We start from the raw sequence: 288,358 nt of genomic DNA, 5'->3' as shown, positions 1-288,358 counted from the left end.
GCTTGCCTCACTAAACTTCGATGAGGACAGTCCGCCACCGACTTGTAGACTGCTGGGCCAGGGAACACGAACACGACAACGGTCCGTCAGGCGGGCAAGCGGGATGTCAAGCTGAGGTCCACAGCCGAGAAGTAGGATAGCCATTGGAGTCAGGAGGAGGAAGTGGGCGTCTCCGGGACTGCAAGCGATACTAGTCCACCGCCACGCGTATCATCAAGTGTCCTGAGAGCCGCGTCCGGAAGGGCTCAGGTGACACGCCACTGCATTCGGGCAGCCAGCTGCGCCCCTCCGCAATGTGGTATGGGTATTGTAGTTCACAAGGAAGTGCCTTCGTTGCCCTAGGCAGTACTCCCACCGATACCCAGAGCCCTGGGTATGGGGGGTAAAAACATGAGCATTCCGTCAGACAGTCACAAAAGGAGTCTCAAACAATAAACTTGGATGAACAGAAACATGAAACTGTAGAAACGTATAAAGGAGTAGTCGGAGCTTGGTGCAGTTAATAATCCCTACGAGCTCTCCTAGACCCTGGAGATGCTGGGGGATCGCGGTCATTCCTAAGCACTTGTGAACCCGAATGGTGCCTGCATCCCGAGGGAGATCTCCTCCTACGGAATCTAGTGGCCTGGGTCTCCATCGGTTCCTCTTGGGGTTTGGGCCATCTACTCACAGATTGGCGGTAAGCAGCGTACCACTCTGGCACTGTGACCAGAGGAATCCCCAGCGTGTCACAGAAGCGAGGCAAGTCCTCAGGGACCCTCAGCATGGCGGTGCGGCCCTGGTGTGATGCCAAAAGGCAAAACGGAAACTTCCATTTGTACCTGATCTCTTTCGAACGGAGGGTGTCAAGTAAGGGCTTAAGGTCCCAGCGGTGCTTCAGTGTGATGCCCGAGAGGTCTTGAAAAATCTGAACTGGGCTTTCCTCATGAGTCAGTTGGCTGCCCCGTGCTTGCTTCAGTATGTCCCCCTTTAGTTTGAAATCCATCAGGCAGCAGACTATGTCCCTCGGGGGGTCTGTATCCCGGCCCCTGTGGCGCAAAGCTCGATGGATTCTATCCATACCAATGGCCGTCTGAGGGGGTCGATTTAGCACCGAATTAAAGACGCTGATCACAGCCTGAGGGACATGTTCCCCCTCAATGGATTCCGACAGGCCTCTATACCTCAGGTTATGGCGGCAGCCCCGGTTATCCAAGTCCTCCAAGTGGCGGTTCATGTCCCAAAGTTGAGGGGTATGGTCATCCACTTTCCTCGTGGATCGCTAGAGAATCAAGCCATGGTCCTTAACCACCCTTTCAGTGCAGGAGACCCGATCAGTCAGGGAGTGAATGTCCAGGCGGAGGTCCACAATGGCGGTCGACGGGGTGTCTTTGATGTCCGCTGCGATGGTCCTCAGGTCTCCGATGTTTAGCTGAGGTAGTGTTGGGGTGGGCAGACCTCCTTGTCCCCCCTCCGAAGTGTAGGTAGGCTCTGTTGTAGGTGCCGAGAGAATTATCTCTGGTTGCTCATGTGGTGGAGGCTGTGAGAGGCCTGCCTGAGATCTGTGGCAGGAAGGCATTCTATTGGAAAGGAACATCTCCGGTATGTTGTGGTTCATAGCACCGGTTTGTTCCCTCGGGGAGCGGGATCTGGACGCTGAAGACTGTCTAGAGGCTGTACCCATTCTCAACAGTGGAAGATAGGGTTGAAAATCTCTGTTTTAAGTCAGTTTTTGCTCTGAGGTGGCAGGAGCTCGAGGTTTAAGTGTCCATCTCCTAGCTCGGCCCAGCCACGCCCCCATCCTCCCCATGTTAAGGGCATGTGGCCTGGTACGGTTCAGGAGAGGGGGGGCCGCACTCTGTCCCCCCCTCTTTTCTGCGGCCGGCCAGGTTAACGTGCTCGGATAAGGGGTCTGGTGTAGATTTTTGGGGGAACTCCACGCCATTTAAAAAAAAAATTGGGGTGGAGTTCCCCTTAAAATCCACACCAGACCTGAAGAAAAACTTGTCTTATACTGGAGTATATACCGTATGTTGTTTTTTTGTTGTTGTTTTGGATAAAATAGGGTGCCTTTTCGTGGTGATGGTAATGTTTTTATATTTAATTATTATAACTTATGGGTAGAGCTTTTTATGGTTAATGTGGCCTGAATACCAAATTTTGAAAACAAGTAGGTGACCAAAACTAATAGGATTGAATGAAGGAGTTATTTTTTTGTTTCAAAAGATTTCTATTAAAATATTAAGGTACAAAAACCTGATGCAGATGAGGAGAAATGAAACAACAAGGTCATATGTCTCATAGGGTGAAATAATGTCTGTGGTTACAATGCCAAGCAATACCAAGATACAGTAGGACAGAACAATACAGCATTCATCGGTTATCTTTTTGGAAACATTGTGTCCATGGAAACCAAGCCTAGTCTTTAATGAGTAATTTCTTACAGCTATTTTTTTTTTAAAGGAGTGATGAAATTATACAGTTAGGAGGACATTCAATAGGTGCGATGCCATCTCTCTCTTCCAATGTCTTTTTATGACAAGTCTGGCAGCCGGTAAAATGCTAGATATTATTTTCCTGAAGTTAGGAAGGTAGTCTTCTATATCTATATTTAGTATAGCAAGTGCTGGTCTGGGATCAGTGAAGATTCCTGTGACATCAGAGAGGAGATTGAACACGCTCCTCCAGAAGCTTTTCAGGTTTTTACATGACCAAAATGTAATTAATTAATTGCCAGTTTGGCCACATCCACGCCAACAGAGAGGGGACCCTGCTGGAAAAAAATGAGCTATCCGTTAGGTTGTAAGGTATCTTCTAGTCACTATTTTTTTTTGTCAGCTCCCAGTGGTTTGCACAATGTGATATGTTGTAAGAATACTTGTGTGCTATGCCATTGGTTGGTTGTGAAAGTAGACTGGAGGTCCTTCTGCCATGCTAAGATAGGAGTCATTTTGGAGAAAAGCATTTTATTTCAAAATAGGTTGTAGAAAAACAATATACCCTTGGTTACACTGGACATACCCTGATAAAAGTCCCAGGCTTACGAGTGTATTAATATAGGGTGAAAGGGAGTAGAGGTTAGGTATTGGCGGATGCTAAATAGCTGGAAAGTTTTAATCTTAGGCAAATAAAATTTCTTGTCTAACTTGATGATGTCCTTGAGTTTACCTTTGTCGCAAAGGTCAGTAACCCAACAAAGGGTATGGCAGGACCAGTCTGGTTGTTTCAAGTGAGGTATAAGAAATTTTAATATGAAGATGGAGATTTTGACTGCAACATTATGTTTGGATTGTTGCAAGATGGTCTGGAGTGCTCTCCAAGCCACCATATAGGACTTAAAGGTAGGAAGCAAGGTTTCAATAGCAACGGGTACCCACTTATCTGCTAATAATAGTAGCTGCAGGTTTTTGTCGGGTGCTAGGGTGGACACTATGTCTACCCTTAAAATCGCCTCAAGGGATTGGAACCAGTGGTGCATTTGATCCAAGAGAGTCACATGGTAGTAGTCTTTAATATCTACCAAGCCTATCCCACCTGCTAGTTTGTTTAATTTGTTTAATCATCTGATCATATGTGCAGCAAGCTTGCTTATGGTTTCAAATATATCATCTAAGGAGTAACCACAGTGAATTTATAAGCATTTTAAAAGAAGCCAGCTTGCCCGACCAAGTGGGAGAGTTTTTTTTAGCTCTGCTTCAAGCTTAGTTATAAGGAGTTTGAAGTTAGTCTTTTATAGGGAGGAGATTGAAGGGGTCAGTTTTTGCCTAGATACAGGATACTAGACATTGTCCATGAGTATGGGAGTTCCTGCATTAACCACATTTGGGTTTTGGTGTTAATTGCCAGGTTGAGAATGGTCAGTTTAGAGAAAGTGACCTTGTAATACAATATGTTACTGAATTCCGAGGGGATTTTGTAGGCTTGTGGGAGGGACATGACAGGGTTGGTCACATCATCTGCAAATAGGTTTATATAATGTGGTCTAACCTGAAAAGTGAAGCCTGTGATCAAAGGGTGTGTACCTATTGATTCCACAAGGGACTCAATCATGAGATTAAATATTAAGACAGATAGAGGGCAACCTTGTCTTGTACCATTTATAGTAAAAAATGGTTTAGAATAAATATGACATAAAGACCTGGGCTGAAGGACATGAATATATAACAAGGGTATTGGTGAAAGAATGGGGCATTGAAAACCAAATTTCTTGAGGATTTTGTTTATGTACTCCCAATGAACCCTGTCAAATGCCTTCTCTGCATCTATAGATAACAGCAGAGAAGGTGTTTGAGATTGCTCCGCATAGTGAATAAGGTTTATTATGCATCTAGTGGTGCCTGGTGATTTTCTAACCTTAACAAGACCCATCTAAATACTGTAGGTTGTACTAAAGATGGAACAATGTGCAGTAGTCTTGTTGCTATTAATTTAGCCAAACCCATTTCATGTCAGAGTTTAACAATGAAATGGGTCTGAAATTTGCTGGAGTGGTTGGATTCTTTCCTGGTTTAGGAAATGTGAAAATGTGCAATAGAGAGTTGCATGTGTACATGGCCAGCTTAATCTTTTACAAGCGTTTTGAGCATCTAAGCTTAATATAAGGGCTGGGTGGTCAGTCCTACATAATACATCAATAAGATAAATAGTTAATCTATTATTGTCTCCTGCATGTATAGCATGGAGAAAGCCAATTTGATCATTGTTGATGAGTTTAGGGAGAAACTGGGTTAGTCTATTAGCCAAATCTTCATAAAAAAGATCCTTTATTCTGAGTTTAGTAAGGCAATGGGCCTGGAATTGTCAGGGACAGATGGATGTTTCCTAGGTTTTGGTATACCAGTGATAAAGAAATGGATAACGTGAGGGTGAGGAGCAGGTGGGATGTTTGCATGCTTCACAGTGCATTCTAAGCAATGATTGGCTGAAGCAATGCACCTGACCGCTGGTCAAGTGCAAGGCTTTGCCCAATTAGGACACTGTAAATAGCTGGTTAATGGGGGGCGGGAAGCCAGCCGCCGCATCCTTAACAACGCATGAGTCATCAGCTGTCAGAGGGCTTCACAGCGGACAGCTAAATGAACAAACAAAAAAAAAACATGCCAGCAATGCAAAAATGTGAATACAATGGTGTGGGGTTCCCCCATTTGTCTGGTATGGAGTTTACAGGGAACCCCATGTAATTTTTTTTTTTTAATGGCATGGGGTCCCCCCAAGACCCATACCAAACCCTTATCCAAGCATGCAGCCTGGCAGGGCAGGAATGGGAGGGACAAGAGAGTTCCACCACAGCCCATCTGTACCATGTAGTTAGCTGTGGTCAATAGCAAACACTGAATGAATGCATTTCATTCAGAAACAATTGTTGCTTATAACAGTGAATTTAACTGTTATAAGAAACCATGGTGTGTAAAAAAAATGAAATCATGATCACATCTACAGAGTTCTACAGTGTTGTAATGCAAAACTGTATTGCTCTGGTCACAGTATGTAAAATAAAATAAAATAAAAAAAATGTAATACAAAAAGAATATTCAGTTTTCTTTTTTTTTATTACTTTTTTTTTTTTAATGCTGTCACCATTCAGTGTCCTTGATCACTGCCATACTAGTTTAGGATGACGCACTTGTGGCAGTATGTAAAAACGTAAAAAAAGGAAGTTGTGAAAATCCAATTGTTTTTAAAATTACAACTTCAAAAAAACTCTCCATGCCTCTTACTAAATGCCTTGAATATAATTTTGGGGATATTTGTACTGTCCTGGCTTTTTAGGGCCTCAACAAATAATTGATTTTTATATATATATATATATATATATATATATATATATATATATATATATATATATATATATATATACACCTTAGTTTGTGGACTTTATAACTTTCCTATAGACTAAATAATATACACTGATTTGGGTTATTTTCACCACAGAAATTAACCCTAAATTTATGAAGAAAGATTATTTATTTGCAAAATATAATAACAGAAAAGAAGAACATTTTAATTATTTTCAGTTTTCAGTCTTTTTTCATTTATTTGATAAAAAAAAAAAATAGAAAACCTAGTGGTGATTAAATATAAAAAAAAGCTCTATCTGAAAAAAAATATATAAAAATTTCATATGGGTATAGTGTTGCATGACCGCACAATTGTCATTCAAATGTGACAGCGTTGAAAGCTAAAAATGGGCCTGGTCAGGAAGGGGGTGAAAGTACCCTGTATTGAAGTGGTTAGAGATCTTAGATGGACTCCTGCAGTGTATCTGCTTGAAGTGTATGAAACAGGAGCCTGGTTGTGGAAACCGATTTTCCATGAGCCAAAGTGGTATAGAGGTAGAGATGAACTTTGCATGCTTGGTGTACTGTGGAGACATCGATCCTTAAAGTTAACTACAGGGGCTCCAAAACCAAATCTCATCTCCACTTGCCTGCTCTAGTATCAGGGAACTGACAGTGTACCAGACTTCCAAAATAAATAAAAACTGAAACCTGACTTTAGAGGTCACTGGGGGCCTAATTTAAAATGTATTTACTGGCTGTTAATATGTACATACTATAATGTGCATAGACTGCCAAAAGTTGAACTTTTACTCTAACCCTAAACTAACCCCATAACATATTTATCTTATCAGGTGCTGGAAGCATGAGACCTGAAAGAACTGATCTTAAGGTTAGGTGCCTTCTTTTATTGGGAAGCATGTTGTCAAATTGTTGACAGAATGAGGTCAAGCAGGAATCCCATAAAGGTAATCTGTTTCTTCTACATTTCAAGTTGTTTTTAATAATAGTCTCAGTCTGACTATTTAGTGAAAAGTCTATAACTTTTAGTTTCTGTGCACTGATTCAGACAAATGCTTTGGCTTAAATTAAGTTCTATTAGTCTTATTTCTTTGACTGAGTTGATGTGATTTCCAACTGTGAGTTCTTACACAGAAAATTATATTGCCAGCAATTACAAGGCCCGAATTTTAATAAGTGCAGCAATCAAAGCTACAATTCATGAAATGTAATTAGAATATTCACTTTCCAGAGAAAATCTTTTGTTTTTATAAAATCATATTAACATGAATAATTTATTTGCTTTAATTGCAAGCTGGTTAATGGAATAAAGAACATATGAAAGAAAAATACTGTTACATGGTCCCAAAAAAACATCTCTAAACAGCTCATAATCTAGATGTTGTGTAGAAAGCATTTAGTGTTCCCAGGAGCAGTTTAGAAAGTACTGACAAGTGAACATTCAGTATTTGTAATGTATTCAGAACTGTCAGTTTCCACTAGCACATGTGTTGTCAGTAGGGATAAATGAAGCTCTTTGATGATACATGTCCATGCTATTACCAGCTTTCAATAAAGTGTGTCCAAAGGGAAAGCTTCAAATCCACATATAAACCATACCAAAACCTTTTGGGTAAATGTGTTAAAGTGTTTCTTACCCCAGCATTTCATATTCCTGATATGTGCCTGTTGTACCATGTACTTGTATAAAATAGTATCATATTCTCTTTGTATTGCTTCCTGTGTGTGAAATCCATGGTGTTTGTGCCAGTCCCACTGCTTTCCTACTAAAAATAACTGACCACACGAGGCATGAGAACACACCATGGTCAGTTCTCAAGCTATACTGGGAACTCATCTGACTCTCCTCCAATAATCAGACTTGTCCTTACATGTCTCAATTGCACAGCCTTTCACTGGGAAGAACAGTGTACTGTTGCTTCTCCTCCCCCCAGCACTTATGCAGCTGACAACAGAGAGAGCAGATTTTTATGATCACTTATAAAAAGAGGGGAAAAAAGGTATGTATATTGTTTGTTTTTTGTTTTTTAATCTATGCACAAATGTTTTGCCTTTTGCTTCAACTTTAAGGCTTAATTTCCATGGACGTTTTTACAGTCACTTTTCTGATGTTTTTGAGCTGTACAGTAGATGGCTGAGTCGTTTTTAAGCTGCAAAAAAAAACCAGGACCAGTGCATTCTGAAGCTCCAGAGTAGAGCTGTAAAAACGCCAGACATTAAAAAACGCTCAAAAACACGCAAAAACGCTCAAAAACACTACCGCTGCGTTTTTTTGCTCCAGCTCAAAAAAAAAAAAAAACGTCCATGGAAATGAAGGCTAAACCTGTGACGTTCCTGTATTGACTTGATTTAATTAATTAATTAATTAATTAATTAAATAATTGGATCACAGCTGCGGAGGTTTCTCAGGAGTTAACCACTTAGTCACTCTTTTGTAGGGTTAAAGAGTTAAGGGTTTATTTCATCACAACCTCAGCTGGAGTAACCAACATAACTAAAATGCATATAAATTCATAAGCGTGTATTCCTTAGAGTAAAGTGTCTGTCAAAATATATGCGCCAACTAGGTACTATAATATGACATAAAACAAAAAGTATATGAATATAGTCTCTGGAGAGAATCAAAAATAATGTTCCAATAGTAAGTACTTCAGTTTAAGGGCATGTAATTGCAACAAGTCTCATCTTATCTGAATAAGGGAAAACTAACAAGCAAAGTTCCATAGGAGTTCAATATAGTAAACCCTGATTACTGTTAAGTTCAGAAATTGATACTTGCGGTTCTGCTGAACTTCTGATGTAGGAACTGTAGGGTTGCTCCTGGAAAAGAGGACAAGGTGGTAGGAATCCTTTCCTGATGTCAGCTCACAGACTGGATGGAGATCCTTGGAGAGTTGGAGCCTGGAGGGAGGTGCAGCTCAGGGAGCTGGATGAGAGATCCCTGTAGGATTGGAGCCTGTAACAAGGTGCTGCTTAGGGAGCTGGATGAGGGATTTGTTCTCTGGACAGCTGGTTCAGAGAGTTGTTCAGCGGGTCCCAGGTGACGGCAGGGGTCCAACAAAATAGTGGAACACCCTGCCGTCATTGCTGTGGGTTTAAATAGCCCGCTGAGCGCGGGGATTGACAGCGCAGGCTGCGGCGCGCTTCCGCGTTCCAGCGTGGAACGCAAGCCGCGGCGCACCGGAAGTGACGCGGCGAATACAGGGAGACGAGCGCAGCTATAGGAATCAGGTAAGGCTGCGCTCGTTTCACACAGGATAACGCCAGTGGCGTTACATACTCCCCTCCTCAAGGGGGCACCACCAGTGTTGTTATTAGGAGATGGACGATTAGGATACCTATGGTGAAATTGCCTGATCAAGCGAGGAGCATGTAGATGCGAAGAGTTTTCCCAAGAGTCTTCAAGTTGGGTGTATCCTTTCCATCTTATTAAATATTGAATTATAGAGCCTCTTTTTCTAGAATTCAGAATTTTCCCAATTTCGTATTCAGTTTCGCCCATGACTTCAACCGGAGGAGGGGGAGGTGAAGTTCTGTTAGGGAATGGGTTAGGTATGAAGGGCTTGATAAGGGAAACATGGAATGAGGGATGAATTTTCCAATCAGGAGGTAGCTGTAGTTTTACTGCATTGGGATTGATCACATGAGAAATAGGATAAGGTCCTGTAAATTGTCGTCCAAGTTTTTTCGAGGGTATATTTAGGCGTAAATTTCTGGTGGAGAGCCAGACTAAGTCGCCCACCTTGTAGACAGGAGGTACCGATCTGTGGGTATCGTAGTTGCGTTTCTGTCGTAATTGGGCAGCTTCTAAATTTGAACGTAGAATAGGTAATGTTTGTTTCAAATTGGCTAGATAATGATCTACTGCGGGGACGTTGTTTGAGAGGTAGGAGGACGGTAAACTGTTTGGATGGAATCCGTAATTTGCGTAGAATGGTGAAAATTGAGATGAAGAGCTGGTAGAATTATTATACGCAAATTCAGCGTGGGGAAGTAGTTGAACCCAATCATCCTGAAGGTGAGTGCAATAGCAACGTAAGTACTGTTCCAAGATTTGATTTATGCGCTCCGTCTGTCCATTTGTCTGGGGATGGTAAGCAGTGGACATGCAGTGATCAATCTTTAAGGCATTACATAGCGCCTTCCAGAACTTGGAAGCAAATTGAGAACCTCGGTCTGAAATAATCTGAGAGGGTAACCCGTGAAGTTTAAGAACGTTATTAATGAAAGCTTTTGCTGTCTCAAGAGAGGTTGGTAGATTTTTTAAGGGAATGAAGTGTGCCATCTTTGTTAGTAGGTCCACTGTTACCATGATGGTATTTGCACCGTTTGATCTAGGAAGGTCGACTATAAAATCCATTGATACAACCTCCCATGGTCTGTTTGATATTGGGATGGAAGCTAGAAGACCAAAAGGAGGTTTTCTAGATAGTTTGTTACTGGCACAAATCTCGCAAGAATTGACATAATCATGGACCATTTTAGCTAAATGGGGCCACCAGTAATGTCTTTTAACGAGATGAATCGTTTTAGTGATTCCAGGATGGCCAGCTAATGGGGAATCATGAAGTTGTTTGAGTAATGACAACTGTAATTCTGGAGGAACGTACAATTTATTCTTGTAGGTGTATGAACCATTTGATTGTTTTATAATTCCTTTAGGTAGATGGCATATATCCTTGGATATAGTCTGAGAGAGCAATTGTCTGAAGGAAGTGGTTATTCCAATGAAACGGTTAGAAGGTATGATGGAATGTGGAGGAATTTCAGTAGATTGATCTTCAAACATGCGGGATAATGAGTCAGCCTTAATGTTTTGTGTACCTGGTCTATATGAAATGTAGAAATCAAATCTGTCAAAGAATAAACTCCACCTCACTTGGCGGGCAGAGAGAGTTTTACAGGCCTTCAAATGTTGTAGGTTACGGTGATCTGTGAGTATGGTGATAGGGTATGTAGACCCCTCTAGTAAGTGTCTCCAGTTGCCCAAGGCATCTTTGATTGCGAGGAGTTCTTTTTCCCCAATTGGGTAATTCTTTTCCGCGGATGTTAGAGTTCTGGAATAAAAGGCCACTGGGTGTAGGGGTTCAGACAAACTTGGTCTTTGGGAAAGTACAGCACCCAAAGCGAAATGTGACGCATCCACTTCTAAAGTGAAATGACATAGGGGATTTGGTAGTTGGAGGATCGGAGCAGTGGTATAAGAGAGCTTGAGTGAATCAAAAGATTTTTGTGCCTCAATTGACCAATTGAAAGGTGTGTTCCTGCTAGTTAAAGCATTCAGCGGTTTGACTATGTCCGAAAAGTTTTTGATAAACTTGCGATAATAATTTGAGAATCCAAGGAAGCGTTGTAAGGCCTTCCTTGAATGGGGAATTGGCCAAGAGAGGATACAATCAACTTTGGAATGATCCATCTGGATTCCTTCAGGAGTGATTTGATACCCGAGAAAGGAAATAGTTGTTTGACTGAAAACACATTTTTCAAGCTTGACATATAAACAATGTGTTCTGAGTCTACCCAAGACCCATCTTACATGTTTAGTGTGTTCTTCAAAAGTGTCAGAGAAAATCAAAATGTCGTCCAGGTAAATTACTACACAAATGTCTAACAAATCACGAAAAATGTCGTTGATGAATCGTTGGAAAGTTGCAGGTGCATTACATAAACCAAAAGGCATTACCAAATACTCAAAAAGTCCATATCGAGTCTTGAATGCGGTCTTCCACTCATCCCCTGGACGAATCCTGATTAAGTTGTATGCGCCTCTAAGATCTAATTTTGTGAAAATCTTGGAAGTCTGCAGACGTTCTATTAGTTCTGGAATAAGTGGCAGAGGATATCGATCTTTTACTGTGATGTTGTTCAGAGATCGATAATCGATTATAGGCCTAAGTGAACCATCTTTGTTTTTTACAAAAAACATGGCTGCACTTGTCGGGGAAGTGGAGGGTCTGATGAACCCTTTTCTTAGGTTATCATCGAGGTAGTCCTTAAGATGAACCAGTTCAGGCTGGGATAATGGATAAATTCTAGCGGTAGGAATAGGCCTATCTGGGATAAGATCAATTGGACAGTCATATATTCTATGAGGTGGAAGTATCTCTGCATTGGTTTTGCTGAAAACATCAGAAAAATCATGTAGATAAGTTGGAAAACCCTCACAGTTAACACTAGTTAGGAGTATGTTATAGATCGGGTAGCAAGTTTCTTTACAATATGTAGAGTCTAAAGTAAGTGAAGTATTGGACCATTGAAAAGTTGGTTGATGGAGGTGTAACCATGGTAAACCTAAAACTATTGGAAATAAAGGTGATGGAATGATATCAAATACAAGGGTCTCGGTATGGGCATTACCAGAAGTAACCAACAGGGGTGCAGTTTGAGATTGAACTGGGCCAGAAGAAGAAGTAGAACCGTCAATAAAAGTGACAGACAAAGGAGTTTGCTTTAACACATAAGGGATTTTATTTAAATTAACAAAACCTAAATCAATAAAGTTGCCACAGGCACCAGTGTCGACCATGGCATCAATGGTTGTCCTATCTTGATCCCACTGTAAGGTAAGGGTGAGAAAGATATAGTGATTAGTGGTAGAACCAGATGTAGTACTAGCTACATTGAATTTACCAACATTAAAGTTATTACCTTCAGACCTATTCTTTAGGATTGGGCAAGTAGACACCATGTGGTCAGGAGCGGAACAGTAAAGACAGAGATTATGGGCTCTTCTTCTCTGTTTCTCAGCTGGGGATAATGGGCCTTTGATTGTGCCAACTTCCATAGGTACATCCCTTGGAGGGGATCTGGATCTCCTAAAAGGTGTAGGTTGATAGGAATTGGCACGTTCAGCCTTTCTTTCTCTGAGACGCCGATCAATAGAGAGAGAGAGATGCATGAGATCCTCTAAAGATGCAGGAATTTCAACACGGGCAAGCTCATCCTTCATAGACTCAGATAGACCAAGACGAAATTGATTTCTGAGGGCAATATCAGTCCACAAGGTCTCACGGCACCAGCACTTGAATTCTGAGATGTAGTCTTCTACAGGTCTTTTCCCTTGTTTAAGGTTCCTGATGGTATTTTCTGCTGTTAGTTGTTTGTTAGGGTCCTCATATAGGTTAGACATTTCATCTATGAAGGTGTTAAAGGCACCTAAAAGGTCACCGTGTTCTTCTACATAGGCATCAGCCCATACTCTAGGTTCTCCTTTAAGATATGATATCAAGGTCAAAATTCTGACTCTGTCAGAGTAGTAAGTCCGGGGGCGTAACTCAAACATGAGACGGCATGAAGTAATAAATTGACGGAAATTTTTTCTGTCACCTGAAAAAATTTCCGGGGGGCAGACCTTAGGCTCAGGTCGCTCCCTAGGCTGAGCAAAATTTTGATTTCGGAGGACCTCATTTTCTAACCGGAGGTCATTCATATTAGTGGTGAGAGTGTCCACACGCTGTGATAAACCCACTAAATGATTTGCAAGCTCCGCTGGATCCATTTTTATAAGTGGTTCCACTATTATGTGACGTTCCTGTATTGACTTGATTTAATTAATTAATTAATTAATTAAATAATTGGATCACAGCTGCGGAGGTTTCTCAGGAGTTAACCACTTAGTCACTCTTTTGTAGGGTTAAAGAGTTAAGGGTTTATTTCATCACAACCTCAGCTGGAGTAACCAACATAACTAAAATGCATATAAATTCATAAGCGTGTATTCCTTAGAGTAAAGTGTCTGTCAAAATATATGCGCCAACTAGGTACTATAATATGACATAAAACAAAAAGTATATGAATATAGTCTCTGGAGAGAATCAAAAATAATGTTCCAATAGTAAGTACTTCAGTTTAAGGGCATGTAATTGCAACAAGTCTCATCTTATCTGAATAAGGGAAAACTAACAAGCAAAGTTCCATAGGAGTTCAATATAGTAAACCCTGATTACTGTTAAGTTCAGAAATTGATACTTGCGGTTCTGCTGAACTTCTGATGTAGGAACTGTAGGGTTGCTCCTGGAAAAGAGGACAAGGTGGTAGGAATCCTTTCCTGATGTCAGCTCACAGACTGGATGGAGATCCTTGGAGAGTTGGAGCCTGGAGGGAGGTGCAGCTCAGGGAGCTGGATGAGAGATCCCTGTAGGATTGGAGCCTGTAACGAGGTGCTGCTTAGGAAGCTGGATGAGGGATTTGTTCTCTGGACAGCTGGTTCAGAGAGTTGTTCAGCGGGTCCCAGGTGACGGCAGGGGTCCAACAAAATAGTGGAACACCCTGCCGTCATTGCTGTGGGTTTAAATAGCCCGCTGAGCGCGGGGATTGACAGCGCAGGCTGCGGCGCGCTTCCGCGTTCCAGCGTGGAACGCAAGCCGCGGCGCACCGGAAGTGACGCGGCGAATACAGGGAGACGAGCGCAGCTATAGGAATCAGGTAAGGCTGCGCTCGTTTCACACAGGATAACGCCAGTGGCGTTACAAAACCGAATGGGCTGTTTTACAAGGTTAATCATTCACAATCACTTTAAGGGCCAGTTTTACACCACATGCAGTCCAGTGTGGGGGTGTTTATGCATAGGAAATGCATGGAAAGTAGGTTATATGTTTTTTAATGGCATAGTTCACACCAATGTTCCAGTGTGTTCCGGTTCAAGAAAAAAAAGTAGAACATGTTGCATATTTCCTGACTGTACTGGAATGCTGTAAAATGCTTAACAAATGCACCGGAACACCCCTAAATGCACCAAAAATGCACTGAAAAACACATGTCTTTATTTAAGGTTAAGAAAAAAGAGGGGGGGTGCACTGGACTGCATCAAAAACTCATTTGAACGCATCAAAACACCTCAATAACATGCATGCAGAAAAGCATCTGGAACGTATCCGGACTGCCTTTCTATGGTGTGAACTGGCCATAAATGTCTCTTTTTGGACAGTTGTCTTTCATTCTCCTCAATTAAAGTTGAAGTCTATTCTGTCTATATTTTAACTTCCCTGGTCCCTCCATCACCTCCTAATCACATTTTTAAATAAAACCATTCTTTCTTTTTCCATTACATACTATGCTATTTTAAACCCACTGAATTCATCACTGGGTCTATTGTGCTTCCCTATGTAACGCAGGCAGTTTATTGCCAGAAGGATGCTGTAAATTGCTTCTTGAAAACATCACAGCACCCTTCCTCTGTACTTCCTAATACCCCCTGCCCTAATGCAAGGAATGAGGAGTTAGCCAACATATCAAAATAATTTGAAAGGTGGATATCAGTCTGAAGGAGAGGGCATTCCTAGTAGATTAAATTTGCATGCACACTGCATAAGAAAATGCCAACATAAAATCCTGAGCCCCCATGCCTAAAATAACTGAAATCTAATGAATGAAACGGACAGATGAGAGACAGTAAGGCCCTGTACACACGGTCTGTCCATCTGATGAGAACGGTCCGAAGGACCGTTCTCCTCGGTTAACCGATGAAGCTGACTGATGGTCTGATGTGCCTACACACCATCAGTTTAAAAACCTATCAAGTCCAACGCGGTGACGTAAAACAGGACATGCTGAGAAAAATGCAGTTCAATGCTTCCAAGCATGCGTCGACTTGATTCTGAGCATGCGCGGGTTTTAGACCGATGCTTTTGCCTACTAACTGTTGGTTTTGACCGATCGGTTAGGCGTCCATTGGTTCAATTTTAAAGCAAGTTCTAAATTTTTCGACCGAAGGATAACGGACCGATGGGGCCCACACACGGTCGGTTTGAACCAATGAAACTGAACTTCAGTCCGTTTTCATCGGTTTTGTCCGATCGTGTGTACAGGGCCTCACACTGGGGAGGAAAGGACTAGATGATGCTGAACATCATCCAACAGCTTCTAGGCTCAATGTATGCCATTTAAGCACAGGAGAGCAGCTTGCACAGTTTTGAAAGACTCAAGGTATAACCAGCATTCATATTTAATGGGAATAACATTTGCGTTCATAGGCCAATGATAAATATAAAATTGGGCCTCAGCTGAGGTAGAAAAGCAATAACATTCAGTGGGCCAGATGCCCTGCTTTTTTGGTGAGCAGGTTTATTAGCAATGTTATAAACTGACAAATTCGGACAAATTATAAAGCCTTAGAAACTGATATAAATTATGTTTCTAATTTAAAATACCTATGTTGCTAAAACAAGTATTTCTGTCTCTCTCTCCTTGACCACCTTCACTTTATTCACTTTACTCTACTTTATCCCTTCTGTTTACAGTTTAACTATTTTATATATATATTTGTTTTTTGTATGACTAGGTACTATAATATGACATAAAACAAAAAGTATATGAATATAGTCTCTGGAGAGAATCAAAAATAATGTTCCAATAGTAAGTACTTCAGTTTAAGGGCATGTAATTGCAACAAGTCTGTAAAATGTAAACAGATCTGTAAATTATAGTGCTAGTTCTTATTCTTTTTCAATACATAACCTCTCTAACTTTTGTGCATATACAACATATTATCTCACAGTTTTAGAAAATCATGTGAGATTCAAAACTGAGCATAAAATGAAAAACACAAATAAGCTAAGGTTACCTTCAATGAAAATCATTAGATATGGAGACAAAGGCAACTGCAAATCAATGTCCACACCTGTCAAATTAAAGGATGAACAGGGAGGCTCAAGGGTAGGGCTAAGCTTGACCTTTACAAGAAAAGTCAGGATTTACATGTAACTGCAGCTGCCTATATCTTTGGATTTAATGAGATTTTTTGATCATTTTAACCTCTGCTTAAGCAATGTTTCATTTTATACACACTTAAATAATTCCATAACTTTGGAACAAACTGCATTTAGAAACATGTTTAAATTGCTGTATATCTAAAGGCAAAACTTTTTTGTTTGTTTGTTTTGGATTAAGTAGGAATTGTTAGTGTGACAGAACCCACTGTCACTGTGTGTTTTGGAGGGGACTGTGGGCTGGCCTCCTACCCAAAGACATGGCCCAGAAGAGACTGAGAGACTTGGGGACAAGCTGGCATTGAGATCATGTAATGTAATGCTACATCCCTCCCCCCCTTGTTGCTGTGTTTAATTGTGTTGGGTCATGGCATGTAGACAAAAGTCTGGAGACATCTCTCAACAGGGGATGTGTAAGGAGGGGCTGCCTGCTTATCATAATTCCTTGGTGTGTTTCAATGTACAAGTGTTGCTTTCCCATTGGTTCTTCCTTGTCCCCTACCTCCTGTATGACAAGTCTAAGGGGAGTGTCCCTAACTGTGTGTAAAGGTGTATGTTTTGTATTTAATAAACAGTTTATGCTCTGCATGTTTAACCCTCAACACCTGTGTGGCTTGTCTCGTGATTGAGGGGTTAAGGGCTGGTTATGGCGAATCTGCAAGCTGCAGGTGCATTTGCAGGACAGGAGACACAGGTCTGGAGGAGATGCCCACCCGGGGGAAAACAAGATCGTCACAGTTAGATATCTCTATTACATTTTCTTTGCTGTTTTAGTCCTTTCTGGGGAGCTCTGTGTTAAATCTGAAAATAAGTTAGGACTGAACACTGAAGACCCGTACACAGGACACAACAAATGTCTGATGGGCGTGTTTTGTCGGATAATCCGACCGTCTGTATAATCCATCAGACAATTGTTGTCGGAATTTCTGACGACAAATGTTGGATGGTCATGCTCTCAAATGTCTGACAACAAATGTGTTCCGTCTGATCATCAGACAACAGCATAAGTTGCCCAAAGGGTGGCACTAAAGAGCTGAAAAATAACGTAGTTTTGTGTATGTTGGCTGAAAAATTTCTGCCATCTGTATGCAGAACAAGTTCACGGCAAACGCCCTTTGACAAAAATACACAGATTTGTCTGATGGAAGTCTGATCGTGTGTATGAGGCTTTACACATCTGAACACCAAACATATAGGGAATTCTGTGTGAATGAATTTTACAGCTTTGGGCTGTCAATGCTTGCTTTCATTGGCACATCCCTACCAACCACTGACATTACTTGGCTGGAAATACCTGGCCATCTAAACAAATGCGTGGAGATTGGAGGTGTGACAAAAGGTTATATCATTACCTAAATATAGCTACATGATCATTTTTCAGCAGTAGGTGGATTAAGGATTTTTTGGGGGTTATTTAATGTGCTGTCTAATAAAGAATCTGTCAAACATGCAGGTGTGTTTTCTTCCAATCTATGTCTTTTTTTGTGAATGAGTGGGGGTACAATGTACTCATTCACATAGCAGGGCACATGCCCCCCCCCTTTCTTGACCAGCCAGGCTGCATGCTCATGTTAAGGGTCTGATATTGATTTTTAGAAGGACAGTATGCTTTTTTTTGTATTGAGATTTCTCTTAAAATCTACACCAGACTCAAGGGGGAGTCTAGTTTGTTTTGCTCTATAATGACTTACAGATAATATGACATTTACAAAGAAATACAAACCCCCTTCAAAAGTCTCCTACAATACATAGCAGACCCTTGGAGAGGTCTATGTGCAGTTTAAAAACAAAAAAGCCAGCAATGAAATGTCTTTTGCCAATAATTTTAAGCTCTTTATTTTCCTTGGAACTGTCAGTGATGCTTCAGCATTTTCTTTACATTGCAAGGATGCACTAGTTCACAGTTAGACAAAAAAAAGTTGCGCTAATAAACGTGATACAGACTGCACTGAAGGCAGCACAACCAGTGCAGAAAGAAGAATGTGATAACAAACCAGTGATCTACACGTGATAAAAAAATAAGTGTCCAAGGCAATCATAAACTTGATCACACTCCAAAAAAAAAAGTCCCAATAGAGAAATTAATCAATTCCAATGATCTCCCAAGTGCTTATTGGTCCACATCCATATACCACCTGTCCAGGAACTGAGGGAGCTCTGAATGCAGACTACCATACACAACATGTCTCCAAACAAAAGTGAAGAGTGTCCAGTATCAGCTACTCGGCATTCTCCATAATGTTGGTATGTACAGTCAAGTATTTACTAGAAAGTGGGCTGCTTTCACCAGGTATAACATATGAGACAATATCGTACGGTCCCTTCCCTGAAGACACCTATAAAGACACCTTCTGTTATATGCCGTTTATGATCTTCTATAATTAAGAGATCACGGCCTTCCAGTAAGAGGCAGTGTGTGATTGTGGTGGAGGTCTCTATCGTCACCCCTTTTTGGATATGGTGGACCAATAAGCACTTGGGAGATCATTGGAATTGAATAATTTCTCTATTGGGACTTTTTTTTTGGAGTGTGATCAAATCTATGATTGGCTTGGACACTTATTTTTTTATCATGTGTAGATCACTGGTTTGTTATCACATTCTATTTTCTGCACTGGTTGTGCTGCCTTCAGTGCAGTTTGTATCACGTTTATTAGCGCAACTTTTTCTTTTTGTCTATTTGTTTAAAGTTGTATAACATTTTTTGTTGCTGCTTTGTTTATATACACATTTTTTTATTTTTATTTGCGCAGTAACCTTTTTCCACTAGTTCACAGTTTGTATTAAGGCACTTCAGGCACTTTATTAAAAGGAAATGGGCATTTTGAATGTTTCACTTTCTTTCAAAGAATTTTATTTTCAAAAGAGAAGAGAAAAAAAATAACAGGTACAGAGCAACCAGTTGTACATTCATATAAAAAAACAAAACAGGGGAATCGTGTACATAGGAATGAGCATAGGGTTTGCCACAACCGACAACCAAAATTAAACATTAAATAAGAACGACAGGGCTTCTTAAATATAAAGCAGTAAAATTGTGCTGAACCATAAAGAACCCTGAGGAATCAAAAAGGAAGCATACAACCCTCCTCAACTCCGACCCAAAACAACAGTGTCGGAGTCCCTACCCCATCCCTAAGAGGCCCAAACCCAAAACCGGGGGGCAGCCGCAGAACCCCCACCCACCAGCACCCCAAAAGGGAACTCACTGTGCAAATGGGTGGAGGCCCCCCAGCCCGCCCATCCCCAGGCAGGGGTCCCCCCAAAAAAACAGACCTTCCCCTGGACCGACGACCGGGGGAGAGGTAGCGGCAAAAAACAGTTGCTCAAAAAGAAAAAAGGGAAAGCAAAAAAAAAAGACAAGACAGTGAAGAGAGAGAAAAGGGGAGCAAGAAAAAAAGGGGGGGGGAAGAGGGGTAGGAAGGGAGGGATATTACCATCACATTTAGCTAGAGACAATCTGATAAAGATTAGCTTAAGTTCCAGGGATGAAAGAAATACCCATAAACTGAGCCCATGGACCCCAAACCAATTCAAAATTAGGCATTGAATCATTTAAAATAGCCGTCACCTTTTCCTGGGTCGTGATCCATGAGACCTTCCTGATCGCCACCTTACTAGAAACACTCGGGAGTTCCCAGGCTCTGGCCAAAGTAATTTTCGCACCAAGCAATATAAAGTGAATTAATCTACACGTCTGCTTGGAAATCCCAGGTAAATGAGCGTTCAGTAAGATGGATTCCGGAGGCTTCATAATCTCGTAACCAGTGACTTTCTTAATAAGCAAAAGAACCTTCCTCCAGAATGGCCTAATTCTGGGACATTCCCACCAAACATGAGCGAATGAGCCCAACAGTTGGCAACCCCTAAAGCATAGAGGATCAGCTGAGGGGAACATTTTTGCTAATCTAGTGGGTGTAAGGTACCATCTAGTTAAAACTTTCAAGCTGGCTTCCATGAGGGAGATATTGATGATACCTTTAAATGCAGACGTTACAGCCGACTGCCAGGTCTCCAGGCTCCACCTGAACTGGAAGTCCTCCTCCCATGCCAACATGAAGGAGGACTTATCAGACGGTAAGGAAAGTGACGCATAGATAACCGATATACCTCCCCTCCTCTTAATGGACTGACTACACCATAATTCATAGTTTCAAAGTCCTCCTAGTATCTTTACTGCTTTCCACACTTTAAGGGCCATCTTGACCGTTGGGATTCTATTAGAAAAGGAATTGGCCTCCAGTACCTCCACCGCTGTCTTATGGGGTGCCCCTAAAAACATCAATCCCAGATTTGTATCCCCTCCTGATTCAGTTCTCACCCCTATATGCTGCAGCTGCGCTGCCAAAAAGTAGCATTGTGGGTGGGGTACTGCCATTCCTCCCTCTCGTATAGGTAATTGCAGTGTTTGCAACTTGATTCTAGATTGACCCCCTTTCCAGATTAGTTCTCTGAACAATGTATCTATTTTCCTGAACCATTTCTTACCTATCCATATCGGTGAGTTATGCAATATGTACAATAATTGGGGCATCCACAACATTTTGATCAAATTGCATCTCCCTGCCACTGATAGGGGTAGATACCGCCATATTTGGATTTTCTTTTTGAATTTAGACAGAAGGGGTACTAAATTATACTTTATGTATTTATTGGGATCGCTTGTTATGAATATTCCTAAATATTTCATTATCTCAACTTTCTTCATCTGGGGGATTTCAACTGAGGTTTGACTCTCTATTGGAGCTATCGGCATTAATGCTGATTTCTCCCAGTTTATTACCAATCCTGATAGTTTCCCAAAATCTCTAAATATAGTCATTGCTTGTTTAATGGATTGATTCGTGTCCCTGAGGAAGAGGAGAACATCGTCCGCATAAAGTGCGATTCTCTCATCCCCTGTCGGCCTCACGAATCCCTCCATTTTTGTGTCTGCCCTTATTGCAATGGCCAATGGTTCCATTACCAGAGCAAATAATAGGGGTGACAACGGGCACCCCTGCCTCGTGCCCCTCTCTAACTGAATCTTACCTGAATAATCGTTATTGACCCTAATTCTCACACTGGGACCGTTATAGAGCGTTTTGATCCACCTAATAAACACTGGGCCGAACCCAAAAACTTCTAAAGCGTGCCACATATACTCCCATTCCACGCTATCAAAAGCTTTTGCTACATCTAAGGACATTACTGCTCTTGTACCTTTGTTCTCTGTTGGTGTTTGTATATTAAGAAATACCCTCCTGATGTTCATGCTAGTCGATCTTCCCGGTATAAACCCAGTTTGGTCTCGATGTATTAGTCTTGTAATGATTTTATTTAGCCTAGTCGCCATTATTTTAGCCAATATTGTGGCATCTGTGCATAAAAGGGAAATGGGTCTGTATGATGTGGTCTCTAGCGGGTCCTTCCCATCCTTATGCAGTACTATTATTGTTGCTTCGGTCATCGAGGTGGGCAGTTTCCCCTCCCTCAATGACCAATTCAACACTTTAAGGAGTTCTGGGAGCAGTGTTTTCCCATAGTATTTGTAGGTTTCCACAGGGAGCCCATCCGGTCCGGGTGATTTCTGGTTTGCCATTTCTGCCACTGCACTTTGTATCTCTTCAAGAGTTATTGGGGCCTCCATTTGCTTTTTTTCTATCTCGGTTAGAGTTGGTATCTCCAAGTTCTTAAAAAAGAGTTCCAACTCCTCCGCTCCCACAGCCCCCTGCGATTTATATAACTTGTCATAGTATTCTCTAAATATATCTGTTATTTCTGACACACGGGTAGATATTCCTCCGCTCAGTTTTTTAATGGCAGTTATTGTGGATGAGGAGGAGTTAGTTCTCACTACGTGAGCCAGCATTCTCCCAACATTTTCCCCTTCCCCAAATGCAACTTGCTTCTGGAATAATTTCTTATTCTCTGATTTTCTTATCATTACATTTTTATAATCTTGTTGCTTATGCAACCAAATTCTTTGCTTATCTAATGTTGGGTCTTCGATATATTCCCTTTCGGCATACACTAGTTCCTCTCTTATCCTTTTTTCCCAATCTCTTGATGTTTTTTTTGTTTTTGCCACTTGTTGAATGCATAAACCCCTGAGGAATGCTTTCAACGCATCTCATATCACGTCCGGTGTTGCAGTTCCTTCGTTAATCTCTATAAACTCTTTTAATTTATCTAGTATCTCCTCTGGTTTCCCTATCAATTCAAACCACAGTGGACTGATTTTCCATATCGTATTAGACCTCTTCGTCTCTAAACCCATAGTTATTGTTACCAAAGAGTGGTCTGATACCCCTCTAGGCTGGTATTCAATTCCTTTTATGACTTGAGATGCTTCTACATTACCTAATACTAGATCTATCCTTGAGAGTGTATTATAGGTGCTAGAGCAACAAGAGTATTGTAAAGCCTCTGGATTTCTCTCTCTCCAGACATAAAAACAGTCCTGCTTCCTGTAGAAACTGAGACAACCGACTCTCAGAAATATTTGATTTGTTTCCCCTTGGGAATCTATCCCTGTCTTTATTTATAACCTTGTTAAAATCTCCCACTACTATAACTGGGATACCCAACTTATCTATCATAAAACTCATTAATTTGTACATAATTTCCAACTTAAATGGCGGTGGGATATATATGTTTGCTAAGACATATTCCTTGATCTCAATTACACAATAAAGAAAAATGTACCGCCCCTCTTCATCAATACTGATCTGTCTACAGGTAAACAACACTCCTCTTTTAACCATAACAGACACTCCCCTTGAATAGGAGGTGTGTACTGAGTGGTATTGATATTGAAATTTCTTGCTCTGTTTCTTAATTTCTTTGGTATAGTGTGTCTCCTGCGGACAGATCAGTCCTACCTCATACACATCCAGCATATCAAATACAGCAGCTCTCTTAACTGGAGTGCCCAATCCACGGACATTCCAGGATCCAATTCTCAACTCTCTAGATTGCATAGAAACCATCCGTATAAAGAAGAAAATGAAAACAATAAAACGTGAAATCTATAAAGCCTAGGGCTTCCTAAAGAGACACCCGTCACTTCCACATCACATCTTATAGGAAAAAAAAAAAGGGAATTTCTATCTGTGCACGTGTGCTCCTAATTTGTTTCATCTTCAGAGGGTATAGCCCTATGACTTCCCCACTAGTGTTGCTCACGAATATTCGCATTGCGAATATTCGACTCGAATATAGCATATTCGAGAAATTGCGCTATATTTCGAATTTCACAGTGAATATTCGCAATTCCGAATATTCGATTTTTTACAATTTTTTTTTTAGAACAGATCACATCCTAGATATCTCCATCGACGTCTAAAAGCATTTCTGGTATGATTAGAGACCCTGGGCCGAGTAGCTGAAGCGTTCATTGAATTTTGCCGAAAAATCGCAATGCAATTATTCGGCAATCGCAATATCGCGCGATTATTTTCTTCGCCCCTATCTTCCGCATCAGAGCGATTTTTACAGTTTCATTTTTAAAACAGATCACATCCTAGTGATCTCCATAGACGTCTAAAAGCATTGCTGGTATGATTAGAGACCTTGGGCCGAGTAGCTGAAGCGATCATTTTATATTGCCGAATATTCGCAATGCGAATATTCGGCAATAGGAATATTGCGCGATTATTTTCTCCGCCCTTTCGCATCAGAGCCAATCAGAGTTCTCCTTCCACACTCGTCAGAGGTTAGCAACCAATAGGAACCTGCCTGCACAGACATTATATAAGGTCACTCCCAGCACCATTTCATTGCAGATTCAGAAGCTGGCTAGAGAGTGTGGAGGCTGTTTCTGTGTTCCTGTGTCTGTTCCTGATTGATTTATATCATCATCAGCATAGTGCTGCATTGCTATTTAGTGATTCCAGTGCATCTTTTCCAGTATATCAACTGCTTTTTTCAAAGCAATAGACCCAAGAGCTTTTTTCAAAGCTACGTTTTGTGCTGTTTTGTGCTGTTTTGTTCATCTTGTGTTACTGTTTGATCTTGCATCTTCGCTGTTCAGTGATATTTGCTAGTGATTTCAGTGCACATTTTGCTTAGTTTTTCCTAAAGAGCTTTTCTAAAAGCTAAGTTTTGTGTTGTTCAGTTTAGTTAAATTTTGTGTAGTAAGTGTACACACTGTTAGTGTACATTTATTTCATCTAGCTTAGCTTAGTGTGTGTTTAGTGTCTGTGTTTTGTGTTAAAAAAAAAAAAAAAAAAAAAAAAAAAGTTAGTTAGTGTTTGTTTAGTGCTTTTTTTTTTAAAAAAATGTTGTAGTCCTTGTCTTTGGTGTACTACTTTTCTTATAGTTTAGTAGCTGTCTGTGTACGTCTTTGTCTGCGTGCCTGTCTTGTAAAAAAAACACATAAAAACACATTTTCCTCACATTTTCCCCCCCCAATAAAGTTTACCCCCCCACACACATCAGCAATCATGAGCGGCATCCGTGGCCGTGGCAGCAGGGGTAGGGGAGTTACTCCCAGTGCTGGGTCGCTGCCAGCACGGGGTACCTCTCGTGCCCCTACTAGTGGTAGAGGATCGGGTGCAAGGGGAGTCCGCCTGATCTGGGAGTTCTTCCCATCGGGCAGCCGCCCGATATTGCCATCTCAGGCTGAAGTAGTGGTGGACTACATGGGGCACAGCAGTGCCACTGAGTCGTCGGTCCCGACTCACAGTAGTACCACCATTACACCGGTGCCTGTAGTACCCCCCCCCAGCCCCCAAGAATCCAGCATCTTACTGTTCGACAGCGACAGTGAGAGGGATCTCTTGGGGGAGGCCATGCATCAGGCAGACCTCCAGCTCTGTCCTGATGGTCAGGACCTTTTTGAAGGGATGGATGAGGAGGATGGGATACAAGCTGGCAGTATCCCAGAGACATCCCTTCAAACTGGTGCTGCTGTTTTGGTGCAGGAAACAGCAGCACCTAGTCAGACCCAGGCGTGGGTGAGGGGACAGCGGAGCCAGGCTAGAGGCTCCATGTCAGTTGGTTCCCTCAGACCAATACATCTCAGCCCTTGGTCTGACATCTCTGGGGGCGAAGAGGGTGACCCATCATGGTTGCCATCTGACGCGTCGGCTCACTGCGTCAGTGACGACGGGGAAGGTAGGCACCCTGGTGAAACGGTGCGCCAGGTCACCACCAGGGAGACCATCGTCAGGGTCTCCACTGGTGATGGTAGCAGGAGGTGTCAGGAGGAGCAGCAGCAGCAGCAGCAGCAGCAGGCAGCTCCACCTGTGCGCACCGAGTCCCAGCAGGTGCAAGTAAGCGTCACCCCATCTGACAGGAGGGCGGTGCTGAAGTCACCTGTCTGGAACTACTTTACCCTGGTGGCAGACAACCCTACCGTGGCCATCAAAAGTGAGGGTGAAGAGAGGGAAGTGTTTGGCTCGGGTGGGTACCACAGCCCTGAACCAGCACCTGAGGATAAACCACTGGGCGGTGTTTGACGAGATGAAGCGTGGTGGTGGTAGCAGCGCCACCACCACAAGTGAGCAGGGTACAGCAGCCCCTGCCACATCTTCATCTCTTTCCAGCAGGTCATGCCCCCCCGCTCCCTCTAGTAGAGGTACTGGTACCGGCAGCCAGACCTCTACTTCCACAGCACCCTCCGCGTCTGTGTCCCGCACTCCCGTCCGGCGCCAGGCGTCAATTTCAGACGCCTTTGACCGCACCACTCCCTTCCCCCCTGGAGACCGACGTGTGCGCTCCCTCAATGGGCTCCTGGCAAGGGTTATTGCCCAACATCTGCTGCCCTTCAACATAGTTGACAGCAACCCCTTCAGGCAGATGTTGGAGCAGGCCCAACCCCAATGGCGTGTCCCCAGCCGCCATTTCTTTGCCAGGACTGGTGTCCCTGCCCTACACCAGCACATTGTGCAGAATGTAACCCTGTCGCTGGATCACGCTGTCAGCGACAGGGTTCATCTGACAATGGATGGCTGGACCAGCAGGCATGGGCAGGGGCGCTACATCAGCTTCACGGCCCATTGGGTTTCCCTCCGAGGCGTCGGTGAGGGATCGGCGGCAACCGATCTTGTGGTGCCGCCCCGGGGTGTCCAGGGGAGAACTGCTGGTCTCCCTCAAGCCACTGTCTCCGCAGCTGCTGAGCCTCCCAGCAAGCGCCCCCGTAGCTACTCAAGTGTGGGGCACGTGCGCTGTCAGGCCGTGCTCCAGCTTGTTAGTTTAGGGGACCGGAGACACACTGGAGAAGAAGTGCTGAAAGCACTTCAGGCTCAGGTCCAGAAGTGGCTGACACCCCGAAGGCTCCAGGCAGGTATGGTTGTCTGCGATAACGGCAGCAACCTACTCGCCGCCCTCAGTGCTGGCAGTCTGACCCACGTGCCCTGTCTGGCACATGTCCTCAACCTGGTGGTGCAGAAGTTCCTGCGCACTTATCCCGGGTTGAGTGACATTGTGGCAAAGGCGCGTAGGATTGCCAGCCACTTCAGGCGCTCCCCAACCGCTACCGCGTCCCTGTCCGAGTTGCAGCGCAACTACAGTCTGCCCCTTCACAGGCTGAATGTGGACAGTGTGACGCGGTGGAACTCCACCCTCCACATGCTGAAGAGGTTGTGGGAGCAGCGAAGGGCGGTGAGGGAGTACCTGATGGACCTACGCACTGAGAGGGCTTCACCACAACTCCCTTTCATCGCCTGTGCGGAGTGGGGGCAGATACAGCAGGTCTGCCAAGTGTTGTCCTCCTTCGAGCAGGCGACCAAGATGGTCAGCAGTGAGCATGTCGGCCTCAATAACGTGCTGCCAATAGTGTTCATGCTGGAGAGGACACTAGATCGCCTGCTCGAAGCTGGGGAGAGTGCCTTGGTGGAGCAGGAGGAGTCAGCAATGCTCCACCGAGACCAGGGCCAGGACGAGGAGGAGGAGGAGGAGGATGATGATGATGAGGAGGAGGAGGTGGTTGCTGGTGTAATCCCGGAGTCAGGGCCTGGTCAGGAGGGAGAGCCGGTGTTGGGGGCACCGATAGTCCGGGGGTTGGGCATCTCTGAGCGTGACCAGCAGCGCCTCAGGGATGAAGAGTCGGACCTCATTGACCTGGGCAGCAGTGAGGAGTCACAGCGGGCTGTGCTCTTCCCCATGGCTGCCCACATGCTGAGATGCCTCAGGAGGGACCCCCGGGTTAAGAACATCAAGGCGAGGGATGATTTCTGGATGGCCACCCTTTTGGATCCCAGGTGCAAGGGGAAACTGGAGCAGTTCATCCCAGCCAGCCGGAGGCAGCACCGGATGGAGGAACTGCAGGCAGGCATTGTCAGCCGGTTGGAGCAGGCAACTCCCCGGCCTCCAGTTGTCCCCCCTCATCTCACCCAGCAGGTGGCTGCACCCAGCAGCAGCCGAGCAGGGGACCTAATGGATGAGATGAGGATGTTCTTCCAAACCGAGCGACCCAGTACCAGCACCAGCAGCAGCAGCAGTCACCACCAGCGGCTGGCCCACATGGTGGCAGACTACATGGCGTCCGTCGGTGCTTCTGACAGTATGAGCACCGACGACCCCATGGAGTACTGGGTTGCCAGATTGGACACCTGCCGCGAGCTCGCTCAGTATGCGCTGGAGTTATTGTCTTGCCCCCCCTCCAGCGTACTATCTGAGCGGACATTCAGCGCGGCAGGTGGGGTGGTCACAGACAAGAGGACCCGTCTGTCCACAGACTCCGTGGACAGACTCACATTCATAAAGATGAATGAGTCCTGGATCGGCGGTGACTTTCTGGCACCCGTCGTCGGTTCAGGGCGCTGAAGGGTCCCTTGTCATGCATTCCCTGATGGAGCCCCGGACCTGATGTATTTACAGTGCTGAATATAACTATTTTAACACCTGAGAAAATCAATGTTAATATTTGGTACAGTAGGCTTTCTTTGCAATTACAGCGGTCAAACCTTTCTTGTAGTTTTACACCAGCTTTGCACACACTGGAGGAGGGATTTTGGCCCACTCCTCCACACAGATCTTCTCTACATCAGTCAGGTTTCTGGGCTCTCGCTGAGAAACACGGAGTTTGAGCTCCCTCCAAAGATTTTCTATTGGGTTTAGGTCTGGAGACTGGCTAGGCCACGCCAGAACCTTGATATGCTCCTTACAGAGCCACCCCTTGGTTATCCTGGCTGTGTGCTTTGGGTCATTGTCATGTTGGAAGAACCAGCCTCGACCCATCTTCAAAGCTCTAACTCAGGGAAGGAGGTTGTTGCCCAAAATCTCACAATACATGGCCCCGGTCATCCTCTCCTTAATACAGTGCAGTCACCCTGTCCCATGTGCAGAAAAACACCCCCAAAGCATGATGCTACCACCCCCATGCTTCACAGTAGGGATGGCGTTCTTGGCATGATACTCATCATTATTCTTCCTCCGAACACGGTTAGTGAAATTATGACCAAAAAGTTATATTATGGTCTCATCTGACCACATGACTTTCTCCCATGACTCCTCTGGATCAGTCAAGACTACTATGTCAAAAGTAATTTCCCACTCTATATACTCCTATTACCACTGCTGTTCATCATGGCACCTCCTGCCCAAGTGATATGACTCTGTATCAACTACTACTGCTAATACTACTACTGCTGCTGCTGCTGCTGCTCAGTCAAGACACCTATGTCAGCAGTTATTTCCCACTCTATATACTCCTATTACCACTGCTGTTCATCATGGCACCTACTGCCCAAGTGATATGACTCTGTATCAACTACTACTGCTAATACTACTACTGCTGCTGCTCAGTCAAGACACCTATGTCAGCAGTTATTTCACACTCTATATACTCCTATTACCACTGCTGTTCATCATGGCACCTCCTGCCCAAGTGATATGACTCTGTATCAACTACTACTGCTAATACTACTACCGCTGCTGCTCAGTCAAGACAACTATGTCAAAAGTAATTTCCCACTCTATATACTCCTATTACCACTGCTGTTCATCATGGCACCTCCTGCCCAAGTGATATGACTCTGTATCAACTACTACTGCTAATACTACTACTGCTGCTGCTCAGTCAAGACACCTATGTCAGCAGTTATTTCACACTCTATATACTCCTATTACCACTGCTGTTCATCATGGCACCTACTGCCCAAGTGATATGACTCTGTATCAACTACTACTGCTAATACTACTACCACTGCTGCTCAGTCAAGACAACTATGTCAAAAGTAATTTCCCACTCTATATACTCCTATTACCACTGCTGTTCATCATGGCACCTCCTGCCCAAGTGATATGACTCTGTATCAACTACTACTGCTAATACTACTACTGCTGCTGCTGCTGCTGCTCAGTCAAGACACCTATGTCAGCAGTTATTTCCCACTCTATATACTCCTATTACCACTGCTGTTCATCATGGCACCTCCTGCCCAAGTGATATGACTCTGTATCAACTACTACTGCTAATACTACTACCGCTGCTGCTCAGTCAAGACACCTATGTCAGCAGTTATTTCCCACTCTATATACTCCTATTACCACTGCTGTTCATCATGGCACCTACTGCCCAAGTGATATGACTCTGTATCAACTACTACTGCTAATACTACTACTGCTGCTGCTCAGTCAAGACACCTATGTCAGCAGTTATTTCACACTCTATATACTCCTATTACCACTGCTGTTCATCATGGCACCTCCTGCCCAAGTGATATGACTCTGTATCAACTACTACTGCTAATACTACTACCGCTGCTGCTCAGTCAAGACAACTATGTCAAAAGTAATTTCCCACTCTATATACTCCTATTACCACTGCTGTTCATCATGGCACCTCCTGCCCAAGTGATATGACTCTGTATCAACTACTACTGCTAATACTACTACTGCTGCTGCTCAGTCAAGACACCTATGTCAGCAGATATTTCACACTCTATATACTCCTATTACCACTGCTGTTCATCATGGCACCTACTGCCCAAGTGATATGACTCTGTATCAACTACTACTGCTAATACTACTACCACTGCTGCTCAGTCAAGACAACTATGTCAAAAGTAATTTCCCACTCTATATACTCCTATTACCACTGCTGTTCATCATGGCACCTCCTGCCCAAGTGATATGACTCTGTATCAACTACTACTGCTAATACTACTACTGCTGCTGCTGCTGCTGCTCAGTCAAGACACCTATGTCAGCAGTTATTTCCCACTCTATATACTCCTATTACCACTGCTGTTCATCATGGCACCTCCTGCCCAAGTGATATGACTCTGTATCAACTACTACTGCTAATACTACTACCGCTGCTGCTCAGTCAAGACAACTATGTCAAAAGTAATTTCCCACTCTATATACTCCTATTACCACTGCTGTTCATCATGGCACCTCCTGCCCAAGTGATATGACTCTGTATCAACTACTACTGCTAATACTACTACTGCTGCTGCTGCTGCTGCTGCTCAGTCAAGACACCTATGTCAGCAGTTATTTCCCACTCTATATACTCCTATTACCACTGCTGTTCATCATGGCACCTCCTGCCCAAGTGATATGACTCTGTATCAACTACTACTGCTAATACTACTACCGCTGCTGCTCAGTCAAGCCAACTATGTCAAAAGTAATTTCCCACTCTATATACTCCTATTACCACTGCTGTTCATCATGGCACCTCCTGCCCAAGTGATATGACTCTGTATCAACTACTACTGCTAATACTACTACTGCTGCTGCTCAGTCAAGACACCTATGTCAGCAGATATTTCACACTCTATATACTCCTATTACCACTGCTGTTCATCATGGCACCTACTGCCCAAGTGATATGACTCTGTATCAACTACTACTGCTAATACTACTACTGCTGCTGCTCAGTCAAGACACCTATGTCAGCAGTTATTTCACACTCTATATACTCCTATTACCACTGCTGTTCATCATGGCACCTCCTGCCCAAGTGATATGACTCTGTATCAACTACTACTGCTAATAGTACTACTGCTGCTGCTCAGTCAAGACACCTATGTCAGCAGTTATTTCCCACTCTATATACTCCTATTACCACTGCTGTTCATCATGGCACCTCCTGCCCAAGTGATATGACTATGTATCTACTACTACTACTACTGCTGCTGCTGCTCAGTCAAGACACCTATGTAAAAAGTTAATTCCCACTCTATATACTCCTATTACCACTGCTGTTCACTGATACCACTGATAGTTAATTTATCCCTTAACTACCCCCATTTGTGAGGGTCAGGGTTTTTCTTTAAAGTCCCATGCAAATCAATGGGAAATGTATGTTCCCACATAACTTCTGTACGCTTAGAGATATTTCAATAATACCTGCTATACATATTACTTATATGCCAAATAAAAATATATAACAGTTAAATTAACCCTTACCAACACCCTTATATAAAAGATGGGTATATTTATATTACTATGATTTTCCTCCCCAAAAGGTTAAGATAGGAAGAACGGGCAACGCCGGATATTCAGCTAGTAATAGTATAAAATGTTTTCGGTTATTATTAAGCTAGATGTGTTGATGTTGATGTTGATGTTGATGTGTTAGATGTGAAGTTAGATGTGTTTAAAAAACTAACAATTTCAATAAGAAATTAAACCTTTGCAAAATATAACATTTTTTATTAAAAAAAAAAAAAAAATTAAGACATGAACTTCTGAAGCTCTGCCACCTCATCTATGGTTTTCGCCATTTGTTGCACCAGCTGCTGATTTTGGCGCTTCAAAAAAAGAATCTGCTGCTCATTTGCCAGTACTCTCTGCGTCATATTTTTCAGGGCAGCTTGTTTCCCCTTGAGCTTTTTTATAACTGTTAGGATATAAGAAAAAAACATTTGGATTTCAAAGACCGTTACGAAAGATTATTTTCAGCCCTAAAAATAATAAAGTCGGACTTAAGAGACTCTATGAAAGAGGATCTGGCAGAGGCAATTCTCTTCCTTAGAACTCTACATTGCATTTATTTGCATTTGCTAAGCCTAGAACTACATTTCAAGATTAATATAAACCATTTCTAGGTTTTTCTGATTTTTTTTTTGGTTCATTATAGATAAGCTTTGTTTTTGTTCTAAAACAGCCAAATAATGTGGTCTGTATTTTTGAACTGGTAAAGATCATGTTCCTGATGTTTAAGCCTGCTGCTACTATCCAGTCACTTGATTGTTTTCATTGTGTTTGTCTTTTGCTTAAACTGTGCAATACAGTAGACTGTTGGCTTCCCAGCCAGTAGTCCTGTGGTAGGTTGCGTTTCTTTCCCTCAAGGAATCTATAAAATACATTCGCATATTAATACAGAGGAGTCGGAGTCGGGGAGTCGGGGAGTCGGAGTCTGAAGTACATAAAACTGAGGAGTCTGAGTCGGAGTCGGAAAATTTATCTACCGACTCCACAGCCCTGCTTTAAATGCTGTCCATTTTTAGAGCTACATTTTATTGTTGAAATTTTATTAATCTCTGTGCACATATTTACCCTCCTGATTGATGGTAAAATTAACCGTCTCATCCTGCTCCTCTTCCTCGTCACCCACTACTCCACCAGAAGTTTCGGGGGGGGGGGTGCAGCTCCTCCTCTTGCTCCTCCACAGGAGCTGGGGGTGGTGATGTGGATGGCCCTGGCTGCTCCTCCTCATCCCTCTCCTCCTCTTCCACATCCTCCTCCTGCTCCTCCTCTGCGGCCTGTCGCCTTGTGCGCTTGGGGCGCACAGTTGGTAGCGGAGCTCCTATAATAACACAATGTTCATATATTATAAAAATGTTTTCTAATGACGTATGCAAATTCTGTGTACTCTGCTGTATGGTATATGAATGCAAATTAATTTATATAGACAGTTAACCAATGGGACAATGTTATATTAAAGGGTCTTGTGGGCACTACAGGGGACTGAGCGTGAGCTGGGCTGCCACCATGGTAAAATGAGCTGTTTTTGTCTCCTTTGTTTTGTTCAGACGATCTCATGTTAAAAAAAAGGCTTGATGGAGTACACGGGATTACTATAACAACCCCACGCCTAACACAGGAATTTAGCGGGAATCTATATATATATAAAACTCAACGTGTGTGTGCATGTATGTATGTATGTTCCACCATCACGTCCAAACGGCTAAAGATATTTACATGAAACTTGGCACACAGGTTACTTATATGTCAGCCACAAACATAGGATAGGTGGTTTAACCCTTACCCACCCCCATTTGCCTTGGTCAGGGTTTTTCTTTAAAGTCCCATTCAACTCTATGGGAAATACATGTTACTTCATAACAGCTGTAGATATTTCGATAACACTTGGTCACATGTTATCTATACGTCCACTTAAAGTATAGGATCGTTAATTTATCCCTTAACTACCCCCATTGGTGAGGGTCGGGCTTTTTGTTTAAAGTCCCATGCAAAGCAATGGGAAAAGTATGTTCCCACATAACTTCTGTGTTCCTGTCTGCTGTCCCATGTTTTTTTCCAACAGTACTATGAATACCTTGGCTGGTGGTGATATATGTTACAACAACATGGCGTCTTGGTTAACAACATCTGACCTTACATTAATTACATATGACCTTACATAACTGTCCCCAAGGGACCCGGGCTGGCTCAACGCGATTGCCACTGCGCTGACAAGCCATTCACCTCTGCAGCTAGGGGTTCGGATCCCGCTCTCGGCTACATGTGAATTGAGTTTGGTGGTCTCAGCCCGGCCCCCGGTGGGTGTGCTATGCGAGGTAAGCCTGCGCTTAGTACGCCCACCTCCCTCCCACAAAAACCACCACACTTACACACGCACTCGCAATTGGGTTAACATGCACGCACTCTGACCACGCGGTCTCTAAAAAGAGAGGCGAAGGACTAACGGGGCTGGTTGAGCGGGCAAATCCTCTCACTCCCTTATAGGGAGTCCCTCTGCCCCGTTGGGCTTCGAAGCGGAGCAGGTAGGACGGTCTGTGTGGGAGGACCCCCTCACACCCGCCATTGCCACCCGGGGCATGGAGAAAGGTGGCAGATTACCTCTGGGGGAGGCCTGCCTACTCCCAACTCCTGCAGTCCGGCTCCTCTCTCGAGTACACGCACAAAATACACTTTAGGAAAAAAAAAACATAACTGTGACCAATAACTTACCAGGATGATATTTATTCCGGAAACGCCTGACTCGGTTCATCTGGCGCCTCTTCAGGTCGGACCACTTTTTGAGGATCGTCATGCGACTGGGTGCTTCGCCGTTTTGGGCGCGTAGTTCCTCAATTAGGGAAAATCAGTATAAAACAAGGGGGGAACTAATGCGCAAACCAGCCTAACCCGGGAAAAAATATATATAATGGTACAAATAAATTAAAAGTTACAATCAAGCAGCAGCCACAACTAATAGTGCTCACGCACTGACAGCATATGATAGACAGGGGGATGTAGTGGCGCTTGCAAATACTAAAAACCGACAATAATTTAAAACAATAAAATATTCTAAACAATGATTCCTAAAGTATGAGAGTGAGTCCGTCCTCTACTGGGGTAAAAATGTGTAACACTCGAGGTCTATGCCCAAAGAATACCATCCAACATCAATAATTAGATGTGGAAGGAACTGCGAGTGAATAAATAATGAAATCCAATGGATAAAAGTGCCTGACTGGCCGCACAGTGTACATGGGATAATAATCCTTTTTTTAAAAAATATGTGTCATAAATCCTTAAAGTGCTTGATGAAAAACAAGTGCAAAGTGCTAATAATTAAAACAATAATAGCAGTGAATGAAAGCTCCAGCTCTCCTGGAAAGTGGTTAATTACTAATTAGCAAACACATGCAGGAAAAAGCAACAACTGAAAAGAAGTCCAAAAATGCAAGTGTCCTAAAAACCTAAACGGTTCAGTCATAAAACTGTTGTTTTTCTGTGCAATGAAAAGGATATAATAATATAATAATAAAATAAAAAATAAAATAAAAAAATAAAAAAATAAAAAAAATCATAAATAATAGTCCAAAAACAGATAGTACAATATCACTGCAGGATTAGTGATAGTGAATAAAACTATATCCAGTGCACAATCAAGTGATAATGAAAATATTAAAAATAAAGTCCAAAGTGCAAAGTGCATCTGTGCTCCATTCAACAATTCAGATGATCAGTGGTTAATTCAGTGAAGACTTGTTACATTGTGCTCATTCAATGAAGACTTGTTACATTGTGCTCATATGTCTGTGAATCAAACCAGCCCGATTTTCCTCAGTGTGGGGATTATTTTTACCAGCCTCTTACCTTCTTGAGGCTTTTACCAAGCCTGTAACAGGAGCTGCTCTGCAGTCACATAAATACAATCCAGGATCCAAAGACGGCTCACACTCCTCCCCATTCAGGCTCTCAAAAAGAAACACAGGAATGCCTCCATAGCATAAAACCACAGGATATCAGTTTAATAAAGAAAAACGAATACACTCACAAATATTGCTGTGTTAAACAGCGTGTGTACAATCGAGTGTCACCGCTCTGCGGCCGCAAAGCAGGTGACTTCACCAGCAAGCCCTCTGTGTCCTCCTCACGCGTATCGCGACAGCCCTACGTCGCTTAATCATAGGATAGAGGGCAGCTGGTGTGGACATGATTTTTATAGCGCCGGCATCACAAGTAAAGAGCTATGCAATTAGATAGCAATCATAAAATAAAAGTACATCTACATCATTGCGATCAATCTAGACATATAGTGTTTCTACAGTGATGTTAGATAAAATATGAATATATATAAAAAAACACATAATTCAGACACAGCGATCCTCTGAGTTAAGTGCTCCCTCTAGTGGTAGGAGGAAGGAATAGTATAAGTAAAATATAGGTGGACTGTTAAATGTCGCCACCTGCTGGAAATGTAAGGTGCATATTTCAAATGCCCAGCCATCCACCTCATTGTCGTGCTGAACATTTAGATTAATCCAATTATATTCAGGGAGACAGAACATAATAAGAAAAAAGGCAGTGCGGAACCCAGGTAGGCAATCTTCTACTAATTTATGAAATAATTCATAAGTGTAAAAACCCTGATCAAGGCTAAAATATATGTGGTGGGGAGATATAAAGCCACAATAAAATAAAATTAAAATGAATAATCCAATGTAAAAAACCCCTTATGTGGCAATATTAACCATAAAGTGACTCATATGAGTTATGCACCCTCACGCCACAGGGGCACAATGTCGAGTTTGATTTGAATTGTTTTATATCCAACTTTTAACTACCTATTTGCCTGATTCTTTTACTAGTGATTTTATAATTATTTTACCAATAATTTTAAATAGGTACTGCTGTGGTTTTAGGGTTACATCACCGTACTTATTTACTGGTCCTGGTTATTTGATTAGCGCAACCATGTATTGGTCTTACAGTATTGGATTTTCCTTTTTATTGCCATTTTATATTGACATTTTTAACATTTATTCATTATTATATTTCTTATTGTGGCTCTGGAATTTTTTACCATATATTTATTAGCCTTGGCCATTGTTTTATACATATTAGTCACTTTATGGTTAATATTGCCACATAAGGGGTTTTTTACATTGGATTATTCATTTTAATTTTATTTTATTGTGGCTTTATATCTCCCCACCACATATATTTTAGCCTTGATCAGGGTTTTTACACTTATGAATTATTTCATAAATTAGTAGAAGATTGCCTACCTGGGTTCCGCACTGCCTTTTTTCTTATTATGTTCTGTCTCCCTGAATATAATTGGATTAATCTAAATGTTCAGCACGACAATGAGGTGGATGGCTGGGCATTTGAAATATGCACCTTACATTTCCAGCAGGTGGCGACATTTAACAGTCCACCTATATTTTACTTATACTATTCCTTCCTCCTACCACTAGAGGGAGCACTTAACTCAGAGGATCGCTGTGTCTGAATTATGTGTTTTTTTATATATATTCATATTTTATCTAACATCACTGTAGAAACACTATATGTCTAGATTGATCGCAATGATGTAGATGTACTTTTATTTTATGATTGCTATCTAATTGCATAGCTCTTTACTTGTGATGCCGGCGCTATAAAAATCATGTCCACACCAGCTGCCCTCTATCCTATGATTAAGCGACGTAGGGCTGTCGCGATACGCGTGAGGAGGACACAGAGGGCTGTGTTTCTTTTTGAGAGCCTGAATGGGGAGGAGTGTGAGCCGTCTTTGGATCCTGGATTGTATTTATGTGACTGCAGAGCAGCTCCTGTTACAGGCTTGGTAAAAGCCTCAAGAAGGTAAGAGGCTGGTAAAAATAATCCCCACACTGAGGAAAATCGGGCTGGTTTGATTCACAGACATATGAGCACAATGTAACAAGTCTTCATTGAATGAGCACAATGTAACAAGTCTTCACTGAATTAACCACTGATCATCTGAATTGTTGAATGGAGCACAGATGCACTTTGCACTTTGGACTTTATTTTTAATATTTTCATTATCACTTGATTGTGCACTGGATATAGTTTTATTCACTATCACTAATCCTGCAGTGATATTGTACTATCTGTTTTTGGACTATTATTCATGATTTTTTTTATTTTTTTATTTTTTTATTTTATTTTTTATTTTATTATTATATTATTATATCCTTTTCATTGCACAGAAAAACAACAGTTTTATGACTGAACCGTTTAGGTTTTTAGGACACTTGCATTTTTGGACTTCTTTTCAGTTGTTGCTTTTTCCTGCATGTGTTTGCTAATTAGTAATTAACCACTTTCCAGGAGAGCTGGAGCTTTCATTCACTGCTATTATTGTTTTAATTATTAGCACTTTGCACTTGTTTTTCATCAAGCACTTTAAGGATTTATGACACATATTTTTAAAAAAAAGGATTATTATCCCATGTACACTGTGCGGCCAGTCAGGCACTTTTATCCATTGGATTTCATTATTTATTCACTCGCAGTTCCTACCACATCTAATTATTGATGTTGGATGGTATTCTTTGGGCATAGACCTCGAGTGTTACACATTTTTACCCCAGTAGAGGACGGACTCACTCTCATACTTTAGGAATCATTGTTTAGAATATTTTATTGTTTTAAATTATTGTCGGTTTTTAGTATTTGCAAGCGCCACTACATCCCCCTGTCTATCCTCAATTAGGGAGCTTACAACTGCCTGTTTTTCTTGCTGCCTCCGCAGCTCATCGTATCCTGTTTCCAGGAACTTCTGCAAGATGAAGAACAAAGTATATTGTAATACTTTTGTTGACAGCCTTATGGATATATGACGTAAATGTATGGTATTCAACAATTGGAAGCATTCTCGCCTTATTAATCAATGATAGGGGTAACATGACAGATTTTATATCCTGCCATTTCGGTCGCCACCTTTTTTGCATAAATATAGCAGCCATTATGATTTGCATAATTATGTATATATGATTAACAACACAGGATACACGTATAGGGGAGATATGCGTTGCTATTCATCTGACCGCTATAATTTTTTTGGGACACTGATAATGGGCCTGTAAAATAGATTATTTTTTTTCATCCCTATCTTTATATAGGAACAAGAATATGTTTGTTTCTTTTGACTTTTTGATTAATGTAGAATAAATAATGGAGTTGATGTTATTTAACAACTACAACTACCAGCATGCTCTGATACACCATGTAGCTCATCCGTCACCAGCTGTACAACAATTATACTTTAACTCCCAGCATGCCTGGACAGTTAATGGCTGTCCGGTAATAACGGGGAGGCATGGGGTTCACAGTAGTTTCCCGCTGAGGGTTTGAGCTGCAGCGCCGAATTTGCTTCAGCTAGAAGCACACTGTAAGCCACAGCCCATGTGAATGTACCCTGTAAATTCACATTGGGGGAGAGGGGGGGGTAATTGCAACCAGTTGCATGCAGGGAGTTGTAGTTTTGCAATAGCTGGAGGCAGAATTATTTCACATTGGTCACTTTCCTCACTCTCCCATCTTCCTTTTCCCCACTTTCTTTTATTATTTTTCCCCGTGTTCTGTTTTGTTTGTCACTCTTTTTGTTTTGGTGCTTGCACTTTATGTGTGGCGAGTAGGGTGCTGGTCCTCGGGCCGGTCTCTGAAAGTCTTGGGAGTTGGTAGACTCGGCCTTCTGGTTAGGTTCACCGGCTCTCATGGGGTCTCCCTTAGGGGGAGCCTCACCGAGGAGGGTTCTGTTTCGGCAGTCCCTCCGAGGATGTTGGGTCCTTGTGGCTTTGGCTGCTTGGACCGAGATGGGTCCATATGGCTTCGGCTGTATGGACCACAGTAACTCGTTTCCCTGTCAGGAGCCTAACGCCCCGGGGGGTCAGAGACGGGACCTTTTCGGAGGACCACTGACGTATGCACCCGTCGCAGTTTTTTGTGATGTCACTCTTTAGGTGTGTGCACATTTTTCCCTGCACCGGGTGGAGTTTTTGGGTTGTGTTTTGCACGCCACAGGCTTTTCAAAAAAAAAAACAGCTGGAGGCAGAATGGTTGCAAAACACTACGGGTTTGTTACCTAACTCAGGGTTTCAAGACCAGTCCACCTCCAGCTGTTGCAAAACTACTACTCCCATCAGCCACGGTCTGTCAGTGCATGCTAAGAATTTTACTTTTGCTGCATCTAGGGTGCCACAATTTAGAGACCCGTGCATAAAGGCCTGAAAAATGTGGGCCTGCAGAACTTACAATACTAGAAGTGCCAGCATTCCCAGGCATGCTGGAAGTTGTAGTTCTGCAACATCTAAAGGGCAATATGTATTCGAACGTCCTTGGGCCTTGAGGACCCTGAAGTCAGGACGTTCGCATACGTCCTATGTCCAAAAAAATTTTAAATTCATTATGCTAAATAACAAGGAAAAGTGCCTAAATACACATTTACCAACCAGGGTGTCTGCAGCTGTCCAGGCATGCTGGGACTTGTAGTTTTGTAAAAGCAGGAGACACATTGTTTGTGAAATACTAATATCTGATCATATATACTAACTTTTAAACTAGACTAAAATGCAGTTGAAGATAATGAAATAACAGTGGTCAAAATACTTACACAAATCATCATCTTTTCCTCAGAGAGTGTGAAATTACTTCCAACCATCTTGCTCTTCGATTTCGATGCGATCATAAAGTTGGAAACTGGCAAGGGTCCAGGAAATGGTCGCGTGTTGGGCGCGTGTTGTTCGCGCGATTGCGCATGCGCGATCGAAAAATCGCAATATTTTTTGGCTAACATATCACAAATTTTCTATTTCAGAGTGCTCCTACAGCAGTTTTCGAAATATCTGCAAACAATTTCGCATTCGCATTTAGTGAAATTGCGCTAAAATATCTCGAATATTCGATTTCAGAATGAGCCAATCAGAGCGCTCCTACAGCATTTGGGGAAATTCCGCAATAATCATCGCAATCGCAATATTGCGAAATTTCGATAAAATATAACGAATATTCTAAGCCAATCAGAGTGCTCCTACAGCATTTGTCGAAATTGCGCAATAAATATCGCATTCGCATTTTGCGAAATTTCGATAAAATATCATGAATATTCTGAGCCAATCAGAGCGCTCCTCCAGCATTTCTCGAAATTGCGCAATAAATATCGCATTCGCATTTTGCGAAATTTCGACAAAATATCACGAATATTCTGAGCCAATCAGAGCGCTCCTCCAGCATTTCTCGAAATTGCGCAATAAATATCGCATTCGCATTTTGCGAAATTTCTACAAAATATCAAGAATATTATGAGCCAATCAGAGTGCTCCTACCGCAGTTATTAAAAATTTGCAATTATTTTCGCATTCGCAATAGCGAAAAATCGCAATCATTTAATTTCGATAAAATATCACGAATATTCGAATTTAGCGAATATATCTCGAATATTCGAATATATATTCGAGATATATCGCGAAATCGAATATGGCATATTCTGCTCAACACTATTCCCCACTTTTAATTCTTATTTTAATCATACATTTTTTTATCGTGTTCTTGTGAGGCAACTGTGTAACTATCCTATCGTTTCTTAATTTACTTGTGTATTCTATCTTCAAGAAGGAAAACATTTTTTCTTTTTATAAATAAAAAAAGATAAAAAAGAAAAATATAAATAATAATAAAATAGAAGAAAAACGTGTTGAAGTTTTTTGGGGACCCCATCCATGTGCACTGTCTATCCGTATATATATATACACGTACACATACACACACATGCTTTACCCTTGCTGTATTTAAACCCCTTCTATATTTTCTAAGATAACCCCCAATAATACCTGTAGATACTTTACCCTCCCTGTGTTCAAATCCTTCTATATTTTCTGAGATAACCCTCAATAATACCTTACCCCCCCTCCCACCCACCCTCCGATTCTCCCTCCCTCCTCCCCCCTCCCTCCCCCACCTTCCTAGGTAGTCCCCCGGGGCTTTTTTTGTGATCGATCCATACATCCCCAATCCTTTCACTACCATGCTTTCCCCAGCCCCCCTCCCAGCTCCCCCCTCCCCCCATTCACCTCCTCCCTCCCCCCATTCGTTCCACATACCAAATACCTTTACATTACATTCCAAAACCATTCTCCTCCCTCATGTGGTGTATGTCCCCCACTACCCATCACCTCTATAACTTTATTTGTTTAAATTAACTTCCTCTCCTTCCCCCTTTAATCTTCCTATATCCCTTTCTCAAGTGTCCCTCCCTTTTGTTGAAAGCTGATCCTTTTTGTCCTCCAGCCATGCCGTTGCACTTTCTGGGGTATCAAAGAAAAAAGTCCTATCCAGTGCTGCTAGTCCCTGCATCTCTACTCTTTCTCAATAATGTTACTTTATCTTTGTAATTCAGGAATTTCATTAGCATTGACCGTGGGTGTCCGCCAGAAGGGGGAGGTTTAGCCGGGACTCTGTGTGCTCTTTCTATCGAAAACTGTTGTGTGAAGCACTCTCTCCCAAATAATTTTATGAACCAATTTTCCAGGAACTCTGTTGGGTTGGTCCCCTCACATTTTTCTGGTAGACCCACTAGACGCACATTGTCCCTGCGAAGCCTGTTTTCTATTTCATCCATCTTCTCATCAAATTTGCTCATTTGTTGTTTCATTATTTTGACCTCTTCTTTTACTGGGTATAACTCGTCCTCTATTTGGGATATCCTTCCCTCTGCCTCCGTTAACCTCTCATTTGTTCTTTGAAGTTCCTGTCGTACTGCAACCAGCTCTTCTTTGATACCCTTCATGTGCTCACATAGTTCCCCTAGTGTCTGTTTACAAGCATTAACCACAAGGAACACATCGCCTAGCGTAGGGGTACTTGTAATGGGAGGGGAATTTGATGCTGGATCTATCTTCACCTCTTTACTAGCTACGGCTGTGCTTTTACCACTTGTGTTTTTTGTTGTAGTAGTCGCTGTTTGTCCCTGGCTCTTCCTGTCTGTTGTTTTTACCGGGGCTGATGATCCTGTCTTAACAGGTGTATGATCTGCTGTATGAAAATATTTTTCCAGTTTAGCAGTTGCTGCAGTAGCTTGACTCCCCTTATCTTTATCCTTAGCTGACCGAAGAGCTTGTGGCCCTGACATCGTGACTTTTCAGGCTTTCGAGCTTGTCAACCCCCGAGCGAGCAAGAAATAGTCCAGGAGGGGGAGGAGGAGAAAAAAAAAAAAAGGGGGGCACTCTTGTTACTGCACTAGGCTTAGTTCTACTATGATGAGTACTCTGAATACTCCGAATATTGCATATGTTACAGTTGCTCAGCTTGACCACTTTATCTTCTACTGCCTGCACAAATGTGCACAGATGTCCAGATATCTTATGACCCTTTTGAATCTTCAGTGGTTCTCAGCTTCTTACTACCATGCCTAGTATATCAGTACAAAAAGTCACTGCATGCTATATAATGTATCCCCTTTACCGAGCCTGTGGTCTGCAGCAAAACTGACAATATACTGCGCTGTACTACGCATTTAGAGAAAAAAAAAAAAGTTTATATTCCTTGCACCTCCCTTAATACAGTCTCTTAACCAGAATAGTTAATCGCGACTGTCTTCCGACTTCCAGGCTTTTTTTTTTTTTTTTAGCTTTCAGCTTTAGCCGGGCAGCTTTTTCCCAGTCAGAGAAGAGGGCGGTTCTTTCCTTCCCACTGTCTTATGCAGGATGAAAAAAAGAAATAAGGTGCGGCGTTCAGGGTTGCAAGATTTTAACTTAATTAATTCATTCCATTTTTTTATACCCTTTTACTGAAGAGCACTATGTTGTAGCTCCCCTGTTACACACCATTATATTTTTTTGTATTTATCACAGTTCCACAATAAGCATATAATAAGCATATAAACAATAGAAAGTTTAAAGTGCAGCGTGCAAGGTTTTCTTTTAATAAATTCAGTCAATTCAATCTGTGTACAATCCGTGTACATCAGGTCACTTTGGCTGCTTTTATTACTTTCCTGAAGAAAAAAAAAAGGCTTAGAAGAACACTTAGCAGGAAGCTTAGTGGGCTTTGTAAACTTAGATTAATTTGAGTCCATAGCCCATTCATAAACAGAGGTTTATGCAATAATCATCTGTGCAGTCCTGCTAGAGGAGTAACTGATTGTATCCACTTTTCAACCTCCAAGTTTTAGCTTTTGTCACACACAAAAGTTTGCAACAGGCTAGATTTTAACTTGTCCCTTTAAAACGTCAGCTTTCCTTTTTATAGCCTTTTACCAGGAAAAAAAAAAAAGGAACAGCGTCCCTCTTAGCTGCTTTTAACTCCTGTACAGCTTCCAGCTAGTGTGAACTGCCTGTTGCACACAGTTTGCCTCTTGTATTCAGCACAGCACAATATCACAGTGTCATAGACTTCTAAGGAAGTGCTGATACACAGCACTAAGCCAGTGCATAGATATTACTCACTCCGTCCTTGCAGCTTATCTTTCCTTCTGCCGTTTAGCCTTTCCCACCTCTGTTTCACTCGGGGGGAGGAGGGGGGGCCTCAGGAGAACCTCCAGAGCCTCTACAGCTGGCAGATCTGTCCACAAGCTTGAGCACGTTGTTTTTCGCTGGGCCGGTCACATGGCCCCATCAGCTGACCACGGTCCACCAATCGTAGGCGTCGCTCCCAAAGAGCTCCAGGAAGCTGTCAGGTACCCGACAGAAAACAGGGGGGGCAGGGGGGGGGATCCGGCGGCGCCACCCGTCATCGGCACAGGAAGGTAAGAGGGAAGGGAGAGGGAGCCAAGTTATCCCAGGATCAAAGCTGCATAATCGGGTCGGATGCTGTGGGGGACACACCTCACAGCGTCTCACATGCTGTCCTCACACCACAGCTCTCCACACCACCACGCCACACCACATCCGGTCACGCCCCTCCGCGTCGCTCGTATCTAAGATATCCAAATATTTAATAGCAGAGTCACTCCATGCAAACTGGAAATTCTGTTTAAGCAGGGTAACCATCTCGGGATCAAGTGAGACATTGAGAGCTAAGGATTTAGAGAAATTGACTTGTAAACCCGAGACAGCCCCAAACGCAGCTAAAATCTTATTTAACCACTTAAGCCCCGGACTTTTAGGCAGCTAAATGCCCAGGCCAGGTTTTGGGATTCGGCACTGCGTCGCTTTAACAGACAATTGTGCAGTCGTGCGACGTGGCTCCCAAACAAAATTGATGTCCTTTTTTCCCCATAAATAGAGCTTTCTTTTGGTGGTATTTGATCACCTCTGTGGTTTTTATTTTTTGCGCTATAAACAAAAATAGAGCGACAATTTTTTAAAAAATTCAAAATTTTTTACTTTTTGCTATAATAAATATCCCCCAAAAACATATATATATATTTTTTCCTCAGTTTAGGCCGATATGTATTCTTCTACCTATTTTTGGTAAAAAAAATCGCAATAAGCGTTTATCGATTGGTTTGCGCAAAATTTATAGCGTTTACAAAATAGGGGATAGTTTTATTTTTTTATTTTTTTTACTACAGTAGGTGTTTGTGATATTGTGTTTTTAGCATGACAGCATCGCGCTGATTCTCGGCGACATGGTGCCGAGATCTCGCACTCACTGGAATAGTGACAGCACATTCCAACGTGCGCGTCATAGAAGCGACGGGAGATCCGACTTGGATTCCCGCCAATTCTACACGTGTGTGGCGTTTGTTATGAATCCTGAGGGGGAAGTCCCTGCCGGATTTTAAATAAAAATTCGGCATGGGTTCCCCCCTCAGGAGCATACCGGGCCCTTAGGTCTGTTATGGGTTGTAAGGAGAGCCCCCTACGCCGAAAAAAACGGCGTAGGGGGTCCCCCTACAATCCATACCAGACCCGTATCCAAAGCACGCTACCCGGCCGGTCAGGAAAGGAGTGGGGACGAGCGAGCGCCCCCCCCTCCTGAGCCGTACCAGGCTGCATGCCCTCAACATGGGGGGGTTGGGTGCTCTGGGGCAGGGGGGTGCACTGCGGCCCCCCCACCCCAGAGCACCCTGTCCCCATGTTGATGAGGACAGGGCCCCTTCCCGACAACCCTGGCCGTTGGTTGTCGGGGTATGTGGGCGGGAGGCTTATCGGAATCTGGGAGCCCCCTTTAATAAGGGGGCCCCCAGATACCGGCCCCCCACCCTAAGTGAATGTATATGGGGTACATCGTACCCCTACCCATTCACCTGGAGGAAAAGTGGTAAAAACACAAATAAAAAACACAGGGTATTAAAATATTTTATTAGTCTGCTCCGGAGGCTCCCCCTGTCTTCTTTAGCTCTTTTACCAGGGGGAGCTTCTTCTTCCGATTTCCGGGGTCTTCTCCTGCTCTCCGGGGTCTTCACCGCTCTTCTGTGACGTCTTCTCCGCTCCGGGGGGTCTTCTTCTATGTTCGCCGCTCTCCGCTCTTGACTCGGCGCACCCCGGTTCTTCCTCCCGCTGTCCGGTGCCTTCTCCTTCTTCCGCTGTTCTGTGACGTCTTCTCCTCTTCTTCCGCTGTTCTGTGACGACTTCTACTTCTCCCTTCAGGCCGCTGTGCTGTGACGTCTTCTCTTCTTCTCTTCTCCCGATGTTGACACGCCGGCTCTTCTCGCTGAAATGGCAGGTGCGCTGCTTTCATCGGACCTATATAGGCCTCACAGTCCCATCATGCTCTGTGCCTACCCATGTGATACCTACCCACATGGGTAGGTATCACATGGGTAGGTACAGAGCATGATGAAGGGGGCTCCCAGATTCCGATAAGCCTCCCGCCCGCATACCCCGACAACCAACGGCCAGGGTTGTCGGGAAGGAGCCCTGTCCTCATCAACATGGGGACAGGGTGCTCTGGGGTGGGGGGGGGCGCAGTGCGCCCCCCTGCCCCAGAGCACCCAACCCCCCCATGTTGAGGGCATGCAGCCTGGTACGGCTCAGGAGGGGGGGGCGCTCGCTCGTCCCCACTCCTTTCCTGGCCGGCCAGGTAGCGTGCTTTGGATACGGGTCTGGTATGGATTGTAGGGGGACCCCCTACGCCGTTTTTTCGGCGTAGGGGGGGCTCTCCTTACAACCCATAACAGACCTAAGGGCCCGGTATGCTCCTGAGGGGGAACCCATGCCGGATTTTTATTTAAAATCCGGCGGGGACTTCCCCCTCAGGATTCATAACAAACGCCGCACACGTGTAGAATTGGCGGGAATCCAAGTCGGATCTCCCGTCGCTTCTATGACGGCTTTGTCTCTATCGCGGCAAGCCAGCTAGGCGCTGGCTCCCGCGATGGGGCTCGTAGGTGCTCAATCTCGCCGAGAAAGAAAGCGAGATTGACACAATATCGCGTGCACCTACTGTACTAATGGCGGCGATCAGCGATTTTTTTCATGACTGCGAAATTATGGCGGACACTTCGGACAATTTTGACACATTTTTGGGACCATTGTCATTTTCACAGCAAAAAATGCGTTTCAATTGCATTGTAGATTGTGAAAATTACAGTTGCAGTTTGGGAGTTAACCACAGGGGGCGCTGAAGGAGTTAGGGTTCACCTAGTGTGTGTTTACAACTGTAGGGGGGTGTGGCTGTAGGTCTGACATCATCAATCGAGTCTCCCTATAAAAGGGATGACTCGATCGATGCAGCCGCCACAGTGAAGCACAGGGAAGCCGTGTTTACATACCCGTTCTTCAGCTCCGGGGAGCGATCGCGAGGGGGCGGATAGAAACGAATAGCCACGCCCTTGTCCCGGATTGCCCCCCGTGGGTTTCCGACCGCCACATGTACCGGGGGGGCCCCGATCGGACCCCCGACCACGGGAAAGGCAGGGATGTACATGTACGCCCATATGCCTGTACGTGCCATTCTGTGGACGTACATATACATGCGGCGGGCGTTAACCGGTTAAATTGGGGAGAGAGATTAGGGGGGACGTAATAAAGAGTATTAAATCGTCAGCAAAAAAGCCACACTTGTGCATCTTGGGGCCACCGGAAACCCCCTTAACGTCGGGATTCTCTCGAATCGCGATAGCAAGCGTTTCCATAGCCATTGCAAATATTATCGGGGACAGAGGGCACCCCTGCCCCGTACCTCTTGCTATTTGCACCGGGAAGGAGTAGTACCCCTGTAAGTGTATACGTGCCGTGGGAGAGGAGTACAGGGCTTTCAGCGTACCAATAAAACGACTACCATACCCCCATCACTCTAGAAGTGTGAAAATATAAGGCCAGGTAACAGTATCGAACGATTTTTGTATATCCAGGGAAAGAAGCATTCCCCGTTGCTTTGGGCCACCTGGCCAGTTAGATTGTAGGATCGACACAATATCGATGGCTCTCCTAGTCTGGTCAGGTCCCTGCCTCCCTGGGATAAAACCCACTTGATCTTTGTGGATGTAAAAGCTGATTAAGGAGTTTAATCTATTAGCTAAAATTTTGGTGAGGATTTTAACGTCCTTGTTAATCAACGAGATCGGCCTATAGTTCCCTACCTCTTCTGGGTTTTTATCAGGTTCAGGTATAACGGTAATGAATGCTGTGTTCAGGTCAGGAATAAGGGGCTTACCTGACATTTTTTCATTAAAAAATGTTGTCATAAAAGGGGCTAACAACTCAGAAAATGTTTTGTAATAAGGTACTGAAAGGCCGTCCGGACCAGGAGCCGAACCCCTTTTCAGACTTGTAATGACTTCCAGGGTTTCATCCACAGAAATTGGGTCTTCCATGATGGCTTTATGTTCTTCTGAGAGCTTAGGGATAGGGATGGCCTCAAGGAACTGTGAGATATCACTCACAGAAACCTGCTGTCCATCATTGTATAGTTTACCACAGAAGTCTCTGAAAGCTAAAAGGGGTCGGAAGTCGTGGTCTGGTGATGAGTCCTAATCCTAGGAAGAGTAGAAAGTTTCGTCCTAGGGGATAGTTTGTTGGCAAGCATTCCACCCAACTTATCCCTTTGGGAATAAAATTTAGCTCCACTCCATCTAATCAGTTTTTCAGCTCGAGTAGTAAGGGCAAGATTAAGTTCCAATCTAGTGGCATCTTTTTGGGATATATGGACACTGGAAGGATCTGCTTTATGTTGGGCTCTAAGGGAGATGTACAATTTTTCGAGTCTAGCAATGTCCGCCTTCCTTTCTTTTTTAAATCTAGAGGCCAATTGGATAAACTTTCCCCTGAGAGTAACTTTATGGGCCGCCCAGAGAACCTCAGCCGAAACACCCCCTATATTGTTTAAGGTGAAATATTCAGACAGAGCTGTATTAATTTCAGCCACATTAATAGAGTCAGACAAGATAGACTCATTGAGTCTCCACTGAAAGGGTTTGGGTTTGTGCGAGGGATTATAAAGAGTAGCTAGAACAACGGAATGATCTGAAAGAGAAGAGTCTAAAATTTTGGACCCAGTGACATTAGGCAGATGACACGTAGACATGAGTATGTGGTCAATCCTAGCATAGGATTGATGAGGGCAGGAAAAATGGGTAAAGTCCCTAGTCGTCGGGTTTTGTTCCCGCCAGACATCCGCTAATCCTTGCGCATGAAGAAGTCGAGCAAATTTTAAACTAGCTCTAGTGGGACGTGTTAAAGTCATTTTGGTCATGTTAGATTTATCCAACCCCTGATCAAGCGCTAGATTGGAGTCACCCCCAAAATGGGAGTCCCTTCAATCATTGCGGCCAAGGTGGAAAACATGGATCGAAAGAATTTCAGTTGGCCTTTATTCGGGGCATAATATGAAACAAAAGAAAACAAATGACCATCAATCAGCCTCTTAACTAAAAGAAACCTACCTTCCGGATCTCTATAGTCAGCCAACCAGGAGAAATTGGAAGATTTGGAAAACACTATCGCTACCCCTCTAGTCTTATCCTCTTCATTAGCTAGGTAAAACACTGGGAAATTATGGTGAATAAAGGTAGGGCTGTACCGCCTAGGGAGGTGAGTCTCCTGTAACAAAATCACATCATATTTATGTGATTTATAGCTGTCAAACAGCTTTCTTCGTTTGATAGGAGAGTTGAGGCCCTGGGTGATGTGGGATGCTACTTTGAGAACAGGTGTAGGTGTGCTAGCCATCGAGAGGAAGAGGAGAAGTGCTGTCAATCCCTGCGTCACTTACCTTAAAAAGGGCCTGACCCCCAGCAGACAAGCAAGCAGATCTTTCACACAAAGGCATAATTCGAATGAAACCCTCAAAATGAACCTGAAATGTGACAAAAAGTAAAACACATGATAAAAATCCCGAGATACAGAAGGGGAGGGGAGGGGAAAAGAAGGAAAGAAAGATAGGTAAGAGAGAAAAAAAGAAAAGAGAAACAGAAAGACCACAGACAGTCTCTCTCTGAAGGTGGCAGATCAGCACCCAGGGGGAACAGAAACCCCCTGGAATCAGATCCCTCAAAAAGTGTCTGCTCAAAAAACGTCAGACAACCCATCCCGCAGGATCCTAAGAGACCGAGGGATAGGTGGAGGCACATGCTGAGCACACAGCTCCCGGGCACTAAAAAAAAATATTTTCAAAAACAAGAACAAAAACACAGAAGGAACTAAAACCCCCACAATGAAGGGAATCATACCCCCCCCCCTAGGTAGACTATCACAAAAATGCCCCAAAACTTCCCCACTCTAAACATAGAGACAAGAACAAAAACAGGAGTCCAAGTCCTCAAAATCAAGGGAGGGGCTGAAGGGAAAAAAAACTAAAAAAAAAAAGACATTTTTGGCAATAGGGGCAAAAAAAATCTCCAAACGCAAATGATGAAGGGCCTAAGGAGAAACAACACTCTCCTTCCAGGAGTAGCAAAAATGAAGGGGAAGAGGCAAAGATCCTCAGGCATCTTTCAGGTCTGGAGAACATACTACAGGTCTGGAGAACATTCTTCGACCTCGGTTTGTTCCATAGCGGAGTTAGCGGGCTGTTCGGAGAAGGTCGCTTGGCCGGATTATACACTGGATTTGAAGTGTCCATATCAGCTTCCAGGGTAATTAGCTTCAGGGACAGAAGGGTTAGAAAAGGAGTAATATTTACCCTTAAGCAGAAATTTAACAGCGAATGGGAAAGTCCACCAGTACTTTATTTCCTTTTGGGACAGAACCGCCAGAAGGGGTTTTAGGGAGCGTCTCCTCTGAATTGTGGCTTGGGAGAGATCTGAACGGATTTGAATGGAGTGACCCTGACACATTATTTGTTTTGTCGCTCTAGATTCCTTCATTATCTCTTCTTTGACCAGGTAAAAATGAGGTTTCACGATGAAATCCCTGGGAGTGCCATCCTTTCTAGGGGGTCCCAGGGCTCTGTGAACCCTGCCAAGTTCTAGGCGATGTTGCGATATGTTCGGGATCAACGATAATAATTATCTCATGAGTAGCTTGCACTACATCCGTTATAGCTTCTGGAAGACCTCTGATCCTGAAGTTGTCTCTTCTGGATCTATTTTCAAGTTCATCAATTCTAAGGAGGGCGGATTTAAGCCTGTCCTGTAGCGTATGAATATGGCCAGAATTCTGGTTAGTGGTGGCGACTGTGAGGTCTAGTTTGTGTTCTATGGCTTCCATCCTAGATCCTGAGTTCTGGAAATCAGCTTTGATATCGGTAGTTATTTTAGCTGCTGTGGACGCAAGCCCTCTTTTCAGAAGAGCTGACAGTCTGAGGAACAGGTCATCAGAGTGAGATCCTGTCATAGGGATTGGTGTAGTAGGAAAGGGACTCTCCTGCTGTATAGCAAAGACTGACCAGCAGATGAAAATGCAGACTCCCCAAAGGTCCTGCTTAACAAAGATTCAGTGGAGGCTGGAGAGGGAGACACTTGTGGGAGCATCACGCTCTGGTGGGCTGGGGAGAATGTTAGGGTGCTCCGTGTGTCCCTCCACGTGTGCGGCGTGCTGCTGGGCCGCGGCGGCCATCTTGAAACACCCAGGCGGCTGAGCCCGATCAAACTGCGGCCCGAGGTCTCGACGGACCTGATTACAAGTCATACGGTCCCCTCTGTGAACTGCTGTCAGTGCCGCGGGATCTGTGTGCGACGGATCTCCGGCTCACACGGCCATCTTGGAATCCCTGCGCATGCGCCTGAATGTTTCACTTTAAGCATTTAACGTCTTTGAAGTTCACTGAAAAGCTCTTGTACCAAATACCAGGGCTGTTTGGCTCATCCCTACTTAATACCTCTAGCATTTTAAACAATAATTACATAAATCTGAATTTAAAGTGGACTTTTAATACCTCAATTGTTATGACAACAGTGTCAAGGATTGTGTGATTTTTTTTAAGAGTTAGATATGTTGTTAATTTTTTTTAAATAAAGGCGATAAGATGTTCCTTGACTTGCCCTCTTGTGTATTTTCTTCTTATTTGTTCAATTAGAATATGTATGTACCTCAAAGTTGTCAAAAAGTCCCTTTAAATAAAAATACCAAATAAATAAAGCTAGTGGTATTATTACCATTTTGACTGCAACATACTACCACTTCTGTGCCACTATGTCTATAACAACTAATTTAAAAAATGTTAGTTTTAGGTCTTTGCTCCTGTATTGCTCCATCAACAGGTTGAAAATAGTATTTGTAACTATTTACTACATTGTAATATGGGAAAGTATTAAACCACATCATCCCTGTTTATTAGCAGCAACTGTAGTAGGGAGGAGCTAACTGATACGTGGAAGGAACCTAAAACATATCAGAGAACCACCAAGCAACTAAGGGCCAGATTTCCAAAGAGTTACGCCGGCGTATCAGCAGATGCGCCGACGTAACTCCAAATCTAAGCCCGTCGTATGTCTAAATGTATTCTCAAACTGAGATACACTTAAACATGCCTAAGATACGACGGCCTGCGCCGTCGGATCTTAGGCTGCAATTCTAGGCCGGCTGCTAGGTGGCGCTTCCATTGCGGTCGGCGTAGAGTATGCAAATGAGTCGTTACGCCGATTCACGAATGTACGCTTGCCCGTCGCAGTAAATTTACGCCGTTTCCGTAAGAGATAGGCGGCGTAAAGATAAACATGCCCCCTAGGTGGCGTACTCAATGTTAAGTATGGCCGTCGTTCCTGCGTCGAAATTTGAAAATTTAACGTTGTTTGCGTAACTCATCCATGAATGGGGCTGGACGCCATTTACGTTCACGTCGAAACCAATGATGTCCTTGCGACGTCATTTAGCGCAATGCACGTCGGGAAAATTTAGGGACGGCGCATGCGCAGTACGTTCGGCGCGGGAACGCGCCTAATTTAATTTATGTTACGCCCCCTACCCGGATCATTTGAATTAGGCGGGCTTGCCCGGGGGGATTTACGCTACGCCGCCGCAACTTTACAGGCAAGTGCTTTGTGATTCAAGCACTTGCCCATAAAACTTGCGGCGGCGTAACATAAATGCGATACGTTACGCCGCCGCAGATCTACGGGAATCTGGCCCTAAATGTGCACATATGAAAGCCAAATGGGCCAAATAATTTTGACACAGATCAATTCACATATCTCTAATTGTAAATAATTGGAAATATTTTCTTATTTAGAACATAATTAATAATTATACAGTATATGTAGATTTCAAAAGTAATTATAGATCATATTTAATAAGAAACAAATATAAATGATGTACAAACATACTTTTTAAATGTAACCACTTCCCGACGGCTGTACGAATTTGTACGGCCGCAGGGTGGTTCTACTTCTCTGGGAGGCCGTCTTTATACGGCCTCCGCTCCTCCTGGCCACTGGGGGGCGCGCGAGCACCCTGGTGGCGCGCGCACGCGCCCGCCGCATCACTGGAATGCCGATGCGCGTGCCTGGCGGCCGCCTGGAATGCCGTTGCGCGTGCCTGGCGGCCGCGATGTCCGCCAGGCTCCCGCAATCGACGGTTACAGAGACAAGGACATGGATCTGTGTGTGTAAACACACAGATCCATGTCCTGTCAGGGAGAGAGGAGACCGATCTGTGTCTCTTGTACATAGGGACACAGATCGGTCACCTCCCCCAGTCACCCCCCTCCCCCCACAGTTAGTAACACTCACTAAGGTACACATTTAACCCCTCCCTCACCCCCTAGTGTTAACCCCTTCAATGCCAGTCACATTTATACAGTAATTAGTGCATATTTATAGCACTGATCGCAGTATAAATGTGAATGGTGCCAAAAATGTGTCAAAAGTGTCCGATGTGTCCGCCACAATGTCGCAGTACCGATAAAAATCGCAGATCGCCGCCATTACTAGTAAAAAAAATAATAATAATTCTGTCCCCTATTTTGTAGGCGCTATAACTTTTGTGCAAACCATTCGCTTATTGTGCCGAATCGCAAAAAGTCCTCTGGTCAGGAAGGGGTTTTAAGTGCCCAGTAAGAAAGTGGTTAAATTACGCTTTTATTTCTATTATTCTATTATTGATACTGTAATTCATACAGGTTATTATTACTATTTTGATAGATTTGTAGCTATAAAATAGTGAGAGCTCTTGATGGTTTCCATCATGAATAAACATATAATTTTGTTTAGCACAACCCAAGTATCACGAGCCAGTAATAAAGATTGTATTAATGTTGATAATTTAATCTTTAACATTGAACATTCTTTCTGATTAAGGCTGTAATTAAATTTTCCAAATAATTTTTGTTATTCGTGAAGTAGTATCAGATATAAAATTAAAAAAAATATTATTTATGGACACATTTTGAGCTGGTCATTATACTTTAGGAAGAAACATAAAATTCTTACACCACAAATGTTACAACAATATTAATGGAATTACTCTGTTTGATTTATTCAGGTTTTTTGTCCAAGGTTTGTAGGTAAACTGAAGGACTTTTCATAAACAAGAACACAGTCAACTAACATGTTTATATGCACAGAGGAATCAAGGTGAAATTACACTTATGCAATAGATCATGCCCTGTCGCTTTTACATGAAATTGTAAATAACAGATATTTATGTCTTGAATCACATAAAATAATAATGGTTCGGATTCCTTTGGCAATAGATTCAAAATTGGAACATCATGTTTTAATTTAAATAAGATTCTAAGCAAGAATAGAACATTTGAAATCAAAGAAATATATTAGAGTAACATTCAATGGTCGCTCCATATTTTAGCTGCATTTTCTATGTAGGTTGAGAGGAGCAGGTATTCTTTTGCACTTTTCATTTCATTTAATAAAGGTTTTCGTAAGTTACATAGTTTTGAAACACAGAAAGAAACCAATTTGCTGATGATAGACCTATCTGTATCCCAAAAATGATTAAACACACTTATGCCCCGTACACGCGATCAGAGTTTCCATCGGAGTAAACTCTGACAGGTTTTTCTGATGGAATTCCACTCATGATGTCTTGCATACACACGGTCACACAAATTACGACCGTAAAAAACACGGTGAGGTACAACATGTACGACGAGCCGAGAAAAATTAAGTTCAATGCTTCCAAGCATGCGTCGACTTGATGAAAAAATGTTGTCTGACTTTTTTCATCCGAAATTCCGATTGTGTGTTTGAGGCATTACTGTTGAAGCAACATATTACTTACTAGCATTGCTCTTGAACTTTTCTCCTGCTAGTTTAAGGTCATACACCATTTTTGTCATGAGTAACTTCTTGCACTTTCCTGAAAAAATATAGCAAATAAAAAAATTTAAATAAACAAAAATAAAATAAAATAAATAATATAGCAATACAATTGCTACACAAGCCATGATATAGTTTAATGTTATTAGAAGTTACCTTTTCTGTTTAATCTGCAGTGCTGTAATCTTCTGCCAAATTCACGGTAATATGGCAGCCTGGAGGCTTTCTGTACACCATCGGTGTGCATAATACCTCCAAAAATTTGATTTCCCGTTAATGTGATTATCTCGTTGATTTTCCAAGAAGTCTGATACAAGTCATATTTTTGCTGCCCCATGTAGTAGAAATTTAAAGCTGAATTCCAACTTTCTTTTATTAATTTTTTATTTTTATAATTGACAGTTTTTATTGGATGTCAACATACATCATACAATGGTTTAAAACATAAACAAAAGAACAAAACAATAAAGAAATAAAAGGGAATTAGTAGTCACCAGCAGCTCTGGAATGGGCACGGCGGTCACAAACCACAGACATGAATCAACAAGGAAAAGCACTGCGTATCAGACAGAGGTAGCGCTAAAGTAATTACAGCGCAGGCTTCTCTCACAAAACAGACCATCAATAGGGTCTGCGATTTACATTTGCATGTCCCGCTATTCCAAAAAAATAGAAAAAAAAGGAGAAGAGCAAAAGAGAAGTAATAATAATAAGAAGAAGAAAGAGAGGAAAGGAGGGGGAGGAGAGGATAAGAGCAAGGAAAGGGTATAAGAAAGTCCCAAACATAAGGGCGCGTCCCTCCTCGGCTCCAAGCGATCGTGTTGTACAGAACCGGGGGGGGGGGGTCTCGTGAGATCATGGGGATTCTATTTGTTGATGCCACGGTTCCCACGTTGCTGAATGTCGGTCCACCCGGTCCGCCAGCCTTGCTGTCATAGACACCATGACCTCCACATCCTTAATTCTGGAATAAAGATCAGATAGAGACAGAGGGTTTCGTTGCTTCCAGTAAAGGGCTACTAGACATCTGGCTGCTGTTAAAATTTGTGTGGCCAACTTTTTTTTTTTTTTTTTTTTTTAATTTCAATAGTTTTTTATTGAGATTTTCAGCTTAAACAAAGAAGATACACAGTACCAAAAAGGACCACAACAGGAATATGCATATTCATGGAATGCTTAGCAGTAATTTGAATTTGAATCAGTCATTAGATGCAGCTTCCATTAACTTTGTGACAACAGTTCAAAAATGTATAAACATCACATTAACAGAGGGTTTGAGCATATCTTTTCCTAGCAAAATGGCTGTAGCCAGCTATCCACGTTCTCTCTACATGGTCACGGCAGCCAGCATCAAAAATGCTCCAAGCAGTATGCTCCCTCTAGTTTCAATTATGTGTAGTATGGTACCTGAGGTACAGTGGTAGAGTGTGTAACAAGAAGTATTAGCAAAGGAAGTAAGAAGTAGGAGAGAAGAGAATGGGAAGAAATTAGAAAGGTCAGAATAGAGTTCAATGAAAGAAATCGGGTAAAGATTACCCTATGTGTGGCCAACTTTTTAGCTAGTGTGGAACGTTTAGGAGGGGGAGGCCCAGAAAAAAGAACTTAGGGGAGAGAGGGATATCTACCTCGAACAGCCGGTGAAGCAGTCCCTGGGCCGAATACCAATAGGGCTGGATGAATTGGCAGCTCCAGTAAACATGAAGTAGCGTGCCCCGGTCCTGGAGACATCTCCAGCAGCGATCCGAGGCCGATGGAAAAATAGCATGCAGGCGTGACGGAGTCAGGTACCAGTGGAAAAGTACCTTATATGTGTTCTCTTTGTAGAGAGTACACATAGAACCCTTGGCTGCCCAAGACCATATGGTGGCCCATTGTTCAAGGGTTAGCTCCTCTCCAATGTGTTCCTCCCATTTACACATATAGCTATGTTTCCCCCGGGCGACCATATAATAGAAATTTAAACGCTTATATATGTCCGAAGTAAGCCCTTTCTGTGTAGGTCCTGATAATACTAAGCGTTCAAATGGGCATGGCTTAGAGAATTGAAGGGTGGGGGTGATGGTAAGAGGGTAGTGTCTGATTTGGAGGTAACCAAAAAAGGCGCTGCAGGGAGTTCGTGTTTAGTCCTGAGTTCGTCGAAGGGCAACAAAGTCCTAGAAACTCCAACTTTCTTTTCACTAGAACTGGATGGTATGATCAATCCCAGCATAGATCATACCTCTATACCATGTTGCTCAGTTGTCTGCAGATCCCCTGATATCCTGTGTTTAGTTGTTGCTTTGTATCATGTGATACTCTTTATATCCTGCTGATAGACTTTGATATGTGAATGTCCTTCACAGCTCTGATGGTGGGTGGGATTGAATACATTCTATTTAGCATTTAAATGTGCCCAGTCACACACCTTCATACACAGCCTGTTCTAAAAGCTAGCTGTGTTGCTGCTGGGCAGGAATGAATAGATCACAAATAGAATTTAATCCTGCTAGTTAAAAATACCGACCAGTGTAAACAGGTCCTACCCTCAGACTGCCCTCCCAGAGCCCTGCTCTCTGTGAAGTCACCCATTTACATATGAAGGAAACACCTTTATAATAACCTACCATAGCCCTTCCTCTGTAGTCTTGCAGAAGGCCATTATTCTTTGGCACGATGCTTGACCAAAACGACACAGGAGGGGGTATGACACATTTATACCTTTCACCACTGGACTGACAAAGGAAGGAAACCGGATGTCAGAGATTTCTAAAATTCAGCCAGGAGGAGAAATGACATCATAGACTCAGAAGCCTGTTGTATACAGCTAAAGGAGGTAAGTTAAACACAACTGACAGTGGGGTTGTGATTCATTTACATGCACAATGCATCTGTTTGTTTTGGGGAGGGGAAGCTGGAGTTCTTCTTTACATTTTGGTGAGATAATCCCTAAGGGATAATTACTTCTGGAGAGATGCAGAAACTGCAATTTTCCTCATTAGGAAAGTGCACCAGCTGATTGTAATGCCTAGTCACTCACATTCAAAATCAGTCTGCAATCATTCTGGTGAAACTGCTATTTTATTTGCTGCAATGTTTGCTAAATCTCTGCATTGTTCATTGGAGTAGATTTTTTTTCCCAACGAAGTAGAGACAGTCTTTAACCACCTTAAAACCAAATGTTTTCACCCCCTTCCAGCTTAGGACATTTTTCAGGTTTCAGCTCTGTCACACTTTGAATGACAATTACTTATTGCAAAACTGTACCCAAATAGATTTTAGATTCTTTTTTTTTAGACAGGTAGAACTTGCTTTTGTTCCTGACATTTAATCACCTTTGTGTTTTGTTCTTTTTTTATATATATAAGGAAAACAATTTTTTCTTCGTTTTTGTTATAAAATGTTGCAAATAAATAATCTTTCTTCATACATTTAGGCAAAAATTTATTCTGCTACATTTTCTTGGTGAAAAACATAAACAAGTGTATATGTAATATAGTCTGTGTGAAAGTTAGGCCTTGTACACACGACCGAGGAACTCGACGGGCGAAACACATCGTTTTCCTCGTCGAGTTCTTGTTAGGCTTGTCGAGGAATTCGACAAGCCAATTTTCTCCATTCCCGTCAAGGAAAAAGTGAACATCTTTTTGGCTCGTCGAGTTCCTCGACAGTTTCCTCACTGGAAATTGTACACACGTCCGGTTTCCTCGGCAAAATTCTCCCACCAAGTTTCTTTAAGGATTCTGCCGAGGAAACCAGTCGTGTGTACGAGGCCTCAGAGAGTCTACAAATCATGGTATACTGTATATGTTTGAAAATTGGTCAATCCTGATGTTCTGACTGTCTATCCCATTTCGTGAGTCCCTAAAATGGCAGGACAGTACAAATATCCATATTTTTGGAAAGTAGGCAGTCCTTTTTGCCCCATGGTCTATTCCCGTGACTGTACTGTGCTGGAGCTTTCTTCTTTCTTGTACTGCTAAGCTGCCATGGCAAATGACATTGCACAAAGTGAGCTAATCTTCACTGTGGAGATGCATCCTGAGCTTTGAAAAATGTTGCACCCTCGACTTGTCTCGCAAGTGGAAGGATAATACTGTAGAGGTAAGTGCATGATTCACCTAGGTACTGTATTAATACTTTCCAGTATATTTGAAATACTGACCTTTCTTTTTCTTCTTTTTTCTTTCAGAGAAAGCACTCCAGACACACTATAAAACACATGTGATAGGAGCTCAGTTTGCAGGATAAAGCTGCTCACAGTGGAGCCCCATCAACACTTGGACCACATCCCTTTGATGTGGAGCTTGCTTTCCTAAGAAGGACAAAGGCGTATAAAGGAGAGTAAGTACAGTTATTTTTTTTTATTTTGATTTGGTAGAGGGGACCATAGGGAGTAATTAAAAACTTTAGTTCATTTTGTAGATTTTTAAAAAAATGTATTCAATCTGTTAAAAAAAGTGTAAATGTTAAAAAAATACATTTTTTTTAAGGTTTTAAAGGATACATTTACATTTTATAACATGGTGCATGTTATACCCATATTCAGGGTGAAATGTCTAAAATGTTACAGATGCAGCCTCTGTCATTCAGTAACTGCCTGCTCATATCGGAGGTATGGGGAGGTATGGGGAGACAGCTACACAGACAGGCTGAAGGAAATTGGCAATACACTCATGATCTGCTGATCATGGGTGCAGTGCTTTACAAGCAGGGGTCAAGTCCTGGGGAAAAATGTGTGGGAACTTCCACCCAAGATCCACTCCCCCACCAAAAAATAAATAAATGATACGCTCATGTGCATAATTACTAAACCGTATGTTTTTTTTTAGATCCACTGTACCTTAGTAATCCTTTATGTTACTGGGCGCTTCCTGTTTATGGATTCATCGGGTAGTGTGCGGGTATTCTTTCTAAATCCCGCCATAACTCACGGAAGACCTCCGCAATGTCTCCTGGAAACAATGACAAAAGCTCCCAGGAGACATTGCGGCATCGAGGAAGTGACGGAATACCCGCACACTACCCGATGAATCCATATACAGGATGCGGCCAGTAACATAAAGGATTACTAAGGTTCGCCTGCCCCTGACAGTGACTCGAGCTGGGCATCGCTGCTTAGTGAAGGATTGGCTCGGGCAGCTCGGCTGCTCTCGGCTGCTCTAGTCCTGCAAAGGGAACTGAGTTCCTGCTGTGAAAAAGTGCAGGAACTCTGTTCCCACGCGTTCCCGCAGGACTTGAGCCCTGTTTACAGCCTCCTAACAAAAAAAATGTAAAGTGTATATTTTTTTACCTGAAAAAATTGCATTTATTATTTTTTGTAAAGGTGAACTTATCCTTTAAATTATTTTAAACTTTATTTTTTATATTTTTTTATTTTTTAACCTTGTTTAAATTTTCTTTACCACTTCCTGCTCAGCCTATAACAAGATAATGGCTGGGATGACCTCTTGTTAATCCAGGTGAAAGTCAAATGATGTCCTCCTGGATCAGGCGAGACCTCTCATTGGTTGCATCCACCGGACACAGCCGATGCTGGTACCATGTGCCCACTGTGACCAATCACAGCAGGTCACATGACAGATGTAAACAATGGATAGCTTCCTTTCATGCCATCCATTGTGTACAATTGTTTTGCTAGCTGTGATTAGTAAGTGTTATCACATGGTACAAACAGGGTCAATCACAGCTCATCTGTACCATGTGATTAGCTCTGGCCAATTACAGCTAATCAAAATGAAACAAAGTTTCATCCAGTAAAATGCTTGCTCATAATGTACTGCTGTAAGCAATAATAATGTGTAAAAACTTGGCCAGAGTAGTAAAATGTTACTATTGGCCAGGAAAACAAGTACATTTGAAAAAAAAATATATTATTATTATTTTTGGTTTTTGTACTGTCACCAGTCAGTGTCCCTGATCACTGTCACACAAGTTATACAGTTGTGCTCATAAGTTTACATACAATGGCAGGATTTATGATTTCTTGGCCATTTTTCAGAGAATATGAATGATAACATAAAACTTCTCTTTCACTTGTGGTTAGTGTTTAGCTGAAGCCATTTATCAACGATCAACTGTGTTTACTCTTTTTAAATCATAATGGCAACAGAAACTATCCAAATGACCCTGATCAAAAGTTTACATACCCCAGTTCTTAATACAGTGTATTGCCCCCTTTAATGACATTAATGACAGCTTGAAGTGTTTTTCTTCTCAGATGGTAAAGCTGTCCATTTCTCTTGGCAAAAAAACTCCAGTTCCTGTAAATTCTTGGACTATCTTGCATGAACTGCACGTTTGAGATCTTCCCAGAGTGGCTCAATGATTTTGAGATCAGGAGACTGGGATGGCCACTCCAGAACCTTCCTTTTATTCTGCTGTAGCTAATGACAGGTTGACTTTCCTGACTGATGAATGCAAATGTTCCTCCAGTATTTTTTGATTACATATTGCAGTCAACTTGCCAACAATTTTGACCAAATTTCCTGTGCCTTTGTAGCTCACACATCCCCAAAACATCAGCGATCCCCCTCCGTACCTTTCATCATAGGCCTTGTTGACTCCAAATGTAGCGTTTATGGTTGTGGCCAAAAAGCTTAATTTTGGTCTTATCACTCCAAATGACTTTGTGCCAGAAGGTTTGAGGCTTGTCTTTGTGCTGTTTGGCGTATTATAAGCGGGATACTTTGTGGCATCATTTACATAGTAATGGATTTCTTCTGGCGACTCGACCATGCAGCCCATCTTTCTTCTTCATGTGCCTCCTTATTGTGCCTCTTGAAAAACCACATGTTTTCAGAGAGTCCTGTATTTCACCTGAAGTTATTTGTGGGGTTTTTTCTTTGCATCCGGAACAATTTTCCTGGCTAATGTGGCAGAAATATTAGTTGATCTACCTGATCGTGGTTTGGTTTCAAAAGAAACCCTCATTTTCCACTTCTTGATTAGAGTTTGAACACTGCTGGCATTCTCATTTCCTTGGATATCTTTTATATCCCTTTACTTTTTTCTACAGTTCAACTACATTTTCCCGCAGATCCTTTGACAATTATTTTGCTTTCCCCATGACTCAGAATAGAGAAACGTCAGTGCAGCACTGGATGCAGTCCTATGATCTTCATTGTTATTTTTATTAATTATTAGCGCCCCCTATCTTTTACCCATATCACTAGGAGCATTCACTCTTTGAGGGGAGCAGCTTATTTTATTTACTACTATATATTTATTCACTTGGCGCAGAGTTTTCACCCTTTATCACTGGATGAAAGATGCAAGGGTCTGTCAGGAGTCTAGAAACGCATTGACCTTGTATACACACACTAATTGCAAGCAAACAGATCACAGAATAGAATGGTTACCTTTAAGGCCTTGTACACACGACCGAAAATGTCCGCTGAAACTGGTCCGTCGGACCAGTTTCCGTGGACATGTCCGACCGTGTGTAGAGCTTACCGGACAGTTTTCCGGCCTAGCGGACAGGTTTCCAGCGGACAAAAGTTTCTTAGCATGCTAAGAAACTTGTCCGCTGGAAGCCTGTCCGTCGGACATGTCGGATGGTTAGTACGACTCATCGGACATGTCCGCTGGCCCGAAATCCCACGCATGCGTCAAATTGATTCGACGCATGCGTGGAAGCATTGAAGTCCCGTGTCAGAGAACGTCGGTGTCTTCTACGTCACCGTGTTCTCTGTCCGCAGGGATTTTGGTCTGATGGTGTGTACACACATCAGACCAAAAGATCCCAGCAGACAACTTCCGATGAAAACGGTCCGCGGACCGTTTTCATCGGACATGTCTGCTCGTGTGTACAAGGCCTAATACACAGTTGATTGATAATAAATGGCTTTCATGAGTGATATAATTTTTTTTTTTTGTGTTATCATTCATATTCTCTAAAAAACTGGCCAAAAAATCATTAATTCTGCTAGGGTATGTAAACTTGTGAGTACAACTGCATGAAAAAACTGACCATGCATCTTACTAAATACCTTGGACTGTTTATTTTCCCCCAAAAAAGGTCATTTGGGGGGTATTTGTACTGTTTTGACATTTTCGGGCCTCGAGAAATGAGATAGGCCATCAGTACATTTTCAGATACTGTATATATCATAGATTGTGGACTCTATAGCTCGCACGCATACTAAATATAGACTGATTTGGGTTATTTTCACCAAAGAAATGTAGCAGGATACACTTTACTTCATGAAGAGCAAATATTTATTTGCAAAATTTTATAACAGAAATTAAGAAAAAATCATTTTTTTCCCCAAATATTCAGTCTTTTTTCATTTATTTAGTAAATAACCCAATGTTGATTAGGTACCACCAAAAGAAAAGGATAGGGGGGAAAATGAGAGGCAGAGGTTCTGCACACTTACAAAGTAGTTTTTTTTATATGTTTTTACTGATTTCATACTATTGTATGTTATTTATTTTGAATTTAAAAGCAATTCTTGACCTTCCAGAGACAGCAATGGAACCTGGGCATTACCTATACAAAAGCAGAAATCTTATTCCACGTACACATGACCATTTTTCATGTCATGGAAATAAACATAGTTTTGATTCCTCTCAAAACTGCCTTGCATACACACGATCGTGATAAAAAATGCTAGAGCAAAGCGCGGTGATGCACAACGACACTATAAACAGGAAGTTCCATTCGAATGGCGCCACCCTTTGGGCTTGATTATGCAAATTTCCCTTCTCATAACTTGCTTGCACGTTTTTTTCTCCGTCGTTAAAGCCTACACATGACCATTTTTCCCAACGAGAAAATTATGACATGAAAAACGTAGAGAAAAAATAGAGCAGGTTCTAAATTTTTAATGCCCATTTTTCTAGTCAAGAAAAATACTCTGGAGCCTACAAATGATCATTTTTAATGACCAATTTTAAAAATGGCACTTTTCTTGTCATGAAAAACGGTCGTGTGTACGCAGCATTAGGCCTTAACACCAGCTCATCCTTAGGCCCCATACACACGAGAGGATTTATCCGCAGATACGGTCCAGCGGACCGTATCCGCGGATAAATCCTCTCGAGGATTTCAGAAGATTTCAATGCGATGGCGTGTACACACCATCGCATTGAAATCCGCGCTAAAATCCTCTGTCGATGACGTGTCGCGCCGTCGCCGCTATTATGACGCGGCGACGGGCGCGACGCTGTCATATAAGGAATTCCACGCATGCGTCAAATCATTACGACGCGTGCGGGGAATCCCTTTGGACGGATGGATCCGGTAAGTCTGTACAGACGAGCGGATCCATCCGTTGGAATGGATTCCAGCAGATGGATTTGTTGAGCATGTCAGCAAATATCCATCTGCTGGAAATCCATCCCAGGGGAGATTTATCCGCGGATAAATATCCGACGGAGTGTACACACCATAGATTCTATCCGCAGAAACCCATTTGATGGGATTTATCTGCGGATAGATTCTATGGTGTGTATGGGGCCTTAGACAAGACCTGCAAGATATGTCTGCCAACTCAGACACTTGTAAGGTTGTTGGTTCAACTAGACCCGGGCTTTAAGGACTATCTGGATGTATGGAACTCTCCAATGCATTGGCCAGTCAAAACATCCACACGGAAATAAGGTATGTCCAGCTTATCTAATGTTATTGTTCTATGCCCAGTACATAATAATATTGAGCCAAGGTTGTTTATTAGCTTTTGTGTAACTAATCCTAGAAGCTAAAGGATACATCTTCATATAAGCATTAATTACTATGGGGGAACTCTAGCAAGCCATATAATGCATTGATATTATGGAGGAACTCTAGCAAGCCTTATAATGCATTGATAGCCTTTCAACACTGAACTCACAGAAATTATGGCTGCAAGGAGTTATCTTGGCATTACCAGCATGCTTGTTTTATCATGCAAAACATCTTTCACATTTTCTGTTTCAATTCATTTTTTTAAGTTATTTTCATAAATAATACATACGTGAAATCAAGGTGCAAAGGCATTAGTGTCACACATAGTATGAGTGTACAGGTCTTCTAGCACAGCATAGATAGTAAATATAGTGAATAGGAGGTCCAATTCATACTGGGGGTCTGTCAACAGCTAACTTGTTGTTCCACTAAAGAAATGTTAAAGCTGCAATAGATGTATACCACGGAGAAAGAAAGAAAAAAAATAAGTATAACTAATTAAAAAGGATGTACAGGAAGAGTAACTACAACAAGGAAACCGGATATGAGGTAGGGAAGGTTTGGGACTGGGAAGGGAAGTTGGAGTCAGGCTGTTGCAGATATCTCCACGAGAGATGACACATAAACCCTTGGTTCCAGAGGGAATTAAATTGTCCATAGAAAGTCATATCTCCTAGTGCCTGTGTCACCAGAGCCAGTGAGGCCAGCAACAGTGCCTTGATGGCTATCCTCACCAGCTCCAGTGTTTCCAGACCACACCAGCGCCAGTCTCACCAGTGTTAGTCAGCAACAGCGTTCTGATCGCAGCACACCAGTAAAATGTCACCAGAGCAAATGTAAGCAAGCAACACTTTCTCAATCGCTATCCACACCAGTGCTAGTGTTGCCAGTGCTAGTGTAAGCCAACAACAACAAAACAGCCAATGTGAGCCAAAAACACTGTTCTGATTGCTAGCCATATCAATGTCAGTGTCACTAGAGCCAGTGAATCCAACAACATTCCCCTGGATCGCTAGCCACATAAGTGCAAAGTTCACCAGAGCCAGTGTAAGCCAGTAACAACATCCTGATCCCTGCCACACCAGTAAAGGGACACAAGTGCCATTTTAAGCCAGCACTAGTAACCTGATCTCAAGCCACACCAGTATAGTGTCATGTAGTACTATTGTTAGTTGGAATCAGTGTCCCAATCACCATCCAGTACCAGTACTAATGTCAGAGACCAGTACAGCCACTGCCAAAAATGCCCAGTAAGGAGGCCTTTCAAACTCTGAGTATGCAGTGAGGTGGAGATCTTACGTTTAGATTCAAAGTTCAGTTTAAAACCAAAAGCACTTCATTAATAGCCACCTTTGATTCAGAGAGTGAAGGAACCCCTGCTAAAAGTGTCAGGCATGTCATGTTAAAAAGCACTGAACATACTAGTGGATTGCAGCAGGCAAGCACCAGTAGTGTGGTACATCCTGAACTTTCAAATCCTTTGTGTCTACTCTCTACATCAACAGCACCATTTACAGCCTGACCAGGTATTAAGTTAAAAACAGAACATTTTATATTTATTCTTTTTTTTATCTGTGTTTCACTAAAGAATTATTCAATTGTGTAGCAATGTAACCATTTTGACCAACAGTTCAATTACCGTTTTTCTAATGCCTTTTATTGCAAACCATTTGAGTGAATGCTTATCACTGTTTATGAATTTAACATTTTTTTTACCATAAACATGGTAATCATAATAAAAATTAAAGTGCAGTCCTATTAGTCCACATACCCAATTCTCCATATGCCATTTTATTCTACAGGTATGTCCAGAACATGCTATAAAATAATAATAATGATAATAATTAGGGATGAGCTTTATGTTCAGGTCGAACATGAGTTTGACATTGGCTGTTGGCCTGTTCGCTTAATATCAAACAATTTGGGGTGTTTGCGGGAAATTTAGAAAGCCCACACATTTTTTTTTTTTTTTTGGTTCAGGGTTCTTTTGCCACTAAATCCACTAAGGACTGTGTGTATATAAAGCAGTCCAGGATCTTTTGTACAAAGGAAATAAGCTTTCCCCTGTTGTTGTTCTTTATTCAAGTTGGGCACCCCATGAATCCCTTTACCCATTCAAGTTGTTACCCCATATAAAACAAATCAGGGCCAAGAAATTTATGTAGAGGGAAATTTTCAAGAACTTCAGTTAGCTCTTCCATGAATGCAACCAGCTTAAGGGATTTCAAATCACCAGGAGTAAATTTGGGCAACCTAAGGAAGGAAGTAAACTTTTCAAAATTGGTTATTTGGAAAGGGGGACGCATATTCTCCAAATACATCAACTATGGATTGTGGGTCATACATTGATATCAGTTATTAACTGGTGTTTGTTATCAACCTCCTGACTGAGGAAGCTCTAGCTTGGGCCTCCCGTATATAGAAAAACACAGCGCCACTCTGAATAATTTTGAGACTTTTGTGACCGTGATAAACCAGGCTTTTAACTATCCCCACCGTTGGGCTACTGCTGAAAAAAAGTTGCATAATTTTTAGCAAAGTAGACACTCATAGCTGAATTCAGACATTGTATCGCAAATACCACCTGGAAACCAGCAGTGCAAAAAGGTCAGTTCCACCAAGGGCTCTCTGAACAGGTAAAAAATGAGGTCCCCAGAGTGTAAACTCCTAATGATCTCAAGGCTTTCATCCAATGATGTATCCAAATCGATCAGAGACTTTCGGAAAGGAGGAAGGAGAGACTGAGAATGTCTGCAAGAAATTGTGGCATGCGTTTCTCATGCATCTAGTCAGTTTGTTCAGGAGGTTCAGACTTCTGCTCAGAAAAGTGTTTCCAGAATCTCCAGAACCCATGCAGGTTGATGCTACTGGGAGATTCATTTCCACCCAGGAGAAAGAGAGAAGATGTTCTGAAAACTAGTGTCTATATTGTGGGGACTCTGGGTATTATGGAGATTATTTTCCCAACAAAGTAAAAGAACAATTGCTGCGACTGATGTTATAGTCCCTGAACAAATAAACTCCATTAACCAATCTCCCCATTAATTCAAGAGGAAAATAAAGTTCATTCTTTACTGTCTGATTTTGTCATTCCTATCAAACTTATCACTGAGGGCCATGAAATTTCTTGCTCTGCTAAGCTGGACTCTGGGGCTGGGGGAAACTGTATGGACAATAATAGTCAAACAAGAAATAAATCTGCCCCTATTGATATGGAGACTGTTGATGGCTCACCTTTATTGTCAGGACCTGTTACGCATGAAACAGTTCTTCTGGTACTCCAATTTGAGGCTGACAATTGTGAGACTATCAGCTTCCAGCTGATTACCTCACCCAAATGTCCTGTCATCCTGGACATTCCTTGAATTTCTATTCACAATCCCTCTATCAATTGGGGGGACGGACTATAAATTTTGCATCCGCCCATTACGAGGAACATTGTAGAGAACTTAAACAAGTTTTCCACTGATCAAGGAATCACAAGTTGATGTGGTAACTACCCAGTCATATGACAACTTGCCTCCACAATACCATGAGTTCCAGGATGTCTTTTCTAAGAAGAATGCTGTTCAATTACTGCCTCATCGCCCATAATGCCCTTCGGCAGCTTATTCAATCTATTCAATCTCTTGGAAACCTGAATAAAAGGTGCTCAGGGAGTGACTTGATAAGAATTTAGAGAAGGGCTTTATCAGACACTCAAGATCTCCTGCAGAAGCTGCCCTGTTCTTTGCTGAAAAGAAACACCACCTTGCATCCATGTATCGATTGCAAGGACTTGAATAAAATTGTTATTAAAAAACGTTATCCACTCCCCTTGATCTCTGAATAGTTGGCAAGACTCCTTTTCCACCAAATGATATTCAGGCAGCATTGATGTAAAGGCGATGCTTCCCTAAAAGATAAGTTCACCATTGGGAACATATTACATGTTCCACCCTAAAAGCAGATGGAACATGTAACCTGTTCCCAAAGATGAACTTATCCTTTAAGGATGCATCACCTTTACATCAAACTGGAGAAATGTGAGTTTGAACGAACACAGATGCAGTTTTTGGGGTGTATTTTTTCTCCAGAAGGAGTAAGCAATGATCAAGAGAAGATCAAAGCAGTAGTAGATTGGCCAGCCCATAAAAACGTTAAGGAAATTTAACGATTTGTTGTGTTTGCAAACTTCTACAGAAAATTCATAAGAAACTTCTCTAAGGTTATAGCACCAATTACATAGCTGAAAAAGAAAGGCGTGCTCTTTGGGTGGTCCCCTAAGGCACAGACTGCTTTTTGTAAGCTAAAGACTCTTTTCACTTCTGCACCAGTATTGTTACATCCTGATCCCAAACTACCTTTTAGTGTGGAAAAGAATGCTTCAGACTCTGCCGTGGGAGCTACAGTATCCTTTCACAGCGAAGTGGAGAAAAGCTGCAACATCATTCTTATGCTTACTTTACTCATTTAACTTCTGCAGCCAAAAGGAATTCTGACATTCGGAATAAAGAGTTCCTTGCAATCAAGTAAGCCTTTTCTGAATAGATGCATCTGTAACTGTAAACTAAATTTAGAATTCATCTGTTCTGCCAAGGGATTGTCTTCTAGCCAAGCACTTTGGTCTCTAATCTTCTCAAGGTGCAAATTTATAACCTTGTAATGACCTGGATCAAGGAATGGTAAGGTCAATGCCCGATCAAGGATGTTGTCTGAGCAAGCCTCTTAGTTAGTGATTCTGAATGTACGATCCTGCCTCAAAAGAACTTCCTAGGGGCCACAAGTTCCAAGACATGCTTGAGTCTTCTCAAAGAGGGGTATGAGAATGAACCACTCCTCAATCATCTTAGGGACATTAATCTTGAATGCAAGAATGTTTTTTCGATCCAAGTACATTGTTTCTCGGTGCCTGAATCGGCCCGAATTAAAACCCTCTTCTTAGTTCATGATTCTAAACTTGCAGGGGATTTTGGAATTTTTAAGACAGAATAACTTTTTTCCCATTCCTTTTGATGGCCTGGTTACAAGAAAGATGTCAAAAGCTATGTAGCCTTGTGCCTGATCTGTGCATGTAGCAAGACACCATAAGCTTCTCCTTCCCCCGCCCCAGCCATTCCCTGTCCCATTAAGACCATGGGGGGCATTTTCTATGGACTCTTTCTTAGTAGTCGTCGACCGTCTCACTAAGTTGGCTCATTTTATACCAGTTAAGGGAGTACCTTCTGCTGGACAAACTGTGGTGCTGATGGTTCGAAAAGTCTTTAACCGCTTGCCTATCAGCTGCCGCAGTTATACGGCTTAATATTACGTCTAGCAATTCAGCCAATAGGGGCGTGGGATCACCGCCGAGCACCTGCGATCGCTCGTTACAGAGCGAGGACCGGGAGCTGTGTGTGTAAACACACAGCTCCCGTTCCTGTCAGGGGGAGAAATGCCTGATCGTCTGTTCATACAATGTATGAACAGCGATCAGTCATTTCCCCAAGTCAGTCCCACCCCCCCTTCAGTTATAACACACCTAGGGAACATAATTAACCCCTTCCTCGCCCCCTAGTGTTAAACCCTTCCCTGCTAGTGGCATTTTTATAGTAATCAATGCATTTTTATAGCACTGATCGCTATAAAAATGCCAATGGTCCCAAAAATGTGTCAAAGTGGTCTGAAGTGTCCGCCATAAGGTCGCAGTTCCGATAAAAATCACTGTTTGTCGCCATTACTAGTAAAAAAAAAATATTAATAAAAATGCCATAAAACTATCCCCTATTTTGTAGACGCTATATATTTTGCGCAAACCAATCAATAAACGCTTATTGTGTTTTTTGGCCTGAACTGAGGACATTTTTTTTTTTATATATATATTTTTGGGGATATTTATTACAGCAAAAAGTAAAAAAGATTCATTTTTTTTTCAAAATTGTCGCTCTATTTTTGTTTATAGCATAAAAAAAAAACGCAGAGGTGATCAAGTACCACCAAAAAAATCTCTATTTGTGGGAAAAAAAGGACGCCAATTTTGTTTGGGAGCCACGTCGCAGGACCGTGCAATTGTCAGTTAAAGCGACGCAGTGCCGAATCGCAAAAAGTGGCCTGGTCATTGACCAGCAATATGGTCCGGGTTGAAGTGGTTAATAAATTACATGGTATTCCTGATGATGTGGTGTCTAACAGAGGATACCTCTCTGACTGATGAGAACTGGGAAAAAATCTTCACGTATGCTCATAAGGGGTCACTAAACGTAGCCACACAAGAATGCAGTTTTAAAATCATCACCAGATGGTACAGAACACCCTCTATTCTTCACAAATTCTCGCCAATACTCTCCGACCGATGTTGGAGGTGTAAACAAGAGGAAGGCTCGATGCTCCACATATGGTGGACCTGCCCATTGATACAAAACTTTTGGAAATCAGTCCACGAGACCATTTCCTTAGTCACATCGGAAAACTTTGACTTTACACCAGCACAATATCTCTTACACTTCAACTCCCTCCCAAAGAAACGTTATCTGAAATCGCTCCCAATGTTTATGATCAATGCTGCACGACAATGTATCCCCGCTCATTGGCGCACAAATATTACTCCTTCCAAAATAGAATGGTTCAGAAGAATAAACAACATAGAAAAAATAGAAGAACTCATAAGTATTTTTCAGGAGAGAATAACGAATTTCTCGACAACATGGTATAATTGGATGGTTTTCAAAGAGTCACAGACATATAAAACAATCATTCAGTAAAATTGAAAAGCACCCTCTGCAAGGCTATTAAACATCTTGATAAAGTGGATGGAATATACTGGTAAATTACCCTAAGTCAGACAACTCTCAACAAGCTCCGCCTCCCCATTTGTTTTCCCTTTTTCTCCTCCCCCTCCCCCCTCTCCCCAACCCCTTCTCTACTTATCTTGACCACGAAATAAATATATAACTGAATAACCTGTTTACCGGTCGAGATGGGTTCAACAAAAAAAAAAAAAAAATTCTCTTTGGTGAGTTTTTTTTTTTATGCTATTTAATGTTCTCTCATTTACGACTCTCTCTCCTCAATTATTTTGTCCGATTAATGACTATAATTTGGCATAAGAGTGTAATCTGCGACACCACGTTTTCGGATATTTATCACTATTGTTAACATATGCAGTTATATGATGTATCTATACGATGCTATGTTTGATTTCATATTCACCTAATAAAACTTTATGAAACAAAAAAAAAAGTTTGGAAACGCTTTTGTTCAGCTTTAGGTGTAACAATTAAATGGTCACTAAAATAATTTATTTTTTTAGCTAAATACCTTACTTTACCTTACTGCAGTACTGGTTTTATGTCCTCATTGCTCGTTTTTGCTTTGAAGTAGCTGTAATTCTGCTGTGATCTCCACACTTCCTGCTTGTCTGGCTCCTTATAACCACAGTACTGGGAGCTTTTCACGGTGGTCTAAGCTGTCATTACTGTGTGTCTAAAACTCCTCAGAACCAATCAGATTCATTTTAAAAACAAAACACTGCCCTGGATTTGTTTGTTTTTGTTCTGTGTCTCTCTCTACTTCACAGAAACATGAAACCAGTTTAAAACCGAAAGTGAAACTAGAGGCACATTATATGATTGATTTTTATCTATTTTTAATCATTTTTAAAAGGAATCAGTAAACTTTTATGTCTCTATACCCTGTAAACAGTCATTTCAGCAAAAAAAAAAATGTTTTCCTTTAGTGACCCTTTAATCTGTCGTCTTCATCCCCAGTCTAATGGTCAGACCAACAGGACCAATCAAACATTGGAGCAGTACCTTCAATGTTTTGTCAGTTATCTTCAAGATGACTGGGTGGACTATCTTCCTATGGCAGAATTTGCTTATAACACTTCTAATCATAACTTCACTTCTCAAAGTCCTTTTTACTTAAACATCAATTACCAATTGTGGTTATCAATAGACTAACTAAATTACAGGAGATTAAAAAAATTATTGATACTCTGAAGGAGGCTCAGGACTGTTACAAGGGGGCTGCTGACAGAGGTCACTTCTTACATTTTATGTGGGTGACAATATTTGGTTATCTACCAAGAATGGTAAGGCTCATGTTCCATCTGCTAAACTGGGTCAAAAGTTTGTAGAACCTTTACAAATTTCTGTTCAAAACAATCCAGTCCCTGTTAACTTAAAACTTCCAAAAAAGTATGAAGATGCACCTTGTTTTTCACATTTCACTATCAAAACTATTTAGTGAAAATCCTTTTTCACAAAGAATTCTTCCACCACCTCCACCTGTTGAGGTTCAGAGTAAAGAAGAATTTGTGATTCCGGGATCTTTAGAAACACATGAAATATCTGGTTAAATGGGAAGGATATGGGTCAGAAGAAAATTCTTGGGAGCCTGAGGAGAATGTTCATGCCCCTAGATTAACAAGAGATTTCCACCAGAGATTTCCTCACAAACTCAGCCCTAAAACATCCAGGGGAAATCCAGAACCTCTGCTGTGTCAGGCAATATCTCTTCTTGCCGAGCCACCTGGAATGCTGGACAGTTCTTTGGACAATTCCTTGAATGATCCTGCTTTGAACCTTGTTTGTCTTGAACCTTGAACTCTTTGCTCCTCCCATGAACTTCCTGTTCTAAAGCGGATTTCCACCCAAAAGTGGAACTTCCGCTTTAAGCACTCCTCACCCCCTTACATGCCACATTTGGCATGTCATTTTTTTTGGGGGGGGGTGGGGGCTTCGGTAGGAGTGGGACTTCTTGGCTTCCTCCTTCCACCCAGGGACTGCCTTGGCAACATCTCTTCTCGCCTTAGGCGGCCCCTCCCTTTAGACGATCTCCAGGGACACGTGACAGGTCCCAGGAGATCGCCTGTCCACTCATAGAGCGCAGTGCGTGCCCGGCCATGAAACCGAAAGCTGTCATGGCTGGGTGTCCACACTACGAATAGAGGTGCTGGCCGGAGAGGGGGGGGGAGCGGAGCTCCGGGCAGCCGAGTCGCTGGACCGTGGAGCAGGTACTGTAAGTGTCTGTTTATTAAATTTCAGCAGCTATACTTTTTGTAGCTACTGACTTTTAATAAACACTAAAAGGCTGGAACTCTGCTTTAAATCATGTCTCTGCACTTCCTGTTTGCCAGCTTATGGTGATGTTTTCAGTTTTTACCTGTCCTGCTGCCATCCATACCTTTTCTACCACTCGTTACTGACCTTTGGCTTGTTCCTCGACTATGCTCAGCTTGATCCTAACTTGAAACTACTTGTTATCGACCTTTATCTTGTTTACTGACTATGCTTGTGTTTGATCCTTGTCTGCTATAGCCGCTACTGGACCCTGGTTTGCTCACCTCTTAGTGAACGGCGACCTGGTACTAACACACAGCTAAACCCATCTCAACCTTTAGGAGCTCTGGCGAACACCAGTTAATACTTAGACTCCGCACCTCAGCTAAGCCTGCATTATTTGCCAGGGTGACCTGCTTGTATACCAATCATGGTAGTTGGTGGGAGTTCTCCTACTTCAATAGCTACTGGTCTTTGATCCTGACCCCAGACCGTGACAGTTAGTGTCCCAAGTGCAATATCTTTTAATATGTGGGGTTAAAAAAAACTGTTTACACTATGAATGGCTTCACTTTTTTCTTTTTCTGATCACCGTCACTGAGAATGGAATGATGGTCTGAGAGGACTTAAAGGCACAGTGGAGTATTTCCTACAGTTGATTGAAGGTCCAGTCCATGGTGTATACAGTGGATACTGAGAGCAGCAGGATCCAGTTTATGGAATATACAATTTTATGAGGCGCATTTTGACTTCATTGTAGTTTACAAAGATCAATAAGATCTGTTAAGTGCAGTGTCTGGTAAAGGTGTTACAATGTATTGTGATTTCTTCTGTGCATGTGTGATTATAAATTAGTGCACAAAGCATAAAATATGTGTGCACCCCTTACAAACCCAAGCACACAAAGCACTAAAAATATATTGACTCACTTTATTATGGTTTACTTGTTTTGTTTATTTTGTTTTTATGTAAGTTGCACTATAAGTTTTTAAAGGTGGTTTACGTTTTAAGCACTGTCTTGGCCTATATAAATGTGGTTTACGATTTTTATATTTTATAGCTAACACTGCTCCAGGTTGTACATTGTGCTATACATTCTGTACTACACACAACTCCACTGTGTGCACTTTGCTGTGCAATATATATTTCTTCCTATGTCTCTTATCCCTGTACACGTTGCCAAAGACTGCACTGTGTTCTACATTACAACCCCTAGCACAATTTTGCTAGTATTTATGAAGAGTAACATATGCCACTAATAAAAATAAACCCACACTTCAGAGAAATGAGAGAAAGAGAACACCCATGGTGTAACTACAGGGATTGTTAAGCATGCATCTGTCACTTAGCATTTGAGGTCAGAGGGCACAGGCATAACCGATTCACCTTTTTTACCAGCCGAGTGCTCACATTATATACTGTACAGAATATAAATATATTATTTTAATAAAACAAAGCAGTGCTTTTTTTCCCTTCAGATCCATGTTTCCTTTCTATTATTTGAAGATTGAATCTCTAAAAATCTTATGTTAAAAAAAGAACAGACTATACGCTATAATATAAAAATTAACACCCCAAAGATTCGATGAGTATTACTATAATTTAAGTTTAAAAAACTGCCTTTCTCATACCTTGCAAAATATGATTCTTGACAGTTTTATTTTAACTATTTGAGAACCTGCATCAACCAAAGTTTCACATAACCCTCGTCCCGCTACAATTCCCACACTTTCATCTCTCATTAAGGTGTTCTTTTGGCTATTTCCTTTTGGAACAAAAGGCAAATGTGGATGTACATATGGGTTTGCATCAACATTGCAGCACATCTGCATATCTTTTTTGTGGATCAAATTGTTTGGAATATATTTTCCTTTACCCAATTCAGTCATCTTTACTTAAAAGCCTTGAAACAGAATTAAAGTTACAATACAAAACCAGCTCCTTTTGCAATATTCACCTTTAATTCAAAGATTCCCCCTGCAGTACTTTTTTCCTGCCACCAGATGTTCATTGTCTGATGTTCACATCATTCAACCAACTTCCAGGCCTTTGAGTTTACAGTGATGTGCTCATCGCTCTCATTTCTCTGCCACTATGCTTTCTCCTCCTATCAACATTCTTCTTGTTGACAGACTGGTTGATGGGGAGATGGCCAGGGAAACCCTACAAAAAAAAAGCATGGGGTCCTCCCAAAATCTATTCTATACCTGTATTCAAGTATTCAGCATGCCTGGCCAGGATGGGGCAACCATGTGCACCCACCTGAACTATACCAGGCTACATCTCTTCAACATGATGAGGGTATTGGAAAAAAGGGGGGGTTAGAACTGCGCCATGGCACCCAGACTTCGTGTGTTATAAAGTCAATTTAGTAAGTATCAGGGTTTAAAAAGGAAGAAAGTCAATAATATTCTCCAGGGATTTCACGATACTGATGTATGGCGTAATGGATCCCACCCAGATGGTCCACAATAATCTATATGTAACTTGGTTGCCAGAGTCATGAGCTGCTTACCAGATCATAGACTTAAATCAGCGGTCGACTGTGACCCAGCCGCGGCCTTTGAGGAAAGCAGGGGGGGGGGGGAGCCCACTTCCTAGATGTATCAATCTCTCCCCTGAGATGCAGGATTATAAGCGACGGTCCACCGTGACACACAGCACACTAGGTGTAAAAACCCACCACCGATAATATAAGCAGCTTACCAGAACTTCAATCATAAACCACAGTCGGCTGTGACCCAGCCGCGGCCTTTGGGGAGGTCCCACTCCCTTGATGAAAGCACCGCTTGCACCCTCGGTATTATACAATGGTGTCACCGCACAAAAAAGAAAACGGCAAACATAGCATAACTCCGTGGGATAGGTTATTTATTAAAACCGTAGAACAATAAAAAGTTTACTCACATATGAAGATAAACACAAGGAGCATTCGAAATTGCCGGCCGGCATGTATCAAAGCAATGCCCGTATACCAAACGTAATGACGTCACCGCACGTCCTCCCAGACGCGTTTCGTCATTCGACGTTATCAATGGGATAGGGCGTTGCGGTGCGTCATCCTATTAATAGGCTCAGAACCCACCCTGAGGTGTGAGCGACTATGCAGCAGACGCCATCTTGGTTGTGGGCAAACACGCCCATACCTGACTAACATCTAACTGAACCACCTTAGATGAATGAACAAATCTATAAGCGGTGTTTTGCTTAATAAATGAAACATATTACATAATTGGGTGAGCAGTTGGTTGCGATCGGGCACTAACGCAGCAAACTGCTGAACAGCATCAAGACCTAAATTGCAAGCCCACGCTGTGCGCAGTGGCGATACCTATATGGCCTATAGGAGCACAGTGCCCTCTAATGGTGGCTTCACAAAGGTGCACCATAAATTCAAATAAAGAAAAAAAGGTGAAAAAGGGATTTGTTAAGGAAATCCTCATGTGCATAAATCTATATAGAAGCTCACAGGAGACTGATAGCTGCCAGTCTCCGGAGCAACCGTGAAAAATTGCTAGGAATGTACACATAAATATACTGTGTGTGTGCCTGTGAACAAATTACTAAAGTTAATAATAATAAGTGCCAAAAAATTTTAAAGTGAATATAAATTTTTTTAAAAAATTAGACTAAAGGACTAATGTAAACATTTATAGTCCTCCTAGTCCAATGGGTGACAGTGTAAAACTATACAGAATGGTGTATTATTAGTACGCCTATAGGTGTAAATACAAACAGCATATGGCCAAAAATGGACATATAAGAGAAAAATTATTTAAAGACAAAAATGAAAATAAATATAAATAAAAATAAAAATCAATGTAAATAAAATCTAAATATTAAAAGGGGGGGGGGAAGGGAATACTGGTTGATGAGGGGTGTAACACCACCACTCAAAAACAACTAAAAAAGGTGCAACCAGATCATTATGCCCTAATTAATAAAGAATATTATTATCCTATATTTAGACATAACGCTATACTGATCCCATGGAAATATAGACAGGCGTCTGCTGGGGGTCTCAAACACCCCACCGTGGGTTTAACAACTCAAACAGTGTGCATTCGGCTATATACAAGGATCAAGAAACAAACAGCGGAAAAACCTAAAAAGGAAATTCAAACTAGGCGTTGTTAATAAATGCGTTAACGTCTGTCTCTATGTTCAGACCGTAGGGGGCGTATGTTTTAAGCCGGTATATCCAGCTCATTTCCATCTTTGAGATGGACCTGACTAGATGGCTCCCCCTCCAATGGGGTTTGAATTTATCTATTCCTAGGAATAATGTATTCGCTGGGTTTTTGCCATGCTTGAGCAGGTAATGCTTCGAAACAGAATGGTTTCTAAATCCACTTAAAATGTTGGTTATGTGCTCGTTAAGCCGGATTTGGAGACTCCGCTTAGTACGGCCCACATATTGTAGGCCGCAAGGGCACTGCAATAGGTAGACGACCCCTGTGGAGGCACAAGTTATGCATGGTTTAATGGTGTGCTCCTGACCTGTAGCCGTAGATTTAAAGGTGGTAGTACGTCTCTGTGAGCAGGAATTGAGAGTACAAACTCTACATTTCCTGCATTTATAATAGCCCGTAAGCTGTTCAAAAAACCCCATACCTCCCGTGGGGGGATTAAGGACATTAGGAGCCAGTTGGGACCTTAAAGATTGGGCCCCTCTAAAAATAACTCTAGGTTTAGCTGGAAGAACCTCTTTTAGTACATTGTCATTGAGCGCCAAGTGCCAATGTTTGCCAATCAGTTGTTTAATGCTTTTATGTTGGACTGAAAAGTTTGTGATAAAAGGCACGTCCTTAGGAAAAGCGTCCTCTTGTACAGTGACCTTATCAGCCAAGAGGTTTGCTCTATTAGTATTCAAAACCCCTTCTCTGGCCTCCAATAATGAATCCAGGGGATAACCCTTCTCCAAGAATCTACTCGTCAGGACCTCAGCTTGATTTGTAAAATCGGCGATGTGACTACAATTTCGCCTAAGTCTGAGGTACTGACTCTTTGGTACTCCAGCTATCCAAGGTACATTGATGACATCCTCCTCCTATGGGCTGGTGAGCATGAGGATCTATTGTCCTTCATGGCCTCCCTTAACCAGAACGACAGGGGCATACTGCTCAAGTTCGAGGCTAGCCAGTCCGAAATACATTACCTTGACCTATCCATTAGAATAGAGGGTGATGCGTTTATAACATCTACCTATTTTAAAGAGACAGATAGGAATGCGTTTATACCCACCGACAGCTGCCATTATAAACCTTGGATAGCTGGAGTACCAAAGAGTCAGTACCTCAGACTTAGGCGAAATTGTAGTCACATCGCCGATTTTACAAATCAAGCTGAGGTCCTGACGAGTAGATTCTTGGAGAAGGGTTATCCCCTGGATTCATTATTGGAGGCCAGAGAAGGGGTTTTGAATACTAATAGAGCAAACCTCTTGGCTGATAAGGTCACTGTACAAGAGGACGCTTTTCCTAAGGACGTGCCTTTTATCACAAACTTTTCAGTCCAACATAAAAGCATTAAACAACTGATTGGCAAACATTGGCACTTGGCGCTCAATGACAATGTACTAAAAGAGGTTCTTCCAGCTAAACCTAGAGTTATTTTTAGAGGGGCCCAATCTTTAAGGTCCCAACTGGCTCCTAATGTCCTTAATCCCCCCACGGGAGGTATGGGGTTTTTTGAACAGCTTACGGGCTATTATAAATGCAGGAAATGTAGAGTTTGTACTCTCAATTCCTGCTCACAGAGACGTACTACCACCTTTAAATCTACGGCTACAGGTCAGGAGCACACCATTAAACCATGCATAACTTGTGCCTCCACAGGGGTCGTCTACCTATTGCAGTGCCCTTGCGGCCTACAATATGTGGGCCGTACTAAGCGGAGTCTCCAAATCCGGCTTAACGAGCACATAACCAACATTTTAAGTGGATTTGAAACCATTCTGTTTCGAAGCATTACCTGCTCAAGCATGGCAAAAACCCAGCGAATACATTATTCCTAGGAATAGATAAATTCAAACCCCATTGGAGGGGGAGCCATCTAGTCAGGTCCATCTCAAAGATGGAAATGAGCTGGATATACCGGCTTAAAACATACGCCCCCTACGGTCTGAACATAGAGACAGACGTTAACGCATTTATTAACAACGCCTAGTTTGAATTTCCTTTTTAGGTTTTTCCGCTGTTTGTTTCTTGATCCTTGTATATAGCCGAATGCACACTGTTTGAGTTGTTAAACCCACGGTGGGGTGTTTGAGACCCCCAGCAGACGCCTGTCTATATTTCCATGGGATCAGTATAGCGTTATGTCTAAATATAGGATAATAATATTCTTTATTAATTAGGGCATAATGATCTGGTTGCACCTTTTTTAGTTGTTTTTGAGTGGTGGTGTTACACCCCTCATCAACCAGTATTCCCTCCCCCCCCCCCTTTTAATATTTAGATTTTATTTACATTTATTTTTATTTTTATTTATATTTATTTTCATTTTTGTCTTTAAATAATTTTTCTCTTATATGTCCATTTTTGGCCATATGCTGTTTGTATTTACACCTATAGGCGTACTAATAATACACCATTCTGTATAGTTTTACACTGTCACCCATTGGACTAGGAGGACTATAAATGTTTACATTAGTCCTTTAGTCTAATTTTTTAAAAAAATGTATATTCACTTTAAACATTTTTGGCACTTATTATTATTAACTTTAGTAATTTGTTCACAGGCACACACACAGTATATTTATGTGTACATTCCTAGCAATTTTTCACGGTTGCTCCGGAGACTGGCAGCTATCAGTCTCCTGTGAGCTTCTATATAGATTTATGCACATGAGGATTTCCTTAACAAATCCCTTTTTCACCTTTTTTTCTTTATTTGAATTTATGGTGCACCTTTGTGAAGCCACCATTAGAGGGCACTGTGCTCCTATAGGCCATATAGGTATCGCCACTGCGCACAGCGTGGGCTTGCAATTTAGGTCTTGATGCTGTTCAGCAGTTTGCTGCGTTAGTGCCCGATCGCAACCAACTGCTCACCCAATTATGTAATATGTTTCATTTATTAAGCAAAACACCGCTTATAGATTTGTTCATTCATCTAAGGTGGTTCAGTTAGATGTTAGTCAGGTATGGGCGTGTTTGCCCACAACCAAGATGGCGTCTGCTGCATAGTCGCTCACACCTCAGGGTGGGTTCTGAGCCTATTAATAGGATGACGCACCGCAACGCCCTATCCCATTGATAACGTCGAATGACGAAACGCGTCTGGGAGGACGTGCGGTGACGTCATTACGTTTGGTATACGGGCATTGCTTTGATACATGCCGGCCGGCAATTTCGAATGCTCCTTGTGTTTATCTTCATATGTGAGTAAACTTTTTATTGTTCTACGGTTTTAATAAATAACCTATCCCACGGAGTTATGCTATGTTTGCCGTTTTCTTTTTTGTGCGGTGACACCATTGTATAATACCGAGGGTGCAAGCGGTGCTTTCATCAAGGGAGTGGGACCTCCCCAAAGGCCGCGGCTGGGTCACAGCCGACTGTGGTTTATGATTGAAGTTCTGGTAAGCTGCTTATATTATCGGTGGTGGGTTTTTACACCTAGTGTGCTGTGTGTCACGGTGGACCGTCGCTTATAATCCTGCATCTCAGGGGAGAGATTGATACATCTAGGAAGTGGGCTCCCCCCCCCCTGCTTTCCTCAAAGGCCGCGGCTGGGTCACAGTCGACCGCTGATTTAAGTCTATGATCTGGTAAGCAGCTCATGACTCTGGCAACCAAGTTACATATAGATTATTGTGGACCATCTGGGTGGGATCCATTACGCCATACATCAGTATCGTGAAATCCCTGGAGAATATTATTGACTTTCTTCCTTTTTAAACCCTGATACTTACTAAATTGACTTTATAACACACGAAGTCTGGGTGCCATGGCGCAGTTCTAACCCCCCCTTTTTTCCAGTTTATATATTTTGTGCTTTGGCACTAGAACTGCTGCCTTCCCTATTACATTTATATACATTCCTCTTGGTTTATATATTTTTTGTTCTGTAATATATTAATTTATGTGCATTTATTATTTTTCTGGATAAGCGCAATTTTTTTCATTGTAATGATGAGGGTATTGTGTCCTATTTGTCTTCTGTCATTTTTTACATTTTCACACTTTTTCTTTGTAAAATGGTAGGGGTACAATGTACCCCTTACCAATTCACATAGGGGGGGTAGGATCTGGGGGTCCCCTTTGTTAAAGGGGGCTTCCAGATTCCGATAAGTCCCCCACCCTCAGACCCCCACAACCACCGGCAAGGGTTGTGGGGATGAGGCCCAAGGGTTGTGGGGATGAGGCCCTTGTCCCCATCAACATGGGGACATCCTCCCCATGTTGAGGGCATGTGGCCTGGTACAGTTCAGGAGGGGGGGTGCTCTCTCGTCCCCCCTCTTTTTCTGCGGCCTGCCAGGTTTCTTGCTCAGATAAGGGTCTGGTATGGATTTTTGGGGGGAACCCCACACCATTTTTTTTATTTTGGCATGGGGTTCCCCTTAAAATCCATACCAGACCTGAATGAATGGCCTGATATGGAATTTGGGGGGACCCTGCGCTTTTTTTTTTTGGTTCAGGGTTCCCTTTAATATTCATTCCAGACTCAAAGGGCCTGGTAATAGACTAAGGCCCCTTTCACACTGGGTGGTTTGCAGGTGCTATTGCGCTAAAAATAGCGCCGGCAAACCAACCTAAAACAGCGGCTGCTGTTTCTACAGTGTGGCAGGACCACTCCAAAAGTTCTGCTAGCCGCATCTTTGAAGCGGTGAAGGAGCGGTGTGTTTACCGCTCCTCCACCGCTTCTTTGCATTGAAAGCAGTGGGAAACCGCGGCTATACCACCAGCAATGCGCCTCTGCAGAGACACATTGCCGGCAGTATTAACCCTTTTTCGGCCACTAGCTTGGGGTAAAACAGCACTGTTAGCGGCCGAATACTGCCGCAATTCTGACGGGAAAGCGCCGCTAAAAATAGAGCGCCACACCTCCTGCCCCAGTATGAAACGGGCCTAAGGGGGAACCCATGCTGTTTTTTTTCAATATATTTTATCTGTATTGCCGGGACCCGACAATTCATTATAGCCGCGCTTAGTTTTAAATGACTTTTTTCCATTAGAAATGTAATTTTGTGCATGGACTTTTCTAAGCACGGGAAACATGCGCTACTTTACAGGCATACTATAGACACCCTCAGGTACGAAATTGTAAAGAATATTTCACTTTTATTGTTTCACTTTAAGCATTATTAAAATCAGTGCTCCAAAAAAACGGCCATTTTTAAAACTTTTTTTGCATTGATACATGTCCAGTGGGGCAGGACCCAGGTCCCCAAACACTTTTTATAACAAAAACTTGCATATTAGCCTTTAAAATTAGCACTTTTGATTTCTTCCATAGACTTTTAAAGGTTGTTCCGCGGCTTTTCGAACTTGCCGCAAACACCACAAATTGTTTGCTGTTCTGCGAACGGGCGGACAGGCAATGTTTAAGTCAAACTCATGTTCGACTCGAACAGATAGCCCATCCCTAATTACTAACTTACTAACTGACATATTAGCATGGATGTTGCACCACTTCCTCAAACTCAATCTTTGTAAAACTGAGCTAATAGACCGGAGAAATCGGACTCCCTCGATAGTTGGATGGGGAGCTGGTTCTTCCCAGCGGGTGGGACGTACACTGAGGCCTAGGGTTGACAACATGCTTTAGGCCATAGACATGGTAGCACTATATGCAAACTATGATTCATATTGAGAAAGGAATGTGCACCACATTTCTTTGAGTAAAAATGTTTCGCCAATATTAGGAGGTGCAATGGCTTATGTATGCAAAAAGAGGATGATTCCTCAAGTAAATTGAAATGCTTATTTTATGACTCTCAAAATGTGTTGTACACTACTGCTTCATGTGAAGCCGAGATCTTTGTTTTGTATTCATTTTTTAATTACTTTTAGTACTGAAAAACTTTAATAAACACTATTGAAACATAAAACTGAGCTAATAATATTTCCTCCTGCTTGTGCCCTCGCCCCTAAATTCTCCATCAAGAGCAATAAAACAAACAGCAGTCCCGTACCTTATGCCAGGGTGCTAGGTGTAATTCTGGACTCTGACTTGTCCTTTCAGACCCAAATCTAATCACTGTCCAAATCTTGCAGACCTCTGTAATCTCCAAAATACACCCCTTTCTAACTGTTGAAAACACTAAGCAACTTATTCATTCTCTTGTTATCTCTCACCCTGACTATTGTAACGCCCTCCTCATTGGCTTACCTCTTCATAGGCTATCACCTCTTCAGTCTATCAAGAATGCTGCTGCCAGACATCCACCTTACCCACCATTTATTGTCCGACATCCCTCTCTGCCAATTCCTCCACTGGCTTCCCATTGCCCAACGAATAAAATTCAAAACACTAGCAATAACGCACAAAGCCATTAACAACTCTGCCCCAAGCTACATCACCAATCTTGTCTCCAAATATCACCCAAACCATCCTCTCTACTCCTCCCAAGACTTCCTGATTCCTAGCTCCCTTGTCTTCTCCTCGCATGCTCATCTCCAAGACTTCTCCAGAGCCTCTCCCTTCCTCTGGAACTTACTTCCCCAATCTGTCCGGCTATCTCCTACTCTATCTACTTTTAGGCATCCCTGAAAACAAAAATCTCTTCAGGGAAGCCTACCCTGCCTTCAGCTAATAACTGAATCTTTTTTTTTCGTCCATCAGTTCACCCCTTACAGGAATTACCTTTTGTCCACCTGCCCCTCCCTATTAGATTGTAAACTCGCAGAAGCAGGGCCCTCCTAACCCTTTAGTATTAAATTTGTATTGTCACTGTATTGTCTCCCTTTATATTGTAAAGTCATGCACAAGCTGTTAGCGCTAACTAAATCCTGTGTCATAATAATTATAATAATAATCATTACTGATTGGCTCCCTGTACTGCTTCTTCTCACACTCCAGACCTGCAGTACAGAGACTCTAGTAGGTAGATTCACATACATGGCCGCAACTTTAAGGCGGCGTAGCTTAAGGCATTTAAGCTACGCCACCGTAAGTTAGCGAGGCAAGTACATTCACAATGTACTTGCCTGCTAAGTTACGGCGGTGTAGCCTAAAGCGGGCAGGCGTAATGGCGCCTAATTCAAATTTAGCTGAGGGGGCGTGTTTTATGTTAATGGGGCTTGACCTGACATTTTTGACGTTTTTTTTTTAACTGCGCATGCGCCGTGCGCCTACATTTTCCAGTGTGCATTGCGGCTACGTCTGCCGCACGGGGCCTATTGATTTTGACGTGGACGTAAACGACGTATATCCCTATTCACGGACGACTTACGCAAACAACGTAAAATTTTCGAATTTCGACGCGGGAACGGTGACCATACTTAACATTACTATTCCATCTATTTGATGGAATAACTTTAGGCGGCCTATCTCTTACGTAAACAGCATAAATGTACTGCGGCGGCCGGGCGTACGTTCGTGAATAGGCGTATCTACTGATTTGCATATTCTTCGCCGACCGCAATGGAAGCACCACCTAGCGGCCAGCAGAAATATTGCAACCTAAGATAGGACGGCGCAAGCTGTCGTATCTTAGGCCTCGTACACACGACCGAACATGTCTGCTGAAACTGGTCCGCAGACCAGTTTCAGCAGACATGTTCGGTCGTGTGTACGGCCGACCGGACAGGTTTCCAGCGGACATTTGTCCAGCCGACCGTTTTGCAGCAGACAAATGTTTCTTAGCATGCTAAGAAACATGTCCGCTAGAAGTCTGTCCGTCGGACATGTTCGGTCGTCTGTACAGACTCACCGTACATGTCCGATCGGCCGCCATCCCTCGCATGCGTCGAAGTGATTCGACGCATGAGTGGAAGCTTTGAACTTCCATGGCCGTGCACGTCGCCGCGTCATCGTCGCGGCGACGGTGCGGCCACATCACCGCGGATTGTGTACGTGCGGATTTCTGTCTGATGGTGTGTACAACCATCAGACAGAAATCTCCGGCCGGACATGTCCGCTGAAAACGGTCCGGCGGACCGTTTTCAGCGGACTGTCCGGTCGTCTGTACGAGGCCTTAGATATGTTTAAGCGTATCTCTGTTTGAGAATACACTTAAACATAGGTCGGCCAGATTTTGAGTTAGGTCGGTGTATCTACAAGCCACGAAGCTTGTCAACACGCCGTGGCTGCAGCAACGGTGGAGGGCAGTGCACACACAGGTGTATTAAAGGTCGTCATGGAGGAGCCTGTGGACATCCAACAGGAGGACTTCCTGTACCTCGATGAGGAGACCCTCGGTGCCGGACCCTCCGAGATGGTGGAAGTCGCTGACCTCATAACACCATCGACGCCCAACAGGGGAACCCCCCCCCCAGGGCTACCCCGGCAAGAGGGACACCTTAAAGGGACACACCGGCCAGAGGGATGCAAACGACTGCAACTCCCAGGAAGGCCCTGAGCAAGAACAGGGCTGGAACCGGATCAGTCCAAGAAGGGCTCGAGAGGGAACAGGCCTGCCAGACACAGCACATGGCAGACATTGCCATCAACCTCCACTGTGTGGGTGACAGCATAGCCTCCTTCATCGGGTCCTTGGAGAAGGCACTGGTTGAGTACACACTGGCTGTGCAGGGCACCACAGCCACAATGCAGCATTGCCTTAAACAGCAGGCCGAACACACAAAGGCCCTCTGTGACTGCATGCAGGAGGTCAATGCTAACTGTGCAGCCATGGCCACATGCCTGTGTGACCAGTCACAGACCCTGGATGCCATGTATCAGCACATGGTAGCACGGGGTCCTGCAACTTTCGAGGACCATCAATCGGCCATGGACATGCAGGTGACCCAGTATCGCAACACCACGTCCATTGAGCAACTGCAAGCAACAGCAGCAAGGACCGTGACCGAGGTTAGGAGCCTGGATGGAATTGTGCAGGCCAACACTGCCGCAATCCAGTTTGAGGGACGCCAGAACAGGCGGAAACATATGGTGTGCTGACCCACATTGCCATTGCCTTGGAGGGGATGCAGGCAACATTTAGATCCATATCCAGGAGTGACAGCCCAGGGGATGAACCGCCACGGGATGCCCCACCCGAGTCATCGCCACGACACTTGCAGAGCAGATCCCTGGGCACAAGGCATGGACCGCAGGAGGGCAAGGGACTGTCCCGAGGACAATGGCACCACAAGTGCAGCTCAGGGTCTGAGCATGTTTTATTTTGGGTGACGTGCACAGAGGCATGTGCCGTGCACCTGCAAGGGCTTGCCATGGCGGACAATGGCATGGTCCAATATTTTTTTTCTTTTCACGGACCCAGACCATGGGACATGTATGTCACAGCAACATTGGACTGCACACGGTCAGGAGTGCAGAAATCTCAAAGGCAACTGGACACCGGTTTGCAGGGGCAGGGTTTGCCTGGTGATGCCAGTGCTACGGTGTGACTGGTGTGTGAGTGTGTGTATGTGGCCAATGTGTCCAGACAGACACAAGGCCATTTCTGCCAGCACTGCATGTCAACTGGCAGGGGTCACCTTGGTTCGTCGGGGAGAGGTTATCCCCACGACCATGTGGATGTGGTATGAATGTACAGCAACATTATTGGGGCCTTGGCATGGCATTTCTGCTCCCAAGTCCTGCGTGGTGGACTTGGGCTAAACCAATGTGAGGTGGATGTGGTGTGTGTATGAGCTAGGGACCACAGTGGTGTGCATGCGTGCATTGTCCGTGTGCCATGATGAACGTGTGTGTTGCTGCAATTCAACGTGCAAAGATGCGTTCCACGAGGCAACTGCTGACTGCTGTTCCTTCAGCAGACAGGGAAGCCTCAGGCAGGGGGGGACTGTGTGGTGCGGGGGCCCCCCTGGACTTATCCAGGCATCGGAAATCGGACTTCAGGATGCCAAATGTGCGCTCCACCACTGCACGGGTGCGTATGTGTGCAGCATTGTATCTTCTCTCGCCTCTGGTTTGGGGATTCCGGTATGGAGTCAGGAAATGGGGCCCAAGTGCATATGCTGAGTCACCTGGAAGGGTAAAGACAGAAGGATGTTAGCCGTGCATGTACCCCTCGTGATGTCTGCATCATGGGGGTGGACAGTCATGCCTCACCCCCATGTCGCTCACCAAGCAGCCAGATGTCCCTGTACACGTTCAATTCAAATTCTGTTGGGATGGTGCTTTGACGGTATATGTAGCTGTCGTGACTGGCCCATATGAGGCATTGGGCATTGGCTATCGCCTGTACGTTTATGGAATGCCACTGCTTAAAATTGCGGTATATGTGCTCTGTGGCACGGGGGGCCGTAGTGCCACATGTGTGCAATCAATGGCCCCGACGGTGTGTGGGAATCTGGCAATTCTGTAGAAATCCTGCATTGCCTTCTGCCGCAGATGCTCATGGGTGGGTTTGATGATGTGGTGGGGGGATTGTGGGGACAACCTGGTGCATACATCTGCTCATGGTGGATTGTGATATCCCAGACACGACTCCACTTGTACGTTGGAAAGATCCACTGGCGAGGAAATGGGGTGTTGCCAGTACCTTGACTAGTGGCTGCACTGCATGCGAGTTCTGTCTGGCTGGTGATTTTATCATGCAGGGCTGTGGCTAATTCCAGGATGGCATCAGGGCTGAATCTGAAGATGTGATACACCTCCGATTCCCCCATGCCAAAGACGTTCATGCGATTTCGGTATATCCTCTCCTGTGCCCTCCTCTGTGCCTGTGGATGCAGTAGTGCTATGACCATGGCTGCCCCTGGCATGTTGGCATACAGATGTGTTGTCCTGCAAGTGTGGTTGCTCAGCTCGTCCGTAACGGTGCTGCTGCAGCTGCTCTCCAGCTGACCTGTGCACGTCTGTTGCTGAGTTACACCTCCTTTATGGGGAATAATTTTACGCCGGACATACAACTTACACGCACCGCGCGTAGCCTGCGTCGGGCGCACGTACGTTCATGAATCTACGTATTTCCCTCATTTGCATGTTTGAATAGCTAATCAATGAGAGCGGCACTATGCGCCCAGCCTAAATGTGCGCCCACTCTGCGCCGGAGTAAGCCAGTTACGTCGGCAGAGTGAAGCCTATTTTTAGGCGCATTTCTGTTTGTGGGTCTTGCGCACAGATACGACAGCGCACATTTGCACTTACGTCGGCGTAACTTGATATACGTCGGCATAAGTGCTTTGTGAATCCGGGCCATAGTGTATATAAAAGTTCAGTGCTGAGAAATTTCACATCGAATATGAACTGACTCACAAAATCAAATATGGGTCAGTAGGATATCATAACAATATAAATGATATGTGCCAAAAAATACAAGCATGTAGGATTTTAAATCAATACAATGTAACACCATAACATAACATATTTCATTAAAAACATATGTATAGGAAAAAGTCCAAAACGTTCCATTGCATTAAAAATTGATTAGAGATGGCATTGGTGACAATCCATAACCACCCTTGTGTGAGAGTATCCACCACCAAAATCAAAAATTGCTCTTATCAGAGTGCTAGATCAGCAAAGCATGTATACTCCAAATATGTATGGAAGCAGTTCAGAAGATCCAGCATCAATAGGATTCTACACACGGTAGGTAGCTCCACACACATGGTAGATTAGTCTGTCGCCTCTGGCTCTCTTCTCATCTGAGGAAGAGAGCCAGAGACGGTGGAGTAACTTACTGGGGGAAGATTCAGAAAGAGATACGACGGTGTATCTCCTGATACGCCGTCGTATCTCTGAGTTCTGCCGGTCGTATCTATGCGACTGATTCAGAGAATCAGTTACGCATAGATATCCCTAAGATCCGCCAGGTGTAATTTTTTACCGCCGAGTTTTGAATTTTTCACGTCGTTTGCGTAAGTCGTTCGTGAATACGGATGGACGTAATTTACGTTCACGTCGAAACCAATGATGTTCTAGCGACGTCACTTAGAGCAATGCACGCTGGGAAATTTTACGGACATGGGTAGGTATCACATGGGTAGGTACAGAGCATGATGGGACTGTGAGGCCTATATAGGTCTGATGCAAGGCGCGCATCCGTCATTTCAGTGAGAAGAGCCGGCGTGTCAACATCTGGAGAAGTGAAGAAGATGACGTCACAGCCCGGAAGAAGAAGAATACTTCACAGCACGCAAGAAGAAGATAGACGTTCAGCGCTGAAGGAGAAGGCACCGGACAGCTGGAGGAAGAACCGGGGTGCGCCGAGTCAACAGCGGAGAGCGGCGAACATAGAAGGAGACCCCCGGAGAGTTGAGAAGACCCCCCGGATAGCGGAAAAGACCCGTCGGGATAGCGGAAGAAGAAGCCCCCCGCCGAAGACGCCGGAGGAAACCCGCTGGGGGTGGGGGCTTTTTTAAAAGCGACCCCCCCCCGGCGGTGGAAGAGAACCAGACGGCGGCCCCCACCCACCCGAAGACGTCAAAGAAGAAGCCCCCCCTGGTAAACAGAGCTAATAAAGAAGACAGGGGGGGCCTCCGGAGCTGAAAAATAAATTATTTTGAAAACCCTTGTGTGGTGTGTTTAATAACTTTGACATTTTTCCTCCAGGTGAATGGGTAGGGGTACGATGTACCCCATATCCATTCACTTAGGGTGGGGGGCCGGTATCTGGGGGCCCCCTTATTAAAGGGGGCTCGCAGATTCTGATAAGCCTCCCGCCCGCATACCCCGACAACCAACGGCCAGGGTTGTCGGGAAGGGGCCCTGTCCTCATCAACATGGGGACAGGGTGCTCTGAGGTGGGGGGGCCGCAGTGCGCCCCCCTGCCCCAGAGCACCCAACCCCCCCATGTTGAGGGCATGCAGCCTGGTACGGCTCAGGAGGGGGGGGGGGGCGCTCGCTCATCCCCACTCCCTTCCTGGCTGGCCGGGTAGCGTGCTTTGGATACGGGTCTGGTATGGATTGTAGGGGGACCCCCTACGCCGTTTTTTTCGGCGTAGGGGGGCTCTCCTTACAACCCATAACAGACCTAAGGGCCCGGTATGCTCCTGAGGGGGGAACCCATGCCGGATTTTTATTTAAAATCCGGCGGGGACTTCCCCCTCAGGATTCATAACAAACGCCGCACACGTGTAGAATTGGCGGGAATCCAAGTCGGATCTCCCATCGCTTCTATGACGGCTCTGTCTCCATCGCGGCAAGCCAGCTCGGCGCTGGCTCCCGCGATGGGGCTCGTAGGTGCTCAATCTCGCCGAGAAAGGGAGCGAGATTGACACAATATCGAGTTCACCTACTGTATAAGACCTTCCATCCATCCCTAAAAAAAAAACACAACAAAACAAAACAATAACAGGCCCAAAACATTAACTAACTGTCCAATAACAGTCCTCCAAACACAGGAGAATTACAGGACTTCAAGCTTCCGGGGACAGTTGCGGGGGTTAATATGTCATCGGATCACTTCCGTCGCCCCCGTCAAAAGTGTCGTAACCGCTTTTGCAACTGAAACCGGTCAGGAAGGCGACAGTGTCGTTGAGGCCAGGCATCCAGCAATTCGGGAACGGAGGAAACAGGTCTGGCCAGAATGGGTACCGGCGGGGCCAAGAAGGGATCCCCCAGCTCAGAGGATAAACAGACCTCCGGACCAGAGCTGGAGGGCTCTGTTGGAGCTGAGCTCAAAAGTTCAGAGTCCCCCCAATCATCAGTTTCCGTGCATCCTGATTCGCTGGGAGCAGATCCTTGAGACACTGGTGGTTCAGCCGTTATCAGGGATTTGGGCAGTTGAGAACGAGGACGCAGTTGGTCCACATGACATCTGCAAATGGAACCATCTTCCAGGCAGACCTTGTACATCTTGGGTCCCAAAGTCTCTGCAATGACAGCAGGAAGCCAACGGGTGTTGGAAGGCCCATAAGATCGGGCCCATACCTTTTGTTGGGCGTTGAATCGGGGGAGCTCATTATGTTTGACCATCTTGTCTTGGGACTGCAGTACATGTTCCTGGACTGTTTGAGAGTGGAGCATATCCAAAACAGTCCACGGCTGCCGACCCAGGAGTTCTGCTGGAGTTTTCCCAGTGGTTGCATGTGGTGTGTTTCTGTAAGCAGAAAGGAAGGAGTCCAGCTGCTGGGGTGAAAGGGACTGTTGTTTACTTGCAGCCATTGTAGCTTTGAAATAGCGTTTAAAAGTCTGCACAAACTGCTCTGCTTGACCATTTGTAGCCGGGTGGTAAGGTGCGGTCAACTTGTGCTTGATGTTGTGGGCAGTCAGGAAACGCTGACACTCCTGACTGGTGAATTGTGCACCGTTGTCTGTGACGATTTCTCTGTGGTATCCAAACATAGCAGCGAGATGTAACAGTATGGAAACTGTTGCCTTAGTCGTTGGCTGAGTAACAGGAATGACCTCAGGCCACTTTGAATGGGCGTCCACTATGATCAAGAAGGTGTGTCCTCTGATTGGGCTTGCAAAGTCCAAGTGTAGGCGAAACCAAGGAACTGTGGTCCAAGTCCAGGGCTGGACGCACCCTCGAGGAGGGTCTCTTGCCATTTGTGCACATCCAGCACAAGCATTCACATATGTTGTGATATCTGAGTCTAGGTTTGGCCACCACACATAGACTCTGGCCTTTTGTTTCATACGTGTGTCCCCCGGGATGACCAGTATGTAGCAAGACCAGAATGTGTCTCCGGAGGGTCTGTGGAATGATCACTCGGTCTCCCCATAAAGCACAGTTGCCAGCCACAGTTAATTCCATATGCCTACGGAAATAAGGTTCATACTCCTGTGTGACAGTTGCAGGCCAACCGGACCGTACCCAGGAGAGTATTGTTTTCAGAAAGGTATCCTTGGTTGTATGTGCTGCTATCTCCCCAGAAGACAAGAAGGACAGGCTGGTGTAACGACAACTCTTGACCAGTGGAGAAGAGTCCATGGACCTCCCTGTCAGTCGGGACATATCGTCTGCATTAGCATTGGCATCATGACCATGATACTTAATTTTGTAGCTGTATGCTAGTGGTTTATGGTCCGTCAGTATGGTGAATTTCCTACCATACAGGTAAAGATGAAACTTCTTAATTGCCCATATCAGCGCAAGAGCCTCTTTGTCAATGTGTGAGTAATTGCGTTCTGCTTTTGTCAAAGACCTGGAGGCAAATACCACTGGTTTTTCTGACCCATCTGGTAAGATGTGGGATAGTACCGCCCCCGACCATAGGGTGAGGCATCACAAGCCAAGGTGAGAGGCTTCTGGAGGTCATAGTGCATGAGCAAGCGTGATGCCAACAGCTTTCGCTTAGAAACTTCAAAAGCACGTTGGCATGCAGCCGACCAGTCCCATCTGGAGTTTTTCTCCAAAAGCTTGTTCAATGGAAACAAGGTGTGTGCAAGATCTGGCAGGAATTTGTGGTAATAGTTCAGCAAGCCAAGGTATGATCGCAGCTGCTGGACGTTAGTTGGGGCTGGAGCTTTGACTAAAGCATCAACCTTGGCTTCTGTGGTGTGTATACCCTCTGCATCCACAAGGTGGCCACAAAACTCCAATTTAGGCACCATGAATTGGCATTTTGCTAAGTTCACTTTCAGACCCTGTTCTTGGAGTCTCGCCAACACAAGCTCCACATTCTGCTTGTGTTCCTGGTCGGTCCGTCCCGTGATGAGCATGTCATCTAGCAGGCACTGCATGAAAGGAATGTCCGCCAAAATCTCGTCCATTTTTCGTTGCCAAATGGCTGGGGCAGAGGCTACCCCAAACACCATCTGATTATATTCATACAGTCCCTTGTGGGCGTTGATGGTCAGAAACTTGCGGGAAGAAGGATGGACCTCAAACTGTAAATATGCTTGTTTGAGATGAAGCTTGGTGAACTTTTGACCCCCTGCATAAGAGGCAAAAATGTCATCTACTCTGGGTAGGGGATACTGGTCTATTTCCAGTTGGGAATTCAGTGCCATGCGGAAATCGCCACAAATGCGCAAGTCTCCATTTGCTTTCTTTACCGGTACAACTGGCGATGCCCACTCGCTGTGCTCTACCTTTGAGATGACACCTTGTTCCTCCAGCTGACTTAGTTCTGCTTCCACACCTGCTCGGAGTGCGAAAGGTACTGTCCGAGCTTTGAAGAACTTAGGCTGAGCGTTGGGTTTCAGCTTGAGTCTCACACAGTCATGCTTTATTTTTCCCAACTGGTCATCAAAGATATTTGGGAACCGTTGCTTCAGGGACACCACCCATTCCTCATTATCTCCTAATGGAATTGTAACGGTGTTACAGGGACTTATGGCGATGTCTGGCATACCAAAGTGAGCAATCCAGTCTCTCCCAAAGAGAGGGGGTCCCCCATTTTCTAGGATATATAATGGCAGTCTCTTTGTCTGACCCTTGTACAATACCTGTACTTTTTCGTAACCCAGTGGGTGGAGTATCTGCTTTGAGTATGTCTGAAGTTTGATTGGTGTTGGGCGGACAGTTTTTTGGGTCTGAAGTTGTCTCCATTGTTTCTGGGTGATAACTGAAACTGCTGCTCCTGTGTCTACATCCATCTTGAGTTTCTTTCCCTCAACGGTTACATCTACAGTCATTACAGAGGGTGCTGAATGCATATGATGTATGTCTAATCTGTGGAGCACTTCCTCATCCTCTGACTCAGATAATGATGTATATCTTCCCACCATATATGTCTTTGTCTTGGGGTTCAGAGGTTGTTTATCTCGCACCTTCTTGCTACGGCAAAAATAGTTTCAGATGACCGGTCCTACCGCAATTATGACAGGTCTGATCCTTAAACCGGCAGACTTTGTGATCATGGTCTGTATTCCCACAACGGTAGCAAGCTGACTCCCGGCTTTGTGGGGGTCTTTATTTCCAGTTTGTGGCTGTTGGCTTGACTGCTGTTCTGTAAACTTCCTGCTTCACCTCTTCCCTTCTGCTCTGGGGGTTCAATTCATCTGTATCTTTCACAGCCATTTCCATCACTGAAGCTTTCTCAATTGTCTTTGTAAGGGTAAGGTCTTTCTCTGTTAACAGTCTCTTTTGGGTCGACTCACAATTCAGTCCCATAACAAACATATCTCTCAGTGCAGTAGGTAGGTATTCCCCAAATGAACAGGTAGAGGCTAGTCTGCGAAGGGCGAGCACATAAACTTTAATCTCTTCACCTGTCTGCTGCTACCTCTGATAGAAGCAAAATCTTTCTGCAATTTCTAGTGGTTTAGGATGGAAGTGACTCTCTAGCAGTGTCAGCAGCTTTGCCAATGTCTTAGTTGCTGGTTTTACAGGGGAAAGCAGATCCCTAAGAGTGTCATATGTCTTAGCACCAACCACTGTCAGAAATACTGCTACTTGCCTGTTGTCTGTGATGGCATTTGCACTGAAATACTGTTCCAGTCTATCAACCCAGGAACTACAGGATGTCTGTTCTCCATCAAACTCACTTAATGTCCCGATTAATGCAATTTTCCTGCTGGGATCTGTGATTGCTTGTATCCAGGTGACAATCCACAATGTCTTTGTCTCTCTCTCTCTCTCTCTCTCTCTCTCTCTCTCTCTCTCTCTCTCTCAGACTGAAAGACACTTTGTAAATCCTATTCTCGTTGCCACTGTTATATCCTCTGTGTTGTGAGACACAAGACTCTGGTCTGGAACAATGGATGTTTATTTCAGGTCATCTGTACACTGCAACATGCATCTCAGGACAGTACAGGTTATCTGCTTCCTACATGTGCTCTCTCTAAGATGGCTACTATGCCCCTTGACCCTTGTCATCACTGCTGGGTGGAGCCAGCCTTAAAGTGCCAGTACATGTGGAACCCTTCAGGTATAACAGGGCGGAAGTGCAGTAATGACACATCACTGAAGATGTGTCACGATTGCCATTGGCAGATACAAGAACACCTCCCCCCTCACCATAGATGGAGGGGAAGTGAGCCAATCCCCAATGGCTTGGGTGGCCGCATATTCCCCACACAGCCCACATACAACCTTCTATCAATTAAGTAGGATGTGGCACTGTAGTTATTAAGGGTGTGATTACCACCCAAGGGCATTGCAATCAACCATTTACTATTAATTTGTACAAAATCAGTAAAGCAAGATATACTTGTCGAGCTGTCTAGAACTGATTTTCTATTCTAGAGAATTAACAATAGAAGCCTCTTATCTTTTAAATAAAATACAATTTTAATTAATTAAATATTGGTGCACCTCTACATTCCCCATTCCCTGCAGGTATGCAGAGTCCCTTTTACAGTCTAATGGCCCATATGCCATTTAACATCAGGTGAGTGCTTCAGAGGAGGGGATGGGGGTGGGATGGAAAACACTCTTAGAACACAAGCTTTTTTTTATTTAAGTTTGCTTATGTTACCCTTATTTGTTGCATTAGAAATTGCTTGTTTTTACTAATTAGCCATAAAAGTAACTGTCGGGTCAGAAGAACAGGTTGAGATTTAACATACTGTTAACAAGACACACTGACTTTTCTGTGGTCACAAAATCACTGCTTTATGTTAGTTCTTAATGAAATCAGTTTATCTGTACTGTAAACTTTTATAGTTTTCAATAATTATGTGATAAAAGAGAACAGTGGGTGCACAGTTAAACTAGGCATTCAGATGTTTGCTGATATTATATCAGAAATCCTCCACATGTAAAATTATAACATAATTGAAATTGCATCACTTGTTCATAAAAATACAAGTTTTTTTTTTCTTTTATTGCAGTACAAAACTTTTGTAGGTTTGAAGAGGAACTTCAACAGAGTTCCAAAATAATAAAATGTTCAAGGTGAAAATGTAGCACCAAAAAACAATAAGTATTTATACAAATAAACAGTGTGTGAAAATTCACTTTCAAAATCAACTTCAGTGAATGTCCTTCTTCACCACAATACTGTATGTGCATCAAATGAAGATCTATAAAACTTCAAGCAGCCATCAAAGTGAAAACGCACCAGAATCAATGGCAGCCTAAACTACAGGCAGCAAAAACACATGTCTTTAATAAGTAGGGTTCCCTTTTAAATCCTCTTCAGCCTCTATCCGCCACAGGTGTATCAGATTGTTGTACAGACAAAGCTCTACTGTACCAGAGCAACAAAAGGGGACCATAGTGTATTATTTAAATCAATTGTGAATATACACTTTACACACACTGCACACCAATTATAAACATAGGTATGACCACAACAAACACAAATATCCATGAGATCTCCCACCGTGATCGAAAGATATCAAACCTGAAAATGCTTTCCACCTATCACCAGGTAGAATACAAACTCACTAAAGATATTGCTACTCAGTAAGACCCTCTTTACACTGAGGCAGTTTTCAGGCAAATTAGCGCTACAAATAGCACGTGTAATGCATCTAAAAGCTGCCTCTGAAACCACCCCAGTGTGAAAGCCTGAGTGCTTTTACACTGGGGCGGTGCACTTGCAGGAGGAGAAAAAAAAGTCCTGCAAGCAGCATCTTTGGGGTGGCGTGGGAATGTTGTATTTCCATGGGTTACATTTTAACCCCTTCTGAAAATATGTGATGTCCCCTTTAAAGCCTTGTACACACGATCAGTTCATCCGATGAGAACGGTCTGAAGGACCGTTGTCATAGGTTAACCGATGAAGCTGACTGATGGTCCGTCGCGCCCACACACCATGGGTTAAATAACCGATCGGATCAGAACGCGGTTACGTAAACCACGTACGACGGCACTATAAAGAGGAAGGTCATATCCAATGGTGCCACCCTTGGGGCTGCTCTTGCTGATTCTGTGTTAGCGCGTGTTAGTAAAAGTTTGGTTCGAGCCGATTCGCGCTTTTCAGTCTCTGTGCTTTGCAGATAGTTTTCTCGGGTTCTGTTTCTGCTTGTGGGTTCGTATCTGTTTTTTAGTGCTTGCAGTCAGGTCGTATATGTTTTGCAGAGCGTTCCTGTCTGCTCGATTCCTGTTATTCAGTGCGTTCTTTACAGGCCTTGCTGTACTTGGGTGCTTTCTGTTTTAGGTGTTCTGCCATCATACAAGTGATACAGAAGGTCTATATTAAGGTAGGTTGTCTCCTTTCACATCACAATCTATATATGTCTTTAATGTATGCTAATGTCTTGTATTTCTTGCATCATTACCTAATTACCATGATTGTAATATGCTTTGAATGTCCCCTTTGTCCCAATGCATGTTCTAAGCTTTCAATGTTCCTCTTTTGGCCTACATGCATATTTCCCTTTACTAACCTGTCCAGCATGCTATCCTAGGCCCAAACACACCTAGCCTAGTCTGTTTACATCTTTTTTTGTCTGCTCCATTGTAGTTCAAACACTCCCCCCTTAAAATGTTTAATGGCCCATTAGAGTGGTGCAAAGTCTGATAATTTGGCCTATTTCAGTTCTGGCATGTAATTAGAACTCCACTAATAAATGTTATACTGATGTTGGACAAGCATGTCTTTTGCTTTGTGATTGCAATGTTTATGTGCCAAAAGACTAATTTTTATTTTTGTAAAATAAATAGCATAGTGCCGCCACCCCATTCCTGGTCATGCAATTTCAACTACAAAGGTTTTCATAGTATTGTGTTGATGGTGTTGGCACAGTACGAGTTTTTGTATACGGACGTTGGAAAGAACGGCCGGATGTCCGATGGTGGAGTCTTTGCGCAGATGGAGTTTGCCCACCGTCTTCAGACTGGTGGCCTGGCCCTGCCACGGGATGAAGACAATGTGGAGGGACTCCCTTTTTTGTTATTTTTTGCGGACGAAGCTATCGGGCTTGGACCACACCTTATGAGGCTGTTTCCCCAGAGGACTCTCACCCCGGAGAGGAGGGTTTTGAATTACCGGCTGGCCAGAGCCCGCAGGGTTGTCAAGAATGCCTTCATAATGACCAGACGATTCCGCCTGTTCCAGACAGCCATCCACATGGCAGACTTTAAACGGAACACTGTCACTTTCCCTGCTGCATTTTTCCCAATTTTTTGCCCGTGATATATATGTTGAGTACTTCACTAGTAGGGGGGCCATTGCTATGCCAGACCATATTTCTTTTAGAACAAAAAACAAAAATGACAGGCGCATGTCCCAGCTGGAGGAAGAGTGTCTGCAGGACATTAGGGAGGCAGCTGAAATCATGAGGGCCCCCTTAACCTTGTGGAGGACTACAGCACCTACCTTGCTGACCAGCTGCAAAAAAAGGATGAGCGACAACGGGCCCTGGCAGAGGATTTGTTTGCCCGAGAATATAATGCGATTCATTGACAAATATTGCACTTTAAAACACCTGTGGGAAATCAAAAATACATCCTATTCTAACAAGAATGTTTGAAGGGCAACAATTGCCCACTTGGTCACTTATATGCAGACCTGGATACCAGAGCTAACTTCCACCATGATAAGTAATAAAATCAATAACATGAGGAATGCTTACAAGAAGCGTTTGATACAGGTCCGTGCTTCTTGGAGGTCAGGATCAGCAGCAGATGATGTACAGGAGCACAAGCTGTGTTACTATAAACACCTCAGTTTTCTGGACAATCAGATCAAGGCCAGAGAATCACTTTCCAGTCTTCCTTCCACCCTTCCCTCCACCGTTCCCTCCAGTGTCCCCCCCCCCCCACCCCTGCAGAGGGTACCAAGGAGCAGGCTAAGATTGAGGAGCCAGATCTGCACATCTACAGTCAGGTATAGTAGTTTTCAACAGATTTCTTGGCCTCAAAGAAATTTGGGTTGAACAAGATGTTTTTGGAACCAAAATGAGCTTAAAATCCCAAACGAAAGTAGTGGGCATAAAATATAGTGACAGGGATGCCAACTGCAGGGGTCAGAATGAGAGTCTGTTCAATTTACCAAAAATACAACCAAAAAAATGCAACAGTCATGAGCTTTAAAATGTGTGTGTTTGATGAAGCCAAAAAAAAAGCATGTCCCTTTTTTAGACACAGGAAGAGATCAGCCAAGAGGAGGAGGCTCAGGAATATGTCAGCCAGGAGGAGGAAGGGGTGAGTGGCAGCCAGCAGGTGCCCAGGCCCAGGGGCAGCACTGTGTCACAGGTGCCTCCCCTCCAGATGCGCCAAGCCAAAAAACAGAAACACATGACCCAGCTGGAGGAGGAGTCTCTGCGCATTATTAGGGAGGCAGCTGAAATCATGAGGGCTCCCTTAACCCTGTTGAGGGCTACAGCATTCATAAATTGCAAACAAGCTGCAAGAAATTGAGCAGCGACAAAGGGGCCTGGCCCAGGATCTGATAGCATCTGTGATACAGAGGGGAAGAAGGGGCCTGCTGACTGAGACCACACAATTCAGTGACCCGGCCCAGTCTCCTCCTCCTCCTGCTGCCACATTTCCACCACCTGCAAGGAGCCATGGAAGGAAGGCTGCAAGGAAGACCAGAAAGCTGATTTGCCATAAAAATTAGGTTGTTGAAGTACCACAGCTTGGGTCATGTATGACATCTGCTGCTGCTTCTGATATCTGGGATTTGGGAGCACATTGTGACCCAAATTGGAGGGTCTCCTGATGTTATTGATTTTGTTGTTTATCATGGTGGAATGTGCCTTTGGTGTCCAAAGTCTGCATATATTTGTCTATTGTTGCCCTTCATGTTGTTTTTTTTTTTTATCCAGAATAAATGGAGATTTAATTTTAGTTTAATACTTGTCTATTGTATTTTTCTGGTGAATAGCCATCAAACATTTCTGAAATACAATGTGTAATTAACAAAGGACACAACCTCCTTGAGGGGGGGGGTGGTGCTGTGATAACTTGAGTAAAAAATAAATAAAAATTAACCAAAAAAAGGTGGAGTACAACAAATTATTTTGGAGATCTTGTTTTCGAAAAAAAAAAAAAAACATGAGATCACAAGCAAAAAATAAAAGAAGTCAGTATGGGAGAACTCTGTCTAAATAGCATCAGCAAAACAACGTGTTTATTCTAGCAATAGAACAAGGAAAAAAATGCACTGCAATAAACGAGGCACTAATTTAAAAAAATTTGAATGTGCCATCTCCAAAACAAACGCGAGTTTTACAAAAACGAGTGCTCCCGTCCCCTAATTTAGTCTGAGCATGAGTGGATTTTTAACCGATGGTTGTGCGTACTAACGATCGGTTTTGACCTATCAGTTAGCAATCCATCGGTTAAAATTTAAAGCAAGTTGGCTTTTTTTAACCGATGGTTAAATAACCTATGGGGCCTACACACGATCGGTTTGGACCGATGAAAACGGTCCATCAGACCGTTGTCCTCTGGTTAACCGATCGTGTGTACGAGGCCTAAGGCAACTCTGGCTTCCTTATCTTTTCTGCCAGGGCCAAATGGTACAAACAGACAATTACCTGTCCAGCATGCAGTGTCATCCTCACCCGGGCTGGTTCTTTGCTGGTAAGATGGAAAAGCCTTATAAAATGTCAGTGCCCCAGGAAATGGCTCACTATTCTCGAATAGTTTAACCCCAAAGTTTGTGTTCCAGCACGAATCTCCCAGTATCCTGACTTTCAGTTTAGAAATCTCTCCAAAATTGAAAGGCTTCTGTGGGGGCGGCCAGCTGAGCCTCTGATGTGCTGAGAGCAGTTAGCTGACACTCTAACCATTCAGTGACTCCCATTCATAAAACTGGCTTGAAAAAGGAGTTGACTGAGAGCGTTAGCTGACTGCTTTCAGCTAATCAGAGGTGCCGCTGGGAGATCGTCGCTGGAACACAGACTTTAGGGTTGAAATGTTCAATAATGGTTTAATCCCATAAGGTAAGACAGCACTCAGGGACCTCCTGACACCATAAAAACGTCATATCAATGAAGTCATTACAGTGCCTAACTGTTCCTTTAACATTTGTACTCTTATAACAGTTAGCTATTAATATTTGATTATTATGTTCAAAAGGTATCCTACGTATTACCATGCAATCTTTTACTGTTTTGAATTGTTCATTTATATTTTAAAACACAATTTCTATCAGCGAAAATAATAATATCATTCATCAATAAATAGTGATATGTGTAGTGGATGATAAAACAAAATCCCACCAAGAAATAAAAAATAAATAAGTTGAAAGAATACCCTCCCACCTGGCTGCTGCACACACAGAAAATGCGTTCACTTCACATGTAGAATATACAAAACAAAACGGTGTTGCGCTTCGTAAATATAAAATAGCTCCCCAACAATCTTTAAATGAGAATAAGTGATTGACTTGCAATTTAACAAGATACTGAGTGCATAATCAGATTTTCGTGTTCCCTGACTCCAGGTTCTATGCAAAGCCAACTGCATAGAGCAGGTAAGTAAACAATTTTTTTTTTTTAACAAGCCTTTACAATCACTTTGAAGGCTTCCATCCCTGCAACAAATGTGTAATATGTACTGTCACAGAACAGAGACAATGTAAAGAATATCAATTTGCTTCAACTATCACTGACATAAACATACTCAATAGATATGTTAATTTCATGTGAATCATGCCACATGGTTTATTTCTTGGAGTACACCAGTCGTAAACAATTGTGGGCAGAACCACTAGGAGGCTAAGGCCTTGTACACACGATCAGTCCAAACTGATGAAAACGGACTGAAGTTCAGATTCATCAGTCCAAACATACCGTGTGTATGCCCCATCGGACTTTTGTCCTTCAGACCAAAGTTTTAGAACTTGCTTTAAATCGGACTGATGGACGCCTGACCGTCAGTCAAAACCGTTGGTTAGTACACAAAATGCATCGGTTCAAAACCCGCACATGCTCAGAATCAAGTCGACGCATGCTTGGAAGCATTGAACTTCGTTTTTTCAGCACGTCGTGTGTTTTACGCTACCGCGTTCTGACCCTGTTTTTGAACTGATGGTGTGTATGCACATCAGACCATCAGTCGGTAAACCAATGAAACTGAACTTCAGTCCGTTTTCATCAGTTTGGACTGATCGTGTGTACAGGGCCTAAGAGATCGATTGAGAGAACACGTATACAACATAAGAACAGGTTTTAGAAAACACAGCCTTCTCGGCCCATTTTAGATAGAGCCATGATAGAGATCCTAGTGGTCTTAGAATTGTGGCTATTGACAAATTAAAACCACACTGGAGAGGTTGTCACAGAATGAGAGAAATATCCAAAATAGAAATGAAATGGCTGTATGAAAGTCTTATACTCCCTTGGGGCAAAATGTAGATTGGGACCTAAATTGTTTTATTGATACTAGTTAATAGAGTTTATACAAATTTTAGAACCTTTTAATAATATAATAATATTTTTAACACTTTGAATATTTGCCCTTATTGGATTATTATTAATTACATTATCATTTTTTGTTTGATGACATATACCCAAGATTTTTTTTGTCTAGTGATGCATTATTATTATTATTATTATTATTATTATTATTATTATTATTATTATTATTTTATAACTGTTAAAGATTGTAATATGTGTTATAAAATTTAGCAAATTAGTAATTGTTCTTCATAAATTTTGGCCAAAATTTATACAGCTACATATCTTTGGTAAAAATAAGTACAGATTGGTGTATATTATTTGGTCTTTGTGAAAGTCCACAAGTTATGGTGCCAATATCTGAAAATTGATCACACCTGAAGTACTGACGGCCTATCTCAATTCTTAAGACCCTAACATGCCAGAAAAGTATAAATACCCCCCAAATGACCCATTTTTGGAAAGATGACATTCCAAGGTATTTAGAAAGAGGCATGATGAGTTTTTTTAAGTTGTAATTTTTTCCCACATTTCTTTGCAAATTCAAGATTTTCTTTTTCTTTATTTTTTCACAAAATTGTCATATTAGCAGGTTATTTCTCACACACAGCATATGCATCAGTGGCGGTGCATCCATAGAGGATCGCCCCCTCCCGATCCTGCACTGCCGCTGGATAGAATACATAGATTCATGCATTGCATGAATCTATGTATTGTCCCTGCCGCCCACTATTCAGATGGCCGGCCCCCTGGTGAGCGCCGGCCATCTCAATAACGGCAGCTGGTTGGCTTTCGAAGTTCCTATCAGAGCCAGCGGTAAGTGCTGGGCGGGTGGGGGGGCATTTTACAGGGCACAGTGGCAGCATTTTACAGGGCACAGTGGCAAAAATTGATGGGCACAGTGGTGACAATTGATGGGCATAGTGGCTACAATTGATGGGCACAGTGGTGAAAATTGATGGCACAGTGGTGACAATTGATGGGCACAGTGGTGACAATTGATGGGCACAGTGGTAAAAATTGATGGCACAGTGGCTGCATTTGATGGCATGGCACAGTGGCTGCGTTTTATGGCACAGTGGCTGCGTTTGTCATGGCACAGTGATGACAATTGATGGGCACAGTGGTAAAAATTGATAGCACAGTGGCTGCATTTGATGGCATGGCACAGTGGCTGCGTTTGATGGCACAGTGGCTGCGTTTGTCATGGCACAGTGATGACAATTGATGGGCACAGTGGTGACAATTGATGGGCACAGTGGCGATAAATGATGGCACAGTGGCTGCGTTTGATGGCATGGCACAGTGGCTGCATTTGATGGCATGGCACAGTGCTGACAATTGATGGCAAGGTGGCGACAATTGATGGCACAGTGGCGACAATTGATGGCATGGCACAGTGGTGACAATTGACCACAAATTACACCCCAAAACACATTCTGCTATTACTCTCGAGTATGACGATACCATATGTGTGGGACCTTTACACAGCGTGGCCACATACAGAGGCCCAACATGCAGGGAGCACCTTCAGGCGTTCTGGAGCACCCAGGCCAATTCTGACATTTCTCTCCTACATGTAAAATTCATAATTTATTTGCTAGAAAATTACAAAGAAACCCAAAACATTATATATATCACCCTTCAAAATTGCACACGCTCGTGGAATGGCGCCAAACATCACAACCTAAAAATCTCCCCATAGGTGACGCTTTAAATGTTTTTACTGATTACATGTTTTGAGTTACAGGTCTAGGGACAAAATTATTGTTCTTGCTCTAACGTTCACAGCGATACCTCACATGTGTGGTTTGAACACCATTTTCATATGTGGGAGGGACTTACGTATGGTTACAATCAGCCAATAACATTCATCATCATCATCATTATTATTTTTATTTTACTTCCCCCACCCAATTCCAGCAGCGATCTTTCCTCTCTATAATGTCGAATCTTTTCTCTCTATAATGTCAAATATTTTCTCTCTACAATGTCGAATCTTTTCTCTCTATGTAGAATAATCTTGGACTAATAGAGTTAAGGTTAGGTACATTCGACCCACAAAAATTAAAATAAAGCATTTACTTATGTCGTATCTTTTGATTTTCGTATTCTGTGCGTTTGTTTTCATTTGTTAAAACGATAATGAAAATACCTGAAATTCGGACGAAAATGTGTTCGGACGAAAAGTAATGCACATGTCTAATGGAGAGTGGGACGGGATTAGAGGACCTTAGGGACTGGAGAAAGTGTACTATTCGACGGTATATGAGAGGTCCCGCAGGGTTGACAAAATGTCCTAGCCTATATAGTCCCTTATCCAACCACCATTGAAAAGCTTTAATATCCATCCCAGGAGGAAATAGAGGGTTTCGGAAAATATGTGACAGCGGGTGCCAGTGTGAGATCAGTTGTGAATTTGTTTTGAGAGAATCCCATAATACAATGGAGTGGTATAGTGTGGGGACCATGATGGCAAGTCTAGATTTAGTTGAGGACCAAATAATGTAGTCTAGAGTGAATTGAGGGATAGCTTGTCGTTCCATGTGTACCCAATCAGGGTGTGCAATTTTAGAGTAGATAGTGGATAATTGGGAGAGTTGTGCTGCCTGAATTGACTTTGCCCAGCCAGGACAGCCCCAGTTTTTCCCAGCGGGACAGCCTCTTCCAGTTTACGATAGATTGGGGGATAATTAGCAGCATATAGTTTGTTTATTGAAGCCATGAGGTTAATCCCTAGATAGGGGATCATGGACTCACTCCAACTAAACCGAAAGTTGTCCTTAACCACTTAAGACCCGGACCATTATGCAGGTTAAGGACCTTACCCCTTTTTGCGATTCAGCACTGCGTCGCTTTAACTGACAATTGCGCAGTCGTGCGACGTGGCTCCCAAACAAAATTGGCGTCCTTTTTTTCCCACAAATAGAGCTTTCTTTTGGTGGTATTTTATCACCTCTGCGTTTTTATTTTTTGCGCTATGAAAAACAAAAATTGAGCTACAATTTTGAAAAAAATGCTGTATTTTTTACTTTTTGCTATAATAAATATCCCAAAAAAAGATATAAAAAACATTTTTTTTCCTCAGTTTAGGCCTATACATATTTGTCTACCTTTTTTTGGTAAAAAAAATTGCAATAAAGCGTTAATCGATTGGTTTGCGCAAAAATTATAGTGTTTACAAAATAGGGGATAGTTTTATGGCATTTTTATTAATAATTTCTTTTTTTACTACTAATGGCGGCAATAAGCGATTTTTTTCGTGACTGCGACATTATGGCGGACACATCGGACAATTTTGACAAATTTTTGGGACCATTGTCATTTTCACAGCGAAAAGTGCTATAAAAATACACTGATTACTGTGAAAATTACAATGCAGTAAATTAGTTAACCACTAGGGGGCGCTGTAGGGGTTAAGTGTGACCTCATATGTGTTTCTAACTGTAGGGGGCGGGGCTGGGCGTGTGACGTCAGTGATCATCTTTCCCTATATCAGGGAACAGACGATCACTGACATTGCCACAATGAAGAACGGGGAAGGTTTACACACACCTCTCCCCGTTCTTCAGCTCATGTGACCAATCGCAGGACACCCTGCTTTAGTGGTTCGGACTGGGTTGCGAGCGCCATCGGGGGCGCGCTCGCGACCCCACGGCAGGGCTCTTAAAGAGGACATACAGGTACGTGCTTGTGCCCAGCCGCGCCCTTCTGAAGGGGTCCTTAAGTGGTTAAGCTGTGCTACCAGGGTCGCTGATAAATTGATATTTAGTGCTAGAAATTTCGAGTAGTTAACCTGGAGGCTAGATACTTTGTCGAAGTCATCAAGAACCCTGCATAAATTTGGTAATGAGGTAAGTGGTCAGGTGATAAAAAGTAATACATCATCCGCAAAGAGTGCGCACTTGTGGGTTTGTGGGCCACAACGCACTCCATATATGTCAGGGTTATCCCGGATGGTGATAGCTAAGGTCTCAATGACCACGGCAAAGATAAATGGGGACAAGTGGCAGCCTTGTCTTGTACTCTTGAAGATAGGGAAAGGATGCAAGTAATATCCCTGCATTTTAATTTGTGCTTCCAGATTGGAGTAAAGTGCTCCTATTATGTTCATTAAGGAATGGCCAAAACCCCATTTTTGCACAATTGTGAATAAAAAAAGCCCAGGAGACGTAGTCAAACGCCTTCATGAGATCCAGTGAAAGCAAAAATCCCTTATGCGGGGGTCCATTGTTCCAGCCAGATCCCAGTAGAGAGACTACGTCAATTGCTTTTCTGATCTGATCGAGCCCCTGTCTTCCAGGTATAAAGCCTACCTGATCTTTGTGTATAAAGAGTCCAATAAAGTTGGATATTCTATTTGCTAGGACTTTTGTTAACATTTTTAGATCATCGTTTATCAATGATATGGGGTGGTAATTGGCAGTGCAACTAGTGTATTTGCCGGGTTTTGGTATTACCGTAATGAGAGCTCAATTTAATGCCTTATCGAGCTGTGTACCAGCTCAAAGATGGTTAAACAAATGGGCCACATAGGGGCACAGTAGCAGGGAAATTTTTTTTAAGGTTTCTAATGACCTGAGATACTTCCTCCGCTGATATGGGGATCTCTAAGCTGTCCCTATGGTGTTCTCGAAGCTTGGGGATCTTCAGTGAGCTGAGAAAGGAATAAATAAGGCTGGGTGAGGGTTCCTTCCCATTTTTACTGTACAAAAAATGTTAGAAGTCATGAAAAGCCTCCATGATTTTCTGGGGATTTTGTGTGAGGGATCCATTGCGTAAATTTTATCTTAGGGAAGGTGTGAGACCTTATTTTCGGGGACAGCCTATGTGCCAACATAACTCCCAACTTATCTTTTTGATGATAAAACCTCCCTCCATCCCATTTGTTCGGCTATAGCAGTGAGGGCCAAATTAAGTGCTGTGCGCACTGTTTCAAGCTTTGCTGCTGATATAGAGGTGGGTTGCGTTTATGTTGATTGCTTACATATAGGAATTCCTGCTCCAGCCTGTATATATCTAGTTTGTTGGCTCTGCGTATCCTAGAGGACATTTGGATCAGTTTACCCCGAATGGTGGTTTTATGTGCCACCCACAGAGTGGTAGGGGATATGTTATCTACATCATTGAGTAGAAAATATTCCTGAATTGCTTTTTCAATTTTACTGACGTGTGAGGGATTGCTGGGGATTGAGGCATTTAATCTCCAATTAAACCCTTGTTGTCTGGCCGTCGGTCTGTTCATTATCAGGAGAAGGATGGAGTGGTCTGACCAGCCAGAGTCTTTAATGATTGCTTTATGAACCAACAGGGTATGATTTTGCAGAATGAAACAATTATCTATTCTGGCAAAAGTATTATGGGGCTAGAGTAGTGTGTGTAATCCTGAGCCCCAGGATTCATTTCCCTCCAGGCATCGACTAAACCCTGGTGGTAAATCTGTCTGACTACATTAAGACTCTGTCTAGTGGGACGGACACCGTATCTACCTGGAGGATGGGATTTGTCCTTTCCTGTGTCTAATGCAATATTAGAGTCTCCGCTATAGAGGACTAGGCCCTCAAGCATAGGAGCTAGAGTGTGAAAGAGAGACTAAAATAATTTTGATTGGCCCTCATTAGGTGCATAGTATGAGATGAGAGAGTAAAGCTGATTATCAATGAGGCCTTTTACTAGTATTTACCTGCCATCAGGGTCCTTAAATTCTGAAACCAGTAAGAACTGGGTATTGCGGGGAAAAAAACGCCTACTCCTTTAGTCTTTTTATCTGAATTAGCAAGATAGAACATAGGATACTTGGCATGAATGAAGGACAGGGCATAAGATTTTGGGAAGTGCGTTTCTTGAAGAAATAAAATGTAAATTTTTTGGTCATGATAGTATTGGAAAATTTTACGGCACTTAATAGGGGAGTTAATCCCCTGCACATTGTGCGAGGCAAAGCGTAGGGCAGGTTTATGGGAGGTGGGATCACCCATGGAGCAGTTTAGGTGAGAACGCCAGTGACCCCCAGTCACCTAGATTCCATCTGAGGGGTGGTCTGTAGGAGATATCTGTCATCGAGTCCAGTATAATACATTCCCAGGTCCTGCAGACGAGCGAGACTTCACACATCACTGCAAAAAAAGGAGTATTAGTAAAGGGTGAAAGAGTAAGGCCTAGTACACACGAGAGGATTTATCCGCGGATAAATCCTCTCGAGGATTTCCACGGATTTGGATCCGATGGAGTGTACTCACCATCGGATCGAAATCCGCGCCGAAATCCCCTCGCGATGACGTGTCGCGCCGTCGCCGCGATGATGACGCGGCGACGTGCGCGATGCTGTCATAAAAGGAATTCCACGCATGCGTCGAATCATTACGACGCATGCGGGGGATCCCTTCAGACGGATTGATCCGGTGAGTCTGTACAGACCAGCGGATCAATCCGTTGGGATGGATTCCAGCGGATAGATTTTAAAGCATGTCTTCAAATTTTTATCCGCTGGAAATTCATCCCAGGGGATAAAAATCAGCGGAAACAGATCCGCTGGATTGTACACACCAGGGGATATATCTGCTGGAGCCGGTCCGCGGATCAATTCCAGCGGATGGATCCTCTTGTGTGTACGGGGCCTGATAAGAGAAAGAAGAATCCAGGCATATGGGGAGAATAAGTTCACCATATCCCAAAACACAAAAATGGTTCTCCGCCCAACCAGTGGGGGAGATCCCGACTAGGAGCAGAAAGAAAAAACTTTGGCTCGAGTACAGGAGGAGGAGCATAGGTGCCGCTGCATGTACAGCATCCCCCAAAACATAACTAACAGGTTTAATTAAACTAGGGTACATTCCCCACATCAATTATAACGTGTAAACTCTTGGGAGAGGAAAGGCACTGGCAGAGTCAAAAACCTGGGCTCACAAAGATAAAAAATTAAAAATGCCCCCTAAGTCAGTTGCTGAGCTCTCCCAAGAAGGAAAAGGGTGTCGAACAGTCTGTGAGGTGGATGAGGTGGTAACCCAAGGAACTCCAGGGTAATTTGCTTTTGCGAGTCCTCGACCAATGTATTGTTTAGTTACTGTAGGTGGTAGATAAGGTACAAGAATAAGAATGAGCTTCGTATTCGAGTCAAACTCATGTTCGCCTCGAACATCGTATGTTCGATTGTTCATCGAATTCCGAACGTTTTGGGCCGTTCGCACCAAATTCGAGTGGCGTTCACGGCCCACAATTCACTGCGGCATCGCAGTGCATTGCTGACTGATGATTGGCCAAGCATGCGCTATGACCCGCATGCTTGGCCAAGCACAGCTTGCAAAAAATGGAGAGCCATAATTGGCCAAAGCAAGGGTGGCTTTGGCCAATTATGGCTCAGGGGGTTTAGTACACGCCCCACACTATAAAAGGCCACATGCAGGCCGGCCTTGTGTAGTGTGTTGCGGTGGTTAAAAGAGAGAAGACAGAGAGAGAGAGAGAGAGAGAGTGTGACATTTTAGTAGGTAGATAGAGTAGGCAGGCAGGCTAGTCAGTTAAAGTTACAGTGTGTAGAGGATATATATGCATCCCGGGTGTTGTATATATATGTATATACTGTATAGTTTAGCTAGATCCGCACTTCCTAATTTACTGGCAGGCAGGTGATTGTGCTAGCTGCAGTATTCTCACATGGTGTACTGCCTGTGTCCTCTGCAGTGTGCACGTAAAGCTACATGGTGTGTGTACTGCCCGTGTCCTCTGCAGTGTGCACCTAAAGCTACGTGATGTAAACTGACTGTGTCCTCTGCAGTGTGCACCTAAAGTTACATGGTGTGTACTGCCTGTGTCTGTGCTATTTCTCTCAATGATTTTCATCCATATTGCAGGGACCAGACATTACATTAAATTACTTTTTTCTTATAGTAATCTAATTTTGTGCAGGGGCAGTTCTAAACACGTGCCACTTCACAGGCATACTATAGACACCCAGCAGGTACAATATTTTAAGGAATTGTTTTTTCTAACTTTAAGCATCATTAAAATCACTGCTCCAGAAAAAACTACCGTTTTTAAAACTTAACTTTTTTTCCATTGATACATGTTCCATGGCAAGACCCGGGTTCTCAAAGACGTTTTACGACAATAACTTGCTGAAGATAAACCAGCAAAGCATGGTTGCGAGCACTGGGTTTAAATAGGCAATACGTCACCGCGCTGTCGCCCCTGTGCGCCGACATGTCTTTGCCTGTGCTGGTTTGCCATCCCTGCACTATTGCTCACAGGGATGCGCCTATTTCCTTCACATAAATTGTGTAAGTGTCTTTTTTACGAGGGTTCGGTTTAGGAGTGGGAGGTCGTGTTATTAAGGGAGTAAGATGGCCACTGCACCAGTCACAAAGACTATAAATATGAAATATGTATATGCAATATTTCACATATTTTATTAAACACAATAGTCAATATATATATATACATATATATATACACACACAGTATGGGGTAGATCCACAAAGGAATTATGCCGGCGTATCTCTTGATACGCCGCGTAATTTCAAATTTTGCGCATCATATCTTTGTTTTGTATCCACAAAACATCATACGACGGTATCTCGGATGGATCCGACAGGCGTACGTCTTAGTACGCCGTCGGATCTAAGATGCAATTTTTCGGCAGCCGCTAGGTGGCGTTTCCGTCGAATTCCGCGGCGAGTATGCAAATTAGCTAGTTACGGCGATCCACGAACGTACGTCCGGCCGGCGCATTTTTTTACGTCGTTTGCGTTTGGCTTTTTCCGGCGTATAGTTAAAGCTACTGTTATGAGGCGTACTCAATGTTAAGTATGGCCGTCGTTCCCGCGTAGAAATTTGAAATTTTTACGTCGTTTGCGTAAGTCGTTCGCGAATAGGGATTTGCGTAGAATGACGTCACCGTCGGAAGCATTGGCTTGTTCCGGGTTAATTTCGAGCATGCGCACTGGGATACCCCCACGGACGACGCATGCGCAGTTAAAAAAAACGTTGTTTACGTCGGGTCACAACGTATTTACATAAAATACGCCCCCATCACAGAGATTTGAATGCCGCGCCATTACGCCGCCAAAGATACACTACGCGGATTCTTTGTGGATTTGAAAAAAAAAGTAAGTTACGGCGGTGTAGTGTATCTTAGATACACTATGCCCGGCGCATAAATGCGCCGCTGTACGTGGATCTACCCCTAAACATAAACAAATGTAAAAACTCACTATATATTTCCAGGGCCGCCATCAGGAATTATGGGGCCCCTTACACAGCTTCAGGCATGGGCCCCCTGGAGCAGAGAACCGGGGGGGGGGGGGTGCTGCCGCCATAAATTGAGAAGCGGGGGGCTGCCGCGGATTGAGAAGCGGGGGGGGCCTTTACACAAAAAACGAAGAAATAAAGAAAAAAATATAGCCATCCGGGGCCCTGGGGACCTCTGGGCCCTTTAATAAAAATAAAAAATATAGATATAAAAAAATATATATATTTTTTTTAAAAAAGGGGGTTGCCATCTGGGGCCCTGGGGACCTCTGGGCCCTTTAATAATAATATATATATATATATATATAAATGTATGTGTGTGTGTGTATATATATATATATATATATATATATATATATATATATATATATATATATATATATATATATATATATAAAGAAATTGCAAAAAAGGGGGGTTGCCATCCAGGACCTCTGGGCCCTTTAATAATAATAATAATAATAATATATATATATATATATATATATATATATATATATATATATATATATATATATATATATATATATATATATATATATATATATATATATATATATATATATATATATATATATATATATAAAATTAAAAATAAACATTTATGAAAAAAAAGGGGGGTTGCCATCCAGGGCCCTGGGGACCTCAGGGCCCTTTAATAATAATAAAAAAATATATATATATATATAAACAAAAATAAAAAAATAAACATTTATTAAAAAAAAGGGGGGGTTTGCCACACATGGGGCCCTGGGGACCTCTGAGCCCTTTAATAATATATATATATATATATATATATATATATATATATATATATATATATATATAAAAATATATATAAAGAAAAAAATATATATATAAAAAAATATATATTTTTTATAAAAAAAGGGGGGTTGCCATCCGGGGCCCTGGGGACCTATGGGCCCTTTAATAATAATAATAATAATAATAATAATAATAATAATATATATATATATATGGGGACCTCCGGATCTCTAAAAAAAAAATGGCTCTTTATTAAAAAATAAAATAAAAATATATATAAAATTTTTTTTTTTTTATAAAAAATAAATAAAAAAGGGGGGTTGCCATCCGGGGCCTCCGGGCCCCTGGGGACCTCCGGACCTCTAAAAAAAAAAAATTGCCCTAAAAAAAAAAAAAGAATTTTTTTTTTTTTTTTTTTTAAAGGGGGTTGCCATCCGGGCCCCTGGGGACCTCCGGGCCCCTTACAGGTGTAATGCCTGTACCCCCCTGATGGCGGCCCTGTATATTTCCTATAAGCATAATAAGCATGTAGGTATCTAAGAGCTACAGCAAGGCTCTTCCCCAGAGGTCAAATGACTTTAGTATAATATTACACATAACAAGTAGGTCAAGCTGAGTGAGTGATTGAGTTTTGTAAAAGATTGCCAAAGTTTGTTCATACAATATCTACCTTGCTTTGTAATCTAATTATCTGAAAGCTTTAAGCTTGCATCTGCCAAACGGTCTCACAGTTAGTAACAGACCAAAAATAAAGCACAGAACAAAGAACCTTAGGGATTCTGCTGGCCTCTTTAATGGCCAAGTTTGTTAACACAGTTCCCAAAAAGAATTAACAATATAACATTTGTACGTGAAACATTGAAAGAGGAGAAAAGTGTAACTTTCAAAAAATAGGTTATCCTTCATTAAAACAGAAAAAAAAAGCAGTTTATATGGTCTTATTTTTAAAAAGCTTGCAAAGGTCAAAACAGATTAATTCCAATTATGATCATACATAAAGATGAATAATACTGTTTTTTTATGTATTTCTATTTGGAATAAAGCTTCTTCCTACAATAATTAAATGCCACAGCTTTGTCTAGTGTTTTCTAGATTTGCTACAAATTACAGTTATAATATATATATATATATATATATATATATATATATATATACACATACACACGCATATATATATATAGCACCAGCCCCGAAGGAGCTGCTGAATATTTTCGGGTGGCATGTTACCTCTATTTTCTCGCTGTCCAGGGTACTAGATGAGAGCTGAAAAAGTTCAATGTCCACACTTTGCACTTCTTTTTCTAAGATTTATTTGCTGAACTTGGTAAAAAAATTAAATAAGTGAATGAAGAGGTGGAAGGATAACAGGTAGATAGGTTCAGGTGCATAGTTTCAATCCGGAAACACTCCTGCTTGTGGGATAGGTTTCTCTCACTAGCCTAGTAGCCGAATGACACATGGAAAATGGTACAGTCTCTGACTCTCTGCCACAGACCTTCCCACAGATGGACACACTTTTCGGTCCAGAATCCTCGCAGTACAGGATTCAGCACCCGGATCTCTCCAGAGTTACTTCTTGTAGAACTTGAAACTGACAGGCGATCACTATCAAGCCTTTCAGCAAACGGTGCATCCTTTAATGAAGTTCAAGGCCTCTCTTGAGACACCAGCCTTGTGCTCTGTCCTCTCCAAGATAGGTCCTTCATCAAGCGGCTTCCTCCCTCAGGACGGACAGCACAGGATCACCTTCCAAAGCGTAGACCAAATCTGCCTACTGGGCCTACTCAGAAGATCACAACCCCGGACCAACGTGGTCCTGGAGCCAGGATTACAGGAACAAGCACACCCGGCCAGGAGGGCAACACACGGGGGGTGGTGGGATGACAGACTCAGGATCGACAACTCCAGTCCAGTGACGTCTGTCCCTTAAGTACCCCTCCCCAGCATGCACAGCGGGACAATCAACCCCACTGATTGGCTGCCGAGGGAAAATACTCAAATCACCTTGACCTAGCTGCTGCCACCCTTGGCCTGGAGTATCAACTACACCCCAGGCAAACAATAGTGGTCACTCACAGCACAGCCATGGCTAGAACAGAAGCAAAATTTGCTCAAAATCACAAATGTCTAAGTAACCTAACTCTCAGACTTCCCTCTAAATTTACAGCAGCGCCGGCTCAAAAGGAACCATCTGATATATATATATATATATATATATATATATATATATATATATATATATATATATATATATTGTAACCTGGTGGACAGGTTGCAGGTACAAAAGCTCCCTGGGATGAGCAGGCACAGATACCAAGTCCATAGGATAATTAAAAAACAGTGCAGTGTTTATTGGTGCTGTATACAAAGTCTATTTACAGATGCTATACTGTGTGCAGAAAAAACAAACAGTACACATATAGTTAAACAAAACCCTAGCCATGTCTTGGCTCTAACTATACTTTATATACAGGCCCTCACTACCAGGCTGGACAAGCCTACTGCTTGTCAGCTTCTGCATAAATTGCTCCTTGCTCTCACAGACAAGCACTATCTGAGTTTCCCAGGCAGAGCAAAGGCTGTCTGCTCAGGTGCATTTAAATTGGCCTTGGGAAGGGGACCAAGACCTGAACTGGATCCTTGATCAGAGATCCCTGAATGCATATGAGAGATGAACCTGGGAGCCTGGGAGATGTATAAACCCCGAACAGGACTTTTCCAGGCTCTCTCTGAGATGCTCTACTACAATATATATATATATATATATATATATATATATATATATATATATATATATATATATATAGTGAAAATATAGGGAATTGTGACACAGGATTCGCTAGGGTATCTGGGCAGAGAAAGCAGTGTATTTGGCTTTCTCTTGATTCTACAGTTCTGAATCGGAACATTAATTCCTGTGTTTTCGTTTTGCTAGACACCTGCAATCTGGCTGAGCACACAGGTGTGCTGTGTCGTTATATACTCAGGTCGGAGGATAGCTCACCGCTCTCAGTTTGGAGATCACTCCCAGTGGGGGAGATGGTAAGTCTCATCGAGGGGTCAGAGGGCCCAGGCAGAAGCCAAGAGACAAATGGTCTCAATTGCAAGTGTTTTGTTTTTTTCCCGTTTGGAAAAAAGGCTTTACATAACAGCTAGTTTTCAGGAAAGTTTGGTCTTTTGAGGTACATTGAATAGTAATAGACTTACTGGCTGATGCTAATAAACAAAAACAGTCCAAAAAAAACACCACATCTAAGAAATGGTAAGCTGCAATTTAATATTTGTTGTTTTTAGGTTTATTACCACTTTAAATTATTTTATTCTCCAGCACCTATCTATAAAAAAATTGTGTTTTTTACTGATCAATGAAAAAGTGGTAAACAAACTTTAAAACAATTTATTTTGAAAAAAATGTGTTGTACTATTGTAAACCAAATAACATAATATACACATAATCATCAAACCATATTTTTAAATGAAAAGTGCTCAAATAATAAACCAAATTAGTTGGTTATGTGCAAAATGAAATAATGTGCAACAGGAACAGCTGAAAATAGATCCACAATCTTTTCAATTCAAAAGTGTTTTCATGGAGTACATGGTGATCTCACGCGTTGGACCTTTAAATTTTAAAAGATCCAAAACCAGCTTTCCCTTTGAGCTGGGAACAGCTTTCACCAATTAATAATCACCTTGGAAGCTTCCATTATTATTGCAATTTTCAATATGTAGAAAGAATATAAATCAACATAGTGTTCTCCATATAACAAATAACTTACTTAAAAACAAAAATAGAACACTCACATGTTTTAGTGTACCCAGATTGTACACAAGATTCTATAAGCAGACACTAGTATAAGTTAAAACAAAGCATTTCAGAGATACCACTGTTAATTATGGTGTCTCCTAGTCCAGCCCTATGCATTATTTCATAGGATGACTTCATCAGGGAAATGATGACATTATCCTATGATGTAACATGTAGAGCAGGGTTAAGAGACACACCCTTGGACACTTATTAAAAATATAACCTAACAACACACATATATAATTACAAGAAAGCCAAGTGAACATGATTAAGCTGGATACATTTGCCCCATGGGGACATAGACTGCAATCTGACAAGTTTTAATTGTGTGTACTAGTTTCAAAATTGAAAGAGTGTAGGATGCAGAGAAAGACACAGAGAAAGAAATTTCAATGAGACATTAATTATACATTATTATTTTTTTGTCTTTCCAGTTTCATCTTTGCAGATTTCTGTTATTTTGACCACTTTTTAAGAGAACATAGATGTTCATCACTAGAGATGTATAGAACGGTTCGCAGGCGAATATTTTGCGCCGATTTTCGCCGTCGCCGGCGAACATATGAGATTTTCGACCCGCCTCCTGTTAATTAACGTTGAGCAAACTTTGACCCTCTACCTCACAGTGAGCAGACACATTCCAGCCAATCAGCAGCATACCCTCCCTCCCTGACCCTCCCACCTCTAGGGCAGCATCCATTTTAGATTCATTCTGAACCTGCATTCTTAGTGAGAGGAGGGACAGTGTTTCTGCTGCAGATTTTATAGGGAAAGCGATAGCTTAGGCCAGTGTACTCCAGTCCTGAAAGACTCATCTGATCTCTGCTGTTAGAACAGCACCCCAAACAGCCCTTGTAAGGGCTAATCACTCAGTCTGTTTTTTTTCTCTGTAATCTGTGCTACATGGTTTACAGAGAGAGACAGAGAGAGAGAGAGAGTGTATGTTTTTGGAGTTAGGCAGGCTAGTCAGTTAATGTTACAGTGTGTAGAGGATATATATATACATCCCAGGAGTTGTACATATATTTATACACTGTATAGTTTAGTTAGATTAGAGGTGCAGGGTGCTGTGTAATATAAAGGGGTCCAGTGGTGCTGGCTGCTATGTAGAGGGGCCCAGAGCTGTGGGGTGCTGTGTAATGTAAGGGGCCCAGTGGTGCAAGCTGCTGTGCAATATAAAGGGGTCCAGTGGTGCTGGGTGCTATGCAGAGGGGCCCAGAGCTGTGGGGTGCTGTGTAATGTAAGGGGCCCAGTGGTGCAAGCTGCTTTGTAATATAAAGGGGACTAGTAGTGCAAGCTGCTGTGCAATATAAAGGGGTCCAGTGGTGCTGGGTGCTATGTAGAGGGGCCCAGAGCTGTGGGGTGCTGTGTAATGTAAGGGGCCCAGTGGTGCAAGCTGCTGTGCAATATAAAGGGGTCCAGTGGTGCTGGGTGCTATGTAGAGGGGCCCAGAGCTGTGGGGTGCTGTGTAATGTAAGGTGCCCAGGCTCACAGTGTAAACTGTGCCCACCTGCCAGTGCCACATCTCATCTATATTGTGTTGGCACAGTTGATAAGATATACAAACAAAATTCACTGCAATACATAATAGTAGTCATTTGTCTGCCAGGGAGTCTTTGCCTCACAGGGTAAACTGTGCCCACCTGCCAGTGCCACGTCTCATTTATATTTTGTTGGCACAGTTGATAAGATATAAAAACAAAATTCACTGCAATACTAAATTGTAGTCTTTTGTCTGCCAGGGTGTCTTTGCCTCACAGGGTAAACTGTGCCCACCTGTCAGTGCCACATCTCATCTATATTGTGTTGGCACAGTTGATAAGATATAAAAACAAAATTCACTGCAATACTAAATAGTAGTCTTTTGTCTGCCAGGGTGTCTTTGCCTCACAGGGTAAACTGTGCCCACCTGCCAGTGCCACATCGCATCTATATTGTGTTGGCACAGTTCATAAGATATAAAAACAAAATTCACTGCAATACTAAATAGTAGTATTTTGTCTGCCAGGGTGTCTTTGCCTCACAGGGAAAACTGTGCCCACCTGCCTGCCAGTGCCACATCTTATCTATATTGTGTTGGCACAGTTGATAAGATATAAAAACAAAATTCACTGCAATACTAAATAGTAGTCTTTTGTCTGCCAGGGTGTCTTTGCCTCACAGGGTAAATTGTGCCCACCTGCCTGCCAGTGCCACATCTCATCTATATTGTGTTGGCACAGTTGATAAGATATAAAAACAAAATTCACTGCAATACTAAATAGTAGTCTTTTGTCTGCCAGGGTGTCTTTGCCTGACAGGGTAAACTGTGCCCACCTGCCAGTGCCACATCTCATCTATATTGTGTTGGCACACCCCAGATGATACGGTCGTTGCTTCATTGTGAACAGACCAAAAGCGATCAGCTGGATAATTTTGCATAGAAAAAACATTAATTTTCTTTGTGATCATCTAAGGAGATCATTAAAGCCTACTAGGCCAACAATGGGCCCACACTGCAGAATCATTGTTTTCTGGGTCACTTAACTGTCACTGAACTACCTCAGCACGACCATAGGATTTGAAAAACCCCCATTGCCTGCAATCTCCCAAACGTGCGCACGAGCACAGTCATCACTACACCAATATTGACACATAGAGGAATAACATTTATGTCATGAGTATGTAAGTTACAGACAGGGTTAGGGTTACAGATAGGGTTAGGGTTACAGATAGGGTTAGGGTTAGGGTTACAGACAGGGTTAGGGTTACAGATAGGGTTAGGGTTACAGACTGTAACCCTAACCCTAACCCTATCTGTAACCCTAACCCTATCTGTAACCCTAACCCTAACCCTAACCCTTACACTACCTGATCGATACAACATCATACCTTATGTTTTAAAGCACGTTATTACAAACCATTTAGGAATGTTAGGTGATTTATGCCCTTTAAGGATTAAAAACGGACTCTGCGACAACTACGTAATTTTCCATGGGAGATTTGCCATGGATCCCCCTCCGGCATGCCTCAGTCCAGGTGTTAGTCCCCTTGAAACAACTTTTCAATCACTATTGTGGCCAGAAAGAGTCCCTGTGGCTTTTAAAATTCGCCTGCCCATTGAAGTCTATGGCGGTTCGCCGGGTTCGCCTGTTCGCAAACATTTGTGAAAGTTCGCCGTTCGCGAACGAAAATTTTTAGGTTTGCGACATCACTATTCATCACACCAAAATCTAATTTAGCCCTGGTTCAGACTGACTGCGGGAATGGAAAACGTGCAAGTTCGGCTGATCTCGCACAGTTTCATAACAGCATGTCAGTCCCGACTTTGGTGCTTATTTCAGAGACATCTGTGCGGGTTTCTGCACAGATGTCAATGTAAATCACACCCCCAAATCGCCAAAAGTAGTACAGAAATTACTTTTGGGATTCGGTGTGGCACCGCAAATGTGGTGTCACACCAATTAGGATGGTGCCATTGCCGTTAATTGCTGCCGATTTGGCAGGCCTCAATGTCAAAATATTTGATGAAAGCAGCCATTGCCAGTCCCTATGTTATATACAAGCAATGACCCATAAGTTCACATACTCACTACAAAGAATTGGCCCTGGAAAAATGTGGAATGGAAATATATTCTATATAGTTTTTTTAAAAGTTCTGTGCTCAATGGGCCAAATCCTCAAAAAACCTGCCTAACTTAACTTTCAGCAGTTAAGTTACACAGGCGTTAAATTTCTACCTAAGTGCCCGATCCACAAAGCACTTACCTAGAAATTACACGCCGTGTAACTTAAGTGCCTCCGTCGCAAGGCGGTCGTCTGATCGAGGGGGCGATTCCTATTTAAATGAGGCACGCTCCCGCGCCGGACGTTCGGTGCATGCGTGTGACGTAATTTTTCCCGACGTGCATAGTGCGAACGTACTTTGCGTCGTGCTTTGTGGATTGCGACGGGACAATAAAGTTGCGTCGGGTAAAAAAAAAGTTACGCGCCGGGAAAAAAAATTTGAAATAAAAAAAAAACGCGGCGATCGAAAAAAAGGTTTGTTTTTACAAGGTCTAAACAGTTTAGGCCTTGTAAAAGCATCCCTAATTTTACGCATGCAAAGCGTAACTTACGCAGAAAACACAAAGCTAAAAAGCTTTGTGGATCTGCCTAAGTACTGATTTGCATACGCAAAGTGGCATTTCGACTCGAAATGCTCCCATCGGCGGATGCGGTACTGCATCCTAAGATCCGACAGTGTAAGTCTATTACAGATGTCGGATCTTCTGCCTATCTTTGGAAAAATCCTTCTGAGGATCGTTTCCAAAGATAGGCACAGGGATACGCAGGCTGAACAGCAGTTCCGCCTGCGTATCTCCTTTGAAGATTTGGCCCAATGTTTTCTTCCTGACCAAATAAGTGATTTGTCAAAATAGCCTCTCAAAGAATCAAAAAAGTCTTTGTTCATCTCAAAAAGCACACCAGGTAACTTCATAATTAGTTTGAGAGTATACGGATGGTTGAGTAGGAAGAGTGTAAAACGTGTGCAACCTCACTTTCATGGATGGTAGACACTGTCTTGTAGCTTGTACCATTATCTTGGTAAAACAATCACATTTTGTAAACTTTACTCTGTGGTTATTAAAATTCTGTTGATGTTCTCTAAACAGCCCGAAATGAAAGTCATTGTTTCTGCCAGCTTACCACAGAGCTTGTCGAGGACTGGAAACATTTCGATCATTTTCAGTTTCTCGGATGTAAATGGCACAATTTTTAAATTTGTATCTAAGTATCTAATCACATCGATCTTGTTGTAATCAGATGCTTGTAAGGGTAGAGGAAACATCTGGGGCCTAATAAACCCCGGATCTCTCCATAAAGAGTATCTGTCACTGCCTACTGCTATCACAAGGGATGTTTACATTCCTTGTAAAAGCAATAGAAGTGTTTTAAAAATAAATAAATAAAGGCCTAGATTCACTTAGGGCGGCATTACGTTGTGCGGGCGTAGCATATCTTATTTACGCTACGCCGCCGCTACTTAGAGAAGCAAGTGCTGTATTCACAAAGCACTTGCGTCCTAAGTTACAGCGGCGTAGTGTAAATCGGCTGGCGTAAGCACGCGTAATTCAAATGTGGAAGAGGTGGGCGTGTTTTATGTAAATTAAGCATGACCCCACGTAAATGACGCTTTGAACGAACGGCACATGCCCCGTCCGTGGACGTATGCCAGTGCGCATGCGTCGGATAGAAAGCCTAAGATACGTCGAACACTGCCTACGACGTGAAAGTAACTTCCGCACAGCCCTATTCGCGTACGACTTACGTAAACGACGTAAAAAGATACACCTGTTCCGACGTCCATACCTTGCATGGGCTGCGCCACCTAGAGACCAGCTTTATCTTTACGCCGGCGTATGTCTTACGTAAACGGCGTAACTAATTGCGACGGGCGTACGTACGTTCGTGAATTGGCGTATCTTGCTCATTTACATATTCAACGCGGAAATCAATGGAAGCGCCACCTAGCGGCCAGCGTAAATATGCACCCCAAGATACAACGGCGTAGGAGACTTACGCCGCTCGTATCTTGGCCAAATCTATGCGTAACTGATTCTATGAATCAGGCACATAGATACCACGGCGGCCATTCGGACTTACGACGGCATATCAGGAGATACGCCATCGTAAGTCTTTGAGAATCTGGCCCAAAGAGTGTAAAAATAAAAAAAATAACAATTAAAAAAAGGGTAAACTGCTGTGCAAGTACTGTGTGACATAAAAAAATTGCAAAACCCACTATATTCGTTTTCTGGTGGTAAATGGCTCCCCTATTCCTGCACAGCTAGACAACACACATTCTTCACTTGCATCTGGACACAAGAAATAAGTCCCTGGGCTTGTTTTTGTTGTTTTTATTAGGGATAACAACTTGGGTGGGGTAGAGGGGTTATGAGATACCCAACTTGACTGAAACAACAGATAACTTACTATGAACAACTTCCTAGGGGCAAATTACTTCCTATGTACAGAGAAAAGACGGTTCTCCTTCCTAGACACAAGGGGCCAGATTCAGAAAAGAGATACGACAGCGTATCTCCTGATAAGCCGTTGTATCTCTGAGTTCGGGAGGTCGTATCTATGTGCCTGATTCAGAGAATCAGTTACGCATAGATATCCCTAAGATCCGACAGGTGTAAGTGTCTTACATCGTCGTATCTTAGGCTGCATTTTCAGGCTGGCCGCTAGGTGGCGCTTCCGTATGTTTACGCAAAGGAATATGCTAATTAGGTAGATACGGCGATTCAGAAACGTACTTTCGGCCGGCGGAATTTTTTACGCCGTTTACGTTAGGCTTTTTTTCGGCGTATAGTTACCCCTGCTATATGAGGCGTAGCTAATGTTAAGTATGGCCGTCGTTCCCGCGCCGAGTTTTGGAATTTTACGTCGTTTGCGTAAGTCGTTCTCCGAATAGGGCTGGACGTAATTTACGTTCACGTCGAAAGCAATGACGTTTTGCGGCGGATTTTAGAGCATGCGCACTGGGATTTTTTCACGAACAGAGCATCCGCCATTCAAAAAAACGTAAAATACGCGGGGTCAAAGCACATTTAAATAAATCACGCCCCCAACATCCCAATTTGAATTAGGCGGGCTTACGCCGGCCCACATACATTACGCCGCCGTAACTTAGGGTGCAAGTTCTTTCTGAATACGGAACTTGCACCCAAAGTTACAGCGGCGTAATGTATCTAAGATACGTTACGCCGGCCGGATAGATATGCTCAGGTATCTGAATCCGGCCCAATCAGTTTTTAAGGATCAGTGGCAAAAGTCCCTGTCGGGATTAGGAGCTCTTAGTCCCCTTTGAAAAATAGCACACACTGTTGCAAAACTGCATGCAGGAGTATCTCCTCTACTCTGTAAAACTGCACCCATCTCCACTGCTTGCAGGTACTACCAGCCCTCGCTGCTTGTCTACTATCCCACCTGGCTGCTCCGAAGATCTCCCAGGACAAGAGATAAAAGGGTTAAGCATAGCGCTGTCCTTTGGAAGCTTACTACATGGGGCAGTCTCTCCCTTCCTTGGGTGTGCTGATGTACTCACTCTGTCCTCCTTGCTCCCTCTTGCTCGTAGGCAAGATTCCTTCTCAAACCAAATACTGAAAGGAATCTTCCCAGTAAGCCTGAGCCCAGCCTGGAGGTAAAGAACCTCTTGGCCTCCACCCACTAACTTTCAGAAGCTTTTACAAGCTTATAGATCAAGGGGGAAGTACCAGAGACCTGCATCTGTATAGCCATCCAGCCTGACCTGCAGTAACCCGACCTTATTACAGACTCACATAACTTACCATGCGTCATAAGCTTACATTTAACTACAGTAGTGCTAGCAGCATGCTAGAGGGTGCTATATTTGTAAACAAAAAGGTATCAGAAAAAGGCTTGGGGCCAGATTCACATACCTTTGCGGCGGCGTAACGTATCGTCTTTACGTTACACAACGCCGCAAGTTTTCAGCGCAAGTGCCTGATTCACCAAGCACTTGCGTGTAAACTTACGGCGGTGTAACGTAAAGCCGTCCGGCGCAAGCCCGCCTAATTCAAATGGGGCGTGTACCATTTAAATTAGGCGCGTTCCCGCGCCGAACGTTCTGCGCATGCTCCGTTAGGAAATTTCCCGACGTGCTTTGCGCGAAATTACGGCGCCTCAACGTATTTTTTGAACGGTGACGTGCGTTACGTTGTTTCGTATTACCGGACGTCTTAAGCAAAAAAAAATTTTAATTTGACGCGGGAACGACGGCCATACTTTAACATGGCTGTTCTAAATGTAAGCCATGAAAAAACAGGCCTAAGTTTGCGACGGGAAAAACCGACTAGCGACGACGTAAGAGATTGCGACGAACGCGCGTATCTTCGTGGATCGCCGTAATCAGCTAATTTGCATACCCGACGCTGGAAAACGATGCAAACTCCACCCAGCGGCCACCGGAAAATTACACCTAGGATCCGAAGGCGTACAAAGCCGTACGCCTGTCGGATCTTAGCCAAAAGCCGTCGTATCTTTTTTGTGAATTACAAATAAAGATACGACGCGGCAAATTTGAAAATACGCCGGAGTATCAGTAGATACTCCGGCGTATTTCCTCTGTGAATCTGGCCCTTGGTCTTCAATTAATTAGAATGTCCAGCATCTTTCAAAATACTTAAAATAGAACTATAGGATAACTTTGTTTTCTTTTTTTTTTGCCATCTGATTAGGTAGATTTCTATTTACTTCCTGTCCGAAAACAGAAAGTGAGAGGAAATTACTTTCTTTTCACTTTTAATGATAATGGTAAACAGGATTAATTGAGAGCGTGAAGCTCCATTATGGGAAAACAGACAGCAATAAAAACCTGGTCATATGCACTACATTCTGTGTATATACAAAAGTAATTTCAAGCACTGGTATAAGTGTGCTACTTGCTCTGCAGTACATGATAGTGTGTAATACAATCATATACTTTTTGTCAGTGTAGGGAGAGGTTGGCATTTACAGCAGGGACAGAGTTTAGAGACACAAATCGCTACCTAACAGGTTCCACAAAAGTCTTTTCAAGCACTGGTATAGGTGTGCTACTTGCTCTGCAGTATATAGGTGTAATATACACTTATAATATACTTTCGAATATAGAAAGCATATTATAGTGGATTTGTATTGTGCAGCATTGTGACTGGCAGTGTATTTGGCTACTGCTGGATTTTTGCCTCTTTCGCTGTGTTACCTCTGCTACACACATTAACCACTTAAGGACCGCCTCCTGCACATATACGTTGGCAGAATGGCACGGCTGGGCACAAGCACATACCTGTACGTCCTCTTTAAGTGCCCAGCCGTGGGTCGAGGGCGCGCGCCGGCGGTGCCTGCCCACGACTAGGTCCAAAGCTCCGTGAACGCGGCCGCGGGACCCGCAGACCCGATCGCCGATGGAGCTGAAGAACAGGGAGAGCTGTGTGTAAACACAGCTTCGACGTTCTTCACTGTGGCGCTGTCATTGATCGTCTGTTCCCTGATATAGGGAAAGGCGATCAATGACTTCACACATCCAGCCCCGCCCCCTACAGTTAGAAATACATATCAGGTCACACTTAACCCCTTCAGCGCCCCCTTGTGGTTAACTCCCAAACTGTAATTGTCATTTTCACAGTAAACAATGCATTTTTATAGCATTTTTTGCTGTGAAAATGACAATGGTCCCAAAAATGTGTCAAAATTGTCCGATGTATCCGCCATAATGCTGCAGTCACGAAAAAAATCACTGATCGCCGCCATTAGTAGTAAAAAAAAATGATTAATAAAAATGCAATAAAACTATTCCCTATTTTGTAAACGCTATAAATTTTGCGCAAACCAATCGATAAACGATTTTTTTTTACCAAAAATATGTACAAGAATACATATCGGCCTAAACTGAGAAAAACATTTTTTTTATATCTTTTTGGGGGGTATTTATTATAACAAAAAGTAAAAATATAGATTTTTTTTCAAAATTGTCGCTCTATTTTTGTTTATAGCGCAAAAAATAAAAACCGCTGAGGTGATAAAATACCACCAAAAGAAAGCTCTATTTGTGGGAAGAAAGGACACTAATTTTTCTTGAGAGCCACATCGCACGACCGCGAAATTGTCCGTTAAAGCGACGCAGTGCCAAATCGCAAAAACTGACCCGGTCCTTCACCTGCGTAATGGTCCGGGTTTTAAGTGGTTAAAAAAAATTCCTGAAAAAAAGTTTCATAACTGGTGCGATAAACCAGTAGCCCCCCAAAACGTCAGATTAAAGCGGGGTGTTATCTAAAAATATACTTTAGTAATAGTGTATTTGGGTACTGCAGAATTTTTGTCGCTTTTGCTGTGTTACCTCTGCTACACACAGTGACAAAATTTCCTGAAAAAAAGTTTCATAACTGGCGCGAAACCAGCCACAGAATACAAAGTTGTTTGCTGTCCGGTGAACGCCTGTGGCCGTGGGCTAATTTTTGCGGCCTGTAATGGCCGACACTTACTTCTGTATCTGGTGAATAGCTTAATGTACCTCCAGCCACAGAATACAAAGTTGTTTGCTGTCAGGTGAACGCCTGTCGGCTAATTTTTGGGGCTTGTAATGGCCGTCACTTACTTATGTATCCGGTTTTTCACTTAATACTTCTGGTAGGTCAGTGTCCATGTTGTGGGACTATTTGTGCACAGCTAGTAAGTATTTTGTGGCTGCAAATATGACCTGAAGATTTTTAATATTCGCCTGCCATTAAAGTCAATGGGGCCCGCCACGAACTTGCGGTTCACGGACATTTGCGAAAGTTCGCGGTTAGCGTTCGCGAACCGTCCCGTCGGATGTTCGTCCATCACTATATATATATATATATATATATATATATATATATATATATTGGTTTTGCAATGGGCATATAGATTATTGTTGTATATATGGGCAGGCAGTGTACACATTTGTATCTGCTCCCGATGTTTTAGATGAGTTATAGTCAAAAGCTGAACCCATGCTATGTCAACAAGGATTGATAATAGCTTGACCTTTTTAAATATTTGAACCATAATATTTATGATACTACAATACCATATAGAGTATGAAGTTATAAAATGCTTCTCTCATAGAAAATTATATAGAAAGGAAAGAGTAGAAAGGTCTACATCCTTTCAGCAGGTGTGAAAAGGGCCAAGAACAAAGAAGGAGGAATGAGGCGAATCCTGCCAGAGGGGAATCCACAAGAACAAGGAAAACTCTGCCAGAAGGGATACCATTAGAAGCCACACTACAAGAGAAAAACAATACCAAGAACCCAGTTTTCTAAAATGATTTGAATGCTTGGAGTTCTGTTTGCTGCAGAAATCTCAGACCACCTAAACAGTAGCTAAGTGACCTTTTAGTGCAGTTTTTCTCAACCTTCTAGAGCTGTAACCCCTTTATAAAATTTTCCAAGTTGTGGGGACCCCTAACAGTAAAATTATTTTTGTAGCGTGGGTTGTCAGCACCCAAGGCAAGACAAGTAATTTGTGCCCCTAACCCCCTAACCCCCCCTAACATTTTGCCCTCCCTGAGTCCCTTCCACTCGTACAATATTAAAACCCCTTATGGTACATTTTAGGATGTACCACTCTTTCTCTTTGTTTCTATGTATTTTCCGCCGATGACATGGAGGGTCTTCTTGCGGCTGTTTACGCCTCTGAGCAGATCCAGCAACCAACAGAGCAGGTTTCAGCCCAAGATAGGATGTATTTAGGTTTAATAAAACCCCAGTCTAAGACTATTCCCGTCCATCAATCCCTCAAGGATATTATCCTGAAGGAGTGGGCTGAGCCAGAAAAGAGGCTTCCCAAGTTTAAAACCTGGAAGTGCCGCTGTCCCTTCAAGGACGCCATGGATAGGCGTGCTGATACCTCCCTCCGTAGATGTCACGGAACCATGAACCAGACGTACAACAAGAGATAAGTGAAAATAAGAAGGCTTTATTGAAAATCAAGCTGTAAAGCAAAAGTCCAAACGGATGGTTAAACAGAGTCTTGCGAAGCCAGAGGTCAGGAACCAGAAGGGTAGTCGGGCGAAGCCAGGATCAGGAACCAGCAGGGAAGTCAGACGAAGCCAGGATCAGGAACCAGCAGGGAAGTCAGACGAAGCCAGGATCGGAACCAGAAGCAGCAGCAGTCTTAGAAGCATGTGAACACAGGAGGACCAAGCAAGGAACTGAAGCCACAGAGCTCCTATATATGTGAGCCAGGCATCCAGCTCCTCCCAGTGGGAAGGAGGAGCCGCAGGGTGGGAGGCTACAAGAGTCCCAGAAACCAAGATGGCCGCCAGCACATGTCAAACGAAGGAGACAGGAGAGAGGTAAGACCATGACAGTACCTCCCCCTCAAGGGCCCCTCCTCCGCGGTGCAAAAAACGGTTTCTGAGGGAAACGTGCGTGGAAGGCTCGGAGCAAGGCAGGAGCATGGACATCTGCGGAGGGAACCCAGGAACGCTCCTCTGGACCGTAACCACGCCAGTGGACCAAAAACTGCACCCGACCGCGGACCAGGCGTGAGTCCAGGATATTGCTCACCTCATACTCCTCATGATTGCCCACTTGGACCGGACGAGGCCGAGGAACCGAGGAAGTGAAGCGATTGCACACCAGTGGCTTCAACAGGGAGACATGAAACACGTTGGAGATCCGCATGCCAGGAGGAAGCGCAAGGGCATAGGCTACCGGGTTTACCCTGCGAAGCACTCGGAAGGGACCAACAAAGCGAGGAGCCAGCTTGGGAGTGGGCACTCGAAGGTTGAGGTTGCGAGTGGACAACCATACACGGTCTCCGACCTGGTAGGAAGGAGCAGGCGCTCGTCTGCGATCAGCCTGGAGTTTCTGGCGCTGCGCAGAGACCTCAAGGGACTTCTGAATCTGTACCCAAGAGGCGCGTAGGACGGAAAGGTGATCCTCCACAGCCGGAATATCCTGGGGAGAGAATGCCTCCGGTAACACGGCAGGTTGGAACCCATAATTGGCCATGAAGGGAGACGTCCCAGAGGAAGAGTTCACCGCCGTGTTCCTGGCAAACTCAGCAGGAGGTCAACCCAATTGTCCTGGTGATCGGAGACATAGCAACGAAGGAATTGCTCCAAGGCCTGATTGGATCGCTCTGCGGCCCCATTGGACTGAGGGTGGTAGGCCGAGGAGAAGGAGAGATGAATCCCCAACTGGGAGCAAAAGGCGCGCCAGAACCTGGACACAAACTGACTCCCCCGATCCGACACTATCTCCTTGGGCAAACCGTGCAACCGGAAGACCTCCCAGGCAAAAATCGTGGCCAATTCTTGTGCAGAGGGTAACTTCTTGAGAGGAACACAGTGGCACATTTTGGAAAACCGATCCACAATCATGAGAATGACCGTATGGCCTCGGGATGCAGGGAGATCCACAATGAAATCCATCCCCAGGTGTGACCATGGGCGCTCCCCGGTGGCTATGGGTTGCAGCAGGCCCAACGGAAGGTGCCGAGGGGACTTACTCTGGGCACAAACGGAGCATGCCGCTACATATGCGGCGATGTCGGAACGTAGGGAAGGCCACCAGAACAGACGTGAAACAGCCCAGGACAGCTGATTCTTACCAGGATGCCCCGCGGTCTAGGAGTTATGGTAGGTTCGCAACAACCGAGTGCGCAACTCCTCAGGCACAAAACATCTGCCGTTGGGTCTCCCAGAGGGAGCACCAGATTGAGCCGCCAAAATCTGCTCACCAAGGGGAGAGGTCAGGCTGGTGCGAATGGCGGCCAGGATCTGATTCGGAGGTATGACCGAAGTCGGTATAGATTCCTCCCTGGACAGCTCGGAGTACTGCCGTGATAAGGCATCCGCCCTGATGTTCTTGGAACCGGGTAGGTAGGAGACCACGTAATTAAAACGTGACAAGAACAGAGCCCATCTGGCCTGACGTGGTGTCAATCTCTTGGCCTCAGAAAGGTAGGTCAGATTCTTGTGGTCCGTCAGGATGAGAACCGGAACCACGGAGCCCTTGAGCAAGTGCCTCCACTCTTTGAGAGCCGGCACTATGGCCAATAACTCCCTGTCACCAATCTGATAGTTGCACTCCGCGGGTGACAGTTTCCGGGAGTAAAACCCACAAGGAAGCAGCGGACCCTCTGGTGTTCTACGCTGAGACAGAAGGGCGCCTACTCCCGTCTCAGATGCGTCCACCTCGAGGACAAAGGGCAACCCAGGGTTGGGATGAGACAGAATCGGGGCCGACACAAAGGCGGATTTTAGGGCCTCAAAAGCCCGGATGGCCTCGAGCGGCCAGACCTGGGAATTACTGCCCTTCCTGGTCAGATCCGTGAGAGGCTTGGCCAGCATGGAGAAGTCCCTGATGAACTTCCGATAATAATTGGCGAAGCCCAAAAAGCGCTGCAAGGAACGAAGACCACCGGGCTGAGGCCACTGTAAGACAGCCGAAACCTTCTCAGGGTCCATGGAGAACCCCTCAGCGGAAATGATGTAACCTAAGAAGGTTACCTGGGATCGGTGAAATTCGCATTTCTCAAGCTTACCGAACAGCTTGTTCTCTCGTAACCGTTGCAACACTCGCTTGACATCCAGAATGTGGGCCTCCATGGATTCAGAGTATACCAAGATGTCATCCAAATAGACCACCACACACTGCTGCAACAGGTCACGGAAAACATCGTTGATGAATTCCTGAAAGACTGCGGGCGCATTGCACAACCCAAAGGGCATAACCAAGGATTCATAATGACCGGTCCTGGTGTTAAACGCGGTCTTCCACTCATCGCCCGCCTTGATCCTTACCAGGTTATATGCCGCCCTCAAGTCGAGTTTGGTAAAGACCGTGGCCCCCTTAAGGCGATCGAACAGCTCGGAAATCAAGGGTATCGGGTAAGCGTTCTTGATCGTGATGCGATTAAGGCCCCTGTAATCGATGCAAGGCCTCAACTCACCGCCCTTCTTTTTCACAAAGAAAAATCCAGCCCCTGCCGGGGACGAGGATTTGCGAATGTGACCACGGGACAGCGCCTCCATCACGTACTCCTCCATGGCCTCATTCTCCGCAACCGACAGTGGATAGACCCTGCCGCGAGGAGGAACGGCACCAGGTTGTAACTCTATGGCACAATCGTATGGGCGGTGCGGAGGTAGGGCAACTGCGCGCACCTTATCGAATACATCCCGGTACTCCTCGTATTCAGGAGGCAACAGAGAGTCCGAGGAAGTACACAGCAACTTGACAGGCCCATGGATGCAACTAGCCCCACACTGTGGTGACCATGAGAGGATCTCGGCCGATCTCCAGTGAAAAGTCGGATTATGCTTCTGGAGCCAGGGGTACCCCAAGACCACCGAGTAGTGTGGAGACGAAATAACCTGGAAGCAGACTGACTCTCTGTGAACGGCACCAATGGCTATCCCCACTGGAAGGGTCTCATGAGTCACGTGTGACGGCTGGAGGGGTCTGCCGTCTATCGCCTCTAGAGCCAGCGGGGAACCTCGAGCCTGCAGAGGAATGGAATTGGCGGCAGCGAACTCACTATCAATGAAAAAACCACCAGCACCAGAGTCCACCAACGCCTGGGTCGTCACCGAGCCCCCGACCCAGGAGAGGACAACAGTGATCAGTGGTTTATCAACACGGGAAACCGGGGACGAGGAGACTCCACCCAAGATCTGCCCCCGACAGGATCTCAGGTGCGAGCGTTTCCCGGACAGTTCGGACATGCCAACCGAAAATGCCCACCGAGACCACAGTACGTGCATCGGCCCTCGCGTCTCCGGAGTACCCTCTCCCCCTCGGACAGGCGAGCAAACCCCAGCTGCATGGGTTCACCCCCAGACAAGTCAACCCCAGGAGGCGTGGGAGGAGAGGGAGGCACGGGTGGGACAGCAAACGTAGGCGCCAAACTGTTAGGAGGCCTCCGCAGGCTCTCCTTAAAGGAAGGTCTCTCCCTGAGTCTGGTGTCAATCAAAATCAGGAAAGAAATAAGAGCCTCGAGCTCCACTGGTAGGTCCTTAGCTGCAACCTCATCCTTCAAGGCATCCGAGAGACCATGAGAGAAAGCAGCGACCAGAGCCTCATTATTCCAGCCCACCTCTGCTGCCAGGGTACGAAACTCAATGGCGTATTCGGCTACGGATCGTGAACCCTGTCTGACGGACATAAGGAGCTTCGCAGCAGAGGCGGCGCGAGCCGGCACATCGAATACCTTCCGAAGAGAAGCAACAAAACCGGAAAACTCGGCAACCACCGGATTGTTGTTCTCCCATAAAGGGCTGGCCCAGGCCAAGGCCTTGTCCGAGAGCAGCGAGATCAAGAAGCCCACCTTTGATCTCTCAGTGGGAAAGGCATGTGGCAGCAACTCGAAATAAATGCCCATTTGGTTAAGGAAACCTCGGCACTGAGTTGGCTCTCCCCCAAATCGCTGTGGAAGGGGGGCAGAACTGGTCATACCCCGAAACACCGCAGGCGCAACAACAGGTGTCGGGGTAGACTCTGGCGCAACAACCGGAGCGGCAGTAGGAGCGGGCCCAGGAGCGACAACCGACCCATCGGCAACAGGAGCGAAATGAGCCGTGCGTTCAAGCAGGGTTTGCACCGCCACGGCGAACTGACCCAACAGGTAATCCTGCTGATCAAGTCTGGCAACCAGCGTGGGTAGCGAGGATGGCCCTGTACCGTCAAAATTCATGGCTTGGTCCTAATGTCACGGAACCATGAACCAGACGTACAACAAGAGATAAGTGAAAATAAGAAGGCTTTATTGAAAATCAAGCTGTAAAGCAAAAGTCCAAACGGATGGTTAAACAGAGTCTTGCGAAGCCAGAGGTCAGGAACCAGAAGGGTAGTCGGGCGAAGCCAGGATCAGGAACCAGCAGGGAAGTCAGACGAAGCCAGGATCAGGAACCAGCAGGGAAGTCAGACGAAGCCAGGATCGGAACCAGAAGCAGCAGCAGTCTTAGAAGCATGTGAACACAGGAGGACCAAGCAAGGAACTGAAGCCACAGAGCTCCTATATATGTGAGCCAGGCATCCAGCTCCTCCCAGTGGGAAGGAGGAGCCGCAGGGTGGGAGGCTACAAGAGTCCCAGAAACCAAGATGGCCGCCAGCACATGTCAAACGAAGGAGACAGGAGAGAGGTAAGACCATGACAGTAGAGCCTGGGAAGCCAATGCAGCCGCCTTAGGTCCTGCGTTAGCATCAGTATGCATCGCAAGGAATGCTGCCGCTTGGACTTCTAGGCTGTTAGATCATCTCACCAGTTCCTCCAAGACTAGGGAAATTTGAGATTCCCTTCAGGTCATTGGCAGTGCAGTGGCCTATTTGGCAGATGCGGCTATCGAAACAGTTCGCGCTACAGCCAAGACCGGAGCACTTGTTAATGCCTCTAGGAGAGCTGTATGGTTAAAAACCTGGAGGGGCGATCTCGCTTCTAAAAACCGCTTGTGCGCCATTCCCTTTGAAGGTTCCCTCCTGTTTGGTACCGCGTTAGATCAGGCCCTGTCTAGATCCTCAGAGAAGGGGAATACATTTCCCTCCAGACCTAGGTCGAATAGGAGAAGGTTTTTTCGTCCCAACCAGAGAAAAAACCCTCCATTGGAGAATAAATCGGCTCCCAACAGGCGCTGGGGTTTTGGGAAGGATAAACCCAAAGGGGGGATCCTTTTTTCCAGCCCAAAACCCAGCGGAAAAGATCCCAAGTGACGAGAGGGTAGGGGGCAGGCTCTCCAGGTTCCTTTCCGTTTGGGAGGGCATAACCCATAGCCCCCATGTCCTCCAGATAATCAGGGAGGGCTACAGGTTAGAATTTCGCCAGTTTCCCCCCCGACCTTTCTCCTTACATACTTACCCAGGGATCCCCTCAAGGCCGCAGGCCTCTCTCAGAACGTTGCGAATCTGGTGCAACAGGGGGTCATAGTCCCGGTCCCGCCAGATCAAGAGGGTCAGGGAGTGTACTCCCACATTTTTGTAGTTCCCAAACCAGCCGGGAAGTTCAGGTTGATCATCAACCTAAGACCCCTGAATGTCCATCTTCTCTACAAAAAATTAGTATGGAAAATGTCTACAGTCTCAGGGGTCTCTTACTAGAGGGCATGTTCATGGTGACGATAGACCTAAGGGACGCCTACCTTCACGTCCCAATTTGTCCAGATCACCAGAGGTTCCTCAGATTCGCCCTCGCCTCCGCCCAGGGAATTCAGCACTGGCAGTTCTCGGCCCTTCCCTTCGGACTGGCCTTCAGTCCGAGGGTGTTTACGAAGGTCCTGGCCGAGGTGATGGCTTTTCTGCATTTAAAGGGGATCTCCCTTGTCCCTTATTTAGACGACCTGTTGCTCTTCAACCCGAGTCGGGATCAGCTCCTCGCTGACCTGGCCACTGTCATGACCACTCTGGAATCCCTTGGTTGGATAGTGAACAAAGAAAAGTCCTCCCTTCTTCCAGAACAAAGGAAGATGTACCTGGGGTTTCTCATAGACTCCCTAGAAAAGAAGCTTGTCTTATCCCAAGACAAGGTCCAGAGGCTTGTGGCAGCGGTCAGGTCCCTAGTGGGTGTGGTAAATTCCTCTTTCAGGGAGATTATGAGGTTGTTGGGTCGGATGACTTTGTGCATCCCGGCAGTCCCTTGGGCCCAACTTCATTCAAGACCCCTGCAGGTCTTACTTCTCTCCTCTTGGGATGGAAGGGAAGACTCTCTGGATACCCGGGTCAGCATCCCAGTTTCGGTAAAGGACACCTTAGATTGGTGGCTTTGCCCCCAGAACCTTCTAAAGGGCCGCCTGTGGAGTCAGACCAACCCGATCAAAGTCAACACAGACGCCAGCACCTGGGGGTGGAGAGCCCATACAGAGGAACTTCGAGCCCAGGGTTCTTGGAATCACCAGCAAAGTCAGGCTTCTTCCAACTACCGGGAGTTATTGGCGGTTGGGGAGGCTCTGGAAGCGTTCGAGGAGAGAATTCAGGGCCGAGAGGTCCTAGTTCTCTCCGACAATGCGACTACAGTCGCCTTTTTTAGGAGGCACCAGGTCTCACTCTCTCCTAGCCCTCTCCCTGAGGATCCTGGGTTGGGTAGAACAGAGGGTACCCTCTCTTCTGGCAGTCCATATAAGAGGGACCCTCAATCTGGAGGCCGACTTTCTGAGCCGCCATTCCATCCTTCAGGGGGAATGGGAATTGTGCCCAGAGACCTTCAGCTGGGTTTGCCATCAGTTCAGGCGTCCAGAAATAGACCTCTTTGCTTGCAAAGGGAACAAGAAGGTGAACAGGTTATTTTCCCTCACCCGGGAGCAGGGTTCACAGGGGGTGGACGCGTTGGCTCAGCCCTGGAGGTTCCGGTTGGCCTACGCCTTCCCTCCCTTGAATCTCATTCCAAGGGTCCTGCAAAAGTTAAACACCTCAGATACCAACCTGATTTTGATTGCACCCTGGTGGCCCAAGAGGACCTGGTTTCCCACCCTAAAGCACTGGTCTCTAGCTCCACCTCTTCCCCTCCCTCTCCGGGCGGGTCTTCTGCGGCAGGGGCCGGTCTCTCATCCAAATCCAGAGTTCTTCAGCCTGATGGCATGGCTCTTGAGAGGTGGAACCTGCAGCAGAGGGGCTGTTCTGAGAGAGTGATAGACACCTTGTTGGCTAGCCGCAAGAGGGTCACCAGACACATCTACGCGAGAATCTGGGGGGTCTTTTCGCGTTGGTGCTCCGCGAAACAGATCTCTTGCCCCCAGAACCTCCACCATCCTGGATTTCCTCCAACATGTGGGGGACCTAGGCTTAGCCACTAGGACCTTAAGGGTCCAAGTCGTGGCCTTGTCCTACTTTCTGGACAAGAGCCTTTCAGGGGACCCTCTTATCAAGAGGTTTCTAACAGCCAGGGACAGACTTTCCCCTATACAAATGTCCAGAGTTCCCCCCTGGGACCTCTCCCTATTCTTGGATCAGCTAACTAAGGCACCATTTGAACCTATAGATAGCATTCCAATTAAGTTACTTACATTTAAGTTTGCTTTTCTGTTGGCTATCACGTCTGCCAAAAGAATTGGAGACATACATGCATTTTCTATTAAGGAACCCTTTTTTCGAGTATTTGAAGACAGGGTGGTACTGAGTCAGGATCCTCTCTATCTCCCCAAAGTGGCAACTAAGTTCCACAGATCCCAGGAGGTAGTCCTCCCTTCCTTTTGCGCAAATCCCAAGAAGGAGAAGGAAGCCACTTTTCATTGCTTGGTTTTAAGACGCTGCCTTTTGATTTATTTAGAGAGGGTAAGTGAGTTTAGGAATTCCCCTCATCTTTTAGTTAATTTTTCAGGTCAGAAAAAGGGTCAGCAGACAACGAAAGCTTAAATATCCAGATGGATTAGACAGGCTATTTCTTTATCCTACACTCAAGCGGGTAGGTCAGTTCCTATTATCAAGGCCCATTCTACTCGATCACTGGCAGCCTCCTGGGCAGAGAGGGCAGGAGCTTCCATAGAACATATATGTAGAGCGGCGACCTGGTCAAGCCAGAATACGTTCCTCAGACATTACAGAGTCGAACTGCTGTCGCCGCAAGACTTGATGTTTGGTAGGAAGGTCCTACAGACGGTGGTCCCGCCCTAAGGTAGGCCTGAAATTACTTGCTTTTCTCTCAGCGTGCCATCCTGGAAGACGAGGGAGAAATTACCAGTTACACTTAGCGGTAGCTGGATTTCTACGAAGTCTTACTGGACGGCAGGCCTACTTCCCTCCCTTTTTACTGCTATCCAGATTTATTTTTTGGTCTCCTATGACCGTGTTCTAATAGCGGTTACTTATCTCAAACTGAGGCACACGGGAGGGGTGGGGCCTTTTAAACTCGTTTTTGATTGTGTTTCCTGTCAGGTGGACCAGTCTACTCTCAGCGTGCTGTCCTGTAAGACTTTGTAGAAATCCAGCTACCGGTAAGTGTAACTGGTAATTTAATTCAATTTTTTTTTTGTTCAGGATTAATATTGAAATATCTTATATTGTTTATTAATTAGTTAGTAAGCACCACCGCACCCCCTGTTTTACTATTGTTGATTAATATTTCTGTCCCCTTCTCCCACCCAGTCTGCAGGAGGGTCATCATATTCCCTCTGACCATTAACCTGTACAAAATTAATATCACACCTTTCCATCCACCCCAGAAAGGAAGCTTTATTGTCCTTATTGAGAGAATTAATCCAAGCCTCATTCTCAGTGTTCATCACGTGGTTGTTCATCATTAGAGTATTTCCTGCTTTCTCCATGGGCCATAATCAGTGGATATGAGGCAAGCCCTTAGTCCCCTCCAAAAGCCCCGGTCAGGCCTGTTTCAACATTCTTAAAGAAAATTGCTTGATTGAATATGTTTGGTAAGGCCCACCTAACAACTAACACATCTCTTTAAGCTATGGTCCTCCTGGCTTGAGGACTCCATAAGCACTCCAATAAATAAAGTGCTGATCCCTATCTCATACTTACTAGCCTGGTCTGGCTTTGCACTCAATAGCATCATGGGAGCTGTCTATATTTTTCCCAGTACTAGCTCTGGACAATCTATCCATCTACATTACTATGGTTTTGCACCTACTACTTACCATCCACACTCTGACCAGCTTGAATTGCATCATCCTGCTCGGAAATCTTTCCATCTTTCAAGGAAGGCTACGCTATGACTACCGCTTTTCTCATTATATCCCTGCTTTGTTACCATGCTTTAGTTGAAATACCTTCTTTCAGCAATTGCATATTTTACTGAATGTACAGCTAGTTGTTCCTTTTTTTTTTTTCCATTTGTCTCTGTTCTAATTATGGGAGTATGCAACTATATGCACTGTTATTGGAAAAAAGTTTTAAAAACGGTAGTTTTTTTCAGGACTCCTGAAAAAACGACAGTTTTTTAAAACTTTTTTTCCATTGATACATGTTCCCTCGGGCAAGACCTGGGTTCTCAAAGACGTTTTCACAGGCATACTATAGACACCCAGCAGGTACAATATTTAAAGGAATTTTTCATTTTTTTTATTTTTTTTTATTTAAGCATCATTAAAATCACTGGCCCAGATTCAAGAAGCACTTGCGCTCGCGCAACCATAGGTTACGCAGCGCAAGTGCTTACTTGCTCCGGTGTAACGAGTGCTCCTGATTCAGGAACCTTGTTACACCGACTGCAGGCTAAAAACTGCGCGGCATAAGGCTCTTATGCCTCGCAGATTTTAGGCTGCATTCTTGCGGGGGCCGCTAGGGGGCGCTCCCATTGTGTATCAGCGTGTAGTATGCAAATTGCATACTACCACTGATTCACAAGCTTGCGCGGGCCCCGCGCAAGCCAGGTACGGAGTTTCCGTACGGCTACTTTTAGCGCAAGGCTGCCCCTTCTAATAGTAGGGGCAGCCAATGCTAAAGTATAGCCGGCCTTCCCGCGCTGTGAAATTTGAATTTCATGGCGTTTACGTAAGTGAAACGTGAATGGCGCTGGACGCCATTCACGTTCACTTAGAAGCAAATGACGTCCTTGCGACGTCATTTGCCGCAATGCACGTCGGGAAAGTTTCCCGACGGAGCATGCGCTGTACGCTCGGCGCGGGAGCGCGCCTAATTTAAATGATTCCCGCCCCCGGCGGGATCATTTAACTTGCGCGCGCTTACGCCGGGCAAATTTGCCGGCGCGCCCTCGCAATTCACGGAGCTACTGCTCCGTGAATCGAGGGCAGCGCAAAATATTTGCGGGGGCGCAGGGCAAAATCGTTGCCCTGCTCCCCCGCAAATATCGCGCAATTCTACCTGAATCTGGGCCATTGCTCCTGAATCTTTAGGTGCAAACTACAGAGCACACGGCCAGTACACACCAAGAAGCTTTAGGTGCAAACTACAGAGGACACAGGCAATAAACCACGTAAGAATACTGCAGCTAGCACAATCACCTGCCTGCCAGTAAATTAGGAAGAACTGATCTAGCTAAACTATACAGTGTATAAATATATGTACAACACCTGGGATGTATATATCCTCTACACACTGTAACATTAACTGACTAGCCTGCCTGTCTGCCTGCCTGCTCTATCTACCTGCAAAAAATGAGACTTTCTCTGTCCTCTCTTAACCACCGCAACACACTACGCAAGGCTGACCTGCAGGCGGCCTTTTATAGTGTGGGGCGTGTACTAAACCCCCTGAGCCATAATTGGCCAAAGCCACCCTGGCTTTGGCCAATTATGGCTCTCCGTTTTTTGTGCGCTGTGATTGGCCAAGCATGCGGGTCATAGTGCATGCTTGGTCAATCATCAGCCAGCATTGCCGCAGTGAATTATGGTCTGTGAAACGTAAGTCGAATTTGGCGCGAACGACCCGTTTTGTTGGTTTTTCGACAAACGATCGAACATACGATGTTCGAGCCGAACATGAGTTCGATTTGAATATGAAGCTCATCCCTATTCATGATATGTGCCCGCTGTACCATGTATGAACAAGTATCCTGTTCTCTTTGTATTGCTTCCTTTGTGTGAATTCCCTGGTGTTCCTGTCAATCACTCTGCTTTCCTATTAAATACTGACCACACTATGGTCAGTTCTCTAGCTATTCTGGAAACTCAGCCTGCTCTCCTCCAATGATCCGACTTGCCCTAACACACCTCTCCATCACAGCCTTTCACTGGGAGGCTCAGTGGACTGTTGCTTCTCCTCCCCCTAGGTCTTATGCAGCTAAGAACAGAGGGAATGTGATCACTTATAATTTAAGTATTTATAATGTTTTTTATATCTATACACAAATGTCTTGTCTTTCATTTCTATTTTAATCTCAATGTGTTATTTTACAAGGTGATCGTTTACAATCACTTTAATCCAAGTTAGCCTTCTATTTCATTAGTTCAGATGTTAGTAACTAGCATGCAACAGCATTTGTTATCTGAAATTGTTAGGTTACGTCATATTTGAGATATATTTATATTGATATTTAGATCAAATGATTGATTTATTGATATGTTTTAAATAGTATGTTCAGCCAAAACTTTGTCACCATTGTAGTTTTGGATACAGTGGGTAAGGGTTTTAACCCCCATTGGGTTTTTAAAGCGGTAGTAAATGTTGAAGGGAAAATTAATCTCTTCCTGAAAAGTAAAGGCATAATGTGCTGGTATGCTTTGCATACAGCACATTATAAAAGACATACCTTTAAAAAACGCCCTCTAGCGGCACCTCTGCAGAGGCTTCAATCTTCACCCGGTCTTCCCTCCAGGATGAATGGCCGAACTGTGATGATAATGAGCGCATGAGCTATGGCAGCTGCACAGGGCTCTAAAGGAACAGTATGCCGTTGGCTGAGAGCGCTTGCGCTGGTGACGTCTTTGGCTGCTGTTCACTAAAATATCTCCCAAACAGTGCACGTTCAGAAAATATTAGTTTAACATACAGGTATGCTTTATTATAAGCTTACCTGTAGGTAAAAATAAAAAAAGAGAGTTTACTACCACCTTAATTGCTATTCAGAGAGCTCTGTGATTAGAGGAGTGTAAGTTTCCCCCCCACTTCCTTTCATGTGAAGCTGTTGTTACTGTGGCAGAAATTGGAGCACCAGATAGCAGTAATAGTCACTTTAGAACACAGAAAACAAATTCTCCTGCGCACGAGTGGATTATCCAACAATTAATGATCCTTGGAAGAAGTACCAACAACGGTAACACCGGCCTTGCTGCCCTTCATGGATGGGTAATGTCCTAGTGACAAACAAAAAGAAGAAAAGAAAAAGGCGCACAAGCCTAGTGTGTTACCGTTATACCAATTTAATAGAATAAAAATGTATAAAAAACCTACTCACAAAGAAAGAATCACAATAGGCTTATCGACAACCGCTGTAGTGGATAACCCTTGAACCACACTCCAAAGGGGGGGGGTGTCACTGCCGGCTGTAATAGTCAGCCTGGGGCTCCACGGCTCTGGCTCCCCTCTCTCAGGGAACACCCAACAACGGCTGCGAATATTGGAAGAGGAAGCCCATAGACTGCCATGACCCAGCCATTGGTGCTTCCTCTTCCCCCCTTGCAGTAGTTGCTTACTGACTGGGGAGCCAAAGCTGCAGATTCACATGACTTAACTGGACCAGATCAAAAACAGGAGGGTACATGGATCATTTTTATACAGGGTATGTAAAATAGGTAGGAGGCAGTGAAGGGGACTATTTTTTTTTTGGAGAGTCTTTGCGTGGACTCCTGTGTTCAAGGGCACGGTTGGTAGGGGCCGATCTGGGAGAAGGACTGAGCTGCGGGCCCGAGTGATGCAATCTCAGGAAGGCCTCTGCTTCAGATGTTTTGTGGAAAGAAAGTTGGTCACTTTAAGGGGGTGTAGCTGGGAATGCCAGGGTGAATTTGACTTGAAGTCGGTGAAGATCTGAGCAGATCTGTTGGAATGCTTTTCTTTTCTTGGATACTTCAATGGAGTAGTCCGCAAAAGTCAGGATCTTTATTGCGTCGATCTGTAGAGATCTGGACTGCCTCAATTTCTGTAGGATGAGAGCTTTGTCCGAGTAGTTGAGGTACTTGGCGATAATGGTGCGGGGTGATTTGTGATCGGAATTAAAGATCCCCATACGGTGGGCGCACTCGACTGTGTAGGGGCCTGGGAGGCCTAAAGCTTGAGGAATGCGGCTCGAGCATAAATCCGTGAGTGCCAACGGTTGTAGCGATTCTGGGATCCCCACGAAACGCAGGTTGCTCCTTCTGAACCTATTTTCCAAATCGTCCAGCTTCTCAAGAATGTACCTGTTCGTCTTGTCTTGGGCCTGCTCTGTGGACTGGGCCTGGTACAGTTCCTCCTCCACGTTAGCAATGCGATGTTTAGCCTCATTCAATCTGGAGGCGTGCTCCCCCATCTGGGCCTGGAACTTCTGCATGCTTGTGCTGATGGCCTTCTCCACAGAGGCCACAATCATTAGGGACAGGAGAGCTGCCACTGCCTGGGCGATGAGCTCTGTGTTGGGATCCCCTGTGTGTAAAGGAGCCATGACAGCCTGTGGGGAGGAGGGGGCCAAAGCGCCGCTTACCACCATTGCGGGAGCCTTTTCCACAGAGGGTTCCGTGAAGGCCTCGATTTGCGGCTGTCCCGTTCGCTCCGTAACAGCCACGTACGATCGCGGGCCGTTTTTTTCTACAAAGCGGTCCATCCTCTGCCCGGGGGTTGGATGGAGGTGCTGCCGGTGGTCAGTGGCTGGTATGCTGGCTTTATAAGCCGTTTTTTGAGTCTGGCTGCGGGAGCTGAGGTGAGGGGCAGCTACTCCATGCGGTGCCGGAACCGGAAGTTGAAGGGGACTATTTTAAGGATTAAAAGTTACTTTATGTATTGCTTTAAAAATAGATTTATTGATCTTTAGATAGAACTAGCATAATTATAGGGATCTAACTTGATATTGCTTACACAGCAGTGCTCAGGCTTGATGGGCAGGGGTAGTACGAACAGCCAGCCAGAATCTCCTGCATGCACAAGTGCTGGCAGGGAGTATAGTGTCATAAAACAAAGTAAGCAAAGGGAATTGTTGCTGTTGTATTACTGCCTATGAATCTGCTTGCCAGGTATACAGTCTCTGTTTGTCATGATCACAATTGCCACAGCTTTTCAGATCATTTGGAAGGTAAGACTCTCATATGTATTTCAATTGTTGTTGTTGTCCTATACTGTATTCAGTTTAAAGGATAATTCCACCATTCAGGAAAAATGATAAATGCTCATATTTCTGAAGAAAAATTTGCATTTATTATTTTTCCCTGCAGGATTCTGATAAGCATTTCACCCACAACCACTGTTTGAAAGCTGGAGGGAATGTGAATGGTCTAGGATCAGGCTGATCAGCACACTTGTAGTCCATTTAACTACAAGTCTAGTTGCCGTAGTGGGATTTGCAGTACATTTATTCACAGACCTATGGGAATGGCAGACTCAGAGCTGTGTGGGCAGAGCACCGGACAGCCACACCAAATCCTAAATGTGACAACGGTGCAGATGTTCTGTCACTGGGAAGAAGGGCAAGGGGAGTAAGGGGGTGCTGCTGGAACATGTTACATGTTATACCCTCAATATTGCAGAGTCATATAATATGATCCAAAAGTAAACTTAAGGGCCCAGATTCTCGTAGAATCGCGCAAAACTGTGCGGGCGTAACGTATCTCATTTACGGAATGCCGCCGCAAGTTTTACAGGCACTTTATTCACAAAGCACTTGCGTGTAAAGTTGCGGCGGCGTAGCGTAAATCACCCGGCGCAAGCCCACCTAATTCAAATTAGGCGGGTAGGGGGCGTGTAGTATTTAAGTTAAGCGCGTTCCCATGCTGAATGTACTGCGCATGCGCCGTCTGTAAAATATCCCAGGGTGCATTGCTCCAAATGACGTCGCAAGGGCGTCATTGGTTTCGACATGAACGTAAATGGCGTCCAGCCCCATTCAAGGACGACTTACGCAAACAACGTAAATTTTTAAATTTCGACGTGGGAACGACGGCCATACTTAACATTGGTTGCCCCTCATATAGCAGGGGCAACTTTACGCTGGGCAAACCTAACGTAAACGTCGTAACTTCACTGTGTCGACCGCGCGTACGTTCGGGAATTTGCGTATCTAGCTAATTTGCATACTCGACAGGGAATACGACGGAGGCGACACCTAGCGGACAAAAAAAAATTGCATTTAAGATCCGACGGCGTAAGAGCCTTACGCCTGTTGGATCTAATGGATATCTATGCGTAACTGATTCTAAGAATCAGTCGCATAGATACGGCCCAGATTAGGACTTACGACGGCGTACATGGCGTTGCGCCGTCGTAAGCCCTTTGAGAATCTGGGCCAAGGAGTTGTAAAGGTACATTTTTTTACCTAAATAGCTTCCTTTACCTTAGTGCAGTCCTCCTTCACTTACCTCATTCTTCCATTTTGCTTTTAAATGTCCTTATTTCTTCTAAAAAATCTTCACTTCCTGTTTTTCTGTCTGTAACTACACACAGTAATGCAAGGCTTTCTCCCTGGTATGGAGAAAGCCTCTTGAGGGGGAAGGGGCGAGCAGGAGTGTCAGGACGTCCACTAACACACAGCTCCTTTCTCTATCTGCAAAGTAGAGAGTGTCCTGACTTGCCTGCTCGCCCCCTCAAGAGGCTTTCTCCACACCAGGAAGAAAGCCTTGCATTACAGTGTGAGGATTTCTCAGAAGAAATAAGGACATTTAAAAGCAAAATTGAAGGATGAGGTAAGTGAAGGAGGACTGCACTAAGGTAAAGGAAGCTATTTTGGGGGGAAAAATACCTTTACAACCCCTTTAGCCTTTAAAAAAATATTTCCATGTTGGGTATTAGGGATACGCCGAACACCCCCGTGTTCGGTTCGCACCAGAACCTTTGAACGGACCTAACTTTTCGCGCGAGCGTATCGAACCCCATTGACGTCTATGGGACTCGAACGTTCGAATTCAAAAGTGCTCATTTTAAAGCCCAATATACAAGTTATTGTTGGAAAACGGGTTTGGGGACCCGGGTCTTGCCCCAGGGAACATGTATCAATGGAAAAAAAAGTTTTAAAAACCGTCGTTTTTTTCTGGAGCAGCGATTTTAATGATGCTTTAAGTGAAAAAAAAAATGAAAAATTCCTTTAAATATCGTACCTGCTGGGTGTCTATAGTAGTGGTACGTGTTTAGAACTATCCCTGCACAAAATAAGATTACTATAATAAAAAAGTCATTTAAGACTGCTTGCGGCTTTAATGTAATGTTTGGTCCCTGCAATATCGATGAATGAATGAATGAATGAAAAATTTATATAGCGCGGCACATGCGAACTGAATCGCCTCTGGGCGCTTGTTGTTTGTGTCTCATGCCTTTCAGAAAAGCAGGGTTTTGATCTGCCTTCTGAAAGACAGGTGGTTTTGCTCCAACCGAATGCTGGTTGGTAAAGCATTCCAAAGCCTGGGGCCCTGGAAAGCAAACCTTCTTTCTCCTTTGGACTTGTATTTGGTTTTAGGAACCTTGACCAGATTTTGGTCGGTGGATCGCAGAATGCGGTTGCAATTGTGCGGTTTGATCTTGTCGCATAGATATCTAGGAGCCTTCCCATGGATGCACTTATGTGTCAGGCAGAGTGCTTTGAATGCAATTCTGTCTTTCACTGGCAACCAGTGAAGGGATCTCAGTGAAGGTGAGATTGATTCCCAAGATTTTTTCCCAGTCACCAGTCTAGCGGCCGTATTCTGTACGACTTGAAGACGAGCGATTTGGTACTTGGGTAGCCCGAGGTAAAGGGCATTTGCATAGTCCAGTCTGGAATTCACGATAGTTCCCACCACGACTGCTACATCTTCTTTGGGGATAAATGGAATCAGTCTGCGTAGTAGGTGCATCAAATGGTGCGCCCCGCTGACTACTGACCCTATTTGTGCGTCCATTGTCATGAAGGTGTCAAACGTGACTCCCAGACTTTTGACTTTGGAGCTAGGGGAGATGATTTGTCCCAGGATGGGAGATGGTGTCCAGTTTGTTGTCGGTTGTTTCTTCCGACTGGCATCGAAGATAAAGAGTTCTGTTTTAGCACTATTGAGTTTGAGATAACTCTTAGTCTGAGATGATGATCCTTTTTATGGCAGATGCGAAAATACAACTGCGTGTCGTCTGCATAAGAGTGATAGAGTAGTTCTTGGCTACTGATAATATCAAAGAGAGGACGAAGATAGATATTAAACAGCACCGGTGATAGGGGGGATCCTTGGGGGACCCCACATGGCACCGTGCGTTTTTCTGACGTGAAGGATCCCAGTTTCACTGTTTGTGATCGGTTTCCGAGAAAAGAGGAGAACCATGGTAAGGCATCTTCTGAGACTCCGGCGACTTCTGTTAGTCGTCTCAGTAGCAATTTATGGTCTACTGTGTCAAAGGCTGCGCTTAGGTCCAGCAGAACCAGGAGACACGATTCTCCTTCGTCTGCGGCCTCGAGCGCATCGTCCCATATTTTCAGTAAGGCCGTTTCTGTCCCGTGTCCGGGACGGAACCCGGATTGAAATGGATCGAGTAGGTTGTGGGTGTCCAGATGCTGTTGCAGCTGATTTACCACCACTTTCTCCATTATCTTGGACAGAGCATTTAGACCTGTTATGGGACGGCGGTGAGTTGGGTCCATAGGATCCAAATTAGGTTTTTTCAAGATCGGCAGGATTGTGCCCTCTTTCAGCAGGGAAGGCACTATGCCTTCCTTAAATGACTGATTTATAAGCTGCGTGATCGGAGGCGCCAGGATGTCGGCACATTCCTTCAGTAGCTTGGTGGGAATGATGTCATTGGGTGCTGTGCTGTTGCGCAGCGCACCAATGAATTTTTTTGTGGTATCGATGGAGATGGGTTCCAAAGTGAACTTAGTTGATTGTAGAGGCGTTCCGTCGTTGTTTTGATTGAAGAAGGGGCTGAGTGGAGTATTGTTTTGCCGAATACTTACCCGAATTTTTTCAATTTTGTTGATGAAGAAATCCGATAGTTCATTGCAGAACTCTTGGGTGTCTGAAATGGGGACTTCTAGACATCCCGGATTCATGGTCTGGGTGACCATCCTGAAGAGTTCGCGTGGGCGATTCATTGCGCTGTTAATCACCATGGAGAAGTGAAGTTTTTTGGCTTTGAAAATTTCCTTGTGATATCGTGTTGTTACTGCTTTGTAGAAGTTGAGGCGGTCTTCTGAAGGACTTCTTTTCCAGGCGGCTTCCGCCCTTCTGCGCTCTTGCTTCAATAGCGACAGCTGGTTATTGAACCAGCTGGACTTTTTTGCCCGGCTGCGGAGTTTGCGCTTTGGTGCTGCTAAGTCGGCTGACTGTAGCAGAGCTGCATTTATGGCATCCAAAGTATCTGAGGCTGCTAGCTGAGGAGGAATCGCCCCAATTCGGTTTCCCAGGGTAGATCTGAAGAGTTCCGAGTGGAGCTTCTTCTGAGATCTAGCCCAGTGTATTGTCACCGGCTTGGGTACTTTCATGACTAGTGGAGTTCTGGGAATTATGAAGCTAATTGCATGGTGGTCTGTCCATGGCAAAGGTTCATTTCCCAAAATGTTTATTTTCAGATTTTGTCTGAAAATTAGGTCGAGTGTGTGACCTGAAGCATGCGTTGGTCCGCGTATAAGTTGCTGAAGTCCTAATCCTTCCAGGTGGTCGATGCAGGCCTCCGCGATGGGATCCTGTGAGGAGTTTGCCCACAGATTGAAATCCCCGAGCAGCAAAAGATGATTGCTGTTAAGGGAGTAAGTGGAAATGAACTCCGTTAATGCTGAAATCAACTGCGATTTGGGCCCAGGGGGCCTATAGCAGAGGAGAATGTGAACGGTCTCCTGAGAGTGAGATGAAAATCGATGAAAATCAATGAGAAAAAAAGCATGGGTTTCCCCGCCCCCCTCCCCCCAGGTCATTAAAAAGCCCCTTTGGCCCTATATACTTTGAACAGAAGTATACAGGTGGTGCAAACAAGACAGGGACTGTAGGTTTGTTGTTTAGTAGAATCTATATGTAATTTTTAACTGGTACTTCTTTAAAGTGTAGCTTCAACCATAAAATCTTTTTTTAAGCTTTTCTGAAAACATAGAGAAGGGTTATCATATCACCCCTGTAACATTGGTTTTGCTGTCTGTGTGCATCTGTTCAGAAGATTGCACCTCACTTTCTGTCCCAATGACAAATGATTTTTTGAAAAAAAAAATTGTGAAACAAGGATTGTGATAAAGCATCAGTGGACAGGAGACACCTCTTACAGAAGAGAATTTCCCTTCCTAGGGGTAGATTTCCTCTCACTTCCTGTTGTCTCCTTCCGTTTACAATTAGGAATCGTTTGTAATTGGGATGTTTGAAAGTAGGGGCCTGCCATATATACTCTGCAGAAATTTGGGACCTAGGTGTTGGTGTTGCCACAACACTGTAAGCCCTCACTGTTAGTCTTGGTGGGCGCTGGAACGCCCTGCTGTGAAATATTAAAACAAGAATTGTAATTACACGCCCCTATTGAACAGGGGCAGAAAAATTGGGCCTTAGGCACTGGTGGCGGTGCAAAAAACACTGCAACCCCTCACAGATACTGTAATTGGAGCGCAGCAAAGCACCTCATGCAAAGTATTGCATCAAAAATTGTTATTACACGCCCCTGTTAAACAGGGGCAGAAAAATTGGGCCTTAGGCACTGGTGGCAGTGCCACAACACTGCAACTCCTCACAGATAATGTAATTGGAGTGCAGCAAAGCACCTCATGCAAAGTATTGCATCCAAAATTGTTAATATACGCCCCTGTTAAACAGGGGCAGAAAAATTGGGCCTTAGGCACTGGTGGAGGTGCCCAGTACCAACAATGTTCTAACAAGCTATCAGCAAGATCATTGAGGAGGAAAAGGATATTCAGTCAGCAGCATAACAGGACAGTCACTCAGCATCAGCATAGGCAGTCTCGAAGGGATCTGACATTTCCAAAAAATTATTCAGTTACATCAGCATCAGGTGCTTGGTAGCTGGTGTTGATCGATTTTTATGAAGGTCAGTCGATCGACGGAGTCGGTGGAGAGGCGTACCCTGTGATTGGTCACAAAGCTTCCAGCACCACTGAATGTGCGTTCTGAAAGAACGCTGGATGCAGGACAAGCCAGTAGCTTAACTGCATACTGTGCAAGCTCTGGCCAGTGATCCACCCTCAAGACCCAGTAAGCCAGAGGATTTTCTTTGGGGAAGGTGTCCAAGTCTGATCTTGCCCCTAGGTACTCCCGCACCATGTAAACCAGACGCTGGCGATGGTTGCTGGAACCGGTCATACCTTGGGGCTGCGGACTAAAAAATTGTCTGAACGCATCGGTCAGACGGCCACCTTCTGCACCGCTCCTTCTTTGACTCACCGAAGCCTCAGCAACACGTTGTCCAGGACCAGGATTTGGTAATCCCCCAGGTTCTGGGAATGCGTTGCACAGACCTTTCTGCAAGGCCTCCCGAAGATGTTTCACCTTCTGCTCCCTCTGCGACAGCAAGATAAGCTCTGCAACCTTACTCTTGTAACGTGGATCAAGGAGAGTTGCCAGCCAGTAATGATCCCTCTCCTTGATACCACGAATACGAGGATCCTTTACGCAGGCTTTGCAGGATCAGGGAGGCTATGCAGTGTAGGTTTGCTGAGGCATTCGGGGCACAGTCCTCTGGGTCACTGAGGACGACAGGATCCGCAGCCACCTCATCCCAGCCACGTAAAAGTCCATGGGTTCCTTGGGACTGTAAATGATCCATTGAAGACTGCTGCTGCTGATGCTAAGTGATAGGCTCCACCTCCATGCTGATGATACAATCCTCCTACTCCTCCTCCTCCTCCTCGTCCCCTTCCTGTGTGCTAGGCGGGCAAGCAGGACCACTGTCTGGATAAAGGGGGCCTTGAGAGTTAAGGAAGTCCTCCTCTTCCTCCCTCTGTTCTGCCTCAAGGGCCCTGTTCATTATTCCACGTAGCGTGTGCTCCAACAGGTGAATAAGAGGGACAGTCTCACTGATGCATGCACTGTCACTGCTCACCATCCTTGTGGCCTCCTCAAATGGTGACATGACAGTGCATGCATCCCTGATCAAGGCCCACTGGCGTGGGGGAAAAAAACAAGCTCCCCTGACCCAGTTCTGCTGCCATATTGGCACAGGTACTCATTGATGGCCCTCTGCTGTGTGTGCAGCCGCTGCAGCATGGCCAATGTAGAGTTCCATCTGGTGGGCATGTCACAGATTAGGCGGTTCTTGGGCAGGTTGTATTCCCTTTGGAGGTCTGTCAGCCGAGCAGTGGCATTATATGACCTTCAGAAAAGCACACAAACTTTCCTGGCCTGCTTCAGGACATCCTGTAAGCCCGGGTACCTGCCCAAGAACCGCTGCACCACCAAATTCAGGACATGAGCAAAACAGGGTACATGGGTCGGTTTTCCCTGTCGCAGGGCAGAGAGGAGGTTGGTGCCATTGTCACGAACCACCATTCCTGGCTTAAGCTGGTGTGGTGTCAACCACCTCTGAGCCTGCCCCTGCAGAGCTGATGGAACCTCTGCCCCAGTGTGGATCCTGTCTCCCAAGCACACCAGCTCTAGCACCGCATGGCATCTCTTTGCCTGCATTCCTGCATAGCCCCTCGTACGCCTACGGAGCATGGCTGGTTCCGAGGACACATCAGCACAGGAAGAGGCCACAGAGGAAGAAGAGGAGGGGGTGGAGGAGAGAGGTGTGTCAAAACCGGTAGGAGTGTTTTGGAGGCGTAGTGGCGGAACAACCTCCAACACTACTGTACCTTGCCCTGCGTCCTTCCCAGCTGCCAGCAGAGTCACCCAATATGCCGTGAAAGAGAGGTAATGTCCCTGTCCATGCCTGCTGGACCATGAGTCAGCGGTGATATGCACCTTACCCCTGACCGCCCTGTGCAGCGAGGCATGGACATTGCCTTCCACATGGCGGTAGAGAGCCGGAATCGCCTTCTGTGAGAAAATGTGACGTTTTGGAAACTTGCCACTGAGGTACCGCACATTCCACAAACTCACGGAAGGGGGCAGAATCTACTAACTGAAAAGGCAGCAGTTGAAGTGCTAGCAATTTCGCTAAGCTAGCATTCAACAGCTGGGCATGTGGATGGCTGGGAGAGTACTTTCGGTGCTGCAGCAGCTGGGGCGGGGAAATTTGGCTGGTACAATCTGAACTTGGTGTACCGATAGTAGATTGCCCGCATGTACTACTAGGTTGTGACACACCTAATTCTATACCTTCAGTCCTATCAGTGCAGGCTTCAGAGAGGACTGAGGGTATAGTGGGGTTGGAGATCCCAGCTGATGAGGGGCAAGGGGAGGTCTGCTTTGTTCTTTGGTGTGGGTCTTTCAGGTATGCTTGCCAACGAACTGCATGGCAGGTCGACATATGTCTGGTCAAGCATGTGGTGCCCAATCGGGTGATGTTTTGGCCACGCGAGATACGCTTGAGACATATGTTGCAAATAGCAACGGTGCAATCTGATGCACATGTCTCAAAAAAGGCCCACACCAAAGAACTTTTGCAGTAACGTTGAGACACAGCAGCGCCCTGCACAAGTGTAGCTCTGCGATGTAATGCAGTTGGTGTGCTGCCCTTAAGCTTGCCCCTGAAGGGCATCCTGCCTCTTTGGAGATGTGCCTGTGCCTCTTCCTCCTCCTCCTCCTCTTCCTCTTCCTCTTCCTCTCTCCTATCAGGCACCCACGTAGAGTCAGTGACCTCATCATCCCCTCCCTCCTCATCACTGTCGAAAACCTGGCAGTATGCTGCAGCTGGGGGAACATGACTGCCAGATTGCTGTCCCTCTCGGGCACCACCTCTCTCTGGGCTCACATTACTGCCTTCCTCTATCTGTGTTCCATCTTTGGAGCCTTAAAAACGCTGCACATCTTCATGCAGCATGTACCCAACACTGTGTTGAAACAGTTCGGGGGACTCCTCAGGGGGACATGGTGGGACTAGGGAAGGAGTAAGTGATGCCATTGAGCAGAGGGAAGAGAACGCCTTGGCAGCTAATTTGCCAGACAAAGTACCCTGAGCCTGGGTGAGAGAGGATGAGGATGAGGGTGGCTTGGTCATCCACTGTACAAATTTGTCTGCATGTAAAGGCTCAACACGGCCAGTTCCCGAAAAGAAGGACGAGCGTGTGCAACGGTCACGTGCTGAAGAGGATGCACCATGTCCACCACCAGCACTGTTGCCTCTAGATGCAGAGCCTGCTTGCCCTCATGACTCTCTGCCTCTCTTTGTTGTGCTTCCAGACATTATAATGGCCTGAAGAGGACAAAAACAGTACACACACCTCGTAGCTTTAGGTGCAAACTGCAGAGGACACGTGCAGTACACACCAAGTAGCTTTATGTACAAACGCATGAGCACACTTGCAGTATACACTAAGTAGGTTTAAGTGCAAACTATACAGCACAAGTGCAGTAAACACCAAGTACGTTTAGGTGCAAACTATACAGCACAAGTGCAGCAAACTCCAAGTAGGTTTAAGTGCAAACTATACAGCACAAGTGCAGTAAACACCAAGTACGTTTAGGTGCAAACTATACAGCACACGTGCAGTAAACACCAATAGGTAGATTCAAAGAGATTGGACTAACTTTAGGGAGGCCTAGCCTAGCCTGTTTAGGCTACACCGCCGTAAATTAACTAGGCTAGTAGTGATTTTCAATCTACTTACCTGCTAATCTACGGCGGCGTAGCCTCAAACGAGCGGGCGTAAGGGCGCCTAATTCAAATGACTTGGAGGGGGGCGTGTATCATGGTAATGAGGCTTGTCCTCACGTTTTTTATTTTTTATTATTTTTTATTGTATTTTCAAAAGAAAACAAGAAGAAAGCGGTAGCAATACAATTTCTTAATCATACAGTATTATTACCAGTAAGCCTGGGTAGGCACCACATTTCCAATATACTAAACAGTAAGAAAAAACAAAGGACTTGCCCAAATGGACATTGGTCAACTGCTTGAACAAGTAACTACCAATCCCTGTTTACCCCATCGGGATCATACTGTAAATAAGGGATTATGATTCTAAGTAGTGTACTATAGAACCAAATTTAACATAAAGAGGTAGCAGAGGGAGGGAGGGAAAGGGAAGGTAAAAGTGAGATGGAAGTTATTTTTTTATGTCTGGTCACTTCTAAGAGCTTAATCGTTCGGGAAAATATTTAATAATTATCAGGATTCTTCAGAAAATTTGAGGCCCTAGGATGAGTGATCCATTCATTCCATTTTTTAGTACATTTAGTTATGGAACCTTTTTTGTGTGCTATCATCAGCTCATAGTGAGCTTGAGTGTTGAGTCTCTGTATAACATCAGATAAATTAGGTGATAGGGTAGATTTCCATAGTTTCGTTATGGTGAGTCTTGCTGTCGTGAGGAAGTTGGCGACTATAGTTCTAAACTGAGGGGGATAGACATCTAGTTTTAGGCCTAGTAAGGCCAATTCAGGTGTAAGTAATTTTAGATTACCAGTGAAAGTCGCGAGGAAGGAGGATACATTATTCCAGAAGCTAGATAAGGCTCTACAGTCCCAGAGCATGTGTAGTAAGTTGCCTGTGTGAGAATCACATCTCCAACATAAGGGGGAGGAGTTAGGGAATATTTTAGAGAGTCTGTAAGGGGTCAAATACCAGCGGTTTAGGATTTTCTGAGCATTTTCCCAGTGTTCTACACATGAAGAAGAGGAGCTATTAATATAAATTGGCTTTCTGCCATTCTTCCCACGTAAAGGTTAGGGATAAATCTTTTTCCCATTTAATCATATTCAAAGTTTTGGTTTGCAGTGGAAAAGACGAGAGGAGTTTATATATATGGGATATGCCTCTCCTTCCATTTGTATTATAGGAAGTGAAGAATTCCCATAGTGCTTCAGGGAGCTCGACATTTCTCTCAGGGTTGAAGTTTTTATTAAACGGTTTGGCTTTGAGTTTATTTATTATTTTACATTTGAGGTTAGATGGTAGGTGACTAAAGAAATTGAATCCTTGTTTGCTCCAAGGCGAGGTAGTAATTCGTACTTTACAGTAATCGAGTACTCCTATTGGTATTGGCATAAGAATTGGGGACCTCACGTTTTTGACGTTTTTTTTCACTGCGCATGTGCCGGCCGACTACATCTCCCAGTGCGCATTGCGGCTAAGTACGCCGTACGGGCCTATTGATTTCGACGTGGACGTAAACGACGTAAATCCCGATTCGCGGACGACTTACGCAAATGACGTAAAGATTTCGAATTTTGCAGCGGGAACGGCGGCCACACTTAACATTACCCGTCCACTAGAGCATAGCTCTAACTTTAGGCGGCCTATCTCTTGCGGAAACAACGTAATTCGACTGCGGCGGCCGCGCGTACGTTCGTGAATCGGCGTACAAGCTCATTTACAAAATCTACGCCGGCCGCAATGGAAGCGCCACCTAGCGGTCAGCCAAAACATTGCAATCTAAGATAGGACGGCGCAAGCCTTAAAAAAAAAAAACCTTTTAAAAAAAAAAAAAGATGCCAATCAGTGCCCACAAATGGGCACTGACTGGCAATATGGGTAGATCAGTGCTGCCCCACAATGTCCATCAGTGCCACCCCACAGTGCCCATCCATGCCCAGTGCCCACCTATCAGTGCCCATCTGTGTCACCCATAAGTATCCATCAGTGCCACCCATAAGTGCCACCCATGACCACCCATAAGTGCCGCCCATGAGTGCCCATCAGTGCCGCCCATGAGTGCCCATCAGTGCCGCCTATGTGTGCCCATCAGTGCCGTCTATGTGTGCCCATCAGTGCCGCCTATGTGTGCCCATCAGTGCCGCCTATGTGTGCCCATCAGTGCCGCATACCAGCGCCGCCAATCAATTCCACCTCATCTGTGCCAGTCAGTACTACCTCATCGATGTCCATCAGTGCCATCTCATCGGTGCCCATCAGTGCCACCATATCAGTGCCCGTAATTGAACGAGAAAACGTACTTATTTACAAAAAAATTAACTGAAAAAAATAATTTTTTTTTTTTCAAAATTTTCAGTCTTTTTTTAGTTGTTGCTCAAAAAAAAATCGCAGAGGTGATCAAATACCACCAAAAGAAAGCTCTATTTGTGGGGAAAAAAGGACGCCAATTTTGTTTGGGAGCCACATCGCAGGACCACGCAATTGTCATTCAAAGTGCGACAGTGCTGAAAGCTGAAAATTGGCTTGGGCGGGAAGGTGCGTAAGTGCCTGGTATGGAAGTGGTTAAAAATAGGTCGTGCAGATTCAGAGTTAGGTCGGCTTATCTGTAGATAAGCCGGCCTAACTCTTTCTGAATCTACCTACAAGTACGTTTACGTGCAAACTATACAGCACAAGTGCAGTAAACACCAAGTACGTTTAGGTGCAAACTATACAGCACAAGTGCAGTAAACACCAAGTACGTTTAGGTGCAACCTATACAGCACATGGGCAATACAACACGTTAGAAGACTGCAGCTAGCACAATCAACTGCCTGACAAATATGAATAGCTGATCTAGCTAAACTATACAGTGTATAAATATATGTACAACACCTGGGATGTATATATATCCTCTACACACTGTAAATTTAACTAAACTGACTAGCCTGCTTGCTCTATCTATCTATCAATCTAGTAAAAAAGACACTGTCGCTCTCTCTCTCTCTATAGGACTGATCTTCTCATTAACAACGCCGCAACACACTACACAAGGCCGCCTTGCAGGCTGCCTTTTATAGTGTGGGGCGTGTGCTAAAGCCCTGAGCCATAATTTGCCAAAGCCACCCTGGCTTTTTGCGCGCTGTGATTGGCCAAGCATGCGGGTCATAGTGCATGCTTGGCCAATCATCAGCGTGCAATGCCGCAGTGAATTATGGGCCATGACGCGCCACTCGAATTTGGCGCGAACGACCCGTTTTGTTAGAATTTCATCAAACAGGCAATGTTCGAGTCGAACATGGGTTCGAGTCGAACATGAAGCTCATCCCTATTGGGTATAAAAACATTTCTTGGTAAAAGATCAAACATTTTTGGTCCAAAACTAGTATTTTGAAATAAAAGGAGAATATCTATTTAAAGCAGCTCTTCAGATTATCATGGATCTATGTATTTTAGAAAGATTAGCCAGTTAATCAAAATATTGGAAGCCCTTGAATGAAAAGGGTTTTTATTGGATCATTATCTGGAAGCTATCTCAAACAATACCAAATGGAATTTGTGAATATTTATGGCTAATGAATGAATTAATGATGTCTAGGCTCTCAAGTTAACGAGGAATCAATGTACTTTCACAGTATTTTCTTTCCTATAAGAATTCTTTTTTAATAGGCTCCTGGAGTGCAGAGGTACTTTTCCATCATACGGACCTCTTAAAGATCAAAAGAGACTTTTCCTAACCATATTTAAAATATTACGAGCTGAAATTTATTATATGGCAATTCCTTTGTTTGAATTGTGAATACTAATTACATGAATGGTTTATAACTGTAAAAGGTGGAACATTATGACACATGTTGTTTTATACATGTATTTGTATGTTTTGAAATCAGCCCATTCTACGTTTCCAAGGCTAAATATCATCTTGAGAACAACTAGGTATAAAAGCACTGATTTTCTTTTTATTTCAAACCACATTTGTTTAAATGTACAGATTAAGAAGAAGAAGAAGGGAAAAAAAAGGCTATAATCTAGCATGCACTGTAAAGAGTATTCTTTTAAATATTTACAATTGAGTGTTTCTCACTTTAAGTAAATCATATAAATATAGAATTTCAGTAAACATACTGGCCCAGATTCAAGAAGCACTTGCGCGGGAGCAAGTGTGATTTGCGCCGCGCAAGTACTGATTTGCTCCCATGCAAATTTGCGGCTGATTCTGTAAACCAGTTAAGCCTGAAATGCGGCCATTTTCCCGCGCACGCAGCCTAGCTGCTCCTGCGCAATTTTCGCGCAATTTTGCGCGGGGTGTAAGTTGCGCCTTCATGGAATTCCCTCAGCGAATATGCAAATTAGGTACTGCCGATGATTCAGAAACATGCGCGTGTGATGCGCATCTTGCGCTTGAAGCGCGCAAGCTTTTTTCCCCGGGCAAACTTGCTCCTGCTAAAAGCAGGGGCAAGTTAGCAAAAGATGGCCAAATGTCATCTGAAGGAGCGCGCAACTTCAGCAGCACCTAGACAGACGAGCTGAACAAGCAGAGCACCCACATTTTAGGGACCTCACATCTGTGCACCAACATGCCAGGGGCAGCTATGGTTCTTGATATTATATTGACTGAGCCGACTCGTAGGAGGGCACGGGAGAGGATTTACAGAGGGCGCTACAACCTTTTTCAGATGAGTGATAATGAGGTGTATCGCATGTTTCGCTTTAGCCCTGAAGTCATCCTTGAGTTGGTAACAATCCTGCAGGATGACATCAGCAGCCCGACCCATCGGGGACAGGCATTGCAGCCACTGGTGAAGGTAGTGGCAACCCTTCATTTTTTGGCAAGTGGCTCATTGCAGCGCACAGGTGGAGTGGTGGCGGGGATGTCCCAATCCAGCATGAGCAGGTGTGTGCACCAAGTGATCCCTGCAATACTCAGACGCATGGGCACACAATTTATCAAACCAACCACGGCTGACCTGCGGCAGAAGGCAATCAATGATTTTTATTTATTAGCCAGATTTCCACGCACTGTGGGTGCAATAGATTGTACCCATGTGGCACTACGCCCCCCCCCCCCGGGCTCCTCGAGCATATCTACTGCAACAGGAAACATTGGCATTCGATAAATGTGCAGATGATTGTGGATGCACATGGCCTCATATGGCATGTCCGTGCCAAACACCCAGGGTCAAGCCATGACAGTTTTATTTACCGACACAGCCCCATCCCAACCGAGTTTGACCAGAACATGTATGGAGACAGCTGGCTGATTGGTGAGTGACATGGGTGTCAAGTATGACTGCCCCCCCCCCATGATGCACACATCACAAGGGGCACATGCACGACTAACATCCTCCTGTCTTTTCCCTTCCAGGTGACTCTGCATATGCCCTGGGACCTCACATGATGACCCCATTTCGTAACCCTCAAACACCAGGAGAGGAAAGATATAACGAAGTCCATGCACGTACCCGTGCGGTGGTGGAGCGCACATTTGGCATCCTTAAATCTCGATTCAGATGTCTGGATAAATCAGGGGGGACCCTATTGTATTCACCCAACTTTGTGTGCCAAATCGTCGGGGCATGTAGTATTCTCCACAATTTTGCTCAGAGAAGGGGCATGCACATTGAGCTACGCAATGACCTTACCCCCGAACCACACAACCCCCCCCCCCCAAGAAACACTACCGGATCTTCTGAGGGAAGAGCAATCCGGAATGGTCTTGTGGAACGTCTCTTTGCACATTAAACACACCCTGATCTTGTCACAAGTATAATGCATGTATGCACACCACTGTAGTCCCTAGCACACACCCGACACATGCACCCCAAATTGGATTAGACCCAACAATACCCCATGGTATTAGGGAGCAGCAACGCCGCGTCAAGGCTCCAATTATGTTGCTGTCCATTCATACACCTTTCACATGGCAGAGGCTGACACCCCTTTTCCAGCAGGAGTGCCACCCCCCCCCCCCATTCACACACCAGTCACACTGTAGTATACACTCCTCACCGTGTGTAGGGACTACAAATAAATATAAAAGCTCATATCCTGAGCATATAAAAAAAAAGAAACTCATATCCTGAGCATATTAAAAAAATAGAAACTCATATCCTGAGCATATAAAATAAAAAATACAAAATCATATTCTGTGCATAAACTAAATTTTTAAATTAGATTATTTTTTGGTTTTTTTCTTTGGGCCAAGGGTGCCCCGGCTCTGGCTCCTCAATCTCCGTGGTGCGGAGGAGGCATGGGGTGGGGATTGAGGGGGGGGAGGAGCATCAACCCCTACTTCCACACTCCTTGCAGGTGGTGGCTGCATGCCCTCCATGGCGTTGGCCAGGCGGGCGAGGATGGTGTTGGTCTGGGCCAACATCCTCATTTGGCGGGTGGTGGTATCCCGCTGATGCCGGCGGGTAACTCTCGCCTCCTCCCGCACTGCAGCGGTGTTGGCCTGCACAGCAGCGGTATTGGCCTCCACCGCAGCTGTCATCCTGCTTAATAAAGCTGGTGTGGTCTCCAGAGCCACCAAGCAGGTGACTATGGCCTTCGAGTTGCCACTAATTTCCCCCAGGCTCTGTGAGACATGTTTGTCCCGGTCCGCATGCAGGGTGAGGGCATGCTGCACAGAGGTGGAGGTGGATGCCATGCTGTCCGCCAGACGACGCACCTCTCCCACCATGTCCCCTATATGGCGGGTCTGCAGGGCCTGCTCCTCCAGCAGACCGTCACGGAGGCTGGAGGGTATATGCCTCGTTTTGGACAGAGCCTTCCTGGGAGGAGAGGCTCGGCCACGGACAGAGGGAGAAGGGGAGGGGTCCACAATGGAGGGGCTTGCCCTGGAGGGGCTTGCCCTGGAGGGGGATGACGTGCTGGGCGGGGGGGTGGTGGGTTGATCAGGGATGGTGGTATCCTCCTGGAGGGAGCCAGAGTCCTCCTGGATGAGGAAAAAGGAATCCTCCTCCAAAACCACTTCCTCCTCCATACTTGTCCCCGGTATGATCTCCTCCTGGACCAGCATAGACAGAATGTCCATGGGGCCTGACTGGACCCCTGGCTCTGGTATGGATGGGCTGGGTCGACCTGCAGCCGAAGACGGCCCAGCTTCATCTTCCTCATCACCACCTGTGGATGACACCAAAACGAAATATTTTGCTGGTGCAACACACTTCGCACATGTTCACTTGTACCCCCTCCCATGATGCACAGCAGATATGAAAGAAAAATAATAGTTCCATCTTCACTTCTACCCACAAATATGTTCACTTGTACCCCCTCCCATGATGCACAGCAGATATGAAAGAAAAATAATAGTTCCATCTTCACTTCTACCCACAAATATGTTCACTTGTACCCCCTCCCATGATGCACAGCAGATATGAAAGAAAAATAATAGTTCCATCTTCACTTCTACCCACAAATATGTTCACTTGTACCCCCTCCCATGATGCACAGCAGATATGAAAGAAAAATAATAATTCCATCTTCACTTCTACCCACAAATATGTTCACTTGTACCCCCTCCCATGATGCACAGCAGATATGAAAGAAAAATAACTTACCAATCCCCAAGTTCCCAACAGTGGAGTCGTACCCTTCAAGTCCCTCCACCTGCTCCTGCACGAACGTTTGGGCTATAAGCTACTCCTCCTGATTGAGCCGGATCATACATCGCGGCCCACCTCCCGTGCCACCGGTATGTTTCCTGATAAGAGCCAGCTTATCCCGGACCCTGCGCCTCATATCGTTTAGTTTCTTCTGGATGTCATCCCAGGTACGCTCTTCATTACCCAGGGCATTGATGTCCAGGGCAATGGCTTCATATATAGCCCTCCTTTGGGCAATGGTGGTGTTTGCCCGCTGGGCACCATATAGGACTTCTTTATGCTGCTGGAGTGCAGCAATTAGGATGTCCATCTCCGCAGCCACAAAGTTGGCCTTCCTTTTTTTGGTCCCTTTGGGAGGTGCCATGTCTTGAAAATGGGCTGAATTTCCTTGCTCAGGGGGGGTAGGAAAAAGCAGGATGAAATTCAGCAAAGAACCTGCGCAAGTCTGCTCCTATTTATTTGCTCAGTGCAAGCAGCTGAGCATGATTTGCCCTGAAAGTATGCTAGGCACAGTTTGACGCATGCGCAGACGGCAGCGCTCTAACTGCGCATGCGCGCGCCCGGCGCAAACCTCTGCTGAGCCGAAAAATGCTCATTTACATAGGGGCACACCCACTTTGACTTGCGCGGCCTTGCGCCCTCAGCTTTGCCTTAAACAGGAGCAAATTAAATGAACAAACGATTCCTGAATCAGGTGGCAATTTGGCAAAATTGCTCCAGCGCAGAGAAATTCAGCTGAGCAGCTCAGGTGTAAGTAATGGGCAAATCTACCTGAATCTGGGCCACTGTGTATATATATATATATATATATATATATATATATATATATATATATATAGGCCCAGATTCACAGAGTGTGGGCGCACATTACGCCGCCGTAGCGCAAACGCCATACGCCGCACCAACGTAACGCGGAGAGGCAAGCATTGCATTCAGCAAGCTATTGCTCCCAACACTGCGCCAGCGTGGCGTGGAATTCAAAGGCGTACACCGGCGTAGGTGGAAGTGGGCGAAACCCCATGCAAATGATGGGCCAAGCGCCAGAAAGATACAAACTGCGCATGCGCCGTGACATGGACGCATCCTCCTGCGCCTGCTCACAACCACGTCGGAACAACTGCCTAAACTACGCCGGATCACTGCGTACGGCGTGAACGTAACCTACATCCAGCCAGACACACGTCCAATGTAAAATACGCCGGCTTGTGTTCCCTGGTGCAGACCTTTGCATGTCTGCTGCTGGGTTGCACCTCCTTTATGGGGAATAACTTCACCCAGGACGTACAACTTGCGCACACCTCACGTAGCCTGCGTGAATCGCCGTATTTCCCTCATTTGCATGTTTGAATGGCTAATCAATGGGAGCGGCACCATGCACCCAGCCTAAATGTGCGCCCACCCTACACCGGCGTAACAAGCTACATCGGCGGGGTGTAGCCTGGTTTTAAGCGCATATCTGTTTGTGGGTCTGGCGCACAGATACGATGGCGCACATTTGCACTTATGTCGGCGTAACTTGTTATACGTCGGCGTAAGTGCTTCATGAATCTGGGCCATACTGTATATAAAAAAAACTTTACCTTTTTATTAAAATAAAAATATTCACCTAGGAAAAGTATAATCAGACAGATAATGATGAGGTGGACTTAAACAAACCAAAAGCCCTCCACTCTCTTAGGGCCAGATTCACCAAAGATATACGACGGCGTATCTCCTGATACGCTGTCGTATCTCTGTTTCTATCTATGCGACTGATTCATAGAATCAGTTACGCATAGATATCCATAAGATCCGACAGGTGTAATTGTTTTACACTGTCAGATCTTAGGATGCAGTACCGCGGCCGCCGCTGGGGGGAGTTTGCGTCGTAAACCAGCGTCGGGTATGCAAATTAGGAGTTACGGCGATTCCCAACGGATTTTCGCGTTCGCTACGTCGCTGCTAGTCTAGTTTCCCGTCGCAAAGTTAGTCGTCGTTTGACCTGCCCTAACTTTACTCAACAATCGTATTGCTGTTTAAAGTAAGGCCGTCGTTCCCGCGTCGAAATTTAAAATTTAACGTCGTTTGCGTAACACGTCCGGGAATACGGAAGTACGCTACACGTGTCGCCGTTCGAAAAAATGACGTCATGGGGCGCAAAGCACGACGGGAATTGCAAAACTGAGCATGCACAGTAGGTCCGGCGCGGGAGCGCGCCTAATTTAAATGGCACACGCCCATTTGAATTGGCCCGCTTTGCGCCGGAGGCTGCCAGCGTAGTTTTCATCGCAAGTGCTTTGTGAATCAGGCACTTGCGATGAAAACTTGCGGCGGTGTAACGTATCTACGATACGCAGTTCTATGTGAATCTGGCCCTTAGTTCTCTACCAACAATACTAAAAGGATGAAAAAATAATAAATATATATTTTTGGAAATTAAATGGAACTAGATACTAATTGAACAAGAACTAAGACATGAAAATACCTTCTGTTTTATGAAGACTCCACAGTGCTTGACACTGGTTTCGTAGAGGGCTTTTGGTTCCTTTACGCCCAATTTGCCCCAAACCCTCTGATTAAACTTTCTTGTCAATGCAATATAAGTCGTAAACTACATGCACTGCACCATTGATAGCTAATAAGCTTAAAAAAGCTGCTTACAGTTTGGAACATATTTTTTTTAAAATATTTGGATATGTCTTTGCTGTAAACTATCTACTATTGATGTACTGTTGGCCCATCTGCCAATAATAATAATTTTTATGGCTCTGTCTATCATTCCAAAATGGTGCTAAACCTTGTACAAAGAAGGTAAAAAAAGTAAGCTGTATGTCACACATCTGAGGTACCCACCCTCTTACAGCCTATATACCATGCAATATTGAGGGGTTTTGATCTCTATACCAGGCAAAATATACCACACAGTTTCATACTTGATAATAAACACAAAGCTACTCTAAATGTAGTTATTCTACTTTCCATGGTGAATATAACAGGCCAATTCCACCACTTGTACTCTCACTCCTTTTGGTCAGGGACTCATCATTTATATATGACCTATATTAATATATACAGGTGGTTCTCAGAAAATTAACATATTGTGATAAAGTTCATTATTTTCTGTAATGTACTGATAAACATTAGACTTTCATATATTTTAGATTCATTACACACAACTGAAGTAGTTCAAGCCTTTTTATTGTTTTAATATTGATGATTTTGGCATACAGCTCATGAAAACCCCAAATTCCTATCTAAAAAAATTTGCATATTTTATCCGACTAATAAAAGAAAAGTGTTTTTAATAAAAAAAAAAGTCAACCTTCAAATAATTATGTTCAGTTATGCACTCAATACTTGGTCGGGAATCCTTTTGCAGAAATTACTGCTTCAATGCGGCGTGGCATGGAGGCAATCAGCCTGTGGCACTGCTGAGGTGTTATGGAGGCCCAGGATGCTTCGGTAGCGGCCTTAAGCTCATCCAGAGTGTTGGGTCTTGCGTCTCTCAACTTTCTCTTCCCAATATCCCACAGATTCTCTATGGGGTTCAGGTCAGGAGAGTTGGCAGGCCAATTGAGCACAGTAATACCATGGTCAGTAAACCATTTACCAGTGGTTTTGGCACTGTGAGCAGGTGCCAGGTCGTGCTGAAAAATGAAATCTTCATCTCCATAAAGCTTTTCAGCAGATGGAAGCATGAAGTGCTCCAAAATCTCCTGATAGCTAGCTGCATTCACCCTGCCCTTGATAAAACACAGTGGACCAACACCAGCAGCTGACATGGCACCCCAGACCATCACTGACTGTGGGTACTTGACACTGGACTTCAGGCATTTTGGCATTTCCCTCTCCCCAGTCTTCCTCCAGACTCTGGCACCTTGATTACCAAATGACATGCAAAATTTGCTTTCATCCGAAAAAAGTACTTTGGACCACTGAGCAACAGTCCAGTGTTGCTTCTCTGTAGCCCAGGTCAGGCGCTTCTGCCGCTGTTTCTGGTTCAAAAGTGGCTTGACCTGGGGAATGCGGCACCTGTAGCCCATTTCCTGCACACGCCTGTACACGGTGGCTCTGGATGTTTCTACTCCAGACTCAGTCCACTGCTTCCGCAGGTCCCCCAAGGTCTGGAATCGGTCCTTCTCCACAATCTTCCTCAGGGTCCGGTCACCTCTTCTCGTTGTGCAGCGTTTTCTGCCACACTTTTTCCTTCCCACAGACTTCCCACTGAGGTGCCTTGATACAGCACTCTGGGAACAGCCTATTCGTTCAGAAATTTCTTTCTGTGTCTTACCCTCTTGCTTGAGGGTGTCAATGATGGCCTTCTGGACAGCAGTCAGGTTGGCAGTCTTACCCATGATTGCGGTTTGGAGTAATGAACCAGGCTGGGTGTTTTTAAAAGCCTCAGAAATCTTTTGCAGGTGTTTAGAGTTAATTAGTTGATTTAGATGATTAGGTTAAAAGCTTGTTTAGAGAACCTTTTCATGATATGCTAATTTTTTGAGATAGGAATTTGGGGTTTTCATGAGCTGTATGCCAAAATCATCCATATTAAAACAATAAAAAGGCTTGAACTACTTCAATTGTGTGTAATGAATCTAAAATATATGAAAGTCTAATGTTTATCAGTACATTACAGAAAATAATGAACTTTATCACAATATGCTAATTTTTTGAGAACCACCTGTATATTACATGGGTAATATGTTCCATTCACCTTTAAGAGAAATGCTTCTGTGAAGCCTCGTACACACGATCAGTCCATCCGATGAGAACAGTCTGATGGACCGTTGTCGTCGGTTAACCGATGAAGCTGACTGATGGTCCGTCGCGCCCACAAACCATCTGTTAAATAACCGATCATGTCAGAACGCGGTCACGTAAACCACGTACGACGGCACTATAAAGGTGAAGGTCATATCCAATGTCGCCACCCTTGGGGCTGCTCTTGCTGATTCCGTGTTACCGCGTGTTTGTAAAAGTTTGGTTCGAGCCGATTCGCGCTTTTCAGTCTCCATGCTTTGCAGATAATTTTCTCGGGTTCAGTCTTGTGCTTGTGGGTTTGTATCTGTTTTTCAGTGCTTGCCGTCAGGTCGTATCTGTTTTGCAGTGCGTTCCTGTCCGCTCGATTTCTGTTTTTCTGTTTGTTCTTTTCAGGCCTTGCTGTACTTGTTTGCTTTCTGCTTTAAGTGTTCTTTCATCATACAAATGATACAGAAGGTCTATATTAAGGTAAGGTGTCTCCTTTTACATCACAATCTATATATGTCTTAAATGTATGCTAATGTCTTGTATTTCTTGCATCATTTTCTAATTACCATGATTGTAATATGCTGTGAATGTCCCCTTTGTCCCCATGCATGTTATAAGATTTGAATGCTCCTTTTTTGGCCTACATGCATATTTCCATTCACTAACCTGTCCAGCATGCTATCCTAGGCCCAAACACACCTAACCTAGTCTGTTTCCTACTTTTTTTGTCTGTTCCATTGTAGTTCTGTCCCCCCCCCTTAAAATGTGTCCCAATGTTTTTTTTTCTCCTTCCATTTTGACAGAGTGCTAGAGGGTTTATTTTTCTGGGCCCAAACTCAGCTAGAAACACCCCAGCTTAAAATGTTTAATGGCCTATCAGAGGGGTGAGTCTGATAATTGGGCCTATTTTAGTTCTGGCATGAAATTAGCACTCCACTAAAAAATGTTATACTGATGTTGGACAAGGATGTCTTTTGTATTGTGATTGCATTGTTTTTGTGCCAAAGTAATCATTTTTATTTTTGTTTGACTCCACGCCACAGGAATGGCAGACTGTGGCTTCCCAATTGGCCCAGCGGTAGGACTTCTCTAACTGTGGAGAGGCAATAGATGGCAAACACGTCCGCATAGTGCCGCCACCCCGTTCGGGGTCATACTATTTCAACTACAAAGGTTTTAATAGTATTGTGTTGATGGTGTCAGCACAGTACTGAGTTTTTGTATGTGGACGTGGGGAAGAACAGCCGGATGTCCGACGGTGGAGACTTTGCGCAGATGGAGTTTGCCCACCGTCTCCAGACTGGTGGCCTGGCCCTGCCACGGGATGAAGACAATGTGGAGGCACTCCCTTTTGTGTTTTTTGTCGCGGATGTAGCTTTTGGGCTTGGACCACACCTCATGATGCCGTTTCCCTAAAGGACTCTCACTCCGGAGAGCAGGGTTTTGAATTACAGGCTGGCCAGAGCCCGGAGGGTTGTCGAGAATGCCTTCGGGATAATGGCCAGACTATTCCACCTGTCCCAGACAGTCATCCACATGGCGGACTATAAACTGAACACTGTAATTTTTACCTGCTGCATTTTTCATAATTTTTTGCGCAGGCATTCAGTGATCTACCTTTCAAACATTTGGCCCGAGGCCAGACAATCATCTGACTGGCCTGGACACTGGCCATACTGGATTGGCCCCCTGAACTGCTCGAGATGCCCGTGATCTATACGTGGAGTACTTCACTGGTAGAGGGGCCATTGCTATGCCTGACCATATTTCATTGTAAACAAACCCAAAAAAGACAGAGGTGCATTTCCCAGCTGGAGGAAGAGTCTCTGCAGGGAGGCAGCTTCCATCATGAGGGCCCCCTTAACCCTGTTGAGGGCTACAGCACCTACCTTGCTGACCAGCTGCAAAAAATGGATGAGCCCTGGCAGTGGATTTTTTACCCCGAGAATATGATGCGATTCATCAACAAATATTGAACTTTTAAAAACCAGTGGGAAATCAGAAATCCATCCTATTCTAACAAGAATGTTCGAAGGACAACAATTGACCAATTGGTCACTTATATGCAGACCTGGATACAAGAGCTAACTTCCACTATGATAAGCAATAAAATCAATAACATGAGGAATGCTTACAAGAACCGTGCGATACAGGTCCGTGCTTCTGGGAGGTCAGGAGCAGCAGCAGATGAAGTACAGAAGCCCAAGCTGTGGTTCTATAAACACCTCTATTTTCTGGACGAACAGATCGAGGACAGATAATCACCTTCCAGTCTTCCTTCCACCCTTCCCTCCACCCTTCCCTCCACCGCTCCCTCCAGCGTTCCTTCCACTGTTCCCCCACCCCTGCATAGGGTGTCGCGGAGCTGGCTGAGATTGAGTAGCCAGATCTGAACATCTTCAGTCAGGTATAGTGGTTTACAACATATTTCTTGGCCTCAATTTTTTTTTTCGGTTAACGAGATGTTTTTTGAACCAAAATGAAAGCTTGAAAACCCAAACAAAAGTCGTGGCCAGAAAATATAGTGACAGGGCTGCCAACTGCAGGGATCAGAATGAGAGTCTGTTCAATTTACCAAAAAAATAAACAAAAAAATGCAACAGTCATGAGCTATGAAATGTGTGTGCTTGATGAAGCCAAAAAAAAAAACATATCCCTTTTTTAGACACAGGAAGAGATCAGCCAAGAGGAGGAGGAAGGGATGAGTGGCAGCCAGGAGGAGGCTGGGCCGAGTGGCAGTCATCGGGTGCCCAGGCCCAGTGGCAGCACTGTATCACAGGTGCCCCCCCTCCAGATGCGCCCACCAAAAAAACCAAGGTGCATGACCCGGCTGGAGGAGGAGTCGCTGCGGGTCATAAAGGAGGCAGCAGAAATCATGAGGGCCCCCCTTAACCCTGTTGAGAGCTTTGGCTCATACATTTCACACAAACTGCAAGAAATGGAGCAGCAACAACGGGGCCCTGCCCAGTCTCCTCCTCCTGCTACCACATTTTCACCACCTGTAAGGGGCCGTGGAGGGAAGGCTGTAAGGAAGACCAGAAAGTGATTCCTTGGCTTCAAGCTCATTTGGCATAAAACTGAGGTTGTTGTAGCGGGCGTGGCTTGGCACGCGACAAGGATGGCAGCTTGTTGAGACGGCTCTCCGGCACACACGGCCCGCTAGCATCCTATACCCGACCACAGGCTCCCAGATGCCTGGCAAAAAGCTCCACTCTACGCCCTCATCCCGCTCGAAGCGGAATCCGGCACCTTCATCGGCCAAGAACATTGCAGAGCTTTTCAAGCCGAGAACAACAGGCCGCGGTACCGCCGACAGCTCCAAGATGGCGCCGACACGCCATGAAGAGGACTATAGCGACGACTCACAGTCTGATCCTGAGGGCTCCGTACACAGTAAGTCCTCCCCTGATCACCCACTGACCCTGGCAGACATGTCAGTGATTGCTGCTGACATTAAAGCCACATTCTCAGCGGCCCTTACCGATTTGAAAACGAGCATGATAGTGCTCAATGAGAAAATGGCGGCCACGGAATCGGCGGGGAAGCGCAGAGATAGAGTGATACACAAGATAGAAAGGGTCACTATGGTCCATGCCCAGCATCTGATAGACATGAACCGTCACATAGAAGATCTCGACAATAGAGGACGGAGGTGTAATGTGCGTGTAAGGGGCATTCCTGAATCAGTGGACCCGGACCAAATCGTTGTTACATTGAGAAGTGTTTTTAACAGTTTACTAGAGAGGCAAGAAGACACTGAGATAGGCTTTGTAAGGGCACACAGGGCGCTGCGGCCTAGAGGCCCTGATACAGCACCGCCGAGAGACATAATTTGTTGCCTGGAGAGCTATGCCCTCAAAGAGGACATCATGCGCAAGGCCAGAAGAAACGACAACATTGTCTTTAACGGCTCTACCATCATGTTATTCCAAGACCTCTCACAGATAACACTGCGCAACAGGAGAGCTCTACGCCCCCTGCTGGAGAAGCTACGGGAGAAGGAACTCAGATACACGTGGCGCTTCCCTTTTGCCTTGAACGTCTCCCATAATGGAAGACAGTACACACTACGCACTCCGGCTGAGCTCCCCGAGTTCTGCGAGGCCCCTTGACTTAGGTCAGACTGATCTGCCCGACTGGTACGCGGATTTCCTGTTACCGCCAGCAACACGCAGCCCACCGGACTCGCCGTTCTCCACTCCTGACAAGAGACCGATGAAGCAGTCCAAACAGGCTCGCAACGGAGGCCCGAGGAATGACACCCCAAATCGCTCCGCTGACGCACCCGGGAGACGAGCCGAGGACTGATCGTGAGTTTTGACTGTATATTCTTTACATCTTTATTTTGTTTTTATTTGCTTTTTGCCTCATTTGCCGGGAACATAACCCCCCAAGGGACTACTTCGCACAACTGATGTACCCCTGCGCCCCACCCCACTGCCCGCAGTCGATCACAGTGATCACTTTCAGCCATTGACTTCCTGTTGCTTGATCGAACACCCCCCTTGACTAAAGTCCTGTGTACCTGACCCTCTACAGCGGAATACGGGCTGACATACTGGATAATGAGAAAAGAGAAAATTACCCCTAGGGGCTTTGTGCTGCAGCAAGGAATAGAAACGTACCAACAAATATATAAAAGTATAAATTTATTTAAATATGTTGTACGGAAAAAGCCCCAAACAGTAGGGACTCAAGATATGAGCTTGGTAAAAAACATAAGTCATACATGGCAAATAAAAACACAAGGTAGAACAAGTACAGACATAGCATAACAGTACTGTAAGTATACAAATACTATGGGCGAAAAACACCCCTACGCGTTTCGACCTTTTATAAGTAGCGGTCTTCTTCAGGGAGTATTAGTTAGACGCTGCCATAGGTTCTGTAAGAAAGAAAATACATACAAAGAGAGATACATATAGATAAGTGGGACATAATAAACAGAAGAACACAAAGAGGGCCCGCCACCCTCCCCTTTTTCCCCCCCTCCTCTCCCCTTTTTCCACCCCTCTGGTACACCCCGGGGGAGTTTGATGGTGCGGCAGTGGTTCATCTGGTCCGGGTCTACGCCTTCCATTGGACGTCTTGGGTGAGTGGCAGTGGGATTTTTTACACTAGTCCACTTTTGTAGGAGGTTTACCCGCATCCTGCCATCTACCTATATGGCTGTGGGTGGCAGGCCCTCTTTGTGTTCTTCTGTTTATTATGTCCCACTTATCTATATGTATCTCTCTTTGTATGTATTTTCTTTCTTACAGAACCTATGGCAGCGTCTAACTAATACTCCCTGAAGAAGACCGCTACTTATAAAAGGTCGAAACGCGTAGGGGTGTTTTTCGCCCATAGTATTTGTATACTTACAGTACTGTTATGCTAGGTCTGTACTTGTTCTACCTTGTGTTTTTATTTGCCATGTATGACTTATGTTTTTTACCAAGCTCATATCTTGAGTCCCTACTGTTTGGGGCTTTTTCCGTACAACATATTTAAATAAATTTATACTTTTATATATTTTTTGGTACGTTTCTATTCCTTGCTGCAGCACAAAGCCCCTAGGGGTAATTTTCTCTTTTCTCAAGACATATCAGGGGTGTGCAGCACTCTCTATCCATGGGTTCCAATACCCTTTCCTCGCTAAGACATACTGGATAATAAGGAACTACCACGGTCACCATTGTAACTCGTGCTGGCTGTATGGTGAGGATTTTTCAACCCAATCTCGTACCCTGCCCTGGACGTGGCTCTCTTATGGGTACGAAAACACACCTACATGTCAAGATCTATATATCACCCGACCGCATGAGAGGGAGCTCGCACGTGCAATATGATGCTTTACATGCGACGATGAGGGGGCCAGTAATCCTGGATGTTCTTTGTTTTTTTTTCTGTTAGCTGGTCAATGAGACGGTCAAAACCGTTTAGTGCCTGAACTCATTCCATGTTTACTTATTGTTTCCCTTTAAATACAGGACAGGCTTTTGTTGATATGCTTGAGGGTGGGGGAGGGCCGTTCTAAAGTTCTACCGTTGATTGTGCTGAATGGGGGGTTGTGATACTGCTTTTCATAAGAACTCTACCCTACCGACCTGGCAGATCTGTTCACAATTTGGTTGGGTTTTTTTATTTAATAACCTGCATGTTTGATCATGTTGATCCTGTTCTATAGGGCTGTGTGTGCCGCCCGTGGCTTGGCAATGTCTGTCTGAAATTTTACACCTTTGGTTTGGTTTTTTCTCTTTTTCTTTTTAACTCCTGTATGTTCAGACAGTTACTTGCCTGAGGTACTGACATACCGCTGTCGCTGCCTCCCTAATACCCCACAAAGTGTCCTGATCTCCTTTTGGAGCCACGGGACACAACATTCACTGCAAACAGACTCTCCCTAGCGGAACCGATTTCGGATTTGTGGGGGAGAATCTCTGTCAGGTGATCTTCTTCTGACTTAATTGCTACTTCATTTCTTACTGATCTTCTCTCTTTTTTCTGCACTATTTCCTGTCCTCTCTCACACCCTCCCCTCCCATCCCACATCCCTAAAGTGTATTAGTTTACCTGCTGTACTGTGCTACTGATAGGCTTTAAGGTGTTTTTGCTGACTTGTCTTCTGCAGTTATATCCTACCAGGTTATCTTACCGACCGACCACACTACCTGAGAAGATTAACATGGCCTACTCCTCTCTAGGGAACAGTCCTCTGGTGATCTCGCACAATGTCAGGGGACTGAATGTACTGGAGCGTCGTTCAACCCTACTAAAAGAACTAAAAAAAGGTAGGCCACACTTTGTATTCCTCCAGGAGACCCATTTTAGAACCGACCAGGTCCCTAGACTTTCCAATGCTCACTTTCCAAGTGTATTCCACTCAACCAATAGTGAGTCAAAATCAAAAGGCGTGACAATACTGATTAGTAAAGATGCACCTTTTCAACTCACAGACCAACTGAGCGACCCAGGGGGTAGGTTCATTTTTGTTAGGGGCACATATGGAGGATCACCAATGACCCTTGCGAACGTATACTTCCCGAACAAGGCTCATGGAACCTTCTGCCGGAGAATTGTTGGGGAACTTGCTGGGTTTGCCAACGGATGTATTATCCTAGGGGGGGACTTTAATGTGCCCTTAAATCCCCTGGAAGACATCTCTAATGGGAGGTCGTGCATCACCTATCGACTCCTGAAACGACTCAAAGTGATGCTACAATCTCTCCACCTGATTGACACCTGGCGTTTCTCACATCCAGAAGGACGAGACTTTACCCATTTTTCAATCCCTCACGCGCGATACGCCAGACTGGATTATCTCTTCATCACACAACGTGATCTCACGAGACTGACGGGTGCACACATAGGCATACAGACATTTTCTGACCATGCCCCGGTGTCGCTCTCCCTAGATGCGATACACCCTTCTGGACGCTCACCCACATGGAGGCTCAACGCATCCCTACTGACCGACTCGACTACGCTCGCCTCACTGACCAAATCCTTGAAAGAATTTTTTATGCTTAATGCCATCCCGGGATCAGACCCGCTTGCAGTCTGGGAAGCGCACAAATGTACGGTTAGAGGAATCCTGATTAGTATCGGGTCAAAACGTAAAAGGGAAAGGGAGGCCTTACTGCATAAATTGTCCGCCCAAATTAACAAACTGGAGACTCTCCATAAACAGTCACTCTCCATTGATTCAGCCAAACAGCTGCTTGAATTGAGACGCGAACTCCAGCAGATTCTGGACTCTTCAGCCAGGCGTATGTTGTTCTTCAAAAAACGACTCTACTACGAAGCGGGTGACAAATCTGGTAGATTCTTGGCGAGAGCGCTTCGTGAATGCTCTTCCGCCAACAATAACGCTGCCATAAAACGAGATGACGGGGGATTAGACGTGACAACTGAAAAAATTGCAAATCACTTCCACAGTTTCTATACAAAACTCTATAACCTCCCACCTCAACATAGACAACCCCACATGACAGACGATAGACCTCAGCTCATAAGGGACTACCTGGTCAGGAGTGGCATTCCATCGCTCTCAGACCCTGATATTGCAAACCTAGAAAAACCAATCACAGTGGAAGAGATAGAAGTAGTGATAGGGCAGCTGAAAAACAATAAAAGTCCGGGACCGGACGGGTATTCAGCTATCTACTACAAGACTTTTACTGAAAGCCTTGCAAACCCCCTTAAAAACGCCTTGAACTCACTGTCTGTACCCAGAAAGGTGACCCCAGATTTTCTATCGGCCCACGTGGCGGTCATTCCAAAGCCCGATAAAGACCCAACGTCATGCTCAAGCTACCGTCCCATTTCGCTTCTCAATCTGGACGTGAAGCTATTCGCCAAAATACTTGCCACTAGACTCAGCCCAATGCTCCCCGGGTTGATTGGGCTTGAACAAGCAGGGTTTATGCCAAACCGGGAAGCTAAAGACAATGTTACTAAAGCCCTGCTGTTGATTCAGGCGGCGAGGGTGCGGAAGATCGAGGGCCTTCTCCTCTCTACAGATGCGGAGAAGGCCTTCGATCGGGTGGCGTGGGACTTCATGGCGGCAGTATGCAATAAAGTGGGATTCGGCCCCTGCATGATGGCGTGGGTGGCTGCGCTTTATCAACACCCGTCGGCTCGTCTAAAAATTAATGGTAGTCTCTCCGAAAAAGTGGAAATCGCAAATGGGACAAGGCAGGGATGCCCGTTGTCACCCCTGCTTTTCATCCTTACACTCGAACCTTTTGTCAGGCTAGTCAAGCTAAACCCGGCTGTGAATGGGTTTCGTGTGGGGGACAGTGAGTTCAAGGTCGCGGCTTATGCCGATGACCTCCTTTTTTTCTTATCTTGTCCCCACGTATCGCTCCCCAACTTAATGAAGGAATTCGCCCAATACGGCTACATGTCAAACTTAAAAATAAACTACACGAAATCGGAAGCACTTAACATCTCGCTGCCAGATAGGCTATTATCCCTGACCAAGGCAAACTCGCAGTTCCGCTTTTCCTGGTTCGGTCGCGCGCCATAGTTAAGATGGTCATATTGCCCAGATTCTTGTATCTGACACGCACACTCCCGATTGCGATCCCGCGTCGTTTTTTCACTTCTTTGAACTCAATGCTACTACGATTCCTCTGGAACGGGAAGAAACCCAGAATCAAGTTACTTAGTTTGACACAATCTAAAGATCAGGTAGGGATCGGCTTCCCTGATTTCAAACAGTACTACCAAGCATCCCACCTAGCAAGGATCATAGACTGGCACTGCCATGGCCACTCAAAAGATTGGATAGCGTTAGAGAATGAACTTAGCCCCGTGAACCTCCTGTACTCGCCGTGGATATCGTGGCCCAAATGTCTACCTTCCCTTCGTAAAAACCCATTTACGGGAACTACCTTGGGGATATTTCACTCACTCTCCAAGCTGGGAAAACTCTCCTCCTTTCCTAGCCCGCTCACCCCTTTGGCTGATAACCCTGAATTTACACCCGGTGTTGACACACCGACTTTTAAATCGCCTCACACCAATGGCCCTCTGTTGGCGGGGGATTGCTTTATGGGGAATACACTCAAAACCTGGCCCTCTCTCAAACTAGACAATGGTCTCCCTAACATGAAACAATGGGCATACTTCCAACTACGAAGCTACTTAAATGGGTTGGGGAGCTCGTCTAATCTGTCTAGACCACAGACGGTTCTGGAATTAACCTGTCATAAGCAGGAACCAGTGGCCAAGGCCACTTCAGTGGCCTATACATGGCTGAAATGCACAAATGAGGAAAGCCTAGACAAACAGAGGCAGGACTGGTCGGAGGATTTAAACTTAACCATTACAGACAATCAATGGCAAAAAGTATGCACATTGGCACATAAGTGCTCCATCAGCACAAAACTGCAGGAGACAAGTTACAAATTACTATCCAGATGGTATAACACACCAGAGAGGCTCCATAAGTGGGACCCCTCGAAACCAGACACATGTTGGAGATGTAAAGTTGCAGTGGGATCACTGCTCCACATTTGGTGGACCTGCCCCATGATCTCTACCTTTTGGCAGGAGGTCTGTGATACAATCAAACGGATCACTGAGACGTCCATGGAATTGTCGGCCGCGTGCTGCCTGCTACACCTGTCCTCCTTTTCGCTTCCTCGCTACAAGAATTCACTGACTAAACACCTGCTGAACGCAGCTAAATCTCTCATCCCCCTCTATTGGCTATCCACTAGAGTGCCTACGGCCAGAGAATGGCTTCGCAAAGTGGCGGAGGTCCGCGAGATGGAGGACACGTTGGCTCAAGACAGGGGGACGGCCGAGAAATTTCTTGACACCTGGCGGCCATGGTCAGCTTTTAGGTTTTCGCAGGATTATGAATCTATAATGAAATGAATCCACACTAGAGATTCTACCGAGCCCTGGTAGATCTGTGGTCTTACTGATGGTTCCCACACTGATAGCCGATTAGATGACACAATCACAGGTAGCACCACCACCACACCCCGCCTTCCCCCCCCCTCCCCCATCTCCCTTCCTCCCCCTTTTTCCTTCTCGCTCTTTTATACTCTTTTCTTTTCGCCTACGACATCCCCTTTGATATCTTCTATTGTTTGTGGCTCTTTGATTGAACTTCAGAGAAATTCCTATATACTGATACGTTTCTGACATGATTATGAATGCATAATACCTCTATTATATCATTTACTTTTGCAATGTCAATGACTCCTAGTATACACTTGCACTGTCTCCTGTCTCTCATTTTTTGTTCCAGACTATGGATTTGCTTATTGGTATATATTTCAGGCGTGATATACACACAGTTGCATCTGTGTTGAGCCTTCATTTGTAATTGTCATGTTCTTTTTTTATTGACTTCAATAAACAAACCCTTTGAATGAAAAAAAAACTGAGGTTGTTGTAGTACCACAGCTTGGGGTCATGTATGACATCTGCTGCTACTTCTGATTTCTGGGATTTGGGGAGCACATTGTGACCCAAATTAGAGGGACTTCTGATGTTATTGATTTTGTTGTTGATCCTGGTGGAATGTGCCTTTGGTCTCCAAAGTCTGCATATATTTGGCTGATTGTGCAATTGTTGCCCTTCATGTTGCTTTTTTTTTATCCAGAATAAATGGAGATTTAATTTAAGTTAAATACTTGTCTATTGTGTTTTTATGGTGAATAGCCATCAAACATTTCCGAAATACAATGTGTAATTAACAAAGGACACAATCTCCTTGAGGGGGGGGGGGGGGGGCTGAAAAAAAACATTGTTGTGATAACTTGAGAAAAAAAAACAAAAAAAAATTCTCCCAAAAGAAAAAGAAAAAATTGCTGTGATAACTTAAGAAAAAACAAAAAAAGAAAATTCTCAAAAAAAAAAGTACAAAAAAATATTTTGGAGATCTGGCTTTATAACCCCCCCCCCCAAAAAAAAATTAGATCACAAGCAAAAAATAAAAGAAGTCAGTATGGGAGAACTCTGTCTAAATAGTATCAGCAAAACAACATGTTTATTCTAGCAATAGAACAAAGAAAAAAAAATGCGCTGCAATAAACAAGGCACTCATTTTAAAAATGTAGAATGTGCCATCTCCAAAACGAGCAAACGAGCGCTCCCGTCCCCTAATTTAGTCTGAGCATGCATGGATTTTTAACCGATGGTTCGTGCCTACTAACGATCGGTTTTGACCTATTGGTTAAGAATCCATCGGTTAAAATTTAAAGCAAGTTGGCTTTTTTTTAACCGATGGTTAAAGAACCTATGGGGACCACACACGATCGGTTTTGACCGATTAAAATGGTCCATCAGACCGTTGTCCTCTGGTTAACCTATCGTGTGTACGAGGCCTGAGAGAAGCTTAGTTGGAACCACAAGGCCATTACATATACATGCTCATAAATCTGAGCAAATACTCAATACAGAGCAGGCATTGGTATGCACACACAAACATATTAGCGTGTGCACAAGATGGAATGTGCATATGAGTGATCATGGGCACACGTACACTCACTGGCACCAAACGACCTGTTTATTTTTACAAAATTCTCTTTTATTGGTTTTTGTTTCAACATCATTACATATTCCATCTTTCAAACATATACTATAAGCCTTCAAAAACATACATTACCCTACCCCATTTTAAAACGGTCTCAACGTGTTCTCTTTAACCAACCTAAAATTTGGCATGAAAGAGACACAGGGGTCTTGAACTCCTATTCTACTTTGCGGTATCTTCTTCCCACTCCCCTCTTATTTGGCGTCACCGTCGTGAGCATTGGCTTGTTCCGGGTTAATTTTAAGCATGCGCACTGGGATACCCCCACGGACGGCGCATGCGCAGTTAAAAAAAACGTTGTTTACGTCGGGTCACAACGTATTAACATAAAACACGCCCGGCGCAAAGGTACGTGGATCTGCCCCATTGCATATAAAAAATATGCAGACCCCCATATATGTGGACATGAACCTTAGTACATGCCTCTTATGTTCATATTGGAGTTCCCAGCTCTATAAAGTGCCCAGGTGCCTGTGCAATATATCAATTAAGTGTGAGAAAAAAAATGCCAAGTGAATAGATGGATGCTTAATCCCATCTGTGTACCCCCATACATTAGTTCATATATATGAGTGTTTAATTGTCTTGAAACAGAAATTCAACAATCCCAAAGTGTACAGTTTGTGCTTTAATGCCCAAAAAAAAAGGAGAGAGTCAGATTGGAGGGAATATGCCTATAAACCCCTGCACCCCCGTATATGTGGACATGTCCATTTTCCATGCCTCTTGAATTAAAAAAATCTAGATATTAAAGTGCCAAATCTACCAAATCTCTAAAGTGCTTGTGCATGAAATCTATATAAAAAAAAATAATAATTATGTTCTTATATTTAAGTGTTTGATTCCTTGATATTAATTAAGAAATCTCTAAAGTGCGTAAGCCGTGGTGTGTAAAATAAAGAAGAAGAAACAGAAAAGATGAAAAGGGTCTTGTTCCCCCCTGACCCCCACCCTCCTACTGACCCAATTAATAAAGGTTTCTGTTTTCCTGAACTCTCTCCAGATCTCTTCAAATCCTGGCCTGCATTCATTTTGGATTGACAATAATTCCTTCATATCTCCCATCTTACCAACTTCCCTGATCCATTCCCCCACCGTTGGAGCATTTTCTTTCTTCCAATTTGTTGGTATTACTGCCTTTGCTCCATTCAGTAGGTAAGGGATCAGGGACATTCTATATTTTTTCCTTGGAGTCATCATACTGTGGAACAGGCAGGCCCAAGGATCGCATTTCACCTCTGTCCCACTTATCTTTTTTATCAGACCTAAGACCTCTTTGAAAAATATCTGTATCAGTGGACACTGCCACCAGATGTGGGCATGAGTCCCCTCCATCCCACATCCTCGCCAACATAGGGGTGACGTTGGACCACTTCTTTCTTTCGCAAAACGACCTCCCGTCTCTGACTAGCGCGACTATAGAACCCATGGTTCTTTCGGACCACCATCCTGTTACAATGTCACTGACGCTGCCAGAGAGCAATACCAGGTTGCCTGTCTGGAGGTTGGACGATTCTCTTTTACTTGACCCAGTAAATGCACGTTCGATAGATGACAGTATCTCTCATTACTTCACAACCAACGACACTGAGGGGATGTCCCCTATCACCCTATGGGCTGCGCATAAATGCGTCCTCCTGGGTGAGTTCATGTCTTTGGCGGCCATGATGACGTAGGTGTAGGACTGCCTGCATTGCTGAACTCTCCAAACGCGTCCAAACCTTTGAAAATGTACACAAACGCACGCTAGCGACGCAAACTCACTCAGACTTGGTCAAGGCCAGGACAGACTTGCTAGAGGAACTCCAAATCATTGTAAAGCGTAATTTCGCTCTTACACATAAGCTCTTCTACGAGTTCGGGAATAAAGCCGGCAAACTGTTAGCGTCAGCCTTGCAAAAGAGGAAGTCCGCTCACACAATCCACACTATCAACTCCCCGTCGGGAACGCAGATCACTAAGTCTGATTGTATTGCGCGACAGTTCGTAGACTACTTTACAGGACTGTATAATCTGCCCAAGGCTCCCGGCGTCGGGTCCCCTCAGGACTGTCTGGCGCTCATTGATGCCTTCCTCACCAAATATGGCCGCTCTGACGTCCCCTCGGAAGATTTATCCCACCTGGGCTCGCCTCTCACTGTCGAGGAGGCCTTTACGGCCCTGAAGCAGTTGAAGGCGGGTAAAAGTCCGGGACCGGATGGTCTGAAGACCGGATATTACAGGGCATTTGCTCCCAAACTTCTACCGAAAATGGTGGGGGCCTTTAATGAGCTCCCAGACGCGCCCTCCCTCACTGCTGACATCTTAGAGGCCCATATTACCCTTCTTCCGAAAGCGGGTAAGGATGCCACGCTGGTCTCAAGCTATCGTCCCATATCACTCCTGAATGTGGACGTTAAGTTATATGCTAAGATCTTGGCAAATAGGTTGCTTCCATTCCTTCAAGGTATGGTGTCCACTGACCAGGTGGGTTTTGTCCCCGGTCGCGAAGCCAGGGACAACACCACCAAAGCCATCAATGTCCACCACTGGCTAAGGTCGACCAACACCGAAGGCTTCCTGTTGTCGTTAAACGCGGAGAAGGCGTTCGACAGGGTGGCGTGGGACTTCATGGCCGCAGCTCTGAGTAAGCTGGGACTTCGGAATCGCCTCATCCAATTGATTATGGCCCTGTACTCCACCCCCTCTGCGAGGATCAGAGTAAATGGACGGCTGTCGGACGTCTTCTCCGTGACTAATGGCACCCGCCAGGGATGCCCCCTATCTCCCTTACTGTTTGTCCTTACTTTAGAGCCCATGCTGCGTCGTTTGCGCGACAATCAGGATATATCGGGAGTCCCGGTTGGGCAAAAATGTTGCAAGTTGGCTGCCTATGCTGACGACGTACTACTGTTCTTGACAAACCCGATTACCACTATACCCAACCTCCTAAAAGACTTTGAGCTCTTTAACCAACTTTCGAACCTCCAAATAAACTTTGGCAAATCCACAACATTAAACGTTTCCCTTCCTAGATCGATGGTTTCCCTTTGTAAACAAAATGTTCCTTTCAGTTGGGAGGGTACGGCCATAACCTATCTGGGCATTAAGCCCAACGGATTTGAAAAGCTGTACTCTCTTAACTATTTGCCTGTCCTGCGGACCATGGGTGATGATCTCATCAAATGGGGGAGGGGCCATTTCTCGTGGTTCGGCAGGGCGGCAATTTTGAAGATGAACATACTTCCCAGGATCCTGTATGTCCTTCAGGCAGTCCCGATTGGTTTACCCCCTGCCTTTTTCGCGTCCTTCAAGAGAATTTGCAGGACCTTTTTATGGGCAGGTCACCCCCCCAGAATTGGTTGGGATAAACTTATTCTTCCAAAACTGAAGGGGGGCATAGGCCTGCCGGACTTGTCCCTGTACCACAGGGGGAGCCAATTGACGCGTATAGTGGATTGGCACACACACACCCTTCATAAAGATTGGATTAGGATTGAGAATACGTATCTCCCCTTCCCTATTTCCCACCTTCCCTGGATCAACCCGTCGGTGATCCCTAAAACGTGCAGGGATCACCCCCTGATTGGCCCCACCTTGGCTACTTTCAGGGTTGCTTGTCGGTTCTTGACGCTAGTTCCTTATCCAGGCCCAATGACACCTGTCACACAGAACCCGGACTTTCCCCCTGACGTAGGGCCGGCCCCGGGTTCGGCGGACCCCTATAGGCCTACGGTTAGGGCCGATGGATTTTTCAATGGCGGCGTTCTTCTCTCCCATCCTGAAATGGTTGAGAAATTTCCTGACATGCACCTCCCGTTTTTCAAATTTCTACAGATTCGACATTTCTTGCATAGCACACCGAATCCGGCACACTGGCATAGGGACCTTACCCCGTTTAAACTCATCTGCAGTGAGACGAGCCCCCAAAAGCACCTGGTCTCTGCACTATACGCCCTCCAGCTGGCTAAGGTTGCCCCAAACGTGGCCCTCTGCCGCAAGTGGAACACGGACCTGTCACTTGACTTATCTTCGGAGGACTGGGACCACATTTGGTAATATACTCACAAGGGGTCCATCAACGTCTCGGCTCAGGAGAATAGGTATAAACTTTGTTCGCAATGGTATCGCACGCCTGAAAGACTCCACAAGCTTTTCCCGGGGGTCCCTCCCACGTGTTGGAGATGCAACGCGGGGGTCGGCTCCTTCCTACACATTTGGTGGAGTTACCCGATTCTCCAACCGTTTTGGAGGCAGATTCACGACCTCATTACCCAGATCACCACCTTCTCCCCCGAGTTTACCCCTGCACAGTATCTCCTTAATTACACGTCCGACTCCAAGAGGGCATACAAGAAGTCCCTCATGCTACAGCTCATTAATGCGGCCACCCAATGCATCCCGTTGAGATGGAAATCCACTACCCCACCCTCGGTAGAGGATTGGCATTCACAGGTTGCAAAGATTGAAGAAATGGAAAGGATCATCCATCAGGCCAGAGACACACATGACAAATTTAGGTTTACCTGGGCCTGCTGGCTGCACTACAGGGAATCACGGAACCCCCAGGTTGCTGATGCTCACCGTCCGCCTGCTGTGTGAGTGGGTTTCTCAATTGCGACCTCCTTACCTGCTTGACTCCCCGCATAATAGGACGTTCTCGCCCCCCCCTTTTTTTTTCTCTCTCCCTTTCCATCTTCCCTGCTTGTGCGACTTCCCCTGTTGCATGGGAGACTCACGCTGTCAGGGCCTGTAATCTACACTGCACAAGGGATTGAAGGCTCGCTTGTTTGATGGAACTTAGAGTGCTCTGGGTTATAATAGCTACATGGGGTTCCCCTACCCGCTCACAGTGTGATCCCTTGAGGGGTGGGAGGGTGTGGGGGACGTGTCCTGAGTTCCCATAAAATACCTTAATGACAGGATCCCCAAAATAGTTCTCCATTGTTTCCAGCCCACCCTAGGATACCTCGGCTAGATCTGAGTACATTACTCTCAGTTTCCTGTCCGTTTCCTGCCAGTTGGGCCTTGCGGCCAATCGTTTACACCAGTTCAAGATGCATTTTGTTGTCTTATAAACCGTATGTACGCTTATTGTGAATGATACTGCTGTGACTGCATGTATTAACTGATTCATTCCTATATGATTCTACGTTATTTTCGATACTGTCTCATTTTGCATACTGTATCTGTTTTTCCTATTGTAATGAAAAATACTAATAAAATACTTTAAAAAAAACAAAAAAAAAAAACATAGGGGTGACGTCTCACTGTCTATTCTGTGAAGTCTCCGTGGGACAAAATACCATCTAGTCAAGAGCTTGTAGTTCATCTCTTTTATTTTAGTGTCTATAGAGGAGGAGTGAACATAGTCCAGGACCTGTCTCTTCTTGTCCTCTGGTAGGTTTTGTTTCAATTCTACTTCCCACGCCCTTACTGATCTCTGGATCTCCGATCCTCTCGACGGGGTCAGTATGCCATATATGTTAGATATCCCTTGTCTGCCCAAACCACTCCGGTCTATGAGCTTCTCCCATAGGTTCAGCTCATCCGATGCCCGTAGGGGCTTCGGTAGAGATTGAACAAAGTGCTGAACCTGTCTGTACCTCCAGTTGCCCCCTTCCGATATTCCAAATCTTTCTTGTAGGTCTAACAGAGGGCTCAGGGTGTCTCCTTTCATTATATCTTTTAGTTTCAGTGTGTCCGACGTTGCCCATCTCAGGAAACGGCCGCCTCCTTTCCCTGGCGGAAAGTAGTCCGTGCCCGTGAGGGCCAATTGAGGGCTATTATACGGCCATCTTTTAATTTTACATATTCTGTCCCATATTCTGAAGGTTTCTTTGGTTATTTATGGGGTGTTCTCAGAGAGACATCGGAATTGTTTGGAATCCATATTCTTGCTCCCAAATCTTTTCCACTTAAGTTCTCCTCTATACCAACCCATTTTTTCCTTTGTCCTTCCTCCTGGAACCAATCAGTTATCCTTTTTAATACCGCTGCTTCGTAGTATCTTTTAAAATCTGGAAGTTGTATTCCACCCTCCCTTCTGGGTCTAGTCAGGGTCTCCGCCGAAATGCGGGATTTCTTATTTTTCCATATGTATCCCCTTATTATTTTTCCTAGTATTTTAAAAATAAACTTCAGGGATTTTAATTGGGAGTACTTGGAATATGTACAAGACTTTGGGCATTATCATCATTTTAATAATGTTTATTCTCCCGAACCAGGATATAGTATCTATCCGATAACCTTTAAGTTCTCCTTTTATTTTATTTAATAAGGAGATATAGTTATCTACATATAGATTCCTTTCTGAATTTGACAGAAGTATCCCTAGGTACTTCATAGCCTTTCGTTTCAATGTAAATGGATAGAGGGCCCCAAGATCTCTGCGTTCTTTTGAACACATAGATATAATCAGAGTCTCAGTTTTCTCTCTATTAATTTTTAAATTTGAAATTTCTCCATATTTTCCATATTCCTCTATAATTTTTGGTAATGTCTGTCTTGGATTTGATACATAAAGCATCATGTCATCAACGAACGCAGAGATCTTGTGTTCCCTCCCATCCACCTCCACCCCCTTTATCTCCCCATTGGATCTAATTGTTGCCAGTAGAGGTTCCAATGAGAGGACAAATAGGAGGGGGGAGAGCCTACAGCCCTGGCGGGTCCCATTAAAAAGTGGGAACCTCTCCGACAGGGTACCGTTAACTCAGAGCTGTGCCAAAGGTTTAAAATATAGTGCTTCTATTAACCTAAGCATTCTAGGACCTAATCCTATATGTCTTAATGTTGCTGTCATAAATTTCCAATCGAGTCTATCGAACGCTTTTTCAGCGTCAAGAGACATAAACATTACCAGTGTTTTACTCTTCCTGGCTTTTTGTAACAGTAAGAGTCCTCTCAGCACGTTATTCCGTGTTTCCCTCCCCGGAACAAACCCAGCCTGATCTTTGTCTATCAGCCCCGCCATAAGCGGTCTTATTCTCTCTGCCAAAATCTTCGCGTATATCTTTATGTCGACATTGATCAAGGAGATAGGCCTATAACTAGTACAGATCGTAGGGTCTTTTCCCTCCTTACCTATGAGGGTTATATGAGCTCCCAGAGCTTCCTCACGAATTGCCAGGCCTCTACCAATGAAATTCATATAGTCCTAAAAGTACTGTAAGGTATGAGAGTTTCTCCATATCTTTTATAGTAAAGAGAGGTGTACCCGTCGGGGCCCGGACTCTTTTCCATTTTAATAATTTTGATGGTTTGGCTTATTTCTTCTCTAGATATATCTTTCTCTAAATTAATAGCGTCTTCTACTAACATTCGCAGAGTCTTAGACCCCTCTACGTGGTTGGATGTCAGGTGACACAATATTATCCCTGACTATACTCCATACCATTACTCTTTCTATTTAGTATATCATCTTTATTGAATACCATAGTGCTGATAAACTGATGACCAAATTCCCTAAGTCCGGACAGTGTCGTGAATTTATGTTGTCCATTGTATGTCCCGTATGTTATATATGTTCATGGTAGAATACCCATTTTTCGGTATCATTTTTATAATAGACTGTATTCTGTTCTTGTACCAATCCTTTTGATACCACATTTAAATAATCAACTTTTTTGATACTATAATAAACAAGCTTTGTATTCAAGGGTATTTAGATCATTACTGTGTGGCCAATAGTAACCCCATTTTTTCTTGAGCTCCCCTGAGGTCATTTTTCACTCTCCCAATCTTTCTTTCCCCTTTTTCCTATGTTTTTTTTTGACCCTCTAGGTATTGTCTCATTTTCTTTCCCTATTCTGCGTTTCTATTATATCTTGATCTTTGTTTACTTTATATAAATTTTGATAATACTCTTTAAGGGTTTCTGTTATATCTTTAGTCAAGTGCTTCATCTCTCCTTTCTTATCCTTAATTTTTAGGATATAATTTTGTGCGTTTTTAGGTTTGATTATCCTTGCTAGAAGCTTCCATTATTTATTTCCCAAGGCATAAAACCTCTTACTCGTATTATCAAATACCCACTTAGTTTCCTGTTCCAGTAATTCCCGTAGCGTTTCTCTCTTCCTAGTTAATAGGGTCAGGGTTTGCTCTTCCAGACTGTCTTTATGCTTCTGTTCTAAAGCTTGTATTTCTTCTAATAAGGTTCTTTTCTGAGCCTGCCTGAGTATATTTTGCTTAGCCTTTTCCGAGGTCAACTTCCCTCTCATATAAACTTTATGGGTTTCCCATAAAACTGATCTGTCCACATTATCCTTATAATTTTCTTTAAAAAATAGGCACATCTCCTTCTCCAGCCCATCAGCTATCTTAGTATCTCTCAAGAGATCCCCCCCATATCCAAGGACATCTCCACTGGAGTATGGTCCGAGAGTGTTATTGATTTTATTTCGATCTTTCTCAAGCCCTCCAACAGCTGATGGTCCAGAAGGATATGGTCTATTCTGGAATAAGACCCATGAGCGACCTGCCGAGCTGGCCCTCCCATGGAGTGCCCAGCATGTCCTCCCCTTCCCGAGACCATATTCCTCAATCTAGGAATGGTCTCGGGAGGACAGGCTGGTACCAAACTCCATATCGCCCCCCCCAGATGATCAATTCCATGTTATTCCATCTCCAAAAAAAAAGGGGGGGGAGGGGAGAAGAAGAGAACATTAAAACCGTCCTAAATGACATTTATAATTTGAGACTCTTCAGCTACGCTCTATTCCACTCCTGTTCATTCCATCTTTTCCATGCTGGCGGTCTTTTTTCCCAGTTTTCAACTTGAACCGTTTGTAAGTTCAGTCTATTACAGAACTCCCTTACATCTTCTGGAAATCGAACGTAGGTAGATATGCCCTGATGCTTTACTGATAGGCAGGCTGAGAAACCCCACCTATAGGGGATCTCCTTTGTTTGTAGAAGATTTGTCAGGGGTTTCAGAGCCCTTTTACGGGCCAGTGTCTCTGGAGACAAATCAGAGAAAATCAAGATTTTACTTCCCTTATATTCCATAGGGATGGAGTTTCTAGTACTTTGGGAAACTTGTTCCTTATGGCCATAGTCCTGGAATCTTACTACTATGTCCCTTGGAGCATCCCTATGAACATTGTAGGACCTCTGAATCCTATGTACTCTTTCAAACTGCATAGGCATAGTTAAGTCCCATTTTAGAGCAGAGTTAAATAGTTCCCGAAGTACATCTCCCAGTTATGCGTCTTTAATTTCCTTGGGGAGGCCTTTTATCCAGAGGTTCCTCCTCCTGCTAAGGTTTTCTTGGTCCTCGAGTTTATAGCGGGCGTTCCTTATCTCTATCCAGTCCATATCTGCTCTTTCTCTTAATTCTGATATAGCATTTTTATGTTCCTCTAATTGTTCTTCTATCCCTTCAACTCGTTGTAGGACACTATGTACATCTTTTCTGGTTGCTCCCATCTCACCTTTAATAGTACGCTCCAGATGGCAAATCATGTCAATCATATCTGCCATGTCTTGTTTAGTGAGGGGTAATTGTAGGTCTTCTTGGGGTGTTACCCTTTGTTGTTGTCTCTCGGGGGTGCTCAATGCTTTTTCTTTACTTTTTGCTTCTGGCATTTTGTCTTTAGGGGTTTTACTTTTATGTTTTCCATGAGTCAGTTTTCCAGGAGACAGTCCGGCTATCATTTCCCCCACCTTTTTACCCATGTCCATGGCCTTCTCTGGGGAAGGCTTCTCTTTTATTGGAGTCGTTGGGGCAGAAGTTAAACCTGTTATACTGGAGCTCCCCAATTGAGCCCCCCCTTCAGCAATAAGATAAGCTTTAATTGTTTTTTTACTTAGTACCTCCCCCTAGTTTACTTTAGGAACTTTCTTTACCATTTTCCCTGACTGTTGGAAAAAATATTTAAGACGGTCAGTGGCCTCTTAAAAAAATAAATAAAAAACAATGGCCTGTTTAAACTGGACTATGGCAAGAAGAGATTGTTGAGTGGTCTTAACTAGTTCCTGTTTAACCTACGCCTTGACCTGCTTGCTATATCTGCTGCCCATGCATGACAGACTTTCCCTTGACCAATCTCTGGATTCCTGCCTGCCTATTTTGACTTTGGCATGTACTTTGACCTTGCTCCTGTTTTGTGCTTCTGTGCCTTGCTGCCGACTGTGTACTGACCCCGGACTGCATCTTGAATCTGCCTCAGACCTTCACTTTCTGTCTCATAGCCAAACCAGAAAGTGAAATTAAAACCCTGCAAATTAATGGAATCACTTGGGGACCCCAGTCCTCCAGAACTAGTGTCCCCCTAGGAAGATTTCCCCTTTAATACTGTTCTAGGGAAAACCAACAATTTGGGATTTTCTTTTACTTTACCGTTCAATGCTACTGGTAAACAGGACAAATAGAGAGGATGAATCTCCATACTGGGGGGCAAGGACAGCAATACAAACATATACTTAATATAATATAATACAGTATATATAATATAATTAATTTATGTTAGTATTTATTTCAACTTGGGGTTTAGCTCTATCGGTTGGTTGAGCTAGGATATGGAGATTGTGCAATCTCAGCATACCAATAGGAGACAGATTACAGCAAATGGATAAAAGTAAAGCTACAGTCAGCTGAGGGGAGTGGCCAGTGATGGATGTGTCCTGCTGAAGCTCTGTCCTTCTCGGCTCTTAACGGCTCTCACAGACGCTCGAATGGCAGGGTAACTACAAAATAATATACACCATATCACTCCCTAGAGCCCAGGGATCAAAACAATATGTTTTTTGGAGTAACCCGTGGAAAAAACGCAGCTAAAACCCTCAAAGAAAAGCCACTCAAAGGGAATATGAAAATGGCACTGTCAAATTCTCCTCAGGCAGTCAAACCCTGCTCTGACAAGAAACAACAGCACTTATCACAGGATTCCTTTGATACTGATGATGAACACAGTGCCATAAGCCAGTCAAAACAAACTGATACATTACAACCCAAAATATTGAAACAAATAGAGAAAATGTTTCAAAAAGCTTTGAAAGTGTCCTCTGAACAAATTACTGAGACTCTGACTAAAGAAATCAGAGACATAGGTCAGCGCACTGCTGACCTTGAATACAGGATGGATGATATTGAAACAAGCATAGCAACCCATGACAATGAATTTGAAATGCTAAAAGAAGAAAATGCAGCAATGCAAGCCCGTTTGGAGGATTTTGAGAACCGAGCTCGCCGCTCAAATCTTCGTATAAGAGGTATACCGGAGTCAATCATTGACCTCCAATCATCTATGACAGCCCTCTTTCAAGAACTAACACCATCAATTCCTATAGAAAGATTGGAAATGGATAGAATCCACAGAGCTTTAGGGCCACGCAAAGCTGATGGCCCCCCTCGCGATATAATTGCTAAGTTCCACTTTTTCCGCACCAAAGATCAAATTATGGCTGCAGCTAGACTGAAAGAATCTCTTACTTTCCAAGGACATACTTACCAAATTTTTGCTGATTTATCTCCCATAACAGTAGCTAAACGTCGTGAGATGAAACCTTTGCTCCTAAATCTCCAACTCCACCACATCCCATATCAATGGGGGTTTCCATTTTCAATTAGGTTCACTTATCAAGGAGCCAAATACTCCAGCAAAACCACTACAGAACTAAAGAACACGCTGCAAAAACTTCAGCTTTATAATAAGTCATTTGCAAATACGCGACGCCGTGCCCTTTCTGACTCTCCTCCGCATTCATCAATCCCTGAACCTGATGGAAACAGACAGGCTACCCCAAAGAGAGGCCGTTTCAATCCTCCAGTTTCTGACCAGCAGGACACAATGGACTGACTTGACTGAGTAACTCACTTTGTGTCTCCTCCAAACTCCATGGTTAATTTAGCCATGCCTTAATTCATTCACATTTTTCGTACCCATAAGAAGATAAGTATCAGTACACTTAAAATCATTCTGCCAAATCGCCTTGTTATACCCTCATAAGTCTCTCTTCATTGTAACATCCTGTCTCTCCCCCTTCTCCTATAACTACCTCTACCCCCTCCCCCACCCCCTTCCTTCCCCCTTTCCTTTCCTCCCCTTCATACACTATGCAGAGACAGAAGTTGTATCTCCAAGGCTTTGTGTATTTATACTAATATTCTTGTTATTAACCCTATTTCTTTCCTACAGAGTGAATACTTAATTATTTTCCACACTTACAGCAGCCCTGAGGTGTATCAATCCTATGATCATAATAGAATTGAAATATGTCATTTCTAGTTTTAAAATGTATAAGGTTAATTGTTTATCTTATGTTCTTAATTGTGGAATAACTAGTCACTAGTTAAATACATGTTTGTAGCTGGTTACCTTGCCAAGTTTGGTTGTCTTAGTTTAATATGTTTTTTTTTCCTTATTCTTGAATAAATTTTAACCGTTGAGAAGCCGAGAAGAGGTCACTGCTCCTCTCATTTTTCTGTCCTAGGACTCTCCCTCACTGTAGTTACAGTGTAGGGGGCCTCCTCAGACAGACTTTGTGCCTCTGAGCTCCTGTCATTTTTGAGCTCAGAAAGCCTACTTTTTATTTCTTGCTATGGATTTCAACCATCTCAATCTAATTAGATTACTGTCTATCATCTCCTTTTTTTTTCTTCTATCCTATTTTTCTTATTCTTTCTCCATTTTCCTCCCTTACTCCGGGTTTTGTCTAATACCACAATTTACATTTGATATGTACTGTTATATTTTTCTAAAAACTCTTATATGGCTCCATTGAATGTACTTACCCTAAATACACAAGGTCTAAACATACCTCATAAACGTACTAAAGTTTTCAGGTCACTTTCAGCATCAAAAGCACACATAGTCTGCCTCCAGGAGACTCATTTCACTGAATCCTCCACTCCTAAATATTTTGGTGCAAGCTACCCCCAGGTTTATACAGCCTCAGCCAAGTCCAAACACAGAGGAGTGTTAATAGCATTTCACCGAACTACACCCTTTTCCCTAGAATCCGAAATCAAGGATCCAGAAGGTCGCTACCTCATACTTATAGGCAACCTATGCGATATCCCAATAACAGTAGTCTCATATTACGCACCCAACAAAAGACCAACATCATTTTTATCCCACCTTCTTCAAGTTATTGATACACATAAAGTAGGCACACTCCTGATTTGTGGAGATTCCAATCAAACAATTTATCCCTATTTAGATAAATCACCATTACCCCCTACATCTAATTCTCAATCTAGATCGTTTCAGAGACTCCTTCAACAACATTCATTAACAGATTCTTGGCGTGAAATTAACCCATCCAAACGTCAATACTCCTTCTATTCTCACCCTCACAAATCCTTTTCCCGTATTGATCACATTTTAATTTCTATTTGTATGTCCCCTGAATTGCTCACCTCATATATCAAACCCTATACATGGACCGATCATTGCGCTATAATTTCCACCTTTAACTCATTACTTCCAAAAGCACAAGACTCAACGTGGCAAATAAACAACTCTCTCTTATCACACCCTTCACTCTCTCAAGACCTAGAAAATGCCCTAAAAGAATACTTAAAAAATAATAAATCCTCAGATATATCCCCACTAACACTATGGGAAGCGCATAAGCCTGTCCTTAGAGGGTATTGCTTACGTCAAGCATCACATCAAAAGAAAGAAAAGAAAAAACTGCAACAAAAACTTGAAACTGAATTTAACAATTGTCATAATAAATTCCAATCTAGCCCTACACCGCAGAATAAAACACAACTCGAGAAAGCTAGCTTAAATCTAGACCTATTTTTATCCGAATCTGTAGATAAAACTCTTCGTAAATCCAAACAAAAATACTACTTCCAAGCCAATAAACCTGGCACTCTCCTTGCACGTGCACTTAAAAAACTAAACAACCCATCCAAACCAATCCGACTGAAAATCTCCCATGATAAATATACAAGTAATCCAGTCAATATCCTTTATACCTTCCACAAACATCTCACCTCCTTGTATAAAAAAGAAGGCTCTTTCAATCAATCCTCAGCAGAAACTTTTTTTTCTCAAATAAAACTCCCTACTCTATCCCAAAGTCATTATGAAAGCCTTGAAAGCCCCATCACTCCCATTGAAATTGAGCAAGCAATCAAATGCCTCAAACCTAATAAGCGTCCGGGACCAGATGGGTTTTCAGCCCTTTACTATAAAATTTTTTCACATATATTAACTCCCATGATGTTAGAAGCATTCAACTCCATCATTAATAACCAATCATTCAGATCTGAAACTCTAACAGCAATTATATCTATGATTCCTAAGCCACAATCTGATGACTCTTCCTGTGCTAATTTTAGACCTATATCGCTCTTAAATCTAGATATAAAATTATTAGCAAAAGTGATTGCAACCCGATTGAATAGCATAATAGGTACCTTAATAAGTAAAGACCAAGTTGGTTTTATCCCAATGCGCCAAGCAACTGATAATGTACGTAGGGCCTTGTTGCTGATCCAAGCAGCCAAAAAAAGAAGAATCCCTATGTGTCTACTGTCACTAGACATCAAAAAAGCCTTTGACACGGTAACGTGGCCCTACCTACATTTCACTTTACAAAGATGGGGCTTTGGCCCACATTTCCTTAGTTGGGTCACATCTTTATATAATAACCCAAAGGCATACATCAAGTATGCAGGGTATAAATCAGCTATGTTCAATATTAACAGAGGCACTCGCCAGGGGTGCCCCCTCTCCCCACTGTTATTTGCCTTACTCATTGAACCCCTAGCTCAAGCTATTAGAAAAAATCCATCAATTAAAGGTATAGAACTGGCTGGCCACCATCATAAACTCTGCTTATTTGCTGATGATATTTTAATTTTCATGTCCTCCCCCCATATTACAGCTCCCAACGTTATAAACAAACTTGACCATTTTGCCCATATATCTGGATTAAAAATAAACATGCAAAAATCTGTAGCTTTAAACGTTTCTTTGCCCCCAGATATACTTCAACAAGCGAAGATATCCCTCCCTTTTACATGGTCCGCGACACATCTCTCATATCTAGGTATTGTACTTACCCCTGATCTAAAAGATATTTTCTCCGCCAACTACCCCCCACTGTTACGGAAAATTTCAAATTATTTAAAGCAATGGTCCACTCTCCCCTTATCTTGGTTAGGTAAAATAAATGTTATAAAAATGACTATATTACCCAAAATTTTATATCTTTTTAGAGTTTTACCCATTCCTATTCCAGCCTACTTCCTCAGAAACCTACAACGAAAAACACAATCATTTATATGGAGCACTTTAAAATCTCGAATCTCTCCACACACCCTATACCTTCCTAAACTTAAAGGAGGTTTAGGTTTCCCAAACTTTGCCACTTATTTTCATGCTGCGCAAATAGCAAACATTCCCAAATACCATGTAAGCCACGAAATTCCACTATGGGTAGTAATTGAAACCATTGATAGCGACCCAATCTCTATACCAAATCTCATATGGTCCACCTCCTCTAACCACAAAATAATCGACAATAAGATTACAAAACATACAATCACTATTTGGGAAAGATTTAAAATGACCCAGGGTTTACAATCCCCACATGTACCCCTTATATCTTTTATGAGAAACTCAAAGTTTTACCCAGCCCTCACATTTCCTAGAACCTTCACAAGATGGATTTCAGCGGGTCTAACACAATGTTGTGACTTTTTAAAACCTGCCTCATTTAAAACATTTCCAGAAATACGTGAAAGTCATGAACTTCCGGCATCAGAAATTTTTCGCTATTTACAAATTAAAAATTTCTTTGCACCATATTTACAAGGTATAAATAAATTGAGTGACATGACGCAGTTTGAACGAATATGTAAACGAGATCCTCATTCAAGAGGACTCATTTCAATACTATATAGCCAACTAAGTACTAAGCTTACCGCAAAATTACCTTCATATGCTGAAAAATGGATGAACGACCTTGGTTTCAATATAGATATATCTACCTGGAATAAAGTATGGTCAAATACTAAAACGGCCTCCCAAAATATACTTGCTATGGAAACAAATTATAAAGTTCTCATGTACTGGTATTTGGTTCCTGTTAGAATAGCAAAATTTGCTCCCCATTATTCCCCGCTTTGTTTTCGCGGCTGTGGCGATCCGGGAACACATTTACATATTTTCTGGGAGTGCCCTGTTACAAAAAATTACTGGAAAGAAATATTCCTCATGATTTCAGCAGTTTTCAAGAAATCCATTACTCCTGATCCGACTACCGCACTCCTAAATTTAAAACCGGATTGTATTTCCTATGCTCAATTTAAACTGTTCCTACAAATCACCACAGCCGCAAAGCAAACCATCTCCAAAGCTTGGAAAACAGCTACGCTCCTAGTTTCTGAAACCAGAAATAGAGTACATCAAGCCATGCTCCACTCAAAATCAGAAGCCATAACCAATGATTCCATAGACATATATGAAACAATATGGAACCCATGGGTGACCTATACTATCTCATCTAACCCAGATGATTCTCTATTGAGACCTTGGTAGGATATTGTAAGCCAGTAACATTCTGGATACAGTCCCTCTATATTATTACTATCTCTACTATGTAACGATCCCGGAGCCTTTCCTCTATCCTGTACTGCCTTTCCTATCCTATTGTTTTCATCACTTTCCACTCTTTATACTCCACATTCTGTCCTTTTTCTTTCTTTTATCTCTCACTTCTTCAAATATATAGCTCAAGCTATCTAATTATATAAAATGGTAAATGTGAATATGTAAATACGATATCTAATTTTGCTCCTATTGTTTTAATATTTAACATGAATAAGATCCTTCTCCCCCCTATTTCGGCCAGTTTTTGAACCGATTCATTGCTAAAATTACAATTGCTCCATAGCTATAGTTCATATCAAAATTATATCCGGTTCCATTTATATCACAATATTCTATAATATTTTATATGAGTTCAATTGCAATAGACTAACATGATTGGTTTGACTATAACCTGCTTTAATAATTCCTTTAATATTCCTCATAGGATCTACAAATATTTATTGGATCTGTCTATGTTTCAAATACTCTCTTATTACATGATACCATTTTTATTTTTCTGTAATCTTTTATTGTCAATTGTATCTACTGTTTTCTCTTTACTTTAAACCCAATAAACTAATTTGACAAAAAAAAAAAAAAAAAAAAAAAAAAAAAAAAAGCTAACTACAACATACAGGTTTAATTTGATAGATGTTGTATGTGATAATGGCTCAAAAGAGCATATTATTGTTTTAATACAATGCCAAACTAAAGTTAAATGCCAGGAAGCAATTTTAATCATTATTTATTAAAAATAAAACTGCATTACAGATAAAATATATTAGAAACAATGGTTACTAAATATTACCAAAATAAATCTCTATTTTTCTCAAACAAACTATTTAAGTAAAACTTTTTGTTGCAGTGCTAAATGACAAAGTAATTGTCAGTTAAACTATTACAACACTGAAAACTGAAAAAGAAGGGGATGTAACATGCTAGTATTGAAGTGGTTAAGGATAATAAACAGTGTAAATGAACTGGACTAAATGAAAAAATACATACCATATGGTATTTGTGGATGGGAGAGAGAAGAATTAGTAAGTGTAAGATGGATGCATTAAAAATGTAAATGGGAGAAGAGAGGACTGTATTGACAGTGGGGGAACTGCTGTGACAAAAACATGATGTGCATAGTATCAGGCTGTGAGGAACAGTGAATATTGGTGCTGTAGCAGTGGTGTTGTCACAGCTATTGATTGTTGCAGTGTTACAGTGATATCAATGTTACGTTTTCCTTAAAAATATGAAATGTTTAAGTTAAATAATATGAAATATAAAAAAAATGGAAAAACTACAATGTGTGGACCATTTTTAAAAGAGAAATGTGTTAGAAATAATTATGATGGGGCAAGATCTAGGGGCCAAATTCTCAAAAAAGCTGCCTAACTTAACTTTCAGCAGTTAAGTTACACAGGCGTTAAATTTCTACCTAAGTGCCCGATCTTCAAAGCACTTACCTAGAAATTACACGCCGTGTAACTTAAGTGCCTCCGTCGCAAGGCGGTCCTCCTCTCCGGGGGGCGTTTACAATTTAAATGAGGCGCGCTCCCGCGCCGGCCATACTGCGCATGCGTGTGACGTAATTTTCCCGACGTTCAGCGCGCGAACGTAATTTACGCCGGGCTTTGTGGATTGCGACGGGACAATAAAGTTGCGACGGGTGAAAAAAAAACTACGCGCCGGGAAAAAAAATAAAAAAATGACAGCGTCGCTTGCCATGCATTCCTGAGAGGGAGAACTCCATGCCAATTTTCAAATAAAAAAACGGCATGGGTTCCCCCCCCAGGGGCATACCAGGCCCTTAGGTCTGGTATGGGTTGTAAGGAGACCCCCCCTATGCCGAAAATTCGACGTAGGGGGTCCCCCTACAATCCATACCAGACCCGTATCCAAAGCACGCTACCCGGCCGGCCAGGAATGGGAGTGGGGACGAGCGAGCGCCCCCCCCTCCTGAGCCGTGCCAGGCCGCATGCCCTCAACATGGGGGGGTTGGGTGCTCTGGGGCAGGGGGCGCACTGCGGGCCCCCCCACCCCAGAGCACCCTGTCCCCATGTTGATGAGGACAGGACCTCTTCCTGACAACCCTGGCCGTTGGTTGTCGGGGTCTGCGGGCGGGGGCTTATCGGAATCTGGGAGTCCCCTCAAATAAGGGGGCCCCCAGATACCGGCCCCCCACCCTAAGTGAATGGATATGGGGTACATCGTACCCCTACCCATTCACCTGGAGGCAAAGTGATAGTTATTAAACACACAACACAAGGGTTTTTAAAATCATTTATTAGTCTGCTCCGGAGGCCCCCCCTGTCTTCTTTAGCTCTAATACCAGGGGGGGCTTCTTCTTCCACTCTCCGGGGGGGCTTCTTCTTCCACTCTCCGGGGGGGGTCTTCTCCGCTCTCCGGGGGTCTTCTCCGGTCTCCGGGGGTCTTCTTATATCTTCGCCGCTCTCCGCTGTTGACTCGGCGCACCCCGGTTCTTCTCCAGCTGTCCGGTGCCTTCTCCTTCAGCGCTGGCTGCCTGCTATCTTCGTGTGTTAGCTCAATTACTAGCAGGCAGCCAGCGCGGTCTTCTGTGACGTCATGTTCTTCTCTTCTCTTCTCCCTTCTTCCGATGTTGACTCGACGCCTCTTCTCACTGCAATGATGGAAGCGCGCCTTGCATCCCATTTATATAGGCATCACCGTCCCATCATGCTCCGGTAGGTACCCACGTGGTGGGTGCACGTGGGTAGGCACCCACCACGTGGGTACCTACCGGAGCATGATGGGACGGTGATGCCTATATAAATGGGATGCAAGGCGCGCTTCCATCATTGCAGTGAGAAGAGGCGTTGAGTCAACATCGGAAGAAGGGAGAAGAGAAGAGAAGAACATGACGTCACAGAAGACCGCGCTGGCTGCCTGCTAGTAATTGAGCTAACACACGAAGATAGCAGGCAGCCAGCGCTGAAGGAGAAGGCACCGGACAGCTGGAGAAGAACCGGGGTGCGCCGAGTCAACAGCGGAGAGCGGCGAAGATAGAAGAAGACCCCCGGAGAGCGGAGAAGACCCCCGGAGAGCGGAGAAGACCCCCGGAGAGCGGAGAAGACCCCCCCCCGGAGAGTGGAAGAAGAAGCCCCCCCGGAGAGTGGAAGAAGAAGCCCCCCCTGGTATTAGAGCTAAAGAAGACAGGGGGGGCCTCCGGAGCAGACTAATAAATGATTTTAAAAACCCTTGTGTTGTGTGTTTAATAACTATCACTTTGCCTCCAGGTGAATGGGTAGGGGTACGATGTACCCCATATCCATTCACTTAGGGTGGGGGCCGGTATCTGGGGGCCCCCTTATTTGAGGGGACTCCCAGATTCCGATAAGCCCCCGCCCGCAGACCCCGACAACCAACGGCCAGGGTTGTCGGGAAGAGGTCCTGTCCTCATCAACATGGGGACAGGGTGCTCTGGGGTGGGGGGGCCCGCAGTGCGCCCCCCTGCCCCAGAGCACCCAACCCCCCCATGTTGAGGGCATGCGGCCTGGCACGGCTCAGGAGGGGGGGGGCGCTCGCTCGTCCCCACTCCCATTCCTGGCCGGCCGGGTAGCGTGCTTTGGATACGGGTCTGGTATGGATTGTAGGGGGACCCCCTACGTCGAATTTTCGGCGTAGGGGGGTCTCCTTACAACCCATACCAGACCTAAGGGCCTGGTATGCTCCTGGGGGGGAACCCATGCCGGTTTTGATTTTACAAATTGCCGTGGAGTTCTCCCTCAGGAATGTATACCAAATGCCGTCGCTTGAATGGGCTTTTACAAGGTGTTACTAACTTTCCACATTGTAAAACCAGCCCTAGTTTTGCGCAAGCAAATCGGAACTTACGCAGAAATCACAATGCTTAAAAGCGTTGTGGATCTGCTTAAGTCCTCATTTGCATACGCAAAGCTGCATTTTAATGAGAAATGCCCCCAGCGGCGGATGCGGTACTGCATCCTAAGATCTGACAGTGTAAGTGTCTTACACATGTCAGATCTTCTGCCTAACTTTGGAAAAAGCCTTTTGAGGATCGTTTCCAAAGTTAGGCACAGAGATAGGCAGGCTGAACAGCAGTTCCGCCTGCGTATCTCTTTTGAGAATTTGGCCCTATGTTCCTGGGTGTGACAGAAACTAACCCTTAGTGATGTAAGAGCTATGTTATGGGAGTGACAAGAAGGTAATATCATTGGGTGGCCAAAATTAATGATAAGTTCAGGGGGAGAGGAAAATAATAGTAAATAGGCTGAAACATAATAAACAATTAATAGATAATAGGAAAATGGGATGGATCAGACTGGGATTAAATAACACATTTTTAATAGGGCAGGAATATACATAATTTTGGTAGATGGACGGGATGAATAAATAAGTGGTTGAAGGAGAGTGAAGAAGCTGATAGAAACATGAAACAATGAATCGATGGCATGGAAGTGGGGGGGGGGGGGGATAGAGGATTGGGAAGTAATGAAGAGGGAAAGGATGAATTTTAAAGATTTGAAAGGACTGGGCAAAATGAACAGGATGTGTGGGTGGGGTAATTAGTGGAGGAGTCAACAATGGAGGGACAGAAGTGAAAAATTAGGAAAAAAATAAATAGATAAAGAAATATATATTTAAAAGGTGTTAAAAATTTTAATGCCCATTTCTTTTTTTCTTTTGCAATCATGTCTGATTTGGAAAATCATTTTTTTTCCAGTATAAAAATACATACACTACACCCATGATGTAGCACTTCAATACCAAATCCATTTAGTTGCATAACAAGGCAAGGAAACTGTGGAACTCCTTGTGTGTAGAGCTTGTCAGTAGAGTTGAGCGGACACCTGGATGTTCGGGTTCGGACCCGAACCCGGACTTTGAAAAAAAGTTTGGCTTCGGGACCGAACCCGGACTTTGACCCGAACCCGAACCCCATTGAAGTCAATGGGGACCCGGACTTTTGACTACAAAAATGTCTCTAAAAAACTAAGGGAAAGTGCTGGAGGGCTGCAAATGGCAGCAAAATGTCGGGAAGAGCATGGCAAGTACTCTGGAAATAAATGTGGATAGGGAAATAACTCAAAATAACCTAAAAAAAAATAAAAATAAAAATATAATGATTTTGACCTTGGAGGACGAGGTCCATACAGTTTTGTTCAAAATTATTCAACCCCCCAATGCTGTAAAGGGTTTTAGGGAATTTAGTGTACATTTGTAATTGTATTCAGAATGAAATCCTACAAGGACTTCATAAATAACCATATGCAACTAAAATGATATCAATTGGTTTTGTAATACAGTAGTAAATGCAAAATTCAAGGCAATGGGCACTGTTGAAACGCTACCTGGTCGTGGCAGAAAGAAGATGCTGACTTTGACTGCTGTGCGCTACCTGAAGCGTAGAGTGGAGAAAAGTCCCTGTGTGACTGCTGAGGAACTGAGAAAATATTTGTCAGATGTGGGTACTGAAGTTTCTGCTCAGACAATACGGCGCACACTGCGTAATGAAGGCCTCCATGCCAGAACTCCCAGGCGCACCCCCTTGCTGTCTCCAAAGAATAAGAAGAGTCGACTGCAGTATGCCGAAAGTCATGTGGGCAAACCACACACGTTTTGGGATTGTGTTGTGTGGACTTATGAATCAAAATTACAACTGTGTGGGCCCATGGATCAACGCTATGTTTGGAGGAGGAAGAACAAGGCCTATGATGAAAAGAACACCTTGCCTACTGTGAAGCATGGCTGGGGGTCAATCATGCTTTGGGGCTGTTTTGCTTCTGCAGGTACAGGGAAGCTTCAGCGTGTGCAAGGTACCATGAATTCTCTTCAGTACCAAGGAGATATTGGATGACAATGTGATGCAGTCCGACACAAACCTGAGGCTTGGGAGACGTTGGACCTTTCAACAGGACAATGATCCCAAGCATACCTCCAACTCCACTAGAGCATGGTTGCTGATTAAAGGCTGGAACATTTTGGAGTCGCCATCGCAGTCACCAGACTTAAATCCGATTGAGAACCTCTGGTGGGACTTAAAGAAAGCAGTTGCAGTGCGCAAGCCTAAGAATGTGACTGAAGGTGGAAGCGGCGGTGTAGGAGGAGGAGGAGGAGGAGGAGGAGGTAGCCAACACAGCAGGTTTTGGTTTTTAATTGATTTATTTTTTAAATTAGGGTAAACCCCAAAATAGTTAGACAGATCTAGGGTTGCTACCTCATCCCTTTAAACCTGAACACAGAGTTACTCAGGTTCTGGGGCTAATTTAATGTCGATAGACTCGATAAGGCACCAAGTGAGTTTCATTAACAGCACCTTAATCAGCCAGAGAACCTGTGTAATTAATATGTTTTTGCTTTGAAAGCGATGAAATGGCAACCCTAGAAAGCTCAGAAAAAAAAAATGGCTGGGTAAGGCCGGCCCGGTGTCTATTCTGCACAAGGTGCGGACAACTCCTCTGGGATCCATGCCTGGTTCATTTTAATGAACGTGAGCTTGTCCACGTTGGATCTGGATAGGCGGCTGCGCTTGTCTGTGATAACGCCCCCTGCCGTGCTAAATACACGTTCAGACAATACACTGGCCGCAGGGCAGGCCAGCACCTCCAAGGCGTAAAGGGCAAGCTCAGGCCATGTGCCCAATTTGGAGACCCAGAAGTTTAAGGGGGCACAGCCGTCATTCAGTACGTGTAGGAGTTTGCTCACATACTGCTCCACCATGTTGCTGAAATACTGCCTCCTGCTAAAACGTTCCATATCAGCTGGTGGTGCTTTTTGTTGTGGCGTGCTGACAAAGCTTTTCCACATTTCGGCCATGCTAACCCTGCCTTCTGAGGTGCTGGCGGTGCCCCTGCTGCGTTGGCGACCTCTTCCTCCTACTATTTTGCCTTCGCCTTCTGCTTCCACTGTGGCCCCGCTGCCAGTGAGGGGATTAAGGACGGTACATTGTCCTTGTAACGGGGATCCAGCAGCGTGGCCACCCAGTAATCAGCACCTGTCATAATGTGCGAAACACGCCGGTCGTTGCGGAGACACTGCAGCATGTAATTGCTCATGTGCGGCAGGCTGCCCAGAGGCAACGAAAAGCTGTCCTCTGTGGGAGGTGTATCATCTGTTTCCTCTGTATCCCCCCAGCCACGCACCAGTACTGGCCATGAGCTGGTCTGGATGCCATCCTGCTGTGAACATGGTTCCTCCTCCTCCTCCATGTCTTCCTCCTCCTCATCCTCCACCGCGTCATCCTCCAGAACTGTGCCCTTGCTAGACAATTGTCTACCTGGCCTTTGTTGGTGCACAAACCCACCCTCTGAGCCACTTGTGAATGACTGCCCTGAAAGCCTTTCAAATGATCCCGATTCCTCCTCCTCCTCCTCCTCCTCCTGTGCCACATCCTGTTCCATCATCGCCAGTAGGGTTTTTTCAAGGAGGCATAGAAGTGGGATAGTCACGCTGAGAGCGGCGTCATTGGCACTGGCCATGTTGGTGGAGTACTCAAAACAGCGCAGCAAGGCACACAGGTCTCGCATGGAGGCCCAGTTATTGGTGGTAAAGTGGTTCTGTTCCGCAGAGCGACTCACGCGCGCGTGCTGCAGCTGGAACTCCACTATCGCCTGCTGCTGCTCGCACAGTCTGGCCAGCATGTGCAAGGTGGAGTTCCACTTAGTGGGCACATCACATATGAGGCGGTGAGCGGGAAGGCCGAAGTTACGCTGCAGCGCTGCCAGGCGAGCAGCAGCAGGGTGAGAACGCCGAAAGTGCGCACAGACGGCCCGCACTTTCTGCAGCAGCTGTGGCATATCGGGGTAAGTTTTCAGGAAACTCTGCACCACCAAATTCAGCACATGCGCCAGGCAAGAATTGTGCGTCAAACCGGCTAGGCCCAGAGCTGCTACGAGATTTCGCCCGTTATCGCACACCACCAGGCCCGGCTTGAGGCTCAATGACGTCAACCACTCATCGGTCTGTTGTTCCATGTCCCTCCACAACTCCTGCGCGGTGTGTGGTTTTTCCCCCAAACAGGAAAGTTTTACCCATGACTGTGCTGAAGTTGGTGGTGAGTTTCTTAAGCTGACTGGATGAGGAGGCGGCAGAGGATGAGGAAGCGGAGTAGAAGGAGTTAGGAACAGGAGGCAAACTGAAGCGCCCTGCAATCCTCGGTGGTGGAAGGACATGCGCCAAACTGCTATCGGCCTCAGGCCCAGCCGCCACTGCATTTACCCAGTGCGCTGTTAGGGAGATATAACGTCACTGACCGTGCTTACTGGTCCACGTATCCGTAGTTAGGTGGACCTTAGCACAGATGGCGTTGCGCAGTGCACACCTGATTTTGTCCCCCACTTGGTTGTGCAGGTAAGGGATGGCTCGCCTGGAAAAGTAGTGGCGGCTGGGCACGACGTACTGTGGGACAGCCAATGCCATCAGGCTTTTAAAACTCTGCGTCTCCACCAGACGGAATGACAGCATTTCAAAGGCCAGTAATTTTGAAATGCTGGCATTCAGGGCCAGGGCTCGGGGGTGGGTAGAGGGGTACTTCCTCTTACGCTCCAGTGTTTGGGAGATGGAGAGCTGAATGCTTCCATGGGACATTGTGGAGATGTTTGGTGACCCAGGTGGTAGTGTTGCTTGCCGGTCCTCTAATTGAGGGGTGGCAGGTGGCACTGTCACTACGGAGGTGGATGAAGAGGCAGAGAGGCCCGAGACTGATGCAGAAGAGGAAGCAGGAAGAGCCAGAGACCTGTCTTGGTTTTTGCGGTGTCTACTCCACTGCAGCTCGTGCTTTGCACTTAGATGCCTGGTCATGCAGGTTGTGCTCAGGTTGAGAACGTTTATGCCTCGCTTCAGGCTCTGATTGCACAACGTGCAAACCACGCGTGTCTTGTCATCAGCACATTGTGTGAAGAACTGCCACGCTAGGGAACTCCTTGGACCTGGCTTTGGTGTGCTCGGACCCTTGCTGGGTTGGGCAGTAGCAGGCGTACTGTCTAGGGGACGGACGCTCTGCTTTGGCACCCTGCTCCATCTTCTGCTGTGCTGGTGGCTCTGTGCGACCACCGCCTCTTCCTCCGAACTACATGGGTCACCTGCACGAGGTTGATTACATGTCGGGTCGAGGACCTCATCGTCCTGCACATCATCTTCCACCCAGTCTTCACCACTGCCCTCCTTGTCGCTCTGCACAATTGCAAAAGCACCAGCAGTTGGCAACTGTGTTTCATCATCATCATCATGCAAGACGTGCTCTGATGGCCCCCCCATGAACTCATCCTGAAATAGAAGTGGTTGGGCATCAGTGCACTCAATCTCTTCCCCTTCTGGGCCTGGGCTAGTTGGATGGCCCTGGGAACACATGCTAACAGACTCATCAAAAAGAAGAAGAGACTGCTGCATACTTTGGGGCTCAGACTGCTTGGCTGATTTGCAAGGGGGTGAGATGAAAGACTGATGGTGGACATCGGCTGCAGGCGCCAACTCTGAACTTTCAGCACAAGACTGGTTGGAAAACAATGTGAAGGAACTGGAGGCACTGTCAGCAACCCAATCTACTACCGCCTGTTCTGCTACTGGCCTCAACATTCGTAGAGCTGGATTAGGCCTGACCAAATACCGCTGCAGGCTCTGTCGGCTACTCGCACCTGAGAAAGGTGTTTCACTTGTGCTTGTAGCTGGCACAGATCGACCACGTCCTCCCCCTCTAACAGGAGCTCCACCAGCAGCACCACGCCCGCGGCCACGTCCCTTATTTGACGGTTTCCTCATATTTCTCAAATTTAGGGTCTTGCCCTAATTTTGAGAAATTTTAAATACAAAAAAATTGTAAGCTGGTGAAATAGGCAGAGATTCACCTATATATATATCCACCTATAGCAAGAAGCAGGAAGCCAGCACTAAACAATGTACTGCACAGACAGTATATCACAGGGGACAGGTAGACTGTGCTGGTGAAATATACATTGTCACCTATAGAGTGCTGACTGCCCCTACATAAAATATATTTCAGGAAACTCTCCCTGACTATGGAACTTGACAGGAACACAGAATAGCACAGATGTGCACAGGTGGTGTGGCAGATGTACTGTTAATGAAATACTTGTCACCTCACCTATACAGTACTGACTGTGACTGGCACTACAAAACTAATATGTCAGCAAACAGTGCCTGATAAGGAACTTGACAGCAACACAGAATAGCACAGATGTGCACAGGTGGTGTGGCAGATGTACTGTTGATGACATACTTGTCACCTCACCTATACAGTACTGACTGTCACTGGCACTACAGAACTAATATGTCAGCAAACAGTGCCTGATAAGGAACTTGACAGCAACACAGAATAGCACAGATGTGCACAGGTGGTGTGGCAGATGTACTGTTGATGAAATACTTGTCACCTCACCTATACAGTACTGACTGTGACTGGCACTACAGAACTAATATGTCAGCAAACAGTGCCTGATAAGGAACTTGACAGCAACACAGAATAGCACAGATGTGCACAGGTGGTGTGGCAGATGTACTGTTGATGAAATACTTGTCACCTCACCTATACAGTACTGACTGTCACTGGCACTACAGAACTAATATGTCAGAAAACAGTGCCTGATAAGGAACTTGACAGCAACACAGAAAAGAACAGGTGCTGTGGCAGATGTACTGTTGTTGAAATACTCAGTCACCTTTAGTGCTGACTGCCCCTACAGAACAAATATTTCAGCAAACTGTGCCTGCCTGCTAAGGTACTTGACAGAAACACAGTATATCACAGGTGGGGTGGCAGGTGTACTGTTGTTGAAATACTCAGTCACCTTTTGTGCTGACTGCCCCTACAGAACAAATATTTCAGCAAACTGTGCCTGCCTGCTAAGGTACTTGACAGAAACACAGTATATCACAGGTGGGGTGGCAGGTGTACTGTTGTTGAAATACTCTGTCACCTTTTGTGCTGACTGCCCCTACAGAACAAATATTTCAGAAAAGTGTGCCTGCCTGCTAAGGTACTTGACATAAACACAGTATATGACAGGTGGGGTGGCAGGTGTACTGTTGTTGAAATACTCAGTCACCTTTAGTGCTGACTGCCCCTACAGAACAAATATTTCAGCAAACTGTGCCTGCCTGCTAAGGTACTTGACAGAAACACAGTATATCACAGGTGGGGTGGCAGGTGTACTGTTGTTGAAATACTCAGTCACCTTTAGTGCTGACTGCCCCTACAGAACAAATATTTCAGCAAACTGTGCCTGCCTGCTAAGGTACTTGACAGAAACACAGTATATCACAGGTGGGGTGGCAGGTGTTGAAATACTCAGTCACCTTTAGTGCTGACTGCCCCTACAGAACAAATATTTCAGCAAAGTGTGCCTGCCTGCTAAGGTACTTGACAGAAACACAGTATATCACAGGTGGGGTGGCAGGTGTACTGTTGTTGAAATACTCAGTCACCTTTAGTGCTGACTGCCCCTACAGAACAAATATTTCAGCAAACTGTGCCTGCCTGCTAAGGTACTTGACAGAAACACAGTATATCACAGGTGGGGTGGCAGGTGTACTGTTGTTGAAATACTCAGTCACCTTTTGTGCTGACTGCCCCTACAGAACAAATATTTCAGCAAACTGTGCCTGCCTGCTAAGGAACTTGACAGAAAAACAGTATATCACAGGTGCACAGGTGCTGTGGCAGGTGTACTGTTGTTGAAATATTCAGAAATAAGATGATGCAGATATCAAATTAATAAAGTGTGCCTCTTGATATTTCTGGATCAGTAGAACAGCATAGATCTAACACTTTCCCTCAGAACAATCAGGAACCTTCCCCTCACATAAGTGCAGCAGTGACAACGAGCCAGATACAATAAGATGATGCAGATATCAAATTAATAAAGTGTGCCTCTTGATATTTCTGGATCAGTAGAACAGCATAGACCTAACACTTTCCCTCAGAAGAACAATCAGGAACCTTTCCCTCACATAAGTGCAGCAGTGACAACGAGCCAGATACAATAAGATGATGCAGATATCAAATTAATAAAGTGTGCCTCTTGATATTTCTGGATCAGTAGAACAGCATAGACCTAACACTTTCCCTCAGAAGAACAATCAGGAACCTTTACCTCACATAAGTGAAATCCAGCCAGATACACCTAACTTTCCCTATGCAGCAGATTCCACCAGCCTTTCCCTATCTACAGTGAAGCAGAGTGACGATCTGTGCTGTGTGCCTCTATCTAATATAGAGGCACGTCACATGATGGGTCACATGCTGCACTGGCCAATCACAGCCATGCCATAAGTAGGCATGGCTGTGATCAGTTCCCAGTCACAGTTGTAACACGAATGGCGATTGGCTGCCGTGCAGCGCGCCGAAACATACCAGAACACCAAACCCAAACCCGGACTTTTTCCAACTATTCGGGTTCGGGCCCGGGTTCAGGAAAAACCCAAAGTCCGTACCGAACCCGAACTTTACAGTTCGGGTTCGCTCAACCCTACTTGTCAGTCTAAAACGCAGACACCCTGTCCAAAAACCACTACAGCGGGGCGCATGCGCGGCGCGACGCTGATGAGACGTGCTTAGTCTCAGCTCCGCAGCACCCGGTCTCCTAGAAGCCGTTTCCCCAGGGCTATTTCGCTCGTTCCTCCACCAAATACATCAGCACCCCTGCGGGAACACGGGGTGCATGCCTGGCACTAAGAAGAAGCCCAAACGAAGTCAGCAGCACACTTTGACCAACTTTCTCCTAGCCATGGAGCAGAGAACCGGGAAGACTTCACAAAATGGCGCTGGCGGCAGCAGCATGTGGGGAGAAGGTGAAATCATCTCACAGCCCTCTAAGGGCCCTGACAACCGTGAGTACAACTCCCCTCTCTCTAAAGCCGATCTAGATGAGAGTCTCTCACTGATTTTTGATAAATTAGTGGAAAAAATAGAGAAAGAGGTTCACAAATCCACTGCTGCTCTTTCCCATGAGATTGCCAGTATTGGAGGCCGCACAGACTTATTGGAGACTAAGCATGATGAATTGTCCCTGGCGCATAATGACTTGAGAAAAGATTATGAAAATCTGGCAGATAATTTTGCATTTATGCAGGCTCAGGTAGAGGACTTGGACAACAGAAATCGCCGCCAAAATATTAGAATACGCGGTATTCCAGAATCCATTACTGATTTATTGCCTGCAGTGTCAAAAATTTTCCATGATCTTGTTCCAGAGAAGCAAATGTCAGCTTTTACCTGTGATAGGATACACAGGGCTCTCCGTCCTAAACCCACACCAGAAAATCCTCCTAGGGATATCATCATGTGTATGAAGGATTTCCTGGTGAAAGAGGACATTATGCGGGCCTCTAGAAACACCCCCAACATCTCCTTTGAGGGCAAGAGGATTCAGATCTATCCAGACATCTCCCCTGCTACATTAGACAGAAGACGCAGGATGAAGGAAGTTACCTCGGTCCTGCAATCCGCCAGGATAAGATACCGCTGGGGATTCCCCTTTAAACTCACTATCCCCCATAATGGATCCACATATACAGTCTATAATGTGATCGAAGGGAAAGAGCTCCTGATAAAATTAGGTCTTTTGCCTAATGAACCACACCCCAGACTCCCTGCAACCCCAAGACCCTCGCCGATTTGGTCTACCCCTTCCAACAGACGCAGCCAGAGAGATCAGAGAAGATTGTTCAACCCCCTCCACAATTAGCCTACCTGAACTCTAAGGGATTACAACAAGTCATTACTACACTGTTTGCACTATGATGTCTAACATAGCTGATATCTCCCTCCTCAATTTGAATTCACACGGTTCTTTAACTTTCAGAGAGTTTTGAGGCAACCCTCCTGCCAAATAATCTGCAAGGGAATAAAAGACTGCCTGGACTTCCGCACATCAACCCCTTGTCACTATTGTGAACACTCACTTTATTGGTTTATTACTAATTTTTTATTTTTATTTTTTTATATTTTTCACTCCCCCATCGGAACTGCCCCCTCAACTCAGGAAGGTTTCTCCACTAGCCCTAAAGAAAGCATTCTATGAGTGCTCTTCTCCTGACTCAGTGCCTACATAGGCAATTTAGCATGCATCACTTGATACTACTTGGAAAAATGTGTGTTGCTGTACTTTAAAATTTAAAATTTCCATGCACTAATATGCTGATTACTATTTTCATGTTACAACCTGTTACTCATGACCGGGTGCGTCCGCCGTGTTGGATTGACCCCACTCCTGCCTCGGTTTTCGTTCGGATCACCACTCTATGATGGTCCGCCCGAACCTGAAGCAGGTACAGGACAACCTTTTTTTGTCCTTTAGTTTTTTTTTCTTATTTTTCTTCTATTTTTTGAAGAAGCTCTTACCCAAGATAGGCAGTTGTTCTCCTGCCTCAAGGTCCTTGGGTTTTTTCAGGATTGCAATGTTATGCTGTTCTCCATTTAAAAAAATTAGTATGTTATTTACATGCATAGAGTATAAGTATCTTCGTTATTTTTCATTATCAGTTGTACACAACCAGTATGATCTCCACCTATGTACCCTCGATAGACTATTCCATACTATGGAGGTTATATACCATGGTGATTATCGCGCATGGTCGTTACACTTTATGTTTAAGTACCTTTCTCTGTATTCAGATAATGTTCTCTTCTTGCAATTTTCTACACTCATCTCATATCAGATATCGGATCATGGTATTGTTCAGTTGATAGGCTGCTATAACTCTCATTATGGGTCTTAGGATTCTATCACACAATACTAATGGGTTTAACTCCCCCCATAAGCGCAAAAAGGCTTTCCAACAATATAAAAAACTGGGGGCAGATATTATCCTTCTTCAAGAGACCCACTTTGCAACCTCTAATCACCCTAAATATTTTCATAAACACTACAACCAAAATTATTTTACCACCTCTGCTAACAAAACCAAAGGTGTCGCTATCTTTATACGCAATTCTCTGATCTTTGACGTACAACATGTGTTTAGAGACCCTGAAAGTAGATACATCATCCTCAAGGGATGCATTAATAATAAAGAAATCACTATAGCATCTGTGTATGCCCCGAATGATACCCACACCTCTTTTTTTATTAAATTTTTCGAAACCCTTGATAAATATCACTCCCCTCATATGCTGATAGGCGGGGACTTTAATCTTGCCGCGCATCCAATCCTTGACAGAAGTATAGTTTCTCCACATACTAAATCATTCTCCAAGACTATCAACCGGTTAACTAACAAAATGCAACTAATTGACACCTGGAGAGCTCACAACTCAGGTATTAGGGCCTACACCTTTTACTCTCACCCACATGATTGTTATGCCAGACTTGACTATATCTTTTCTACCCCTATTCTCCTCGCCAACTCTTCTCAAGCCCAGATCCATCCATGCCCATGGTCAGATCATAACATTTGTACCTTCTCTACCACATACATTGGACTTGCTCCCTCCCAATACAACTGGCGTTTTAATGACTCCCTGCTATCTGACCCCATTATCAAGACTACCATTTCCTCACATATAGAAAACTATTTCTCTGACAACATAAACGGTGAAACCCCGCCCACCTCGATCTGGATTGCCCATAAGGCAGTCTTGAGGGGACATATTATCAGTATAGCGGCAGCCCGGAACAGGGAAAGACAGGCAGACATCAAGCGCCTTACCAACGAGCTTCACCATCTTTACATTAAATTACACCACTCAGTGGACCCTATTATTACCCAACAAATTCAAGACAAACGAAAATCCTTAGATCTACTCCTCTCCACCAAAGTTGAAAGGTCCCTCAGATTCTCCAAAGCCAAATATATGCTTCACTGTAACTCCCACTCTGCGATGTTCGCACGAAAACTCAAACAAGAATGTAACCCAACCCACTTATATAAACTTAGAGACAATAACGGTAATATAGTTTCCCACCCACAAAAGGTGATGGATATATTCACCTCTTTCTATCGAGACCTTATGTCTGATCCCAACACCCCCCCAGGTGCTGCTGCTAAGTCCTGGCTCGACAACATTCACCTCCCTTTTTTAAATCAAGACCACCTAGAATCCCTTAATGTCCCATGCACAATTGATGAAGTTACTCAAATTATCAAATCACTCAAATCCTCTACAGCACCCGGTCCAGACGGCTACACCTCCCTATATTATAAAAAATACGCCCCTACTCTCGCCCCCCACCTAAAGAACCTTTTCAACCACGTTTTGGAGGGCAATGATTTCCCAAGGGAAATGTTGCTGGCAAACCTGTCCCTTATTCCCAAACCCAATAAGGACCACTCACTCCCCCAAAATTTCCGCCCTATTTCGGTCTTAAACAACGATCTTAAGATCTTTGGCAGAATCTTAGCAGATAGACTTGCCAAAGTGATATCCCCTTTAGTACATATTGACCAATCAGGATTTATCCCCAACAGACAAATTACAGATAACATCAGACTTGTTACCAACATTGTTCAGGATGCGAATCTCCACTCAAACCAAGCCTGTCTGCTTAGCCTTGATATCCATAAGGCGTTCGACAGCGTAGGCTGGTCATATTTAAATTATTTATTACCCAGATATGGAATCTCTGGGGCATTTTTACAGGGGTTTAATGCGCTATATAACTCCCCACAAACTCGCATCCGGATACCTGGTATCAACTCTGACTTTTTCCCCCTGGGTAGGGGAACTAGGCAGGGTTGCCCCTTGTCCCCTCTTCTCTTCGCCCTTGCTATTGAACCCCTTGCACAGGCCATTAGAACCAACGCAGATATAAAGGGCTACACTAAAGACCACAAAGAATACAAAATCAGTTTATACGCTGATGATGCGCTGATATATCTTACAAACCCTCACACCTCCATTCCGGTTCTTCTCAAAGAATTAGATCTTTTTCATAAAATCTCTGGGCTTAAAATTAACCTAAACAAATGCTCCGCACTACCTATCAACATCCCCCCAATTGCCCTGAACCTTCTCCAGGCAAACTTCCCCTTCACATGGATGTCATCATCAATTAAATACCTAGGAATAAATGTCACCCCTTTACATAATAGTCTTTTCAAAGCCAACTACACCCCCCTATTTGCCCGCATTACCTCTCTATTGAACACTTGGTCCTCCTTTCATATTTCCTTCCTGGGCAGAGTCTGTGCGGTCAAGATGAGTATCCTCCCTAAATTACTGTACTACTTTCGCACGCTACCGATTAATATCCCCAAATCCAAACTGGAGGCCCTGCAGAGAATTATTAATAAATTTATATGGGCCGATAAAAGACCGAGGTATAGTTATGCTTTACAATTCAGAAATCAGTCCAAGGGTGGTTTGGGTCTACCCAATCTGTGGAAATATTTCCTGGCTGCCAGACTCTCCCAGATCTCTCAGTGGTTTTCCCCTGACAGGAATATCCCTTGGATTAACTTTGAGACTCTATCTATTCGCCCTCTACATCTACAGGGTATACTCTGGTCCAAATATGTCCTCTACCGCGACCTCATTAGACGCAACATCATAGTGGCTCATGCATACAAGCTATGGCAAAACAACAGAGACACTTTCTCACTGGCCTCAGATGTCTCCCCACTCACCTCCTTTTTGGGAGATTCCAGATTCCCCCTTGCATACAAGGACAACCAATCATTTTCCATGTGGGTTGAACAGGGACTCACTACTCTGGGTTCACTTCAATCCAGATGGAAATTTGTACCTTTCGTCTCCCTTCAGAGAGACTTTAATCTTCCTCCCACAGAATTGGAGAGATATCTACTGATCAAATCTTTTTTTCAAACACACTTTTCAATCTCCACAAACCCCACTATCACCATATTCGAGAGAATATGCAAATCACTTTCCAGAGACAGAGGGATGATCTCTAGAATTTACAACTACCTTAATGATTTCTCTACCCCGGAAAAAACACAACCCATGTTACACTGGGAATCTGACCTGAACATTGATCTCTCTCCTGATACCTGGCACACCATGACAGATAATCTTCGCAAAAGCAACAGAGCAGTATCCTTCAGAGAAACTCCAACCAAATTATTCACAAGATGGTATCTCACCCCGTCCAAAATCAATACATTTTACCCCTCAGTGTCTCCAGAATGCTTTAGGGGCTGCCAACTAGAAGGCACCTTACTACACATTTTTTGGAGCTGCCCACATCTCTCACAAGTCTGGAGGGAAGTTACTAAAAGAATTGAAGAATCCTCCAAACAAAAAATCTCCCTCACCCCCCAGATATGCCTTCTATATAGTGATGTCCCTGACATCCCACTCCCCTGCACCAGACTCCTTCACTCGCTTTGCAGCTCAGTGCAGTGGATGATAGCTCTAAATTGGAGATCTGGAGAAATTTTATGGTCACAGGTGCTAGACAGAATGGAACTTTTAAAACTATCAGAGAGAATATACCATACAATTAATGATAGCCTTCAAGTGTTTGAGACCAAATGGTCATACTGGTAGCAGTCTTATGGTCGCTCTATTCATTCATATAACTCTTAGACCTTTTTCGTTGTACTACCATCTTCCTTCTTTACTTTTGCCTTCATAGGTTCCAATAGATGTAAGACATTTCTTTTTTACCATGCACGATGCTTAACCACTGTATACCGCTGATAAGATTGTATACTCTTTGCAAATTATCTGTGTACCAATTCACGTACTTCAATAAAAACAATTGTAAACACAAAAACCACTACAGCATCAATGGGAATAAACTTTAATCGAGCAGTTCGATGCTTCTAGAACTACCTATTAAATCATTCAAGTATCAGTATAAACAAAGTCTAAACCTACTCCACAGAATCCCCCCAAAAATATAACATTTCTGGCCTGTCATATGCAATTATTATTGTGTAATTGACATTAACTACTTGCCGACCTGCCACCGTCATTTTACGGTGGCAGGTTGGCTCCCCTGCGCGAGAGCCCGTAGCTCTACATCGGCTCTCTCGCAGGCCACTAGCCCCCGACTCCCGTGCGTGTGCCCGGCGGGCACGATTGCCGCCGGGCACACGCGATCGCTCGTTACAGAGCAGGGACCGGGAGCTGTGTGTGTAAACACACAGCTCCCGGTCCTGTCAGGGAGGGAAATGCTGATCTTCTGTTCATGCAATGTATAATCAGAAGATTATAAAAAATTACGTCCTAGTGGCGTCATTTAGCGCAATGCACGGCGGGAAATTTCAGGACGACGCATGCGCAGTTCATTCGGCGCGGGGACGCGCTTCATTTAAATGAAACCCACCCCCAACCCACCCAATTTGAAATCCGTCGCCAGAAATACACTACGCCGCCATAACTTACGGTGCAAACTCGCTGAGGATTCGAATATTCGCCAGGTAAGGTACGGCGGCGTAGTGTATCTCTGATACGCTGCGCCGATCTAAATGTATGTGGATCTGGCCCTATAACTTTTGTGCAAACCAATCAATAAACGCGATTTTTTTTTACGAAAAATACGCATCGCCTAAACTGAGGAAAAAACATTTTTTTTATATATTTTTGGGGGATATTTATTATAGCAAAAAGTAGAAAATATAATTTTTTTTTCAAAATTCTCGCTCTATTTTTCTTTATAGCGCAAAAACTAAAAACCGCAGAAGTGATCAAATACCACCAAACGAAAGCTCTATTTGTGGGAAAAAAAGAACGCCAATTTTTTTTGGGAGCCACGTCGCACGACCGCGCAATTGTCAGTTAAAACGATGCAGTGCCGAATCGCAAAAAGTGCTCTGGTCTTTGGGCAGCAATATGGTCCGGGGGTTAAGTGGTTAAGAAGGATCTACAGCAAATGGTAAACATACAACGATTTTTAAAAGGATTTTCGTCATTGCATTTTTTTTATTTCTGTTTAAACCTTTTCAATGCTGTAAGAGATAAATATCAAAGCATTGTTGCTGTACAAGAAAATAATCCATATAATCAAAATATTACAAACCAGAAAAAGTTTTGCTTTTGATTTATAATATCAATTTACTATTACCATCAACAATATTGCATGCACCAGAAGCATTGTTTTTATTACAAAGAGAGAATTGCTTTGTTCAAATGTTGAGTTTTTATTAAAGCCAAGCTTGATCAAAATAAATTTACCTTACTAGATTGCAAGGATGTTACTCTGGGGCAAGAAAAAAGTTAAATCCTTTGGTTATTTCCTTTTTAATATAGACATGAGAACAAAAGTAAGTGTATAAGTAGACAGTTTTTTAAGAAGCTTCCTTAACCCACCTACGTTGGACTGCTTTTAGCTGTCTTTGCAAAGTATAGTGAAAGCATTTCAAGATCCAATAATTAGCCATTCACATTTGTACATTGAAAGGGCACTGTCTGATGTAGACCGAGCTTGGGTGGTCTGTACACCATCTACATTTACCATAAATGTCACAGAGTTATTGGATATCTTACTCTTTTAGCTCTGGTTCACACTATGCGGTGCGGGAACCGAGTGCAATTTTGAACAGGAACCGCACCTTATTCTTGTTCAAATCACATACGATTCTTCAGCAGTTTGATTTGAGGCATTATTTTTTATGGATTAAATTGCACTGAATCCACATCAAAACCCTACAGGATCCTTTTTTTGGCCGCACTAGAATCGGATTGCAGTGGTGTTCACAACCATGGATCCGATTCTACAAATTGCACTGCATTTTGCGAACCAACTCAGGGTGTCATTAACGTAGCCACCCTGGCGGTATGATTATGTCAGCTTTTTTTTGACTCAGAGCGGTACAATTGTTTTGCATAGAAATTTGGCTTTTTTAAATTGTAGGCCTGTAATTCTTATGCCGCGTACACACGGTCGTTTTTTGTGATGAAAAAAAAAACGTTGTTTTTTATCATGAAAAAAACGAAGTTTTTCAAACTTCATTTTAAAAAACGACGTTACCCACACACCATCGTTTTTTCAAAATGCTTTAGCAAAGCACAGTTAAGTACAGCACATACGACGGAACTATAAAGGGCCATTTCCATGCGGAAGACAGCCTCTCTTGCTGATATCGTGTTGCTGCGTGTTAGTAAAAGTTTGGTGAGAGACGATTCACGCTTTTCAGTCTTCGTGCTTTAAATTTTGTTTTCTGTTGTACAGTTTGTGCCTTTGGGTTCGTATCTGTCTTACAGTGCTTGTATTCAGGTCGTATTTGTTTTGGCAGTGCGTTCTTGTCTGCGCGTTCCCTTAAAAAGCAGTCAGAAAGACCCACCACAGCCACAGTACTGGCGCCGGCCCCTGATATCATTCTGCTGTGTCAGGCATACTATGCCTCACATGAGCTGGAACAAGTCGGCAAATAAGATGCTGCCAGCCTGTCTGGCTCGTAATGTACTCCAGCCGCATCAGGCATATAATACCGCTCATGCACCAGAATGAGCCAGCGAACAGAACTCCACTGGCCCGTCCCAGTCACGCGCACCATGCCATCCAGACCACGCCAACAAAGGTAACAACCAAACCAACCCCTGCTACTTTCAAATGGTTCCAAGAAGACCACACCTCCACCACCACAACTTGGGCAGTCAGAGAATGTAAGTAGACTCCCTGATGCCTAGTTTGAAATCCATGGCAACAGGCTGCCCAGGATGGAGGGAGTGGGGCCTGAAAGTGTCCTCCAGTGGCATGGAGCAACATTATGCTAGTGCCATCACATGGAATAAAACAACTCAATACAATCAGGCCCCATACACACGAGAGGATTTATCCGCAGATACGGTCCAGCGGACCGTATCCGCGGATAAATCCTCTCGAGGATTTCAGAGGATTTCTATGCGATAGCGATATCTAACAAGTACGTTGGTTATGAGAAAAGTTTATTCATATGGTACCAAATATATGGGTAGGATTTATTACAAAAATGGATTAAACATTAAAGTGAAGTTTCACCCAGAAATGGAACTTCCACTGATCCAGTTCCTCCCTGCCTCTGTGTCATATTTGGCACCTTTTAAGGGGGAGCAGACACCTGTCTAATCCAGGTATTTTCTACCACTTCTGGTGAAAGATCGCCACAGTATCCACCGCAAACTATGCCATGTCGGGCCCCTCCTTGAGACAAACCATTGAACGCTGACAGAGGTGCTTACAAGGGTCAGCTTTTATTCATTTATTTAAAAGCTCAAAAGGAATAGAAAAACTGTTGTAAGTTACAACAAAAGTTAAAAGTCTTAGGTAGAATGTGAATCTAGTACAGTTCAGCTCATTACTAGCGACAAACATTGGTGAATTGATATCAAATAATCTGCCAACATCTCACACACAAATGTTAGGTCAAAACAGTTGGATCTCCAAGGCTGTTGAGATAGTATATGCATATCCTCAATCGTATGTCTGTATGGTGCAGCCATATCTGAATTTCCCAAAGATACCATTGTGTGTGATATTTGTAATGTTGACTTTGACTCACTATGTCCCATTAGTTACAGCCTCCTATCCTGAAGATAATCTGGTATTGGAAGTGAACAAGCTACAATACAAATTATTCTATTAGTAAGTCAGCTCAGTGGGTTAGCACTCTGTAAAGTTAAACACAAACTAAATCGGAACAGAAAACGGCAAGAAGGCATAGAGTGGAAAGGAGAATAGTCAAAACGCACCTAGGGTTTTCAGTATGTTTTTAGCAAAGTAAAAATATATGCATTCCTTTTGTTGTCTACTGTCTGCCTAACAATCTAGCTTTTCAAAATGTGAAGCTTGCATACAACAGATCTGTCATACACTGCTGAACTATTCTACCTTAAATATTGATAGTATATGCTTTTGTACATTATAAATTGCAAATGTTCTTTATAAACAGACTCAAATATGTGGAAGAACAAATAGTTTTAGTCTAGTACAATGGAAATGTGAAAGCTGCTTTGTACAATTTTAAACCATTTCCCTAATGTGCAAAGTTGTATTGTGTTCTTTTCTTGGAAAAATTGTTCAATTTTAAATTTAGTTTTTTTATACTGAAGACTTTCCCTGGAAGTTTCACAATACACAGCTGAAATTAAATTTGTAAGTTAACAGAGTGTTGATCACGATGGAGGAACAAAACGAAAAATCCTCAAGCGCTCAACCATGGATCATAGCAAGAAAAATTATTTAAGTTGAGTAAAAAACAAGACTCAGTGCAGCTGGCAAAGGACATCTGGAAATGTAGCTTGTAAACCATTTTGAAGCAGGTTAATGAGGTAAAATTACTGTCAAAGGGGGGCTTAAAGATAATGAAAACTATTTTATTTGTTCAATGCTTGTTAAAACATTTGGTAAAGTACCAATAAAGAATAAAAGTTATACAAAGGCTACGATACTGCTGCAGGTCACCATTAAGCCAATGACATCCAAAGTGCCAGCAGTGGGGTACAGGGGGCACCAATCAGTGTGCTGCCCCAGATGGACTCCAAAGGGAAATGTATGGAAGACCCACTTGCTGGAGGTGTAAAACCGGATCGACACGGGGCTGCAGTTGCCGTGGGACGTGGAATATTGTGTGGCTGCTAACAGCCTGGATAAGCATGCAGCTGTAAGGCTCCAACACCGATCGTATGGTGGATGGATCAGCTGACCTGGGCAGCCTGAGCCCAGAGCCAGAAGCAGAGAGCCAAGCTGTAGATGGAAGGTGCTCATGTTGGAGATGGAAGGGGAAGAGACCAGGACCAGTGTGGAACGCAAGCTTGATGGTTGCAGTGACTATGCGTTTTGCGCACATGCGCGTCATCAAAGTCACAAGAAGCGGCGTACAAAGTACTTAAATACCCTATTGGGGGGCAGGGAAGGGGCAGGACAAAAAAACAGCAAATTAAGTGGGATTGTTAACTCTGTCCTGGTGGATTATACCTATTATGTAGCATATGTTGTAGGATATGATATCAAGATCTAATAATACAAATTGTATGAATGAAAAAAGAAAAATAAATATAAAAAGAAAAAAGCCATTGTAAAACTCCTATTAGAAATTCATAATAATTTATGAAATAACCACAAAAATGCATTGGAAAGTAAAAAAAGAAAAATAATAAACATACAAATAAAAATTTAAACATGAACATTAATTGAAATATAAATAAAGAAAATAAAGAAGAAATGTCAAAAATATAAATGGGTATACATTACAGTACATATGCATGAAAATTACATCTGAAACACTGAATATAATATGAAAATGAACACAAAATGAATATAACAATGTATATAGATGAAAGATAAAATAAAATGGAAATAATAATAAATTCTTAACCAGACGGGGGGGGGGGGGGAGAGACCAGTAGCAAAAGCCAAAATGTTGAGTCATTTGCACTCTCACACCCAATGGAAAAATATGAGACAAAAATTTCTATATAACTATATGTGTATCCAAACGATTAGTGTGAGAATAATATATACCTATGTAGGCCAAGGATCAAAAAGAGAGAGAACTGAAAAGGCAAATATGTTGGACCCTAAGGCCATGTACACACGATCGGTCCATCTGATGAACCTGACTTATGGTCCGTCGCGCCTACACACCATCGGTTAAAAAACAGACTGTGTCAGAACCCGGTGACGTAAAACACAACGACGTGCTGAAAAAATGAAGTTCAATGCTTCCAAGCATGCGTCGACTTGATTCTGAGCATGCGCGGGTTTTTAACCGATGCTTTTGCATACTAACAATCGGTTTTGACCTATCGGTTAGGCATCCATCGGTTCAATTTTAAAGCAAGTTCTCATTTTTTTGACCGAAGGTTAAAGAACCTATGGGGCCTACATACGACCGGTTTGGACTGATGAAAGCGGTCCTTCAGACCGTTCTCCTCTGGCAATCCTATCGTGTGTACGCGGCCTAATAGTGGGATCCGACTGGAACTAAATGAGGTTACATGTTTCCATCTCCTCATTCTTACCATTTGGTGTAAGGGATTCTAATATGTATATCCAGAAGGTTTCCCTCCTACAAAGGAGGGAAAATCTATCATTTTCCGTGAGGGTACCTTTGGGAATAGTTTTGATTGCCAGTACTTCAAGACACCTGATGTCATCATTGTGCATTTGATGAAAATGCTGTGGGACATTATGTTCTTTGTGTCCTTTTTTGATGACTCTGTGATGATCGCAAAAGCTTGCCTGCAGGTGGTGAATGGTGCGGCCCACATACAATTTGTTGCAAGGCCACAGCAGAACACAAATAACAAAATCGGTTGAACAAGTTATAAACGGTTTAATATGAGAAACCCTACCTTTATTGGTAGTAATATTTGTAGTGCCATGCGTGATAAACTGTAAATTCGTGAAGAAACTGTTCAAAAACTGACGATTACATCAGACAGGGGGCCACCATGAAAGTGACAGTAATTATCTTTATTAACTCATTGAGCACTGACTATCTTCAAAACAATCATGATGGAGGAGTTGAACCGTAGTGCTTCTTTGCTTTTCATACATAAAAATACTATACAACATGTTTATTTTAAATCAAAGGTTTACAACAAAATAGATGTAAGTGTTTCTTTTAGCAAAGATGTCTGTATCCCTAAACCAATTTATAACCCAACTCCATGCAAAACATTTGCCTATATATGAACCTATTTGGAAGATTGCACCTAACTTCCTGTTCCTGTGACAGGAGTACAAGAAGATGGGGGAGTGACCCTCACTGGGACAAGTAGACACAGACAGTGAAATCAAAACTGACAAAGATTCAAACTATTCCTCAATTTCCTGAAAATGTGTTGGTTGCAGCCTCTGTCCTTAGTGGAGAGATGTCCAATCAATTTCTGTCCCAACAAGAAGGGAAATCTCCAAATAGAGATACAGAATACAAAAAACCTGAAAGAGGTTTTATCCCACCCCTGCTCTGCTGAAAAAATATCTAGAGTTGGGCTTTAGAGAAAAGCACATCTCATACATGGGCAATATCAGATGGTACAATCAAACATCCTACAACCTTATGTAAGCATAAAAAAACTAAACACACAAATAAGGCAATATGTACATACTCAATTTAAAGCATATAGGAGTCTATTAGAAAAGCATCAGCAAGATCTATGCATTAATACATCATTACATTTTATTTTTAAATTCAAAACTTGCAAGTGCCTGAATCTGAATTGTTACCAGTTTTTCAGAGTGTCTCCTCATATAAAACCTCAAGCTGGGAGAGGGAGACTCGGAATAAAATCAATTGCTGTTGCTTAAAGTGGAACTACACTGCATTTGAGCACCACAAACCAAAAAAGCTATTTAATTCATTTTTATTATTCAAAATAAACTTCCCTATCCATCCATGGCTCCATGCTTTATTTTGCTGAGAACTATTAAATAACTTTGAAAAATACCCCATATCATTTCTGGCCATGGGCATATTAAGTAGTTAAGTCAAATTATTTCTTTAGCATTTACTTCCTTATATCCATCTATCCTTAGCTCAGGTATGCAGGCAGGAGGGTATACGCAGCAAAAAAAAAACACTTCCCTACCCAGCTATCGTAATATGACGGCTGCAGGTACCCTCTCTCCCTCCGGGCGGCCGTCATATGACGTCCTTGGCTTCATGGCCCTCTAGGGGGCGCATGCATGTGCCCGCCGCATCACTCTAGAGCCCTCGATGTCCGCCGGGCAACAGCAATTGCCTGATAGCAGAGCAGGACAGTGGATCTGTGTGTGTGTAAACACACAGATCCACGTCCTGTCAGATGAGAGGAGACCGATGGTGTGTTCCCAGTATAGAGGAACACTGATTGGTCTCCTCCCCTTGTGAGTCTCCTCCCCCTACAGTTAGAATCACTCCGTAGGTAACACATTTAACCCCTTGATCACCCCCTAGTGTTAACCACTTCCCTGCCAATGACATTTATATAGTAATTAATGCATTTTTATAGAACTGATCGCTGTATAAATGTGAATTGTCCCAACATAGTGTAAAAAGTGTCGGACATGACTGCTGCAATGTCATAGTCACGATAAAAATCACAGAATGCCGACATTACTAGTAAAAAAAATAAATAATAAAAATACCATAAATCTATCCCCTCTTTTGTAGACGCTATAACTTGCGCAAACCAATCAATATACCCTTATTGCAATTTTTTTACCAAAAATATGTAGAATAATACATATACACGGTCTAAACTGTGGACATTTTTAAATGGATATTTATTATAGCAAAAAGTAAAAAAAAAATATTTTTTTTTTTCAAACTTGTCACTCTTCTTTTGTTTATAGCGCAAGAAATAAAAAACACAGATGTGATCAAATACCATTAAAAGAAAGCTCTATTTGTGGGGAAAAAGCCTTATAAAAATGGGTACAGTGTTGCATGACCGCGCAATTGTCATTCAAAGTGTTACAGCGCTGAAAACTGAAAATTGGCCTGGGCAGGAAGGGGGTGAAAATGCCCTGTATTGAAGTGGTTAAAACATGTAAATATAATATACTTTACTATGAATTTACTAATGCTAGCAGCATAAATATTCAAAAAAGTCAATGTTGATTCAAAGAGTGAAGATCTACTTTAACAGTAGGGGCATATAATTTGGGTATACTTAGATTTGGGGTTTTTAATTAAGATATAAGGGTGCCAGTCTTTGCCTTATTGTATTACCCAGGTGTCAAAGATGAAAATCAAGGAACAAAATCAGGGCTATAAAGCTTGCAGGCTTTGCCACTTGTGGTATTTTAATTGCAATATTTGACAAATAACAGAGGTGTACTTTAATCAATATAGCAGATTTGTTAAACATTTGGTCTAGAGTTAATTATTTTATTTATAAAAAACACAATAATATGACAGAGAAAGAAAAATAAATAAACTTTTACAAATGGCAAATGTAAATGCCATATTTCTGCTACAGGAGGATATAATTTTATTTTTTTATTTTTTTATTATTATTACTATTTTCTGCTTCATTCTACATGCATCTGTAACAACAACTACCCTTTCTTATCCAGAATATAATGCACACGTGTCAGTGCTTGCTTGACAGTAATTAATCTTGCCAAAAGCTTCCAACACCTGTCGATGCTGGAGAAGGATTTGGATCTGTACCAAGAAATTTTGTTTATCTGTTATGTGACTATGGAGTAATATCAGCAAGTAAGAAGACCTAACTACATTATTAAAAACTAAGACCCCTTCACATCATTTCCTAACTTAATGGAAATACAGATAAATGTGTTAACAGCAATTTGCATATAACAATAATGCCAAGTCTGAAAAACTGCAATCTAATACTGGGGAAAATGGGCATTCGGTTCTTTATTAATAAATAAACATTTTAGCAAAAGTGTGCCTGTTCTAGAACAGGCAAAAATGGGGAAATGACAAAGAATGTTGAAAAAGTGCAAAGCTAAAAAGGCATCTCTTCAATGAAGTACTTAAGAGTGAAACACATTAGCAAGGGGCGGTCTCTAGCTGGGGAAGTACACCACGTACTGTGTGGCTGAACAACATATGATGCCAGTGACATCTTTGATGTGTGGAGTTTCCTTTTTGGCTTTTCATTTCCACAGGGCTTGAATGGGCTCCTTGGACCAGCATCTGGCACGTCTGCAATGAGAGGAATCCTTGGAGCTTGGAGCAGAAGGTTTTTTTTTCTGAGATCTAATGTTAAGTATTTTAATAGGAAGTATGTGTGGAAGAGGAGTATGGCATAATTCACAGTTGGCAGTATCACACCAGCTAGTATATGCAAGAGAGGGTTGAAGAGGGTATAATGCAGGAGAGGACTGGCAAAGGGTATGACAATGGGCAATATGTGTAAAAAAAGGAGTTCAGAGGGTATGGCAGAAGTGAAGTATAGAGGGTATATCAGCAGGAAGTATGTGTACAAGAGGATTGTGGAGGGTATGATGTGGCAGTATGTGCAGGAGAGCAGTGTGGAGAGTATAAGGCTGGACAGTATGCACAGGAGAGTAGTGTGGAGGGTATGACTGCAGGCATTATACATAATAGAAGAGTGAGGGGCTTATGATAGGGGAAAGCATGTTTGGACGGTAGGACTGTGGGAAGTATGTATAGGATATGAGTGTAGAGGATATGATGGTAGGTAGAATATGCAAAACAGGAGAGAAGATGCTGTGACAGTGGTTGCTATATAATGCATGTGTGCGGGGACCGCCCTATCTGCCGACAGCTGAGCGGGGATCCCCGCTGAGCCGACAGAGACACACGGAGCGGACCCGGAAACGGTCCGCTCCGTGTGAAAGAGCTCTAAAGGTCATGTCTCTGAGTGATCAGCTGCTGTAAGGAATTAGTTAATGAACTCACCTGTTGTCTGCTATGGGATGTATTGACACTCAGAATAATGTGTTATGGGGGCTCCTTATGTAACCATTGTGTGATGTTGTGGGTGGATCTGGGTCATTGTTCATGTGGTTACTGCAGTATTCGCAAGTGTATATAAAGAGCCTGTATTCCTTCCAATAAAGTTCATATTCCTGTTTGAACCTCAACACGGAGCCTCGTCTCGTATCTGGGGGAGAATTATTAGTATGGGGTCCTATTTGGCTGGTTAGAGTGTCTAGTAGCTGCCTTTGTGTCCGGGAATGGACACAAAACGACTTCAACCCCTTTCTTACACGGGGTGTCATTACGTTACAATGCATATCTAAATCAAAGATCTTTAATAGCTATGCTAATTCTAGTTTGAAAGATAAACTTCAAGATTTACCTTGGTGTTTCTTCCCAACTCAGCTGATGGTACAAGAAAGTGCACAGGGGGGTAGCTGATGCCCTTTTGGGGGAAAAGAAAAGAAGGCAATTAATTGCATACCTTAGATCATGGGTCTTCAAACTATGGCCCTCCAGTTGTTCAGGAACTACAATTCCCATCATGCCTAGTCATGTCTGTGAATGTCAGTGTGTTACAATGCCTCATGGGATGTGTAGTTCTGCAACAGCTGGAGGGCCATAGTTTGAGGATCCCTGCCTTAGATTGTAAGCTCCTTAAGGGCAGGGCTTGATTTGAATGCACAATATATATGTAAAGCACTATGTAAATTGATTGGGCCTGTAATTTACCTGTAATAAATAGAGTGTTTAGTGTGTTGGAAAATATCTGCCTGCATTGACAACAATTTCAGTGTTAGTTCTGCTCAGACACATTGGGGATTACTTACGAAAGGCAAAACCACTTTGCACTACAAGTGCACTGCAAGTGCACTACAAGTGCACTGCAAGTGCACTGAAAGTGCACTTGGGAGTGCAGTTGCTTTAAATTGGAGGGGTAGATCTGAAATGAGGGGAAGCTCTACTGATTTTATCATCCAATCATGTGCAAGCTAAAATGCTGCTTTTATTTATTTTTTCTTGATGGTCCCCCTCTGATCTACAGCAACTGTACTTCCAAGTGCACCTTCAAGTGCACTTGTAATGCAAAGTGGATTTGCCTTTAGTAAATAACCCCCGTTGCTGCTATTAATAATGAATACATGTGCTGGTTCAGTTTATCAAACCATGCATGCCCACCCACCAGCCTTTTTCTGCCCAATCTTTGTTATCAGTTCACACATTTCATACAATGCAAATATAAAGGCAATTTCATTAAAACTACATATTTGTTTTTTTCTTATGTAGTATCAGTCTACAGAGGTGAAAATAAATTACCAAAATAAAATAGTGTGGCTTGCAACATTTCATTATATATTGAAATTACCTTTACTTTGTCCTAGCTAGTGGAAAAGAAAACCTACCTTATCTAACGGACACAGGCACTTCAAATAAATGTTTTATATAACAGATACATCATTATACTGTATCTGTCCTAGAACAGAGTTGTTAAAAAGTACTAGCATAGAAATCTATTAGTTTAACATTGGCAAGAGTTTGGAACTGAAAGACTTTTATGTTAGTGCTAAAGATATTACAAAATATAAAACAGCAGCATTGATGTTGTTGAAATAAACAGTTTACAGTATGAAGGCATGTTTGCAACAAGCTCATTGTTTGTTTTCTTCAGTGGAGAGCCTCTTAATACCACTGCTTAACCATGGCGTGATTTGTGTGTGTAAATTATATATATATATATATATATATATATATATATATATATATATATATATACAGTATTTATTGGCATAAAACATGAACAGGCGTATAACACGCACCCTAATTTTAAGAGGGGAGTTTCAGGGACGCACATTACACAGACCAAAGCCCCCCAGCACATTACACAGACCAAAGCGCTCCATGCACATTGCACAGATCTCCCCACACATTACACAGACCCCCACACATTACGTAGCCCCCTATAGATTACACAGCCTCCTCCCCCTGCACAGTACACAGCTCCTTTACATTACACAGCCCCCTTGCACTCACAGGAGACCCCCCAGTTTCCTGGGACAGCACTGCCAGCATACTCTAAAGTGAAAAAAAAATCACTGCCAGTCCCTTCCCAGATTCTTCCTACACTGTTCACTGTCATTGTAAACCAAATCCTGCAAATACCTCATTAGCTGCATTATTTCCGGCTGGTCACATGATCGCTCTTCTCTGATGTTTCTTATGACCAATCTCCTCCTCCAATCTAAAGCTACACTCAGAGGAGGAGCAGGAAGAGAAGAGCCGGAAAGAACGGGTAAAATTAGATTATATTTGCGGTCTTTGGTTTACTATGACACTTATTTTGACACTTCAAAGGATCTATGTGGAGGGACTGGCAGTGATTTTTTTTATCTTTAGAGTATGCCAGCGGGCTGTCCCAGAGCTAGGAGAGGCAGGACGGCTGGCATGACACCCCCAATCCCCGCCCCCCATTGGTAAAAGAAAGAGATATTGGCATATAACGCAGGCACGGTTTGTCCTCTGTTTCCAGGGGGAAAAAGTGTGGCCATCAATATTTTACAGCACTGCCTTAACCCTCATGGGCATGAAGTTCACCAGAACTAAACAGGTTGCCACTGGAGTCCTCTTACACTCATCCATGACAAAATCACAGAGCTGGTGGATGTTAGAGACCTTGTGCTCCTCCTCCTTCCGTTTGAGATGCCCCACATATGTTCAATAGTGTTTAGGTCTGGAGATATGCTTCACCAGTCCATAACCTTCACCCTCAGCTTAGCAAAGCAGTCAGTGGTCATCTTGAAGGTGTGTTTGGGGTCGTTATCATGTTTGAAAATTGGCCTGCTGTCCAGTCTCCGAAGGGGATCATGCTCTGCTTCAGTATGTCACAGTACATGTTGCCATTCATGGTTCTCTCAATAAACTGTAGCTCCCCAGTGCCGGCAGCACTCATGCAGCCCCAGACCATGCCACTTCCACCACCATGCTTGACTGTAGGCAAGACACACTTGTCTTTGTACTCCTCACCTGGTTGCCGCCACAGACGCTTGACACTATCTGAAGTAAATACGTTTATCTTGGTCTCATTAGACCACAGGACATGGTTCCAGTAATCCGTGTCCTTAGTCTGCTTGTTTTCAGCAAACTGTTAGCGGGCTTTCTTGTGCATCTTATTTATTTCTGGGATGACAGCCATGCTGACCAATTTGATGCAGTGTGTGGCGTATGGTCTGAGTACTGAGTACTGACAGGCTGACCCCCCACTCCTTTAACCTCTGCAGCAATGCCTTTATTTCCCAAATACAACCTCTGGATATTATGCTGAGCATGTGCACTTAACTTCTTCATGGCAAGGCTGTTCTAAATGGAACCTGTCCTGTTAAACCACTGTATGGTCTTGGCTATCATGCTGCATCTCATTTTCAGGGTCTTGTCAATCTTCTCATAGCGTAGGCCATCTTTATGTAGAGCAACATTTTTTTTTTTAGATTCTCAGAGAGGATTACGAAAACACCAAATTTAACACACCTCCTTTCCATTCACATTTGAGACCTTGTAACACTAGGGAATCAGATTACACTGGGAGGGAAATGTCCAATTGTGCCCGATTTAGAAATTTTCACCCCTAGGTGTACTCACTTATGTTGCCAGTGGTTTAGACATTAATGGCTGTGTGTTGAGTTATTTTGAGGGGACAGCAAATGTACACTGTTTAACAAGTTGCACACTCACTGCTTTACATTGTAGCAACGTGTAATTTCTTCAGTATTGTCACATGAAAAGATATAATAAAATATTTACAAAAATGTGAGGGGTGTACTCACTTTTGTGAGATACTGTGTATACAGGCATACCCCACTTTTAAGTACACAATGGGGTTTATTTACTATTGCTGGAGAGTGGAAAATCAGGCTCACTTCTGCATAGAAACTAATGAGCTTCTAACCCTAGCTTGTTCAATTAAGCCTGGGAATAAAACCTTGAAGCTCATTGGTTTCTGTGCAGAAGTGAGCCTGATTTTGCACTCTCCAGCTATAGTTAATAAACCCCACTGTGTACTTAAAAGTGGATTTTGCACTCACAGGCACTCACAGGCCACTTTATTACAGTAGGTACTGTAACGATATCACGCACTGGACACACGAATAGCTGTAGCTAGTGGCAATGTTGTTTGAAACCGTACGGCAGCCATGACAGCTTAGCTAACAGTGTAAGTTTGCAGTACAAATAAACTCCCTCCCTCCTCCCTTATTCTCAGGAATTCATAGGCTTAATACTTCAAATGAGCTGTTATCTCAACAGAGAATGCGAGGCCTGAAAAAAACAAGGGGCCTATCGTAAAACTGTCACCACCTTTACTTTAGAGAACCAACAGGCCCCGGTTATAAATATCTTTAGTGCACATAAAGTCAAACCGTGGAATAAGTATGAAAGTTCAACATGTTTTATAACTTCCAAATAAATAATAGCACCGCGCCCCTGGCCCCCTTTATGTGTCCTAGTTAAACTAGAAATGTGAGACTTGTCATGTCTGGACTTTTCTTAAAGCAAATATCACTCTAAACAATAAAATGGATATTGTTAGTCTGTAAACATTAGAGCTGCAGAGATATGAATATGTAACCCAAAGTGTACCTGGAACATGGGCATGAATGTAGACCCCTCCCAGCAACCAACCCCTAAATAAGATGACCAGACGATTGGTCACTGGTCGCTGTCAACACCCCTTTGATCTGACAGAAAAGAGGAGATGCCAAGTCAATAGGCAGTTCTCCTTTTTACCATCCAAGCAGGAACATCTGCTAAGTTTGAGAACCGATTACCCAGCTCATCGATCGAACTCTGATCCCTTGGAAATAAATTGCAAGTATTCTTCTTCTCCAATTCTACCTTATTACTTTGTGGCTGTATATTGTCCTTATCTCTTTAAAAACATATTTTTCTGTAACATTTTAGTGCACCAACTTTGCCCTTTTCATAATAAACCCTTATGTTGAAAAGTGTTAGCCTTGTCTCTAAAACTCTTAACCCCCTGAGCGGTATTCCTGAGTCTGGCTCGGGGTGGAATTTCAGGACCAAAGCCAGACTCGGGATCGCTCGCAGTGTCCACAGCAAGTTACTTACCTTGTCCCTGGATCCTGCGATGCCTGCCCGCTTTTTGATCGAGCTGTATCCTCGCTCAATTCACACAGTGCCCATGGGCCGCCAAGCTCTGTTCCATGCTACGTTACGACGCACGGGGGCGGAGATCGCCACCAAATTTAAAAAAGTAAATAAACACAATACATACAGTATACTGTAATCTTATAGATTACAGTACTGTATGGAAAAAATACACAACCCCTTTGTCTCTAGTGGTCTGCTCAGTGTCCTACATACACTTTTATATAATAAAAAAACTGTTCTTTCTGCCTGGAAACTGGAGATTGTTCATAGCAACCAAAAAGTATCCCTTTATGTCAAAAGTGGTTTTAGACCAGCTAAAAAACAGCGATAATAAATTAGAATCACTTGCAGAATTGAGCGATAGTTATTTGTGGGGAAATTCGTCATCAAAAAATTAAAAGTAATGATTTTTATTATTATTATATTATTTGTTATAATTATTTATTTATTTATTCATTATAATTTATGATTTTGTATTTCAAATTTTATTATACCCGGGATGTCTACTAGACTCTTGTTTGGACAGATTTAAGTGAGTTATTCCTAAGAATTATAGGCCTACAATAAAAAACGCCAAATTTCCATGCAAAATAATGGTACCGCTTTCAGCACCTAAAATATGAAATAATCATACCGCCAGGGAGGTTAATGCAAGCTATAAACAAACCTCTGCCTCTTTAAGAGCGCTACTGTTGTAGAGTAAGGCCTCTGAGCAGACCTGTCTGTGGTGACAGTGTGTGTTGCAGACGCGTATTCCAAAATCATAATTGGTATTGCTAATTAATAGGAGTTCTGACACTTCCGTATAAACAAATGTCAGTGGTGGCAGTTAAAGGGTTAATTGCGTAATTAGCCCAGTGACAATCACTCTTAGGCTGCTGGCACTTAGATTGTGGTCCCGCAAGCTGGAAAATCTGTGTGCTGGGCGCAGTTGAGAGTGGCATTGTTACGTAAGTGACAGCGTGGTGTGAGGTTGGCCTGTCCTTCGTCGCAAGGCCATGCGGAAGGGCGGGTATCTGACACCCGCGTTCGTCACAGGTACACCTTGCTAGTATCAAGTTGAACCCCTTTTGCTTTCAGAACTGCCTTAATTTTTCATGGTATAGTTTCAACAAGGTTTTGGAAACATTCCTGAGAGATTTTGGTCCATATTGACATGATTGCATCACACAGTTACTGTAGCTTTATCAACTGCACATCAATGATGCAAATCTCACGTTCCACTACATTCCAAAAGTGCTCTATTGGATTGAGATCTGGCGACTGTGGAGGCCATTGGAGTACAGTGAACTAACTAATTTTCATGTTAAAGAAACCAGTTTAAGGTGATTTGAACTTTGTGGCATTATCCTGCTGGAAGTAGCCATCAGAAGATGGGTACACTGTAGTCATAAAGGGATGGACATAGTCAGCAACATAAGAAATGTTGAATTACCCCCTGAGTGGGACTTTAAATGGCAACAACACAAGAAAAAGAGTACATAAAATTGATATTTATTGAAAAAAAAGGGATAAAAAATCATTAATCATATATATGAATATTAGTAAAATACACAAAGACAGTTGACAAAAAAACATATTTTCTTGCTGTAGAATATTGTTACATATGTCTAGTAGTTACTCTCCAATGTCCAAGAAAACTTGTCGGTAGCCGACGTCTTTCAGGTTCAAAGCCCTTTCATCAGGGATATTTATATAGGAGAATCTGTATTCAGTATGGGGTGAATGACACAGCACCCAAGTACACAGATATTCAGGAAAGAATAGAGTTGTCACTGTCAGTAGATGGCGTGGTTGGAGGTCTGTTCTAGCCTGAGTTTCAACCTCTCAAACCCCATGGATAGTGCTGTATCACTCTCCTCCAAGATGAGAGCTGTTACACTAGTAACAAGAACTTAAAAGCTAAGACAAGGGGGTCTCTCAGTAAGGGCCGGGTCAGGCCTTTCCACAGTCCTTAATTTCAGATGGAAGATATATTGTTTAATGTCTCTTGCTTCCTGTTCTGTATGTGGGGGTCCGTAGAGCATGCCGTCTGCCCTCACAGTGTCAAACTGCAGATGTGGAGACAAGGCTAAGCGACTCAACTATGCACAAAAACATAGGAATTGGGTGCAGAAAAATGGCAGCAGGTGTTCTGGACCAATGAGTAAAAATTTGAAAGATTTGGCTGTATCAGGAGGCAGTTTGTTCACCAAGGGACTGATGAGCGGTACCATAATGAGTATGTACAGGCAACAGTGAAGCATGGTGGAGGTTCCTTGCAAGTTTTGGAATGCATTTCTGCAAATGGAGTTTGAGATTTGGTTAGGATCAATGGTGTCCTCAATGCTGAGAAATACAGGCAGATACGTATCCAACATGCCTTACCGTCAGAGAAGTCAATAGGAGCTAAATGGTAAAAAAAAGTAATGTAAATTTTCCAGGCAAATAGACAAGTAATTGTCAAACAATAGAAAGGGAGGAATAGGCACTGCCCTAGGGAACGTGTAACAAAACAAAAAAGTAAAAAAATAAATCAGTTTGGCAGGGATCATTATTTTAATAATATATAAAGGGCAACATTAAAAGAGCACAATTCATTTGCATACCATTATGGCACATCTGTATGGTGTACTGTATACAACCTACTGCAGCAAAACTGAAAAGAAAATCAAAGAAAGAATGCCTTTTAAATTGCAGATAAACAACATCTTGACCCACTGTGTGTAAACAAAGCTTCAGAGGATTCACTTCACCTATACAAGACCCTTTATCCTAGGGGACACAACAAAAAATGGTGTGGATTTCCCCCTAAAAATATAAAACAGAACCTTATCTTTGATAAGGGTCTGGTATAGATCTAAAAAAATTATGTTTAGTTCCCTCAATATTCAATATTTAAGAACTACTGATGATCTTACTTAGAAGGGTAACAAAAAATTATAATCCTTACACGCTTTGTGGTGTTACTTAAGAGTATGACTTTTACAGACAGCATCAGTGACACCATAAATAAGAGGGAGGAGATGATGGACAGCCGCACTCCAATAAAGTGTAAAAAATGGTACCTTTTATTCCAGTAAAACGAAAACTACAACAGCAAAAAAAAACTGCAAAGAATGGGGTAACAGAGCTGACGCATTTCACATCGATGACCGATGCTTACTCAGTGACACCATATTCTGTCAGGATGAGTGGCAATGCTGGGGAGAGTTCTGATCAGTCAAAAAGGCTGGGAGAGCGGTGTGGGCTTCAGGAACAGCCCAGGATGTGGGGACCCCTGGCAAATCATCATTTGACCCCCGGGGGGGTCCCGACCCCCAGGTTGAGAGCCACTGCTCTAGAAGGTACGTGGGCTTTACTAGCAGCAGTGTCTGATGGAGGTTTGGTCCTACTGATTTATTTTTAGCATTTCATTTATCATACATCTTGCTGCATCTGCTGTATCTCGCTGCTGCTACTGTATTAATGATAGATCTTTGTGGTTCACAAGCTTTTCTGATTGATAATTTATAGACTGAAACTGTTAGGACATGCAACACTTTTTCTCCTATAGATGTGGTGGTTAAGGCATGGCTCATAACTAGGGATGAGTCCTCTCCTCTGCTCCTGTTTGTCTCCAAGGACACCTCTGTGGCACAATAGTAATCTGCAAGAATTATATGGATACCTAGATTCAGAGTAGTGTTCAAGTCATGACATTATTCATCTTTCTAATACTTTTCTGCATGGACATTTTCTTTCCTTCGACCAGCTGAAACAAGGTATTGTACTTACCAATAAATACGTCTACCGCTATCTTTGCTTACATCATGCTATTCACTCTCAATTCAGGTTGCTTGATGCATCTTTAACAACCTCCACATTGGAAACCTTGCTTAATATGGATACTTTAACTAAGCCTACCTCTGGATATATATCCACCTTCTGGCTGCAGAGCCTTGTCCATAGCAAAACACAATGGCTAAGTGGCAACGCTGATAATCAATGGGGTGATATGGAGACATCTTGGTTTAAGGATATTACCAGCATGACTGATTAATGTATTCATTATCTCTGACCGGCTACAGAAAATGGGACTTCTTACCATGCCTGTGTGTCCGTGATGTAGTATATTCCCAGCAAATACTTTATATATGTTCTGGATGTTCTCCTCTTTGACTCTACTGTAGGATCATGTGTTTACTTTCTTGCAGGCAAACCTTATTTTTTCAGGACTAAGAAATCCACTGCTGGATTTGGTAGATAATTTTGACATAACGAACAATCAGAAAACCATAGTTTAATCCATTATATCCATTATATTTTATGCTAAGAAACTAAGGCCCAGATTCTCATAGATTGGCGTAACTTAGGGCGGGCGTAACGTATCTCATTTACGTTACGCCGCCGCAAGTTTTTCAGGCAAGTGCTTTATTCACAAAGAACTTGCCTGTAAAGTTGCGGCGGCGTAGCGCAAATCACCCGGCGCAAGCCCGCCTAATTCAAATTAGGCATGTAGGGGGCGTGTAGCATTTAAATTAAGCGCGTTTCCACGCCGAACGTACTACACATGCGCCGTCCGTAAAATATCCCAGGGTGCATTGCTCCAAATGACGTTGCAAGGACGTCATTGGTTTCGACGTGAACCTAAATGGCGTCCAGCCCCATTCACGGACGACTTACGCAAACAACGTAAATTTATAAATTTCGACGCGGGAACAACAGCCATACTTAACATTGATTGCGCCTCATATACCCAGGGGCAACTTTACGCCGGGACAAGCCTAACGTAAACGTCGTAACTTTACTGCGTCGGCCGCGCGTACGTTCGGGGAATCGCGTGACTAGCTAATTTGCATACTCGACGGGGAAAACGACGGAGGCGACACCTAGCGGACAAAAAAAATTGCATTTAGGATCCGGCGGCGTAAGAGCCTTACGCCTGTCGGATCGAATGGATATCTATGCGTAACTGATTCTAAGAATCAGTTGCATAGATACGACGGCCCAGGTTGGGACTTATGACAGCGTACATGGCGTTGCGCCGTCATAAGCCCTTTGAGAATCTGGGCCTAAATTTATTAAATTGAAAGTGTACTTCCCATTTGAGATCGGACACACGATCGGAAATCCCGATAAGAAAACCGTGTATTTTTTTCTGAAGGAATTTTGGCTCAAACTTGTGTTGCATACACACGGTCACACAAAATTTCGACCGTCAAGAACGCAGAGACGTACAACACTACAACGAGCTGTGAAAATGAAGTTCAATGATTCCGAGAATCAAATTGATTCCGAGCATGCATGCTTTTTTGCACGTCGGATTCCGAGCATGCATGCTTTTTTGCACGTCGGAATTGCATACAGACGATCGGAATTTCCGATAAGAACTTTTCCCGTTGGAAAATTTAAGAACCAGCTCTCAAATTTTTCATAGCGGAAATTCTGACATAAAAATTCCGATGGAGCCTACACATGGTCGGAATTTCCGACCAAAAGCTCACATCGGACTTTTCTTGTCGCAATTTCCGATCGTGTGTACGTGGCATAAGAATACTTGCTGCCTACATTTAAAATAGTGTATATTAGTAGGGCCTGTCCCAATCAATTCTTTAAAATTTTGTCAGCCCTTGATTGATGGATTAAGTAATGCAGTCTGACAGGCCGATAATGGGACTGACCTATGCCATATTGCAGGAATGAGATGCTCCTTTATTGGTATTAGTATGACCAGGGCTTTTTTTCAGGGGGAACTTGGGGGAACTCAGTTCCACCACCTCTGGCTCAGACCCTTTGGTGCCTGCTCACCACAATCACTTGTAAACACAGAAGTCTGGTTTCTGTGTTTACAAGTGACAGCTCTGCACTCTGTGTGTAACCCCCTGAACTCTGCACTCTGTATGTAATGCAATCCTGGTATTTAATGCCCCTTTAAGACCCTTTTACTGTTTGTGAAATCTGAACGGGTCGTATTTGAGTTCCTGCACCTATTTTCTGAGAAAAAAAGCTCTGAGTATGACAATGTACTATTCTTGCAATCTCTGATGATGCTGAATGAATTGTTTGCGCATTTTGTGTATGAGTAATGGATTGTCACTTTTTTTTTTTTGTGTATGAAGCACACCTACATGGTCAGGATCAAAACCAATATATATAGAAGGCAATGCTGTTCAGAAAAATGAAACATATAGCAAGCAAGTAAAAAGATGGAATCCAGAGGTTGCGATCTCCAGGAACTGTTTCAAAATGTCATGCTGTAAATGACCTCTACATAAGTAGATGCTGCAGGTATATTAGCAGGTATACCACTGAATCATGTAGTTCAAATACTGTGTAGCTCAATGTAGAGCAAGTATCAAAGAAGCAACATAAAAAGTCAATGCAATGTTTTTTTTTTATATTAATTTTATTCCAATGTTGCAACCCGCTTGATCCACAGACAGGCCTGGGGCATCAACAGTTGTAGCAGCAAAAGCTGAATAATGCATAGGTCAGCAAGAGAGCCACACGGCCAGTTGAAGTGTGCAGAGAGGCAAAATAGCAGTTTAGAAGCTGAGGCACAAGCTTGAAAGCATGACAGGCAGCCGCCCAGAAACACACTATTGCCGCTGTAGACGGTATGTCTCTTATCAATGTTACAGTCACTCATCTCTAGGTCCTACCGATCCTGTGTGTGCTCAGAGATAACCATAATAGAGGCACCATCCGTAGATAGCGCCCTGAATCAGAACACTGCTTAATGTGTTTCTAGGCAGCTGTCTGTAATGCTTTCCAGCTTGTTTGTCAGCTACTGGACTGCTATTTTGCCTGTCTGCACACTTCAACTGGACGAGCGGCTCTCTTGCTGACCAATGCAGTATTAAGCTTTTGCTGCTACAACTGTTGATGTCCCAAGCCTGTCTGTGAATCAAGCAGGTTGCAACATTGGAACAAAATTCATGAACCATCTATTGCATTGACTTTATATGTTGCTTCTTTGATACTTTGTTCTAATTTTTGCTCTACATTGAGCTGCACAGTATTTGGGTTAGCATATCTAATATACCTGCAGCATCTACATATGCAGAGGTCTTGCTCGGATGGAATTTATCTGTATGCATGTGGTGTGTGACAGATTAAGCATTCTCTATGACCCAGGATTAGATCCCTGTTGACTTTAGTATAGGCATGAGAGTGGTGTGGATGGGAATATCTGATACATGACAATGTTGTCATTGGCCATGTTAGTTTGGGGTTAAGCTGAGTTTGATATCTTTTGAAAACTTGAGCATATTTGTTGCAAACTTTTGATGATTTTTTTTTTCTAATAAAGTTTATATATTTTTTTTTATATTTTTTATTACTAGAGGGTGACTTGTGGCAGTCTTGTGGTATTGCAGTCATAGGATCACTCACCGCTATGAAGGGAGGCTTTACTGCGGTGGTCAGTGATGTGCTCGCCCCCTCCTGGGAACTACATCTGTGCAGCAGGATGCTCTCTACGTGTTAAAGACTTCAAGGAGGTGTGAATTACTGGGTGTGCCGCAATGCATACTGGGAAATGTAGTTCTTACATGAACGAGCGCCGCAAACCAGGAAGTGAATGAGAGAACAGAAACTAGAACGTCGGAGGTGATATAGATGAAGGAATTTAATAGGTATTTACTAGTTTTTTAACAGAATCATTACACTATTCTGTCTGTCTACCTTGCAGACATACATTTTAGGCAATTTTTTTTTTCTTTACAACTCCTTAAACCACTTCCTTACTGGGCACTTAAACCCCCTTCCTGCCCAGAGGACTTTTTGCGATTCGGCACTGCGTCGCTTTAACTGACAATTGCGCGGTCGTGCGACGTGGCTCCCAAACAAAATTGACGTCCTTTTTTTCCCACAAATAGAGCTTTCTTTTGGTGGTATTTGATCACCTCTGCGGTTTTTATTTTTTGCGCTATAAACAAAAATAGAGCAGTCTAGGCCAATACGTATTCTACATATTTTTAGTAAAAAAAATAAAAAAATCGCAATAAGCGACTCGTTTGCGCAAAAGTTATAGCGCCTACAAAACAAGGGACAGAATTATTATTTTTTATTATTTTTTTTTACTAGTAATGGCGGCGATCTGCAATTTTTATTGCGACTGCGACATTATGGCGGACACATCGGACACTTTTGACACATTTTTGGCACCATTCACATTTATACTGCAATCAGTGCTGTTAATATGCACTAATTACTGTATAAATGTGACTGGCAGGGAAGGGGTTAACACTAGGGGGTGAGGAAGGGGTTAAATGTATTCCCTATATAGTGTTCTTACTGTGGGGGAAGAGGGGTGACTGGGGGAGGTGACCGATCTGCGTCTCTATGTACAAGAGACACAGATCGGTCTCCTCTCTCCCTGACAGCACCGCTGTCTGTGAGAGCCGGCAATGAGAAATGATCTCATATGTAAACATATGAGATCATCTCTCATTGGCCGCACAGATCGCCTAGCAAACGGCCACTCCGATTGGCCGTTCACGGCGATCTGTGATTGGCTGTGTCCAAGGGACACGGCCAGCACAGAAGTTCCCCGCTGAGCGCTCGGGAGCGTGCGTGGGGAACGCGGAAAGGGGCGGACGTCAAATGACGGCGCCCCAGAGAAGTAGAACCACCCTGCGGCCGTATATAGTCGTACGGCCGTCGGGAAGTGGTTAAGGACAAAAAATACTCTTCCAATGGGGTTCCGCTAAACTGTTATAGTTAAATGTTCAGTAAGTCAATAAATGCTCTTGAGTGATGTGCTGACATCATTGCGTGTTCCAAGAAGTGTGTGACGCTTCTATGTTTTAGCCAGCCAGCTGCGTTTTACAATTGCAGGGTATGATCTTCTAATATGTAAGTGCAATTCTTTTTATATATTAAACAACCATTATGGTATTATACTATGTAGAGCTTCCTTGCCTATGTTGATTGTGGTCCCATTGGAGCATAATTGGAATAAGGATTACAGCCTATATCTTCAAGCCAGAGCAGTGGGAGAGTCCTGAGATTACCTTAGCCAGGGTATTTGGCCAAATACGCATCTAACCTCTCTTTAGTTAGAGGATCCACAGCTTTTGGTAAGCTTACATCCATATTAAGGTAGTGGTGTCACACTTTGGAGAACTATTGGGGATTAAATGTTCAAACGCCCCCATTTGAATACTCATAAAGATAAGTTATTTAAACTTATATGAACTTTATGAATTCATATCTGAGAACTGCATCACTATATCAGTGTATTAGTGTATCTGGCCTTGGGTTGGCACCTCAACTCATTTATATTTAAACCGTTGATGTTTTGGACAAATGCAACTTTATTTTTAAGTTCAATATGTCGTCACCGGGTGGTGACAACATAATTACCCCGTCCCCTTATGTCGTCACCACCCGGAGCATACTGGGACTGTGACGTCATAAGAGGCCTATATAAATTGTTGCGCACCGCACTCCCGGCATTTCAGCAGGAGAAGCGTCGAGTCAACATTGAAGAAGAGAAGAGGGAAGAAGGCGACGCAGAAGACCGGGCCCCCGCTGGTAAAAAAGTTGCAAGAAGACAGTGGAGGTGCCCGGCAGAAGGGAGAAAGAACCGGAGATCTGTAGAAGAGAGCGGAGAAGTCGGAAGACCCCTGAAGTCAGAAGAAGACCCCCCGAAGTCGGAAGAAGGGAGAAGACCGGGCCCCCGCTAGTAAAAGAGCTGGAAGAAGATAGGGGAGGTTCCTGGCAGAAGGGAGAAATAACCGGAGAGCGGAGAAGTCGGAAGACCCCCGAAGTCGGAAGAAGACCCCCGGGGCTGCCTAATAAATTGCTTTAAAAACCTGTCTAGTGTGTTTTTATTCTTGACACTTTTTCCCCCCAGGTAAACAAGTAGGGGTACGATGTACCCCATACTCATTCACATAGGGTGGGGGGCCGGGATCTTTGGGCCCCCTTATTAAAGGGGGCTCCCAGATTCCGATAAGCCCCCCGCCCGCAGCCCTGACAACCAAAGGCCATGGTTGTCGGGAAGAGGCCCTTGTCGCCATCAACAAGCCACAGGGCGCCCCCCTGCCCCAAAGCACCCACCCCCCATGTTGAGGGCATGCAGCCTGGTACGGCTCAGGAGGAGGGGGCTGCTCACTCGTCCCCACCCCCTTTCCTGACCGTCCGGGCTGCATGCTCGGATAAGTGTCTGGTATGGATTCTGGGGGGACCCCCACGCCGTTTTTTCAGCGTAGGGGGTTCCCCTTGAAATCCATACCAGACCTAAGGGTCTGGTATGCTCCTGGAGGAAAACCCATGCCGTTTTGTTATTTAAAATTTGGTGTGCAGTTCCCCTGTGGGAGGAAAGTGTTTGCCTTAGAACAGGTTCACACTGGGGCAACTTCCTGTAAAGTTGCCTCACTGTGAACGGGGATCCAACTTGGAGGCGACTTCCATTGAAATCGATGGGTACAAGTCACCTACAAGTCATATTAAAGTAGTACAGGAACCTTTTTTCAAGTCGGAGCAACTGCAGTAGTGTGCATTAAGACGGCTCCATTCACTTACATTGATTTCTTCATGCATCGCGACTTGAGGCGACCTGGGGCGGCCTGAAGTCAGATCCAAAATCGGATCTGTGTGAATGGGCTCTTAGAAGACTGTTGACAAAACATGTGATATCCAAAACAAATAAGGAACAAATGAGCATGTGTACTTCTTTGAAAGATACTTGTGGTTCAGCACATACTAAAACCTTTGTGAGTGAGTATAATTAGTATTATGTATTTTAATGCTCACAATAGTCCATTTGTAAAAACAATCAGTATAGTGACTTTCAGGTTTTAACGATGAGTTGGAGTGTCCTTAACCCCTTTGCGCCTAAGACCCCTTTCACACTGAAGCGTTTTTACAGTGTTTTAGCATTAAAAATAGCGCTATTAAAATGCTCATAAAATGCTCTCCATGCATCTAAATGGTCCCTTTCACACCGAGTCCTGCAAGCAGCATCTTTGGAGCAGCTTTTGGGCGCTGAAAAAAAACGTTTCAAAAATGCCCCTCTCCATTGAAATGAATTGAAAGCGCTGTAAAAATGCCTTGCCCTTTTCACACTGAGGCGTTGCACTGGTGGGGCAATGAGAAAAGTCCTGCAAGTAGCATCTTTGGAGCAGCCTTTGGGCGCTGAAAAAAACGCTCCAAAAATGCCCTTCTCCATTAAATTGAATTGAAAGCGCTGTAAAAACGCCTTGCCCTTTCACACTGAGGCACTGCAAAAACGCCTGGGATTGCAGATGAGGCTTCGCTCGAATAACGCTCGAAAAACGCCCCAGTGTGAAAGGGGCCTAAGGGTAAAATAAATCTTAATGCCTAAGCCCAATTTTGCCATGTGTTGATAAAACAATACATATAATCACAACTGCTTTGTGCATCCAGGTGGATTATACCTTGTTTTTTTTGTTTTTTTCAGGCCAAATTTGGCTTTTATTTGGTAGTAAATTGTAATAAATATCTCATGATTTTTTATTTTATTTTTTATTATCAAACGAAAACTGGGACCAAATAGTAAAAAAATAAAAATGTTTTTAGTTTAGCTATAATTTTCTAGCTACTACCATAATATATCACCATTGAACAACAAAAAAACGTGGTGATACCACATATGTGTATGTTAGTTGTTGTTTGTACCTGTAGTACAGCCAAGAAACAAAAGTGTGCATTTTGCTTTTGGTTCATCCTTCCTAAAACACACTGGCCCGGATTCTCGTACGAGTTACGCCAGCGTATCTCCAGATACGTCGTCGTAACTCTGAGTCCGAGCCGTCGTATCTATGCGCCTGATTCTTAGAATCAGTTACGCATAGATTTGTATTAGATCCGACCGGCGTAAGTCTCTTACGCCGTCGTATCTTAACTGCATATTTACGCTGGCCGCTAGGGACGTGTACGCTGATTTACGCCTAGAAATATGTAAATCAGCTAGATACGCCAATTCACAAACGTACGCCCGGCCGACGCAGTACAGATACGCCGTTTACGTTAGGCTTTTCCCGGCGTAAAGTTACCCCTGCTATATGAGGCGTACATGAGGCAAACCAATGTTAAGTATGGACGTCATTCCCGCGTCGAATTTTGAAATTTTACGTTGTTTGCGTAAGTCGTTCGCGAATAGGGCTGGGCATCATTTACGTTCACGTCGAAAGCATTGGCTTCTTGTGGGTTAATTTGGAGCATGCGCACTGGGATACTTTCACGGACGGCGCATGCGCCGTTCGTAAAAAGCGTAATTTACGTGGGGTCACATTAAATTTACATAACACACGCCCACATCTACCACATTTGAATTAGGCGGGCTTATGCCGGCCTATTTACGCTACACCGTCGCAACTTTGGTTTGAGAATACGGCACTTGCCTGTCAAAGTTGCAGGGCGTAACATAAATAGGATACGTTACGCCCGCACAAAGATACACGGTTCTACGTGAATCCGGGCCACTGACACTAACTGACACTGATACTAATTAACAAATATCTTCCTCAAAAATACTGACTTTGACTTTTAACCCTGACCTTGACCTTTGACCCTGACCTTGACCCAAACACTAACCCTGGTGCTGACCTAGATTAAAAAAAAAACTGGATCAAGGTTTTATTTTTTTTTCTACACAGTTTTTTCTCTGGAAGGTGGCGGGCTTCACAGTGACTGATCACTGTGATAGCCAATCGGAGGCTATAACAGTGACCAGGTGTCTGGTGTTCCGGGTCCTGATCATTAGAACCCGACCTGTGGGCTTTCAATGAGATCCCAGTCTCTGTGCTTACAAAGGGAGATAAGCAAATATTCGACCCCATGGGAAAAAAAAAACAGTACAATGGGGCCGCATATTTGTGTTACGTCAGCGCCAAGGTGTTAAGCATATTCCACTAATCTGGACTACCATGTCTAAAATGTGCTAAATAAAATGTTTAACAATCAAATCAAGCTTGAAATGGTGTGGGCCTTAATTACTGGTACCACACCCCATAATTACATCATTAGACCATGATGGAAAAAGAAGGAAAGGGAAAGGATTTTAGAGGTATCCAGGAATTACAAATGTGTTATATAAAAGCACAACGATTTTTGTTGTTCACAATTAAACAACATAATTATAAAGTCATAAAAGTTAATACAGCCATACAGAAAACTTTCCTCAGATGTACTGTATGTCCCAGTCCTATTCTCTAATTTTCTAAGATATAAATTGTTTACAACAAATGTTTTTTTTTTCTTTACATTAACAAATATTCCTGTTGATGTGCCAGACAATGGGATTCTAATTTCTCTACAAATTTTGTCAGAAATGTTCTGCTTTTTTATGAGAGTTTGAGAGGAAAGCTGAATAAAACACAAATATAATTACAAATCTTATCATGTTTCTATATACTGTACGTAGTTGACTTTACAGTACATTCTCTTTAGTATTATTATTTTCATTACATCCTGGTTGGCTTGGTCAGCCTAGAACTTTCATAATCGTCCCTTGAATTAAAAGTACAAGAGAGAGAGAGAGAGAGAGAGAGAGAGAGAGAGAGAGTACCCAAACAGGAACTCACCGTCCCTCCTCTACCAGACACTGTGTCAGTCAGACCAGTGGCATATTTAGAGGCTCTGAAATATAGATAGGACATATTTTTGTCCCTTACATGCAAGTATAAAAGTGTTTTATTCTAAAATTATTTTTACATTTGCCTTGATATTTCAGTTTTCCTCCTTAGGGTTTTTGTTCATACTTAAATGAAGCCACTTTACTCTACTGGTGTGTCAGTAAGCATTGGATCCAAATAGTTCTGTAGTACTGACGGTTACCATAATGGGAGAGGCAGTGCTTTTCCTCCCTTATGAAGAGCTGCCCCTTGTGATCTTATGACTGGTAGGGTATAATCAAGTAGCAACAGGGAAGAAAACACAAATTCACAAGATGGATGCAGGGAGATCCTTGCACTGCAGGTCCTCAGGCACAGCCTCCTCTTCAGAAAGAATAAACAGAAGTAGCAAAGTAGTGACATCAGCAAATCTCAGGAGACTAACAATGACAGGTTAAATTGTGTTAGAAGATCTCCCATTGCAGATATACAACTATGAGACTCATGTCATGTCACAAAAGTGATTAGGCACAAAAGATGCAGTGCTATTTTTCAGGAAGAATCCAAGGCAAAAAGTTGATTTTCAGGATAGGTTAGGCAGAGTTAACATTTCTGGATGTTCCCTATTAAAGCAAATCTTCCCTTTTTGAGTTTAGGTTTACCTTAATCTTTACAATATGTAACCATAGATCACATCTGAAAAAAAAAAAACATTTCAAATGTTCAAACCCTTAAAAAGTATACTGTATTTGTGCTGTCCCCTTTCTGTTTCCATTTTGGCTGTAGATTGTGACTTGTTACAGAAGCTAAACAGAACAAAAATAGAGGAAAGTTATGTATATTTGTAAGGTATTTACACATGACACATATTGAGTTATGTATGGACAAAACCATTAAAACAGCTAAATAATGCTACCATACACAAATATCAAATAAAGTCATAGCCAGTAATAAAATTCGAGAGCATCTGTCAAGGTTGCATTATTACCAGTAATAACTCAATGCCAGATGCCTTCACATATCTCTGTATATTTGCAAAGTGATAATCGGCATGACTCCAGAGAATGCCACAGCCTCAGGCATCAGAAGCAAATCCATGTTCCAGCACCCAGGGCTCATAGCAGATTCCTTTATTTCTCCTGAAGCCAGAGACTGAGAGGGGAGAAGACAGCAACAACTGCCACCAGCTGCAAGGGAAACAAGCATGGCTGCCGTGGTGCTGCACAGATAATTTCCCTGTTTCATGTAATGTCTTCACAAAAAGATCTTAATGTGACTTCTAAATCCTACAATTTGATAATAGCATTATTGCATTTTTAAGTTTTAGCAAATAAAATCTAACTTTTAACAGTCCTTATAAAGGAATATTGCCATATGATTCTTAAATAACATGTATAAAGACTGCTTCATTGGTGCTATTCAATCATACACTTGTAAGATTACTAGTATCATACGCTCTAAATAAACTTGTCACAACTCATTACATACAACACTGCTAGCATTAGTGTTTTCAATATATTTATATATTTTATTTTCAACAAACTAAATACTGTATTGTATATTCCAGGTGCATACATCAAAGGTGTGTAAAGTCTAGTTTTTTGTCTATCAAGCAACCGCACCTCATTGTTACTGGAAATAACATTTTTTAATGACATTGGCAATTTTCAAAAGAGTGTTTAAATGAGAAACAGAATAATCAGTTGAAATAAATCAGTTTTTTAAGCATTGGCAAAAAAAAATAAGTTAATAACTTTTTAAATTTCTCAGATTTATGAAATGTATTAAATACTTAAAATGATTTTTACATTTTTAGGTGGATTTTTAGGTACCCAAAATATTACCATTCAAAATAGTATTAAAATAGATAAAGGAAATCCTTTTATTGTAAACATTTTTGTAATGTTTGTGTAGAGTCTGACATACTCAAGCCAGCACAGTATAGCCAACTAACATTTTATTTCAAAAGACAACAGAAACTGTCTTAAATCAGTGTCACACCTATGGACTCTCAGGGGGGACACATCAGCAATATAAATTAATAGAGTCTAAAAAGGAACATAAGTCCATTAAGTAGGTGGATGGCGGCAGAGTAAAGACAGCTCTGCAAGGTAAACACAAAGTGGAAAAACAGGAAGTGCCACCTGAGTGTAGTATTAAAAAAAAAAACAAGATTTATTGCAAAGGTAAAATACACTCACAAGATAAAAGTGTAACACATGCCCATCATGTGTAGGGAAGCCGCTAGGATCCATCCCTTGGACACTGCATCTCACCAGGGAACCGTTGCAGACGGAGGAGTAGTGTGGAGCATCCTATGGCTACTAGGAAGTCTGGGTAACCAGTGTGCAAACAAAGCACAGTGGAAGTAAGGTGGGGAGCGGCTGAATGCAATCGGCTACATGCTCGAAGCTTTAGCTCTTTCTATTGGCCTGGGGTTGGGAAGTTGACTCAAGCTATTTATACTCAGGAGCAGGCCATGGGATGACTGGACCAGTCATCCCTTAGTAATCAGCAGAATATGGTGGAAAAACATTCCAAATGGGATACATATTACAATACAGTACAGAAGGGTGGGAGGGGGCTATGCCATATTATAATAAAGCTTATTATCAGCTTAATATCAGATGCAGTCAAAGAGCAAATATACACAGTGGTCAACCGTGGGCCTACAAGGGACATCACCCCTTAGCAATTAGCAGAATACTACAAAGAAACATTACAAATGGGGCAAATATTCCACTGGGCAGTACAAAAGAGGGGACTGTGTCATAAAAAAAGCTAAAACACCAGATGCAGTCAAAGAGAAAATATAAATGTCTAAAATCACATTACTCTTGGTGTTATTTCAGGAAATTAAAATAATAATAAATATGTTACAGGCTAAGATTCAAATATCATCCATATAGGTATATATAATAGTGGTCTGTGTTCAGTGATCATATGTATAAAAAAAAAAAAAAAATACATTTTGGTGCAGGGTTGCCCTTAAAACAGGTCTAGTATAAATTTTTGGGGGGAAACCCACGCAATTTTTTTTAATGGCGCAGAGTTCCCTTTAATATCTATACCATACCTGAAGGGCCTGATATGGAATTTGGGGGGGAACCCCACGCATTTATTTATTTTTTCATTTTGGTTCGGGGTTCCCCTTAATATTTTTTTTTTTACTCAATAGTTTTTTATTAAGAAGTGATAAGGCATACAGAGGTATTATCGCATGTACAGACCATAACAATTTTTTCCTATGCAAACATCACATATATATAATAAAGATCAGAGGTCAATAAGATATAACATGACATATGAAGGGCCTTAGCCTTGAGATTGGCAAATTGACAAGTATCATAGTAAAACATATTAACATGTTTTGAAACATATCTAAACAGACTAGTAGAGACGGATCGGAGGGTATTAGCCAATTACTGGTGTTTCTCAGGGTGTGGGAGAGGGCTCCCTCCCCCTGGGCACCCCTTGCGGGTACTGTGCTGTGCCCAGGTAGGGAACTCCATCCCCCCTCCCCTTGCCAACTCCGATCCCTAGTTAAGCCCCTATAGGGCGAGGGTATCACCTAGTGCTATTCCGTGATCCTCTAAAGGGAGTCAATCAAAGAGAAGAGGAGAGTGCGTCTGTCAAACCTGGTGAGTCTATCCATTCAGTCCATAGTTGCCATGTCCTGAGGAGTTGTGTCTTGTCGCTGTGGTGTAGCTTCAGGGTAGATTCATAGATAAAGTGGGTATGTGTGGTGTGTACTACGTCCCAGATAGTAGGAGGGTCAGGGTCCTTCCATTTCCTAGTGATACTAAGCCGTGCGGCTAGGAGCACGTGAACAATAATCGGTCTCGCAGGGTTAGGGAAACGGTCAATAGTGAGAGATAGTAGTGCCAAGGACGGTTGTTTGTCTATAGCCATCTTTGTGACGTCATGAAGGAGTTGGAACACTGAAGTCCAGTACTGAGTAAGTTTTGGGCATCCCCAGAGCGTATGGATCAGGTCCCCTCTCTGGCCACAGTTCCGCCAGCAGGTGTCGTTGAGTGAGGTGTCAAATTTGGAGATCCTATCGGGGGTTAGATACCAACGGTAAGTTATCTTAAATGCTAATTCCCACAGAGTGGAGCAGGAGGTAACCTTATATGTGGATTGGCCGGCCCTTTCCCATTGAGTCAGGGTGAATTCTTGCCCCAGATCTCTCTCCCAATTGGTTAATGCGGTGCAGCTAGTAAATGTGGTTTTGGAGCCAAGTAGGTTATAAAACGTTGTTATCCCTTTTCGGTGTGTTGTTGGGGACCTATAGTATATCCAGGCGGTTTGGGGTAGGGAGCATTCCCACGTTTTTAATGAGAGAAGGCAGTGTCTGGTGCGGAGGTGAAGGTATAAGTCAGAGTCTGGGATGTTGAATCGTTCCTGGAGGTCCTGGAAGGGTGTGATGGTGTTTCCTATTATTAGGTCGGATACGTGGGTCAGCCCTTTGGCTTTCCAACGGGAGAATGAAGTGGAAGCCATCAGTATTTGCAATGTCTCTAGTGGAACAGGTATTGTGGAGCGTATGTCAGGGGTCGCGGGCAGTCGCGCAAATCGGGTCCAGACCTTGAGGGTCGCGAGAATGGTCGGAGAAAGGTGGGGAGGTGTCTTTGCTCCCATTGTGGTAGCATACAACCAGGCTGGGAGGGTTTGATGTGGAACAGAGGATTGTTCTATTCTACCCCATAGTGTGGAGGGGGGGCCAGGGGAGAGCCATTCCTTAGCTTGTGTTAAAATTGAGGCCATGTAGTAGTCTCGGAAGTTGACATAGCCCATTCCCCCTGCTGAACGGTGTTTTGTCAGTCGAGTGTGTCCGCATCTGGCTTTTTTGCCTTTCCAGACGTATTTCGATAGCATTGCTTGTAGTGAGGAGAAATACTTGAGGGGGATAGGAATGGGGAGAGTTCGAAATAGATACAATATTTGGGGGAGATGGAGCATTTTAAACGCCGCTAAGCGGCCAGACCATGAGAACTCCAAGGATGCCAGCCTGGTGAGATCCGCCTGAAGTTTAGAGCGAATTGGTAGATAATTAGAGGCAAATAAAGCTTTCGTAGTAGAGGTGAGCTGGATCCCCAGATATGTAATGCTACTTTCCGCCCAGACATATGGGAAGTTGAGTGCAATCCGATTCTTGGTGGCCTCGTCTAAGCCTAGGTTAAGCATGTAAGATTTGGTCTCATTGCCTTTATACAAAGATATTTCGCTGAACCAGGCAAGCATCCTTTGGATCTCAGGCAGGGAGCGCTCAGGGTCAGTAACTACAAGGATCACATCGTCCGCAAATAGGCTTATCTTGTGTTCTGCTCTTGCTATATTCATACCCGAGATGTTTTTGTTGGTTCTTATAACTTCTGCTAGGGGCTCCATGGCTAGATTGAAGATTAGGGGTGATAGGGGGCAACCCTGCCTAGTACCGTTGGTGATTTGGAAGGGCGTGGATAGGGCACCCGCCGAGAGTACCCTGGCTGAGGGATTAGAGTATAAAGCCATGATGGCATCCTGGATGCCACCAACTAAGCCAAATTTGGTCAATACTGCTGAGACATATCCCCAGTGGACCCTATCAAACGCCTTCTCTGCATCTAGGGAGAGAAGCAGAGAAGGCGCTTTGGAAGCCTCGATCTGGTGAATGATGTTTATCATCCGTCGCGTGGCGTCTGAGGCCTGGCGTCCCTTGGTGAAACCTGATTGGTCTGGGGAAATTAGAGAGGGGAGAATGAGTTCCAGTCTGTTGGCTATGAGTTTGGCGTAAATTTTTAGGTCGACGTTCAGCAGGGAGATGGGGCGGAAATTTTTCGGGGAGATGGGGTCTTTGCCTGGTTTGGGTAAGGTCACTACCGTAGCCGCAAGCATTTCAGCTGGGAAGGATGCTGAACCAGCGGCTGAGTTGAAAGTGCGCTGCAAGGTGGGAGCTAGGAGGTGTTGGAATTTCCGGTAGTATTCCCCAGTGAAGCCATCTGGGCCTGGGGATTTAGAGGAGGGGAGGGCGTTTATTACTTTAAGGATTTCCTCAATCGTGAAGGGGTTATTTAACGTGGAGAGTTGTGTGGGGGTAACCGATGGAAGAGTAACACTATCCAGGAATGTTTGGATCGAGGTAGGAGATGGTTGGGTTGTGGAGGGGTCTTTTCTGAGATTGTAGAGGTCAGCATAGTACTCACTGAATGCATCTGCTATCAATTGAGGTTTAAGGAGCTTTTTTCCGGAATGGGGGTGGATCAGATATGGGATTTTCGTTTTGGTTCTGTAACCTTTGACTCTGAGGGACATTGCTTTCCCAGCTTTATTGCCCGTGGAGTAGCAAGTGGCTTTAAGAAGCTTATATGATTTTTCATGCTTTTCAAGAAGTAGTGCTCTGAGGTCCTGTCTTAAGGTAAAGATTTGTGACTGTAGGGACGGGGAGGGGTTGGTTTTGTTAAGGGCTTCCGCAGAGGTCAGGGTTTGTGTGAGTTCGTCCATCTTTCGAGTTCTATGTTGTTTAGCTCTAGCCCCCATTTGGAGGAAGACCCCCCGTATCACCGCCTTGTGGGCATTCCACACCACCAGCGGGTCAGACGTGGGAGTGTGATTGATTGAGAAGTATTCCTCAAGATTTTTTTTGATGGTGTCTGAGTAGTAGGGAGTAGTGAGGAGGTAGTTGTTGGCCCTCCAGATATAGGTGATGGGAAGGGAGGAATTGTCAGAGATGGTGAGACTGATGGGTGCATGATCTGACCAGGTGGTGGTGTGGATTTCAGAGCCCAGAACCCTTTGCAATAACCAGCCATCAGTTAAAAACAAGTCAATACGTGAGTAGGTGCTGTGACGGGGCGACAAGAACGTAAAGTCCCTCTCGCTCGCATGACAGCACCTCCACACGTCATACATGCCCTGAGAAGAAATGAATGAGTCCAAGGAAGAAGCACGCCGGGGAGGCCCGGCGGTAGAGTCCATGGTATTGTTGGGGACCTTATTGAAATCCCCACATATAAGTAGGTGTCCTGTTTGGAACTTGCGAATTGCTTTCATCATTTTCCTGAGGAATGTCATTTGGCCCTGATTTGGGACATAGAGGGATACCAGTGTGTACGGTACATTGTTGATGTCACAGTTGAGAAACACGTATCTGCCATCCTGGTCAGTGAGACTTTGGTGTAGTTGGAAGGTGACCGAGTCTCTGATGGCGATCATCACTCCGCGTTGTTTCTTGGAGAAATTGGCCTGAAAGATATGTGGGAACTGTTTGTGGGAGCACTTGGGAGCTGCTTGTAGCGCAAAGTGGGTCTCCTGGACGCACAGAACGTCACAATTGTGGGCAAGTGCTGAGGACCACAAAGATGTCCGCTTTGCGGGGTGGTTTAGGCCCTTGGCATTAAGGGAGAGTACTTTGAACCCCATGTTCTGGTGTGAGGTGGTGGTAAAAGAGCTTTAGAGTACTTACAGTTGTAGGTGAAAGCCGCTCAGGGCCCAGGTGGGTAGTTAGGGAAGACGATGTGGTGTGCTTTCCTGGCGTATCAAGAGGCAGGGCAGGATTGAGCCGCTAAGACGGAGGAGACAAAGGTAGAGGTGAGTACTCACAGTAGGATGTTGAGATGCGTTCGTGCCGTAGGTTTAGAGGAGAGGTTCACTTGGTACAGTGTATGTAACTGCAGCGCCGTTAGGTGATCCCTAGTGAGGGAGAAATAACCAAAACAGAAGAAATAAAACAAAAAGATGCAAATAAAAAAAAATGAACCGTAGGTAACAAGAGGTCAACAATTTCCCTGTACAGGGATTAACGTAAGAATCAGCAACAAACTGCTCTACTCGAGCGGCTGATTGAGTGCAGGGGAGAGTTTTGTGAGCAGGTGGTGGGTCGCATGACCAGACCGGACATATGCGGTGCTCAGCGTAGCGGTCTCGGGTTATTTATTTTGAACTTCCCCTTGTCAGCTCCAAAGGTGAATGGGTTAGGGGCTCCGTTGTGTTCAGGCTGGTTGTGGGGGGGATCCGGTAGGATTCCCCAGGAGTGTAGTAGCTTCATACCGCCTTCCAGGGTGGATATGGCATGTGGGATGCCATTGTGAGTGACCAAGATGGTCGCTGGGTGTCGCCATTTATAGATGATCTTATGATTGTGCAGGGCCTTCGTAATGGTTTTAAGCTGTCTCATCTGGAGTGTGTACTGAGAGAGATCGGCGTACAGCTGGATATCTGAGTATGGCGCCGGGAGCGGGGAAACTTCCCTTGCTTTCATTAATATTTGCTCTTTAGCTTGAAAAAAATGTATTCTTAATAGTACATCTCTAGGTATATCCGCTTCCAAATGGCGGGGCTTGGGGAGCCGGTGTATGCGGTCTATAGTGAGTTCAATGGGGGAGAGATCAGGCAGCATGCTGGAGAACATGGTGCTGGCATAGGCATGCAGCTCCTTTGGCTGGACGCTTTCAGGGACCCCACATATTTTAATGTTGTTGCGTCTGGAGCGGTCCTCAAGGTCCGCGAGCTTCGCCTTGATCCATAAATTGTCATCCCTTTGTTCAGCATAGCCATCTACTAGCTCGTTTACTGTGTCAGTGCAATCCACCATTTTGTTCTCTATAAACTGCATTCTATTGTCCATGTGCTTCATTTCCAATGAGAATGTGTTGATCAATGAGGATAGGTTAGTCATGAGTGAGGATTGTAATGTCATGAGCATGTCCTTCATTGTGGTGTCTAACACCGGCTGCCCTGTGGTGGGGAATTGGGCAATGGAGGACTGTAGGGAGGATATGGCAGAGTCATTGTGTAGGCCTGTACTCACTGCGCTTGAGGCCTGCGTGTGGGGGTCCATCCTCATCTTGGACTTGGCAGGGCTCTGCGTTCCCGGTGTGGCAGGTGAGTTGTCCGGAGGGTAGGAGAGCTGCTGCGGCAGCTTCAGGTCTCGTGGATGGGCTGTGGGGAGAGCCGTGTAGTCCAGCATCTGCCACGCCATCTTGGCTTTTTCGGCGGGGCTGGAAGGAGAAGGATTCTAGCCTTTTCGGGCCTCGTTCCTGTGCCCGTTTTCGGGTCATTGTGTCGGCGGGACCCGGGGGAGGCGGAGACGTGTCCGTGGTGACTGTGTAGAGTAGCGTGGATGCCCGTAAAGTCGCTCGTTGTCCGGTCCGGTCGGCGGAGCTCACAGCTCAAGCGTCCATTCGCGTGCACGCGCAAGCCACGCCCCCCGGGGTTCCCCTTAATATTCATAACATACCCAAAGGGGGGGGACCCATGCTGTTTTTTCCAATTACTTGTATCTGTATTGCCAGGACCTGACAGTTTATTATAGCCGCGAGTAGTTTTAAATAACGTTTTTTTTTCCTTTAGAAATTTTATTTTGTGCAGGGACTTTTCTAAGCATGGGAAACGTGTGTTACTTTACAGGCATACTATAGACACCCCCCAGATACAAAATTTCAAGGAAAATTTCACTTTTATTGTTTCACTTTAAGCATTAATAAAATCACTGCTCCCAAAAAACTGCATTAATACATGCCGTGTCCCTAAAAACTTTTTATGGCAATAACTTGAATATTAGCACTTTTGATTTTTCATGTCCGTGTCCCATAGACTTTAACGGTGTTCATGTGTTCGAATTTTTTTTTGCCTGTTCGCATGTTCTGCTGCAAACCGAACCGGGGGGTGGGGGGTGTTCGGCTCATCCCTATCATTTACCAACCATACAGCAAGTTGGCAGTACACAAGCCTAAAATAAGTATTGTAGCAAAGTGTCCCAGAGAGAGACACGAAAAGTCCTGTTCAGGGTTTATACATCTCCCAGGCTCCTCTCATATATGTTCAGGCATCTCTGATCCATGGTCCATTTCGGGCCTTGGTCCTCTCCCCAAGGCTAATTTAAACTCACCTGAGACAGACAACCAGTGCTCTTGGCCTGGAAACCCTTAGACAACTTCTGTCTAGGAGAGCAAAAGGTTGGTAAAAGCTATTAAGCTGTGTATGTGGAAGCTGACAAGCTGTTGGCTTGCTCAGCCTGGTAGTTAGGATCTGTAAATATTGTATAGTTAGTGCCAAGACACGGCTAGGTTTTTGTTTGGCTATTTTTGTTCCTGTTTGTTTTGGAACACTGTACAGCACCTGTATATAGACTTGTATATAAACTGCTTAAAGGAACACTTTTGAATCAGAACTTCTGGGATATTGATCTGGTCAGTTAAGTAGCAGAGGGAGAGAAGTGTATACAGTGGGGGTTGTTAATCAGTTTCAGCTGCTTTGCTGTTAATTGAAATTAACAACAGGTGCACTAGATGGGCAACAATGAGACGACCTCCAAAACAGGAATGTTTTTTCGGGTGGAGGTGTCTGGCCTTTTTTTTTCCCTACTCATCTTTTCTGACTGTTTTTCACTAGTTTCGCATTTGGCTAGGGTCAGTGTCACTACTGGTAGCACGAGGCGATACTTGGACCCTATAAAGGTTGCACAGGCAGTCCAACTATTCCAGGATGGCACATCAATATGTGTCATTGCCAGAAGGTTTGCCGTGTCTCCCAGCACAGTCTCAAGAGCATGGAGGAGATTCCTGGAGACAGGCAGTTACTCTAGGAGAGCTGGGCAGAGCCGTAGAAGGTCCTAAACCCATCAGCAGGGCTGGTATCTGCTCCTTTGTGCAAGGAGGAACAGGCTGAGCACTGCCAGAGCCCTGCAAAATGACCTCCAGCAGGCCACTGGTGTGAATGTCTCTCACCAAACAATCAGAAACAGACTTTATGGGGGTGGCCTGAAGGCCCAGCGTCCTCTTGTGTGCTCTAAGCTTACAGCTGGACACTGTAGAGCTCGATTGGCATTTTCCATTGAACACCAGAATTGGCAGGTCCGCCACTGGTGCCCCATGCTTTTCACAGATGAGAGCAGGTTCACCCTGAGCATATGTGACAAACATGAAAGGGTCTGCAAAAGCCGGAGAACTTTATGCTGCCTGTAACATCGTTCAGCATAACCGGCTTGGTGGTGGGTCAGTGATGGTCTGGGGAGGCATATCCATTGAGGGATGCACAGACCTCTACAGGCTACACAATGGCACCCTGACTGCCATTAGGTATCGGGATGAAATCCTTGGACCCATTGTCAGAACCTACGCTGGTGCAGTGGGTCCTGGGTTCCTCCTGGTGCACGACAATGCCCGGCCTCATGTGGCGAGAGCATGCAGCCAGTTCCTGGAGGATGAAGAAATTGATACCATTGAATGGCCCCCACGTTTACCTGACCTAAATCCAAAAGAACACCTCTGGGACATTATGTTTCGGTCCATCCGGTGCCGCCAGGTTGCACCTCAGTCTGTTCAGGAGCTCAGTAATGCTCTGGTCCAGATCTGGGAAGAAATACCAACCGTCATCTCATTAGGAGCATGCCCTTATGTTGTCAGGCATGCAAACAAGCACTTGGGGGCGATACAAACTACTAAGGGCCATTTTGAGCTGTTGCAATGAAATTTCAGCAAAATGGACTAGCTTGCTAGATAATTTTTTCACTTTGATTTTCGGGGTGTCTTTGAATTAAGCCCTCTGTAGGTGGATAATTTTAATTTCCGTCAAATGATGTGCCATACTTACATTCCTAACACATTACCCAGTCCATATCAGTATATATATCCAGCATGAGATCTTTGCCAGTTGAGATCTGATATGTTTTCAAAGTGTTCCTTTAATTTTTTTGAGCAGTGTATCACAAATAAACTGCACTGTTTGTCACTACTTAACTGGATTTGGTATCTGTGCCTGAAAGACTATGCATCCCAGGGAGCTTTGTACCTGCTACTTGTCCCCCAGGTATATATACAGTATCTCACAAAAGTGAGTACACCCTTCACCTTTTTGAAAATATTTTATTATATCTTTTCATGTGACAACTCTGAAGAAATTATACTTAGCTACAAAGTAAAGTACTGTAGTGAGTGTACAACTTGTACAACTTGTATAACAGTGTAGATTTGCGGTCCTCTCAAAACAATTCAACACACATTCAGCCATTAATGTCTAAACCGCTGAAAACAAAAGTGAGTACACCCCTAAGTGAAAATGTCCAAATTGGGCACAATTAGCCATTTTCCATCCCGGTGTCATGTGACTCGTTATTGTTACAAGGTCTCAGGTATGAATGGGGAGCAGGTGTGTTACATTTGGTGTTTTTACTCTCACTTTCTCATACTGGTCACTGGAATTTCAACATGGCACCTCATGGCAAAAAAAAACAAACAATTGTTGCTCTTCATAAAGATGGCCTAGGATATAATAATAAGATTGCCAAGACCCTGAAACTGAGCTGCAGCATTGTGGCCAAGACCATACAACAGTTTAACCGGACCGGTTCAACTCAGAACAGGCCTCACCATGGTCGACCAAAGAAGTTGAGTGCCCGTGTTCAGCGTCATATCCAGAAGTTATCTTTGGGAAATAGACGTATGAGTGCTTCCAGCATTGCTGCAGAGGTTGAAGAGGTGGGGGGTCAGCCTCTCAGTGCTCAGACTATACACCACACACTGCATCAAATTGGTCTGCAGGGCTGTCATCCCAGAAGGAAGCCTCTTCTAAAGATGATGCACAAGAAAGCCTGCAAACAGTTTTTTGAAGACAAACAGACTAAGGACATGGATTACTGGAACGATGTCCTGTGGTCTGATGAGACTGAGTTAAACTTCTTCGGTTCAAATCGTGTCAAGTTTGTGTGGCAGAAACCAGATGAGCAGTACAAAGACAAGTGTGTATTGAGTATGGTCAAGCATGGTGGTGGGAGTGTCATGGTCTGGGGCTGCATGAGTGCTGCTGGCACTGGGGAGCTGCAGTTCATTGAGGGAACCATGAGTGCCAACTATACTGTGACATACTGAAGCAGAGCATGATCACCTCCCTTCAGAGACTGGGCCGCAGGGCAGTATTCCAACATGATAATGACCCCAAACAAACCTCCAAGATGACCGCTGCCTTGCTAAAGAAGCTGAGGGTAAAGGTGATGGATAGGCCAAGCATGTCTCCAGACCTAAACCCTATTGAGCATCGTTAAACGGAAGGTGGAGGAGCGCAAGTTCTCTAACATCCACCAGCTCCATGATGTCGTCATGGAGGAGTGGAAGAGGACTCCAGTGGCAACCTGTGAATCTCTGGTGAACTCCATGCCCAAGAAGGTTAAGGCAGTGCTGGAAAATAATGGTGGCCACACAATATATTGACACTTTGGACCCAATTTGGATAATTTCACTTAGGGGTGTTCTCAGTTATGTTGCCAGTGATTTAGACATTAATGGCTGTGTGTTGAGTTATTTTGAGGGGACAGCAAATTTACACTGTTATTCAAGCTGTACACTCACTACTTTACATTGTAGCAATATGTCGTTGCAATATGCAATATGTCGCGACGTGGCCGCGACGATGACGCAGCAACGTGCGCGACCCTGGAAGGTCAATGTTTCCACGCATGCGTCGAATCACTTCGACGCATGCGAGGGATGGCGGCCGATCGTACGTGTCCGGTGAGTCTGTACAGACGACCGAACACGTGCGACGGACAGGCTTCCAGCAGACATGTTTCTTAGCATGCTAAGAAACATTTGTCCGCTGGAAAAAGTCCGCTCGGCCGGGAATCCGGTCCGGTCGGCTGTACACACAACCAAACATGTCTGCTGAAACTGGTCAGCGGACCAGTTTCAGCAGACATGTTCGGTCGTCTGTACTAGGCCTTACTCTAGATGCATATATCAGGAGGAAAACAAAATAGTGGCACTGCATGGGATTATACTGCTAAACCCTAATGCCTAGTACACACTATCGGTTTTCCCGACGATCAAAAGACCATCGGGAAAACCGGGAACCGGCTCGGTCCCTTTTCCCTTGTGCACACGGCCGGTTTTCCCAACAGGAAAACTGCCAGGAGGAATTTGGTCGGGAAAACCGCCCGTGTGTATGCTCCCTCGCAGTGTTTCCTATAGGAAAACTGCGGGGGGAAAGAATGCGGCAATGAAAAAAAAGAACATGTTTCTTATTTTTTAAACCACAGTTTTCCTGTCGGGAAAACTGCTAAGGAGCATACACACGTCCGGTTTTCCCGGCCAAAGTAAAACACAACAGTTTTCCCAATGGGAAAAACTATTGCATGTTGGGTATGCTGTGAGTAGTTTCATAGTCAAATGGGAATTTTTCTGTCCTGCTTTAGAATTCAGTACTGGAAATGGATCACAATCAGCGCCCCCCCCCCCCCAAGTTATGATGATCTAATTTTAGATGCTCCACACCAGCTGTTTTCCAACTAGGGTTTCATGAAACTCCTGCAGAAATTGCTTGGTGTTTTTTGAACAGTAGCAGATTGATCTACAGCCTGTGTGTGCCTGTATAGCTCCATTGAACTATGTGCAGTATTTTCCATATTCTTGATTCTCAGAATAATACCCACTGACACCAACCCTGTATCCTAGCCTAGGCCAACAAGGCCCAGGCCTAGAGCAGAACTTTGCAGGGGGGGAGCACGGAAAGAGTCCCTGCCGGCTTGCGCTACACTGTTAGTGTAGTGCCAGTCTTAAGGGGTAGACTGGGATTAGAGGTAAATTAGTCTAGTGCCCCCATAAAGCTGCTTCTAAATTTTTTTTTTGCAAAAAATATATTTTTATTAAGAAAGAAAATAAAAGTAATTACAGGACATCAATCAAAAGAAATAAAGAGTGAATCTGCAGTCCACGTGTACATTTGAGAACTTGACAGCATGGTATGGTGTGAGAAATAGTGCTCCTCTGGACCCACAATCAGCAAACATGACTGCATAGTCCCCTCACCTTGTCGCCTGCCGGCACCGGCGCCAGCAGAGGGGGGCCAGATAGGCCTCCAACAAACCTCCGCCTGCACCTCCTCCAGCACGCGACACTCCCCAGCGCAAAGTCCACGCCGGGAAGGGGCAAGGGCGCCCACACATCCTTGCAGGCCCTCTCAACAGTTTATGAACACTACAGAAGTGGGTCCAAGTCGAGCAAACAAGCAACTATAGCATTTTCTTAAATCCTATCTCCATACATTTATACATAAAACAAGAAAATTCGTAGAGAGCAGAGACTAGGAGAGAAAAACAGAAAGAGTAGTGGTAGAAGAAAAGGGAAGAGGAGAAGAGAGAGATATCGGAGCATACCTGTTGTTTAGGTAGTATTCTGCGGGTCTGCATCGAGCGAGCCGGGTCCGAGGCTGGGTCTCCCCCAACCAGAGGCTTCAGGGCTTTGCCTCCAACCGAGATCTAAGGGATGGTTCAGCTAATTCTAGTATGGCTAAGTCTAAACTCGAAGACAGTTCCCCGTGGTCGGTCGTACGTGCCATATGTGCCATATGTGCCACCCACGGTGCCCACACTACATCAAAGCGGTCTAGGGTATCCTTACAAGTCGCTATCCAATGTTCAGCTTCCCTGATGTCATTCACCTTGGCCACCCATTCCTCCCTTGTCGGAATTTGCGGACGTTTCCAGTAGATGGGGATTACACGTCTAGCTGCGTTAAGGAGATGTGGCAATGCACTTTTCTTATATTTACTGATTGGAATTTGAGGTACATGAAGAAGGAAGTGTGTCGGGTCAAGGGGGGTGTCAAGGTCTAGGGCCTCTTTTATTTGGAGCCTAATGTCTTCCCAGAAAGGTCGAATTCGGGGACAGTCCCACCATACGTGCAAGAGTGTGCCTCTATGTCCGCATGCTCGCCAACATTGATCCGATACGGAGGGATAAATCTGCGCCAAGTCAGCCGGCACCCTGTACCAGCGCGTCAAAACTTTATAATTTGTTTCTTGGGTTCTAGATTACATCGAGCTGGAATGAGTGAGCCGGTACAGGTGTGTCAGCTGAGTCTCGGAAAATTGGATCTGCAAATCTCTCTCCCAGCCCTGCACATACGCCGGTTTGGGGTCTAGTGTGGCTGATCCAAGTAGGCGGTACATTTCGGACACCAGATGGGGAGGGGGTCAGTTTCTATAAAAAAGCGTTCAAAAGGTGTGAGGGAGGCAATATCTCTAATAGAATGCCCATGTATTTAAAAAAAATGGTGAAGTTGCCTATATCTCCAAAAAGACAACTGTGTGCCAGTCTGTCTGGCCTGTAAGGACTCATAGCTAAGGAGTTTGCCGTTACTCATGAGCTTCCCGCAACTGGCGTCGCCATCGTCCACCCACGAGCCAAAGAAGGCCATTTGCTCCCCCGGGGGGAACCAGAGAAACCCCCCCAGTGGAGCTAGTGGTGACACAGGAGGGGAAAGACCCAGGGACCCATTAATCCTGTCCCAAACTGAGAGGGCGTGTACCGTCAGTGGGGAAGTAGTGTCGGACAGCCATGGTGCGTATGATAAATTTCTCCTGGCTAAGCATTTTTCCAAAGAAACCCACAATTTGGACTGGGTGTGAAAGCGCCAGTTAAGGACCCTCTGCAAGGCTACCGCCCTATAGTACCTAACAACATCTGGGACCCCTAAGCCCCCAGCCTGTTTGGAGCGTTTCAAAATCCGTAGTGCAATGCGGGGTTTACATGCATTCCACATGAACCCAGAGATCATGCTAGAAATTCGGGTAAAGAAAACTTTTGGCAGGGGATGGGCAACATCTGGAGAAAGAAGAGTATTCGCGGTAATATGTTCATTTTGACAATGTTGATGCGGCCTAGCCAGGTGAAGGCGGTCTTAGTCCATTGGGCCAAATCTTTTTTAATCGCGGTTAATAAGGGGGGGTAATTGGCTGCGTATAGAGTGTCGAAACGGTCTGTTAGTTGTATACCCAAATACCTAAAGGAGGAGCTGGCCCATGTAAAAGGGAAGGCTGTCTGTAATCTATCTGCCAGGGACGGAGATATTTTAATGGGGAGGACCACTGATTTAGAGGAATTAACTTTAAAGTTGGATAGTGCCCCAAATCGCTGAAGCTCCCCCATCAGGACTGGCAACGAGATCAGAGGCTCCGAAAGGTGAAAGAGCACGTCATCAGCATAGGCTGAGAGCTTGTGTTCAGCATTCCCCACCCTCAGACCCCTTATATGCACATTCGCCCTGACTGTACGAAGAAACGGCTTCAGTACCAGAGCAAAGAGGAGGGGAGAAAGGCGGCACCCCTGCCTCGTGCCATTCCCGATCAGGAACCTGGAGGATAGTACCCCATTTACCTTGACCTGCGCACATGGGGAGGAATATAGGGCCATGATTGATGTCAGCATACGGGATCCCAACCCTTGATGTTCCAGCACCACTTTAAGATATGACCAATCTACCCGGTCGAAGGCCTTTTCGGCGTCAGTCGACAGAATTATGTACGTTTTTTGGGCAGGGCAAGAGCGGGGCCAATGGATGAGTTGAACAGCCCTGATGGAGTTATCCCTCGCCTCCCTTCCAGTTATAAACCCAGTCTGGTCCGGGTGTATCAGTTGGGGTATGATGTGTTTTAGCCTATTCGCCAGGGCTTTCGCTAGGATTTTCACATCCACATTTAACAGGGATATCGGCCTGTAACTCTGTGGGGCCATAGGGTCCTTGCCCTCCTTCGGCAGCACGGAGATGTGTGCCAACAGCGCCTCCGGGGGGACTGGGGAACCCTCAGCGATAGCATTAAAGTAGCTACACATAGGGGACATCAGCAGGGGCAGGAAGGCTTTGTAATAAGCCTTAGTATAGCCATCCGGACCGGGACTCTTTCCATTGGGCAGGGATTTCACTATCAGCCTAATCTCTCCAGGGGTGATTGGAAGGAGCTGCTGAACATATGCTTGAGCATGTTTCTTGCGGAGGGCCCTAGCCAACATGCAACCACATTTGTTACCATGCTCATAATATTTGTAGTACATAAACCTAGTTTGCTTGCGCATTTGCCGGTCTAGCAGTTTCAGGAACAGCGACCTCATGTCAGTCAATCTCTGCAGTGCCTCGGGGCCCCCCGTACTTTTATGTCTTACTTCCGCCTCCTGAAGGGCATCCAGCACCCTCCTAAAGTCAGCCTGGCGTTCTTTTTTGAGCTTGGAGCCCAGGGAGATCAATTCCCCTCTCACTACCGCTTTATGACTTTCCCACAGGATACCTTTACTGATCTCATCTGTGGAATTTTCCCGAAAAAAATTGGTGATGACCTCCTCTACTCTGGCAACCACCGCAGCATCGTCCAGCAAGTTTTCATTCAATCTCCATGTCCAGGTCCTATCAGAACCCGACGGCAGAGTGAAGGTCATCTCGATCGGAGCATGATCAGAGATTGTTATATTGCCAATGGACGCAGACTGCAGGAGCTCCAGAGCACGGTGATCCACATAGATATGGTCAATTCGAGTGTATACCGCATGCACAGCCGAGTAAAAACTAAAGTCCCTACCTGTAGGGTGAAGCACCCTCCAGCTATCTAGCAAGAGATGAGACCTAATGCCGCGTACACACCATCACTTTATGTGATGAAAAAAAACGACACTTTCTGTGAAGTAAAAAATGACGTTTTTGAAACTTCAATTTTCAAAGACGAAGTTGCATACACACCATCGTTTTCTCACAATGATCTTGCAAAGTCAGGTTACGTTCCACCACGTTTTACCATTGAAGCTAGCTTCTGGGCATGCGTGGATGAAAAAACGTCTTAGAAAACGACGTTTTTTGCTACACACGGTCAATTTCTGTGAAGTAAAAAGTGCACTTTTGAAAAACGACACATAAAATTGAAGCATGCTTCAATTTTTTTCTGTCGTTTTTTAGAAGACATAAAACGACGTTTTTGCCCACACACGGTCAATTAAATTGACGTTTTTGAAAATGACGTTTTTTTCCATCGCAGAAAGTGATGGTGTGTACGCGGCATAAGTGTTTTGCGAAAATGTTTAAGATATGCGTAGGAGTGCGACGGCCGGGAGCTAGATGTGTCGAGGAGTGGGTCTGGGCTAACATTAAAATCTCCACCGATAACCACATAACCTTCCTTAAAGTCAGTCAAAAGATCTAGGGTATTGTCAATGAAAGTCAATTGGTGGGCATTGGGGGCGTATAAAGTGGCAAATGTATATTTCCTCCCCGCCAGGTTACCCTTTATAAAAACGTACCTGCCCTGAGGATCAATTTGGCTGTCTATAAGCTGAAAGGGGCAGTTTTTATGGATCGCGATCGAGGTGCCTTTGGACTTGGAGGCTGGGGAGGTACTATGGAACCACTGGCTATACAGGTGAGTAGGTAACCTGGGTAGGGATTGGGGGGGGAAATGGGTCTCCTTCAGAAAGACTATCTGTGCCCCCAGCTTTTTCAGTTCCCACCACAGCTTGTTTCGCTTACCTGGGAAGCAGAGACCCCTGACATTATATGACACGACCTTCATCGAGGGCATGGTGGGGAAAAACAACGAAGAGCCCGCCCCAGGCGTCGGCCCGCCCGATGCAGATACAGCCACACGGTGATGCTCCTAGGAAAAGGGGGGAGGAAAAAGAGGGTGGGACAGGGAAGACAGAGTAAAGATCAGTAAAGAAACAGAAAAAGTAGTCAAGCCAGGCAGAATGATCACAGTAAAATAATGTGTACCGTAACCCAGCATAAGGAAAACAAAAAAAACAAATAAACAAACAAACACCTGTAAGCCGAGCATAGGGCCCATCACCTCTGTGGTGGGAGCCCTACACCATGGCTCTAAGTCCCAATAGGGAACTACACCCAAATAGGGGGGCCTACGTGGGGGTTCGTGTGCCAACATGGAGGGGAAGGTATGGAGTCCCACCCCCGCCCACCGCATCTCACAAAGTGCTGAAAAAGTAAAGGGGGAACATTGAACAAAATGAGTTTTCCAGCAGCCCATGTCCGGTGAGCCAGGATGACAGAAGAGGGATAGCCGTCCCTGAAGCGAGCACAACAGTCTAACCAGCCTCAAAGGACCACAGCACAGTAACATCTGGCCTAGGCTAAGTGCGTCTCAGAGTGCCGGGCAGGGCCATCACCCCGGGACAACAAGACAGATCTAAGCCGTTAGGCTGGCATTCAGAGGAGACACCTCCATCAGTCTTGGGATGCTGAGGGCCCTGGCAGGGGGGCCTGATTAGGGCGCTGTCTATCTTTCTTGCGACTCTTTCTTGTGGCCGTTGTCCACGGTTCAGGTAGCCTCAGCAACGAGACCTCAGATGGTTCCCTCCAGTCTGGGAAGTCCACGGGGTCTAGCCCCAAGGCAGAGAGAAAGTGTGGCAGGTCATCCTTTGTGCGCAGCGTAGCCTGCTTCCCATTTTTGGTCGCCTGCAGATAGAAAGGGAAACCCCATTGATAAGTCAGTCCAGCATCTTGAAGCACAGTCAGTATAGGGCAGAGCGCTCTGCGCTGCATTAAGGTGCGCCTGGAGATATCTTGATAAAAAAACAAACGTGCCCCATCAAAATCATAAAAAGGTTTGCCACGCATTTTTTGCATTATGCGCTCCTTGAATGTATACTTGTGCAGCTTGCAAATTACATCTCTGGGGTTATCTGCGTCTTGCGATGGCGGTCTCAGTGCCCTGTGTGCGCGGTCTATTTCCATAGGAGCAGTCGCAGGCAGGCCCAATATGTCCCTAAAGATATCTTGCAAAGTGGGAATAATGTCACAGGGAGCTGTGGCTTCAGGGAGCCCTCGGATCCTTATATTAACCGTTCTGCTGCGGTTCTCGGAATCGTCTAGCTGACACAGCAAGGTTTCAATCTTCTGGTCTTTTACACGGCACTTAGCTTGCAGCAGAGCAATAGTGGGGAGAGCCTCCTCAAGCTTCTCCTCCAGGGCTTCCACCCTACTCCCCAGGTGGGATGTATCTGTTTTTAGCTGAGCAATGTCCTCAGTAAAGGCCCTCTCTACTCTGCTTGTGAATCGTTCCAGGTCTTCTCTTGTGGGGAGGGACATAATATGGCGCCTGAGATCCTCATCTCCCATGAGGTCTGGGGCCATCACGCGTCCACCCGGGGATGCAGGCGATGCGGGGGGGGGGGGCTGAGTCACTCACCGACCCTGGGGACGAATCCGGGGAGGCAGACGATGGAGGAGCTTTCTGCTGGCGCATCGCAGCCATGGCCGGCTGTGGTGTTTTCAGCGCCTTCTGCGTCTTCCTGGTCGGCGCCATATTGGATACCTTGCGGCCTTGTCCTCGGGGTCCCTGGGAAGTAGTTTTCCAACTGTACCTGCCGGGTGATGGTCGTTCTCGGCGGCTGGGACGACTGGCGCAGTCGCTGGAACATGGGGGGAGCCGGATCGACTATGTAACCCCCTCTACAGCTGCTGAAAAGGCGGCGGTGGAGCGGAGCTGAGGCAGAGCACGTCCTCACTCCGCCATAGCCAGGACACGCCCCCAGCTGCTTCTAAATTTGACTGTCCTATCATCCTGGACCACAAACCTTCCTTCAGAATTTTTTTCTTAATGTAGAACTATAGGCAACACTTTTTTTTTCATTTTGGATAGAGTAAGGGAGGGTTATAGCCCCTGTGAGTTTATTTTTTACCATCCCTGTCCCATTGCAGAGATTTCCCTTCACTTTATGTCCCATAGCCAAACAGGAAGTGAGAGGAAATCTATGCAAATGAAGGGAATCCATTAAACCCCCCATCCCAGTCCCTCAGAACTAGTGTCCCCACTCGAAAATTTCAGGGTGGGTCTTAAACAGAAAGAGGTGTGGCATTGACAGGAAGGGTTGGTCATATTTAAATTGGGGGGTGCGCGAGTGGGGGCAAGGGAATAGTAGCTGAAGCTAAACCTAAAGCTACCCACTCAGTTGGTTTGGGGGGACTATCTCGGTACTGATGAAATACATGAAACATAATAGTATAAAAAGTTTATTTATGTATAAAATTGTAAAACAAGCAATTGTACAGATCAATGATTGGTTAAGGTCGACTAGTTTCGCGGGCAATACCGCTTCATCAGGACAGCCAATCTATAGAATAAATAATACAATAAAAACATGTAATATAAATCAGCAATGAAATATATGATTCAAGAAAAATAATAGTAATAGTAACTTACCCGATGAGTCAATTGATAATGCAGGAAGCCGGGCGGCCCATTCCTCCCTTCCTCCCCTCCCCCTCCCCTCCCTTACCCTGCCAGGATCCTATGGGGTTATATACAGTATATAGGTATGTATATATATATATATATATATATATATATATATATTTATTTTTTTGTCTACGCCCAGATTTCCACGATAAAATTACCCCCCTGTCCGCCGCGGGGGAACCCCCTGGGCCGCCCGGCTCCCTGCATTATCAATTGACTCATCGGGTAAGTTACTATTATTATTATTTTTCTTGAGTCATATATTTCATTGCTGATTTATATTACATGTTTTTATTGTATTATTTATTCTATAGATTGGCTGTCCTGGTGAAGCGGTTTTGCCCGCGAAACTAGTCGACCTTGACCAATCATTGATCTGTACAATTGCTTGTTTTACAATTTTATACATAAATAAACTTGTTATACTATTATGTTTCATGTATTTTATCAGTACCGAGATAGTCCCCCCAAACCAACTGAGTGGGTAGCTTTGGGTTTAGCTTCAGCTACTATTCCCTTGCCCCCACTCTCCCCCTTTCTCTACTGTAACTGGGATGGTGGTACGTTTTTATTATTAATCTTTACATGAGGCTATACTCCCACTTTTTGTCCCCAATGTAAAAGGTTATTCTTCCCACAGACTATAACACCATACCACATTTATTCTTTTTTTTATTATTATATCTACAGATTCCCAATTATGACGTGAATATTTAATTAGCAAATTTTTTTTTTCATGGATTTCTCCATTGTAAAAAGGTTCAGAAAGGCTGATCTACAGCAACATTAGGACTGTTATAAGCATAATATGTCCTTAAGGATGACTTGTTCAAAGCATTGGAGTTGCTACATTGAGCACAAACACATGGGTGGCAGGTAAGCTGCACCAAACCTGGCAGCTTTGCCAACTTGGCCTAGCAACCACTGACCCTGGTGCTTACATATGTATTCCGCCCCAAAGTCTCACACAAATTGCACTTAAATGAAGGGCAGTTTTGATGTGCAAAGCTTCAACACCTCCTTGTGTCAGAGGTTGCCTGCATCATCCTGCCTCCAGCTAATTCTTATTGACCACTAGGAAGTGTCAAAGATTTTCCTGTCTGTATTTAACAGCATTCAAGCATAAATGGCCACCTACGTTTTATACTTGAATGCAGCTCCAATGAAAGAGTTAATTTAACCACTTCAGCCCGGGACCATTTGGCTGCTCAAAGACCAGAGCACTTTTTTGCGATTCGGCACTGCGTCGCTTTAACTAACAATTGTGCGATGTGGCTTCCAAACAAAATTGACGTCCTTTTCCCCACAAATAGAACTTTCTTTTGGTGGTATTTGATCACCTCTGCTTTTTTTTTTTTTTTCGCTATAAACAAAAAAAGAGCGACAATTTTGAAAAAAAAAAGCAATATTTTTTTGCTTTTTGCTATAATAAATATCCCCCAAAAATATATAAAAAACATATAGGTAGATCCACAGAGATGGCCGCAACTTTAAGGCGGCGTAGCGTATCGTATTTACGCTACGCCGCCTTAAGTCAGAGAGGCGAGTACTGTATTCTCAAAGTACTTGCCTCCTAACTTTTGGCGGCATAGCGTAAATGCGGCGGGCGCAAGCGCGCCTAATTCAAATTCGGCTGAGGGGGCGTGTTTTATTATAATTAGGCTTGACCCGACGTGATTGACGTTCTTTTGGAACTGCGCATGCACCGTGCGCCTACATTTCCCAGTGTGCATTGCGGCTAAGTCCGCCGCACGGGCCTATTGATTTTGACGTGGACGTAAACGACGTAAATCCCTATTCACGGACGACTTACGCAAACAACGTAAAATTTTCGAATTTCGACGCGGGAACGGCGGCCATACTTAACATTACTATTCCATCTATTTGATGGAGTAACTTTAGGCCTGCTAATGCGTTACATAAACGGCATATCTGTACTGCGTCGGCTGGGCGTACGTTCGTGAATAGGCGTATCTAGTGATTTACATATTCTACTCCGACCGCAATGGAAGCGCCACCTAGCGGCCAGCCAAAATATTGCACCCTAAGATAGGACAGCGCAAGCCGTTGTATCTTAGATAGGTTTAAGTGTATCTCTGTTTGAGAATACACTTAAACCTAGGTCGGCGCAGATTCAGAGTTAGGTCGGCGTATCTACTGATACGCCGACCTAACTCTACCTGAATCTAGCTAATATTTTTCCTCAGTTTAGGCCGATATGTATTCTTCTACATCTTTTTGGTAAAAAAAAATCTCATTTATTCATTGGTTTGCGCAAAAGGTATGACGTCTTCAAAATATATAGTTTTACGGCATTTTTATTAGTAATGGTGGCCATCAGCGTTTTTTTTTTTATCATGACTGCGACATTATGGCGGACACATCGGACACTTTTGATGCCATTTTGGGACCATTGTCCCTTTCTTCCCTCCTTTTCCAACATGGAGAGTTGCTTAGTTTCTCCGCCTCTGCTTAATTGACCCCCCTCTCGCTTTTGGAGTCTAGGTTCGGATCTTATGGCATGCCCTTTGGTGCTTTTGATCCTACTCTTAGTTGCCTACTTCGGCAAGACTCCCAGAGTGAGTTATGGACATCCTCATCTTTCAGGACTCAAAAAGACCTCACTGCTATCACTATATGTCATACCTCAGTATTTATCTATACACTACAAATGGGAAGTAAAGTAATTCCCCACAATGCCAACAGCATTAACTCTCCCTAAAAAAGGAAAAAAACCTTCCGCCATTATAAAAGACTGGGGTCTGACATAATTTTAGTGCAGTAGACACACTTTGCTGCATCCAAGCACCCCACATTTTTTGACAAAGCATATGGTCAATTCTATTATACAACATTCAACTCCAAGAAAAGAGGTACAGCTATCTTTATTAAAAATGCTGTAGTGTTTGAAACCCAAAGCGTCTTTAAAGACCCAGAGAGTAGGTTTATGATTGTAAACGGTTCTATAGGAGGACGTTCGGTCACAATAGCCTCTGTATATGCACCTAATGAAGCTCATGCTTCCTTTTTTCCATACTTTTTTGATACATTGGACAAATACTCCTACCCCATTTAATTGTAGGCGGAGACTTCAACTTAGCTGCACACTCAGCCTTGGATAGGAGCAGAGTGGCACACTCATCCAAGGCCTTCCCTAAAACATTAATTCGCACATTACATAACCACCAACTCATTAACACATGGAGAGCACATAACATAGGCATCAAAAATTACACTTTTTATTCACACCCACATGATTGCTCCGCTAGATTAGATTACATTTTCTGCACCCCAATTCTAGTAGCTAATTCATCAAAAGCAGACATTTATTCTTGCCCCCGGTCGGATCACCAGATCGTATCTTTTACCACATCAAAAATAGGTCTTGCCAACACACCACATAGATGGCACATCAATGACGTACTTTTAACAGACCATCTGAATATCCAACAGTTAACATCCAACATGGAGGAATATTTTACACTTAACTCCTCCCCAGACATTCTTCCCACATCCCGGTGGATGGCCCACAATTCTGTCATGAGAGGCCATCTAATCAAGATGGCATCGACTAAAAATAGGATGAAACTGACTGACATAAAAACACTAACCAGAGATCTAGACAAGCTATACCATAAACATAGTCAATCACCCTCTGGTGACATACTAAAACAAATTCAAGAAAAACGTACGGCCCTTGACACATTACTAACTTCAGACACAAAAAAAGTCCTTAGATGGTCCAAGGCAAGATTCTTATTAAACAATAATTCCTCATCCACCATGCTTTGCCAGAAAACTGAACCAATCGGCGAAACCCAACCCATACCTATAAACACTACAGGCAATTTAATCTCCCATCCTAAAGGAGTGATGGAGATTTTCTTGAATTTTTATAAGAAACTTCTATGTTCTCCACAAAACGCCCCAAAATTATCCTTGACACAGTGGCTAGATGCAATTCCTCTACCCACTCTATCTACCCAGCAAAGCGAGGCATTAAATGCACCCTGCTCAGAAACAGAAATAAATAAAATAATAAGTTCATTAAAGACATCCACAGCCCCAGGTCCAGATGGCTTTTCAACATCATACTACAAAAAATTTGCTTCAATCTTAATCCCCCACCTTGTTAAACTATTCAACCATATCCTGCAGGGCAACCAATTCCCCTCTGAAATGCTCCTAGCCAATATGTCTCTATTACCCAAACAAAGACCACTCCACCCAATCTCAGTTATAGATAATGACCTCAACATTTTTGGTAAGATGTTAGCAGATAGATTAGCCTTGGTCATCCCACCTATAATACACCCAGATCAATCAGGCTTTATCTTCCCCGTCCCTGGCAGATAGACTACAAACAGCCTTCCCTTTCACATGGGCCAACTCTTCTTTTAAATATTTGGGCATTCAATTAACAGACTGCTTTGACACCTTGTATACAGCCAATTACCCCCCCCCCTTCTGGCCGCGATTAAGAGGGATCTGGCCCAATGGACTAAGACCGCCTTCACCTGGCTAGGCCGCATACATATTATTAAAAATGCTATTTTGCTGCGCATACTCTTTTTTCTTCAAATGCTGCCCATCCCCCTGCCAAGAGTTTTTTTTACCCAAATTTCTAGCATGATCTCTGGGTTTGTGTGGAATGCACGTATGCACGTAAACCCCGCATTGCATTACGGATTCTGAAGCGCTCCAAACAGGCTGGGGGGCTTGGGGGTCCCGGACATTGTTAGGTACTATAGGGCGATCGCCTTACAGAGGGTCCTCAACTGGTGTTTCCATGCACAGTCCAAGCTGTGGGTTTCTTTGGAAAAATGCTTAGCTGGGAGAAACTTAATGTATGCACCATGGCTGTTCCGAGAGTATAGGGGACTGTCCAACACTACTTTCCCACTGACGGTGCACATTCTTTTGGTTTGGGACCGGGTCAACAAGACTCTGAACCTTTCCCCCCAGTGTCCCCGTTGGCCACATTGGGCAGATTTCTCTGGTTCCCTCCAGTTGAGAAAATGGCCTTCTTTGGCCCTTGGGTGGAGAATGGCAACGCCAGTTGCGGGAAGCTCATGAGTAATGGCAAACTCCTTAGCTATGAGTCTTTACTGGCCAGACATGCTGGCTCGCAGATGTCTTTTTGGAGATATAGGCAACTCCACAATTTTTTGGAAACACATGGACACTCTATTAGGGATAGTGCCTCCCTTACACCTTTCGAACGCCTTTTTGTAGAAGATGACTCCCTTCCCCATCTGATCTCCGAAATGTACCGCCTGCTGGGCTCAGCCACTCTTGACCCCAAACCGACATACGTACGGGGTTGGGAAAGAGACTTACAACTCCAATTTTCCGAAACTCAGCTGACACACCTGTACCGGCTCACTCATTCCAGCTCAATGGAATCTAAAACTCAAGAAACGAACTATAAAGTTCTGACGCGCTGGTATAGGGTGCCGGATGACTTGGCACGTATTTATCCCTCCGTATCGGATCAATGTTGGCGAGCATGCAGCCACAGCGGCACACTTTTACACATATGGTGGGACTGCCCCTGAATTCAGCCCTTTTGGGAAGACAATAAACTCCAAATAAAAGAGGTTTTTAGACCTAGACATCCCTCTTAACCCGGCGCACTTCCTCCTTCACGTACCTCAAATCCCAATTGGTAGCTACTAGAAAAGTGCATTACCGCATCTCCTTAACGCAGCTAGACGTATAATCCCCATCTATTGGAAACGCCCTCAAATTCCGACAAGGGAAGAATTGGTGGCTAAGGTAAACGATATTAGAGAGGCTGAACACTGGATAGCGACTTGTAAAGACACCTTAGACCGCTTCAACTTAGTGTGGGCACCCTGTGTGGCACATATAACTGACCATAGGGAGATATCCTCGAGTTTGGACTTAGCTATATTAGAATTGGCTGAACCGTCCCTTAGATCCCGGTTGGAGGGGATGCCCTGATGCCCTGGGATGGGGGTGGCTCGACCTCGGACCTGGCCCGCTTGGTGCAGACTCGCAAGACTCTACCTAATTAACAGGTATGCTCCGATATCCCTCTCTCCCTCTCTTTCCTTCTTTTCTTCTATCACTACTCTCTTTTTGTTCTCTCTCCTAGTATCCACTCTCCACAAATTTCTTTGTTATGTGTGTAGCCGTATGGCGACATGGGCATGGGTTCCCCCCCAGGAGTATACCAGGCCCTTAGGTCTGGTATGGGTTGAAGGGAGACCCCCCCTACGCCGAAAAGCCGACGTGGGGGGTCCCCCACAATCCATACCAGACATGTATCCAAAGCACACTGCCCGGCCGGTCAGGAATGGGGGTGGGGACGAGCGAGCGCCGCCGTACCAGGCCGCATGCCCTCAACATGGGGGGGTTGGGTGCTCTGGGGCAGGGGGGCACACTGCAGCCCCCCCACCCCAGAGCACCCTGTCCCCATGTTGATAAGGACAGGGCCTCTTCCCGACAACCCTGGCCGTTGGTTGTTGGGGTCTGCGGGCGGAGGGCTTATCGGAATCTGGGAGCCCCCTTAAATAAGGGGGCCCCCCACCCTAAGTGAATGAATATGGGGTACATCGTACCCCTACTCATTCACCTGGAGGCAAAGTGTAAAAGTTAATAAACACACGACACAGGGTTTTTAAAATAATGTATTAGTCTGCTCCGGGGGCGCCCCCTGTCTTCTTTAGCTCTTTTACCGGGGGGGCTTCTTCTTCACCGCCGTCTGGTTCTCTTCCGCTCTCCGGGGGGTCTTCTCCGCTCTCTGGGGGTCTTCTCCGCTCTCGGGGGGTCTTATTCTATCTCCTCCGCTCCCCGGGGGTTTTCTCCGCTCTCGGGGGGTCTTCTTCTATCTCCTCCGCTCTCGGGGGGTCTTCTTCTATCTTCTCTGCTCTCCGCTGTTGACTCGGCGCACCCCGGTTCTTCTCCCGCTCTCCGGTGCCTTCTCCTTGAGAGCTGGCCGCCGCTATCTTCGTGGGTAGGTACCGGAGCATGATGGGACTGTGACATCATAAGAGAGGCCTATATAAGTCGGATGCACCCGTCATTGCAGCGAGAAGAGGCGTCGTGAAAACATCGGGAGAGGGAAGAAGAAGAGAAGAAGAAGACGTCACAGAAGAGCGGGCTGGCCACCTGCTAGTAATTGAGCTAACACACGAAGATAGCGGCGGCCAGCCCTGAGGGAGAAGGCACCGGAGATCGGGAGAAGAACCGGGGTGCGCCGAGTCAACAGCGGAGAGCGGAGAAGATAGAAGAAGACCCCCCGAGATCGGAGAAGATAGAAGAAGACCCCCCGAGAGCGGAGAAGATAGAAGAAGACCCCCCGAGAGCGGAGAAGACCCCCGGAGTGCGGAGAAGACCCCCAGGAGAGTGGAAGAGAACCAGACGGCGGTGAAGAAGAAGCCCCCCTGGTAAAAGAGCTAAATAAGACAGGGGGGTCCCCCTGAGCTGACTAATAAATTATTTTAAAAACCCTGTGTCGTGTGTTTATTAACTTTTACACTTTGCCTCCAGGTGAATGGGTAGGGGTACGATGTACCCCATATTCATTCACTTAGGGTGGGGGCCGGTATGTGGGGGCCCCCTTATTTAAGGGGGCTCCCAGATTCCGATAAGCCCTCCGCCCGCAGACCCCGACAACCAACGGCCAGGGTTGTCCTTATCAACATGGGAACAGGGTGCTCTGGGGTGGGGGGGCCGCAGTGTGCCCCCTGCCCCAGAGCACCCAACCCCCCCATGTTGAGGGCATGCGGCCTGGAACAGCTCAGGAGGGGGGGGGCGCTCGTCCTCACCCCCATTCCTGACCGGCCGGGCAGCGTGCTTTGGATACGGGTCTGGTATGGATTGTGGGGGACCCCCCATGTTGGCTTTTCGGCTTAGGGGGGTCTCCCTACAACCCATATCAGACCTAAGGGCCTGGTATGCTCCTGGGGGGGAACCCATGCCCGTTTTTTATTTAAAATTTGGCGTGCAGTTCCTTCTCAGGATGCATACCAAACGCCGCAGCTAGAATTGGCGGGAATCCAAGTCGGATCTCCCGTCGCTTCTATGACGCACTCGCTGGAATGTGCTTTGTCTATTCCAGCGAGTGCGAGATGTCGGCACCCTGTCGCCGAGAATCAGCGCGATGCTGTCGTGCTGGAAACACATTCTCGGCAACAGGTACAGTACATAAAGCCTTCAATAGCGTCAGCTGGGCCTACTTAGACTCACTACTCCCCAGATACGGTATCAGTGAAGAGTTTCTGCATGGATTCAAAGCTTTATACCACAACCCACATAAACGTATCAAACTCCCTGGCCATAACTCAGAGTTTTTCCCACTAAGCAAAAGCACGAGACAGTGCTGCCCTTTATCCCCTCTCTTTTTTGCTCTAGCTATTGAGCCCCTCGCATGCGCCATCCGCGACAACACTAACATTAAAGGATACACAAAAGGTTCGAAAGAATTTAAATTAAGTCTGTATGCAGGGATGACATCCTCTTGTTTCTCACTGAACCATTACTGTATTTTGCTGCCAAACCTTATCAAAACGCTAGATACATTCTATGACCTCTCAGGTTTAAGTATAAACTTATCTAAATGTTCAGCCCTTCCAATTAACTGCCCCCCAGATTTGACTACTATATTGAAGGAAAAGTTTTCTTCTCAATGGTGTGAGGACTCGTTTAGATATTTAGGTATCCATATCACCCCATCTTACAAGACCCTATATCACAAGAATTACCCTAGATTACTCCAAAACATTGACACTTACTCAAATCATGGTCAACATACCATATCTCGTTAATGGGTAGAATAGTTGCTACAAAAATGGTTATACTACCAAAACTACTTTACTTTTTCAGAGCACTCCCCCTTTTGGTACCTAAAAACACCCTAGATTATATACAGAGAGAGATAAACAAATTTATATGGCAAAATAAAAAATCTAGATTTGGATATGCACTGATGTTCAGACCTCAATCGAAGGGAGGGCTGAGTATACCCAACCTATAGCTATATTATCTTTCAGCTAGATATACACAACTTGCACAATGGTATGCACCTTCCATCCAAATACCTTGGCTATCATTTGAGGAGAAATCTGTCCTACCGTACCACCTTCAAGGCCTTCTATGGTCCAAATCCATCAAAACTCAAAAAATTGGCCACCTCAACAAAGTGGTACACCAAGATCTACTATTATGGCACAGACAAAAGCATAAATTTAACATCTCCTCAGAGATTCCTCCCCTAGCCTCTTTCGTAGGGGACCCCCTTTTTGCCCCCCCCCTGACCTAAACTCAAATCAATATACTACTGTAGGTGACCGCGATATCGTGTCAATCTCGCTCCCTTTCTCTGTGAGATTGACCACCTATGAGCGGGAGCCAGCGCCGAGCCGGCTCGCCGCGAGGGGAAAAAGCCGTCATGGAAGCGACGGGGATCCGACTTGGATTCCCGACAATTCTAGCCACGGCATTTGGTATGAATCATGAGGGGGAACTCCACGTCAAATTTTAAATAAAAAACTGGCATGGGTTTCCCCCAGGGGCATACCAGGCCATTAGGTCTGGTATGGATTGTAAGGAGAACCCCCTATGCCGAAAAAACGGTGTGGGGGTCCCCCCACAATCTATACCAGACACGTATCCAAGCATGCCGCCCGGCCGATCAGGAAAGGAGTGGGGACGAGCGAGCGCCCCCCCTCCTGAGCTTTACTAGGCCGCATGCCCTCAACATGGGGGGTTGTGTGCTCTGGGGCAGGGGACCCACGGAGCATGATGGGACTGTGATGCCATAAGAGGCCTACATAAATAGGTGCGAGCCGCGCACCCGGCATTACAGCGGGAGGAAGCGACGCGTCAACATAAGAAGAAAAGACGGCAAAGAAGAGAGCAGTAAGAGAGCTAAAAAGAAGATAGCGGCGGCCAGCCCCGAAGAAGGCACCAGAGAGCGAGCGGGAGAAGAACCGGTGAGCGCCGAGACGACAGCGGAGAGCGGAGAAGATGGAAGAAGACCCCCCCGGAGAGTGGCGAAGACCCCCCCCGGAGAGTTGAGAAGACCCCCCGGAGCTGACTAATAAATTATTTTAAAACCCTGTGTTGTGTGTTTATTTTATTGACACTTTGCCTCCAGGTGAATGGGTAGGGGTACAATGTACCCCATATTCATTCACCTAGGGTGGAGGGCCTGTATCTGGGGGCCCCTTATTAAAGGGGGCTCCCATATTCCGATAAGCCCCACGCCCGCAGACCCCGACAACCAATGGCCAGGGTTGTCAGGAAGAGGCCCTGTCCTTATTAACATGGGGACAGGGTACTTTGGGGTGGGGGGGCTGCGGGGTGCCCCCTCTGCCCCACAGCACCCAACCCCCCCATGTTGAAGGCATGCGGCCTGGTACGGCTCAGGAGGGGGGGGCGCTCGCTCATCCCCACTCCTTTCCTGACCGGCCGGACGTGCTTGGATACGGGTCTGGTATGGATTGTGGGGGGACCCCCATGCCGTTTTTTCGGCGTAGGGGGTTCTCCTTACAATCTATACCAGACCTAAGGGAGTGGAGTTCCACCTCATGATTCATACCAAACGCTGCGGCTAGAATTGGCGGAAATCCAAGTCGGATCCCCGTTGCTTCTCGCTGGAATGTGCTTTTTCTATTCCAGCGAGTGCGAGATGTCGGCACTATGTCGCCGAGAATCAACGCGATGCCGTCGTGCTGGAAACACATTCTCGGCGACAGGTATTGTATATAGCATCTCCTCAAACTATCTAACCTAAAATCATTCACAAAAAATAATGCATTTCGTACATTCTCAGATTTGCAGACAGAATAGAACCTTACAGGTACTGAATTTTTCTCTCACCCTCCAAACCCCTTTCACAATATTTGAACAAATTTGCCTTACTTCAACTCGCGATTGGGGTTTAATATCCAAAATGTATAAGGACCTAAATGAACACAATACACCAGACAAACACATCAAATGTCACAGTGGGAATCGGATCTGAATCAGTCCTTCTCCACAGAACAATGGGACACTATGATTAACAACTTACAAAAGTGCACAAAGACAGCCTCCTTTAGAGAATCTGCCATTAAACTTCAATACAGGTGGTACCTCACCCCAGATAGAATGAATTCATTCTATCCAACAACCTCTCCCCTATGCTTTAGAGCAGTGGTCATCAACCTTGTCCTGCAGGGCCCACTAACAGGCCAGGTTTGCAAGATAACTGAAATACATCACAGCTGATATCATTTGCTGCTCAGTGATTGCAGTATTCTAGACTGCATCTCCCCAAGGTAATACATAAAACCTGGCCTGTTAGTGGGCCCTGCAGGACAGGGTTGATGACCACTGCTTTAGAGGATGCCCAGTATAGGGCTCCCTCATACACACCTTATGGGATTGTACTCACCTCAAAACTACATGGCAAGAGGCTAAAAATAAAATAGAACAAATTATGGGTAGAAGTATTGTACTGACACCTAAATTGTGCCTCCTTTTCTATCCTATTCCAGATATCCCTATAGCTCACACTAGGCTAATACACACATTGTTCAGCTCAATACACTGGGCTATAGCTCTTAACTGGTGATCTTCTACTGTGCCATGGTCCCAAATTATGAATCGCATGCTGGCCATCAAGCTATCAGAACATATTCATCACACCCTATTTGACACTATGGACACATACAATAGAAAATGGAAACCTTGGGATCTCTCTCTGTTGAATCATTGAACTACAATATGATACGGTTGGCCTTTTTCATCGTCAAACAATTCCACTAGGTTTTTGTACCTCTATAATAGGTTATCAGTGATTATATTATACATCCAATGGTTTGTTCCCCTTCCTTTTATATTACTGCTACCCATATATTATGATGATGTATACTGCTCCCTTCTTTATATGTATATTTCTTACCAATGTATGCTTAAACTGTATTGAGACTTATTTTTTCATAAACCGTTTGTAAACAAAAATAAATTCCAACACTAAATGTCTGTTTAGAAGAAATAATGAAACTCAAAGCAAAAATAAACGTAAAAAGAAAGGAAAAAAAGAAAATGCATTGATTACTGTGTAAATGACAATGGCAGTGAAGGGGTTAACCAGTAGGGGGCATTTAAAGTGTTAAGTGTGTCCTAGGGATGTGTTCTAACTGTAGGGGGGATGGGCTACGTTTGACACGACACTGATCACCGCTCCCGATTACAGGGAGCTGTGATCAGTGTCCTGTCACTAGGAAGAATGGGGAAATGCTTGTTTACATCAGCATTTCCCTGTCCTTCTTCTCCGTAAAACAATCGCAGGACTCCCAGCGGACATTGAGTCCGCGGAACCCACGGTCACATTCACGGAGCCTGCGGTGGGCGTACGCGCCCACAATGCCACATCTTAAAGGGGACGTACCTGTACGCCCATATTCCCAGTCGAGCCATTTTGCCGACATGTATAGTCGTGCGCTGGTCGATGTGGTTAACCTCTCTAGCTCTGTAATTAGAGTAAGTAGAGAGACTTACAGTATTTTAAAGTAAACCTTCAAGGATAGACTGACAAGAAAACTGGAGAGCCAACTGCTGCCTGGAATTGTAAACATGAACATGCAATATTTTATATGTATCTATTTTTAGTCATTACTCTTATAAATAACAAATAAAAAAATACATACTGTATATTCAAAATATATACTATGTGTTACCTTTAGTGATTATTTCAAGCAATAGTAGTGGAAAACACAATTTCCTGATGTGCCCTGCCCTGAGGCTCCTGTTATTACCCTCATAACTTTTACATAATCATTTTTTTAAAGATTCCTTTACAGTCATAATATAACCATTAAAATAATGAAACCTATCAATACCCAGTCATCCTCATATTCCTCTTAATGGCTCAAGAGACAATGAAGTTAAGAGATCACCTGTTATATATTGATAATGTATAACCTTTTCTTTGCAATATTTCAGCTCATGAATTGTAAAGTAATGATTCTCTTGTCGCAATAAATATATCACTAGCATGTGAAAGCAATTGAATATTTTATGGTAAAGAACCTAATCATGACAGCCAACTTAACATCTTATCTATTCTCTGAAATATTGATTTAATGGATCCATATATACCTTGGTGTGTTACAGTGATTTCTGTCTTGAAGTGAAACATCAAAGTTATAAATCTGCTGACAAGTAATTTTGGTTTTATATTTACAGAGCTTCAATGTCTTAAGGAAGGTTTGATAAACAGATTCCTTAACAGATTTTGTACCAGAATAGATGTATTTGCGGCATTCAAATTATTACCTAGGCATACCTCTTTTAGCCATTTTTGCAGGTGCTGCTGGTGGTAATTTCTTTTTTTTGGGGAGGGGGTGGGCTACAAACAGTACACCACAGTCACACCTCCCACCCTGGTCCAGTCAGTCAGGTCCAGAGCACTTACCCCATCTATGACAGACATCATTAACGGCAGGCATCACGGGCAGCGGGCATCACAAGCAGCCAGCATCATGGGTGGCGTCATAATGAATGATGGCATCATAGACGGCATTCCCTTCTCTCCTCAGTAGGCATCACAGGCAGCAGGCATAATGGGTGGATTCCCGTTCTCTCCTCCGCGAGCATCACGGGAGCGGTGGGCATCATGGGCAGCTTCCACAGCTTGGCGGCTTTCGTCACCTACCTCCTCCACAGAGACCAATCGGAACACTTTTCCTTTCGGGCCAATCGGGAACTGAGTCTCAGACCCGCTTCCTGTTTGGCAGGGAGGAGATTCAGTGTGAAAATAGTGAACATTCATACAGAAAATACAGTATTTTAGAGATTAGCAAGTAAAAATGAACTCCTAAACACTTTTTTACACATATGTTACTTGGCACTACTGGACAATAATGATAATTTCTAGTGGCAGGACTCATTGGGAGATGCAAGGGCTGCCAGAAAACTCAAAACATTTAACTGCAGACAAATGTTTATTATGCACTATTTAGTGTGGTGCACAATAGAATTAACATGGTTTTCCAGCACATTTAGAATGAAGCCCAATGTCGATTCTATGAGCACAGCTAGAGACACAAATTGTTTTACTACTTGATAGTGAAAGTGGCCCAAACACAGTCATAAATATACTTGAGGTTACATACAGAAAGGCAGTTTCTTTTTAGTGATTTCTACAACAATAATCATGTGATGTATTGCAACAGAAGCAATGCACTTGTAATATAGTGCACATATCATCATTCACAAAAGAAGCGTCGTCAAACATGGCCTGCCATTTGTACTAAATGCATTTCAAAAGATAAAGGTCATTTCTAGCCATGACAATTTTGTCTCAGGTGGCACCCTCTGGGCATGCCATGGGTAAGTTGATTTTCTACCTAGCTATGTAGCTGTTTCCTGCTGTTGCAGTGTCTAACAAGACAGTGAAGAATAGGCCAAGACTATGAATGGGATATGTGCATCTGGGGATAAGTACTTGTATTGACCCTTGATTACCAGTAATCAAAGTTTATACCATTTGAAAAGTCCATTGAACTGTCATTACTGTACATGATTTTCCATCATATGTGTATTTGGGCCTCTGGCTCCAAAAGAAATCCCTTCACAGCATATGGTATGTGGGTCTCCCCCCACCTGTAAACTTCATCAAAGTCTCTTGGTTGTACTTTAACAGATTCATCACCTCCCCTCTCCTGATGAAGCATAATGCAAAACATGTGAAGCATCATACAATATATGACCACACCTATGATCCGTGCAATTTTCCATTGTTATGTAATCTGAGCATTGTCATTTTGGTCTCCTTTGAACATGTTTCCATGTATACAGACAAATGGATACTTGCTATCGGCTGGTCATTGGAGGTGCAAAACAAATTCTATTGTTCTATTGTTGTCATGTTTAGTACAACAATACATATTTTTATAGTGTGTATATATATATATATATATATATATATATATATATATATATATATATATATATATATATATATATATATATATATATATATATGTATATATATATATAAAATTTCCTAACAGTCCAGTCTCCTTTCTTTTTGCTTGTGTATAGTTTACGAGGGATGTGGAGCTTAAATGATCTACCAAAGTACCTGTATACATCCTCTGTTCTATTGTTATTGCTAGTCTGTAGTAACAAGTTGATTTTTTTTTTAATCTGTCTTCCCTTGCTCTTAGCATGTTAGGCCAGTTAAGCTCATTCTGTAAATGTAACCACCATTTATAGGGTCTCGTCAGGTAGCTTTGATGCCAGCCTCTGTATAATTAGGTCAATTTTCTGTCTCAAAGTATTAATTGTAAAAAAAGTGAAATAGGTCTGTCTCACCCATTCATTTAGCAGTTGTTTTTGAGCCCGTTGTAAAATTGTATTGGCCCTGTGACCTCTCACTGTGGAATCCAAGAGCAGACTAATACAATACCTAAAGGGGTTACTACATGCTCTATTGTGCATGTAGCAAGCCCTAAGACTCAGAAACAGAGAGGGTTGTTGGAGGGGATGGCATTTCATCCCCCTAATACTGCCACACTTTTACACCAAGCAGTGACAGGTGATAAACGTAATTTCTTTATTGGTGAATCTTAACTAATGGCCCGGATATCACTGCCCCATATTAGGGGGTATATATAGATGCTTGTTTTTTTTGTGAACATTCATATGACTGGGATACCCCTAAAAGGCTGGCAGATTGGGGACATACATTTGGGTAAGATGATATAAATAAACTATTTGTGTGGGACAATGAGTCTAGTCAGGGTATACAAGTGTTAGTGATATTCATAATTTATTTTTGATATAGAATCTAACCAGTGACAGTACCTAGCAACCCTTGTGATCACCATCCAGGGTCCAGTGAGTAGGTGTGTTCCAATGAAGGTTATATGAAGGCACCAGTTCATATTTTTTAATTTACATGACTAATATAATCTGTGTTCCCTATACCATGCATGTAACTAATTTAAGAAAATATTTATGCATCATTTTGTTGGTTGAGGAACATATATCCTAAAATTGTACACTTTTTTCTAGAATCTAGATAATATACCATACCATGTGTAGACCTGAAAAAAACAAGTGTTTAAAACACATTGGTCCCTAATGGGATATGTGCATGGGAATAGAAAATTGGTGGATTTGGTCATTTTGAAGCAAGACAATTTATGACCTATGTAATATGTGGAATTTAAACCAGGGTCAGATTGGAAGCCCTGAATACTGCAAGTCTAAGTCAGCAGTCCACAAATGAATGTCCTAATAGGATCCCTTGGGAATGTGATGTAATTATAGCACTGTGACCAGTGGTGGTGCTTCCATAAGGACGTATGGTCGCCGAACCCTCTTTCCAGCCACCCCCTCTATGACCAATTGATAGATTCATGCATGGCATGAGTCTATCCATGGCTGCCGCTGCCATCTCCTGTTCAGGCACCAGTCCCCTTTTTGGGTGCCGGGCACCTGAATTAAAGTGGCGGGGGATGTTTATGAAGCACCTGATTAGAGAACCTAGGCTTTAATAGGCTTAAAAATAGGTGAACTGCTTGGCGCTCGCAGTTCACCCAGGTGTGTTAGAAAAGCAAATGAATATTCGCTTTCCTAACACTGAACCGCCCCTTCTCCACCAATCAGGTGCTTGGGTCTGTTACCTATCACCTGATTGGCTAAAACGTTAGGCGCGGCCATTGGACGCCTATCAGGAGGAGAGAATCGCAGGAGACACATGGCCAGATGACCGTCACCCGCTGCCTCACAGAGAAAGGGTATGTGCGGGCAGACGGCAAGCAGGTGGGTGGTCACATTGGCAGAATTTGATGGGCACAGTGGCGGCATTTGATGGGCACACTGGCAGCATTTGATGGGTACAGTGGCAGCATTTGATGGGTAAAGTGGCAGCATTTAAATGCATAAATGCGATATGTTACGCCGCCGCAAATGTACCTGAATCTGGCCCAGAATTTTTTTAATAGAAAATTATTTAGAACCCTCAAACGATTTTATATTTTGCCAGAAACAGAGGCCCTGGAGAATAAAATGGTGATTGTTGCAATTTTTTATGTCACAGGATGTTTGTGCAGTCGTTTATTAAACACAAATTATCAGGACAAATACCCTAAAATTAATTATAGTGCACACAATATCATACCAACATTTTGGTAAACTTTAAAAAATAGGGTAGTTTTGAGTAAATAGATACCAAACATATCAAGACTCAAAATCACATCCACTCGAGAAATGGTGACAAACTATGGTACCTAAAATTTCTCAGGTGACACTTCAAAACCTTTACAGGTCATCAGTGTGGAGTTAATTGTGAATGCTGCCCATAGAATTATTGTTCTTCTGATGTTCAAGGCAATACCCAATGCCACCTTTATTTACATATGAATGCTGCCGGCCTCAACTATTTACAAATTAATGCTGCCACTATTTACATATGAATGCTGCCACTGTTTACATATGAATGCCGCCACTATTTACATATGAATGCTTTCGCTATTTACATATGAATGACAGTTATTTACATCTAAACACAAGGGCCCGGATTCAGATAGCCTTTACGCCGGCGTATCTATTGATATGCCGCGTAAGTGCTACGAAGCGCCGGCATATCTTCTTTCTGTATTCAGAAAGCTAGATACGCCAGAATTTCCCTAAGATCCGACCGGCGTAAGTGTCTTACACCGTCGTAACTTAGGCTGCATATTTACGCTGGCCGCTAGGTGTCGCTTCCGTATATTTACGTGATGAATATGCTAATTAGGTAGATATGCTGATTCAGAAACATACGTCCGCCCGGCGCATTTTTTTATGTCGCTTACGTGTTAAGTATGGACGTCGTTCCCGCATCGAGTTTTGAAAATTTTACGTCGTTTGCGTAAGTCGTTCGCGAATAGGGCTGTACGTAAGTTACGTTCACGTCTAAAGCAATGACGACTTGCGGCGTAATTTCGAGCATGCGCACTGGGATTTTTTCACGAACGGCGCATGCGCCGTTTGAAAAATACGTCAAATACGTGGGGTCGCAGTGAATCTGAATAAAACACGCCCACATCATCCACATTTGAATTAGGCGGGCTTACGCCGACACACCTACGTTACACCGCCGTAACTAAGAGCGCAAGTTCTTTCTGAATACGGAACTTGCTCCCTAATTTACAGCAGCGTACCATATCTGAGATACGTTACGCCACCCGGAAAGATACACCAATGTATCTGAATCCGGCCCGCGGTCTTCAGGTGAGTCATCTGTACACAACAATAAGGCAGAGCTGGGCAGCATTAGTAGAAGCACTTCACACTGAGATATCAGGACACAGCACATGACTAAAACTTCAAGGGACAAGGGAATTTAAACTGGGATAGTTGGCAAGTATGAGGCAGCTGCTTTGGCACCACAACAATGACAGGGCCCAGGGCAGCTTCCCCTTTTGCCCTGCCTTAAAGATGGACCAGACAACACCCCACAAGTGTGGTGCAGTCACTGTTTACATACGTGCATGTTTACATTTGGGTGCATGCACAGAGGAACAGGAGTGATTTTATTTTATTTTTTATAATTGTTTTTAGTTATTTTATTAAAATGCATTGTTTTACATGTTTTGAAAACAATCTGTAATTTTATTAGTTGTATTGCTGTCACTAGTGGTCTTACATGCTCCCTATATGATGGATTTGGACAGGTGACAGGTATTCCTAATGGAGACATGGCAGCTGCAGCCATGAGCTTGGTATAACCACTTGCTGACGGCGTGCCCTGTAACTGTTTACAAAGTTTTTACTGAAAGAATACTGAATGCATTTTGTCACCTTTGATATTTATTATATCTTTGTCCATGAAATGTAACAGCTTCACCAGCCTCAAAATCACAATGTTGTAAAACTTATACTGCAGTGTGTTTACCCTGGGAGACTACTTAAATTCCATTAGAATAAAATTGTTGCTACACAAAACACATGGTTGGTGTTGCACTTTGCATTTTTCCTCTTAATCACGTAAACAGCTTTTTCTTATCAGTAAACCCCATACTTTCATTGAAAGCATTCAATATTCCTTACATCTTACTCATTTCTCAAGGCTTTTAAATAATAACAATAATGATAAAAAGTCTCCCAAACCTTGTTAGGCATTCTAATGTTTCCTAGTTCTACTCTATTGCAATAAATGTCAATCAATGTCACCCATATCTCTTAACAGCTCTTTGAAAGTTTAAAAATGACTAGCTTGACAGACCGTGCTGTTAGTTTACAGGCTATGTCATATATTAGAACTATCGTATTTATCGGGGTAAAGCGCGCACCGCCGTATAGCGCGCACCCCCAACCTAGAAGGGAAATTTCAGGGAAAAAATAAAATACTTACAGTTTGAATGCCCCTCATCAGTGTCTTGCCTGGCGTCCATCGGCGTCTATCGGCGGCCTTGTCGTCCGTCTGTGACCTTGGTGGTGTCCTCCCTGCTTCTCCCGCGCTGTTTCTGAGTCGATCCCCGCTTCCTGCGCTGTGTTTGAACGCCGCCGCCGACATATACCGAGCGCAGTACACTCGGGTACACTCGGCCAGGCTCGGCTCCCCTCGCGGTCACGCCCTGTGCCGCACAGGGCGTGACTGCGAGGGGAGCCGAGCCTGGCCGAGTGTACCCGAGTGTACTGCGCTCGGTATATGTCGGCAGCGTTTAAACACAGCGCGGGAAGAAGGGATCGGCGTATATCGCGCACCCACGAGTTTCCCTTTATTTTAAGGGGAAAAAAGTGCGCGTATACGCCGATAAATATGGTATTTAAAATGGTTGTCACATATTGTTTTTGTTTTCACGTCAAAGAAATTAGCACTCATGCTATTATAAACAAGGTGTACAAGGTTTGGAATGAGGCTTCTTAGCAGAATTGATCATGAGTGTTTGTCCACGTGAATTTTCGGCTGTATATCTAGTAGAAAACTTTTGTTGAGACAACTAAGTAAATATTGCGTGTATAGTGACTAAAGTGCATACAGGATTGATTGCATGGGTTTAATGGGTCTATTTATAAAAAAAAATAGCTTTGTGAATGTCTCAACATGCATGCAAGTGTAACAAATGCTTGTATATCCTATAATGTTTGTATTATGTGTGTAAGGCCCCTTTCATATGGGGCAAAGTCCATTACAATCAGTAGGGGATCTGATCCTCTGCTGATCAGAGCAGGATGGGTGACACATCTGTGTCTGCTTAGTTTCTACAGAGCAGACACGGACAGAGTGTGTTCTGCACTATGGGTAGCCAAGAGGAAATGGATTCCGCTGTCCATTTACACTTTGCTACCTCTGATCCACTCCTTTAGGGGATTCGATCGAGGTAAGCAGGTATAAATGGACACAAGTCCCTCTTCAAAATCTATTTAAGACCCTTATCTGGGCATGCTGCCAGAGTAGCTAGGAAGTGAAAAGTGAGAGTGTGCGGCCCCCACAAAAATTTCAGTAAAAATACACTAAAGTTAATTTTAGAGCACACAAACACAATGAATTACCCATTGTTTTTAAACATATAAAAGAAGAGGCTATAGTAAATAAAAATAAAACAAAGATAGTAAAATAGTCTATTCAAGTCCTGTAATTTACTAAAGCAGCGCTAATTATCACTCCTCTCAGTGTGATCAACCTTCCTTTTAATAGTTCATAAGAGGTATGGGAGAAAAAAGATGTGTCCAAGTGCTTCTAGACTACGAGGTGCTCCTCACTGCAAATAGTTTACACTGTGTGTCACGCACCCACCGCTGACGAAGTCCAATCGGGCGTAATGTGCGTACGGGGGAGGAGCTTTGTGATGTCACCCACGTCCTATCCATTGCCGTTTGCGGCTGTACACCACGGCTACATGCCATGCTTTTTTATGGTTTTAATCTCATTCGCTTTACCAGACGGTAGTCCTCCAGTGGATTTCCCTGTGCCTATTGTCCAGTCCAGGATTTTTGCTGTAAAAAATACAAACAGTCTACACTGAGATCGTGTTTTCTGTTGTTTTTTCATATCTGATCGGATTACTTACCACTCTGCTGGATCCATCCGCATCTTCTCTCCTATGCTGAGACCAAGCTGTTTTGACCAGTTGGTAATGCTAATGGCCCATTCCATCTGATCGGATTACTTACCACTCTGCTGGATCCATCCGCGTCTTCTCTCCTATGGTGAGACCAAGCTGTTTTTACCAGTTGTTAACGCAAATGGTCCATCCCATCTGGTAAGGAAGCATTTCTCTTGTTGGTGGAGGTTACATCACTTTCGTTTGAAGAGTTTTCGCTGTATCACTGGGTGTCTTTCAGTTACTTTTATATGGACTTTCATTGCGCTTCACTTACATATGTTTTGACGGGCACTACTATCTCCAGAAATACGGAGCATCTATGTGGGCCAAATTTCCCCCCTCCCTGGCCAATATCTACATGGCATGGTGGGAGAGGTCCTACATTTTTGGACCTAGTAGTACCCACAAAGTAGACACTAAGGGCCAGATTCACAGAAAAAGTACGCTGGAGTATCTGCTGATACTCCGGCGTACTTTCAAATTTGCCGCTTCGTATCTTTATTTGTAATTCACAAACAAAGATACGACGGCATTTGGCTAAGATCCGACAGGCGTACGGCTTTGTACGCCTTCGGATCTTAGGATGCAATACTTTGGCACCCGCTGGGTGGAGTTTGCGTTGTTTTCTGCGTCGGGTATGCTAATTAGCTGTTTACGGCGATCCACGAAGGTACGCGCGTTCTTCGCATTCTCTTACGTCGTCGCTAGTCGGCTTTTCCCGTCGTAAAGTTGCGATTGCTATTTAGGTGGTGTAAAATTAGACAGCCCATGTTAAAGTATGGCCGTCGTTCCCGCGTCGAATTTCAATTTTTTTTTGCGTAAGTCGTCCGGGAATACGAAAGTACGTAACGCACGTCGCCGTTCAAAACATTACGTCGCGTGACGTCATTTCGTGCAAAGCACGACGGGAAATTTCAAATCGGAGCATGCGCAGTACGTTCGGCGCGGGAACACGCCTAATTTAAATGGTACACGCCCCATTTTAATTAGGCGGTCTTGCGCCGGACGGCTTTACGCTACACCGCCGCAAGTTTACAGGTAAGTGCTTTGTGCATCAAGCACTTACGCTGAAAACTTGCGGCGGAGTAACGTAAACGGGATACGTTACGCCGGGGGATCCGTAGGGGGAGTACAACTGGAGGGATCCGTAGTGGAGAAGGATCTGGGGGTTTTGGTAGATCATAAGCTCAATAATGGCACGCAATGCCAAGCTGCGGTTTTCAAAGCTAGCAAAGTCCTTTCTTGTATTAAGAGAGGTATGGACTCCAGAGACAGAGATATAATTTTGCCCCTGTACAAATCATTAGTAAGACCTCATCTAGAATATGCAGTTCAGTTTTGGGCTCCAGTTCTCAAGAAGGATAATGGGAAACTGCAGAAAGTGCAGAGAAGGGCAACCAAACTGAGGCATGGAGGAGCTCAGCTATGAGGAAAGATTAGAGGAACTCAATTTATTCTCTCTTGAGAAGAGGAGATTAAGGGGGGGATATAATCAAAATGTACAAATATATAAGGGGTCCATATAGTGAACTTGGTGTTGAGTTATTCACTTTACAGTCAACACAGAGGACAGGGGGGCACTCTTTACGTCTAGAGGAAAAGAGATTTTATCTCCAAATACGGAAAGGTTTCTTCACAGTAAGAGCTGCGAAGATGTGGAATAGACTCCCTGCAGAGGTGGTTCTGGCCAGCTCAGTAAAGTGCTTTAGGATACTTTCCTAAATGTACATAATATAACTGGGTACTAACATTTATAAATAAAGTTGATCCGAGGAATATCCGATTGCCTCATGGGGGATCAGGAAGGAATTTTTTCCCCTGATGTAGCAAATTGGATCATGCTTTGCTGGGGTTTTTTGCCTTCCTCTGGATCAACTTTGGGTATAGAATTGGGTATATGTCAGCCCTATAGGCTCACTATGCAAGCTGCTTAGGGCCCCGCAAAGCTGCGGAGGGCCCCCCAAATTACTAGAGGCCCCGCCTGGTGAGAAGTCATTTTCGACCCCTCACCTCGCTTCTCAACTCGCTGGCTGCATGGGAGAAGAGGTAAGAAGTCAGTCCCCCCCGCTCCTCACTTTAATGTAAGATGTAATTTCCGACAGCAGAACACCCCCTCCCCCGCTTCTCAACTTTAATGTGACATGTCATTTTGCTTAGGGCCCCAGGGAGGTCAGGATCGGCACTGGTATATGTGATTGTATGATATTATTATTATTATTATTATTATTTTATTTCTTATGGTTGAACTTGATAGACTTGTGTCTTTTTTCAACCTGACTAACTATGCAACTATATCTAACCTGCCTCCTGATTGGCAGGGAGGAACTTTAGTGTGATATCAGCGAAAATGTATTCACTATAGTCTCACAACTGGAACACCATTTTTTTAAACTTATTTGAGCATCTGGCTCTAATCAGGTGCTTAAAAAAAAAAGAAAAAAGGTATGTAAAAATGTAGATCTGGGGGCCGGATGACAACATTGGCTGCGCCTCATATAGCAGGGGCAACTTTACGCGTCGCAAATCTTACGTAAACGTCGTTACTTCACTGCGTCGGTCGGGCGTACGTTCGGGAATTTGCATATTTTGCTAATTTGCATACTCGATCGGAAAAACAACGTCGGCGACACCGAGCGGCGAAAAAAAAAATGCATTTTAGATCCGACAGCGTAAGAGCCTTACGCCTGTCGGATCTAATGGTTATCTATGCGTAACTGATTCTATGAATCAGGCGCATTGATACGACGGGCGGACTCAGAGTTACGACGGCGTATCAGGCTATACGCCGGCGTATTTCTTTTGAGAATCTGGCCCATAGTAAACAAATCAACCTACAATAAATGTATCTGTAGTCTGTAGACTCTATGGCCCGGATTCAGAAAGCCCAGCGTAACTTTGTGCGGGTGTAGCGTATCTCAGATACGCTACGCCGCCGTACCTTAGTGAGGCAGGTTCTGTATTCAGAAAGAACCTGCGCCCTAAGTTACGGTGGATAGCGTATGTGGTCCGGCGTAAGCCCACGTAATACAAATTATCCAGGCAGTGGGCGTGTTTGTTGTTAATGAATGGTGACCCCACGTAAATGACGTTTTTTACTAACGGCGCAAGTGCCGTCCGTGGACGTATCCCAGTGCGCATGCTCCAAATTACGATGCAAAGCCTCATTGGTTTTAACGTGAACGTAACTTACGCAAAGCCCTATTCGCGAACGACTTACGAAAACGACGTAAACAACGCAAAATTTGACGCTGGCCCGACATCCATACTTAACATTGGCTACGCCTCATATAGCAGAGGTAACTTTACGCCGGAAAAAGCCTTACGTAAACAATGTTAAAAATGCGCCGGGTGGACGGACGTTTCTGAATCAGCGTATCTACCTAATTTACATATTCTACGCGTAAATCTCCGGAAGCACCACCTAGCGGCCAGCGTAAATATGCAACTAAGATACACCGGCGTAAGAGACTTACGTCAGTCGTATCTTAGCCAAATTTCGGCATATCTTTCTTTTTGAATGCAGAAAGAAGATACGCCGGCGCATCCTAGAATTTATGCGGCATATCAATAGATACGCCAACGTAAATTCTTTCTGAATCCGGGCCCTTAACTTTCACACAGAGTAAATAATATACACTTATTTGTTTTGTTTTGTAGCAAATGTAAGAAATGTAGCATAATGCATTATGGTTTAAATTTCTGAGGGCACACCTCCTCTACAGGGACCTATCTCCATATCTGGTGGGAAT

Source organism: Rana temporaria, chromosome 1, assembly GCF_905171775.1.
Source record: "Rana temporaria chromosome 1, aRanTem1.1, whole genome shotgun sequence".
NCBI lineage: Eukaryota > Metazoa > Chordata > Amphibia > Anura > Ranidae > Rana > Rana temporaria.
The sequence above is the reverse complement of the archived record's forward strand: the minus strand, read 5'-3'. Positions refer to the sequence as shown.